At 43.9% G+C, this 287,357-nt stretch overlaps 5 protein-coding genes and 1 long non-coding RNA gene across 26 annotated transcripts; 4 read left to right on the top strand and 2 right to left on the bottom strand.

The window, feature by feature from the left end:
• The first annotated feature begins 12,604 nt into the window (after nt 1-12,604).
• Hdac7 (histone deacetylase 7) lies at nt 12,605-49,495 on the top strand. Of its 12 annotated transcripts, none has more exons than XM_026400634.2 (27): nt 12,605-12,774; nt 13,729-13,978; nt 29,697-29,747; nt 32,932-33,161; nt 33,276-33,369; nt 33,667-33,778; nt 34,357-34,472; nt 34,695-34,820; nt 35,220-35,311; nt 35,503-35,613; nt 35,752-35,929; nt 36,122-36,318; nt 36,515-36,709; nt 37,446-37,665; nt 39,413-39,546; nt 39,686-39,806; nt 40,084-40,133; nt 41,458-41,565; nt 42,512-42,567; nt 42,724-42,811; nt 43,928-44,047; nt 44,258-44,355; nt 45,553-45,671; nt 46,368-46,501; nt 46,834-46,918; nt 48,019-48,157; nt 48,313-49,495. In XM_026400634.2, the coding sequence occupies exons 2-27, from the start codon at nt 13,858-13,860 to the stop codon at nt 48,356-48,358; spliced, it is 3,141 nt and encodes a 1,046-aa protein (XP_026256419.2). In that variant the 5' UTR covers nt 12,605-12,774; nt 13,729-13,857; the 3' UTR covers nt 48,359-49,495. The 12 variants fall into 12 exon arrangements, with proteins under 12 accessions (XP_026256419.2, XP_077654416.1, XP_026256414.2 ...); XM_077798290.1 differs by having other exon boundaries at nt 33,312-33,369; XM_026400635.2 differs by having other exon boundaries at nt 12,606-12,774; nt 36,536-36,709.
• Nucleotides 49,496-50,376: 881 nt separating this feature from the next.
• Slc48a1 (solute carrier family 48 member 1) lies at nt 50,377-58,001 on the bottom strand. Its single transcript, XM_026400624.2, has 3 exons — nt 57,753-58,001; nt 52,208-52,375; nt 50,377-51,600 (listed from the first exon to the last, which is right to left on the bottom strand). Exons 1-3 carry the CDS (start codon nt 57,886-57,888, stop codon nt 51,464-51,466), a joined length of 441 nt encoding a protein of 146 aa, XP_026256409.1. The 5' UTR covers nt 57,889-58,001; the 3' UTR covers nt 50,377-51,463.
• Nucleotides 58,002-61,893: 3,892 nt separating this feature from the next.
• LOC113191022 (uncharacterized) lies at nt 61,894-71,967 on the bottom strand. Its single transcript, XR_003301854.1, has 4 exons — nt 71,905-71,967; nt 69,717-69,845; nt 63,699-63,944; nt 61,894-61,986 (listed from the first exon to the last, which is right to left on the bottom strand). It is a non-coding gene; the product is annotated as an uncharacterized LOC113191022 (long non-coding RNA).
• Rapgef3 (Rap guanine nucleotide exchange factor 3) lies at nt 71,957-95,381 on the top strand. 5 transcript variants are annotated; one of them, XM_026400618.2, is made up of 29 exons: nt 71,957-72,119; nt 72,579-72,791; nt 78,325-78,378; nt 78,467-78,573; nt 78,742-78,863; nt 79,035-79,203; nt 79,767-79,851; nt 80,172-80,232; nt 80,330-80,406; nt 80,578-80,724; nt 81,118-81,230; nt 81,485-81,573; nt 81,874-81,952; nt 82,169-82,328; nt 82,414-82,496; nt 85,204-85,243; nt 87,982-88,063; nt 88,328-88,474; nt 89,523-89,594; nt 90,431-90,528; nt 91,026-91,151; nt 91,238-91,419; nt 91,649-91,739; nt 91,872-91,922; nt 92,788-92,875; nt 93,145-93,257; nt 93,695-93,749; nt 93,852-93,923; nt 94,755-95,381. In XM_026400618.2, exons 1-29 carry the CDS (start codon nt 72,114-72,116, stop codon nt 94,871-94,873), a joined length of 2,901 nt encoding a protein of 966 aa, XP_026256403.1. In that variant the 5' UTR covers nt 71,957-72,113; the 3' UTR covers nt 94,874-95,381. The 5 variants fall into 5 exon arrangements, with proteins under 5 accessions (XP_026256403.1, XP_026256405.1, XP_026256406.1 ...); XM_026400620.2 differs by having other exon boundaries at nt 71,959-72,119; nt 93,193-93,257; XM_026400621.2 differs by lacking the exon at nt 89,523-89,594 and having other exon boundaries at nt 71,959-72,119.
• Nucleotides 95,382-104,040: 8,659 nt separating this feature from the next.
• On the top strand, nt 104,041-122,425 carry Endou (endonuclease, poly(U) specific). Of its 3 annotated transcripts, none has more exons than XM_026400672.2 (10): nt 104,041-104,095; nt 109,307-109,440; nt 112,328-112,376; nt 112,818-112,955; nt 113,386-113,557; nt 113,921-114,120; nt 119,742-119,855; nt 120,486-120,592; nt 121,290-121,432; nt 122,293-122,425. In XM_026400672.2, exons 1-10 carry the CDS (start codon nt 104,041-104,043, stop codon nt 122,411-122,413), a joined length of 1,233 nt encoding a protein of 410 aa, XP_026256457.2. In that variant the 3' UTR covers nt 122,414-122,425. The 3 variants fall into 3 exon arrangements, with proteins under 3 accessions (XP_026256457.2, XP_026256456.2, XP_026256459.2); XM_026400671.2 differs by having other exon boundaries at nt 109,307-109,429; nt 112,323-112,376; XM_026400674.2 differs by lacking the exons at nt 109,307-109,440; nt 112,328-112,376.
• Nucleotides 122,426-127,501: 5,076 nt separating this feature from the next.
• Rpap3 (RNA polymerase II associated protein 3) lies at nt 127,502-163,056 on the top strand. 4 transcript variants are annotated; one of them, XM_026400651.2, is made up of 17 exons: nt 127,502-127,576; nt 131,769-131,949; nt 132,697-132,837; nt 136,561-136,683; nt 137,359-137,486; nt 139,762-139,883; nt 140,541-140,611; nt 141,878-142,003; nt 144,388-144,515; nt 149,165-149,286; nt 151,459-151,529; nt 151,639-151,740; nt 155,400-155,638; nt 157,621-157,807; nt 158,804-158,901; nt 159,508-159,608; nt 162,784-163,056. In XM_026400651.2, the coding sequence occupies exons 2-17, from the start codon at nt 131,800-131,802 to the stop codon at nt 162,867-162,869; spliced, it is 1,995 nt and encodes a 664-aa protein (XP_026256436.2). In that variant the 5' UTR covers nt 127,502-127,576; nt 131,769-131,799; the 3' UTR covers nt 162,870-163,056. The 4 variants fall into 4 exon arrangements, with proteins under 4 accessions (XP_026256436.2, XP_026256437.2, XP_026256439.2 ...); XM_026400652.2 differs by having other exon boundaries at nt 127,504-127,558; XM_026400654.2 differs by having other exon boundaries at nt 127,514-127,576; nt 131,772-131,949.
• Nucleotides 163,057-287,357: the final 124,301 nt, after the last annotated feature.

The following is a 287,357-nucleotide window of genomic DNA, read 5'->3' on the forward strand; positions in this document are numbered from 1 at the left end:
TGTGTGCCGCAAACACACACACACACACACACACACACAATGGAAACTATACCCCTGTGCCTAGTCGGAAACAGTGATAGGGGAGGGACCAGGACCAGGCCTTGAGATGCTAGGAAAATCCAGTCTGACAAAGTGAGGAGGTGGGGGGGTCTCAGAAAGGTACAGCTTCTGGGGCTGGGAGTTCTGCCATTTCCTGTTTCTAGGCAAAGAGAATCTTCTTCCCCTTTTCCAGGGCTTCCTGCTTGTATGAGGTCATATCTAATCTGAGGACTAGAGGCCTTCCCAGTAGGACCCTCCTCAGGCCAGGGTCTGGGTTAGGGAGATGGGTGGGTATGATCTGGACCAGCCCCAGCCTCCAATGGAAGCCACATAGGGGTGATGGTGGCTGCAGAAGAGGAGTTGAGACAGAGCATGTTGACAGCTGTGTAAGGCACCGTGGGAAGGGGAGTTGTGGGTCCTAGGAAGAGGGAGGGGGACAAAGACTAGTGGGTGCCTGGGAGCTGGGGTTGGAGGTTTTAATGCCTCTTGACAACAAATGAATCATAGGCAAATGATGTGGAAATGATGTCGTAAATAAAGATGTGTTATTTCAAGGCTTCAGTGTGTCATTGTAGGAAGAGAAGAGAGTGGGGGAAGAGTTAGAGGCTGTCCAGGCCGGATGGTGCCTGTAGGTGGGGGCTCAGGTAGAGTTCCTGTGGGGAGTGATGGAAGTAATGGCCCACTCACATGTCATGTCACCTTCAGGGCGATGTGAAACAGCAGGTGGCCGACCACAGCCCACCAGCCCTCCCCCCAGAGCACATAGACCTCACATCCTCTCAGCATCTTGGTGATTCCCCCCAACCCTCCCCAACCTCGCTGTGGCCACTCCTACAGACACGTAGCACACCAGCACACCGTTCCTCCTGGGCCTGCTCTCCACATCCTGGACCCTGTCCCTTTACTCTTAGGCTATGGCTTTGTCCTCAGCAGTAGCAGAGGAGACAACAGAGCTCTAGGAGCCTGGCAGGGAATGGGGTGGGGGTGAGCACCAGGCCATTGCCCCCACCACAGGCTTTCTTCCATCAGGAGTGTGCTGAGCCAATACTCACAGCGACATAGCACATGGACTGAGCTCAGGAAGCCGACTTGCTAGATAAATGAACATGTGATCTCTCAAGGTTGTCAGGGACCTCCTCATAGCCAAGTCTCACCTAAAGAGGGTTAGGGTTAGGTGAGACTTCGTCCCTGCTTTCCACAATGTTAACAATTATTAAATGATAGAAAAACATACACTCAGCCAGGCTCGGTGGCGTACAACTGTAATACCAGTGGCTCTGGAGGCTGAGACTGGAAGATTAAAAGTTCAAAGCCAGCCTCAGCAGTGGCAAGGGCTAAGCAACTCAGCGAAACCCTGCCTCTAAATAAAATACAAAATAGGGCTGGGGATGTGGCTCAGTGATCAAGTGCCCCTGAGTTCAATCCCTTGTACAAAAAAAAAAAAAAAAAAAGAAAAAGAAAAACATGTATACTCATACCAGCCTACATAATCATTACCTGTTGTGCATATTTCCTTTTAATTTTTTTCTTCTGTTCATGTTTTTAAATTTAGTTACCATCACTGGGCATGCACAAATCTATATTTTCTTTGATACTCTTACATTCATAAACATCTTTTTAACAGCTTCATAATTTTCTGTTAAGTGGAAATACCATGATTTATCTCACAATTTTCCAATTGTAGGTGTTAAAATTATTTCTGATTTTCCATATTACAAAGAGTGTGATGGTAAATGTCATTACGCACATATTTTGCCCCCTTCCCTAATTTTTTAACTAGAGAAATCTACTTTAAGATATGCTGGATGGGGTATTGGGCAAAGAATAAAAACATTTTATAGCTCTTACTATAGATAGAGATATATAGATATATGTCTATATCTATAGATATATAAATATTGTCAAGTTGACTTCAAAAGCAGTTATGCCATCACTGACAGTATGCACACTTCACCATTTTCTCACTGAATGAGAGATGTCTATTATGGTTCATTTATTTTTACCTTTTAAAATGTTCTTGAGGAGCCAGGTACACTGGTGTTCACCTGTAATATCAGTGACTCAGAAGGCTGAGGCAGGAGAATTGCAAGTTCAAAGCCAGTCTCAGCCAATTAGAAAAGCCCTAAGCAACTTAGTGAGACCCTGTCTCACATTAAAAAATTAAAATTAAAAAGGGCTGGGGATGTGGCTCAGAGATTAAGCACCTTTGGGTTCAATCCCCAGTACCAAAAAAAAAAAAAAAAAAAAAAAGTTCCTGGAGTACTGGGACTCAAATCCAAGCACACAAGGCAAGCACAGCTGGGGATGTGGCCCAGTGGTTAAGCACTTGGGTTCAATCTTCAGCAGGGGGGTGGGGTGGGGGGGAATGCTGCTGTTGAGATGGGACAAAAGGACAGTAAGTGTAATGATGAATGATTGATTGGTTTGGGAAGGTGGTGGCTAGTTCAAAAGGAAATAAAATGCTAATACCGCTAGGACACTTCCCCTCCTCAGCCACCAGTTGCCTGGGTCACCTGCTGCAGGGAATTGTTCCTCCCAAAAAGGAGCTGTTAATGAGTACCTCCTGTGTGGCTCCCTTCCTTTCTGGGAAAATATGCAAAATAAAGAGCAGTATCCCCTGGGCAGCTCCTCTGGTAGTCAAGGTAAGAGGAAGAGAGGTCAGGAGAGGAAAGGAAACCTAAGATCTATGAAAGGACCAAGACACTAGTCTGTCTCTCTCTCTCTCTCTCTCTCTCTCTCTCTCTCTCTCTCTCTCTCTCTCTCTCTCTCTCTCTTCTGTCATTTATTTTTTGGTGCCAGGGATGGAACTCAGGGGCACCCACTGAGCCACATCCCCATCCCTATTTTGTATTTTATTTAGAGACAAGGTCTTAGTGTTGCTTAGTACTTTGCTTTTGCTGAGGCTGGCTTTGAACTTCCAATCCTCCTATCTCAGCCTCCTGAGCTGCTTCGATTATAAGCATGTGCCACAATGCCCAGCCTAATTTAATCTATTTATTTTTACTTTTGGGGGATGACTACTAAAAAACTTAAAATTGCATGGGCCTCATACTCTGTTTCTACTGGATAGGGCTGGTCTAGACTCTTTGAAGATGAAACCTGGGGCTGCAAGCTGAGAAAGCAATGGCCAGATGCAGGTTCAACCCCCACTGGAATTGTGGGCAAACTGAAGTGCCAACCAGAGTGGCCTGTCTCCCAGGCCAAGCAAAGCAACATTTTCTGAATAATTCCTTCAAGACTTGACTTCATGCCATCCTCTAAGCTGGGCCTTAGCTCTCCTGACCTTGTCCTACAGATGCCCTGTTCTTCTTCTGGAGAAATAGTCTCCAAGGACCACTTAGAGTGTTGGGTCACCTCATCTCAATAGCTCACCAGGAGGTGCACATTCTTCTTGGGCTAGGCCCTGGAATCTTTTCCCGGGGCAACGCTCCTCCTCGGAATTGGGCTTAGGCTCAGCCCACCTAAAGGGTGATAAATAGAGGGAGGCTCAACTTGACCTGGTCCTCCAGGTACTCTGCTTTAGTATTCAGCACGTTTTGTGTTCCATTTCTAAAGCCTTAAAACTATCTTATTGTCCCACTGACAGGGAAAAAGAAAGAGAACATGAGGAGGGAAGGGTTGGGGGGGTTCTCATCTCATTCGCCCTTTCTCGTGCCCCAGCTAAGCCGTAGCGGGGCACAGAGGAGGGGCCTAGTCTGTGGGCCAGCCCTCCCTCTCTGTGCCTAGCAGACTCCACCTCTCCCAGGTCCTGGCTGTGATCCGAAGGCCCCAGGCAAGTGGGGGAGGGGCAACCACTCCTACTTTCCCAGCAGCTGCCACTGCCTCTTCCTGTTTTGCTAAAACTCTGGCTTTGGACCCAAGGGGGGAGGGGGAAGTCGCCTGTAGCTCCCGCCCCCCCAAAGGTCAACTTCATCCCCCGGGGTCCTCTTAGTTAGTTATTTATAGCCCCCCTAGGCCCTGCTGAGGAGCTGGCGCTCTCCTCCCTCCTATGTCAGCAGCTGTGGCCATCGCCCCAGGGATGCAGCCAGATGTGCAGATCACTCCAGATGTGTAGTGCCAAGATTTGGAAGAGGACACCAGGCCCTTTGTGAAGTTCATATGGCATCCCCTGCAGCCTGGCCCAGGCGTCTCTTGACTCCGAGAGACCATACCTGAGTATCTTAGGAGGCTGAAAGAAGTTTGAACTTATTTTCCCTTTTTCCATCGCCTGGTCAGGCTATCCAGTCAGCTAGGATGACACCAAACTGATTGGATTCATTTGCATAAATTAGGTCAGTGCTCACTTTGAAACTTAATTTGTAAAGAAACAGGTTTAGAGAGATAGAAGAGACAGGACACTTTCTTCTACTCCCAATGTTGGCATCTGAGCTCTATCTCTAACAGAGCCCAGCTTGCGTCAGGCACTGTGCTAAGCACTGCATGTCCTGGTCTCAGCAACCCTCCCAGCAACCCTAATACGGCAAGCCCTTCATACCCTCATCTGCAGAGGAGAAAATCAAGCCTCCCCCAGGTTAAATAATGTGCCTAAGATTACACAGTGGGGAAGTGACAAACTCCAGCCCTGGCCACAGACTCCTAATACTTGTTCTTAGCCACAATGAACACCACCTCCCTGGTCCATTCCTCTGCAAGTTTTTAGATGACCCCCTGAAGGCTCAGAGCCCTGCAGCCCAGCCTCAGGGGCTGCCCAAGGGGAAGATGTGCAGTCTGCACCTTGTGGGCTTCCTCTGCCCTCCTATCCCTGGTCATCCAGGCCAAGCTGGAGTGAGGGATCCAATGGGGTAGAGACGTGTAGAATTGGTTTCCTCTGATATCCAGCACCCAGAAGGCAGGTGAAAGCAGAATCCCTGCCTCAGTAGACAGTGGCCTGTCAGGTCCCTTCTAATGGGAAACACCGCGTCCTCTGCAGCCTGTGCTGTTGGAGTCCCTGGTTGGACAGTTGTCAGTACTCCAGATTATTTTCTTAGACTGCACCCAGCCCCCCAAAAGACAATGAATTCCTGCATGGCAGAGACTGTGGCTTATTTTGTCTTTGTATTCAGGAGCCTGGCAATGGTGTCTGGTCCAGAATAGGGACTCAATAAATATGAGCTGATGAAGAGGAATGTGCTGAATCCTGCCATCTCAGCAAGGACACCCCCTCTTGAGCTTAGCCACCCTCAAGCCCATTTCACCCTTGTCTCAGCTCCTTGCTCTTTTTGCGGCCTCCTCTCCCCTGACACACAGAGGCATAATCCAAACCACCCTAAAAGACACTCCTAGGGGAAATAAGTGAGTGTTCTTTGGCCAGGACCTTCTCAATGGTCTCTCCTGGAGATTCCAGGGGCCATATATTCATGCATTCAAAGAGGAACCATTGAGATTTGTAGCAGAATGGAATCCTGCCCACCAACCAATACAGCCATTGGGGCAACAGAGGGTCATGCTGGGGGATATGGCAAGTGGTGGACCACTGCATCCCTGCAGGGGCCCACTGGAGCAAATAATCATGATCTGGCTGCAGAAAGGCATTTTGCAACTCAGATGAATTTCTTCTCGTTCACGATTAGAGCATGGCCCAGTGGCTGCCTCCCTGACCATAATCTCAGCTGGCACAGGCATCTCCGGGCTGGGCCACTAGGCTTCATTCGGAAGGAGCACTGACCTAGAAGCTGGGAGGCCTAAGTTCTCTGCCTGCTCCTATCTCTGATTAACTGTGTCATCTCTGGCAAGCTATTTCTTCCTGTGTCCTCAGTTTCTTCTCCTGTAAGAGAAGTGATTTGGATTAGATCAAGGAGCTCCAAACCTGACCATGCCTTGGAATGACCTGGGGAGTTGCAGAGTTAGATTGCTTCTGTGACGGGGCCTCAGGAAGCTGTTTTTCACAGGTTTTCTTAAGTAGTTCTGTTAGGTTTGGGGGACCCTAAAAACTAGATAATTTTATAAATCACCTGCAACTCTTGGAAGCAGATTCTAGTAAACAGAATGGTCCCATGTCAAGGTTCTGCTGCTGTGGGTTTTTTTTTTTTTTTTTTTTTTAGAATTTTAATATTTATTTTTTAGTTATCTGCAGACATAACACCATTGTTTGTATGTGGTGCTGAGGATCGAACCCGGGCCGCACGCATGCCAGGCGAGCGCGCTACCACTTGAGCCACATCCCCAGCCCATGCTGTGGGGTTTTATCAGAGGGCAGGTGGTGGGTAGTTTATTCTATCTATCTATCTATCTATCTATCTATCTATCTACCTACCTACCTACCTACCAGGGATTATCCCCAGAGGCACTTAAACCACTGAGACACATTTCCCAGCCTGGGTAGTTTTTTGTTGTTGTTGTTGATATTATCACCATCATTAATGTTATCATTATTATTACTTTGCTGCTATTCTAGTGTCACAGAGGGATGTGGTGGTGCCCCATCTTGTGGGTTCAGCCATGAACAAGGCCCTGGCCTAAGGGGGTCTTGGGTTACTTCAGAGTTGGGAGTGGGCTTTGGAGAGGAGGGAAGGGTGGGAAGGGCCTTCTCTGGTAGGTGGAGCCTCTTGGCAAGGAACTTCTGCTTTCCCTCTCTCCTGGGTGGAGTTTGGCTAGATGGGCTTTGGCACCAACCTCTGGTACTGAGAGAGTCTCTCCCCACCCATGTTCCTCCCCCATTTCCCAGCTAGCTGCTCAGCTCTGGGGACTGCCCCTTCTACCCTTCCTTTCCTGACTTCCTCCCCAGGTTCCCTGGAGCCCTTGCCAACCTCATTCTTGAGCCTGCTAATCTGTCTGCCACCCCTCTGCTTCCTTGCCTCACCCTTGCACATGCCATTCTCCCTACCTGGAATGTCACCCCCCTGTTCTCCCTGCACTGATTCACATTTCTGGGTTCCTTCAAAATCCAGCTCAACATTCGCCCACTTCATCCAGGCCCTGTTCTGCCTTGATCTGCTCAGCTCTCTCCTCTTCGTCACAGGCTTATTTACACTTAGAATAACAGAATCAGAAAATGGCTATAGACTCAAGAAAAATAGGTAGGGATGATCTAAATCAACCCCCTTCCTGTGGTAGATGAGAAAATTCAGGACTAGAGAGGCTGTGACTTGGCTAAGATCACCCAGATTGCGAGATTTCTTGAATAGTTGGCTTTGTAAGAGGGTTTCAAGTATATTCTATGTTTGTTTGGTTTCCTCAACACATCGTGATTAATATGAGGGCAGCGGCTGTGTTTGTGTTTTTATCTTTAATGTTCTTTATACCCATACTCTGGGGAGGGCTGTGTGTGTGTGTGTGTGTGTGTGTGTGTGTGTGTGTGTGAGAGAGAGAGAGAGAGAGAGAGAGAGAGAGAGAGAGAGAGAAGGAGAGAGAGAGAGACATCGAGGAGCTAGAGTAATTATATTTCACATGGTATCAGGGCAAAAATTCTACTACTACTCATAGTGGTGCTGTTTAGCCACACAGAGACACCAAAAACAAAGCACAAAACAGTGGTACAAAATTTTGCATATATTATTCGTATAATTTCAGACCAGCTCTGTGGGGTAGATAGCCATGATATTGCTATTACACAGAAAACTTAGATTTAGGTATCACTCAAGCTAGGTGTGGTAGCTCATGCCTGTAATTCCAGCTACTGGGGGTGCAGAGGTAGGAGGATCATAAGTTTGAGGCCAACTTGAACAACTTAGCGAGACTGTTTTAAAATTTAAAAAGGGCTGGGATGTAGCTCAGTGATAGAGTGCCACTGGGTTTAATCTCTAGAAACAAACAAACAAAAAGATATCACCCAGGAGGTTTGTGGCAGAACTGAGTGTAGAACTCAGGCTCCCTGACTTCCAATCCAGGGCCCTGATACCCACAATGCCTCTCTCCTGGCTCTTTCCTTATGTGCTTGGATGTAGTTATCAAGGTAGTGACTTCTGTCATCTTTTTCATTGGCTGTACCTTTTTCATTTGGGGGTTGAAGAGACCCTGTCTTTGACTTCCTGCCCCTCCCTATCCTGTCCCAGTGCTTTCTCCTCATGTCCCCCCACCACACTGCTGGCACCTAGACACATACAAGCTTACTCAGAACTGCAGGTGTCTAGGGCAACAGACCACAGGGTAAACCACACCACCTTTGTTGACTCTAAAGGAGGTAAGGGCACGCCGGGGGAAGGGACTTGCTTAGTTCTCCACCAACTCAAGATCCCACGGTCATCTCCCTTGCCAACCTGGGCCATCTAGACTGGCAGCCATGTGCAGCCTCTTCCTGATTTATTCATTCACTTCTGGTCCAGAAGCACGTGGCACCTCTTGTCTTAGACCCTGAAATCTTAGATGAGTGTCTGCCTGCCTGCAGCCCAAAGCCATACCCAGGATGCTTACTTAGCTCCTTAATCCTGTGCAAAGCAACAGAGAAAGGGGGCGGAGGGAACAAGGATATGACCACATGACTGGAGCCAGTAAGACAGGAGACTTGGCATCAGGAACGATATGCACAGGTCAACAGGGACCTCAAGGAATCAGGCTGCTCAGGAATAGGAGACCCTGACAAAGCTTGGCCACTGTTCTCACCTGCTAGGAGAAATAACACAGGCTCTGAATCAGATACACTTGAGATCAAGTCACTTACTGTCTCTGTGGCCTTAGGCGAATCATTTTGTCTTTCTGAAACTGTAGTTTGCTCACTAAAACAATGGGGATAATAATGAGGTGTAAGCAAAAGGACCTTGAACAACATGTGAAACATAGGAGATGCTCAAGAAATCTTCAATTTTTTTTTCCCTCCCTGCCTCTCCCACTTTCTTCCTTCCTTCTCCTTCTTCTCTCTGTCCCTTTACTTGGAGTTGGGGATTTAACCTCCCCTATTAATCTACAAGTCTGAAACTCTATGCATTGGCATTCGATCCCAGGCCCAGAAACTGGAGCACAAGGCCTGGCCCAATCCCATGCAATGGCTGTCCACTGAGACCCTGGGGAGTGAGCATGCCTCTGTGGGAAGAGGTTGTCTGTAGTAAGTGCACAGTTATGGGAGGACTTGTTGCTGAAGCTGCCACATTGAGAAGGCTGGGACAGGAGTGGTCTTGAGGTTTAGACTTGAGGACTTTCTGGAACTTTGAATCCTGGCACAAAGTAGGCACCCAATAATATTTATTGAATGAATGAATGGCCCTATAACTTACTCATTGTGCAACTTTGGTCAGGTTTCTTCATCTTTATGGGCCATACTTTATTCACGAGCATAACAAGGATTATTGTTAAGAATAAATGATCTAATGTTTGTCTAAGGGCTAGCGTAGGTCTGCTACATGGTAAACAGTCAGTAAAGGGTAGCTAACTAAGGGAAGAAAGAGAGAAGAAAGAGAAAGAGAAGGTCAAGTAGTCCCAGGGGCCCAAAGGGAAGCCGAGAGGGGTGTGCACAGGCTTTGTGTGGGCCAGAGACCCCAGGGAAGACTTGACGCAAGTCCTTTGGGGCCAATCTCTTATGCTAGGTATTTAGCTCAGCAGGCTGTGAAAGGCCTGGACTTGAGAGACTTTATAGAAGCTCCCCATGGTAACCAGGGTAGAGGAGAGAGAGATAGCCTGCATTTTATAGTCTCATGTCTCTAGGGTTCATGGAGGCTCTCTAACATATCCCAGCAGGGCACATGTGACTTAGAAACTGTCTAAAGACTCCACAATAGGGCAGGGGCTGGTGGAGTGGTAAGTAAATCTAGTGCGGGAAAGAGGGACACAGTCCAGCCTCTCAGCTGCAGGTCACACACACTGTCTTCCTCTGCCTGTATTTGGCAGGCAGTGAGTCCTGGTGTGTATAGAAAGCCACATGTTGAACACTGTAAGGACAGACAGGCAGCAAGACATCTCTGTTCAGGTCATTCAGAAGTCAGTGATCAGGTTGATAAGAAAAAGCAGATTTATAGGTAAATATGTGAATGATGCACCTGGTAGAAATGAGCAAAAAAGGACCCAACTTCAGCACAGAAATAGACATAGCAGAGTGAGAGGTTCATGTGTTATGGGGGGGGTGTATTGTGGGGATACAGGAGGGAGATAATAGGGGCTGTCTGTAGTAACTGGGGTTACTGGGGTCTGCAGTAAATAGGAATTTTGCTTGGGGCTGTGGGCCTCCAGGAGAGATTGGAAGAGGTTGATTTGGTTAGGAAGTGAGCATTGGGGAGATGTAAGAGCAGGTGTCTTGCAGAGCTAGCATGGATACTCATGTGACAGAAGAGTGTATTGGGGTGACCAGCTAAAGAAGGGTCCTGAAGGCCATGAACATCTGTCCCAGTTCAACAAAAAACCCACATGGAGTTTGATTTCTGTTCAAAGCACTATCAGAAATGCAGCCATGACTCAGCTAGTAGCTGGCAGTAGTTGCAGCATTCAAACCAGATATCTACTCTTGAAGCTCTTGGGAAAGAAGAAAGAGTTGAGACTAGTTGATGAGGTGGGTGAAGGTCAGAGAGAAAAACCACCACACTGGGGGCAGGTCCTTTCAGGGAAGGGAAAAATCCTACTGGCAATGGAATCGGCCTTCCTGGAGAAGACTATGGGTTTTGAGAAGCAGAAAGGTTTTTTTTTTTTTTTTTTTGTACTGGGAATTGAACTCAGGGGCACTCAACCACTGAGCCACATCCCCAGCCCTATTTTGTATTTTACTTAGGGACAGGGTCTCACTGAGTTGCTTAGCACTTTGCTGTTGCTGAGGCTGGCTTTGAAATTGTGATCCTCCCCAGCCACTGGGATTACAGGTGTGCACCACCACGCCCGGCAAGAAGTAGAAAGATTTCAATAGGAGAAAGAGACTGGTGAGGACATTTATTTTTGGAGGGAGAACAATGAGCCAAAGGCATGGAGTGAGAAAGCATGAAGACAGGAGGGGTATGGTCTGCTATTATTTCAGTCTATTAAAAAAATAATACTACCAATAGTAAATAACATCATTAATCACTAAGTATCAGGAAGCACTGGGCAAGGACAGGGGTGTGTAGCATGGTACCATGTTATAGGAGAACTTGAATATCAGGAAAGGAGTTTGTGAATATAAGTTAACAAGTTCAGAGGGGTTCCATCTACCTGCCAGTGAGCACTGGGACAAGAAAAGCACCTGAAATAGGAAGTCAGCAGCTAAGCATCACAGGCCAGAGCAGTGACTGAGGGAGTAAGTCTGTGGTCAGAAGTTTTTCTTCAGCATGGCTAAACACTTCTAGGCCCCTATAGACTCTTGCTTCCAATCCAACATGGTTCCACCACTGCATCTGCCTCAACTTCTGTAAACTCTGGAGGTCCTAAGGTTGAGGGAGTAGGTTCAGGTCAGAAGGAAACTAAGTGCTCCCTGCTTTCCAGTGGCACCTCACCCACACTATAGGAGAGCCCTGTTTTCTGGGTCAGGGACCTCTGGCCTTCCCAGGAGCTTTCTGACCCAGCATATTGCTGGAGGCTGACACTGCTGATAGTAGGCCAGGAAGCACAACGGGGAGGTCCTCAGCCCCTGACCTCTGAATCTGACCTTCTCTCCAGCCCAAAGAGGGGTAGTGGGTGGGAGGGGGGGTAGAGGCAGGGAGGGCCGCTTTGCAAAGCCTGCCCTGAGCTGAGTTTATTAGCTGAGGGAGGGCTGGAGGCGGCTACATTCCGACTCACAGACTGGAACATTTCTGTGATCCGCTGTAATGCACTGGGGGACACTGGGCACATTGCTGAAGTTTGACTCATAGGGACCGGGAGGGGGAAAGAAGGAGGGGGGGGGTTGTAGAGGGAGAGGAATGGGAGGAAGAGAGGAAGAGGAGAGGAGGGAAGGAAATCCCTTGAGAAATTTCTTTAAAAAAAAAAAAAAAAGAAAGAAAAGAAAACTTTCAAAATCTGCACCACCCCCATCCCCTTTTTCTTTTAATAGGAACAGGCTGGACCCTTCTATTCCCTTCAGCAGAAATGGGGGGGGGGTGCCAGTGGGGGAGGGCTGGCAGTGATTCAAATCAGATCCTGGAACTTTCCCGAGGCGAGTGTGTGTGTGTGTGTGTGTGTGTGTGTGTGTGTGTGTGTGTGAGAGAGAGAGAGAGAGAGAGAGAGAGAGAGAGAGAGAGAGAGAGAGAGAGATTGGGGGTGTCCGTCTGGGAATCCTTGCGTGGGACCTTGTATGGGACTCGACGCGTGTCCATTTGTCCCTGTATGCGACTATTTGCTCGTGGACTGTATGTGTACATAGGTGTGTGCACGGGGGTCCTTCCCTGAAGCGTGTGTCTGTGTAAATGATCCTGCCCCTGTGTAAACATGGATGTATGCTCGTTTTGTATGCAAGGGTGCGTGCGCTCAGGTATCTGGGTTTCCGGGAATTGTGCTCCGGTCGGAGCGCCGCGCGGCGGCTGGGGCTCGGCTGCAGCGCGCGGGTCGGACCGCGTCCCGCGTTCCGGGTTCGGCGCTGCAGGCCAGGCGGTGCACCGCGCCCCGCCGCGATCAGGCGGCGCGCAGTGTCTGCGGCCCTCCTGTGCGCCGCGCCGTGCAGTGTCTGCCGGGGTGGTGTGTCCCAGGGCCGCGAGCGCCTGCCCCCTCCCTCCCCTCCCCCTTGGCCCGCTCTCAGACTCAGATAAAGCATTTCCTTCCATTGTCATCCTACCCGGCCGGCCGGGCTGCCAGGGCCCTCCCCCTCCCGGCCCCCTCCCTTCCTCTCGCCGTCTCTCAGTCGCTCTGCAGCCTCCGGCGACTGGGGGGATGTGAGGCCGGCGCCCCAGCCCCCCGCTCCGCCATGAGCCCCCCGCTCTGAGGGCCCCGGCCCCTGGATGCACAGCCCCGGCGCTGGTGAGTACTGGGCGGCCGCCCCCCGCCCCGCCCGCCCCGCCCTGTGCGGCACCCAGCGCCGCCCGCCCAGGCTCGGGCTCCGGCTCCGGCTCCGGCTCCAGCTCGGGCTCCGACCAGCTCCGCGGCCCGGGCCGGGTGTGCCCCCCGCGACCGCACCCGCCCTGCCGGGCTCCGCGGAGCTCGGGCAGCCTCCGGGCCGGAGCTGGTTCCGGGGCCGGAGGGCTCGGGCCTCCCGCGGGGCGCCCACATCCGCCTGCCCGGGGCAGCGACAGGCCCGAGGGAGGGAGCTGGGAGGCCCCGGGCCGTGGGTGCCCGGGCCCTGCGTTCCATCACCCCTATTCCCGGGGAGGACAAGCTGGGAGACCTGGGAGACCGGGGAAGTAGGGACGGCTGCCGTAGCCCGAGGAGGGGGCGGTACTCCGAAGCGGAAGGTTTGGAAGTTCAGGGGCAAAGGGCAGGACCCACTAAGTTGGAGCCCAGCTTGTTGGGGCTGGACATCAGCGCCCTCATCCCGCGGAGTCCGTCAGGGCCCTACTCAGATTTTTGGGTGGAGAAAATGGTCCTCTGGAGGGGTCCCGGGTTGGGAGACTTATTCGAGCATTGACTCTGGCTCACCCATCAGGGTAAAGAGACACCTGTGCCCAAGTGAGCTGGGAAGGGCAGTCCCTGCAGGAGAACCGGAAGGTGGGGACCACTGGCTGTATACTGAAGGCTGGGGACCTGAATATGGGTCCTAGGGTCTGTTGGTGCCGGGGAATGTGAGAGCAGGGCAGAGGCAAATCTGGCAAACTAAGCTGGATTCCGATTACCAATTTTTAGGCCTGCAGGTTAGAGGACAGCTATCTGGGGCCTGCAGGCCACCTTGTGTCCCCCCATTTCCTTCCCTCTGGCTGCCCATTTGTGTCTGACCTCGACCAGCCATTGCTGCGCCTCATTCCTTGTCCTTGTTGACAGAAGGCCTCCTGCAATGAACACTGGCCCTCTTGCTGCTAACCATCCCTCCCACACCCTTCTTCAACAACTACTTCAACCTCACTGCCTGCCAGTTTCTAGGGTGCGAATGGGCATTGGTTCTCAACAACCATGATGGGAGCTCAACATCCGAACCATCAGCCTGTCCCCAGACTTGCACCTGAACCCATGGGGACCGTCCTTCAAGTCCCCCTCCAGCCATTGGGCCGAAAGAAAGGAAACTATGACTCAGGTTACTATGCTCTAATGGGGCAGTTTGGTGGCCCATTTCTCCATGACAGGATCCCACAGGCTTCTGGGTTGACACACATACTTCCCTCCTCATCCTGACCCTCTTATACATTCCAAGCCCTTCTGTAGCTTCTGCAAACCATCTCTGGGCTTCTCATTGCTTAGCATTTCCCTCACCCTCCCTGCTATTTCCTTGCCCCCTGCCCCCAATCCCTAATTTTTCTTTTCAGTCACTGCTGAGGGAAACTGAGGCACACAGCAGTTTCACTGTATGGTACCCAGTGGACTAAAACTGGAACAAGTCCTGGACCCTTTGTGACTTGTCCCCTGCCTTTAGCTCCTTCCTGCCTAGCAGCATCAGGAGCAGAGTCAAACTCAGAGCTACTCCTTGGTGTTGCACCTGGAATGGTTGAGGGTAGTGCTCCTATAAGGAGCACTCTGTCCCTTAGTTCAGCCTATTGTGTGGGTATCTCCCTGGCCACCAAGGCTTACTTTGGTTTGTAGAGGCAGGGACATTTTAATTTCTAAGCAGGTCATTCCACTTTTATTTCAAGCTCAGATTCCTTGTCACCAAATGGGGCAGAAATTCCAAGTGCACTATCCAGAGCACAGAGCAAGAGTGGCTGACCACAAAGAGATAAGTCAGTGTCTAACTAGGTGTGTGTGTGTGTGTGTGTGTGTGCGCGCGCGTACACACACACACACACACTTCCATTAGGAATAGTGGACCTCAGCTTTAGTGTTTGAACTCCAGAGTTGAAAGTTTCACAATTGTGATATAAAACTTTTGGGCAACTGAGAAACTTTTATGTGGTGGTGATGGGGGGAATGGAGACCCTCTTGTAAGACCCCCTGGAAGACAGAAGCCTCTGTAATCCAACCTCCTCTTTGTCTTCTTTCCCCTGACCTTTCATTAAGAACTGGTAGTTTTGAAGTTGGCAGAGGCCTGAGACAAGATGAACTAATGCAAGGGCCAGGGTCACCCAGCCAGGGAATGGCAGGCAGCCTGAATGGGCTGGGACCAGGCTTTCTGCCTCTGCTGGTGCCCATTCTCCTGACCCTGTGCATGCGTAGATGTAGAGCTGGGACTTCCAGTGAAGTCCGGGATATTGCTGGAACAGGGCCCCAGGAAGACCTGGGACTGGGGGAAGGGCATATGTCCCCTGGAGGCTCAAGCTCCTAGACTATGAATTTGTGTGTGTTGGATTTGTTAGCTGGATGGGCACTTCCTCTGGGGCAGGAAGCATTGATTTCCTGTGGTGGTAGTGGTGGTGGGGAGGTTGGTAGGGATTAGGAATGGGGGGCTCAGCTCTGGGCTATTCCTGATGTTTAGGACCACAAAGAGTTTCTCCTTGAGGCTGCTTCCGCCAATCCAGGGGAGGCAGGAAAGAGATGCTGGCCAGGAGGCCCAGGCTGAGGCTGAAGAAGGAGGCTATGAGGCCAATGAGAGGGGGGTGGGCAACACAGCAGGAAGCCCGGTCAGCAGGTGACCCTGCCGGGTATTGTGTTTCCTTTATAATATTTTCTCCTGTTTCTGTGGTAACCTTCCCTGGGGGACCTAGGCCTTAGGGCTGCAGGAAAGCGCCCCCAGACAGCCCTTTCCTTAGAGGCCTACGTATTAGGAGGAGTCCCCAGATCTAGCCACCTATTAACCCTTTTGGCTTCCTAGGACCAGGGCCTGGGAATCCAGGCAAGTAGCCTGAGGGAGCACTGATTTGGAGGCTCAGTGGTGGCCCTCTGTCATCTCTTGGGGGGCCGTGGAACAGAAAGGGTGCTGGATATGGGAGGGCTCCTAGAAACTTGAGTCATCAGTCTCAGCCTCTGCCTCTCCTCATCCCATCTCTCTGTACTGCCCTCCTCTAGCCACACAAGGGGGAGGTGAACAGCATGCTGCCTGGGGCAAGGGGGAGAGGTGTGGGTGGCAGAGGTGGGAGGGATGTTTTCATCAGCAGAGCATAGCTCCTTTGGTTCTGGACCAGTTCCCAGAGGCAAAATAAATTCAGGATAGCATCTCTAAAGTGTGAGTCTCCATATGATGTGTATGTGCACACACATTGGGTGTGTGATGGGTAGGTGTCTGTTTGCCCCAGCTGTGAGCTGTGAATATGGATATTGTGGTTCCATGGCATCTTGTGACCAATGTTGTGGCTCTGTGCTGGGTATTTGGGAGGGGGGTATGCACACATATAGTATAGATGTGTGTCATCTGTATAGTATATACCTTTGCAATCTATGGCCCTGTGTGGGGTATATGGACATGTTTGGGGGAATGAATACCTGTGTAGCAGTGGCTTTTAAATGAAAGTCCAGATGTTGACTTGTAAAGCACCATTTCATCCATGGTCCTCAAATGCCAGTTCCTAGACCATTTGCTTCAGAGTCACATGAGGAATGTGTTATAAACATCCTCAGGCCCTATTCCAGAATCTGCAGGGTTGGGGCCTTGGAATCTAGATTTTAACGTGTACTTCAGGTAATTTTGGTGCAAAGCTGTTTGTGAAAACCCAATCTGGGCCAACCTCTTCATTTTTTCTTTAAAGAAACAGAACTGCATAAGATATATAATTTTTCCAAGGTCAGAGGGTTATTAAAAGGAAGAACCAAGACATGATGCAAGTCTTCCAAAACTTGTCCAGGACTTAGTGCTCAACCATGAATCCTATATGTGCACACATCCACACATGGTGTATTAAAGGGGACCAGACGGGGCTGGTGAAGATTCTTTTTTTTTTTTTTTTTATTGGTTGTTCAAAACATTACAAAGCTCTTGACATATCATATTTCATACATTTGATTCAAGTGGGTTATGAACTCCCATTTTTACCCCGTATACAGATTGCAGAATCACATCGGTTACACATTCACATTTTTACATAATGCCATATTAGTAACTGTTGTGTTCTGCTACCTTTCCTATCCTCTACTATCCCCCCTCCCCTAGTGAAGATTCCGACTCTGATGGGGGATGAACTTTCTTCTGGGGTCCCAGGCTTCTTGACCTTGTTCTTCTTGTTACATTGTTTCCTCCTGGGGGAAATCCTGGAATGTGGCATATGGGTCCTAAAGGTTGATGTTGGCAGCCAGGGACACTCATTTACCCAGCTGGTCAATCAGCAATTCATCCATTCATTGGATGCTTGCTGAGCCTTACTGTATGCCAGCCAGCCTGGGCACAGATGTGCAGTGGACACAAAGGCACACCATCTAACTTCAGGGAACTTCCCTTTTAGTGAAGGAGACAAATAGAAGCAAGAAAGCAAGTAAAGGAATGAGTATGAGGGCATAGCTCAGTTAATAGAATGTTTGCCTCACATGCCAAAGCTCTGGGTTCAATTCCCAGCACCAACAGAAAAAAATAAAAATAAGAAAAGGAATGAGTATATGTGATTGGTTACACATTGTGATAAGCCCTACATAGAAATGACTAGGTATATCAATAAAAAATAACAAGGTGGAACTTCCTTAGATAGGGCCATGGAAGGCCCAGCTGAAACACTGATTTCTTCTCCTACCTCCTTGGACTGACAATGTGCCCCCAAAGCCTGCTGAGTCGTGCTTGAGGACTTCCTGGACCCAGGTGGGGGATTTGGGCTGAGGACTGGTGCTGAATTGCTGGCCTCTCTCCTGGCATGGAGGACAGTAGTCTCCTCTACTTAAGCAGCCCCTGGGGGACAGAGCAGGGGGAAATCAGGGGGAGCAGAAAGAAGCCAAAATCCAGGTTGCTCCCTTGCTTGAGGTGGGGGTCGAGTCCAGGACGTTGTGGCCATATGGAATTGTTAGAAAGGAGGCAGCCTCTCTGCTGGAGCTCCCAAGCACCACCTCATTCCTGACTCTCCTGCGTCACTTTCCTTTCCCCTCATTTCTTTCCCTTCCTCCAGGTCTCCCCACTGGGAACTGCTGTGCCTGGGAACCACTGTACCCAGTCTCTCCCCTCTGAGCCTACCCTGGCTACCTCTGGCCACTGGGATTTATTTACCTGGCTCAGGAATTAGAGGGAGTCAAGGCTTAGACAGGACCTGGGCCCTGAGAAAGAGGAGAGGGTTCAAGAGAGGGCTGCAGTTGGCCCTGCAGGGCCCAGAATAGTAGAGGGTATGAAGAGGTCTGAACCCAGATGACCCTTGGTTGGGCTCTCCAAAGCCTCTTGTAGGCCCTTGGCATCTGCTTTTCAAACTGGGTGAGCCTCTGAGATAAGAGAGGCAGAAGGATCTGATTCGAGCCACCTGCTCTACATCTGCTAGAAGGAAATGCCCCCTTGGGTCCACCTGCAGCCCTGCCCCTGCATCCTCTCTCAGGGGGTTAACTTTCACATTAGCAACTTGGGTGAAAAGTTCCTCATCTAGGTCAGCAAGCAGCCTTCAGACTCTCTGGCCTCCAACCTCTCCTCTGTGGAAGTTTTCCCTGGGAGACCCAGAGCTTCCAGCTGGGAAGTGCAGCCCTTTCCTTAGAGGAGCCCTCAAGTAAGAGAAGGGGGCTGGGTCTGCTTTCCTCCTCTTCCTAACTGCCAGGTCTGTCTTCTCCTTGGGCCTTTCTTCAGACTGCTGGGTGCCCTCTCAGCCCTTCCCTGCAGGAGCAGCACAGCAGGCTCCTATGAGGAAGGCTCTGGGCTACAATTCCATCCCCACCCTGTCTCCACACCACTTAACTTTTCCCCTATGTTCTTACAGGGAATGGAAACCCTGATGGTCAGAAACCTTGGGCCTTCAGAGCCAGCCTCACAAGCTGGGGATAATGCGCGGACCCCATTCCCCTTGGGTTCCGCTTAACTCCCAGTAGTGCCCATTCCAAGAAGTCCAGCTCTGGGTCCTACAGCAACATCCCCCGCGCCCGCCCCCAGAAGTCCCCAACCCTCCCACCGCCGCTCCCCAGGATGGCCGGGAGGAGCAGGGCAGGCTGGGAGTTACAGGTTCGGAAAGAGTCCGGGGTGGGGGAATTCGGCGACAGGGCTGCAACCGTCTTGTTGTGCTTGCCCCACAAACCTGCACGTCCGGGGCATCCGCTGCACCCTCCGGGGCATTCAGGTTGTAGAACTGCTCTCAGAATGACAGACTGGTGGCACCCGGTTGGGGCAGGGGGTGGGAGGGTGAAGGGGGGAGCCCCAGGCAAGGGGGAGCTGGAGGGTTAAAAATAGCAGCAGCCGGGTTTCGGTTAGCAAATGTGGAGGCGGGGAGCTGGAGGCGGGGCGGCGGCAGCCAACAGGGCTGTGCTTCCCCGGGTCTCAGGAGTGAGTCACGGTGGAGACGCTGCGGAGGTGAGGGCACGACACAGCACAGCACCCCACCCGGCTGGGCCTGGCAAGGGGCTGCATGAGCAGGCCGCGTCCCCAGAGACCCAGAGCTAAAGGGGTTTATGACTCTCCCTTCTGGGACTTCAGGGCTGTCTTGAGAGCTTGGCCGTGGGCATTGTGTGATATGGGGGAAGAAGTGGCCCAGGACCTGGGTTTGAATCCCAGTGGAATGGGTGCACAAGGATGCTGAGAGCACTCAGTGTCCAGGCACCCCCTCCATTTGGCAACATGAACACTTGGTGGATTCTAAAGTACCTTACAGATGTTAATTATCACATTAGACCCCTGTGTGCCCATTGCAAAGTCTAATAGGAGGCTCATCCTATAAGGGATGGGGAGGAATGGATGGCTTTGGCATAATCCCTGTTTCTCCTGCAAGCAGTTAAACATGACCTTGGGCACCTTCCTCACTGTGCCTCAGTTTCTTCATCAGTAATGTGAAAATAATTATAGTCTCAATCTCATGGAGTTGCTGTAAAGATTAAAGGAGCTGGGTGTGGTGGCGCAGGCCTCTGATCCCAGCTGAGGCCAGAGGACAGAGACATGAGATGGGAGGGAAAGGGAGAGAAAAGGGAAATTGCATGGAAATGAAGGGAGACCCTCATTGCTATACAATATTACATATAAGAGGTTGTGAGGGGAATGGGAAAATTAACAAGGAGAGAAATGAATTACAATAGATGGGGTAGAGAGAGAAGATGGGAGGGGAGGGGAGGGGGGATAGTAGGGGATAGGAAAAGTAGCAGAATACAACAATTACTAATTGGGCATTATGTAAAATTGTGGATGTGTAACCTACGTGATTCTGCAATCTGCATTTGGGGTAAAATTGGGAGTTCATAACCCACTTCAATCTAATGTATGAAATATGATATGTCATGAGCTTTGTAATGTTGTGAACAACCAATAAAAAAAATAATAATAAAAAAAAAAAAAAGAAAGTTCAAGGTCAACCTTAAAAAAAAGGATTGGGGATGTAGCTCAGAGGTAAAGCGCCCCTGGGCTCAATTCCCAGTACCAAAAAACAAACAAAAACCCACTTAAGATTAAAGGGCTTAGCATAAGTAAAGTTAGTTCTATGCCTGGTTGCCTGGTATGAAGTCAGTGCACACTGAATACTCATCATTATTATTGATGTTATTGTTCATATTTGTGAAGGTCAGGGACAGGGAATGTTGAAGACACGAAGAACAGAAACTTGGGCCCAGCCCCAGTTCACAGAAAAAACCAGGCCAAACTCCCTGCTCCAGATTCCTCCACCCATAAGGGCCTGGAACAGCAGGAATCTGTAGCCAGAAGTCATAGGGTGGACCCTTACTTCTCTTGTTAACTCCCTTCCCAGTGGGGCAGGGTGAGGGGAGACCCCAGCATGCAGCCAGCTGGCCCTTGGGAGGGGCTGCTATGTCAGCCAGGGGAGGGGCTGGGACAGGCCACCCCAATGGCCTTGCTATGGGGTACGTTGCCAGCCTCTGCTGCAGTGACCTTTATTTTAGCTCCTTGGTGACAGCTCCTAAGAAGAACATGAAGCAGCAGAGGGTGGGCAGGTTAGTGACGTCAGCAGTGAGTATTCCCAGCACAGCAGCCCTGGAAGAGGCATGAGGCATTTCTTTCAGGAAATGATCATTATTCAGCCAACAGGCATTCATTAAGGAAGGCCTGACTTTATGCCTAGCCTGGGCTAGGCCCTCAGCATGATTCAGAAGAGGCAGAGGACTCTAGGTTGTAGATAACATGGAACCTCAGAGAATTCTGGGTCCAAGAAAATATGGAGGTGAAGAAAGTCCTATGGCCTAGTTCTCACAGGAACCTGGGGTCAGATGTTTGCTCCCATAGGTTGTACCATCTTTGTGTGCATGCGCATGCCTATATACACTGCACTTATTGCAGAGGTACTTTATGGGCATTGAAGATAGCAGACAATACAGAGCCGCAAACCTTAAAAAATAAAAACCGTAACACCGCCGTCAGAGAGACTACAATAGGCCCACAGTGCACACCTTCACATTCCTCACATCCCTTTTTAGGTTATTCTTTTTATCAACATGAGATCACACTGCACATACTGTTTTTGTTTTTCAGTCAAGGATCTCTTCTCATTGCAGTTAACTTTCATCTCATCAGGTCCTCAGTTGGCCATATATTGTTTATTACAGTTGATTTTTCCAATTGGTGCCAAGATCATGCATCTGTCTGTTGAATTCCCTGAAAGCTGTGTAAGCACCCTGGCTGGATTTGTGATCTGAAAAAATCTTGGACTAAGTGTCAAGGGCAATCCTAGCTGCACAAGGGAAGTGGGGCACCTGGAGAATCTCCCCAAAAGATCTCTTCCATTTTCCAAAAATAGGCAAAAAGAGGGGATATTAAGGCATGACTAGATTGGGACCTCTAGGGTATCAATTGTCATTAATATTTGTGACATCCCTGTGAGTGCCAGTACTCTGAGCTTGTTGCAGTTCCTGGACTCATTCAGATGCCTCAGTTTGCCTGTTCTTACTGAGTGTCCCACCCCAAGGCCAGGGTTTTCAGGGTAGCCTCTGCCTTTTTCTACCATCTGGCTGTGTACCTAGTCTTCAGGAAGCCACCCTGTAGGTGGGTGCTTCCTTCTGCCTCTACCTCATCCACCTGCCCAAGATCTGCCTGGATGTGAGGCCTGGGAGTGAGGGAGAGACTACCTCTTTCCAAGGAAACTCACCCCGGGTTACCACTCCACTGGTGACTTGCTCTGGTTATGCAACTCAAATTTTCTACAGGGCTTGACAGTTTCCAGAGTGCTTGCCCAGCGTGTAATCTTCCAAAGCAGCCCTGGGAGGTCTGCTAGTTTACTTATACCCTACTGGAGGCAGCCACAGGAAACACAATAAGATGGTAAAATGTACATTTGAAAAGCAGGGAAAATATAAGATGAAAAAGGAAGTGAAGATGGGGGGTGGCCTCCTGGAGACAGGAGGCCAGTGAGGGACACAGACCAAAATCATGATCTGTTTTTATTTTTGTTATTGTTGATAACTTTTGGATGGAGCACAGCACACTTTGTAGGAACATGCTGATGCTGGGAGTCACACCCTTGGGTTATATTGTCCCTTCTGTGGCCTCATATCACCATCTACTAGGAGGTAGGCTGAGTTAACTATACACACCAGTGTATTGATTATGACCTTCGGTTCTCGAGTCCCAGTTGCCCCATGTACCATCCATCTGACCTTGCAAGTCTCTCTTTCATTTTTATTTTTATTTTTTGTAGTGCTGGCGTTTGAACCCCAAGCCTTGTGCATACTAAGTAAACACTTTACCACTGAGTTACACCCCCCAACCATTGCAAGTTACTTAACCTCTCTCTCTAAGCCTCAGTTTCCTCCTTTGTAATAACAGTTTCCACCTTACAGGCTGTTGTGAGAACTACATGAGATGGTTAGAGTGAAATGCTTAGTATGGTAACCAGCACACTGTTAGCAATTAACACATGCCATTAATATTGATCTTCTTAATTAATAATTAGGATAATATTATCATTATTAATATTATAACTTGCTGGTTATAATAGTCACAGTCTTGTGAATGGGCTGGCTTGTTTTTGGGTGGCACAGGCGAGAGGAGCCAAAGGAGGACATCTCTTGGCTCATGGTGTATCTGGGAGAGGCAGACAGGAGTAGGATATACCGGGAAGCAGAGTCTGGCCCAGGGGGAGCCGACTGAGAGAGCAAGGGAATGCCTGTGAGACCTCAGAGGGGAGAAGGAGCCGCCCTGAGAGGCAGCCCTAGGGCGGTGACTGTGCTTCCTGTTGGGGCAAGCACTTGAGAAAGACTGGCTCAGACTGGCTGCTAAGAGGGAGCAGCTGGTCTAAGTGGGGCGCCATGGGGTGGGGGAGGGGGAATAGACTAAGGCAGAAGCTGACAGGACCTAAACTTTTATCCCTATATTACCATGGGGCCTCAAATCTTGCCTGCTCAGGATGTTTTGCTTATGATAGGAAAGATGGTGGTTAGACTTCATGGGGGAACTTATTATCTTAGGGATTGAAGACACTGGAGTGGGGGAGTTGAGGGTAAATGTGGAACTTATGTATTTGAGGGTTTGAATCTAGGAACTTCAGATTCAAGGGAAGCCTGCTTGCTCAGGAATTCCCTGAGTGAGCAGGGCAGTGGGGAGCAGGCCTAGCTGTAAGGAGGCAGCTGTGGTCATAGGAACTGGATGCAGGTTTGCCATGTCTGGCACCCTGAAGAAGCATCTGTGCCCTCCCTCCACAATGTAGGGAAGGCTGAGGGGTGGTCTGAGAGGTGAGGTGGCAGGGCCTGAAGGACCCGGCACTCTCCTGAGAGTGCCAGGCCCAGGAACCACATCCACATGTAGCTGAGAAATGGCCCAGCACCCCTGGTCCCAGGATCTAGCCAGGTCTCCTCCCATGAGGCGAGGCCACCAGAGTGGAACAGATCTGGGGTGGGGGACAAGAAGCTAGGAAGAATGCTTTCCCACCCCTGGGGAGCTCAAGCTGCCACTGCCATGGTTACCTCTGCTTCCTGTTTGATTCATCTCAAACAGCAGAAGTGAGGGGGGTGGGTACTGGCTCCCAGCTCAGGCCACCGCTGCGTGGGGCTGTTTACAACAGCCGCATGTGGGATTCCCAGAAAGAGACTCCAAACCGGACATCCTGCGGCTGCAAAATACCCAGGTGTCAAGAGCTAAAAATAGCTGCTACAGGGCCCCAGCCACCCAGAGGTGACGGGAAAGGGGCATGCTCACTGTGGAGGCTAGAGGGCAGTCTGTAGCCTGCGTATCCAGCCTCTGCCCTCTGGGTGCGCAGCTGCTGAACCTACAGGGCCTCTTGTCCCCTTGCTTTGGATGACAGGAAGCTTCCATTTGGGCAGACTGACATTCCAGGCTGCTTACCTGCCAGCTGAGCTTCTGCCCCAAGGGCCAGCTGGCCCCTCTGTCTGTACACAGAAACCATGCAGCTTGCTTTGGGATACTAATGAGAGTCTCAGAGGGATTTGGGATCTTCTAGAAAAAGCACCTGGCAGGGCACCAAGAGCAGGGAATATGGAGCTGATGCTCTTCTAAGACTCAACCTGTTGCCAGCTCTTGTTTTTAGCATGCAGTCCCAAATCACTGCTTGGTTTCTGCAAGTCAGCAGTTGCTATAAGTGTTTCTTCAAGGTTGCCTTCAAGGGCGCCCAGAGACCAGAAGGGCAGCTGCTGCCCTCTCACCTGCAGCAGGCCTAGGGATTATCACCAGCACTTAGTTTCGGGGGCTCTGCTCTGAGATCTTCCCATCTTTCCTCATGCCTATTAAGGGCCAGCAACTGCCCTATGCTGGCCCACCAGAGAGAAGTGTAAATGCTAGAGAGAGCAGTGGGATGTTTTGCTTGAGAGCAGGGATTCTGGAGCTGCTCTGTGTCACCTCAGACAAGTTATTTAATGCTGCTGGGTGTCAGTCTGCTCATGTATATAATGGGGATAAAACCAGTAACCACCTCATAGGCTTGTCATAAGTGTTAGACAACCTAGCAAGTGTAAGGCACCTGCAACAGCTTGTGGCACATGATGAAGTTTTAGCCTATAGAGGTTCGTTAGGGCTGGAGGGTAGCTAAGGCACATGCTTAGTTTAGCATGTTCAAAACAAAAGTTCAGGTGGATAAGAAAGGGAAGAGGCAGTACTTAAGAGAGATTGGGGAGAAGAGATTGGGTGGGGGAGGCATCCAGGAGAAAATGGTCTGTGGTTGAGGAGGCAGGATAGTGGGGACCAGACACTCATTAACTAATGGCAGACTGAGGCTGCACACAGGTTTGGGATGCAAACCGTGAGGATCACTAGCTTTGAGGGAACAGCCTCACCTGCTGGGTACCTCTCAGCCGGCACTGCTGAGCTCAGCTGGCCTCTTCCAGTAGGTGTTCTTATCTCCTGATGGCAGATAGGGCTGCCGGGCTTGACCAGGTTAAAGTGTGTTTCTGGCACTCCTGCCTAACCTCAAAACCAGTGACCTCTATGCATTGGACCTTCACTTTTCTCACAGTTTGTGGCCTACCAGGTTTCATGTGGCAGGGGTTTCCAGCTCAGTCTCAGCCCCTGGGTTCTGGATAAATCTGAACACGAAGCAATTTAGAAAACACTTTGTGGTGAAGGTTCCAAGACATGGGGACATTTCCAAATGAGAACTCACAAGTCAAATACTCATTGATTTGCACAGCCCTCCTGAGATCGTTAAGCCAGATTACTTCCATCAGTATTAAGTCAGGATTGGAGGTTGAAGTCACCATTGCAGATATGTAAGTTAACTGTTTTAATAAATTGATAATCAATTGTTAAATTTCTTTGGTTTTTATTTAGAATTTTAGAAATAGAAATTGTGTTATGAATTAAAAAAAAAAGTAGTTTAGTACAAGATAGTGATATAGAAGTTTTTGGAGGAGGATCACAAGACACTGTTTGGGCTAGAAGTGTAGCTCAGTGGCAGAACATTTGCCTAGCATGTTCGAGGCCCTAGGTTTGATCCCTAGTACTGTTTAAAACAAAAAAGAAAGAAAGAAGCTGTTACAAAGGGCTGGTTCTAGGGAGTCTGGGATGAGTGAGGAACTGAGATTTTGTCTTATACTTTTGGACTCTTAGAATTTTTTTGGTTTTGGTGCGTGATAATTATACATAATAGTGGGATTTGTTATGCCATATTTATACCTGTACATAACATAATTTGATCAATCTCATTCCCCAGTTACCCTCCCTTTCCCTCTCCTCCTCCCTCCCCCTGATTCTCTTTGTCTACTCTACTGATCTCCCTTTTATTATTATTATTATTATTATTAGAATTTTCTAAGTATCTCTAAGTAGTACGCCTTAAAAAATTAAGGGCTATATTTGAAATTTCTTGAGAGTAAGAAACAAGTTTCATTCATATTTTCTTCTCTTCAGCCCCAACATCAGTGGCCTCCTGTGAAGGGAGTTAGCATATATATATATATATATATATATATATATTTTATATTTACTTTTTAGTTGTAGGTGGACACAATACATTTATTTTATTTACTTATACGTGGTGCTGGGAATCGGACCCAGGGCCTCACATGTGCTAGGCGAGCGCTCTACCACTGAGCCACAACCCCAGCCCAAGCACCTATATTTTGCATCCACTTCTTGCACTGGCCTGGCCTGGCTGGACCTCTGGCCTTCTGGGTGGTCATGACCTAGCATCTTCCCCCTTTTTCTTTACTCCTCTGCCAAGTGAGAGAACATCAGCCTGAATGACCTCTAAGGCCCCATCAGCTCTTAGTGAGCTTGGATTTTGAGAGGCAGATGCCTAGAAGAGGAGCAGTTTCTCCATGCTCAGCCCTCACTGGGTCTCAGGGGCCTGGCCGTCACAGTGTTCTTCTACTGTTTAGTTTATTTTTGGATCTTCCTGAAGCCATATCACCTTCTCTGCCAGCCACCCTGTAGAGTCAAACTTCCCCTCCTGGGTCAGGGACAGAGAATCCAAGGCTGCAACCCAGGCTGGGAAAGGGGTCAGCCCTGAACCCAGGATGCTGACTTCCTACTACCACCTGCTTTCTCCCAGCCTTTCTGTTGCTTCCTTTTCAGCTAGTCAGGAGTCCTGGGAGGTGGGAACATCTTGAACAATGACATCAGAGACATTGGGAGAAGGCATTTGGGTGACAGTGATCCTGGAAAAGGCTGTACCCCCAATACAAGGCCAGAAGCCGCTGGGAGATAAAGGATCACCAAGTCTCAGTCTTCTGGCCATCTGGTGTAGGCTTGTAGGGGGTAAAGTCACAACTGCTGGGCAAGTAAGCCCAAGGCTGGGGCTTGAGGCAATAAGGTAGGAGTAGTGGGGAACATAGCATGTTTTAGGTGCTCATGGGGTAGATTGTGCTGTTTATGTCTACTCTGAAGGTAACCAAGGGCTGGGAAACTTGCAGGTCAGGGACTCTGTGACTCTTGGTTCTGGGTGAGATCAGGTTCTCAGGTTTATTTAGGAAGGTGACTTAGTAGGCCCAGATGCCCAATACTGAGTAAACTACTTCTTAAACTGTACACAGTTGCTTCCAAAGAAGATAGAAATGGGGAGTATCCAGGATTCTAAGAAAGAGAGCTCTTCAACCTGCAGAGAGCTGTGTGGAGAAGAGTCCAACCCTGGGCAGTGAGTGTTCTTGGTCCCTTGGGTCCATTTACTCCTCATTTTATTTTGGTCTGACCCCAAATGAGTGATTAACAGCCCTCTAAGAGAGGCAGTGAGGTCAATGAGAAGGGGTGGGGGGTTGTTCCTAAACTCAAGCCAGAACCTGAATGCGGGTTTTGCTTTCTCATTTCAGTTTGTCTACTGACGGGTGCCATGAGATGCTTTTTGTCTTTCTGGGACACAAAGAGAGCTGTTCCTAAGGTCTTGTCTCAGTTGCTGTGCTCTTCTGAACTTGAAGGCCCTCAGCACTGAGCCAGGGAATGGAAGGAGAAGCAAGACTTTTTTTCCAGGAAGTGCTTTTGGAAGTAGTTCCTTTGACAACACACACTTCAGGGTCATTAATTTTTCTTGTATCCAGAGAGTGCTTGGTGTCCAGAATCTGTGGTTACCAGGGAGAGAGGCACAGAGAACCTGGCTCTGCTCCCAAGCGTGAAGGCTGCTAACCAGTCCTTGGGCAGGGACTAAAGGGAAAGTGGGAGAGAATTCTCAGAAGGCAGGGGACTTGAGGGCTGACATGGTCTCTGGGAGTACACTGGGAGCCAGACCAGAGACCTCTCTTGGGGGACCAGGTACCACAGAAGAAAGAAGAGGTCCTAGGACACCCAGCATGGGGGTTACCATGACAGGGGGAGGGCAGTCTGCCTCTAGCATAAGTGTTCCTTGGGGAATCACAAACTTTGAGAAATATTCTTGCCATGTTTTAGGAAGGGAGTCAGGAGACCGCCATATGTTCAATTCACCCATCACCATCAGGGTCTGCCTTGTGCCCAGCAAGCTATCAGGGGCAGATACTCTTGACAAGTCACACCACCAAGACCATGATTAGTGAAGCGATGGACAAAGAGCAAATCTGTGGGAAGTGAGAAGAGGTCAGGGTGATCCTCAAGAGGGGATGGGCTCGGGCAGAATTTGAATAGGTGGGATGACATGTCCTGACTGAACTTTCTCATCAACCAACCAAAGCGAATGGGGCACTAGTGTTTGAGGGCACAAGTGTGGGAGTCCCTGTGCTTGGAGCTGCCCCTCCCCCACAGTGCCTGCCTACATGGAGTACTCCTTTCTCAGCTCTGGAAGAGGAACTGTGACTGTCCCTGAAGCTCAGGTCTAGAGCATACCACCTTCTGCTTGCGCTTCAGAAAATATATCTTCTGAGGCCTGAGTTGTGGCTCAGTGGTAAAGCACTTGCCTAGTATGCATGAGACACTAGGTTCAATCCCTGGCATCACATAAAAATAAACAAAATAAAGCTATTGTGTCCATCTACAACTTAAAAAAAAAGAATATTTAAAAAAAAGGAATATTTCCTCCAACTCTGGCCCAGTTGTCCCCCAAACACCTCTTCCAGCTGGCCTCTTGGTCCTTGTCCCTGAATTGGGATGGCAGGAGGGAAAGATGTCCACCTTGGACAGGTGGCCTTGGGACTCACCTCTGTCTTCTATCAGCCCAACTCAGGGGTATTTCTGTTGCCAGCCAACCTAGATTCCTAGGTTCTGATGGGATAGGAGGCCAGAGTTAGACTTAGGAGCCTAGGAGCTCAGATTATCCAAGAAGGAGAATGAGGTGGGTCTCTTCTCTAGGGCAACAGAGGCAGCTGGCCATAGGATGGGGCAGTAGGAGGAAAGGGGTCCTCACTGTGGTCCTCAGTTCCAGATCCAACCACTTCACACGTTCCACCAGAGGCGGCCCTCCAGGCCATAACCCAGTCCGTCCCCAACTGTAGAAACCTTTTTCTTCCTGCCTGCTCCTTTCTTTTGGAACCTGGAAGGCCTGTTAGCTCCTGCTTCTCCTCTCCAGGCCTGGTCTCCCCTACTCCCTGCTGACTTCCTCACCCTGTGCTCCTATCTCTCCCCCCAGTCTGTTTCTTTCCCTTCAGGCTATGGGAGCCTGGTGTGGCTGCCCAGGGAAGATTGTATCTGACTGAATCAGGGCAGGCTGAGGGCATTGCTGGGTGAGCCGGGACCTCCTTCAGTTCTTGCTGTGGACCGGGTCTAAGCGACTGAGGTATCTGAGTTACTCTCGGTAGTTGACTGAAGAAGAGGGAGCTGGAGATCTTCTCAGTCAGCATGCAGCAGCAGGGAGCCTGTCTGGCGTGGACCTCTCCACTCCCTTGTCCCTTCCCTGTCCCCTCTCAGCACTCCTTCACTCTGGCTCAGTTGTCCCCCAAATAATGAGCAATTTGTGAATAATGAGCAATTCACAAAACCAAGTTCTGCCCTTGGAGCTTAACTCAGGTATGGGACTGCCCACAAAGTGTCTCTCTTCTCTCTACAGATGGGACCCAGGTGAGCCCGGGTGCCCACTGCCTCAGTCCTCCTGGCACAGGTAAGAGTCAGGCCTGAGGGACACTGTGGTGGGAGGTAGAAGTGGATGGAAGGGACATAAGAGGTGTGAGGACTCAGGGTTGGAAAAGCAGAGATCTGGCTGATGGGCCGGAGTTGGAAAGTTGGGGTTCCAGTGGAGGGGACAAAGTTGGGGTTCTAGCTGAAGGGGAGGAATGGAATCAGAGGCACCTCTGGGTCCAGGCTGCTTGCAGTGCTGGGAAGCACAACAGGAAAAGGAAAGACGGGATGCTCCTCTTGTCCTGGCTGGGTTTAGTGAAACAGGAAAGAAAGTAGGAAGCTAATATTTATTCTCAGACCCCTGCCCCACGTCAGGCACTGGGCGAGGTGTGTCCTTGTTTGTTGACTTGTTCAGTTCCCAGCTGACCCTGCAGGGAGGGCATGGTAGACCTTGAGGGGTGGGAAGATGCCCCAGGCTGCTCCAGTGGAACAGAAAAGACTCCTCTGCCTTGGTGAGAAGGTTCTCTTCCTTATCCTCCCTGCTGGCCCACACCTCCTCTGTTATTAGGCCACTCTGGGAAAAAAATCCAATGGACTTTCTGATGCTGCTTTGGTTTAGGACACGCCCACAGGGCTAGTTTGGGACTAGAGGTCTGAGGCTTTCTCTTCCTTAATGACACCTCAGAATGCACAGCCTGATGCCTAGTAATTTGGTATGGAAGGGAGAATGGAACTCAGGATCTTTGCTTCAGTCCCAGCTGTCCTAAAGCTTATAGGCTGGTTGGGGAGACAGACACAAATGAGAGAAAAAATAGTACAATGCAATATGTGACGAATATCCAATGAGAGGTGTCTGATTCATGAGTTCATCCATTCATTCCAAAATCTTTAATGAGCCCCATCACTGTGCCAGGGTACCTTCTGAAGCGTTTTAGGAGGGATACAGAGATTTATTCATTGATTCCATGTTTGTTGAATTTATCATTTGCCAGGTACTATTTTAGGCCTGGGAATAATGAGCAATTCACAAAACCAAGTTCTGCCCTTGGAGCTTAACTCAGGTATGGGACTGCCCACAAAGTGCCTATCATGCCAGGGAGCAGTGAACATAAAATCTGAGAGGGAGGGACTCTGGGCTCTGCACGAGGTCCAGGGAAGAGGAAAGACACTGGTTGGGCTTTAAGCAATGGGTAGGATTTGAAAAGGTAGAAGGTAGAAGTGTGAGGACAGCACTAGTAGGAGGACATTGTGAAAAAATTTAGAGGACATTCTGTATTGGGCTTGTTACAGGGTGGAAGCTGATAGCTGAGGAGGAGGGTTTGTGTTCAGATGTAGGAGACCAAGTTGAGAGAAGCCGAGTTAGGACCAGATTATCGAGTCTTCAAATACTAAATCACCCTGACAGGCTCTGCAGGACTCCAGGCAGAGCCCTTCCTAAATTCTCAGCAGCCTTCTGCTCATTAGGTGGTGGTTCTACTGAGAGTAAGGAATGGGGCAGACTGTTGGGGAACTGCTCCTAGCCTGTGTGTGGCTGAAGCAACTGTCCTTAGTTCTGGGTGACCAACCTTGGTTTCCCCTAAGCCCTGTATCATTAGGGGAGTCATCCCAGGAAGCCAGTAAACCAGAACCTCGGGGGACTGAGACCTTTCATAGAACAGGAATGTGTTGGCATTGGAGACCCAGACTCAACCAGAATGGAACTCTAGACTCCTAAATAGTCACATGAATGAGGAGTGAGGACACAGCTGCAGCAGGGGATTATCCTAGGGAAGGGGGAGCAGGAGGAGGTGGGACAAAGCTGTGCGTTGTCTACTGTGGCCACATCTGGATGCACACCCATCTCCTCAGGTTTCTTGATATCTGGAGAGTCGCGGTGTCTATCTATTTGCTTTGCCCCTCTTGAGTCTATGTCATAGTGTTGGAGTGATTTCCCTTAGTGACAACCTATTGTCAGCCTCTCTTCCTTTGTGCAGCAAAAAACCCCCTCCAAAGGAGGTGACTTCCTGGAAGTTGGTGGAAAATAGAGCATGGACTTCTGCAGGACTGGGAACCATGCTCACCGTGCTCCTAGCTGGGTGACCTTGGACAGGCCTTTTATGTTTGGGCCTCAGTTTCTTCATCTAGCATATCAGAATAGTAATAATGACCTCCCAGGACAGGTGGAGGTGATGAGATGACAGATTTTGCAGACTCTTGTGCACATGGTGCACTACAGATGTTAAGACCGAGATTAGTGGTTGTGTTGGTCCTAGAGGCTGCATTTCCTGCTTCCCTAACTGGTACTTTGCCAGGATGCTTTTCCAGTCCCCTCAGCCCCAGGCCCAGAGGACAGCTGTGGCTGCTCCATAAAGAGATGCCTAAAGGAGGCTCTCTGGGGAAGTTTCCCTCATGGTGTGTCCTGTAGTGGGAATGGCCTGCTCCCACCTCCTCCTGCTTTCCCTTCCCCAGGCTAATCCCCTGTTGCAGCTCCACCTCCCAGTATCTCAAAGTCTCTGGCTGCTCAGTGCAGCCTGGCCCAGCTGGCTGTGCTGGCATGGACCCTGGTCTGGTGGCTAACTATAAATAACCCCTGCACCCACGGGCTTGGCAGGGTGCTTCTGGCGTGGGTGCAGAGGACACTGGAGAAGAGGCAGCTGAGCCTGCTGTCCTCACCAGGCCAGGCCCAGAGCTGGCCTGGAGGGGCTGGGAGCAGCCTGTGTGAGCATGTGGGTTTGATGAGCTGAGCGAAGCTGCACTGGGAACAGTGTTCCACACTGGGAACAGGTCCAGGGTGGTCAACTAGGGCTGGCTACGGGCCCCAGCCATCACTTCTGAATCCCAGGACTCATGACAGAGTACAAGAGGTCACAATTTAGGGTCTGTTGTCTGATCTCTGCTGGTGAGCCTAACCCATTAGAGGGCAGCTGGGCAAACCTCCTCATTCCAGAGGGAAGGAAGGGAAGGAGAGGGTGGAGCCTAGAATGTACCGCTGCAGCAGTGATGCAGTGTGAGTAAATCCCCAGAGCCCTCAGCCCAGGCCTGGGGAGGAGTGGTCAGTGCAGTGGTAGAGGGGCTTTGTAATTTTATGACTGCTTTTCCTACAGGCAAAATAGAATTGATAGCACTTACTTGCAGGCCAGGATTAAGAAGAGAAAAGGCCCATTGGAGGTGTTTTGCTGTTGCTGAGTTTGCCTGTGCCCAAGTCCCTGGAGATCAGCTTTCCAGTGACCCTGCTCCTCTGTCCACAGGCTGCCCCACGCCCCGTGCAGACACGCCAAGCCCTCAGCTCCAGCCCATGGACCTGCGAGTGGGCCAGCGGCCCGCAGTGGAGCCCCAGCCAGAGCCCACACTGCTGGCCTTGCAGCATCCCCAGCGCCTTCATCGCCACCTCTTCCTAGCAGGCCTGCAGCAACAGCAGCAGCAGCAGCAGCAGCAACAGCAGCAGCAGCAGCAACAGCGCACAGCCGAGCCCATGAGGGTAAAGACGGAGCTCCCTGCACATGCCTTCCCTCCCTCTCTCCCTGCAGCCTCCTCCACCCCAGTCTCAGGCCTCCACTCCTGCTTCTTCTTGGGCTGCTGGCCCCACCCACAGCTCTCAATGGACCCACCGATGATGCCCGAATTGCAGGGGGCACAGCAGGAGCAAGAGTTGCGGCAGCTTCTCAATAAGGACAAGAGCAAGCGAAGTAAGGATGGGATCTCTGCCTGCCCCCACTTGGGTGTCCGTGATTGCCCTTGGGCCTGGGAAGCGTTAAATGGGAGGGTCATAGCTGCTGGGTCATTCTCTGCTTGCCTATAAATGGAGGTGGGTGTGGGGGTGTCTGCAGGCTTCATGGGAGAGGTGAGGCCTTAGGCTTGGCTCTTGCCTGAGGAGTCCCTGGGACACTGCGTACTGGAGATGTGGACAGGGCAATGGCAAAGAATGTTCTGGGAGGCCACTTGTTTCCCCTCTCCCAGCCCACTTCTGACCCTTTGCCCCACAGGTGCTGTAGCCAGCAGCGTGGTCAAGCAGAAATTGGCAGAAGTGATCCTGAAGAAACAGCAAGCAGCTCTGGAGAGAACAGTCCATCCCAACAACCCCAGCATTCCCTACAGGTAGCTCCCTGTCCCCACCGGTCCCTCGGGTTCCTCCCACATACGTTTTCCCCCACCCCCATATTACCCTGTCAGCCCCATTTCTTCCCCAGGGCCCATTGCCCTTCCTATACACATAATGCACCTCCAAACACACCTCAACCAATGTCTGCCTTCTCTCCATTCATTCTCTCTCCTTCTCTCACCTGAGACCCTTCCTGTACACATACTCATACTCCATCCTGGCTTTCTTTTGCACATGAGACTCTCTCTCTCTTTGTTTTCCCCTAAGCACAAAAATATCCTAGTTCCTAGAGCAGGTTTCTATTGCAGGGGACTAAGTCCCTAGTGGGCCTGTTACCAAGCACCCAGACTCTGGCTTCTGTGCCTAGATTGGAGGTCTGCATTATGGCTGCTGGGTAGCATGGGTAGCCCACTGCTGCCACCTGGAGATGGCTCCCATTCTTGCCTGGCCCTGTCATCTCTGCCTCCCTGGCAGGTCCCAGGGCCCACATTCAGGAAGGCGGCTGTGCAGTGTGAGGTCTCTGTGGGCCTTTGGGTGTCCGCCCCTCTGAAGCACCTTGGCACTCACTCCACAGAACCCTTGAACCATTGGATACAGAAGGAGCTGCCCGCTCCATGCTCAGCAGCTTTTTGCCTCCTGTTCCCAGCCTGCCCAGTGACCCCCCAGAACACTTCCCCCTGCGTAAGACAGGTGAGCTGGACAGACAGACAGGAACTCTTCAGATTAGGGTTAGGGGAAGGGCCTTGAATTTGGGTCAGTAGTGCAGAGCCAGGAGGGCTGGGAGTGCTGGGTTGGGCAGGAACAGCATGCTGTGGGGTTTTCTCTTACATAGCTGGAAGGGGAGGGACCTAAGGGCAGAGGAGAGAAGGGTGGCTGCCCTAGGGCTTGAGTAATGCTGGTACTCCCCGCCAGTCTCTGAGCCCAACCTGAAACTACGCTACAAACCTAAGAAGTCCTTGGAGCGGAGGAAGAACCCACTGCTTAGAAAAGAGAGTGCGCCGCCCAGTCTCCGGCGACGGCCGGCAGAGACCTTCGGAGGTGAGGGCCAGCAGAGGGGTGGGGTTGTCCTAGGCCCTAGTTGGTCTTGACCCTTTGGGTCCCCCCTACCCCTAGTAGACAGGGGTCTCCCTTTGGGGGCTACCAAGTGTGTTGTACTGTGTCCCACACACCCACTGTGAGGTGAGTTGGGGTTGATAGGCAGCTCCTGCAGGGCAAACTGACATTTGTCTGAAAAGGGAGCACCTTTCAAAAAAATTGCCCAAGATGCTATAGCCTAGCTGTGGCCCTCCATCTTCCTGCTCGTCAGGGAATAAGTCAGGAAGCAGAGGCAACCTGTTGGGGAAGGGGTGGTGCCTGGGAATCCTGCACCAGGGGACACTATGCCTTTGCATCTACCCTTTGGCCCTGATTACACCTCCCTTTCTTCCCAACCCTCAGACTCCTCCCCTAGTAGTAGCAGCACGCCTGCGTCAGGGTGCAGCTCCCCCAATGACAGCGAGCATGGCCCCAACCCTGTCCTGGGCTCGGAGGTAAGGCCTTGTGGGGACTGGGCTCCCTGGGGCACTTCTGAGGTTCAGCCTTTTTCCAGCAAGTGGCCCAATCTGGCCTGGGGCCACAGGGTCTGGGCAGCCCCCACCAGGGCCTCCTGGGTGTTCTGGGAAAGGCGTGCCAGGGGTAGAGGTCTGGGACCCGTGACCCGTCGCCCTGCTCCCCATGGCAGGCGCTCTTGGGCCAGAGGCTGCGGCTGCAGGAGACTTCTCTGGCCCCGTTCGCCTTGCCGACAGTGTCCTTGCTGCCCACAATCACGTTGGGGCTGCCCGCCCCTGCCAGGGTGAGTGGCTGGGCTCCCCTCCCCCACTCCAAGCTCATCCAGCCTCATTCACACCCTTGTCCTACTGTCTGACCCCATCACCTTCACAGTCCTCTGCTGGAATCTTCTCCCCATGACTTCTCCCTGCCTTTCCCCTAGGGTGATGGTGACCGCAGGACCCATCCAGCTCTGGGCCCTCGTCCAGTCCTGGGGAGCCCCCATGCTCCCCTCTTCCTGCCCCATGGTCTGGAGCCGGAGGCTGGGGGCACCTTGCCTTCTCGCCTGCAGCCTATTCTCCTTCTGGATCCCTCAGTCTCTCACACCCCTCTGCTGACTGGTGAGTCCTACGGCTTCTCCTGGGAAGGGGCTGGATCTTGCACCCTGCCAAGGGCCACGCTTGAGGAGGGAATCCATCCTTCCAGACTTAGTCCTGTGCGTCTCCCTGCCAAGCCCCTGCCCCCACCATGCCCTTGCTTCCTTCCCTGGCTCCCCATGGTTCCCTCCTTATGCCCCACCCCATTCTTTCCAGTGCCCGGGCTTGGGCCCTTGCCCTTCCATTTAGCCCAGTCCCTACTGACCACCGAGCGGCTCTCTGGGTCAGGCCTCCATTGGCCTCTGAGCTGGACCCGCTCAGAGCCCCTGCCCCCCAGTGCCACTGCTTCCCCACTGCTGGGCCCCCTGCAGACCCGCCCGGAGCGGCTCAAACCTCACATCCAGCTGATCAAGGTGAGAGGAACTGGGTAGAGGAGGGACTGAGGGGATGCTTAACTGGGATCCTGGGAAAGAAGAAGGGGGCTTATGGAGGGCAGGAACCTGGGAGGCAAAAGAGAAAATGACTACCAGAGTTCTAGCCAGATGAATGGCTGCCCTGCCCAGCTCACCACCTCCCACCTCACCCCCGTTGCTCCACCTGGCTTCTTAGCCAGCCATCTCACTTCCCCAGAGGCCAGCCAAGATGAGTGAGAAGCCCCGACTGCAACAGATACCCTCAGCTGAGGACCTAGAGACCGATGGCCGTGGAGTAGGGCAGGTGGCGGATGATGTCCTGGAACACAGGGAGTCAAGCCATGGGCAGCCTGAAGCCAGAGGCCCCGTTTCTCTCCCACAGCACCAGCAGGTATGGCTGTGCCCACGTTGCCCGTCAGAAAGTGTAGTCAGAAGGCCTAGAGCCTGGCCTAAGATGGGGAAGGGAGGTAGATAGGCAATCATGAAAGTCTGAAATCTAGGTCTTTGCAGGATTGTTTCCTTCTGAGGCCGTGAGGGAGAATCTGTTCTAGGACTTTCTCCTTGGCATACAGACAGTGGTCTTCTCCCTGTACACTGTCTTCCCCCAGTCTGTGTTCAGATTTTTTTCTTTTTATAAAGACAACAGTTCTATTGTATTAGGGCTCACCCTAATGACCTTATTTTAACTTGATTTTCTCTGCAAAGATCCTGCCTGTCTCTAAATAAGACTACTTTCTGAAGTCCTGGGAGTTAGGACTTCAGTGTATGAATTTGGTGGAGGACACAATTTCATGATAATACTTGATAATAGTCCATATATGTACAGTGCCTCTGCAAGTCCCTGTGTTCTAGCATAGCCCTTGTAGATGAGGAGATCCTGGTCAGAGTGAGCTGAAGTGCCCAGGGAGCTCTGGTGGAACAGGGTGGTCAATCTTGGGTGCAGGTCTTCAAGGGGCCTGTTGAGGGCAGGAGTCTCAGAGAGTCAAAGGCCAGAGCCTAGGTGGGAAGCAGGGCTAGATGCACCCTCTTCAGGAAAGGGGTGTTCCTAGAGGTTCCTAAGACTTTGGTTAGGAGAAGATGGAGCAGGTTCTGAGAAACTAGAGACTGAGCCCCCTGTTTTCCCTCAGATGTTGCTCTGGGAACAGCAGCGGCTGGCTGGGCGGCTTTCCCGGGGAAGCATCGGGGACTCTGTGCTGCTTCCTCTGGCCCAGGGCAGACACCGGCCCTTGTCCAGGACTCAGTCTTCCCCAGCTGCACCTGCCTCTCTACCGACCCCAGAGCCCACCTGCCAGGCCCGAGTCCTCACCAATCCAGAGGCACCCCCCAGGACCCTGCCCTTCACCACAGGTAAGCCAGGATGAGAGTGCGGGGCAGAAGGAAGGGCCTGGGAACACGAGTCCCTGTCTGTACATGATGGCACTTGGGACATTTTTAGAGACTTCAGAGTGCTTTCCTAGTCTTACTGGACCCCTACAGTATCCCATGAAGCATGTGGATAGATAAGTTATTGTTTTACACATGGACACCAAGACTCAGGGAACCTGTGACAAGCCTCTAATAATGTAACAAGCAGGCCAGTATAAGAATTTGAGTCCCCTGCCACCATGTCTACCCCCTTTCAAAAATGTTATTTATTACTGTTGTTTTGTTTCTAAAAAGCTCAAAAGCATTTTAGAAATTTTGAAAAATATAGAAAAGCATAATTATAAAATAAAAGTTCCTAAGTAGTGTCCCACCACCCAGAAGTCACTCATCTTAAATTCTGCTGTATGTCAGTACAGGCTATGTTCTAGCTAGATGCACTTGTGCAGATGCCATGAATACATGGACTAGATTTCGTACCCCGCTTTACTAAGTTAGTCAAATAATTAACCTTCAAAACTGAGATTCTTTTATTTCATCTCAGGGTTTTATTTTTATTTTATTTCTTATTGGTTGGATGTTTAGATTGTTATTCATTTTTCCTCATTTTAATTCTCTTACGCATAAGTCTTTACTCATCTTGGGATTATTTTCTGAGGGTCATTCTTAAGGAGTAGCATTCCTGGGTCAAACGGTCTGAGCATTTTGAAGGTTTGTGGTGTCCCAAGATATGCAGATACCCTGCCATAGAAGTGTACTCTACCAACCTCTAGAAGCTTCCCCTGGGACAGGCTGAAATAATTCTTTGGTCCCTGTGGAGTGGTTCCAGAAACCTACCTCGTACCCCACAAGAATACTAAAGTCCAAAGATGCTCCAGACCTTTATATAAAATGGTATAGGATTTTCATATGACCTGTGCACATCCTCACACTTACATTTCTTTTTTTTTCTTTTGTGTGTGGTGCTGTGGATTGAACCCCAGGGCCTCATGCATCCTGGGCAAGCGCTTTACCACTCAACTATATCCCCGGCTCTTCCCAATATACTTTAAATCATCTTTAGAGTATTTATAATGCCTACTGCAATGTAAATGCTGTGCAAATAGTTAGATAATTATATTGTTTAGGGAATAATGACAAAGAAGAAATGTCTGTACATGTTCAGTACCTAGGAATTTTTTTTTTTTTCTGAATACTTTGATTACCAGTTGGGAAAGCTGGCTGAGCTGGCTATAGTCACTCTCCAGAGCTGTGGTCATTGTATGACGTGGCCTTGTGTTATTGTGGAGTACCTAGCTCCCAGTTTGGGGTTTCCCTGGGAATTCTTTCTCCTTTTGCTCCCCCTTAGTGGCTTTTGGGTTCATGATACCCAGAGGGAAATGCCTGCTGTCAGGCTGGCTGTTTATTCCCCGAGCCCTTGAGGGCACGGTAGATGTGATGGGCCATGTGGGGAGGCAGCAGCCGTGTGGCAGCTCTGTTGGCTGGCCCTGTGTTGATTTGTCCATCAGGCTGTCCAGTTGCCCCTGCACTCGTGGAGTTGTGCATATGGAAGTGCAGGGTTAGGGCTCAGCAGCGGGGAAGGATGAGGAATGCTGGTCTGTATGGGTGTGTGGTGCCATGCCTGACTCTAGGTGGATCCATGTGGGCACCGGGTGATCTGTCAGTAGTTCACTGTCGGGGGGGGGGTTGGGGTGCTCTCTGGCATACCTGCCCTGAACCCTGCTCCCGACAGGGCTGGTCTATGACTCAGTCATGCTGAAGCATCAGTGCTCCTGTGGAGACAACAGCAGGCACCCTGAGCACGCTGGCCGCATCCAGAGCATCTGGTCCCGGCTACAGGAGCGAGGCCTCCGGAGCCAGTGTGAGGTAAGGAGGCTGGGTGGGGGTCTCAGAGCCCAAGGAGGTAAAGGTAAAGGGAGGGAAGAAAGGGTGAGAGATGAGAGAGGGCAGCCATGGAAGCGGAGGGGTAGGCAAAGGCTTAGGAGCTCTGTGGGCTCTTCCTCAGTGTCTCCGGGGCCGGAAGGCCTCCTTGGAGGAACTGCAGTCAGTCCACTCTGAGCGACATGTGCTCCTCTATGGCACCAACCCACTCAGCCGCCTCAAACTGGACAATGGGAAGCTGGAAGGTAGGAGATGGATGGTGCTTGGCCCCAGATCTCCCCGAGCACACCCACCTTACCCACTCCCATGCTCTTTTCTCCATCCTGCCGGGTCGGCCTCCTCCAGCCTCCTGGACATCCCCGTTTGAACTCACTGCTCCCATCCCTCCCATCCCAGCTACTCCTCTCCCTACCCGGCTTCTCTCCCTCAACACCTACCTGGCCTCTTCTGGGCCTCCCTGCTCCCAGCCACACCAGAGGCTGAAAGCATCTACACTCACATGGACTGGGCCTCTCCCCACAGGACTCCTGGCACAGCGGATGTTTGTGATGCTGCCCTGTGGTGGGGTTGGGGTAAGTGTGCCCAGAGGTCTCCAGTGGGCATTGCTTAGTGTTCTCGACTCTCCTCCCTTCAGTTTTCCCAGGCCCAGCCCCCACTGGCTGTTCTTGTGGTTCTGCCAGACCTGGTGGGCCAGGGACTTTCCCATGATGCCCCTCTGCTGGCTGGAATCTCCTTGTGGATGGGTGTATCCTGGGTCCATCAGTGTCCTTGATTGTGGAGTCCAGTGCCTCCACCTATTTAGAAGATGTTTGGTAGATATTAACTGAGGCCCAAAGAGCAAGGCCAAAATTGGGGCTTAAGATTGTCCCCTCTCATTAAGGCGCCAGTGGCTGGGCATGAGCCATTCCACGCCAGCCCCCAGGCTCCTTTGTCTGCCCTGCAGTGGGCCTGTCAGCAGTCACAGTGGCCTCAGGCTAGTCCCCATCCTTGGGCTGCCTAGTGTGGGGCTGAGGTGGTTCTCCCTGTGTCCTTGGAGATCCAGGAACTTCCCTAGCCGGGACACAGCCCCCCGACCCCCAGCTTTGCTTCTTCACTCCTCACCTGTCAAGGGCTTCCTGCCTGCTCTGGCAAGGCTCTCCCTGTGGTGGTAACAAGCATGGTGTGTGAAGGCAGGGGATGGAGGTCAAGTTCAGAGAAAATGGGAGCTGTAGTGGGGGGCTGTTTGGGAGCCAGTCAGTGCCCTGTTCACAACTCCCCATTTCTTGCCACTTTCTGGTTTTTCCAACTGTTGTTGCTTCTGTTTTCTCCTCCCTCCTCTCCCTCTCTGTCCTTCTCTCTCTCTCTCTCTCCAGCCTCTTGCGACTCTCTCTGCCTTCCTCGCCTCTCTTGGTCCGCCTCGCCCTCCCCATCTCCCCATCATGCCCCCCGGCCCCTCCCTAGCCTTGAGGCCCAGGGACTGGGTTTGGGGGGCCTCCCAGCCTGGGCTAGGGGCCCTGAGTGGAAGACAGTGGTGCAGACGGCCCCTCCAGCTCCGACCGTCCCGCAGGGCCTGAGCAGAGTCAGCTGGGGCTTAAAACCCCCTCCCGGCCCAAACCCCAATCCCGCCCAGGTAACGCCATGCCCCCTCCCCTGACCGGGGAGGCAGGCGTGATGCTGCCAGCAGAATGCTGGCCACAAATAGGCTGGTGCTGGGACTTATGCTGGGAAGGAGAAGCCCTGCTGGGATTGGGGGACACAGGAGGCCTTGCCTTTGGGCGGTGGGGCACTGGGGAGGCAGCGCCGTCTGCCCAGCTCCCTGCCCCTGGGGTCCTGGCCATGGGATGGGTACCACCCCACTGGGTGCTGGCTCCTGTGGGAAGCCTTGGATGATGCGGGCTCTGACTCTGGCCCCCACAGGTGGATACTGACACCATCTGGAACGAGCTGCATTCCTCCAATGCAGCCCGCTGGGCCTCTGGCAGCGTCACTGACCTCGCCTTCAAAGTGGCTTCCCGTGAGCTAAAGGTAGGAGATTTTGGTTGAAGGCAGGCAAACCGTGGAGGAGGCAGAGGATGGGGAAGCGGGATTCAGAGCCTGAATGCTTGACCTCTCATTCCTCTTGGATATTGCCACAAGGTTTGGGAGGCAAAATCGAGGGCTCTGAGGAGCAGGGTAAGATTTGAACCTGAGATTTGTGTTACTTGGGGAATCAAGCCACTCTGCCCCTGGACTCTGGTTTCTTAGAGACACAGGGTCCTGATCATCCAGGACCATTTAAGACCCACTGCATGGCTGTAGATAAATCATAGGCCATCTCTGGACCTCATGCATTAGCCTGTGGCTTTTATGTAGGGCCAAGGGGCTCTACAGCTGTTAATGTCATTCATGCTTGTTTGCTCTAAGCTGGGCACCTTCTAGGGATTTGTCCTGAGGTGTACATGCCTGCCATTTAGGACCTTATAGCCCAGTGTGTTCACAGTGTGCTCAGTGTCAGCTCTCCTTGGCCAAGCTTTGCGATTAGCACAGCTCTGATATTAAAATCCTGGCTCCACCATTTACAACCAGGCATCTTGGGACATGTTACTTAACTTACCTAAGTTCTGGATTCCTCCTCATCTGTGAACTGGAAATGGTGATGATGTTTATCCTGTGGCTCACATAGAAAGTGTTTAGCACAGGGCCAGGTGTGTAATTTTTACATAACACTCAGTAGCTGTCACTGCCAAGTGATTACCACCAGAACACAAGAGGGAAGGATTCTCTGTTCAAGTTCAGTCTAAAAGCAGTGGACACCCAGCATGGGGGCCAAGGCCTGGTCCACTTCAGCATCAGCCAGGACATTGTCAGACATGTTGGCAGCTGTTACACTGTGGCCAATTCTCAGAAGAGGAGACTGGGCCCTGGGGGAAGGTTCATGAAGATGCAGGTCAAGGACTGGCTGTTTGGTGACAAGCACTCTTTCCCTTTCCAGAATGGTTTTGCTGTGGTGCGGCCCCCAGGACACCATGCAGATCATTCCACAGCTATGTAAGGACTGGGAGAAGCCTGGGTGGGATGAGGTGGGGACAGGCCCTCAGAGCCTTCTCATAGGCTGGGCCACGCTAGTTGCTGGGGGATAGGGAACTGGAGAGATGCCAGCATGGGGAATGAATGGGCTGATAGGACCCGCTCTGCTTTTCACAGGGGCTTCTGCTTCTTCAACTCAGTGGCTATAGCCTGCCGGCAGCTGCAACAACAGGGCAAGGCCAGCAAGATTCTCATTGTAGACTGGGTAGGTCCTGGCTCCTTGCACCTTTAGATTCAAAGGCTCACTGAAGGAGTCCTGAGCCTGACATGAGAGATGTGGCTGCTTGCCTTGGTCCTGCATTAAGCCTCCTTGAGCCTCAGTTTTCTCTTGTGCAAAGTTTGGGTAAAGATAGATAGCACCATATCACAGAGCTGTTGGAAGGCCCAGAGGAGACAGTGTTGGGATTCTCATACACACACCCACGGTGGGTAGGAGCTCCATTTGAGTGTTGTCTTTTGGTCTCTGTTGGCTTCTTTTGGCAGATCTAGTGATTTCTGCATTTTCCCTATGTGTAGTGACAATAACAATCACATCAGAGAACAACATTATATCACTAATCCCATCCAGACACTGGTTTTATATCTGATCTTGACCATAACCCATTTCACAGATGAGGAAAGTGAGCACAGAGAGATGAAGTAACTTGCACACTTACTCACCTCATGATATGTGAGGCTAGGATTTGAACCCAGGCCTATTAGCTCTAGAGTACATGCATTTAACAACTAAGGTACATTTCTTCTGCACCGACAGCCGTGAAAGTAGAAGTTGAGAACAGTAGAGGAACTTTGCACACTTGACCCCATGCATGGTTCCGTGAGTCAAGTGCAGGACCCAGTTCTTCTTAGGAGGGATGGGACTGGGTTCATGTACCTGACCCTCTGTCACTGAGCTTGGTTTCTGATCACACACTTGGACAAGATGCAGTAGGACTATGAGCATGATTCTGTACTTTTTCCTTACCTGATACTGGTTCACCCCCACACACTCCTCTCTCCTGTGGTCTGGCCTACCCTAGCTAGCTATCTTGATATCTAGATATCTAGATCGATTGATAGAAAGGCAGATAGGTAGAGAGAAATGATTTATATATTACTCATATATATGTATACATAGAGAACGTCTTTCCACATGGAGAGATAAGGTTCCATAGAGTAATTGGGGCCACTCAACCATGTAGCTCTAGGAACCCTAGTTTCTTAACCCCCGGTCTAGGGTCCTGACCTTCAGAATGGTCACCAACCTTGAAATCCTTCCAACACATCCTGGCCTCCATTTCTCTGCTTTTGGACCTTCCCTAATCTCCACCACCCTGCACAGGATGTTCACCATGGCAATGGCACCCAGAAAACCTTCTATCAGGATCCCAGTGTACTCTACATCTCCTTGCATCGACACGATGACGGCAACTTCTTCCCAGGCAGTGGGGCTGTAGAAGAGGTAAACACACATCAGGACTCTCCTCCTGCCCTTGCCCTGTCCCTGCCATGGGAGCTATGTGATCCTGGGCAGATTGCTTAACCTCTCCATTCCTCAGTTTCCCCATCTGGAAGTGAAGAGTCTTGACAAGCTCTTCCTGCAGCACCAGCATCCTGAGATTCCTCTTCTGGGCCTCTGCTCTCCTCATGTCTCTCTTGTCCTGTTTCCCAGGTCGGGGCTGGCAGTGGTGAGGGCTTCAATGTCAACGTGGCCTGGGCTGGAGGCCTGGAACCCCCCATAGGGGATCCTGAGTACCTGGCTGCCTTCAGGTAAAAATACTCTGGGAACCCAGAGGAGGCCCAGCTCAGCAAGGCCACCCTGCCCTGCCCCTTCTTCTCCAGCACCAGGTTGGAGGTGATCAGCTGGCATGTCTGCCTGTCCTTACTCCGTTACTAGATGCTGTAGGCTAGCCCTAATGGGAAGATGAGATGCACACAATGAGAAAGTCTAAGAGTACTTAAAAAAGTCACACACTACCAAGAGCCAGTGTTGAGCTGAGTGTCAGGAGATGGTCAGAGTGTAGGGAGCAGAGACATCATATTCAAAGAAGGCTGCCTGGAGGAGGTGGGCATTGAGCAAGAGAGGAGAAAAACTATGGAAAAAAGAGAAAGGAGATGTTGGCCATATTGAAGGAGCTACTTCAAAAAACTAGATAGAAGAGCTTCAGGCTCTGTCAGGAGCCCTTACCTCTTTCACTCTGGGCCCCTGTACTTCCTTCAGGGAAAGGGATCTGGGAAGTAGATCTCCAGACATTTTAGAGATATTCTCCATGAGAGCTAATTCCATAGGAGCCCTGGGTGGACTTCCTGGCATCTGTGCCCAGGGCTTTTTAAAGAATGGACCAAAATGGACCCCAGAGTTGCATCAGGGCTAGAGGGGTATAGCTGTTGGGAGTCTTCCAGGAGAAAGGATACAGGGAATTTGGTGGCCCAGTACCTGAGGGTCTAGTTGCCCAGGTCAGCTCTCCAGTGGCAAGTAGTGGGGTGTTGATCATTTTCAGTGCCCAAGGCTTAGTGACCAGAGTCCTGCTCAGTTGGCTGTGAGATTGTCCCTTCCCTGTGGCCCTGCCCATTGCCCTCTAAAGGTTCTCTCTCTCTCTCTCTCTCTCTCTCTCTCTCTCTCTCTCTCTCTCTCTCACACACACACACACACACACACACACACACACACTATGCTTTTTTCCCATCTGGTGCCCATCCTTGGTCCCTTTCTGCCTCTTGCTAGCTAACTTCCCTGTGTGACTGAGTTCTCAGGCTGTGTATAACAGGGACATGGTGGCCAGCCAAGATCAAGGAAATCAGAGGGATCTGTTAAATCCTGCTAGGAGATTGAGTGTCTTGGAATCCTGAAAGCAGGATGCCCCCAGCACAGTTGGCAGGAGAGGGCTGGCATAGGCAGGGCCTCGGCCTTGGCCCTGGCTTTTCTGTGCTGTGTGCCAGGCCCCTCTTCTCCTTGCAACCTCACAGGATAGTCGTGATGCCCATCGCCCGTGAGTTCTCTCCAGACCTGGTCCTGGTGTCTGCTGGGTTTGATGCTGCTGAGGGTCACCCAGCTCCACTGGGTGGCTATCATGTTTCTGCCAAATGTAAGGGGGCCCCAGCCAGCAGGGTGTGTAGGGAATGAGAACCAGGCTGTATGGGATGGAGAGGGTGGGGGGGGATGCACTGCCCACATCTAAAGGGGAAGGTGGCAGTGGCCAGCCCAGGGCTGAGTGTAAAGACTGGAGTATGGTAGCTGGCCCTGGAATTCACTGGGATCTCCCAGCCTAGCACAGCCCAGATCCCTTCTCAGGACCAGGTCAGTTTATCATGGAGGCCTTGACCCTGGAGACTTACATCTAACAGATGGAAATTCAGCCAAAGAACTCCCCGCCCCAACTCTGGTTTCCAAGCAGGGCTGGCAGTTCCTCTAGAGGGAGGATGGGGAGGAGCAGTGTCCTGAGAACAGAGGGTACCCATGCAGCCTGATGGGTCATGGGCCCTGGGGACAGAGAAGAGGTGGTGTGGCTCAATGAAAAAGGCTCAGGCTGGAGTTGATTCCCCAGGTTCGAGCCCTAGCCCTGTGACTTACTGCCATGGGGTTTTGTGCAAGTCTCTTAATTGCTCTGAGCCTTGGATGAAGCACCGTGATAGGCTTTGTATGGGATTCCATGTGAAAGCACTTTGCCTTTGAGTCCTTATTTATGGAGGAAGCAAGCAGAGAAACATCAGACATGGAGAGTGGGTCCACCTCTCCTCCATCCCTGTTCCCTCCTATTTCTCCCCACTAACCAACCATCTAGGTTTTGGGTACATGACGCAGCAACTGATGAACCTGGCAGGAGGTGCAGTGGTGCTGGCCTTGGAGGGTGGCCATGACCTCACAGCCATCTGTGATGCCTCTGAGGCCTGTGTGGCTGCTCTTCTAGGCAACAAGGTGAGCTGCCCCTTGCCCCTGCCCCTTGCTGCTATAGGACAGGTGAGCCAGCTCTCACAGGCCTGCTCTCAAGAGCAGACAGACAGATAGGGCAGGGGAATGAGGTAGGCACTCACAGGCCTACTCTCAAGAGTAGGCAGACAGATAGGGCAGGGGAATAAGGCAGGCACAGTGGACACCTCTTTCCAAGTCAGATCTGGGGTCAGCATCTCCTGACTTGGGCAGAGCCAGGAGCACATACCTGTTTTTGTCCAGAAGGCGAGGGCCCTTCTGGAGAGAGCTGGGCCTGTAAGTCCTTGAGAGACTGGTGACTGGTGGACTGTTTTCTGTAGGTGGATCCCCTTTCAGAAGAAGGCTGGAAACAGAAACCCAACCTTAATGCAATCCGCTCTCTGGAAGCCGTGATCCGGGTGCACAGTGAGTGTGTGACAGGACACCTGCTGATCCCAAACCTGGGAGAAGCTCAGCGATCTACTACCCCCAAGGGGAAGGATCCCAAGGATTCCAATGACTCTAGACACCAGAATCCTAGGGATTCCTGCAAAACACTCAGCAGTATTGGTGGGCAGCCTCCCATTAGCTCTTCAGATGGACCCAGCAGGGACCACCAGATAGTGACCTCCTCAAGGAGGGGACTGGCCTCACATCTCTTGCCACAGCCCTGCACCAGGGCCAGGCTGACAACAACACTCAGGCCTTATTTGCTGAAAGGCTGGTTCCTATCCCTCCCCTTCAGTTCTGGCCATAGGGTTCTTGGGAGTTCTACATGCTTAGAGCTGGGGTTTTAGAATAACCCCCATATTTGGAAAGCACTTTAAAGTTTCAGCTTCAACATAACATACGTTGAGCACTTCATGATCTATGCTAGGGATAAAAAAAAATGAATAAAATAGAGTCCCCACATCAAGGACTTGGCCAAAGAGGTGTACAAAATAGTATAGACATGGCTGAGCCTTTGCAGAGCTTTCCTAAGTGCCAAAACTTTTCCTAAGTTTTTGTGCTAGACTGTTCCATGTCCAGTGTTGCTCATAGCTGTGGGCAGGATGAGCATTCCCATGGTCCAGATAGGGCTGCCGTGTTTCCAAGTCCACACTCCCCTGTCCTGGGGGTGGGGCTGAGCACAGGTGGGGGTTGTATGAGACCTTGTGCTCCAGGAGGCCAGAGCTCAGGGATATATGAGATAATTGACAGAGACCCCATCCTAGTGGCAAGTGGGCCCTTCTGGTGCTTTCCAAGATCCCCATACATACGGGGAATGGTGGGAGGTAGCCTTTTAGTCAGTGGGGATGGGCAACTGCAAGGACACCTCATAGCCATGTTGAACCTGCTCTTCTCACCCTTCAGAGCTGTGGAGGGAGGGGGGAGTTGGGGGAGGGGCCAAGAAGAGAGCCAATACCAAGCTGAGGATTCATTCACTATTGGGCTCTGGGCCCAAGCCACTAGCATCATGTCTGATCTGGGATGCAGGGTGGGAGGACTGTTTTCCCCAACCTTTCTGACCTGGCTTCTTGTCTCAGGTAAATATTGGGGCTGCATGCAGCGCCTGGCCTCCTGTCCTGATTCCTGGGTGCCCAGAGTGCCAGGGGCCGATGCAGAAGAAGTGGAAGCTGTGACTGCGCTGGCGTCCCTCTCTGTGGGCCTCCTCACGGAGGAGAGGTAATGCCAGACCCCTGCTCCTGGTCCCATGGTCTCTTTACCCCCTCAGATCCTCCCAACTTGAAGACTCCAAAACCCCATGTAGCCACCCAACTATGAGGGTTGTGAGGGAAGCTCTGCTAAGGCTGTGCCTGAAGCCCTCGTCCCTCCCTCAGGCCCTCAGAACAGCTGGTGGAAGAGGAAGAACCTATGAATCTCTAAGACTTTGGAACACATTCGCTCACCCATTCTACCCTTCGGACATGGCTCTCCTAACTTCTGCCACCAGCCCTATTCCTGGGTCTTCTTAGATCCTGTGCACAGATTGTTGGGGCCAGAGAACAGCCTGCCTTGACAGTTACTGCATGGGCGCTTGAGAAGGCCCGAGGCTTGAGAAGATCAAGGCTTGAGAACTGCCTTGACGATTACTGCATGGGGACCAGAGAAGACCCTGAAAGCAGACAGGCTGTGCGCCAGGCCCTAGCAGGGCTCTTATGAATGGAGTCTAACCCTCCTGTGTCTGGGCCCCCAGCTGTGGCCTCCATGCCTCAGGACTGCACAGAGGAGGACTGGCACAAGTGGGCCTGCCCTTAACCACTATTCTTGGCTCTCCAGACCCCAGTCTTTGCACACAGTCCCAGGCTCCATGCAGAAATGTGAACTTGACCTCAGCTAGGGTGGCCCTTCCTAGGTTCTGTGGGCTGGAGGTGGGTGGCAAGGAGACCCCTATCTTTGAATGCAGAGGGAGTTCTGTCTCTCACCTACTTCCTCCAGTGCCTCTGGAAGCTTCCTTGCACCACTGGGCACTGAAAGCTCCTCTGAAACCTCTCTTGAGAGCAGTCACCTGCAGACCTCCCGTTTGGTCACTGTCCCTGCCAGAGGCCACCCTATACCAACCATCTCAGTGCCCTGGTGGAGTAGACAGGTGCTCTCAGAGCCCTGTGCTTCCGGATCCAATGGTGCCAAACTTTCATCTCCCCTCAGAAGCACAACACAACCCCCAGGGATCCCTCAGTCACTGCCCTCCTTCATGAGCCTATTTCTGGGGTCTCTCCTGCCCCAGCTCTGACTTCTGGCCCATGTAGAACTGGCTTGGCTGTGGGGGAAGAGGGCAGGAGACTAGACACAGACTGCCCTGGCAAAATCTTCAAGGTTTTTGGGATCCCTGCCTGGGGCCAAGAAGGAAGTATTTGTGTATGTGTGAGAGTGTGTGTGTGTGTGTGTTTGTGCGTGTGTGTGTGTGTGCGTGCGTGTGTGTGTGTGTGTGTGTGTGTGCATGCACGCATGCGTGTGCATGCATGTCTTCCCCAGGACCCACCATACCTTGTGTATGTCTGCATGTTTTTGTAAAAAAGAAAAAAAAAGGAAAAAAAATCTGAACAATAAATGTTCTATTTGCTTTAAAGTACCTGTGAGAGGGTTCCTGGAGATGACTAGTGGCTGTCAGTGGGTAAGCACGTGGTACATGGCTCTAAAGCATAATGTGCATCTGATTCAGGCCAAGAAGGGGCACAGTTAGGTTGGGCTCAGCCTCCTCTCCAGCCCTTTGCCCTTACATGGCGACTGCCCTGCAAGAAGAAGCCCTCTGAACACAATGTAGCTGCCCCTGCTTTCTCCACCACAGGGTGAGAAAGAGGAAGCAGCCCTGGGTGGAAACATGGATCCAGGAACTAGGTAGGAGGAAGAGGGAGTGTGTTCAGACATAGCTAGCCAGTGTACCCCCAAAGGGTCCTGAAGCAGACACACCCAGGCTTGAGTCCCATCTGGGAGCTCAGCTGTCACATCACCTCCTGAGACCTCTGTTTATCAGTACAAGTCTCCAGAAGTAGCATTGTTTCTGGTTCCTTCCTGCTCTAATGTGCCCTGACTTCTTTAGCATATATGAGATGAGAAGAAAGAATGGGCGAGGCAACAGGCCAGGACAAGCCCATCCAGTGTAAGCAAAGGGAGGCGCCAGTGCCTGCCTTCCTGGCTTTGAGTCCACCATTCTTCCCAGCCTGGCCCCTAGCCCTGAGCAGCCTGGCAAGGGTGGAGGGAAGAAGTGCTCAATCCTTTCCCACCTGTCCTGGCTTGGGAGAGCACACGGGTCCCTGAAGGGGCTGCTGAGGCTGTGCCTTGGGCTTCCTTTCCCTGGCTGGGCAGGCTAGGAAATGATTTACTCGGCTAGAAAAACCCTTCTACCACTCCCACAGCCCCCATGATCGCCTCCCAAGAACCAAGCAGAGACTGTTTGATATAAATGGCCGCTGTATTTCCGCTAAAGTGACAGTGACACAGATAAGGCAAAGAGCTGGGGGCAGTGGAGAAGGAGGAGACGTGCAAAATGGCAACCTAATATAAAAAAGATACATGTAACAGCCCCTTCCCTCCCAAGTTAGGTGAGCCCTTGGGCCAGTGTAGGGAGATTCAGGAGGGAGATTTAGAAAGATAAAAGCTCTAGTTGAAGGGCAGTGAGCAGGGGCTGGAGTTGGGGGAGAAGGTCTCATGGCTGGGGCTGGTCTGGTGCAATGAGGAACAGGAGGAATCACAAGGCCTAGGGCTCCTTTTCAGCCTGCACCGTGTTATCCACTTCCCAATACCCTTCTGGGGGGGGTAGGAGTGTGATCCCCGTGGCCCTTAGTTCAAACAGGCCTGCTCTGGGGTGTGTAGATGTGTGCATGTGACAGGGGGTGGAGGGGAGAATGGGTCTGGCCATAGTGTACTTTCAGAAGTCCAGCGCTGGGAGAAAGGGTGGGAAGGACACAGAACTCTCCACTCAACTCCCCAGGCTTTGGGGAAAGAGCCAAAAGTTGCCTATGACTGATGACTTCAGCTACCTGACCCTTGAGGAATAACAGGTTGGGGTGCTGGGGTGGGAAGTGAGAGGTCTCCATTAGCGATTTCTCCCTTGATGTGACCTCACCAGGTTCCCACCCCAGCCGCAGGGAGAGGGCCTGGAGTGGCAGGGACCAGACCACTTGCCCCTAGCCCCTGGCACCAGGCATAGGTCAAGGCCTCACGGTCCTACCCTTGACCCTTTGACTTCGTTGCCCTGGTCCTACTTACAAAGATTGCTCACCAAGTGCTAAGAAAATAGATCCATTTGAAAAGGTCTAAAGCTGCCCTCCAGCCAGGCCGATGAGCTACCTGGCTGCACCTCCTTTCCACTGCACCCAGGTCTCCCCCCAAAGGGACCAGGCAGTTTCCCGGGAAACTGCACTCAAACTGCTATGTTCCTTTTGACACAGTTCTGGGTCCCCAGGGGGTGGGGGCAGAGCCTCCTGATGCCTCAAAGGCCAAGTCCAGGTCCTGAGGGCCCCCCGGACCACAGTGACCTCACTCCCTGGGTCAGAAATCACTGAGGATGCTGATGTCGGCAAAGTCGGCCCTGTATCGGTGGGCGTAGAGGCTGAGCAGGAAGGCCCACTTGAAGGAAATGAAGCTCCAGACGCAGGAGAGGTAGTAGCTGGTTGGGTCTGTGAGGCCTGCAGAGGAGAAGAACCCAATTGTGACTAGGTGACTACTCCCCAGCTGGTCACCCTTCCCAATAAACATCCCTGTACCTCTTGCCACTCCAGTCCTATAGGAAGACTGAAGCAGGTAGGAAGTCTTAAGAGTTCTCCAGTGTTTGCAGGCAGGAAGCCATGGAGATGAGGGAAAGCCAGGGCTGGCCAGTCACAGGTCTGTATCTCACACTCTGCTTTTGTACCATGTATATACCCCAGGCCACTTGCAAGTTGTTTGTGCATCAGCCTGTAGAGGGGCAGGGGGCGGGGCCTCTGTCCACTTCCTGTTATAGCCACTAGAGGGCGCACCCTTCTCAGAGATGGGCCGAGACTAAATGGTGTCAATAACCATTCTGGAGGATACTTAATTGGGCCATGCTCTATGCTCAACACTTCACACCGTCTCCCTCAGGGGCAGGGACTTTCATTCTCCTCACATTAAACATAAGAAGACCCAGGCATGGGGAGGTTAAGTGATTTGCCCAGTCCCTTGGATATAAATTGTGGAACCAAGATCGGAACCTTAGGGTCTACGCCTAGGCTTTCTCCACCCATATCCACCCTGCTCTCCCTGGTGGACCCTTACTCTGGTGCCGGGTGATGGCCAACGTGAGGAAGGTGCAGAAGGCAGCAATGGAGACGGCCGAGAAGAGAATGCCCACAAGGAAGAAGCCACGTAGTCCCTTAAGCCAGGTCCTCCAATAATCCTGCATGTACATCACATGGGTCACCAGGACCCATAGCGCCAGCACACCTGGGGGACAAACTCTGTCAGAATGACCTGCAAACCTGCCCACCATGATGCAGCCCCCTCTCCTCACCCTACTCCAGCCCAGTGACTCCAGGATCCTGGGAGTCTTCCGGTTCACTAGGCCAGGCCTATTTGCATAATACTGAAAGGACAGGTCTTTGTGCTCTCACAACCCCATGACTGTGGAGTCTTCCCTGGAGTGTGACATCACAACTTGAATGCAGAAGTACATGAAACTCTTGCTGCTTTCTAAGAAGCCAGACAGTAAAGATATTTGTGAAAATATAAATCAATGCCATTCCTCTTTTTTTTTTGCAAACATGAGTATCTTTCTGAAAAATGTTTTTTTAATATGACTTTAAAATGCATAAAAACATTTGCTTTGAATTCCAATATGGTACATATCAATAGATAGAACTCACATTAAATTTGTTCTGAGTTTTACTTCAAGAGTTTTAAATAAAGGGATCTGAACACCAGAAAGTTTGAGAACTGTGGCAGTCCAGCCTGCTTTCTGAGCATTTCCCACTACTTACCTGGAGGCTACAGAGAGAGGGAAGGAGTCCCTCACCCCCCATGCTCTTCCTGCATCTTGATCACCAAGGCTCAGGACCTATAGCAGAGCTCTTGGGCAGCAGGGCTCTTCCCAGACTTTCTGCATTCCTAGAGGAAGTCCAGCCCGGAGGCTCCCAGGGCCACCTAGCATCCAAAAGACCTTCTTGATCTTGGTTAGGTCCATTTTTTTTTTTTTTGAGTTTGCAGCAAAGGGCAGGCCCAACACTCTGGAGCCTATCCTGGGCTTGCCCTCTGGCCTGGATGTCCTTCCAGTTTCCCTCAAGGAGGCCATCTGCTACTCAGCCAATACAATAGAACACAGCAAGCCTCTGTACCAGGCAGTGCCTGCTGGCATGACCCAAAGAGTGGAACAAATATCAATTCCACTGGCAAGGGTCCGGAGCAGGGCCACGGGGTCCTAGCAATGGAAGACAGAACCAGCTGCCAAGCACTCAGCTGGCTGGCTGAGGGAGTCAGCTGAGGCAGGAGATCTTTCAAACAGGGAGCAGCACGCATTTCATGCATAGCAGTCTCCCGCATGCGCACAGGAAAGCCAGGCATCTGAGTGGGAAAGTGATTATCTCTAGCTGATACTTCATTTCTTAGGCTGGGTGGGGAGTGTAATGGTGTTTATTAAATGTGCTATCCTTTTTTATGTGCCTGAAATATTTCACATTTTTTTTTTTTTTTAAGTTAGAGGAGAAAGGCAGGGCAAAGCTAGTTATCCTGGAGCTATGCTGTGGTAACCAATTCAGCTGTCTGTCAAAATTTGGGCAGCCTAGTGAGGGATAAAACTCTATGAGACTGCAAGCCAAGAGAGCTGGGGCCTGGTGCTCTAGTGCCCCAGAGCTTCGGTGTTCCCACTTCTAAAAATGGGTAAACCCTGTGGTCCTGCCAGTTTGGATAAAAGGGGGGCCCCAGGGTTCCACCATAGGAGGGTGGAGACCCACCTACTCTGCAGCTTCCCCTCCCACCCTGTTGACTCAATAAACTTTCAGTGCTGCCCCTGACTACCTTCAACCTTCTCCAGGGTTGGGGGCCTGGAACATGGCCTTCTCCACCCCTGAGATCAAGGTGGACCACGATCAGCAGGTCTCCATCCTGCCTGCACAGGAGGCTGGATAGGCTTGCCATAGATAGAATAATAATCCATGGCTTTGGCTTCATCCTACGTGATTGGATTTCTGGCAGCCATCTGTCCCAGAAGTCTCTCTGGCTCCTCGCACAGACACCCAAAGGCCTCATTTGGGGAAGCTCTTTGGTTTTTCTAAGGGCCCCGGGGATGAGGTGTGTTGACACTAAGCACATTCAAAAAGTATCAGAAGGGCACCTGTGTGTAAACAGGTCCATATATCCTCTCTCCTCATGCCATGCAGGCAATAGATGAGCTCTAATACCCTTCCCCACTAGAACATTCTGGAAGTCAGCTTAAGGAGGAAATAAGGAGGTCAGAGCAAATCCTCTGTGACTCAGCAATTTCTGGGTTAGAAAATGCTGAAGTAGGGAACTGTGAGGATGCCATCTCTTAGTTCACTGACCATGACCAGCAGGTCGCTGCAAAGTCTTACCCCTTATATACCAAAAAGGGCAGACAGCGGGAAGAAAAGGAAGATGGCTGTTTTGGGGTGTTCTTTGTTAATAAGCACACACAACTTTATCCACGTGCCATCTCCCCTCAACCCTGTTCCAGCCCTGCATACAGACCCTCCACAGATAAGCACATGCTGATCCTGGAGGCAGGCCCGTTCCCACCCACCCTGGCTCTCACTTTTTCCTTTTTTTTTTTTTTTTTAGGGGGGTTACTGGGGATTGAGCTCAGGGGTACTCAACCACTGAGCTGCATCCCCAGGTGTATTTTGTATTTTATTTAGAGACAGGGTCTTACTGAGTTGCTTAGTGCCTCATTATTGCTGAGGCTGGCTTTAAACCCATGATCCTCCTGTCTCAGCCTCCTGAGGTGCTGGGATTACAGGCATGCACCACTGTGCCCAGCCTCACCAACCTTCTTGAAGAAAGACTATCCCCATCAAGTCTCCCTGAGTGGTCCTCAAAAGATAGTGTCCCTCCCTGGTCCCCTCTCAGGAAGGAGGCCATGGTCCCTCCACCCTGCACGCTTCCCTAGGATACTCTGGGACCACAGAGAGCCTCATCTGCACAAGTCAGGGAAGATTTGGGATAAGTCCCCAACCCCACATGAGTGCAAGCCCTTGGGAGACCTGACTCTTGTTCCTGCCTGGCCCCTGGGCTCACAGGGGTGTTCAGTGAAAGTATCCCCAGCTTCAGGGCTGGAGGTGAGGAGCCAGGAGACATCAAGGAAGGTCATAGGTACAAACAGACAGGTAGGACATGACCAGGGTCAGGGCCTGTTTGTGCACTCCGGCTCTCTCTCCTTGCCCTGGGGAGAAAAGAGGCCCAGAGCCCAGGGCTCCTCTCACTCAGGTCAAGTGGGAAGCACATCAGCTGTTTTAGATCCCTGTGGCAAATTTTCTCCTCTTTCTTTTCTCTTGGTCCAGCAGACCTCAGGCAAGCACCTGTGTGTTTCCCTGGGGTTTATACAGCAAAGCAGGAGCAGGTGAATCCAACAGCCTCTCCAGAAAACAGCATCAGTGTCTCCCCATCCCCAAACCCTCTGCCCACTAGGCCCAAAAGCTGGCATGCCCAATCAGCCCCGCCTGGCCCAGCACAGGACAGAGAACCCTGAGGCTGCTCTCCAGTGACTCAGCAACTTTTCGGGCCACAAAACATCAAGTCAGAAGTGGAGTACATCCAGTCAAAAACCCGCTGACTCTTCACACCAAAAGAGGAAGAAGGCTGGCTAGCTGCAGACCTCTCAGAACCCACTCAGGGTGGGGAAGGTGTGGCCTCCACCCCTCTATCAGCCTCTGCAGCTGTCATCAAGCAGACTGGCTTTTACGTGGCCACCTTTGGTTGTCAAAGTTCAGACTGCCAGGGAGACGGACCCTATTCCAGCTGACTGCTGCCCTGCTGCCCTTCTCTGAATTCACACAGATCCACACCTGGCTGCCTCGGAGGCCCAGCGAAGCCTGGGGTGAGGGAGAGAGCAGCGGTTGGGTCAGAAGGAAACCCTGGGCGACTCTCTGTGGAGTAGAAGACAGAGCCTTTTCCACAGCTGGGAGATGAAAGCTTCAGGAGGGGACAGCAGCATTGTACCATTTTAGACCTAGAGGGGAGTCAGATATGTATTGCAGTGGCATCTCCTCCCACTCCTCCCATATGAGGAAACCCAGGCCCAGGAGGCATTGACATCCCCAGGTCACATGGCTAGATGTGGGCTCACCTCCACCTTCACAGGCCAAACTCTCAACACACTCAGCTTGGATCCCTGGAATGGCCCTCCCTCCTTCTGCCAAACATTCTGCTCATCTGAGGTCTCAGCAACACAGTCATGGGGGGCTGGCATAGCCTTCTAAAGGAGAGATCAGCAGGACCAATAGGAAATATGGGGAGGGGATGGGGGAGAGAGAGAGGAGCCAGGGTTCTGTGGATAACTGAGGGACAGGACCCCTTAGGTAGGGTATCCGGATAGGCATGTGAACATCCCTGCCAGGGAATTCACCTGCCCCTTCCTGGTGACCCCAGTGCCTTGCTTGCCATGGCCTAGGCCTGACGACATATGACCCTCTTATAAAAAATGTTCCTTCTCTACCCAAGGATGGCGCTCAGTGAAAGCTCAGTGATAGTGAGTAAATTATTATTTTTAGTTATTCCATTTAAGGACTTTTGGCAGAGGGTTTTCATAATGGAATAAGTTCATCATATGTAAAAGTATTATCCTGTGTGTACATTTTTCCAGAGTCCTTTTCCCACACTTGTTATTTCATGTAACTGTTATAACATTAGTTAAGAGATTTACTCTAAGCCTGTTTTTCTTATCTGTAAAATGGGTGTAACACTAAAGCTTCATCATTGGACAAATGTAAGGATTAGATGAGATTATGGAGATAGACTGCTTAACACAATGCCTGGCACAAAGAAAGTATCAAAAAATGTTAGCAAATAGAAATAATATTTTTCATTTTCACACCAATTCTGTAACACAGAGAGATCAAATCACATGCCCAAAGTTGCACAGTTAAAAACAGAGCAGTATTGAGCACAGGGCCTCTACCAGCACATTGATAGCCTGAGACACAAAAAAACGGGGTCTGCAGGGGTTTGGCAGACCTTGGCCAGGGAACCCACAAGCCATGGCAAAGAGGCACCAAAGTGGGTGGAAAGAAAATGTCCAGTTAGCATCAGATCCCTAAAGCAGTACTCTTGCTCTCCGCTGAGCTGGGGCTCTGCTGGGTTGGGGATCTACACTGGAAAGAAGCAGAGCTTCCCCAGGAACGCGCGTCCTCGCCCAGCCCTCTTCCTTTCCCACTTATTAAAAAGAGCGCAGGAGCAGCGAGGATCCTCCAGGATGAGTGTATGCGTGCTGCGGGGCAAGGGGTCTTCCCATTCAGCGGTGGAAGGCAGTGGCCAGCCAAGCAGCCCGGCGCGCAAAGAACGCTGTCGTGGGGCAACTGGGAGGAGAGCTGGCGGGTAGGGAGCAGGATCGTGCCATCGGCAGGGGTGGGCCATTGGCACCCCCGGGTTGCGCGGGCTTGGCGGGCATCGGGTCCCGGAGGCACCAGAGATGCCCGGGAGCCCGGGCCGCACGGGGCCTGCGCTGCCAACCGCAGCTTTTGGGGAAACACCCTGCCAGCTCCTGTTGCAGCGGCTGCCATCGAGGAGGAGCCGCGGAGAGCCGCTGACAGCACCCGCCCTGCCCCGAGTCGGGGCCCGCGCCCCCCGCGCGTCCCCCCAAGCGCCCCAGGGGTACCTGCGAGACCCCCCATCGCCGCAGTTCCTGGCTGTCTGTAGACCACCGTCCAGACCAGGAAGATGGAGAAGCCGGCCACCGAGCTGATGCCCGAGTAGGCGGCACGGAGCCCAAGCTGCAGCCGGGACGGGGCCATGGGGCTGCGGCGCCAGGAGGACGGAGAGCGAACGTGGCCGAGTCACAGGTGCAGGGTCCGGAGCCCCAGCCGGAGCCCGAGCCACGGGCACCCGGCGCTCCGCCCCAGCCCGCCCCCGGCGCCGCCGGCACAGCGCCCTCCCCGGCCGGAGGCCGCCCTCGCCGCGATGGGCGACCGCATCACCCGGGATTTGACAAACCACCTGATCGCTTGAAGGGTGTCTGCTGGAAGGGCAGGTTCCTCCACTCATTCCCAGACGAGCTACCGAGTCAGGATAGCTGGGCCTTGGCGGCGCCCAATATGCCTTTGAACAAACCAGCTTCGGTGATTACGTTCTAAATTAAAAATATCTCTGTATAGGAGGTGCATTCTCATTTAAAGTTAAGACTGCAGTTTCTCGTATAGAATTAATGTATACAGAGCCGGTAGTGGTGGTACATGCCTGTAATCCCAGCAACTAGGGAGGCTGAGGCAGGATTGCAAGTTCTAAGCCAGCTTCAGCAATTTAGTTCCTGTCTCAAAAATAACGAACAAACTTAACTAACTATCTAACTAAGTAAGTAAGTAACTAAATAGCTGGGGGTGTAACTAAGTGGTAGAGCACTCTCCTAGCATGCAAGGCTCTGGGTTCCATTCCCAGCATATATGTGTTATGAGTGTCTATGTACACACTCACACACACACACACACACACACACACACACACACACATCTGGGGGCAGTGCTGGGATTTACATATGGAAGTCTGGGTTGCAGCTCAGTGGTAGAGCTCAGTGTGTGAGACCCTGGGTTCCATAATCTACACTCCTCCCCCCGCCAAAAAAAAGAAAAAGAAAAATTAGTGAATATAGTAGTAATTTATCCCACCCACATTCCTATCAACCAAGTTCCCTTCCCACAGACTTTTGTACATTTCAGAAGATTCCTCCACACACCAAAATCACCTTCTAACCCCAAACACATTATCTTCACTAAAATTCCCCTTTCCTTTGGTCTTCACAATTCTCATCCTCCAAATCCCACTAAACATCCCCCCCAACATTTGGAATCAGAGGATGCCAGAGTAGAGCCTGAATCTACAGCAGTATCCTGATCTCTCACTGTGAGCCCAGCTCATGCTGGGAGCTGGCGAGAGAGTCAAAGCGTAACCAGGGCTCGGCCATGGAATACTTGAAGTCTACTTGGGGAGGCTCATCACAACCTGCACAAAATAGGTAACCAGTACTCCTTGTCCTCATTTCCTCTTGCTGCTTTAACAGATTACCACAGATATAGTGGCTTAAAACAACACAAACTTTTATCATCTTGTAGGTTAGAAATACAAATAGGAGTCTCACTGGACTAAAATCAAGGGACTGTCAGGTTGCCTTACTTCTGGAGGCCCTGGGGGAGAATCTGTTTCCTTGACTTCAGCAGCTTCTGGAGGCTGCCCCCAGGCCTTGACTTATGGCTATCTTCTTCCCACCTTTCCTTGTGATTGAGGACCCCAGTAATTACTCCAGGAAAAGCTCCACATCTCAAGATTCTTAACTTTATCATATTAACAAAATCCCTTTGCCAGTTAAGATAACATATTCCCAGGTTGTGGGGCTCATAATATTGACATCTTGGGGGAGCCATTATTCTGCTTACCACATCTTTCTGGAAGGTAAATTCCATGAGCAAGTTTCATCCACCCCCAACACCTGCAAGAATGTCTGGCACATAATAATCCCTTAATAAACATTTGTTGAATAGGTGAGTATGAGTGAATAAAGAATTAAATAATAATAAAGGGGATTACACACAGGGAACCTAGTTGGACATGCTTAATTGTCAAATGAGTGATATAAACTAGTAAAAATTACCTTTGCATTACTTTAGATTAATTTGAAGATTGTTTTTAAAAATTAAAAAAAAAATTAGCCAGGCATGGTGGCATATACCTGTAATCCCAGTAACTCCAGAGGCTGAAGCAGAAGGATCACAAGTTCAAAGCCAGCCTCAGCAATTTAGCAAGGCCCAAAGTAACTTAACAAGGCACTATCTCAAAATAAAATATAAAAAAAGCTGGGGATGTGGCTCAGTTATTAAGCCTCCCTGGGTTCGATTCCTGGATACCAAAAATAAATAAATAGAATAAAACAAAAATAAAAACATTAAGTCCAAATCCTGTTTTTGCCTATTACATATTGAATCTGAGAGTGTATTTTTTTTAATAAGAAGCTATTTTAAGGCAACAAGCTAAGCACTCAGCACTCCTTTAGGAGCTACTGGTTGTTCAGAAGTGAGGGTGAACTCCATTGTCCAGAGCACATTGCCATGGATGCCTTCTGAGCTGGCCAGGATGGACGACAACATAGGAAATGAGAACGGCACATGTGATGACCTCCCAGAGGGAAGGAATAACAGGGCAGGTTCAGGAACTATCAGAAAGTTTGTGGCTAGACACTCAGGTTTCCAGTGGTGGGTTTGAGATTAGAAAGGCTCTTGTTTGGCCTCTGCCCCTGCCTTCCCCCCAACCCCCAACACCTACAAGAATGGCACATAATAATCCCTTAATAAACATTTGTTGAATAGGTGAGTATGAGTGAATGGGGATCAAACCCAGGGCTGGGTTGGATGTGGTAATGGAGGGAGTAACAACTCTGTGCTTTAGAAATACTGAAGAGAGTAACAGTGTGAGGGCAGAGTGCCCAGGAAAGACTAGATGCAGAGGGCAGTAGGACACCTGATCAACTCCTGGTGCACAGGTTACTGCATCTCTTAGATGAAGACAGCTGTGATATCTCCTCAAGTTGTTGTGACGAGGAGTGGGTGCTGAGAAGACTGCCTTGCACATCAGAGGTACTTGACAAAAGCCAGAAAGTGTGATTAGTAGTAGCAGAAGGCTGTCATATCAAGAGGTGACAAGGGGCCTCAGAATTGATTAGGTGGAGGTGGAGAAAAGGGAAAGAGGGAGCCAATTCCAGAAACACTTAAGCTATTTGAACCTAAAGGTCAGGCAGGAATTCATTATCCGGGCCAACAGAAAGGAGGACAGCAAAAATATTGAGTGGACATAGTAGGAGTATCAGAGAGTAGTGAGAGAGCAAACGAGCTGGAGACTGAGATTGTGCAAGAAAAAAGACAATTATGTAACAGTAGTTTAGGCTCAGGTTGTACAAGATCAATTTTGTATTTTAGATTTTTTTTTTTAATTGTGGAAACAGTAAGCAGCTATTAAAAGGCTTGAGATTCAAATGGGATCAGAGGCTCATTTTCACCATTTACTGTATGACCCTGGACAGATTTCCCTAACTCAGAGCTGCCTAGTGGAACTTTCTGCCACAAAGGAAACAGTTTATATCTGCATTCTACACTAGTCACATGCGGCTACTGAGTGCATGATATGTGGCTAATGTGACTGTGGAGCTAATTTTTTTTATTGCATTTATTATTATTATTATTATTATTATTATTATTATGGGTACTGGGACTTGAACTCAGGGGCACTCACCCACTGAGCCACACCCCCAGCCCTATTTTGTATTTTATTTAGAGACAGGGTCTCACTGAGTTGCTAAACACTTTGCCATTGCTGAGGCTGGTTTTGAACTTGAGATCCTCCTGTCTCAGCCTCCCACGCCACTGGGATTACAGGTGTGTGCCACCACACCTGGCTCAACAAATTATTAATGCTGTTGTTGAAATTGTTTATTGTCAATATTGAAATGCATACCAGGAATAAGCAATGTCTTCAGAAGATTAGCTAGACTGTGACATCCAGGTTAGATTTGATGGGAAAAGAAGATTATAGAGGAGAAAGCCTTTACAAGGCCATTTGGGATAATTAAGATCTTATCTGGAGAGAGACCATGGGAATGGGAAAGAATGGACTGTAGAGCTATCACACATACAAGTCTTCTCACATCAACTTCCTTTCCTAAGAGCACACACCTGTCCCATCCCAGGGTAGATATCTCTGCATCCCCTACATGACAGCAACTGTCCCTGTATGCAGCAGAGACCACTAATACTCACCAATATCTGTGGATCTCTTCTGGGCATGTGACCTACTAAATTTGAACTCCACTTCCAAGCCTCCTTGTAGTTGAATGGATGCCACAGGACTGAGCTCTGAGAAATAGAATGAAGGCAGAAGCAATATGTGCCATTTCCAGCTGGATTCATGACAATTTCCCTTATGTCCTGCAGTCCCTCTTTTCAATGTGTGATGATTTTAAAGAGGCCATATGTTGAAGATGGTGGTAGCACAGGATGGAAAGAGTCTAAGAGCCCTGAATAAACAAATGAATGGAGTGGAACCACCCCCTTTCATTCCCTAGAACCTCACTGAACTGCAACTTGAATGAGTAATGAACTTCTGTGGTGTTAAGCCCCTGTGATTTGGGTGTTGTTTGTTACAGCTAACTTGTTATCCTATAATATTATCCCTCATTCCATTTCAAGTCATCTAAACAGGTTCTATATAGATTAACTGAATCGGCAGTCCTTCTGAAGTCACTTTTGAATTGGGCCTCACCAGCTGGGCATGGTAGTGCACCCCTGTAATCCCAGCAGCTCAGGAGGCTGAGGCAGGAGGATCTCAAGTTCAAAGCCAGCTGCAGCAACAGCCAGGTGAGGCGCTAAGCAACTCAGTGAGACCCTGTCTCTAAAATGCAAAAAAGGGCTGGGAATATGGCTCTAGGGTTGAATGCCCCTGAGTTCAACCCCCGGTACCCCTCCCCACAAAAAAAAGAGTTGAATTGGGCCTTACCAATATTAACACAGAATTTTTTTTTTTTAAATGGTGCTGGAGATGGAACCCAGGGCTTTGTGCATGCTAGGCAAACACTTCTACCACTGAGCTATGTCCTCATCCCATTAAAACAGGTTTCTAACTCCCATTTGCAGACATTCTGCCTCCTAAGAAATTCCTTCCTCACTCCCCACAAAAAGCCACATTCCAGACATCTATCTTCTCCCATAATGTTACGTCAAGGACACCTGCCCTGAGCTGTCTTCTTGTTGATTGAGTTTATTTGACTTGTCAGAACTTCCCCCTCTCTCTTCCTTCATACCACACAGAAGGACTACTGATGTCCCCTGAGGCATGTCCTTATTCACCATGACCACAGGTTCAAACCAGGCGCCATCCCTGAGTCCTCCCATTCCTTCACATGCCGCATCCAATGTCCTAGTAAATCTAGATGATCTTCCCTGTCCTTTTTCTCCATCCCCACTGCCACCTTCATCCAATCACATCATCACCTGCCCATTTGCAACAGCCTCCTACCTGGTCCTTCCGCTCATTCCCTCCCTTCAGTTCCATCTCACCCAGAAGCTGGCCTGATCTTTCTAAAATTACATTCAGAACATGGAACTCCCTGCTTCCCTCCCTGAAGAGCTTCCCATAGCTCTTAGGGAAAACTGGTCAGCATCTTGCCCACTCCAACCAGCCTCACCCTGCTCTTCACTTCAGGCACACAAATGTGCCATACTTGTTCCTGCGCCAGGCTCTTTGTACTTTGTGTCTGGAAAGCTCTTCTCTGAGGGCTTATAAGATTTGTCTCTCATCATTCAAGTCTCAGCTCAAATGTTCCCCCCTAAAGATGCCATCCTTGTTCTCTCTCCATAGCATTCACCAATCTGTGAAACTGTCTTGGGAATTTCTCCTTTCCAATAAATATCCCTGCAATAAATAATGGCAGGCAGTCCACAACAATTATTTGATCCTGTCTCTAGGGGGCAGCATTTCCTAACCCTGTGCCTTCAAACTCAACTGTGCAGGCTGGGCTAAAATCTGTAATTTAGCTAATAAGTTCCACAATATTCTCCCTACACCTTACCTGGTCATTGGTCCTTCCCCAACCCTTGTAGAGTTCAAGGCAGAGTAGCCTGGATGTGGCGGCCTGAGGCTGTGCCTGACTCATAGGTAGAGTTTCCTCCCAGCCCATCTTCTCCCCTTCTGCAGGTTCATCTTCCTCCTGAGGTCAGAACTGTAGACCACAGAGCAGAAAAGACTGTCCCAGAGGGAAGCAGCAGTTGGATGGCTGCAGGGAGTCCTCCATCACCATGTAGCCCAGCTTCTGAGGCTGCAAAAAGAACCCAGATCTAGGAGTTAGTTACCTTGGCCCCAGAATGTGCCTCCCCAGAACTGGGGTTGTCTTCTGCCCCTAAAAGGGGATTTCCTCACTTCTCAGGGATAGAGTGAAACTGCTGGGAGTCTGGTTTCTTGCTGAGCTCCCACTTCCTCTGCCTGTCCACTGACAGCCTAGGGTCCATGAAGAGGGTATGATGCTGAGTATAAAGATGTTGGGCAGAGGCAACAGGTCTTTGAGTAACAGCTAGAAGAGCATCAGAGGGAAGGGGATACTATCACAGTCGTAGTCACAGCCTAGGGAGAGCAGCTTGAAGAAGCTAGGGCTCAGAACTGCACCCCCTCTCCTGGAGTTCTGTGGGAAACCTTCTTCTCCTGGCCTGAATCCTCCAATCACAGGTTCACCTGTCATCCAGTTCTCTTCCTCCCTCACTGGGTGGTTGTTGCTGGATGGGGAAAGGAGGGGACAGGAAGAGCCAGCAGTTCACTTCAGCAGGGACTTGAGCCTGGGGCAGGTGACTCCTTGGAGGCTACAAGGGGGTGAAGAAAGGCAGACTACACACCAAGGTGTGAGTGTAGGAGGGAACAACATTAACTCTTTCCAAAGGGCAAAGCCTGACACAGGAGTTAATGAATGTTGGCTTTTAGATGGGAATTTGGGTTGGGGTTTATTGATTGAGAAAGTCATTGCAGGGGCTTCCTCAGTATAGGTTGATACCCTTGGAGTCCAGTTACTAGGGCACTGGGTGAAATAAAAGACTAGCAATAGCCAGGTGTTGTGGTGCACGCCTGCAATCCCAGTGGCTCGGGAAGCTGAGACAGGAGGAACACGAATTCAAAGCCAGCCTTAACAACAGGAGGCACTAAGCAACTCAGTGAGACCCTGTCTCTAAATAAAATACAAAATAGGGCTGGGGATGTGGCTCAGTGGGTGAGTGCCCCTGAGTTCAATCTGCGGTACCAAAAAGAAAAAAAAAAAAAGACTTAGCAATAAGGCATCACCGTATTGCTACATCATCCAAGAACAACACCCCAGAGGTATAGTTCAGGTGGCCACACCTCATGGTACTTCCTGGAGGAGGAAGGGATGGACCAGTGATGGCTTAAGGCAGTACAAGAAATGGAGATAGGCCAAGAAGTGGGTGGAAAAATAGCAGGAAGAAAGACAGGTCTTGAGGGAGCCACCAGGGAGGTGAGCAAGACCTGTGGCAGGAGAGGGGGAAATCTGTTGACCTATAATTCAGGGAACCTTACCTGCAGACTTCAACGTACAAAGGCAATGACCAATCAGGTATGTAACCTCAAGCAAAGCAGAGCCGGTTTCTGCCTGCTGGCTGCTTACATTCTCAGAAAGGATTCGCTAGATGATAGTGCACAAGCATTTAATTTCAGTGTGGTGAGTGCCAGACATGGGGCAGGGAAATAAGGCCCCGTGGGGGAATTGTGACACAGGCTTGGCCTTGTGTGGGGAGAGGATCAGGCTGGCTACTGCTGCTTAGCTCTCAGGCCCAGCAGACCCCTCCACTAAGGCCAGGTCTGGGCAGAACTGGAGCAGGCAGGGAAGGTTAGACCAGGATTCAGGCCACCCCTGCAGTGCCTAAGTGGGGCACATAGACCAGACTCTCTACTTCCACTGGAGGTGAAGGCCCTGAGGAGAAGGGTGGAGGCTGGGGATCAGGAAGGATTTCCTTCCCCCCTGGGTCAGAAGTCTAAGCAGCTAGGGCTGCCTCTCCATCCCAAGACAAAGATTGAAGGAGTGGCCTAGGTCTCTCTCAGTCAGAACTGTAGATTTACTTCCCCTCCTGAATCTGCTTCCCTCTTTGGGCTACTATTTTTTGTTTCCCTCTCTGGATCCACATTCATTTGTGTGTGTGTGTGTGTGTGTGTGTGTGTGTGTGTGTGTGGTGCTTGAGATTACACCTGAGGCCTTGTGCATGCATGGCAAGCGCTCTACTAACTGAGCTCTATCCCCAGCCCCCCTGTTCCCCATTCTTTGCACTCTCCCCTGGTCTTTCACAAGGTCCTCTCTGGAAGGAGGAAATAGGCAGCGAGTCTGGTGCCAGGAAGTCTTTGGACTGCGCAGCTTCCTCTCTGGCCCCAGCAATTCCCAAGTGGGATTTGGGGATGGGATTGGGGTCTGCTGTGAGGCTGGAAAGGCACCCTTATTCCTGGCCTGATTGCCTGATAATCATGTCCTTCCCCACCCTTCCCCCCACCTCCACCAGTGCTCTGGATACAGCGAGAGTGACCTACGGGTCCTGGGAGACAGAACTGGGTATCTCATGAGCTGGGGCCAGGACCCTACTGGGATCCCTCCCCCAGGCTCCTGTGGCCATCTCTGCCATGACTCTGAAATTAGAAGGCCAGGAGGGTGCAGAATTTGCATCCTGAACAGACACTGCTGGCCCAGGATGGATTGGAGGATAGAAGTGCTTGAGTGCCGTGCTGGGGGAAGGGGAGATCCTTGTAAAGAGTTAGTTGGTAACACAGTTAGTACATCAGCTGCAGGAGAAGGCTGGGGACTGGTATAGGTTGGGGAAGGGCATGGAAGGCTAGGAGTGAGTGTAAGGGACAGTGGCGGTAGCTGGAATGAAGTAGCTGTTTCAGAGAACTGACCACTCAAGGTCAGTTGCAGTGGCTCCTGGGTACTTGGGAGACACACACACACACACACACACACACACACACACACACACACACGTACTACTTGAGAAGCAAAAGCCGGGAAGAGAAAGTGGTGATTAATATCTGCACCTTCACATAACACCAAATTTGCATAGGGGGTAGGCCTGCTCCCCCTTTTGGGCACCTCCAGACCCGGTCCTCTTTCCTGCTCTCCTGCTTTCTCCCGCCCTCCAGCCACCACCATAACCACCACAGATCTATTCAGCGATTGTATCCTTGCCCCTGTCATACACGGGTAGCTTGCATACCAGCCAGAAGAATGCGTCTCCAGGAAAGTGGCTTCGTGTACTGCCTTCCCACTCTGGCCTCACCAAACTCCCATCTGGCCCTCAACCCTCACCATGAGCCCCAGCCTGCCCACTCCCTCACCATGAAAAGGCAGGAACCCAGTTTTCCTCTGCTACTGATCACTGTCACCAGTGGCTTGTGAGTGGCTGGCTGTGGCCTGTTATCCCTAGGAAGGTTTGGCTTGATGCCCATCAACACCTGCTCCCTGCCTTTGCTCCCCACCCCAGGAATGAGCAGGGGAGGAGATGAAGTGAACTGGAACCTGGGCAAAAGTCAGAGCGCATTAGACCAGGTTGCCAGGAGGTAGAGTCCAGATGAGGATACCTGGCTTCTCATCTCAGTTTCTCCCCATTATTGTTCAACCCTGGCCAAGAGGGAAGGTTAGGGATCAGGGGGAAAGGCTGGCAGCAGGTCTTTCATCCTCCATCTCCAAAATGACTCTTTGCAGTCCCACCAGATGTCTATTAGTTAAAACTTCCCTCCAACCTCTCTCTCCATCCCAGCAACCAACCTCAAATGACTCGTCTGAACCTTGTGAGCAAAGTCTGCAGCACAGAAAGAGAAAAGAATAGGAGACAAGGAAGTAGCAAGGAATGAGGGAGATGGAAACAGCTTGAAAATGAAATGGAAAACTAGTCCTTCTCCCTTCTCCACGGCCTGTCTGTAGGCCCACCGAGGCACCAGCTGACTTTTGTGGCTCCTCTTCATTTCATTCCACTCATAGCAATGAAACACCTATTTTATGCAAGACGCTCTACTGGGGAGGGAGATTGGTGTGTTACTGGGATAAAGATAATTCCCTTAGGCTCTATGCTCCTGAAACTTCAGGACTGGATCTTCCTGCCCAGTTTTTCAGCAGAGTTCCTGGCACTACAGTAAATATTGTTGAATAGATTAAAGATTCTTTAGAGATGCTTGTGGCATAGCATGAGAATGACTGGGGGAGGCAAGACTGAGAGCAGCAATCAGGGATGGAAGTGGGAGAGGTTGTGGTACAAAATTGTGGTAAAGTACATGACTATGCAGTCCGATTCCCTGAGTGTGACTCTACTGCTTACTAGCTGTGTGACTTTGGGCAGGTTACTTCACTGCTTTGTGCCTTAGTTTCCTCACTTGCAAATAAGCTGTCCTGAGGATAAAAAGGTGTCCACAAAGTACCTCAGAGTAACACAGCAGGCTGTAGATAGAAAGTGCTGGAAGAGACCACAACTAGGCTACAGTACTTTCAGTGGAAAACGGCACAATAGAGGTACCCAAGAGACGTTCCATTGGTTGAATCAACCAGGCTTAGCACCTGTTTAGATGTGGGAGGAGGGACCTAGCCTATCAGGTTCCTTGCTTAGGCAGTGGGGGTCTCCAAGAGCTAAGAGAAACCAGGCAGGCGGAGGGGGCCTTGGGCCCGAAGGGAGTTCTGGACAAATGGAGTTAAAGGCTCCTGTGGAAATCCAGGAAGTTATGGGCTTAGTGTGTGTAGAGCTGAGCGAAGAGGTCAAGGTGAGAGAAATGTAGTCCAGAGTCAAAGCCAGGGTCCTGTTAGTCCTCCTCCTCATTCCATTCTCTTGACTATTCCATGGGCCCTTGTCACTTGCCTGAAGGGATGGGAAGGGGTTGAGGACAGTCATGCTCTGACAGGAGCTCACTGCATGGACAGAGTGTCTGGGGGTGGGGGCGTGTTGTATAGCTTCCACTATCTGCTTATTCATCTCCTACCTGTGGAGCTAGTGCACTCAGGCGTGGAGACATTATCCATTTGTGGGCTTTTCTTTGTAGGAGCTGTCAGAATGTTTCTGAGGTAGCACTATAAAGTGGTAAAGCACACAGACTCAAAACCACTTGATTAGAATCACTCACTGCTCCATTACTTCCATTGGGCAAGTCATTTAATCTCTTTGAGGCTCAGCTTCCCCATCTGTAAAGTGGGATCACAATAATACCTATCACATTTGGTTGTGACAATTCAATCAGTGATTGCATAGAAAGTATCAAGTACAGGGCCTGGCAAATGTTACTGGTGTTATTAATTCTTTTCTGTCTAACACAACTGCCAGACATCTAATGACAGTCAGCGTAGGGTGGAGGCTGCACTAGGACATGGCGTGATGGTCCCCAAGATGATTCACCATCTGACTTGGATGTCTTCCTCAGACATATTTCCCAGTCTCTTGCTTTTCTTCAGGTCTCAGCCTCAATCAAATATCTACTGAGCAATAACTCCATTGTCCAGTCCTCATGCAGAGAAGGAAAGCCCTGCCCCATCACCTGCCTTGGCAGGAGGCTGGGGGCCTTGCCTGCTGCAAGAAAAGTGACACAAATGGGAGGTTCAATCCCTATGGTGGCCCCAGGCCACCAGTGAACTCAAGCCATCTTCTAAGTCTCCCAGGAGAGAGGACTGTGTGTGTTTGTGTGTGTGTGTGGGGGGGGGGGGTTGGAACAGTTTCATTTTTACCTATTTCTGAGCCTCAGTTTTTCCATATGTAAGGAGGTGATGGTAGTAGTATCTACTTTATAGGATAGTGTTAGGGAAAGCACTTGGGAAGATTGTAGGGGACATGATTGGCTTTTGTGGCTCTACTTTTGTGGTCTACAGGTAAGTAGGTGTCCTGCCTCACTTACCTGGTATCTTTTCCACTTGCCCAAAGCAGGGGCAGCAGAAATAGGGAATAGGACACTTTCTGACTCCATTGTCAATCTCAGGCAACTCCTGCAAGAACTTCTAGTCCAGGTCTTTGTCACCAGCAATCTGAAACTTCATTACTTTACCCCCTTCCTTCCCAACTCTTTTCCCCATTCATACCTGAGACTCCCAGTACCCAGTCTACCATCCTTTTCTGCCAGTATCCAAGCTAGTCTTCCTTTTTCCAAATTCCAGGTAGTTGGGTGGGTTTGGATCTGTGGTGAGATATTTTCAGACTCCCATCACTCCCTGGAGGGGCATTAAAAACTCTACTAAATTATTCTGCATTAAAAAATGACAAAATCATAGAATTTGGAGGGAAATGGATGGCATTAGAGCAGATTATGCTAAGTGAAGCTAGTCAATCTTTAAAAAACAAATACCAAATGACTCCTTTGATATAAGGGGAGTAAACAAGGACAGGGTAGGGACGAAGAGCTTGAGAAGAAGATTTACATTAAACAGGGATGAGAGGTGGGAGGGAAAGGGAGTGAGAAGGGAAATTGCATGGAAATGGAAGGCGATCCTCAGGGATATACAAAATGTCATACAAGAGGAAAGGAGGGGTAAGACAAGATAATACAAATGGAAGAAATGATTTACAGTAGAAGGGGTAGAGAGAGAAAAGGGGAGGGGAGGGGAGGGGAGGGGAGGGGGGATAGTAGAGAATAGGACAGACATCAGAATACATCAGACACTAGAAAGGCAATATGTCAATCAATGGAAGGGAAACTGATGTGATACAGCAATTTGTATACGGGGTAAAAGGGGGAGTTCATAATCCACGTGAATCAAACCGTGTAATATGATGTATTAAGAACTATGTAATGTTATGAACGACCAATAAAAAAAAAAAAAAAAACTCTACTAATGTTTCTTAAAGTGTGGACCCTGCAGATGACCTCATATGTTTGTCCAAAACACAGATTTTTCCATTTCAGGCCAATAAAACTGAATTTGAATCTGGGAGTTGGAACATGCATTTTAATAAGCTCCTGAGGAAAAGCTTATATACATGCACATTAAAACTGAGATTTTAATTACAATTAAAATTCCCCTCTCTGCTTCAAGAAAATAATCATCAGTGGAGGATGGGAGCTCAGCATTCAAAAGCAGATGGGATCTGCGTGCTGCGATGTTTCTCCCCCAATACCGACAGGCTCAACAGCAATGGGAAAGAGGTTGAGAGGGGGTAAAAAGGGAGTAAGTCCTAGAAAGCTGGGGGCGGGTTGTGAGCCTTCTTCTAAACCCTTATTATGGTCCTGAGCAATTACAATTATGGGGCGCCAAGGAAGTCGCTGTCCCAGGGTCACAGTCTCTGTCCTCTCCGGAGCATAAGTGCAACAGAGGGTGGCGTTTGGCTACCTGTGCGGCTGGGGAAACTGAGGCCTGGAGAGGTGGAGGGCTTCTGTACTTAGTCCGCAGCTGGTCTGGCAGGATGGAATCTAGGTCTCTGCTTCCACCTGTCTTGCCACAAGAAAGCCAGCGGTGGGGGGCGTGGCTCTCTTAAACCCACTTTCCACAAAGCTCTGCCAGAAACGCAACCTCCCCACTGGGGCCTTAACTCTGTCCCTCACCACGCATCCATGGAACAACTGGAGCGCGCTCCTTCCCCTCCGGCCACAGTTTCCCCACCCGCGCCGCGCCGGGTGCGTGTGTCTGTGAACACAACGGTGTGAAGCTCAGTAGCGGGATTCCCCATGGGAAAGTCGCCCAGTCCCTCCCCGGGGATGCTAGAGACCCTGAATCGAAACAGGAGGCAGGACGCCCCCGGCCGGGAAGCGGCCCCAGCCCGGATTTCCCTCCCGGGTGGGGCAGCAATGACTCACCCCCTCCCCCTTCCCTCGGTTTCCTTGTTTGCATTTCTCCTCCCGGCCACGTGGCGATCGGTGCAGCCACTCACCGCCCCAACCTCGACACCCCGGCCTCTGCTGCCCCTGCACACACCCTAGAGCCTTCCTACCCACTAGGGTTTCTCCGGGCTCCAGATGGTGCCCACTGTACTTACCCCTGGGTGCCGACTCCACCCCGCCCCCGCCAGTGCCCGCCCCCTTCCCCTACGCCCTCCCTTACGGTCAGGCCCAGTGGCTGCTCCCCACCCCTTCGGCCAGTCCAGGGAGTGGAAGGGGGCGGGCGCGCAGGGGGTGTGACAGCTCCCTGCCGGACCAGCGCCAGCGGCAGCCTCGCTTCAGTGCCCTGTGCCAGCTGGCTCTTTCGTCTGGGACGAAGGCGGAGGCTCGGGGCTCCTAGTCGCTGGGCCCGGGTGTGTGTGTGGGTTCTCCCCCCACACCCTCTACCCTCAACTCACCCAAGACAAGCCTCTGCACCCAGTCCTGCATTTTGCTGTCCTCGGAGCCGGTTCCGGTCGGAACTAGCCCTGTTCACTGCCCCTGGGACTTACGCCGGCACCCGGCACCCGTCCAGGGTACCCCTGTGGAACTGACGGGGGGGGGGGCTGGCTCGCGATCCCCCAATCTCGGCTAGAGGCTGCAAGGCTGTGTGAGCTTGAGAAGGAACATGAAGGTGGGTGAGGTGGGGTCAGGGTCAGGGAGGAGGAGCAGGAGTGGGCGGGAGAGGAAGCCAACACCGTGGGGAGTTTAAGGGGGGGAGAGTTTTGGTGGGGGAGGGAAATGGGGAGGAGGATCTGAGCCGAAGCTGCATTTCTGGGGGATCCATGAGCCTATAGCCTCGGGCTGGAAGGAGTGGAGAATCCTGCAGGGGCAGGAGCAGTGAGGTGGGGCAGAATTCCAGAGGGCCTGGTCTTCTCAGTAAGCCAGCTGGAGACCCCTAAGTGCGCCAGACCAGCAGGCTCCGGTGAAGGTCTTCCTGTCCCTCCCCCTGCTCCTGGCAGGGTAGCAGCACCTCCGCCTGACCAGTCCAGAGGACTCTAAGGAAGTGTTTCTTCTGCCTGGGGCAGTTGTGTGGCTATCCAGCTGCCCTAGCCACTGCCTATGGCTGTCCACCTTCCTCCCGCGCTCACAGGTGGGCTTGCCAGGTGAGAGCCGCTGGCAGGTGGGCCCAGCTGTGGAGGATAACCTGGCTCTGGGAGCACCGCAAGTCGGGGGCCTCCCTGACTTGGTGCCAGAGGGGACACTGCTCAACATGGTGCTGAAGAGGATGCATCGACCCAGAAGCTGCTCCTACCAGCTGCTGCTTGAGCACCGGCGCCCCAGCCGCATCCAGGGGCTTCGATGGGTGAGTGTCCTCTGCCTGTCCAGGTCACCAGGACTGGAGGGAGTCTGTACTGTCATGTCAGGTGCTGCTGGTGGTCCAGCTCTGCTCTGGGGGTGCGGTGTGGTGCGGTTGGTGTGAATGGAGAGTGGAGAAGTGTGGCTGCAGTGTGTGTGGGTGGCTCACACAGCGGCACCCTGTGTATCTGTGTGCCTGTGGTGCTCAAGTACCCCCACCGGGGCACAGGGAAAGAGAAAAAAAGCTTGTAACATATCTGTCACCTGTGTGTGCCAAGCATTGAGTAGGTGCTTGTGTGTTCTCTCCAGGTGGGGGTGGGAAATATGGGGGCCGGCTCAAGTGGGAAGTGAAGTAAACTTGGTTACTGCTCTTGACATGTCACCGTGGCAACATTCTCCTTTAGTGAGCAATTGAACTGGGCTGATTCAGCTTTTTGATCTTGGGATCATGTGGACAATGCCAGGCATCTGACTTTGGGGGCACTCAGGAGGATTCTAAGAAATATGGATAATCAAGGATCCTGAAGTTCTTTTTGCCAGTGGGAAAAAAGTCTCTTGAGCTAAAAGAATGAAAGAGGGATCAGGAGCAGGGAAATGGGGTGCTAGGGAGAAAAGGGGGCTGGATAATGACTGTAGAGTCTGTTCAGTTGGAAGCTTTCTCCAATCACCCAGGCTTAATAGCGTCCCTTCACCTGAGAGTCAGTTGTGTGACCACTGCATGTTCCCACTTGTATGTATGGCAGGGAGGATGGTACCAGGTAAAGGGGACTAGGGGAGGCAGGAGTGGGTGACAAACCCCAGAGAGCTCATCTCTTATCAGCAAGGCTCTTCATGTAGAACCACCACCATCTTCTCCCTCCTCCTACCTTGTCTAAGTGCCCTTTCTATTTACCAAAACATGAGGCTGAGTTGAGAAAAGCAAGGCCTTTCAAGATGAGGGGGTCCTCTTTGCAATCAGAATCGAGAGAGTGTCCATCCCAGTTCTCCCTCAGCTCCTCTGTCCCTGAACTTCCTGATAGGTGCCTCTGGGGCCATCGGTCATGCTCCCCTACCCCTTGGCTCTCTGTCACAGCAGTAGCTACTGCTTGGAGCCAGTGGGCTGGAACCCTCCCTCCCTCCTGCCCTCTCAGGCTATAATTACTTGTGTATTTCCTGTCCCCTTCCCAGCTTGTAGAGGCAAGGTAGGGGATGGGAGGGGGAAGGTCAGGTACCAGGACAATGAGGTCACTGGAGGATCTCCTGGGATCCAAAGTCTGGGAGGGAGCAGAGGAGGCCGCCACACTGTCTCCTGAGGCCCCAGAATTGAAGGGCTGGCCTGCTGGGGAAGCCGGAAGGGTGGGGGTGAGGGTTGCTGGAGTGTAAATGGGGTCAAAGGCACAGAATCAAGGCCTCTCCCATGCCAGGTGGGTGTGGGGGGTAGTGGGAGTTGGTAGCTGGAGGGAGCTTAAATTGTTAGAGGCCCACCCTCTCCTGATGCCCATCCCTAGGGAAGGGGATGGGGTGGTTTCAGTCCATTGTGCCCAGGTTGAAGGGGCTCTGGGTGCCTGTAAAGCTGCACCTCTCAATGATGCCTTTGGCTCATGGAGGGCTCCCATGAGGGGACAAGTACCCACAGGGAGTGTGCACACACTGGTTGAAGGAGGTTAAGACTACAGCTTCAGGACAAGGCTGGGAATTATTTGGAACACGCCTACCTCTCACAAAGCCCAGGGGAAAACCCATCAACCTCTCAAAGAAGAGGTCTGAAGATAGCTGTTTCTGTCTCTAAACCAGGACAAGTAGAAATGAAAACAACAAGAGGACTTGAGGTTATATTCAGAAAGAACTTACCAACGATGGCAAAGGTGACACTAGAATGGGATGAAGAACATCTTCTTTGGAAATTATAAGGGAGAAATGAGATCTCATCTGATATCTGGGGGCAGGGCAAGATCAGGGTGACCTCTGGTGGGTTCCATAGGCTCAGGGAAGCCCAGGAGTGCCTGCGTGGGGGGAGGTGGCCCTCTTGTCTAAGACAGAAAACATACTTCATCCAACCTGTGCAAATAATGGTGGTAGCTTATAGTAACATAGTATTTACGTCCTAGGTACTACGAGCCTTACCTTTATTATATCAAATGATGCTCACAACAGCCCTGTGGAATGGGCCCTAATGTCATTGTCCCCATTTTATAGATGTGAAAATGGAGGCCCAGAGAGGTTGAGTGACAGGCGAGGGTGGCATAGCTGCTAAGTGGCAGAGCTGGGCACTGTATTCTGGCAGTCCAACTGTGGATTCCATGCTCATACTGCCCCGAAGTACTTTTCTCCAGTTGCTGAGTCCATCACTGACCTCCATGGCATCCCCGCCCCATGCACTCTTTCCCTGGCCACTATGCACAGCCTGGCCTGGGACCTTAGCCATGGCCCAAGGGAACTGGTTTGACAGGTCCCCATGCTGTCTGGCTCTGTGCCTGTCCCTCCAGCCCTGCTCTGACACTCAGTGACAGGGAGGGAGGGTGGGGTAGGCGACTGTGTTAGTGCCAGGGGACCTAGCACCTCCTCTTCCACCATGAATCCTTCTTGTTCAGGACTGAGAGGAGGAGGAGGGCAGGGACCTTGACCCACACTTCTTTCCAACTGAGAACCACTAAACTGACACTCAGGGTGATCCGATCAGGTGCAGGGCCAGCCATAGTACTGCATTTTTGTTTTTGTTTTTGTTTTTTTGCACCGTGTCCAGGTAATAGGTGCCCATCATGAGATTATTGGTCAGGTTACTGTACTTAACATTTACTAAGCAGTTACTGTGTGCCGGGCACTGCTCTGCATACTGGACATCATTAACTCATTTGATCTCATAATTACCTTAGGGGATGGGTATTGTTATTATCAAATCCATTTTACAGATGAGGAAACTGGAGCACTGAGAGTTTAAATAATCAGCACAAGGTCACACAATCAGATAATAATGCAAGAGCGAGAATTTGAACCCAGATGTCTGGTTCAGGAGCACACACACTTGACACTCACTGCCCTTCCTTGCCCCATCCCTGAGGTTCCGATGCACATGAACATTCCAGGGGCATAGAGGAGCTCATAACAAGGCTGTCTAATTTTGTTTAACACAATGTTTTCCAAACTTACCTACCCATGGAACATTCCTGAGGGCAGAATACTTCTGCTATCTCTGTATCCACACAGCAGGGGAAGCTGGGGGTAGGCGTCACAGGAGACAGTGGGGCGCAGTGCTGAGAACTTTGGAGCCAAGTGTGATTACCAACTGGAGGGCAGGTTATGCAACCTCTGAGCCTCCTTTTCTCTAGCAGTGAAATAGGATACAAATACCTAGGGTCAGCATTGGGAGCAGTCAATCAGTAGAATCTTCTGTTCCTAAGTGCTTGTGTGCCTCTGGTAAGTTACTTCAGCTCTCTGGGCTTCTGCTTTCCTTGGTGAAATGACAGAGAGGCCTTAAGATCCTATCCTGAACCCCTGCATGTGCATAGAGGGGCATTTTCTGACCATTGTGCTCATCCCCTGGGGTAGGACAGGAAAGACCAGCCTGCTCACGTGGCCTGGAGCATGCCCCCCCTGCAATGTGCCCTCCTAGGTCAGAATAATACCAGGAAGGAACCAGTGCTGAAACCTGGGTTGTGGGCACCAAAGGGAGCTGGGGCAGGGACTGGGACGACCTGGGCATTTTGACATGAACAACAAGAAGTCATCAGCACTTAGGCACTGTTTGTTCCGACACAGGGGTCTGGCCGCGTAGCATTCCTGCCCTTCCTCCTTTCCTGGCTCCTCCTCCTCCTCATTTCCTGTCATTAAGTCTCCAGGGCTCTGTGTCTGGCACTGGACTGGGCCCCATGACCCGGGCAGGGATACCCTTGGGACACCTAGTGACTTCCGCCCAGCTTTGGGCCAGGCACCCAAGCATGCCAGACCTCAGGCCTCTGTCTGGGCACAGTGGCAAGATGCCTGCGACAAGGGACCTGCCAGTTTAGGAGAGAGGGCTTAGGTCCTAGCTCCCCGACCAGGTCTTTCCCAGGGCCCAGAGTGCAGGTGGGAAAGCAGGAGAGGTGTTGCTGCTGAGAGGAAGGGGGAGTGGGGAAGAGAAACAGGCTCTGTGGTGGGTGGAGTGAGACCAAGAATGTGAGCACTGTAGGTAGAACTCGGTTTCTCCATAGCTGGCTGGCGGTCCTGAACCTGCATGGCAGTTACACAGGGCGTTTTACCTCAAGACATTTGTTTCCCTGTAAGTCACACAGGACAGATAATATCTGCTATGCCTATTTCACCCCGGATCCTATGTTACCTAGGATCTAATGACATCAAGGAGGTGGATATATTTTGTAAACTGTGAAGTGCTCTGCCTTTGGGAGGGCTCATAGAGGGCAGAGCATCCTGTCCAGAGCTGTTTACAAACTCCCGTTCTCAGGTGACTAGAAAAGAAGGGTTGTGAGGGGCTTTCATGACTGATATCCCAGGGTATCCAGGATCTAGAGTCTGGGGAGCTCAACTGATACCAAGGACAGGGAAACCTTGTTAACCAGTGCGTCTACAATAAGCCCCATCTTTCTGAGTCCTGAGTACTGCCAAGGCTGTACTTGCTTTTACAGGGTTATGGACTCGCAGCATCTTGCAGAAGCCTTCGAGCAAGCAGCCCCACCCTGTGCTTCACAGATGAATAATAATAGCTAACATGTATACACAATTACATACCAGACAATGGCTTCAACATTCAATATGTATTAACTCATGTAATCCTTCCAAAGGCTTATACACTGGTAATATTTGTGCTTTATAGACTTTATACATAAGGAAACTGAGGCAGGGAGAGGGTAAATCACTTGTTCAAGATCACACCACCTGTGAATGGAGGAGTAGGAATTTGAATCCAACAGTTTGGCATGGGGGTTTCTGTTTTTAATGACTATGCTGAACCAAAGCCCACAGAAAGCATAAAACCTGCCCACTATCCTGTGGTTGGGCAAAGAACCAGGGCTTGGGATCAGCCTGCAGCTACAGCTAAAAAATTTGTTCCTAGGTCCCCTGAGCTGCTCCTGTCCCATCCAGTCTCATGTCTTCTTATATCACATCCTTATGCTCTTCCAGCTCTATTGCTCCTTCCTCTATATAGCATCGTTTGTTTTGTTTTGTTTTGTTGAGACAGGGTCTCACTAAGCTGCTAAGGGCCTAGCTAAGTTGCTGAGACTGGTCTTGAACTTGTTTTCTTCTTGTCTCGGCCTCCTGAGCTGCTGGGATTATAGGTGTGCACCACCACACCCAGCTCAGAATGGAGATCTTGGGGTCTCATCAGTAGGATCACAGTGCTTGGGTGTGCAAGAAAGAAAAGGGTCTAGTGATAGGGGTGGCAGTGTGGGAAGAGGTGATTCCTGGTGCACAAGGTGTGCAGCAAATGTTTAATTGTTGCATGAGGGCTAACTGAATGCATCTGGGGCTGGGGACGGGGCAAGGGTGGGAGCTAGGGGAGCAGTGAGGGGCTCCAGAGCTGTTTGAAAGTCTTGCACTGACCCACAGACTCTCCCCACTGCCCTCAGACGCCGCTCACCAACAGCGAGGAGTCCCTGGATTTCAGTGTGAGCCTGGAGCAGGTATGAGTGGGGGAGGGGCAGAACTGGAAGAGGGCCACCAGCTGAGGGGTTCAGGGCCTGAGGCTGTCATGCCCTTCCTCCCTCCAAGGCTTCCACGGAGCGGGTGCTCAGGGCTGGAAAGCACCTGCACCGACATCTCCTGGCCACCTGCCCCACCCTCATCCGTGACCGAAAGTATCATCTCAGGCTCTACCGGTGAGTGGAGGCCCTGCCTGCCTGCGATTTTCTCTCCTTTCCTACTTTATTCCTACCCCTGCTTCTGGGAGAAGCCCTAGGCTTGGGCCTCCAATGGTGCCTGCCTGGATGGAGAGCCCCCGACCTGGCCTTCCATCTGATTTTCTGGTCTCCTTCCACTTCCCACAGGCAGTGCTGTTCTGGTCGGGAGCTGGTGGACTGGGTCTTGGCCCTGGGGCTTGGGGTCCACTCTCGGAGCCAGGCTGTGGGCATCTGCCAGGTGCTGCTGGATGAAGGTGCCCTCTGCCATGGTGAGCTTGAGCCTAGGACAGGGCATCTAGGGCTGGTGAAAGGGGACAGGGCAGACCTGGGGATCAGGCACCAGTGGGGATTACAGAGGAGGCTGGCATCAACGTGTGGACCTCATACCTACATGGCCTCAATTTCTTCTCCTTCCCCATGCTTGGGCCTCGGCTCCCCAGTGAAACACGACTGGACCTTCCAGGACCGAGATGCCCAGTTTTACCGGTTCCCTGGGCCAGAGCCGGAGCCTACAGGAGCTCATGAGATGGAGGAGGAGTTGGTGGAGGCCATGGCGCTGCTCTCCCAGCGGGGGCCCGATGCCCTGCTCACTGTAGCACTTCGAAAGCCGTAAGTCGGGAGCCCTGCACCCCCCAATGCCAGGACCCACACTGCATTCAGACCCCAAAGGCTCTCAGGTTCATCTCTGAGCTCTGACCCACATTCTGCCATGAACTTGCTGTTTGATCTTGAGACACCCCCGCTTACCTTATTTCTTTCTCTCTCGATGCCAGAGGATCTCTGGAGGACCCGTCCCACTCTGAGACGCAGTCATGGCTGAGGGAGGGTGGGCTTTGATATCTGCAGGCAGGTTGGGGTTCAAATTCCAGCTTGGCCAGCTACTAGCTAAGTGGCCTCAGGCCTCTCGATGCCAGCTTCCTCTTCTGTCAAGAGAGGATAACAGTATTCACGTCACAGGGCTGTTATGAGGACAGAATGAAATTACGCGTGTAAGGTGCTTAGCACGGTGTCCGGCACCTGGGGCACACTCCGCCAAGGTTAGCCCGTTATTGATAACGATCATGACGGAGGTGCCATCTGGCCCTGCAAGCAAGCTGCCTGGGTGGGGTGACTTCCCTTCTTGGCCCTGGGCCACAGTTCAGCCTGTGTTCCTGTCACTCCTGTGCCCGCAGCCCAGGTCAGCGCACAGACGAGGAGTTAGAACTTATCTTCGAGGAGCTCCTGCACATCAAGGCCGTGGCCCACCTCTCCAACTCGGTCAGTCCACCTCCCTGAGTCTGTCCCGCTGGGCCAGCCCTTTCCCCAGAATCTCCTCTTCTGTGACTTCCACTGCTTGGCCAGGGGACAGCCTGCTCTCCTCTGTCTGTGGCTTGGTTTTCGGTCTAATTTCTGGTCCCAGCCTTCAGTCTGAATATACTCTCGTCTCTCTTGGTCATTTCTTCTCCGTACTGTATCTCCTACTGTATCCCAGGGATGAGTGGAGGCCTGGCCACATTTGTCACCCAGTACTCACCTCTCCCTGAGCCTGACCCTCCACCTGAGCTTGCCCCCACTGACCCTCTTCTCCCTACTCATAGGTGAAGCGGGAATTAGCAGCAGTTCTGCTCTTTGAACCACATAGCAAGGCAGGCACCGTGTGTAAGTCAGGCTGGGCACAGGGACCTGGACGGGGGCAGGAGCCATGGAGGAGTGGTGGGTGACAGAAGAGGCTGTGTCTGACTTGTGCCTCTGTCAGTGTTCAGCCAGGGGGACAAAGGCACCTCATGGTACATTATCTGGAAGGGGTCTGTCAACGTGGTGACCCATGGCAAGGTGAGTCCTCCCTGCTGACCACCTCAGCATCCTGGTTGTGACTATTCCTAGGTCCCTGTCCTGTGGGCCATGTCTTTGCAAGTCCCAAGGCTGCTGATTCCCCATGTCTCCTTTCTGGGTCTGTCCCAAGGGCTGGGAGTGGGGTGGGCTGTGACTGAGACCTGGCTACAGGGGCTGGTGACCACACTGCATGAGGGAGATGACTTTGGACAGTTGGCTCTGGTAAATGATGCACCCCGGGCGGCCACCATCATCCTGAGAGAAGATAACTGTCACTTTCTACGTGTGGACAAGCAGGATTTCAACCGCATTGTCAAGGTGCCAATATGGGGGGGTGGGGAAAGCAGGGGACAGAGGCCTAGGGTAGGGACCAGAGAGAGCCTACAAGGAGATGCTGGGATATGGGACTGGGAGTGGGGACCTCAGGTATATGTGAGAAGGTGAATGCCCATGGCCTGCTGAGGAGCTCGGCGAGACCTCAGGCTTGATGTGGGAGGCCAGAGGAGTGGTGGGTGCACAGGTGGGAGACTAGGGTGCCAGGGAAGGCTGTGCCATGAGAAGCAGGGCCCACAGAGGAAAGGGGTGGAGGAGGGGGTTCAGGCTGGGGGCTGGGCAGCTGAGGGGCCTTGTGGGAACTTCCTGGGCTTGGGGTCTGGAGGGAGGAGGTGGAGGTGGGGGTCCAGAGAGGAGCTCTGGTTGTGTTATTTCCAGGATGTGGAAGCAAAGACCATGAGGCTGGAAGAACACGGCAAAGTAGTGTTGGTGTTGGAGAGAACCTCTCAGGGCACTGGCCCTTCTCGCCCCCCGACCCCTGGCAGGAACCGGTAACAGAAGCACTGTGGTGCCCTCTCCACACTTCTCCCCTTTCCCTGTGTCATATCCCTGCCCTCCTGCCCCTGGGAGTGGGGAAGTATCAAGGGACTAGGTTGTAGCCCCTGAATCAGCCCCACCCGCATCCCAAGGTGGGACAGGGTTGGTACATTAAGAAGAGTCATATGATTTATTACGGATGTCTGTCCTGGGTGTGGGAATGGAGAGGAGTGGCACAAGAGCACTATAGATGAGCCGTGTCTGCTAGGTACACAGTGATGTCGGGCACCCCAGAGAAGATCCTAGAACTTCTCTTAGAAGCCATGCGGCCGGATTCCAGTGCTCATGACCCAACAGGTAGGGCAGGAGACACCCTGCCTATTCTCTGACTCACGGGGTGGTCAGCGCAGCCTGGGAGAGGGCCAGGCACCTAGCATCTGACCTGACTGGGAGCAGGATCGTTCCACGCAGCCAGTCGGCAGGAAGTCCTCTTCCCCACGCTCTTGGCTTGGGCGGAGAGTGCTGTCTCCGCGGCTGGGCATTGCGGGTACCTTGCCAGTGCTGGAACTTGGGGACGGGAGGCTCCAGCTGTGCGCACACCTGTGATCGGTGGACTTGGCCTCTGAAGCTCCTCGTGTCCCCCTACCTGTCCAACAGAGACATTCCTCAGTGACTTCCTCCTGACCCACAGCGTCTTCATGCCCAGCGCCCAGCTCTGCGCTGCCCTCCTGCACCAATATCCTTCCAGCCCCAGGGTGATGTGTGTCGAGGGTGGGATGGTGCGTGGAGCTGAGGGATGAGCTCCCCATCAGCTTGGCTGCGGTGAACCCCCAGCACCAGCCTCACGCCAGGCCCAGCTTGTGGGTGGACCCTGGGCATCCTGCCGCTCCTTTGCCTCAGGTGTGGTGGGTGGTCCTGCCTGCCAGTTCTGGTTCCCTTGACCGGTGCCCACCTTCCACGTGGAGCCCGCAGAGCCTGCGGGAGGCAGCGAGCAGGAGCGCAGCACTTACATCTGCAATAAGAGGCAGCAGATTCTGCGTCTAGTCAGCCAGTGGGTGGCCCTCTATGGCCCCATGCTCCACACAGACCCTGTGGCCACCAGCTTCTTCCAGGTACCTGGGCGTGAGGCAAGGACTAGCCAAGCTGCTCAGGGTTGGCGCAGCTACAGCCATCTTAGGGAATCTTGATTCTTTACAGAAACTCTCAGACCTGGTGAGCAGGGACGCCCGACTTAGCAACCTGCTGAGGGAGCAGTGGCCAGAGAGGCGGCGACACCACAGGTGCCCTTTGACTTAATTTACTTTGTCCTGTTCATACCTGGCATTGCAATGGGAACTGGGAGTGAACACTCTGGGCGAGCACCTGGATTTTGAAGTCCAGGCAGCACCACTAACTTCAATTACTTGTTCTTTTTTTTTTTTTTTTTTTTTTTTTTTTTAATACTGGAGATCGAACCTAGTGGCCACATCCCCAACCCTTTTTCATTTTTATTTATTTATTTATTTGGTATCAGGGATTGAACTCAGGGGCACTCAACCACTGAGCCACATCCCCAGCCCTATTTTGTATTTTATTTTGAGACAGGGTCTCACTGAGTTGCTAAGTGCTTCTCCATGGCTGAGGCTAGGCTGGCTTTGAACTTGCCATCCTCCTGTCTCAGCCTCCTGAGCTGCTAGGATTACAGGCCACTGCGCCCAGCTTCAATTAGTTGTTCTTGTCAGTCACTCTGCTGTTCAGCAGCTCACCATCCGTTCTCAAGCGACATGCAATTCTTCATTTGCTCCTTCTGCCCAGCGTGCACCTGTAGTTCTCACTTCCTCTGTTCGGTACACATTTATTACCCCTCAGTGCCCGGCCTCACCAGCCCCGCCTGGTAAATTTCCCAGATGTTCCCATGGATGGCTAGGGTTGGTGGGTGGGTGAGAGCTCACTTGAAACAGGGCTCCATCTGGAGCCCTGGGCCTGAGTCTCCCTCTAGTTTTCCTCCTCCTTTCCCGGCTGGACTGAAAAAGTCACAGAATCCAGGGTTCTGATTTTAAGCCCTTTTTTTAAGACTTCCTGTTGCTACTTTCTTTCTTTTTTTTTTTATTGGTTGTTCAAAACATTACAAAGCTCTTGACATATCATATTTCATACATTAGATTCAAGTGGGTTATGAACTCCCATTTTTACCCCGTATACAGATTGCAGAATCACATCGGTTACACATCCACGTTTTTACATATTGCTATGCTAGTGTATGTTATATTCTGCTGCCCTTTCCTGTCCTCTACTATCCCCCCTCCCCTCCCCTCCCATCTTCTCTCTCTACCCCATCTACTGTATTTCATTTCTCTCCCTTGATTTTTTTCCCCTTTCCCCTCACATCCTCTTATATGTAATTTTGTATAACAATGAGGGTCTCCTTCCATTTCCATGCAATTTCCCTTCTCTCTCCCTTTCCCTCCCACCTCTCGTCCCTGTTTAATGTTAATCTTTTTCTCATGCTCTTCCTCCCTGCTCTGTTTTTAGTTGCTCTCCTTATATCAAAGAAGACATTTGGCATTTGTTTTTTAGGGATTGGCCAGCTTCACTTAGCATAATCTGCTCTAATGCCATCCATTTCCCTGCAAATTCCATGATTTTGTCATTTTTTAGTGCTGAGTAATACTCCATTGTGTATAAATGCCATATTTTTAATCCAATCATCTATTGAAGGGCATCTAAGTTGGTTCCACAGTCTAGCTATTGTGAATTGTGCTGCTATGAACATCGATGTGGCAGCATCCCTGTAGCATGCTCTTTTAAGGTCTTCAGGGAATAGTCCGAGAAGGGCAATAGCTGGGTCAAATGGTGGTTCCATTCCCAGCTTTCCCAGGAATCTCCAAACTGCTTTCCAAATTGGCCGCACCAATTTGCAGTCCCACCAGCAATGTACAAGTGTACCCTTTTCCCCACATCCTCACCAGCACTTGTTGTTGTTTGACTTCATAATGGCTGCCAATCTTACTGGAGTGAGATGGTATCTTAGGGTGGTTTTGATTTGCATTTCTCTGACTGCTAGAGATGGTGAGCATTTTTTCATGTACTTGTTGATTGATTGTATGTCCTCCTCTGAGAAGTGTCTGTTCAGGTCCTTGGCCCATTTGTTGATTGGGTTATTTGTTATCTTATTGTCTAATTTTTTGAGTTCTTTGTATACTCTGGATATTAGGGCTCTGTCTGAAGTGTGAGGAGTAAAGATTTGTTCCCAGGATGTAGGCTCCCTATTGACCTCTCTTATTGTTTCTCTTGCTGAGAAAAAACTTTTAAGTTTGAGTAAGTCCCATTTGTTGATTCTTGTTTTTAACTCTTGTGCTATGGGTGTCCTATTAAGGAATTTGGAGCCTGACCCCATAATATGTAGATCGGAGCCAACTTTTTCTTCTATCAGACGCAGAGTCTCTGATTTGATATCAAGCTCCTTGATCCATTTTGAGTTAACTTTTGTGCATGGCGAGAGAAAGGGATTCAGATTCATTTTGTTGCATATGGATTTCCAGTTTTCCCAGCACCATTTGTTGAAGATGCTATCCTTCCTCCATTGCATGCTTTTAGCCCCTTTATCGAATATAAGATAGTTGTAATTTTGTGGATTAGTCTCTGTGTCCTCTATTCTGTACCATTGGTCCACCCGCCTGTTTTGGTACCAGTACCATGCTGTTTTTGTTACTATTGCTCTGTAATATAGTTTGAAGTCTGGTATCGCTATACCTCCAGATTCACACTTCCTGCTTAGAATTGCTTTTGCTATTCTGGGTCTTTTGTTTTTCCATATGAATTTCATGATTGTCAAGTCCATTTTGACCCACTCTGGGCTACTCATAGAGACGCACTTCCCTCTGAGCTGCTGGTGGGGGAGGGGTGGAGTCCAGAGCCTGGGACAGTCTGCTTCTGACTCTGCCAGGCTCCCTGTCCCCAGGAATGCCTTGCCTCTCTCTCACCTTCCTTCTCTCTTTCTCTCCACAGGTTGGAAAATGGTTGTGGGAACGCTTCTCCTATGATGAAGGTACCTGCCTGGTCTCAGCAGGGCTCCCCCTTCTTCCCTCTGCCCATCCAGCTCCCTCACCTGGAGGGGCCCATGTGGGAGGGTTCCCCACCCACAGACAAGCCCTTGAGTCTGTGATGGACATTCCCGAGGCCCTTGCTGTGTGTGGCACCCAAGCTGGGCCCTGCTGGGGAGACACTGAGTTATAAGGAGGCACCCCCCTACCACTCTGAGGGGCTTTTTTTTAGGGTACTGGGGATTGAACCCAGAGACACTGAACCACTGAGCCACATCCCCAGTCCTTTTTTATTTTTTTACTTGGAGACAGAGTCTCCTCGCTAAGTTGCTGAGGCTGGCTTTGAACTCATGTTCCTCCGGCCTCAGCCTCCCGAGCCACTGGAATTACAGGCGTGGACCATCACGCTGGGCTCTGAGGGGCTTTTTTTTCCTTTGAGAGATTATTCACGCTCGTGGTTGATGCTATGTGATGGCTGAAGTTCGCCCCTGAGGCCCTAAGGTTCCTGGTACCCAGGGCTACGGGAGCCCAGAGGAAGGTGACACTGCCTCCCCAGGAAGAAGAGGTGGTCAATGTCATTCTCACTGTGGATGGGGGAGCAGAGGGGCATACAGTGTGACTGGAGCTGAGATGCTGTTGAAGAGTAGTGGGAAAAGGGCTGGAAAAGTTGCCTGGCCTCACCTGCCCCATCTCATCTGTCCCACCCACCTGCTTCCTTCAGGCTTCTTCTGCCTCCTTCTCTTTTTTTTGGGGGGGGGGTTTACTGGGGATTGAACCCAATCACACTTTACCTCTGAGTTCTATCCCCAGCCCTTTTTAAAAATATATATATATATATTTTTAAATTTTGAGACAGAGTCTTACTAAGTTGCTTAGGGCCTCACTCAATTGCTGAGGCTAGTCTCAAACGTGTGATCCTCCTGCCTCAGCCTTCTGAGTCACTGGGATTACAGGCGTGCACCACCATGCCTGTTGGCTTGCCTCCTCTTCCCTTGGTCTCACCTCAGGGCCTTTGTAGACTCCCCTGCCTGGAACGTTCTTTGACTCTTGACCTAAATGGATCCTTCTCTTTCAAATCTCAGCCAAAAACGTGGAGTTCACCGAGAGGGCCCCTCCCATTTCCCTGCCCGGAGCACTCCTTCCCTTTCCTGTGCCCGCAAGGTGTCCTGTAGGATTTTCTTTGGGGCACACTACCTTGTGCAATCCCTTTATTTGTTACTTACCTGTTGCCGGTTAACCTATCGCATCCCAGGGGAACGTCAGCCTTACGATGGGGGTCTCTGCCTCTGCTTCCTCTGTGTTCATGCTCTGCCCGACTCCTGGCTGGCCTTTAGGAACTGCCTCACACTCCCAGCACCAGGCACTGTGCTGGCTGCCATTGAGGTGGTGTGGGCCCCGGGGCTCACAGTCGGGTGAGGGCAGAACCGAGAAACAACCTCATGATGTAGAAAGACAGAGACTGAAGTCTCTGAAGGCAGAGATGGGGAAGAGCTGAATGAGTGTCCAGGATTAGGGAAAGGGCCCTCGGAGAAGTGACTCTTGAAGCTGAGAGCTGCAAAGGCTGAGAGTCGAGGAGAAAGAGGACCCAAGGTGGCCCTGGAGGAGGGAGGCAGAGCAGGGACAGCAGGGGAGGCTGGAGAAGCAGAAGCCGGAGCCTGAGGGACTCCCTGGGCCATGGTAATGGGCGTGGTCTTTGTCCTAGGATCAGTGCAGAGGACAGAGGGGTACGAGCCAGGATTGACAAGATCCCAGGCGAGGGGATGCCATGGGGGGGGGGTGAGGTTGGGGCAGCGGATCATGGTTGTGGAGCAGTGTGGGAGGTTTCCAGACCAGGGCCCGGGAGAGTCCAGCCCTGGTGGCAGTGTGTTGTGTCATCCATATGCAGCAGGCGTCAGGGGCTGAGAGGAAGCCCAGGGAAGAGCAGTGGACAGAAATCTGAACCTTGGAGCTGGGAGGAGGAAGAGTTAGTGCCAGAGTTGGGAAAAGCAGTCAGGGGTGGGAAAAGGAACCCATGTCAGGCAAGCTCCATCAGCAGAAGTTCCCTAGTAGTAGCAGCCCACGGTGGGCCTGCCACAGGGCTTGACGGGGAGGTGACGCAGAGATAGGAGACGAGAGCACAGAGGGAGGAAGGGGCAAGTCAGGATTCCAACTCTGCCACTGCAGCAGCTGTGTGGCCTTGGACATGTTACTTAACCCCTCTGAGCCTCAATTGTCTCATCCAAAATGAGAATAAGGCTTTTGTTAAAGGACTGTGGAGAATACTTAGAACAATGCCTAGTTCATGGCAGATGGCAGCTGAAGAAGGGAAAGGAAGAGAAAGTAGGGTCAATTGCTGAGGTCTTTCCATCTTGGAAAAGCTCTAGAGCTACATTTAAAAAATATTTTTAGTTGTAGATGAACACGATAACTTTATTTAATTTTTTATGTGGTGCTGAGGATCGAACTCAGGGCCTTACACAGGCTAGGCAAGCACTCCACCACTGAGCCCCAGCCCCAGCCCAGTCTGACCTGTTTGCCAGAGAGGGAAGAACTTACAGTGTGTAAGGCACACACATGTCCACCCTGAGACCTGTTTTGTCTTTTCTCTGGAGCCCCAGGGCCTTATCTGGGCTCAGGTTAATGTGACAAGCAGACCCCTCTGGTGGTGTGTGTTGTCATTCCTGCTCCCAGTGACACCCTTCGCTGTCCCCTCCCCACTACTCTTTCCTAGTGTCCTCTAAGCCTGACTTTCTGTTCCTTCCAGGCTCGGAATATGCCTGCTTGGCTCCCCAGCCAGGAAGAGCCGCTCCCCAGTAGCAACTGTGCCATTCGAGCTGGGGACAAAGGTTGGTGATCTGAGCCTGACATCTGCCCCCAGTGTCTCTGCCTCCCTTCTCCTCGACCTCAGGGTGCCTGGGTTGAGGGGGTTCCAGGCTGCCTGGCACATCCGCCTCCTGGACTCCACACACTCAGCTTGCCCACCGTGTTCTCCCTCACTTGCCCTTCCCCACCCCTGGGGTCCCTCCCACCCAGGCAATTGCTGCCTTCTCCCTCCTGGGGGGGGGGATGAGGCGACCCCTCCCACAGCTCAGCCCCATCCTCCTCTCTAGTCCCCTATGACATTTGCCGCCCGGACCATTCCGTGCTGACCCTGCAGCTACCTGTGACAGCCTCTGTGAGAGAGGTGATGGCAGCATTGGCCCAGAAGGACGGCTGGACCAAGGGGCAGGTGCTGGTGAAGGTCAATTCTGCAGGTGGTGAGTTGTCTCTGGAGGGACCTCAAGGCGGGGGGGGTCCCCCTCAGATCTATGTCCAGATTTTCCGAATTAAGATCATCATCATCTTACCATCGCCGTCAGGGTTAGTGACGGCTGCATTTCCAGAGGTTCATCTCATCTCTTTCCCCTCTTCTCTGCTTTGCACGGAATGCTCAGGAGCAGGAACTCTGGAGCCCGCTGCCTGCGACTGATACTAGACCTTCAGCTCACTAGCGGCGTGTCCTGGAGCAGGGCACTTAAACTCTCTGTGATCAATCTCATCATCTGTAAATGGGGATAATAAGAGTTCTTGCCTCCTAGAGTGACTGTGAGGATCCAATGAGCTCATCTATAAAGTGTTCAGGATGGTCTGTGGCATACTGTCAGCACCACAGGAGTATTGGCTGCTAGTGTTCTCATTCTCATGTATTTATTCATTTACTCCTAATTGCAAGCCTGTGATAGGTCCTTATCCTATATTTAGACAGGGAAACTGAAGGTCAAGGGAACTCAGTGGTTTCTCCCAAGCTCATACAGTGAGAAGGTAGCTGGCCTTTGGACTTAGGTAGTCCTCGTTCGTTTAGACATTCAGCAGATATTCTTGAGGGTCAGCAATGGAGTAAGAGGTACCATGGGCAGATAAGACAGATCAGCTGGATGGTTAAGAGTGTAGGCCCGATGCCATGTCTGGGTTGGAATCCCAGATCAACTGCTAACTGGGCAAGTTGCTTCACCTCTCTGAACCTCCATTTTCTTGTCTGTCAAATGGGCACTATTATTGTACCTATCAATTGGTATTGTGGTGGGTATTAAACTAGAGGTAATGTGTGTGGAGCAAGCAGCAGGGGGCCTGGCAAAGTCGATATCTAGTCTATGGTGGCATGAGGATTACCGTGACCTGCCATTGGAGAACTTGGGACATTGAAAAACACTGTTCTCTGTGAAAGGTGCATCCCAGAACAGACAGCCAGAGCCCAGGGTGATAGGAATTGGGGCAGTCAGGGAATAATGGTAAGGGGTGGAGATGAGAAAAGCCTTCTCCCTTTAGGAAGTGAGGAAAGACCAATGAGGTCACCTGTGTGCTCTGCTCTGGGAAGCACTGCCCTCTGGTGGCCACCTGGTGAGTTGCAATTTCCCAAAGTCCACATTTATTGAGACCCTACTATGTGCCAGGCACATTTTAGACCACTGATTGACGCCCATGTCAGTAACCAACATTTTATTACCAATCTCCCATTGAGTATACATTTGTTTATAAATTATATGTACTTATCATCTCATCAATATTATGTAATTATAAAGCTATACACAAAAAGAAATGTAAAACAAATGAGAACAATAAATATAAGAAGAGCTAACGTTTTCCTTGCACACAAAGTCTTCTTTACTTTGGTGGTCTAGGGACTGAAGACTCAAACATGACTAAAAATACAGTCCCAGTCCACAAGGAGCTGATAAAATCAAGGCCAAGGGCCAGTAGTGTAGCTCAGCGGCGGAGTGCTTGCCTAGCATGTGTGGGGCACTGAGTTCAATCCTTAGCACTGCATATAAATAAATAAATAGATAAATAAATAAATGTAATTTAAAAAGTCAACGCCAAGACATATATGACATTTTCCAATTTTCAACGGGATTTTTATCTGTATTACCTACTTACAGCCATATTTACATAAGTCAACTCATTTGACTTGGCAAGTCTTATTGTCTCCATTTTACAGAGGAGTAAACTGAGGCCCAGGGAAGTTGAAACCTTGCCCAAGGTCAGCCTGTCTGGACGAGTCTCTTTGTTGCCTCCTTGGGCGTTCTGCCAGGGTGGTGTGGAGAGAAGGCACGTGCACCTGTGCATTAACGACATGCCCTGCTTTAGCCGCTGTGGGGAGAAGGAAGCTCCCCAGCAGGCTTCTGTGGGGCCTCCCTCCCTGCCCCCACTCAGCGCAGCCTCTGCTGTCTTTGCAGATGCCGTTGGCCTGCAGCCAGATGCCCGCGGTGTGGCCACATCCCTGGGGCTCAACGAGCGGCTCTTTGTTGTCGACCCACAGGAAGTGCATGAGCTGGTAGGGACCAGGCAGGGAGCCAGAGCTTAGGGAGGAACTCTGTTTTGGGGGTGGAAGGGGTGGGTTCTGTGGGAGGGCCTTAGGGAAAAGAAGGAGGGGTCTCGCTCTGGTTGCTGGTAGGTCTTCAGCGGGAAGAGGAAGGAGGGGGCTTCGGCTGATGGGGAGATTTTAAATATTGGGGGGATGATAGTGCTGAGTGGGAGCAGCTCCCAAGGAGAAAGAGGACCTGCCGTAGTCAGGGCACCCCTTGGGAACAGGAACTCCACAGAGAGGGGCTGCAGCATTGGGGAAAATGACAGAAAGACGCCTCCTTGGGAAGCCCCAAAAATCTGTAGCTGCAACATCCCAAAGAGCCCTCTCCACTTCCTGCGGTCCTCCTGCCTATCCCACAGTCTTTCTGAACAAAGCCACAGAGTCTTTGCCCCAAGCCCTCTCTCCCCACCCCACCCCTCTCCCTGGATTCCTCAGGCACCCCCTGAGCACTCTCCTACCTGCAGACCCCACACCCAGAGCAGCTGGGACCCACTGTGGGCTCTGCTGAGGGGCTGGAGTCAGTGAGCGCCAAGGACCTGGCAGGCCAGCTGACAGACCACGATTGGAACCTCTTCAACAGTATCCACCAGGTGCAGGAGGCAGAGCTGCAGGGAGGAGAGGTTGTGGCGGGGTGCCCGGCCTGGCATACGCTGAACCTCTTCTCTGTCCCATCCAGGTAGAGCTGATCCACTATGTACTGGGCCCCCAGCACCTGCGGGATGTCACCACTGCCAACCTGGAGCGCTTCATGCGCCGCTTCAATGAGCTGCAGTACTGGGTGGCTACGGAGCTCTGTCTCTGCCCTGTGCCCGGCCTGAGGGCCCAGCTGCTCAGGAAGTTTATCAAGCTGGCGGCTCAGTGAGTGTCTGTTGGGTGTGTGGTCGGAGCCCTGAGGCCCCCTTCCTGCTCACTGTGTTGCCGAATCTTGTCATCCCTTGTATTCCTGGGTCCCCCAAAGGCTCTGCCTCCCACCCCACTGCAGAGGCAGTGCTGGCCTGCTTGGTCCTGGGCCCAGGCCTGGCTGTTGTTTGGGGGCCTTGTGGGTGTGGCTGATTGCCCTGAAGGTCTCTGGGTCTTCTGTTCACAGCCTCAAGGAGCAAAAGAATCTCAATTCCTTCTTTGCCATCATGTTTGGCCTTAGCAACTCAGCCATCAGTCGCCTGGCCCACACCTGGGAGGTAGGTACCCCTGGAGGATCCCTGGCCTGAGGTCAGGCCTCCTTCCTATCCTGGGAGTCCTGGTTGGGGGTGGGGCTCTCACTTTTAGAGTCCCATCCCATGGGTGGCAGCTCACCCACTTCTCCTCCACAGCGACTGCCCCACAAAGTCCGGAAGTTATACTCAGCCCTGGAGAGGCTGCTGGTGAGTGCTGGGCTCTGCTCCTTCCTTCAGAAACCCTGGTCGGCTTCTCAGTAGCCTTTCTGCCTGTCTTCAGTCACTTTCAGAGTTCCTAATGCTGACCTAGGGCCTAGTTCCCCCTGGTCTGTGAGTCTGGGAGGATGGCTAGGGATGGGGCACGTAGCGTTGTTGTAGAGTTTGTGTGCTTTGCCACACCACTCAATGTATGTAGGATAGGAGACCAGGTCAGGGCGTATGGGGTGGCCTGGGTCTTAGTTGCGAGGGAGTGTCAGGGAGACATTGGGCTCCAGGTCTTTTGTTCAAGGACCCAGGAAGTAGGCCTGGTGCTAAGTGCCCACTGTGAGCCAGGCCTGGACAGAGGGCCCTGCAGGACCCTCAAGGGTCAGGTAAGGAATAAATTGAGAGGCTGAACTCTCCACCTCCTGGAATTTTTGAGGGTTTTGAAGTGTTCAGGAAAGAATGGAGCCAAGGTATTATTGGCGTAGCCCTAGAGCTCTTGAGAAAACAATTCACCTCATGGGGCTCAAGAGGTTTAGAGGAATTTACTCACCAGAGAGACACACAGAGTTTTCCCAGAACCCTCAGGGCCCTGTGACTAATAGCCATGAAGTTCCTTGGGGGCCGGTGGGAGACTGGGAAGCCACCTGCATGCAGACTGGCAGTGTGAGTGGCCTCAGGCCCCCTCCAGCCTGCCACAGAGGGCCACTCAGTGGCATCTGGGTCCAAGGAGAAGCTGCACATGGAGCCTCTTGCTGTGGCCATGTGGATGGGAGTTCTGCCCCTTCTGGGTGGGGTGGGATGTTTTCTTGTTGGGGGTTGCTGTGGCTTGTGGTGTGCAGGACTCTCTCTGTGGCTTCCCCCGCATCAGGACCCCTCTTGGAACCACCGAGTGTATCGACTGGCCCTCACCAAGCTCTCCCCTCCCGTCATCCCCTTCATGCCTCTTCTCCTCAAAGGTAAGGGGGCTGGCTCCTCGTGCCTGAGTCAGGCGTCAGGGACCTTCCAACACTCTTGTGTTGATGCCCCGGGGAGCGTGGGTTAGGAGCTCTCAGGCAGAAGAAGAGCTAAGACAGAAAGGCAAATAGGGTGACGCTGGAGGGCCATGATCTGAGGCCCTGGAACCTGGGAAGAGCTGCAGATTGGAGAGGAGCTAGAAGCCGAGGCCCATGTGGGTGGAACAGGCCAGGTTCCCCGTTATTATCCCTTCCCCTTTCCTGGGCTACAGGAGGGGAATGGAGTCTGGGAACCCAGAAGCAAAACCATCCCTTTGCAGACATGACCTTCATCCACGAGGGAAACCATACACTAGTGGAGAATCTCATCAACTTTGAGAAGATGGTGAGTTCAGGCAGAGTGGGCATCTGCCACTGGCGTGATTGGGGTGTATGATGATGGGTCCAGGAAGGGGCAGCCTGGGAGGTGCCTGAGACTTGTTATTAATAATAGAAATGTGAATGCCTGTTAAGTAGCCCCTGCCTTACTCCACAGCCCACTGGGGGGGGGCCTGCTCTCCATTGGGGGCTGCTGGGGATCAGCCTCAAACATACAAGAGCCCTTTCCAGTCCCCTCTCTCTACGCCCTTCCTGAGCTGTCTTGCATCCTCTGCCCGGTCCCTTCTCTGGTGTACCAGGGTGAAGCAGCCAAGACCCCATCTCTTACCACCCACTAGTCCCAAGGACACCCAGTTCAAAGGGAGCTCAGATTCCCAGCTTCCCCATGGGCAAGACGGGCTGCCATCCTGCAGGCCTGACCTCGTGCCCTTGTGTTGCCCACAGCGAATGATGGCCAGAGCCGTGAGGATGCTGCACCACTGCCGAAGCCACAGCACTGGTGAGAGGCCTGGTTCCCCTGGGCGGGATCCCTCCCCACCTCGTGTCCCTGTAAGGCTCTGGCGTGGCCCATCTCCCTGACTCCTACCTCTCACCCACCCAGTGCCTCTCTCACCACTCAGAAGCCGAGTGTCCCACTTTCACGAGGACAGCCAGGCATCGAGGATTTCCACATGTAAGCGTGGGGCAGGGGTGAACGCTCACCATGGTTAGCATGGCGGACCTTCTCTGGGCACTGGCCATGTGCCAGGACAGAGCCAAGCCCTTGTATTCCTGATATGGGGACCTCTATACAACATCCGCAAGACAGGCGATGCTGTTGTCCCCACTTAAACATGAGGAAACAGCTGGAGCATTGAAACAGCTTGCTGAAGGACAGAGTGGGCGTGATGGAGCTGGACCCAAGCCCTTGACTCCAGCCTGCTTCTGTTTGATTGGACCCTAGTTGCATTAAGTGGGGTCAATCATAACCCATGGTCCATACGACAGTGCCATCCTTGCCCCTTGTCTTATGTATGCATTTACTCTGATAATATGTTGAGTACCTCTGGGCCCAAGTCAAGTGTGAGATCATCAATGATGACTTACATACCCCGTCCTCTTGCCTCTCCCCAATCAAGGTAACCTGTATCCTGAATTTTGAGTCATTCATTGTTTTTCAGAATAGCTTTATCTCTCTCTCATACACACACCTTTGAAATCAAATATGAATATGTGTGTGTGTGTATATAAAATGACAAAATATTTTTTAGTTTTAGATATCATTGAACTTAGTAAAGAGGTATTATTCTGTATGAAATCTTTAATCTATTTTTTTCAGACTGTACTTTTAGCTGTAGTCTTCGTTTGTCCTCCAAATCTGAGGGGGGTGTGCAGGGGTGGCAGTCCTGGGCACTGGTGACGAGCTCTGGCAGGTGGTAGTGACGCAGGAAAGCTCCGTGGAGGGGCTCAGGGTGGGTTCTGTGAAGTGGCAGTGGTACCTCCCTGACAGCTCTCCCCCTACCAGGCTCGGAGCAGTCCCTGAGTACCCGGAGTCCAGCCAGCACCTGGGCTTATGTCCAGCAGCTGAAGGTCATCGACAACCAGCGGGAACTCTCCCGCCTCTCCCGGGAGCTGGAGCCGTGAGGAGGGGCTGAGGCTGGAGCAGGCACTTCCTGCGGGGAAAGCCAGAGCAAGCCTGGGCCAAGAGGCCTGCAGGCCAGCCACAGCTGGGCAGGGCTCTCCGTGGAGTAACTCGAGGCCCTGGAGCGGGCAGCATGGAGGCACCTGTCCCCTGTGATGACCGGTGGCTAAGGAGGACCTCGGAGCGGATCTGCGCTGGGGCCCAAGGCTGAGGAATGGGGGACAGTGAGGCCCTGGGAGTGGGTGGGAGAGCCGGGCAGAGGCAGGACTCTGTGTTCAATAGAGAGCTCTCCACACCAGGCCTCTTCCAGCTTCTGTCCTCACGGCTCTGTTGTCCAGCCATCTCCAGGCCCTGGCATTTGTTTGCACCGTGAACCGAGAGAGACTGTATATGTATGGCATGTGTGTGGCAGCGTTGGGGCCTTGCCCTGGTGGCATGGGGGCGGGGAGCCCTGCTTTTCTTTCCACAGCAGCTGAGATAAACAGCTGGGTGTGGGCAGGACTGTTTGGCTGGGAGTGGTGGTCCCTGAGGAGCCTTATTGTTCCCATAAATTAACAAAGATATGTGTGTTCCGAGGCCAGCGTGTGGGGGTGTGGCAGAGAAAGCCAGACCCTGCCCCTTGGGAAGGAGGTATGGAGGAGCTTGCTCCCAGAGTGGCTGCCAGCAACCCCACTGCCCCTGCATGGTCTCTGGGACCACAGCAGGGCTCCAGGCTGGCTGGCTGCTCCCCAGATGTGCCTCCCAGGCCCAGAGGCTCTGTCTCAGCCAGTCAGGGGAAACCTCCAATTCTCCACGGTAGAGACGACTATAGGCCAGATGTAACTAGCATCTTCTGCCCTCTTCCTCAGAACTCCAATCCCCAGTCCTCTGCCGTTGAACACATCTTGGTGGCTAGGGATAGTGAAGATGCTGGGCAAAGGCTCCAGAGGACAGCTGATCCCTTCTGAGGACTAACAGTCTTCCAGAAATCAGGATTTATGATCAGTGATGAGAAGGGCCTTGCAAGCTCCATTCAGTTCCGTCCTGTCTTCCCTCCCCTAAAGCACATCCCCTGTGAACCTGCCTGGGGGGCAGAACCCATGCCAGGAAGCTCCAGGCAAGGACCCTACCCTCTGCCCTGGAGCCTGGCAGCAGGAGACACACTGGCCCGAGAGAGACTCAGGCCTCCAGGATGACCCAGAGTAGGCTTCTGAGGCAGCAGGCCCACAGCAGCAGGAGAGGAGGTGCTGGTGTGGCTCCCAAACCTGCTCAGCAGATCCAGCCACCCAGACTCAGGCTGGACACGCTGACATGCCCCGCCTCCTCCTGACCTCCACATGGCCAGCCTCCTTTCAGCCCTGAGGTCATGGATACACATGCCAGCTGCTCCCAGAAAGGATCAGAGTCCTTGATGGGGGAGGCAGCACAGCAGGGATCATACCTCGGATTTCTAACGAATCTAACTCAGTTAACAGTTCTCTGCCTTCACTTCTCCATCTGCAAGATGGCTCTGATGATTGTCATCTGTCTGTTAATGACGCACAAGAAAAACAGCAGCTCCTGCCTCTGTGGCAGAAATGACTGTGGAGAACAGTCCCATAGAGGGGCATCATCACCTTGGGTGATGTCCAAGGTAACTGCTGAGGTGGAGCCAGTGCACAGGTGACCCAGCCAGTTCCCTTGCCTGAAGGAAGGGACGCAGGCTGATAGGCGCCGGAGCTTTCCCAGCTGAGCAGTTGTGACTTGAGGACCAGGCATCATCGGTGAGTCAGGAGTACCAGGAGCCTTCCCTTCTGAGCCCATTGTCTGTCCATGTTTCAGCCAAGCCCACGACAGTCACCAAGCCATGGCTCTTTGCCATCCTCTCAGACTCCAGGGTGAGACCAGCATGGCAATGCTACAGCAGTCCAACTCTGTGACCGGCTTTTGTCTTTCCCCAGTTTCTTGAGTCACACCACCTATGTCCTGACAGAATTTCTGCGCTGCAGGTGGGTCTTCCTTCCACCTTGAACAACTCTGGAAACTCTGAGCTGCCTCAGCTTCTCAGACAGGGCACCGAGCTGCGTGCAGGGGACTTGTCAGGAAACAGTGGTCAGGGGCTGAATTCAGAGGGAAGAATGAGGGAGGGAGTATGGTCTGAGATCCATCCTTGAAATTACCCATTTCCTAAAAGGAGGGAAAACAGGGTGTGTGTGTGTGTGTGTGTGTGTGTGTGTGTGTGTGTGTGTACATTGGGAGAACAGGGCAGAGAATGTAATTCTTGTACCTGTGTGTGTGTGTATGTGCCAAGTCAGCCAAGTCTGACTCAGCTGCTCCTGAGCATCTTCTCTCCCATGCCTGGGGGTCTTCCTGGAGCAGGTGACCTTGATGGGGTCCTGGGGTAGGTGGAACACCAAGAAGGAGCCCAGAAGCAGAGAATGTAATTCTTGTACCTGTGTGTGTGTGTATGTGCACACACACACACACACACACACACACACTCCTCTCTTTTCCTTTGGCTTGGCTTCCCTGTGATGGTGGAGGTAAGCAGTGCCAGGTTAGCCTCCTACTAGGGAGGTTCATGCTTCTCTGGGAGGCTGGACAGAGCCTGATGAAGGGCTGGAACAGTCTGGGGTGCTCCTGACCCTTGGGTTGCTCCAACTTCTCTCCCTGGAGCCAGCCCTGTCCTCTCCCTGAAACTCCATCCGTACAGAGACAGAGCCCTAGCACCAGCCCCGCTTCAACTGAGTCAGAGCCTGCGGGGGACAGGTCTGCTCTCTCGGGCCTCACGGCTGTGGCCACTCTGCTTCCCCAGCACACAGATTGATCTTGATGTTTCTGTTATTCGCAGGTCTTACAATAATGATAGACTGAGATTTGAACAGTGCTTCCCCCCTTGCCCATCCTCATACTTTCCCTTCTATTGTGTCATTTTTATCCCAGTGATAGAATAAGTGCTGCTGATATTTACTAAGGAATGGAAGTACAGGAAGATTTGCTTATGGTCACATAACTGCTTAATAACTGGGTGGCTGGTGTAATTGGATGTGTTATCAGCCAAGCCCTGGGAGTGTCCTGCCACTCTCAGTATTATCTCCCTGAACCCCAACGTTTTCTTCTCTTGTAGGAATAGATCCAGGCAGAGATACTCCTCTCTCCATTCCCAGAACTCTTTGTTTTCAAACATTAACCTATGGGCTTGGTAGGGGTTCTGTGAACAAGACGGGCAGTCCTAGCCCTCACGGAGTCATGCTTCAGGGTCAAATCCAGAGAGTGGTAGAAACCTTGGGCTGCCATGTCTCCCCCTCACCCCCAAACATCAAGGCCTAGAGCTGCTCCCATGTTGGAATGCAGGTCCAGAGCCCCAGCCAAGCATCCCCCCCATCAACCTGCACATTTCTGCCTCTCGTTGGGATGCTCCCAGCTGACCACTAAGTTTCAGATAGTTAGGGCAGCAGGTGGTTGGAGCTAACTCTGATCTGGCAGTCGTTCTTAATTATTCCCTCTTTCCCACAGATCTATAGCCTGGAAGGTACTTATGTTTCCAAAACATGTTCTTATACCCTACCAATATACAAAGTTCTGGTCTCCTTGTGCATCTGCCAAGGCCATGGGCTTAGACTAAGTACCCTCTTGGGCCTGCCCAGCTAGATGTTCAGGGTGATCTGCACCACCAATTCAGGCATCCTTCTCTCAGATCCTCCCAGAGTCTTCAAGACCTGTGGGGCAGCCCCCTTGCAGCCTAGTCTGATGATACCTGAGGTTTGAGGAGCTTGTGGCCCAGGAGATGGAAGGCTACCTTCACTCCCACTGATGATGAAACTGGATTATTCTAAGAAGCCAAGTCTGACTCAGCTGCTCCTGAGCATCTTCTCTCCCATGCCTGGGGGTCTTCCTGGAGCAGGTGACCTTGATGGGGTCCTGGGGTAGGTGGAACACCAAGAAGGAGCCCAGAAGCAGGAAGAAGGCTGAGCTCAGTGTGCTGGGAGATGTGGGATTCTGGTTGCTTGTTTGTATGGAGACTGGCTGGTGTGGACCCTGGGCCAGGGAGCTGGACACTTAGGGCATTGCCCTGACATGCCCATCTTGCTCTTGGCCACTGGAAAATGCTCAGAGTCTCAGTTTTCTCACTGGGGTGTGATTCTTGCATAGCTGGGGCCGTTTCTGGGTTGCTGAACAGAGGGCAGCTCTTGCTTTCCTGGCATTTAGAGGGCTCCAGCCAGACCAGTGGGGAGAGTGACATTTTGCTAGGACCTTGACCACAGGACATTTAAACCTTCCTCAACCACCTAGAAAATGCCCCATCCACTAGAGCTATGGCAGCACAGGTGGGCAATGGACAATGTGCATACGTGGGCAGAGCTTTAGTCCTCAACAGCTATGCAGCCTTGGGCAGATCTCTTCTCTCCTTGGGCCTCAGTTTTCTCAATGAGATCCAGGGATTCGAACTAGAAGTGTTTAGCGTTAGTTTCCTGCTCTTAGGCAGCTCAGTGTGTCACAAGGCTGAGGCAGAGCAGACCCCGCTGAGCACTTTCTCAGGGTGACCTCTAGCCAGGGATGCCCATGGGAGGGCTAGTCCACTGCTTGCAGTTTTGCTTAAAGGGCTCTCTACTCTTAAATCTGCCCAGGTGCATGACTGCTCACCTTCTCCTGAGCTCTAGTTGTCTGAGCTCAAGGACCCTGTTATGTAGCTGCACAACTTGGAAAGATTCTCAGGAATACTTCTAATGGTCACTTTAAGGAGAAAAACAGAAGAAGAAGAAGACCCAAGCCAATGGCATTAAGGAAATTTTTATGGCAGGGCGAGATGACAAGGTCCCGAGTGTTACCTACAGGATTTTGCAGTGGCCTGGGGATCACATGGCACCCCCAAGCTGGGAATCAGGAGAGGTAGGGGGCCAGTTTCACCTGCTTAGGTTTGCTGGGACTGAGTCTTGTAGGAACACCTGTGTTCTAGACAGAGCGGCTGCACCTGTGGGCAGGGTTTCCTGGTGGCTCACAGCAGAGGTCAGCCACCTCTGTTCTCTTGATTCTTGGGTTCCCATAGGTCAACTGCAGGTGATCTCATCTAATAGCCCAAGGCTTGGGAGGCTGGAACCCCGATTTGCTCCCCACTGAAGCTCTTAATTTTCCCCAGCAAAGCACAGTGCCTCAGGCCACAGGCCACACCCCCAGAAACCAGCTGGTTACCTTTCGCAGCATCAAACCAGGTGAGTTAGGCAGTGTGACTCAAGGAAGGATCATCCGACTCAAAGGACTGAAAAAAACTGAATGCACGTTTTTAACTTGATTTTTGGAAGTATGGAAGAAATATTACATTATGGAGAGTTTAAAGAAGATGCCACCTTCTCATGCTTTGTGTCTCTGTTTTAAATGTCATTTTTTCCCCCCAGGGAGGCTTTCCTTAACTACCCTTTTAAACTGGACCCTTTGTGTTCCTATTTTTTAACAAACACTTACCCGGTCTTTTCATGTGCTAGGCACTGTTCTAAATGTTGTGAGCATTAACTCACTCAGTCCTCACAAGAGCTTTGTTACTGGCTCTATTTGACATCTGTAGGGGAGACTGAGGCACAGAGGGGTCAGGGAACTTTCCTAGGGTTGTACAGCTTGTAAGTGACAGAGCTGGAATTGGAACCCAGGGAGTGTGGTTTCAGAATCAACAGTATACACATCATGTCCTGCTGCCCCCCCAATCACCTCTTTAGGTGCATTTTGCTGGTCATCTTTCTCCCGGATGCTGAGCCTCTCACCCTGGTATCCACCTTGCCCAGCATAGCACCTGGCGCACAGGTGCTCAGTTCCTGTTTGTCAGGTGAATGAATGAATTCATGAGAAAGGGGGAAGCTTCCCACAACCTGACTACCTTGCATGATAATTATGAGAATTTTGACAGATTGCAGAATTTCACACATAGCTCAGGCACTGCTCTTCCAAGTCCTGTTGTCCTGTCATTGTAAGACAGAAAAGCCCAGTTGTACCAACACACCTGGGGCAAGAGGTCAGCCAGGTGCCTCTCTCAGAGCCTGGCTTCTGGTTGGCCTCCACAGGTCTCACTCTCTCGATCCCCTCTTTGCTCGCTCCCTTGCTGTCTCTCCAGGTCTCCTCGTCACTGTCTGCCTGTCTCGTTCACTTGTCTTTGTTCATGCCTTGCCTCTAGATGCTCTCCGAAGCTGCTGAAGTTTGAGGACCTGCAATAGCAAATTTACTTGATCATCACTATTGGGCAATTTAAAATAAACATTAGCATAGCTGCAAAAGTGTAGGCAGGTGGTTACTCTGGAATCCTAGAGAAGCAGGATGAAGTTGAATCATCTTTTTCATGTGGCTTCAGAGGCTGCTGGAATCCTGGGTTCTGCCTGATGCCTGTGGTGGTGCCAAAGAATGGTGTATTAGTATGTTTTGTGTTACTATAACAAAATATTGGAAGTTGGCTAACTTTATAAAGAAAACAGGTTTTTTTTTCTCATAATTTTGGAGGCTGAAAGTCCAAGATCAGTGGCTTCCTTGGTGAGGGCCTAACAGCTATGGCATCTTAGCAGGAGAACATTGGAGAGTAAGAGATTATATCATCAGACAAGAAGACAGAACCAGGAGGAGAACTAACCCAGGGGTCCCAGGAAAACTCCTTTAATCCTCTCTGAGGGCAGTGTTCCCAGTGACCTCCCATTGGGCCCAGCTCTACACCATTACACGGAGGACCAAACTTCCAACACAAAAATCCTTGGGGGATATACCACATCCAAACTGTAGCAGGTGGTTCTGGGATTTAGGTCCCCACCCAAATTTCCATTGGCCCCCAATGCACATGCATACATAGCTGAAAATAACGAGTTTGCCGTGAAAACACAACTTTAAGATGAATTCCTAGGCCTTACTTCCATCCACTGCCTGCTGGTCCCCAACATACAAACTGCACTACACACAAACTCGACAGCTCAACAGGATCCATCCAGTCACCTCTGCTTTGCTAATCGCCGTCACTCAAGTCTTTAGTAACGAGTGGCACTGTAGGGCTACCAGGTTCCCTTGTCCTCATTGATCACTACTCGTCCCAGACACGTGTTGACGGTTCATCTACCCCTTGGATGGCAATCTGAAGCAGCTGGTGGCGGGGACTCTGGAGGCACATCCTCATCTTAAGGAATTTCAGACGGGAGCTAAGGAAATAACTGGATGGAAAGTTAAATGGCAGTGCTGGGGTTAACGAAGCTGTGTTGGCAGCAACAGACCCATCAGTGATGGCTGTGATGTGTCAAAGGCACATGGGACAAATATCTAGGACTGAGTCCATGGACAGGGCTCCTGTGGGCTGGAGGCGAGCAGTCGATGGCCATCCAGCCATCAAGGATGCTGGGCAGAGGGCATTCCAGGCAGAGGACCGGCGGAACTGGATGCGTAGCCTGGGACTTTGTGATGAATGGGCTCAGCTGGCGGTTCTGACAAATGTGCCCGGGGCAGGCCGGGCAGTGAGTGTGTGACGCTGGATGTCAAGGCTGCCCCAAACTTCAAAACAGAAAGCCTGGAAAGACAAACGTAGCATTTGGCCTTCAAACCAATGTGGGGAAAGAAATTACACTTGGCCATTTCTAAGACACATGCAGTAAGATCAGGTGTGGGGGACCACCCTAGGCCTCGCTCCTGGGGCCAGGAGAGAACCCCTAGGATGGAGGATGGAGATGCATCATCTTCAGGTGCCGAGGTCCCCTTGGGAGGTGAATCCAGGCCTAGCTGTGCTGGGCCAGTTGCAGAGCCCTTCCAGGCTGTGGTTCTCTGCTGGAGAGACTTGACCTTGGTTTCTCAGGAAGACATGGGTGGTGGAATGAGCTGTCCTGGGAACAGATTCCTTGGGCCAGTCTCTCCCTCAGCCTCTTGATCCTGTCAGGCCTTTGGCCACCAGTAGTAGTCCAGTGACATGTGGGGCCTGCTTCAAACAGCTGTCTAATGCTGGGCTTATTTGTCCTTGTCCCACCAGAAAACAATCCATTCCAAAAAGAATTTTCCAGGCTGGCCTGAACCCTGTTGTTCAATTACAGTGTAGCATCCAACATATAATGAGCCCTCAATAAATATCTGCTGACAGAATCTGCATTCCTCACATCCCGAGACTCTTACCCACGGAGCTTCTTCCCCACCCTCCAATCCTCTGTACCACAATGGCACCATCTCCCCTCTGGGGCTCTGGAGGAGCCATCCCTGTTCGTATCCTCATTCTGGGCCCCTCCACCTTCCTCCATGCATCTTCCTCCACCCTTTCCCCATCCCAGGTCTCCAGGATCCCACCTACTGGGACTCCCACCTTGCTGGCTGGTCCCCACTGTGGCTCTCTGGGAAGAGCTTAGAAGGGGAGAAAACCCATGTGGACCCTGACTGGGGAGAATTAGAACAGTGGAGTTCTCTGTCCAGACAGGCCGGCAGGGCAGAGAAAGCTGCTTGAAATACAGTGTAATTTATCTGTGTATGTATAGGTACTGGCATCTAAGTTTATCTGTGAGTCACTGTAGCGTGTATGTGCTGATATATGTCACTTAATGGATTTTCCCCCATACTCTCTACTTTTGCCTCCACCATTGTGCCTTGGGTTGGATAGTCCCAGGGGCTGGGAATCAGATCTGTGAAGGGACCCTCAGAAGGTGAACCCCATCCCTCCCCAGTACCAGAGGCATTCAAGTGAAGGGAGGCAAGACAACAACTTGAATGCGTGGAGAGTGTGATAGCATCATATAAAAAGCAGAGGTTTCTTTAATCGCCCGAATCTGAACCTAGACTTGTAGCCTCATGGTTACAAGTGACCACAGATGGGTGAGTATTTAGGGGGTTACTCAAAGATAGCCCATGGGTGTCCCTAGTTTGGATAAAGAACCTGCCGAACTAGGTCCATCTTGCTGTGCCTGCTCATCTGGCCTATTTTCCCAGCTACTAACAGCCAGCATGACCTGTTCTAAACATCTGGCACTAACTGCCTGCTTAATCACCTTCTCTCTGGCTTCAAACAGCAGTGAGGCCCCACCTTCTGTCCACCGCCCATCCATTTGGGATCCCTCCCTCCCCATTTTCTTCCTGGACAAATCTGGATGCACCAGATCCACAAGTCCTGATGTCTTTAAAAGAATCATCCTGGGTACTCAGGCTCATCTGAGGGTTGTGACATCCACCTTGACTCTAGTGGAAGTCCAATAGCCAGTCCCCTGTTGGCCTACAACTGGGCACCATGAGGGCCTGTGTCCCCCTGACGGTGGCTGTGCTCTGTGGCCTGGCCTGGGCTGGTAAGTCGTTGTCTGTTCAACATGGGAGTTTGGTGGTAAGGGTCTTGCCTAAAGAACAGAGGATTGGAGAATTTTGGCAGTGGGTGAGGGAAGTGGGGCAAGGGAGGGTCAACTCTGTCCTAGAGCCACGCGGCACTTTTGGTCTGTCGAGTGCAGGCGCTGTCTCTGGGGAAAGTTGCAGGAATGATGGACCCGTTTCATGGTGGCTCCTTCTGGACACCCAGAAGGATCAGTTCCAAACATCAGTAGTTGGGGTAGATTTTGGATCTCACAGAGATTATATCTTCTGGGGGCCACTAGATGATGTAAAACTGGGGCTGTGGTTGCTGAATTTGGGTGGCTTGACTGTCTGTCCTCGGTCATTCCCTCTACTGCTCCTGGAGAGCCAGTGAGGTTATCAGGGTGTGAACTTTCTGTGGGTAAAGCCTTAGGAGATGGGCTTTACCCAAAGGGCCCCTGACCTGAAGGTGGGTCATATCCCATGTGTGGCTGGTCAGAGGAATGGCTTTTGGTCCCAGTGTTAGGGGAGCTTAGGAGTAGAGAAGGGGCCTGGCCTATAGTTGCAAGCGGTGTAAGGGATGGCACCAGGGAGGAAGAGAGCACTTTGCTGTTACTAACCATGCCAAGGTCTGCTACTGATGTGTGAACTGGTAGTTAGTGGGTGGGGAGGGAGAAGTGTCGAGGGAGGAGGCCCATCTGAGAGGTGTGGGTGGAATCCTCCTCTGCCGGAGGAGAAAGAGTCAGAGCTTGATGCCCGTTCCACCCACCCAGGTTGCTCGTGCACAAGACTGTGTGGATCAAATAAGATAATGTGGAGAAACACCTAAGGAGAGGCGAGATCTCAGAGAATCTGACTTCAGTTAGCTTTGTGATTATCAATATTTCTGGGAGGAACTGACTCTTGGGGGCATTTTCAATCAGGCTATGGATAAGGAGTCCCCTCATGGGATGCCTGAATGGAAAACCCTGGGAGGAAAAAGCCCCAGGCCCTCAACACTGGATGGGACTGTGTACCTCTGCCCAGGACCCAACTCTGCCTGGCCCTGCGTGGTGGAGAGGGTTAGGGGGTTTGGGAACCTCAGGCCAGCTGGTAATGGAGGAGAAAGGGGAGTTCCTGGGCCTGGTGTGGTGGCTCATGATATCTCAGTCTCAGGAGAGGGCACTAGAGATCCAGTCCGCAGGGGATGTCCCTGAGAGCAAGGCAGCAGTTGCTTCAGAACTGACTGCTGGGGGCCGGCAGTGATCACACTGGCTGTGGGACTGATGGGGAAGCGTGAGTGGAGCCGGAGCAGTGAGGCCTCTGAAGATGGGAGGAAAGAGGCTCTGCTCACGTCTCTTCCACCCCAACACCTTGGGACCAGGATGCCAGAATGGGGATCACTGGGTGAAGTGGGGGGCAGCCTCAGGTCATCACGAATGAGCTGGGTGTGTGCCAAGGACCTTGGTTGTTTCAGAAGCTTGCGAAGCTGGTCCTGGGGATAAAGATTTTTTTGGCTGACTAGGTCTCCATGGAAACAGCATCTGGAGCCCCAAGAGGCATACAGTGGGACTCCCCAGCCATCAGAGGCAATGAGGGCAGGCCTATAGGGACCCTGTGTCCATGCAGGGATAGGGAGTAAAGGCTGTGGTGTATTCAAGTCTTAGAGGTGAAGAGAAATTTAGGACTTCATGGAGGGAGAGGGAACCAGAGCTCTTTGTGGGGAATGGTGGGAGCATGCGGGACCAAGAGAAGAGAGGCCAAAGTGAAGAAAAGCAAGCGCCAGAGATGAGGCAGAGAGACAGGGCGGAAAGCTGCTGGACCGTGATTCAGGCTCCTGGCTTGGTGTGAGGCTTACACAAAGCGTCTGTGTCAACAGGAGGTGCGGGGTGGGTGCCCTGGAGTGGGTAGTCTGGGTGACTGGTCATCTGAGTGTCCCCAGAGCAGCACAGCAAGGCGTCTATGAAGAAAAGCCCCTCCCACCCTGCCCTCCACCTTCACATCCCAAGGTCACCTTGAAGCAGAACTAGTTCACAGAGACATTCGAGGACCCCTTGGTGAGGGGTTCTTACTAGGGCTACTCCCGAACAGACAGGAAAAAGTCCAGGCAGTTTGGTGGGGAGTTCTCCTCACTCCACAGTTGACTGTTCCCTGGTTGCCCTTCTCAACCAGGGCCAGCGCTGGAATGGAGTGAATTCCTTCCCTGCACTCTGCTGATCTGGCCCATTAAAGTACTGCCCTGATTCATCGGCATTCTCTCCCTTGGATTCTGGGTGTACTGCCAGGCTGACCGAGTGGGCCGCTGGCGGAGCCTTCCTCCTGGGATGAAAATTTCTCCTTAAGACCTTTGCATTCAAGTGCCAAAAGCATCATTTAAGATTCCAGAGGAGTTCCTGTGGGCTTGCAGGAACAAGGGGCCCCGGAGCTTGGTCTCTTTTAGGGACAATTCCCTGGACCACAGTCCTGTCTTCCTGGATGCCTTGGAAGCCCTGTACACAATAAGTTGTCTCAAGACCTGAGTTGACCTTGACCTGTCACCTCGCTAATGTAAAGAAAACACACTCCTCGTGATTATGTCAGCCAGGAAACCAAGAGCAACATGTGTGTGCTGACAGCACAGCCCTTGGCCCAGCTGAACCTGGGGAGGGAGTCGGCTAGATGGAGTATGTGGGCAGGGTCCCTGTGCAAGGACAATAACTCCAGCCAGTCTAAACACTTGCCACCTTGAAGATGGGCATGGAATGTTCCCCCTGTTTATTTGCTTAACAAATACATGGCTGTATTATGTGTCATGCATTGTTCTAAGTGCCTTAAAAAATTTAACTCATTTAATTATCCTCATTATTAATGTCACCGTACTAGGGCTTGAATCCATGGGTGTTCTCCCACTGAGTTATTTATAACCTTAGCCTTATATATTTTATTTGAGACAGGGTTTCACTAAGTTGCAGACTTGCCTTGAACATGTGATCCTCCTGTCTCAGTCTCCTCAGTAGTTGGGATTACAGATGTACGCTGATGTACCTGGCTTTCATTTAGTTCTTTTTTTAAAATGATAAAATAGTGCCCCTTTATTTCATTTAATTCTTAAAAATATTCTATGAGATAGGCTTCACTATTTTATCACCTTTCTTTCCTTTTTTTTTTTTTTTTTTTTTTGGTACCAGGGCTGCTTAACCACTGAGCCACACCCCATACCTTTTTTATTTTGAGGCAGGATTTCACTGAGTTGCTTAGGGCCTTGCTAAGTTGTTGAGGCTGGTTTTGAACTCCTGCCTCAGCCTCCTGAGCTGCTGGGATTACAGGCATGTGCCACAGGAGCCCAGCTTCATTATTTATTTGTTTTTAAGTACCACGACTTCACACATGCTAGGCAAGTGCTGTACTATTGAGCTATATCTCCACTTTTACAAATAAGGAAACAAGGCAAAGAAATTTAAATAACTTGCCCAAGATCACATAGCTAGAAAGCAGCAAAACTAGAATTCTAGTCCTAAGCAACTTGGTGCAGGGTACAGGTTCTCAACCTCTCTGCTATGCCATCTCCCATTAGACACAGTATAAATCCAATAATTCAAAACAGTTACCAATATTTACCTAATATTTACCTCCAATCCAAGCCAGACTTAAATATGCATGCTAGATCCCTGTTGAATCCCAGCCAGAGCCAAGCTCCAAACTGGAGTTATTACTCTTCTTCTAATCCTGATACATTTGTCAACCCTAAACATCACCTTCAGTCTCACCCCATTCCTTATCCAAATATCAATACAAAATTGTTACTTTATCAATAAATTTGACACAAGGGCACTTCTTAGCTATAGCCCTTAATTGAAACCTAACTCCAACTGTGAACTAAAACCAAGTTAGGTTTCAGTTTCCTCACTGATATGATTCCGATGCTCATGGTAACTCTGACTTTGATCTTGACATTTTGTGCAACGCTCTCAGCCTGACCCCTAAACCCAGCATTCTCAACATCTAAACCTCAGGAACGTCAAATGGAAACAGACTCTGTCGTGGCCCTTAAAGCCCTGAGTGGAAAGAAATTGTTCCTGACGTTCATCGGCACTGTCTTTGCTGAACTGTCTTTGTGGTGGGGCTTTCTATTTTATTTTGTTTTTTTAAAGAATGGTAGTGAATTTGTACTGTTTCTTTCAATATTTTTTACACCCCTTGTAACCAGAAGCTTGCTTCTGTGAACCATGAACCATTTGGCGGGAGTGAGGGATGCGGCCTGTGGTTACAGAACAGGATCCTGTCCAAAGCCCCATTCTCACCCACAACGCCTCATTCACCACCCTGAGCCTAAACTCATCTGAATGCATTCCAAAGACTGGAAGGAATAGAAAGATATGACACAGGGGACAAGTGGATGCCACCAAGACCAGACTGGGGCAGAGGGAAGAACCAGAATCAAAGAGCATAAAAGGAACAGGATGGGAACAAGGGGGTAGGTCAGAGGGAAAAGGGTAGGGGACACCACTGGAACACAGTTATTTCCCTTTTACGTGACTGGTGAATGGTGGCCAGTGGGCCATGTCCAGTCCACAGACCTTTTCATGGGACTGCCTGAAGTTTTAAAAACTGGCAAATTTTCACATAAAGATGAAGGTTCCATCTGGATGCGATGGCACATGCCTACAATCCCAGCTGATTGGGAGGCTGAGGCAGGAGGATTATGAGTTCAAAGCCAGCCTCAGCAACTTAGCAAGGCCCTAAGCAACTCAGCGAGACCCTGTCTCTAAATAATTTTTTAAAAAAGGGCTGGGGATGTGACTCAGTGGTTAAGCAGTCCCTTGCTTAACGTCAGTTAAAAAAAAAAAAAAAAGGTTTCTCTTGAAAATCAGGAGCCTCTGGTAACACCAAGTTGCAGTTGGGTGAACTGAGAAATGGATGCGAATTTCAGATAGGGCATCACTCATTTCTCACAGTCTGTAACTCTTCCTCTGGCCTCATATCTGCTCCTTTTCTTGTGTATGTCACAGGTCTTACCCCAAAAGGCGTTTGAGTCTGGTCAGTGCTATGAGCCCTGTAGCATCTGGCCGGTGCTAGGAGGAGGCTTATGCTGCGCATGGAAGGATCTGGATGTGCTTCTTTCCTGCAGATAGCAATAACTGTACCTACCAGGGGGGCCCCCCCTATCCTTGTCTGTGAACTCTCCCTCAGGGAGCACCCTTAGGAGGAGTATAGGATCCCCAGAGAGCTGAGCCTGTAATATTTACTGCCCCCAGGAAACCTGGAATCATGTGCATCTCGCTGTAATGAGAAGTTTAACCGAGATGCTGCTTGCCAATGTGACCGCCGGTGTTCCCGTCACGGGGACTGCTGTGAAGACTACAAACATCTGTGTACTGGTGAGGCTCCTGTGGAAGGCAGGACCAGGGTTCAAGTCCAGTCTGCCTAAGGGGTCACTGACCTGGGTGTGCAGCAGTCTGGCTCAGGGCTCAGGGCTGGGGGTGGGGGGGGGTGATGAGTGCACTGAGGGGAAGGGGCAGGGCCAGGGGGCAGGTATTTGGCTATCACTTGTCTCAGGTTTTCTAAGAAGTCCCCAATCTAAAATATGGTAGATGCCATTTACCTGGAATATCTGAATGATCAGGATTAACAATATCATGAAAGTTTGTGCAAAATGGTAAAACTCTATTTTAGCATCGTGACATTACCAATTGTTATTCAATACTTTTTTTTTCTTTCTTTTTTGTTTCTTGGTGCTGGGGATGAACCCAGAGTCTTGTGAACCTTAAGCAAGCACTGTAACAATGAGCTACATGCTCAGACCCTATTCAACACCTTAAATCACAAAATTATAAAAATGGCAATGAGCTCTCACCATCTGTTTGCCACCAGGAATGCTGCAGGTGTCATTGTGACTGTCACAATGCACCCCTCTCTTCTAATGAGCGGACAGAGCAGCCACATCTTCAAACTTTTATTCTCAGACTACTGATTAAAACAGGACATGCACTACCTGCAAAGGCAATTGTTCCTCCACTGTTCCCATGATTCAGCCTTAAATGAATAATAATAATAATAATAATAATAATAATAATTATTATTATTATTATTTTGGTGTTGGGGGTTGAACCCAGAGCCACTTAACCCAGCCCTTTTAACTTTTATTTTGAGACAGAGTCTCGTTAAGTTGCTTAGGGTTTTGCTAAATTGCAGATGTTGACCTTGAACTTGCAATCCTTCTGCCTCAGCCTTCCAAGTAGTTGAGATTACAGGTGTACATCACCAGGCCCGGCTAAGTGAATAGTTTTTGAACAATCATTTTTGAATAGTCTTCTTTTTCAGATGCTTGCAATTTAACAAACTCTTAGGTAATGATCTTTTGCTTTGTGACATGAAGACTTGCTGAATTCATTGTCAAATCATGTGCCCTAACTCCCAGTTTGGAACACATGATCAAGGAAACCATGATCAAGGAAACCATAGAAGGTAATGGTCGGCAAAATACCACATCTGGTTGTACAGATTGTCCAATGCACAAGGCACCTGGCTGAGTGGCCTAAAATTTAATATGTACCCTTCTCACCAAGTTGTGTGCTCTGGTGCAGACCTATATCTGCTGAGAGAAAGTTGAGCCTTTCCTAATTTGCCCAAAGGTAGTATCTGCTGACCAGCTGTGTGTTCACGGTACTGCTTCCACTCACACGGACCCTTTATTCAATTTACACAAAAACACCAACCCAGTGCTCAGAGCCAGAATCAGAGCCCATTATTTTCTGCTGCCTCTGTGCCCTCTCCTTTCTTTCATTCAGCAGACATAGGAAGGCCTGCTCATACCGACACTCCAAGATAGTAGCCATACCCAGCCTTGGAAACACTTCATCTCTAAGTTTCTGATTTGCAACTCAGAACCTCTTTCCTACAGGAAAAAAATATTGTAAATGATGTAACTCCAGCTCAGCTCACAAAAGTCTATGAATATCAACTGTGGCTGAATTAAGGAGTTTATGGATTTCTTTTCTTTTCTTAAAAAAAAAAGTATTTTTATTAGTAGATGGACACATGCCTTCATTTTATTTATTTTTATGTGCCAGGCAAATGCTCTACAACTGAGCTACAGCCCCAGCCCTTTTTTTGGTCTTTGATTTGATATAGATTCAGTTTTGTTTATATTGTGTGTGTGTGTGTTTTTGTTTTGTTTTGTTTTGTTGATTTTTTTGGTGGTGCTGGGGATTGAACCCAGGGCCTTGTGCATGCTATATCCCCAGAACAGTTTACGGATTTCTAACACTTAGAACACAGCCTGGCACAAAGTAAGAGATCAGAAGACATTTGTTGACTGAGCAAATAACCTGACTAGTGGTTCTGATTGTGATATCACAATCCTATCCAGCAGCCTCACTAAAAGCTTCTGAGTCACTCTGTACCATGGCTGTTTCTTTGGGACAGCTGTGGAGGTGGGCTATTCTAGGTGTGATGGTAGAGGAGCTCAGATTCCTGGGAACATTCCTTCCTCTCCCCCCCACTCCCACCACACCCTCCTCTCCCAGAGCACAGGAGGTGGTCACTCAGGTTGCAGCAGTGCTTTCCTGAACATGTTTTTCCTGCAAACAGCTTTTTGGTTTTGGTACTGGGGATTGGACTCAGGAGTACTTGAACTGAGCCCCATCCCCAGCCCTATTTTGTATTTTATTTAGAGACAGGGTCTCACTGAGTTGTTTAGGGCCTTGCATTTGCTGAGGCTGGCTTTGAACTTTGCAATCCTCCTGCCTTAGCCTCCCAAGCCACTGGGATGACAGGGCTACCCCACGGTGCCCAGCTTATTTTAGTTTTTTTGATAACAGTTTTCAATAAACTCCTTCCACTGGAAATGCAGTTTTCATCCTCTTTGATGTGGGTCTAGTCCTTTGTACTGCAGCCTTTGTTTACTATCTGCTTCCAGTGCACATGGTTGTCCCTGAGGCTGGGAGACTTCAGAACCAGGAAAAAAGGGGGAGGGAAATATTTTTCTTCGTGTGTGTGTGTGTGTGTGTGTGTGTGTGTGTGTGTTTAGGTATTGGGGATTGAACCCAGGGTTGCTTTACCACTGAGCACCCTCAGTCCTTTTTTTTATATTTTGAGACACAGTCTGGTTAAGTTGCTGAGGGTCTCCTTAAGTTGCCCAGACTGTCCTAGAGATGGTGAGCCTCCCACCTCAGCCTCCCAAGTCGTGGGGATTACAGGAATGGCCCACCATGCCCAGCAAGGGATGGAAGTCCTTAGGGATGGCTGGTAACTTTATTTTTCTAATTGCAGCCAAGGAGGAGCCAGAGGCATTCTTGGAGCTGGAAGAAGAGGCCCCGGATAATAGTGAGCCTGCCTTCCCAAATGCGACCCTTCAGGATAAAGATGGGACACCAGGGGCGATGTGGGGAGGGCTCGGCCAGGCCTAAGGGCCAGGCCTGGCTAGAAGAGAGAGGTTGGCAGGACTCCTAGCCTCAGAGGGAGAGGGGCCTGTTGCCAGGGAAGGGGAGGGGTAACCAGGAAAGAGTCCGAGGCCTGGGGAGGGAAGTGGAAGAGGTTTTATTTTTAGAGTGGGAAGATTATAAAAACAACAGGCCAGAAAATAAAGTTCAGCATCAGAAAGGACTTCCTGACTGTGAAGGGTGTGCAGGAACTGGACCTGTTTGTTTTCCTTCCCTGGAGACCTAGTGAGGAGGATCAGGAGCCGGCGGGGAGGGAGGGGGCGGCACGGGCGCTCGGCTCGCCCTCTAGCGGTCAGATGGGGACTCGCCTCTCCTCGGCTCTCAGGCTTGTACTCGGCACCCAGCTCTTGCCAGGGCCGCTGCCGCGAAGCCTTCGACAAGCACCACCCCTGCCACTGCAATGACCGCTGCCAAGAGTTTGGGAACTGCTGCCAGGATTTCGAGAGCCTGTGTGGCGACCACGGTCAGTCTGCTCCCTCCGCCTAGCCCCAGATGACACAAGGACTCTCACGCAGTGGTTTTCAAAGTGTGGTCCCTGGACCAGCAGCACCAGCATCTGAGAATCTATAAGAAACGCAAACGCTAGGGTCTCACCCCAGACTTATTGATAGAAACTTTGGGGGTGAACTCACCACTCTGTTTTAACAAGTCTTCTGGGTGATTCTGATGCCTGGCACCAGTTTGAGAATCTTCCTAGAGGGAAGGGGCAGGGTGGACATTCTGTGGACATTCATGGCAACGACATGGGTTGATTTTAAGGGGTCCTTAGGCCCCTGCCCTCCAACCACCTCCTGCAGGCTTCTCCAAGGTGCTCAGGAGGGGATGCACACAGACGTTTGCCTGTCTTGCCTTCCCTCTGGTCCTGAAATCACCCCTTCCTCAATTCCTCCCAGAGGGCTTCTCCCACAGCAGCGATGCCATAACCAAAGAGGAGCTTCAGAGCATCTCTGAGAAGATCTACAAGGCAGACACCAACAAAGCCCAGAAGGAAGACATCGTTCTCAACAGTCAAAACCGCATCTCCCCTTCAGAGACGGGAGACCAAGTGGATCGCTGCCCAGAGCCGTGAGTCCCCCTGGTCCCCACAGAGTCTCTCCTCAATCCTTCCTTCTTTGATGCTCCTACTCTTTTCTCCTCAAATCAGGCAGGAGGAAAGGGAGAGGGGAAAAATAGTTCTTCAGAGACAAGGAAAGGCCTCATTGAGGGACTGTGGGTATACACTTGGGAGGGTTTCTGGAATTGGGTTGAGGACAGGGAAGATCTTCTAGGAGACGGAGTGGAATAAAAGTGGCTTCATGCATAACCTTCAAGAGTACCTGAAGTCCCCCTCCAATCCTCATGTGCTGCCCCTGGGCTCTCTGGAAGTTTCTGGAAGAGTTTTTGCTGCATGTTCAGGCCCCTCTGTGGGTGTCCCTCCTCCTGCCCCAGGCTCTTCACCTATGTCAATGAGCAGCTGTTCTCCAAGCCCACTTATGCAGCCTTCATTAACCTGCTCAACAACTACCAGCGGGCGACGGGCCATGGGGAGCACTTCAATGCCCAGCAGCTGGCCGAACAGGGTGTCTTCCTCAGAGAGATCATGAAGACAGCAGTCATGCAGGAGCTCTTCAGCTTTCTCCATCACCAGAGTGAGTGAGCCATTCCCAGGCCCCACGAGGCACTGTTGAGGATGCGGGTCTGTCTGCAGGAGAGCCAGACACCTCTGAGGGCTGCACAATGGGGCATTGGGAGAGCAGGTGAGGAAGCAGAGGACCACACAGAGGCCAGTGCACACCTGGGAGGGACAGAGATAAGGCCAGAGGGGAGTCATGGAGAGATGATGGACCCTACTGGGGGCTGCAGAATCCTCTGTTTGGCTTGGAGATCCACCTCCTTTTTCCTCTTCTTCCCCTTCTTCTCCTTCTATGCTAGGGATTGAACCCAGGGCATGCTAGGCAAGTGCTCTACCACTGAGTTACGTCCCCAGTCCTTTTCACTTTATTTTGAGACAGGATCTTGGTAAGTCGTGAAGCCTGAACTCAATTTTGCGATCCTCCTGCCTTAGTCTCCCAAATAGATGAGATCACAGTTGTGTGCTACCATACCTGGGTCACCCCATCTTTTGACTGAATGTTAGCAGCCTTGTGGATCCCTCAGCCTCTGCTTCAGTCTCAGGGTCCTCTGCAGGGTTATGAGACTCCCCCACCCAGGGGCACTTCTCAGCCACCTCTATGGATCCAAGTCGCTTTATGGATCAGGCAGATATAGTCCCCAACTCTTTTGCCTTTTCTGCACTAAATCCAGGAAGGGCTTGGCTTACTACTACTACTACTACTACTACTACTACTACTACTACTACTACTTCTTCTTCTTCTTCTTCTTCTTCTTCTTCTTCTTCTTCTTCTTCTTCTTCTTCTTCTTCTTTTTGTGGAGAACAGCTACAGAAAATCAACAAAGGTTCAGAGAGGATGTCCTACCGGGAAGAGTTCTGGTCGGAATGTCTCCAGATACAGATACATTCAAGTCAGACCAAAAAAGGTTTGACAGCAGGACTTTTTGGCTCGGGTTGTGTTTGTCAGTGTCCTCCAGATTCCTTCCCCGAATTCCAGGCAGCTGGGCTTTGTCTCAGGGGTGGCGCTGTCCAGGTCTCCTCTCACTGGCTGTGGGATGGCCTCCACAGCTCTGCTGTTTTTAGGTGACACAGGAGTGGTTCCATGAGACGATGCAGTCCTGGGCCGCCCCCTGGTGTTCTCTCTGTGCTAAACGCATGAGAGTGGAGTGAGCCGACGGCTTTTCAGTGAGAGAAATGGAGGCCCAGCCAGGCTAGATGGGACCCAGGCCACAAAGGAGTTGGAAGCAGAGCTGGCTCAGGAACCTTGGTTCCAATATGAGGCCAGGCTCTTCATTACTCACCTTTTCTCATTTCTCTTTCCCTCCTTGTCCAAATGCCACTTTTTTTTTTTTTTTTTTTTTTTTTTTACTACTGGGGATTGAACCCAGGGGTGCTCAACCAATGAGCCATATCTCTACTCCTTTTTATTTTTATTTATTTATTTTTAAAGATGATTCTTGCTAATTTGCTTAGGGTCTAAGTTGCTGAGGTTGGCCTCGAACTTGCGATCCTCCTCCCTGAGACTCCCAAGCTGCTGGAATTATAGGTTTGCACCACCATGCCCAGCCTTTATTCTTTATTCTTTAGGTTCTTGCCAGGTCTCACCACCTCTATGAAGATTTCAATTGCTTCAGTTTTGCTGGCTTTCAGCATCCCTTTGGAGACTGAGAGATTAGGCTATGACCCAGAATAACCTAGGGCCAGAGAGACTTGGTTTTCTCCTGGATCTGATACTGACTAGTGGTATGACTCTCGTGCTACAGTTTGAACATGTCCTCCAAATTTCATATGCTGGAAACTTAATTCCTAATATTATATATTAATGGTAATTGGATATGAGAGTTGTGCGAAGCAATTGGGTCTTGGGGGATTGCCCTCATGAATAATCAGTTAATGGATTAATGGATTGTCCAAGGAGTAGCTCTGTTATAAAAGTGAGTTCTCTCTGGTGTACTTGCTCTGTCTTGCCCTGTGATGCCTTTTACCATATTATGATTCAACAAGAAGGTATTCACCAGATGCAAGCACCTAGATGTTGGACTTCCTAGACTCCGGAACTATGAGCAAACTAAACCTCTACTCTTTATAAACTATGGAGTCTCAGGTGTTTAGTTATAGCAATCGAAAATGAACTAAGACTCCTGAGCAAGTTATTTACCTTGCTGAGTCTCATCTGTGAAATGATGTCTTTGAGGATTAATATTTGTAAAGCACCAGTGGAAAATTTGGCCCCAAGTAAGTGCTAGTAAGGGCAACTATTCAGCTTGTGAAACTACTCTGTTATTATTATTTTTTTATGTATTCAATCTTATTTTCCAACTGCATTTAAGTCCTTGAAAGGAAGAGAATATTCCTGGTGTCTCCTTTTGGATCCTCTAGACACAATTCTGGGCCATAAACAGTATTTGATGACTCTCTGATTTAAATCTCCAGTCCTCACCTTTCCCTTTTTTTCCCCAATGGCCATTTCAACATCTTCACTTGGCTATCTATCTGGTATCTACACAAAATTTAGTGTAAAGAGAACTCACAGTTCTCACTCTTCCTCTTGACCTGCTTCACCTTGGGTCTTTCCCATCTCATAAATGACAACAGAATCTATCTAGCTGTTCAGGCCCAAACCCAGGAGTTAGATTGGATTCTTTCCCCCCCACCGCTTTCCACTGTCATCTCCTCCATCAGTAACATCCATAAATCCCACCTTCAAAATATATCCCAGATCTGCTTCTTATCCCTTCTGTTTTAGTCAGCAGTTTCACTGCTATGAACAAAACATCTGACAAGAACAATGTAGGGGAGGAAGAGTTTATTTGGGGTTCACAGTTTCAGAGGTCTCAGTCCATAGATGGCTGGCGCCATTGCTGCTGCACATCATGGCAGAAAGGTGTGGAGGATGAGAGCATCTCAGGACAGGACAATCAGGAATCAGAGAGAGCTCTCACTCACTAAATGTAAACCCTAAAATCACACCCCCAGTGACCCACCTCCTGCAGTCACACCCTACGGGCCTAGAGCCACTATCCACCTAGTTAATCCATTCAAGTTGATCAACACACTGATTAATTAGGTGAAGGCTCTCATAACCCAATCATTTCACCTCTAAACTTTCTTGCATTGTCTCACACATGAACTTTTGGGGGAACCCTTCAAATCTAAGCCATAACACCTTCTCCTCAACGACCACTTAGTGTACACCATCTCCAACTGCTCATCTGGATAGCATTAGCTTCAAAATTGGCCTCTCTACTTCCACTCTTAAAACTGCATTGACCTTTTTACTTAGGCAATCAGAATGATCTTTTAAAAGCAAAGCTCTTATCACATAATTTCTCTGCCCAAATTCCTTCTGTGTTAGTCAGTTTTGTGTTGCTCTGACCAAAATACCCGACAAGAACAACTCAGCGGAGGAAAACTTCATTTTGGCTCATGGTTTTAGAGGTTCAGTCCTCGGTGGGTAAGTCCATTGCTTTATGTCCAGAAGACCATGGTGGAAGGGAGAGGCGGAGGAGCACTGCTCCACTACTGGCAGCTAGAGAGCAGAGAGAAAGGGATGAGGGAAAGGGGCCACAGAGAAAATGCACCCTTCCAGGGTATGACCTCAGTGACCCACCTCCTTCAGCCATATCCCACATGCTTATAGCTACCACCCAGTCAATCTACTCAAACTAGAATGGGCCAATTAGGTTACAGATATCCTCATCTAATCAGTTCACTGCTGAATATTCCTGCATTAACACAGGAGCTTTTGGGGTACATCTCATCTTCAAACCATAACACCCCAGTGTCTCTCTACTGCCCAAAGCTGTAGAGTTGTTTAGAGATAGGTCTGTGGAGCTAGGCTGTGTAGGTTTGAGTGCTGTGTCTACCTCTTATGAGTTATGCCATCTGGCCTTGGTTTCATAACCTATGTCTGCTTCAGTTTACACTTCTCTAAATTGGAAATAATTAGTACCTTTCTTATTAATGAGGCTAGTACTAATGTGAAGATTCAATGTGAGGAATAATAATAATAATAATAATAATAATAATTATTATTATTATTATTATTATTATTTTGGTACCAGGGATTGAACCCAGGGGCACTTAACCATTGAGCCACATCCCCAGCCTTTTGTAATATTTTATTTAGAGACAGGGCCTCAATGAGTTACTTAAGGCCTTGCTAAATTGCTGAGGCTGGCTTTGAACTCATGATTCTCCTGCCTCAGCCACCTGAGCCACTGGGATTACAGGCATGCACCAATGCACCTGGCTTGAGGATTCAATATCATTATACGAAGCCCTTTAAAATGGTGCTGGGCACACATAAAGTCCTCAATCAATCTAAGATATTTTTGTTATTATTACTATTTGATTGGGATCTGGCCTTCTTGCCATGGCTTAAAGGATCTGGTCCCTGCCTACCTCTCAGGCCCCCTCTCCTCCTGATTACTTTGCTCCAGCCACAGTGAACTTCTTTCAGTTCTTTGAACATAAACTCTCTCCACCTGGAGCCTTGGCACTTACAGTTCCCTTTTCTTTTTCCCAGATGTTTGTGTGGTGAACTCCTTAACCTTCAGGTCTCTTGATTAGTGCTACTTTCTCAAAAAGGTTTTTCTGGTCTTCCTTTTCAGAAGTCCTCTGTCTTAGTATGTTTTATGCTGCTAGAACAGAATACCACAGACTGGGCAATTTATAATGATCAGAAATTTATTGACTTGTGGTTCTGGAGGCTGGGAAGTCCAAGATCGCAGGACTGTATCTAATGATGGCCTTCTTGCTGCGTCACCCCATGGCAGAAGGCAGAGACAAAGAAAGTGAGAAAAAGGCAAAAGAAGGCCAAACTTGTTTTTTCTTTTTCTTTTCTTTTCTTTTTTTTTTTTTAAGGAAACCATCCATTCGATAAGGAAACCCCTTCTGTGAAAATGACATTAATCCATTCATGAGGATAGAACCCTCCTGGCATAATCACCTCTTAAAGATCCCACAGTTTTTTATTTTAAATTTATTAGTTCTAATCAGTTTTACGTGACAGTAGAAAGCTCTTCGATTCATTGCATACAAATGGAGCAGAATTTTAAGATCCTACCTCTTAATCATGTCACAGTGGGTATTCCTAACATATTTTTTTTTTGGGGGGGACACTTCAAAACAGCACTCCAACCCCATCTAGCTAGTCATCATAGGCTACTCCAGTGTCTTCTTAGCACTTGCCTGAAATCACATGATTTCTTTAGTGTTTCCATGTTTGTTTATTTATCTCCCTCTCTGTAATGTAAACTCTAAAGATAGAGACCCTGTCCTCATTTTTCTCTGCTGAAACCTCAGCCTTTAGGTCTGGGCCTAGCACACAGTGGGTGTCCTGCTTATCATTGCTAAATGGGCAGTCGAACACATTTGTTGATTGATTGAACCCATGTCTCTCCTCTTTTTTTTAAAAAAAATATTTTTAGTTGTAGATGGACTAGATGGACACAATACCTTTATTTTATTTATTTTTATGTGGTGCTGAGGATTGAACCCAGTGCTTCACACATGCTAGGCAAGCACTCTACTGCCAAGCCACAACCCCAGCGCCCCCATGTCTCTCTTGATGTCCTGAAGCAGGTGGCCCTTTTCTGTTTCCCAGGACCCGACCTCTCTTCCCCTCTCCAACATCCTCTGTGTTCCTCTCTGCAGACCGCTATGGCTCAGAACAAGAATTCGTTGACGACTTGAAGAATATGTGGTTTGGGCTCTATTCAAGAGGCAATGAAGAGGCGGACTCCAGTGGCTTTGAACATGTCTTCTCAGGTGGGGCACCCTGCTTAGAAAGGAAGAGTGGAAGGGGTGAAAAGGAATGACTTCACTCAGGATCAGGGCAGCCCTGACCCTGAAGAATACACAGCCAAGTTGGCTGGCAGGGAGGGACATGTCTACTATTAGGTCAAGAGGGACGGGTCTGAGAAGCTATTTTGAGGGATAGTCTCTCTCGAGTACCTAAGAGGGAAAGAAGACCAGATACTGGAGCTCTCAAGGGGGTACATCTGGAATGAACAAGTGTTTGAGGGCAAGGTAGTTAGCCTCTGAGCACTCCTTTGCTTCCAGAGCTTGGTCAGCTGCTTCCTGCGAGGTTCACAGTCTGTTCCCCACTGCCCTGTCCCATAAGGCTCCCACCAGGCCAGGCTTGCTCCTGGAGAAACAGCTGAGAAGAATATTCCAGAGTGGTCTCTAGTATCAGCGAGGGGGAAGAATCATTCTGGCTGAACCGAGAGGAGAGGACAGGGATGTGAGGGACTCTGGGGAGTGAGGTAAGGGACTGAGCTGGTGAACATTCAGATCCCGGAGAAGGAGGCAGCCTTGGTGTAGGGTGAGAGAAAGGAGACTGGAGGGACAGGATGGTTCCAGAAGCCCAGACCACTTACCTTGTGCTCTGTTTTATAGGTGAAATCAAAAAGGGCAAGGTCACTGGCTTCCATAACTGGATCCGCTTCTACCTGCAGGAGAAGGAGGGCCTGGTTGACTATTACAGCCATAACTATGATGGACCTGTGAGTACCTGTGCTGGAAAAGCCCTGTTGGTGGCTACACTTTCTATCCTTGTGTTTGGAACAGTCAGACTTGTTCCTCCCCCTAACTCATCTGCAGCCCAGTGGGGATTATGAACGTGGTGTCCTCCTTTGCTGGAAAGCAAGTTTAGCCACCCAAGAGATGGTATTCCCTTCCAGGGAAGGCTCCAGAACTGCATGGTCAGAGGGCAGAGGACACCATATCTGGGTGGGAGGTTGAGGTCAGAGGAGGATATTGAGGGAGAAGAACCAATGACATACAATTATCTGCCTTGCCCCCTCCCCCATATGTCCTTCAAATGTGGCTGAGAGTTTGAACCTGGATAGTCTGAGCTAAACTCCATACAATTTACAAAAAAGAAACCTTTGCTGTCCTGCACCAGCAAATAATTTGGGGGCAATGAACCATCCTCTTCCAGGTACAGGGGCAATAAGGAACAATTGCATCCCTGGCATTCTGGTCTGGGTCTTATGGCTGCTGACTCTGACCTCCTTGGCACTGTCAACGCTACACAGAGGATCTGAGTAGGGCTCAGGTACTTCTACTTAAGGAAGCCAGTCTCCCTGAAGGCTCCTCATGGACCTTCAACAACTACTGGCCAACTGTTGGCATTTGGCACCTCTCTAATGCTACTCTGTGGCCTTCACCAAACCCCCTTTCCTGCCCTTCTCTTTGCAGTGGGATTCCTACCCTGACGTGTTAGCGATGCAGTTTAACTGGGATGGCTACTATAAGGAAGTGGGCTCAGCTTTCATTGGCAGCAGCCCTGAGTTTGAGTTTGCACTCTACTCCTTGTGCTTCATTGCCCGGCCAGGCAAAGTGTAAGTACTGGGCCAGCCACAGTACTGGGGCACAGACCTCCGGCTGTAGTCAGAGATCTGGAGTCTGCCACTCAGGGGCTGAGAGGGCTTGGACAGATCATTGTGCTGTGCCTCCATTTTATCCCTCGAGCAGTGGTTAGATTAGATTGGAGGCTGCCAAACTTCATCTTAGCTGTAGAACCATCTCCCTTCTTTCCCCTCAAGTGAAATTTTATGCAGGATCTTACTATTCAAAGAAGTTAGAAATAGGTTGTCTTGGGGACTCTGAGCCTCTATTTTTGTTCTTGAGGCTGTTTGAGGGAAACAGAACAGTTGGTAACAACTGGCCTTCCTGTTCTGTATCAGTTGGAGACTTTGGGTTCTACTATTTAAATTTTTCTTTTAAGTTTTTAATTTTTTTTTTTTTAGTACTGAGTTTGAATCAAGGAGTGCTCTACTACTGAGCCACCCACCACATCCTCTTTTTACATTTTATTTTGAGACAAGGTCTTGTAAGTTGCTGAGATTGGCCTCAACTTGCAATCTTCTTGCCTCAACCTCACGAGTCACTGGAATTATAGGTGTGCGCCACCACCTGGCAGGGTTCTATGCTTCTGAAAGATGAAACAAATATTCATTCTGAGAACTTCAGTTCTAGAATCTGGGATTTTAAAATATTGCTCTGGGAAGGATAAGGAAAACTCCTCTTTCCGAAGACAGAAAATAAGGTCCAGATGCTCAGTGGCTGCAGAAATCTGTGGCAGCTCTGTCATAAAGGACAGAGCCCCCCCCCTTTTTGGGGGGGCTGGATCCTTGCAGCCTGGGGGAAAGAGGCAGGGTGGAGTGGTGGGCTCCTCTGATTTCATGATCTTTCCCCACAGGTGCCAGTTAAGCCTGGGTGGATATCCCTTGGCTATCCAGACCTATCCCTGGGACAAGACTACCTATGGAAATGGCAAGAAGTACATTGCCACGGCCTACGTGGTGTCTTCCACCCATTAGGACAGAACTTTGAGCCAGAAAGGGCCATGAGGGCAGGGAGGGCTCTTGCAGGACTGAGGTGCTATCTACTCTGGACTGGAAAAAGGAGGGAGGAGGCTGGGAGGAAATCCCACATCAGTGAAACAGAACCCCGAAACCAAAAATGCCTATATAGGAGGAAAGAAACAAATTAGAAAATGCAGAGAAGCAGTCAAACATTTGTCATTCAGTATTTTAACAATATCGACTAAGAAACAAAGTCCAGGTGGAGGAGGTGGAGGGCCTTGATGGTTCCTTGCTCTGATGCATGGTGGAACTGTGAGCAAGTCCTCTGGCCTCACAGTGCCTCCTGCTTCCCTCTAACACAATGGGAAGAGGTCTACCCCTTTTCCTGTTTTGGGGGTTGGCGAGAGGACAAACCTGATAATACATTTACTGAGGTGTTTTCAAATGTTCTTAGGAAGAACTGCTAATAGAAATATAAGATTACTATAATGGCTGTTATTGTTTACAGCTCTGCAAACTGCAGTTTGGCTCTGTGTCAGGGGCCTCAAAGAAGTCAGGCCACAGAAACCAACCAGAGGGCCTTTGGTCTTTTGTACAGTAAGATCCTTTTGGAACAGAGTCTGGGAGAACTCTGTCATTGAACAGAGCAGGGTAATGGTTGGTTGCTTCCCCAGGCCTGAGTGTTTTGTGGTCAACTCAGTATCTGTTTCCAGAAGCTTCCTGATTATAGATGTTTAGTGCATCTGCACTCTTATGTTTTGATCCCAAATAGTTTTTTAAAATAGAATTTCCATAAGAGGAGGAAGATTTAGCATCAGAAAAAGAAAGGCAACTATAACTTATTCTCTATTAAGGCTTAGCCAGCTGCAATATTTTGAATCACTCTAGATGGGAGACCAGGGAGACTGCTCCCTATCTCCACCACAGTGGTGCTTTTCTCCCCTGGGCCTGCTTGGAGTCAGATGGGGCTCCACAGAGTCAGTCCTGCTCCCTGACTTAGAGAGGTCAGGTCTCCAATTAAAGTTATTAAAAAAAAACATAAATGTGTTTCTTCTTTGTTTATGGATCCCTTGACTGTTGGTCTCCCTGCATTTTCCCTGGAGCAGGGCTGGGAATGATACTCCTCCTTTCAAGTCCTTGCAGGGGAAAGTGGTATCTGGGTGAAGTGCTTGAAGGCTCACCAAGTCCCTCTAACTAAGAGAGGGAGAGAAATCTTCCAGGTGCAATGTGAAACATGGAAAGAGCATCACAAGCAGACAACGGGGAGGTGAGTGGTGGGCGACTATTGGCTCCAGTACCAGTAACCAGCCCCCTCTATCACAGATACAGAGAACAGAAGGACATCCTGGATGCAGCTTCTGTGACTGCAGAGGTTGACCAAACTGAGAGATAGTAAAAAGAATTCTCACCTGTTGTCGGATTATTTAGGACACAATTCTAGGAAGAAACCAGCCAAGAAGGGAACCTATAGCAAATTTGAGAGCTCAGACAAATCAAACAGGAACTTGTTCTATCCTATCCTGTGGTGTTCACAGTTCAGTGGACAGGACAAGGGGTCAGGAGTACATAGTCTAGGTGCAACCTCTGATCTAGTCAGTTACTTGCTGGTTACATGGGTAACTTTCTTATTCAATCAGTATCCTTATCAGTAATATTGGGATAATAGTACCACTGTTGTAGGGTAAGGAATGTAAAATAATGTGCCGGCTATTCTTTTCATCATTCTTTATGTTGTTGTGGTTTTGTTTTTTGAGACTGAGTTTCCCTATGTTGTCCAGGCTGGTCTTGAACTTGTGGGCTCAAGTGATCCTCCTGCTTCAGTACACCATCACACTCAGCTCATCATTCTTACTTGTCTCACTTATTATACAGATTTCATTTTTTTTACTAGGAGAGGCAATTCCTCTTCCCTGTGATTAGTCTTAATCTTCATCTACCAATGTCAGTACTTGTTACTCCTTACTGACCTCTTCAGGGGTCTTCCAGATAGATAAATAGGAGGCAGAGAAACAAAAATGTAGGAGAGAGTACTGTACCCCAGGGTCTGGACCTTAGCTTTGCAAGACAGAGAGGTAGAAACTAACATTTGTTAATCTCTTACCATGTCCCAAGTTGTGCTAAATAGTCCATTAATGTACATTTTATGTACATTTGGTAGGTATTTTTATCTTTACCATTGTAATTTTACTTAGACATTTGAGATTCAGATTAAGTCACTTTCTTATTAAGTAGCAAATTAGGATTTCAAAATCCAACCTTTTCCTCATGTTGTAGTGAGCTGGATTTCTAGCAGAATCTACTTATTCATTCACTATTACTTTTTATTTGTGGTACTGTGTATTGAGCTCAGGGGCACTCTATTACTGAGCTACATACCCAGCTCTTTTTATTTTTATTTTGAGACAGAATCTCACTACGTTGCTGAAGCTTGTCTTGAGCTTGCTATCCTCCTGCCTAGCGAGTAGCTGGGATTACAGGTATGAACCATCACTCCTGGCTTCATTCATTATTCTTTTAAAGAATACTTATTAAGGCTTGTGACAGAGGCTGCTGGTTGCCCCTCAATACCTGATCTCCTCCTTTTCTTCCTTCTTCGTGGAATTCCCAGTTTTTACAAGAGCACATGATTTCCAAGAATAAAAACTCAGCTTCTCTTGTAGCCAGGAGGGGCCATGTGCCTAAGTCCTGGTCAATGGCATGTAAGAGGAGGCATATCTTAAAGAACAGGAAACACAATTTTCTTGTTTTTGTCCTTTTCCTGCTGACTTGATTTCAGATAAGATTGCTGGAGCTTGAGCAGCCATATTGTATCATAATTGAAGATGGTAGAGCAGGAAGGTATTAGGAGCCTGAACCTAACACTGGATTATCATACCAGTCCTGCACTGCTTATATTCAGTCTTATATAAGACAGAAATAATCTTCTGTTATGTTTAAACCACCTTTATTTTGGTCTTCTGTCATATGCAAAAACAAAAAACAAAAAACCCCCAAAACGATATATACTATTTCTGTAATAGGAAGTGTCAAGGTACATAAATTTTCTTCCTAAAGTTACTTAGCTAATACCCTCTTCTGAAGATTTATATTACCTATCAGGACCTTCCCATAGTAAACTATTTGAAAGAGTTTAATAATTATTTTTGGCATAAAATTAACAATTCACCATCATTAATTGCTGCATTTTACTGTTGCAATAATCAACATTTATGTTTATTTCCACTGACGATTTGATTTCAACATGTAAATCTCATAAAGAGACTGTCTCTTTGAAAGTGGCTGTTCAGTTATTAACAGTAACTTCATTTGAGAGGACTGGGGTTTATTCTTGGTAAAAATAAATAAATAAAAGAAGAAGGCCCATGTCTGAATTCACAGGGGAGAAGGCTGCCATTATAGACAACCTCCCCACTTTGGGAGCCTCAGAAGTTGGTAATGATGGCTATTTTGCATCAAAACCATTTAGTTAACTTTTCTCCCTTTTAATAGTATGTGAAAAGAAAGGGAGAAGAAGAAAAAGAGAGGTTTCATCACCTAAGAGTCCCATGAAGTTTTACTAAAACAGGTAGTTGGTCCTCTTTTCTCTCTTCTCAACTTTGCAAGGATTAATAAAGAGAAGGTAATTGCTTTGTTAAGAACATTAATAAATCTATATCTGCTTTAAACTGATTTATTTCTAGTTTTAAAATACAGTATGATCTGTTAATAGTATATATCGTTTTGTTATAGATAAATAGTATATATCGTTTTGTTACTTATCTATCTCCAAACACAACAACAAAATCATTCCATTAGTAAATATTTTGGTAATGCATTCAATGATCTGACTACTAAAACTTTAAAATACAAAGATACCCAACAATTAAACAACATGAAACAGGTGACCTTGTGAGGGAGGACCCTAAGGAGGTTTTTTTATTGACCAGGTCCTGGGTTAATGTTTCCTAGCCTAAATGGCACAGCAATATGCCATGCTTTAAAAATCTGTGATGCTGAGGGTACATTCCAGACTAAATCAAAACCTCTGGGATAGAATTCATCAATGTGTTGTGGTGTGTGTGTGTGTGTGTGTGTGTGTGTGTGTGTGTGTGAGAGAGAGAGAGAGGTGGGGGGATATCTATATAGGTCGGTGGGTTGGTCTATCTATTCATCCACCCATCCATCCATCCATCTGTCGGTCCCTAAGTGATTACAATGTTTAATAAAGCTTAAGAATCACTGATCTGAATCTTGGGGATAATGTTTGAGATCAGAGAGCTGATTCAATTTGAAAGTTTGTTTTGATTGTGACTTTTTTGTGGCCTTCTAATCCTGCCCTTTCCCTCCATAGTAGGCGTTGAATCTAGGGTCTGGAACACCTTAGGCAAGCGTTCTACCTGAGCTTCATCCCCAACTTTTTCTATTTTGAAGCAGAGTTTCACTAATTTTCCCCAGGCTGGTCTCCAATTTGCAATCGTCCTGCCTCAGCCTCCCAAGTAGCTGGGATCACAGACGCCGGGGGACTGGCTTGTTTGTGTGGACTTCCAAAAATTATTTTTGATTTATTTTACAACTCTAGAGTTAGCATGGCAGTGAAAAATGGCTTATTCACAAAGGAAGCAGAAGCGAAAAGTGTTAAAAGCTTCATATTTCTTCTTAGCCAGAGCATAAAGACAGACCTTAATACTGACACACATCCTAGAGGATGCTGACACACAGCTTAGAGGAAAACGCAAACCCCAGGATGCTGCTAGGGTTACCAGTTTACGTCGGTCCGTTCACGGTACAGAGACAGTAACTTTCTCATGATTGTCATGACATAACGTTAGACAAAAGCAAGGCAAATACTAGGGCTACAATTGAGGGAGGTCCAAGGAAATGTTTAAGGCTTTATTGTTTTGGGATTGGATTAGGTCAGGATGACTCTGCAGTTTGGAGATTCTCTCGTGTTTAGTTCAGTCACACTGGAAGGACGCAAAAGGCCAGACTTCACTTTTACATACCATCAATCCCCAACCCGTCTGCCCCCGGGCGTCAGGTCGGGGACCTGACTTCTGCGCACGCTCCGGCCAGGCCCCGGGGGCGGGGCGAGGGCCCGCGGGGCCTTGTGGGAAGGTCCAGGGAGGCGGGGCGGCGCGCGGGGCGGCGCGAGTGGCGGCGCGTCTGAGCGGCTGCTATTAGGTGAGGACGGCCTGGCAGGTGAGCGGGCACTGCTGTCACCGCGGGACCCTCTGGAATCTCCTAGCGCGAGGAGGGGCGCGCTGTGGGTCTGGGCGAGGCGAAGCGGGCGACCGCCGCGCGGTGTAGGGGCGGCGCGGCGGTGTCCGGGGTAGCGGCGTCCCTGGGAGCGCGTTCCCGGGAGGGGCTCCTTGCGCGAGACCCGGGATGGGCGTTCCGTTTTTCTGCGGGGTCCTGCCCAGCCCCGCCCCGGCATTGGGAGATTTGCAGGGGTCGGAATGTCAGGGTCATCCTCCTGACCAGACCACGGAGGGGCCAGACCTCTTTTGGCAGGGTTCGCCCAGTTACTATGTGTGAAAGTGATACCTGGAAGTTTCTGGTTGCCTGCTGGAACCCAGCTCCGCCGCAGGTTCGGTATGAGCAGTTGTGCCTGCGGGAGCAGCAAGGGCGGATGGGCCTCCCCTCTACAGTATCTCAGGGGCTTGCTGCGCTTGACATTTTTTGAGTCCCTAGCAAAATATTGTACTAGTTTGCTTTGAGTGAGGTGCACCTGTATAACCAAACATGGACGCTACTTGAAAGTTTAGGCTTAGTTTAGTTGTTGAGGCTAGGGTCAGATGACCCATCTGAATCTGTAATTCTTCCTCTTTCCCTATAAAGTGAAATATTTTTTAAGTGTTCTAAATTCCTTTCCAATCCCTTTTTCTTTCTCCAACCTTAGTTCCTTCTCCTGCCCCTTAAGTTTTGACTCTCCCTCCACCTTTTGGAAGACTTTGCCTATCACTCATCCTCTCTCCTTTGTGTTCTTGTTCCTTGTACTTCCAGTGCCCGGATGGTACTTAAGAGCAGTTCTTCATTAAAGGCAAATTTACTCTAGCCCCCAATAATCATTTATTTAACTCATTTCCACCCTTTAAAAATCCCATTAAAATTCTCAGCAATTTTAGGGGCTGGGGATGTGGCTCAAGCGGTAGCGAGCTCGCCTGGCATGCGTGCGGCCCGGGTTCGATCCTCAGCACCACATACCAACAAAGATGTTGTGTCCGCCGAGAACTAAAAAATAAATATTAAAAATTCTCTCTCTCTCCGTCTCTCCCTCTCTCCCTCTCCCTCTCTCTTAAAAAAAAATTCTCAGCAATTTTATACAACTAACTGTAATGTACTCTCTTTTTTTCTGTATGCCTTTTGTACATTGGGCACTGCTGATCTCTTCCATTTTCTTGAGCTTATTTTCTTTGGTCTTCTGTGACGGTACTATTTTCCTCCCAGCTCTCCAGGTGCTCTACCTGGTTTTCCTATGTTGTCACTTCTTTCTCTGTTCCTTAGGGAACAGTCTCCTCCCAATCTCCTGGTTGTCACAGTGGCTAAATGTGTTCAAATCTATAATTCTAGTTTTCACCTTTGTGCTGGTGACATCCATATTTATCCCTAGTGCTTTATTGCTATCTACTGGATTTTTCTTTCTTTCTTTCATTAATACCAGTGATTAAACTCAGGGGTACTCAACCACTGAGCCACACCCCAGCCCTATTTTGTATTTTATTTAGAGACAAGGTTAGTGCCTAAGTTGCTGAAACTGCCTTTGAACTAATGATCCTCCTGTCTCAGCTTCCTGCACCACTGGGATTACAGGCGTGTGCCACCTCGCCTGGCTCATATCTACTGTGTATTTTCTTTTGATATCCTTTGAGCACTCAAAATTAGCATATGTCAAACTGAAATAATCTTGGGGGCCATTGGCCCTCCAATTCGGAAATCCCTTTTCTTTTTTGAAAATTGTGTATTCTGGTCTGATGAAAAACTCAGCCTAATTCCCTCTTAAGATTGGGAGCCATCTCGCAACAAAGGCATGAAAAGCTAATTTCGGCTTTACTATAAATTATTGTGATTTCTAAACTTGCTTGGAATGCCTGCCTGTGCCTTCAACTCACCCATGACCGGATAACAGCCTTCTCTGAAGCTCTAATGACCCTCATAAATTCTGATGTTGATGCCAGCTAAAATATTAACTAGCCTTTGTGCTATGTTTGTCAAAATTTTGTTATCTGTAAGTTCTCAAACCCCCCTTTGTGTAACTTTCTGTGCTATAAAGCTGTACTCCTAGAGAGCTGTGGGGGCTGTCTTCTGTTCCCATGATTTTCAGGAGAGGCAGCCCGGCCAGTTGAAATTATAAGCTTTCTTTACTTTGATTTTAGTTGGAGTTGGTGGTCTTTTCTTTGTGTCCTGGTCTAACACAGGCTGTAGCTCAGTGGTAAAGCGCTTACCTCACACATGTGAGGCACAGGGTTCAATTCTTAGTACCACATATAAATAAATAAATGAATATATTGTGTCCATCTAGAACTTAAAAAAAAAAAATTGTGTTTTCTAACTCAAAATGACTCCCAAGCCAGAAATGTAGGACATTTGAATCTTCTTTCCTCCCCAGTTTTCCAATCTAAACAGTCATCAATTCTTTTTTGTTTTACCATCTTAGTACCTTCATGGGGCTTTCAGAATATAGGTGAGATCTCATGGCCTGGCATTTCAAGATCTTTTCTATATTTACCTCTTTAACCTTCCTTGTCCCTCATAGTTCCTTACTCTGCTATCCTATTCCTCCCTGTTAGCTGCTTGACTGGACCTTTATGAAACAGATAAAGTTTTAAAGCCTCTGGACAAGACTCCTGTCTTGACTTTATCAGCCTGCCATCTGTGTGTGTGTGTGTGTGTGTGTGTGTGTGTGTGTGTGTGTGTGTTTTGGTATCAGGGTTTGAAACCAAGAGGTTCTTAACCACTGTGCCACATCCCCATCCCTTTTTCTTTACATATTTTATGTAGATAGTGTCTTTCTCTGTTGCTTAGGGCCTTACTAAGTTTCTGGGGCTACCTTTGAACATGCAATCCTGCCTTAACTTTCCATACCGCTGGGATTATAGGCATGTGCCATGGTGCCCAGCTTCAGCTTACCATCTGATTTTTAACCATCCATAACATCTGTACATGGTTCACCATAGAGGTTATTTTTGCCTCCTGTGGGCCTTTGGCAGTGTCTGGAAACAATCCAGAGGGCAGGGATGTTGCCAGCCTTTTTATGATGAACAGTACCCTCATGACAATGAATTTTCTAGTCCCATGGTTGAGAATTCCTGTCTAACATAGTATTTTGTTACTTAGTACTTTGATTTTTTTCCCCCTTCACTAGACAAAGACACCTTTTTGTGCTTGATTTTACATCCTTAAATCTCCATGTGGGATTTGTCACATAGTAGAAGTGCAGTAAATGTTGGAAGAAAAAGGTGTAAAGGAAATAATTGAGATATAATTAGAACCTGGAGATCAGTAGCTAGTATGCTACCATGGGCTACTTGCTAATTTCAGTGATTCCCCCCACCCCCATCACCTTTCATTGTTGTTTAAGGATGACCAAACTTCTCTTTTATTTATGAAACAGTTGATACATTATTTAAAAATGTTATACTGATATTTTATTCAACATCTCTTTAGACTGTTTTCTGTCCATGTATGTTGGTCATTTATGAAATAGTGGATAATCATGAACTAGTCAGGTTTTAGAAGAATAAACGAAATAGAGTCCCCAATTTATGATGGTTTGACTTAGGATTTCTTAACTTTATAATGTAAATGAAGGAATATGCATAGTTTGAATTTTTTTTTTAATGGTGTGGCATATGTGGTACAATATGGTGATACTGGGTGGTGACAGTGAGCTGTAACTTCCACTCCGCCATAGTATCAGATCAGTGAACAACCAGGAGAGTAAACAATCACCAGGAGGGTAAAGAATTGATACTTATTAATGTACTGTGTTGCTAAGCTACTTTGGTAGGTTAGGTTTATTAACCTATGAAGTTCCACCATTGCAGATGTGGAATAACTATTTAAAAAAAAAAGTTAAATTGAGCAACAATTTTTGTGAAATTCTATTTTTTCAGAGTTCTGTTTTCAGAGAAAATAGGGGAATGATTAGAGTTTGAAAAAATATACATAAAAACATACAAAGGACATCTAAGCTCTTCTGATTATGATTTCCAACTTATTTTAATATACTTGTGTCAGTTTCCTAGAAATATTTGCAAAATTGAAAACTTGGAATTTAGAGGGTGAAGTACATTTGATTTAACAGTATTTTCAATTCATAATGGGTGTGGGGATATCATCCTATTATAAGTTGAGGTGCAACTGTCATAATGTATTATTTAATTCTTCTCAGAAGTTGGTTGTTCAAAGCTGTACAGGCCATAATGACTTCCAATAAAGCAATTGAATTACAACTGCAAGTGAAACAAAATGCAGAAGAATTACAAGACTTTATGAGGGATTTAGAAAACTGGGAAAAAGACATTAAACAAAAGGATATGGAACTAAGAAGACAGAGTGGTATTCTTGAAGAGGTAAAGTAAGAATTCCTAATTTGGTATCTGCTAAAACTTTATTTTTCAAATAAAGCATGGCTTTTAAAAATGTTTTGTGAAAATACTGAAATTGAAGTGATTTGCTTCATTATCAACATTTTCTTTGAGAAATTCTGTGTTTTTTAAAAAGTATTTGTAATTGTATTACTGTAATATTTTAAATCTTAGTGAATAGTGACTGAAAGGATGACCATTTGATAATACTTAAAGAAATAGCATCATAAAATATGTAGGGATAGGTGTGTACACATATGAAAATGACATATAGGTTACCTACTTAATGACATATTAGTATACATTATTGGCATAGAAATGCAGATATTACCTAGATAGTTTTCTTAAGACAACGTATTTAAATATATTAGGTTTTTTTAATATTGCATATAATGAGGTGGAAAGACTTCAGTTTGCCTTTGAATGACTGCTCATTTAATGTCCTAAGCCTGGAGATCAGATAGTTTTTGAAGTCTGAATCTAGGATTATAAATTAAGGTATAATTAGGATATTCAGGTAATAATACTTTACTTGTGACTGAACAATGTTCAACATTCATCATAGGATGAATTAAACTTTTCAAGCATAATTATCATTATAAGTAAAGATGGTAAATTGGTATATTGAAGCACTTGAAAATTAAATAGAAAAATTACTTCTTACATGAAAATATCATTTAATGAGAATTTTATATATTGCTAGCTGTGTTTAAAACTTATTTTTCTCCCTAGAATTTACCTCCTATTCGAAATGGGAATTTTAGGAAAAAGAAGAAAGGCAAAGCTAAAGAGTCTTCTAAAAAAACCAAGGAGGAAAACACAAAAAATAGGATAAAATCTTATGATTATGAGGCATGGGCAAAACTTGATGTGGTAAGTTAATCTAATCAAGTGCTTCTTGATATCTGAATAAAATCTTGTTGGAGTTAGCTAACAGTTACAGATTAAATAAAAAAAAATAAAGAGTCCTTGTGGCTTTTGTCTTCTATTATAGATTCTTTTATGTGGGAATAAAAATTTAATTATAAGTCTTTTTAGTTATGTAGATTAATTTTTTCTTTTCTAATCCTCCTTTAGTGAATGGTGACTAAAACAGCCAGGATTCTTTTCTTTTTTTGTGTTTTATCTTTTTGCAAAAATAGCATGTTGGGCTGGGGATGTGGCTCAAGCGGTAGCGCACTCACCTGGCATGCGCGGGGTGCTGGGTTCGATCCTCAGCACCACATAAAAATAAAATAAAGATGTGTGTCCACTGTAAACTAAAAATAAATATTAAAAAAATTCTCTCTCTCTCTTTAAGAAAAAAAAAAAAAGCATGTAGAGGCCCACTGTATTCTTCACTCAGTTTTTTTCACTAGTTACATTTTATTAACCACATATAAATACAGAATCAAAACCAGGAAATCAACATTGGTATAACGTGTATATAGTTCTGTGACATTTTATTGTGTTTAGATCTAGGTGGCCTCCATTGCAACTAAGGTACAGAAATACCACCACAGAGATCTCCTTATATACTTACTTCTTTATAGTTAGACCAGCTACCCATTCTTCCTGCCATCTCTAACTTCTGAACAGCCAGGATTCTAAGCTAGTGATACTTCCAGAAAAGAATGACTCTGACAATACCTTTTTTTAATATACTGAAGGACCTGTAGAACACTGCTGAGAGATGCCTTTGTGTCTAGATTTAGAGCTGAGGTTGTGTGACAATAAAATCTAATCCCCAAAAGGTATATTTCACCCTTCTAATCCTGAGTGGGTTATATGTGCCTCCCATCTCCAACACATAACACACAGTGTAGTTGAGAATTACTACAAGTGTATACTCTACCTAAGAATCTTCTGCTCAGAGCTCCAAGTAGCCACAGTCATGTCAGTCTGTGAAAGGAAAACTATTGGTTGGTCCACCTTATTCTGGACTCTTACTCACTTTAAGGGTTGATTTGGTTGGAGGCATGTGTGGAAGGGAAGTATGTGATAACCAAAAATACATTCCTTTTTGGTGTTTATTATGTGATACTTGATTATTATGTCATGTTCTGAAGCATAAAAAAAAAGAATATATGAGCTCACCATCTAAAAGATAATTTCCTCAGTACTGATGAAGCTATAAATGTGCTCCTTCCCTATCCCATTTTCTTTTTTTACCATACCCCCAGAGACAATGACAGTTTTTGTTCTTATGCTTATTATTTTTTCAGTACTTTTTGGCTTAATTTTTTTTACTGAGGTATAATATACATGAATTCCTTAAATCAGTATGTATAGCCTCCTGAATTTTAAAAATTTTTTGGTACTGGAGATTGAACCCAGGGACACTTAATCACTGATTCACATCTCCAGCCCTTTTTAATATTTTATTTAGAGACAGGGTCTTGCTGAGTTGCTTAGGGCTGGCTCAGCAGTAGCCTCAGCAACTTGGATTATAGAGCTGCTGGGATTATAGGCCTGTGCCACTGTGTCCAGCTAGCCTCCTGAATTTTTACTTCTGTATACACATGTGAATCAGCGAGAGAGAAAGAGAGAGAGAGAGAGAGAGAGAGAGAGAGAGAGAGAGAGAGAAACATTTCTAGCATCCCAGAAGCCACCTTGTCAGTTGATAACCTCTCAAAAGCTCTTCAGATATATTCTCATATTGTAGGTTAGTTTTGCCAGTTTTGGAATTTGATATAAATATAGTATACAGTATGCACTCGTGTGTTTGGCTGCTTTTGCATTTTCTGATATTGATCCATATTATGAGTAGTAGTTTATTCTTTTACGTTGTTGATCTGAATTCTGTTTTGTGGATATTTTACTGTTTGTCCATGCTGTTGAGACACATTTGGGTTTCCAGTTTGGAGCCATTTTATATTAATGAACTATGAGCATTCTAGTACGGTTCATTTTATGGAGATAAGCACCCAAGAGGGGATTTGCTCATTTATAGTTTATACATTTATTTAACTTTAGAAGATATTGCTGAACTGTTTTCTAAATTAGTTGTGTTGTATTTTTGTTAATGAAATCAAGACTTATTGACCCATAAATTTGTTAATTACTCTTAATTAACTACTTTGCCATCTGTTTCAGTATTGTCCAAATAAAAGAGAAATATAATTTTGGATCTTGAATTTATTACTGTTGGGAACAACATTTTCTAAACATATGATTTTTTTCTCAGTGACATATAATCTATGTCACTTTGCCCTTTATTATATAGCTGGTTCCTTTTCATAAGTCAGTGTCTTCATATAATGCTCTTTCTTGAAAGGCATCTTCTTACAGAGATGTTTTCCACAGTCATTTACTTATTTAACGTTTTGAATAAGCTTTTGCTGTGTGTGGACAATGCCATTGTGATTGTACTGCATTGTTTGCAGTGTCATTTTAGTGAATCTATACAATATTTAGGTGATTACCCTTCTGTTCTAGTTTATATCTGAGATGCTGCTTTAGTGTCCTGCTGCAATTTTGTTTTCTACATATCATCATTGCAGAGTTGGGTAATCTTGGCTACAGTGTCAGTAGGCTGATGTTATTTCTAGAATCTTCATGCTAAAATACAGCTGAATTTTAATCTGTTTTAATGTTCTTTCAATGAAACCAAGCATTGATTTTGCTTTTCAATTTATTGACAATGTATTTTTTTACATATATAATTAAATAATATGTGTGTTAGATGGAAACAGGATTTTGTTTATATAATGGTTAACAAGTTTGCTTAAATGAACTTTAATGCTTATTAATTTAAGATATCTTACGATTGTTTGGAGTATTATACTATGTAGTCCAATTGGGTCATTACACATACTTGTATTGAAATATTACACTGTACCCCATAAATATGTACATTTATGATATGTCAAATAAAAGTAAAATTATTTAAAAATATTTTAGTAGAATTATTCTTTTAGCATAAATGATAAAAATGTGATTTTGAAAAATCCTGGGGGAGTCTTTGAAGTTATTTATTACCATAAAAAAGAGTGTATAATTATACTTGCTTTGGTAGAGTTAACTATATTTGGAATACATAGGTAAACTGTGTAACATAGGGAGTGAGATCTGGAGGAGGCAGGCAGCCTGAATTCAGATCTCTACTCAAGTCATTTATTAGCTGAGTGACTTTGAGTATCTTGTGTTTTATTCCCTTAAATGAAAAACATGGCTAATTGATTTTACCTCAGGTTGTTATGAGGGTCAGGAGTTAATTGTGCTCTAAAAGTGGTTTTTGTTGTTGTAAAATAGGAATTTTTTTTAACTCTTTTTCTCTGCTATTGGGTGTTATGTACATTAGTTTAGAGTTACCTGAGACTTCTTTTATGTTAAGTGATAATATCTCACTGTGTATAGTTTGTGACTTAGGGATAATTTGTAGATTCTGTTGACTTAGCTTTATGAATTAAAAGTCAGATTCTTTTTGGATCTTGATTTTCTAAACATGGGCACCTTTTTCTCTGGGTATAATGTGACATGAGAGGTTATTCATATTGCTGCTTTTAGAGGCCTATTAGGTCTTTATATTGTAATAAGTTAAGTTCTGTTAAGGATAATTTATTTCCCCTAGTGGATGTGCAGTTATGAGCACTTTTCTCCTCCTTACAATTTAAGGACAGTATCCTTGATGAGCTTGATAAAGAAGATACCACCCATGATTCTGTGTCTCAAGAATCAGAGTCAGAAGAGGATGGGATTCATGTAGATGCACAAAAGGCTCTTGCTCTAAAAGAAAAGGTATGTTTTAACTATAGGTTCCTTCAGTTAAGCAAGTTAAGTAGTAAATCATGTGAATTCTAAAACTTTGACATGCTAAGGGATTTTGTTCTAACTTCAAATTGTTATTGGCTAGATCCTTGTTGGGAGGCAATGTGCATAATGGTTAGGAGTACATACCCCTAGATCCAGATTAATTACTTTGTTAGATCTATGACAAGCTCTTTGAACTGCTTCTACCTCAGTTTTCTCAACTGTACAGTGAGATTAACATTTTAATTAAACTTCAAAGGATTGTTGTAAGCAATAAATGAATTGTATAGAAAGTGCTTGGATCTTATCAGAAGTTGTAACATGGTTCATAGTAGTAGGCAGAAATAACTTGAAGTCAGTGTGTGATTCTCAGCATAAATATTATATTACTCCTCCATTTCATAGCCATCTTTGTTTAATTTTTGCAGTGTCAAAATCCCTCTGAGAGATGCCTAATTTCTGTAAAACTGGTAATATTGCTTTTCAAAGTGGTGGAATTCTTTTCAGATTAAATTCTCATGCCTTTCTTTTGTTAGTTTCTTTGGATCGATACTGTCAGTAAAAGTATACTTGTTTTTCTGCCATGGCTCTTGGGTTGCCATACAATGACTATATAGTGAATGCACTCATACAAAGAACATTTTGCTTAATTTTTTCTTTTAGGGCAATAAATACTTCAAACAAGGGAAATATGATGAAGCAATTGAATGCTACACAAAAGGCATGGATGCTGATCCATATAATCCTGTGTTGCCAACAAATAGAGCATCAGCATACTTCAGATTGAAAAAGTAAGGACTTTCCATAAAGTGTGTGAATGGCTTATGTGTATGTGGAGACTGATTTTTTTTTTTAAAGTCTTTCACAGTAAATTGTATAGGACAGATTGTACATCTGTTATGTTTCTTTTCTACTGTGAACTCTTAGGTTTTTACTCTCTTTTACTGACTTACTTTATACCATTGTAAATATCTGGGTGCTCTAAACATGCTCCTATTGCTAACTTTACTAAGATGGTTCTCTAAAAGTTGAGTAATGATGTTCTTTACCTAATTCATAAAAGAAAAAAAAATTGATTGGGTGACAATGTTTGATAAGTAGTTTTTCAAATAGAGGGAAATTAATTATCTATATTTAATCCAGAGAACTTTTATTATGATAAACTTAAAACATGTTCCAACATTTATCTATCTTTAAATCATATTCTTTAAGGACATATTTAATGTGGAGGAACATAAAATGTGTTATTGTCTTATGCAGGATACTGGGCTGTCACAAGAATTTTTTAAAAGACAAATACCATGAAGAAAGACATTCTTTTTTTTCCCCCTGGCATTGGGGATTGAACCCAGGGTGCTTAACCACTGAGCTACATCCCCTTTATATATTTTTAAAATTTTGAGACAGGGTATCGCTAAGTTGCAAAAGCCATCTTTGAACTTGTAATCCTTCTGCTTCAGCCTCCCAAATCAATAGGATTATAGGCATGTGCTACTGTCACCTGGCTCATCTCTATTCTTTACATTGGTCTGTTTTCTGTTTCTGTATCCATTCCATAGTTCCTTTGATTATTACACTGTTATAAGTCTTGATGTTTGGTGTAGGCTATATTCTCCTTTCTTATTCTTCAGCAATGTCCTGGGTATTCCTGGACTTGCTCAGTGGTTTAAATTTTAGAATCATTGCCTCAAATTCCTTGAAACATCCTAATTGGGATTTTGATTAGAATTGTGTGGTTTTTTTTTTTTTTTTTTTTTTTTTAGTGCTTGCAAAAACATGCTCAAAAGTGGGTGGACAAGCATTTACTCCTGCCAGAAAGGCATGCTGTTGGAACATGGCCAGCAAGCATGTCTGGGTGGGCAGTCTGCCTGCTTTTATCCTTAATGCCACATTGTTCTTCGCCTTGATAGAAGGAGCTTGGGGTACAATCTGTGCGATTAGCAAATTTTAAAATTGGGGTGGGCAAATGGTCAGGTTATAAGAAAAATGGCTACAACTGGATCCAATTAAGGCTAAATTCTTAATTATGATAATGGACCACTGGACTTCCTGTTTTTTCACACATTGAACCCAGAGCCTGGCTCATAATAGGCAGGCAAGTGCTCTGCTACTGAGTTTATGTCTCTGGCCTTAAGTCTTCTTTAATGTCTTTGAAGATGACCTTAAAATTTTCATTTGTGTCTTGTATGTCTTTGCTAGTTGTTTCCTTGTTGTTGGTAGTGGTGGTGGGTTATAGTTAAGCAGCCACCTTGGTAAATTATTTTTAGCAATGTCTCTAGATTGTTTTTTGAGTTTTCTGTGTGGTCAATCATATCATCTGAGAATACTGTCAGTTTTTCCCCCCCTTCTTCCCAGTTTTCTTTTTTTTAAATTTTTCAGTTATAGATGGACACAATACCTTTATTTTATTTATTTATTTTTATGTGGTGCTGAGGATTGAACCCAGTGCCTTACACATGCTAGGCAAGCACTCTATTACTAAGCCACAATCCCAGCCCTCTTTCCCAGTTTTCTTACCTTGTATTTTTTTCTTGTGGAATTTCATTGAGGATGTCCAGTGAAATACTGGGGGAAGAGGGGGTAATATTGAACCTTCTTGTTTTCTTGGGTAAAAGAGTATGGTACTAAAGTTTTACCACTAAGAATTATTGCTCTTGCCCGGTGAAGTGGCATGTATCTATAATCCTAGCTTCTGTGGAGGCTGAAGTAAGAGGATTGTAAGTTTAAGGCCAGCCTTGGTAATTTAGTGAGACATGTCTTAAAAAAAAAAAAAAGGACTGGTGTCGCTCAACAGTATGTTGCCCTTGGTTCAATCCTCAAATGCCCTCCACAAAAAAGAAAAAAGGACTAGTAATGTAAGTCAGAGGTTCAACATCCAGTACTCTGTGTCAGGGAGGGAAAGAGAATTACTGCTTTTAAATAGTCTTAATTAAGTAAAAGAGGCAGGAAATGTGAGTTTAATTGTGAAGAAAACCCTTTTTAGGGATTTCAGACACAGGCTTTGAAAGTGTTGGTTTAATAAATGATTTTTATTAACTTCATTTATTTTAATTTTTTAAATTGCAGATTTGCTGTTGCTGAGTCTGATTGTAATTTAGCAATTGCCTTAAGTAGAAGTTATACTAAGGCTTATGCTAGACGAGGTGCTGCTCGATTTGCTCTGCAAAAATTAGAGGATGCTAAAAAAGGTATTATTTTTCAAGTTGTCATTATCTAAAAACTCTTAAATAAAGAATGCTAAATAATTACAGTTAATTATACAGAGAGCTTTCCATAAAATATTTGAACAAAGCCCTTTTTGTAATTTAAAAGGTGTCTTGTTTTGGGAAAGAGAACATTATTTGTCATCAGTCAGAGTTTGGTTCAAATTCTCATTCTACCATGTACTGTCACACCATATATGACCAGCATCTTCTGTGATTTTCAGTTCCTTACCGGAAATAGATGATTGTTGGTTGTTATGAGGCAAGAGATATTGCATATAAGGCTCTTAACATGTTTTAGTTTATTTGTAAATTCTAAGTCTTCTGATAGTCCATAAAAATAGATTTGCATAATATAAATAACAAAGTCTGAATAAAGATGATATCTAATAGATTTTGTTGCTTCTTGGTTTAATGCTGTACATCTTATAATGGCAAATATTCTTGGAGCTGGTGGAAGATGGTTTGTTCTGTTAGAATTTCTATTCTAGGGAATAATGAAGAAAGTCCAGTAGCTTAATGTTAATATTTCTTAGTTCTGCTTTCTTTTTTCTTTTTGCTGTAGGGTAGTTATGTGTTACATGGCAAAAATAATTATTGTATAGTTTTTAAAAAAATTCTTTTACCTTCTGCTTTCTTAAGATTATGAAAAAGTATTAGAATTGGAACCAAATAACTTTGAAGCAATGAATGAACTCAGGAAAATTAATCAGGTAAATCACAGCTATTTAAGTGCATTATATATAACCTTTATTTGATGAAATTAAAGTTTTTTTGCATAGATTTTTTACTATTAACTTCTTTTTTTGTACTAATAGAGTTTTATCAAATGTATTTGCAAGTTAGAGGCAGTGTAATGGTATTTCAAGATCCATATTTGATCATCACTTTTAAAAGCTGGCTGAGGTCTTTAGAACTACTGCTTTACTTTTTTCCAAAAGGCAGGATTATTTTTTAATCTAATTGTTTTGTTTTTGGTGTGTGCTCTGATTTCTGTGCTAAACTTTTGCATATTTCTTTGATTTTAAGTTACTTCAGCTTTATAATTTATATCTTAGCAAATAATACTAATTTTTAACAGGAAATAGTTTATTAAGTGTAACATTAGTAATTGTAATATTATTCAACTGATGTTTTATAGTATTGAGCATTTGCAAATTCCTTTCAGTTTGCCTTTGAATCAACCTTACAGTTGTTTTTGCCATCTTTGAAACATTGAGAAAAAAGTGGTAATGATTGGGGAAAATCTGCTTTTAAATACTACCATTACTTATCACAAATAAAATCTACTGTTAAATATGTCAACTTCATTATAATTGTGAACTGTGTTATTGTGTATATTGTCTTAGGTCAAGTAATGATTGAATATTAAATTTGAAAAATTTGGTGGATTCTCCCCATCCCCCCAAGTACTAGGGTTTGAATCCAGGGCCTGGTTCACTCCGGGCAAGCATTATACCATTGAGCTATGCCTGCCTCCCCACTTTATTAGTACCAGGGTTTCAGTAAGTTGTCCAAGGTGACCTCAAACTTGTGATGCTTCTGACTCAGTGTCCTGAGTAACTGAGATTACAGTCATGCCACTGTACCCAGCTGATGTGATCTTACTTGACTGCTTTGTGTTTGAAAACGTCCTCTACAATAGTGCTTGACCTATTTAGAAATTCAGAAAATGTTTGTTGAATAAATAGTTGAACAACTATCTTTAGTTGTTCAACCATTTATTCAACAAATATTTTAAATATCTTTAAAATATCTTTAGTGGACACTATATATTTTAATTGGGAATAAGAAGCATGATACATGAGTGTGTATGTGTATATATATACTTTTTTAATTAGTAGAAAGAGAATTCAAGTAGAAAATATTTGTCAATTGTTTGAATATTCTAATGTATATGAATAATTTACATTTTAAAACCAAGTACGTATGCTTTTTGTATTATTTGTTTTACTTCAGCTGACTGCTGTGTCTTCTAGGCTTTAACATTCAAAGAAAACTCATATCCAGAGGAAGCTGCTATAGTGACTGAATCAACTGATGGAGAAAAAAAACATATTGAAGAAAAGAAAAAGAAGCAGCAGGCCATTACAGAAAAAGATCTGGTAATCCAAAGGGGTTCCAACATAAAAAGAATGTTTTGCTTAGTGTTTATTCTTAACTTTTTTTGTGTGTATTTGGGATGGGTACTAGGGATTGATCTCAGGGGCACTAATCACTGAGAATCACATCCTTAGCATTATTTTGTATTTAGAGGGTCTCACTGAGTTGCTTAGCACCTTGCTTTTGCTGAGGCTGGCTGTGAACTAGTGATCTTCCTACCTCAGGCTTCTGAGCCGCTGGGATTACAGGTGTGTGCCATTACACCTGGCTGCTCTTATATTTTGTGTGTGTCAGTTGAGTTTCTGTCTTCTTTAATGTTATGTTAGAATTCTTCTTGAGTAGGAACTGGAAATTAAATATATTAAAACCTCTGGAGTCTACTAATTCATAATTTGAGTAATTGATGACAATATGTAAATTTTAAAATAACTATAGAAACATTTAAATTTAGGGAGCAAACTGCTTATAAGGATTTTAACATAGATTTGCATATAGATAGTTATAAATGTAACAGAAATAAATTACAGCTCATTCTTGTAATGAACTTATTAATTTACACAGGGCCACTTCATAATAAAATTCCTATACAAATCATGAGTTGAAGAGATTTAATTTAATGCCTTTATAGCTTTTCATAGGCCCACAGAGGATTCCTAATAAGTATTTATGGAATGATTGATGATGATATTTGAAACATTATAAATAAATGTTACATTGCAGTGAGGTTTAATTTATATTTAGGCATATTAATGTTACTGGAGAATGGGCTGTGCAATTCTGGTACAGTGTTCTTTCACAAAAAATGAGGATGAAATTCTTTCACATAATTTCTGATATATTGAAGACAGTATAACATTTGGGCCTTTATTAAAATGTGTTTTTACATTTACATTTTGTATAATATTTAATTAGAATAATGGTGAATGCTGCAAAGTAATATAGTAGATACATTTTCCCCCTCCTTTTTTCTGAAAAGAGAGTAACACCATTTAAAAAAATAAGCTCTACTGGTTTTCAGTGGCTGTGGTGGGAAGGCTATGAGGCTTCAGGGCTTTAGGTCTGTACTGTATCTGCTGCCTGTGGCCTAGGGCCTGGCTGCTGAAGGGAGTTTACAGTTTGCTGTGGAAGTTTGATAATTTTAGCTTACACATTGAGCTGATAGTAGGTAAAGAGGAAAAGGACACAAAGGTCACTGTGCTGTAGGTATGGGAATTCCAGACTGGCCTGTGGAGTAGGGGAGTGAAGTGGCATACCTTGCTCAGCTCACTAGTTTGCTCACTAGAAGCTAAGCACCTGTAAGGAGATGCTGGGGCTTTGGGAAGAAAGGTGACCTCGAACTTGCTCATGCTATGATCATTAGTCAGGATTACTGCCCATCCTCTGCAATCCCCTTGAGATTCAGAGAGGCCAGGAAGGATGTGGCCCAACTTTACCCTGTGTGCCTGGAGGAGTGCTGCCCATGAACGTTTGTCCTTGTGCTTTGCACAGGACTGCAGCTGCCCAGGGACTTTCTGGGATCACCTTTCTCTGCTGGGGTTTTATGCTAGGAACTGCATGGCGGTTTTCTTTGTAATAGCCTCATTCCTAAATTGTTAATTGTATTATCCTGGTTTGGGTTATTTTGCCCACATGGGCAAAATATGTATAGGAGAAAAGAGTTGCTTTTAAATGAGGTTCAGTCGTTAGTACCAAGAAAATTGGGATGTATGGTTGAAGTTTCAGAATTTCAACTGAAACAATAGCTGAAGTTTTAAACAAAAGATGTTGAAGTACATTAAAAGGTTTGCTTAATGTGCAAAAGAAAACCTATACTAATTAGAGTCTAAAACAAGTCTCATGAATTTTATATATATATATATATATATATGTCTCATGAATTTTATATATATGTACATATATTTTTTTGGGGGGGGGGATTGAACTCAGGATTGAACTCAAAGGCACTTGACCACTGAGCCACATTTCCAGCCCTGTTTTGTATAGTTTATGTTTAGAGACAGGGTCTCACTGAATTGCTTAGCGCCTTGCTTTTGCTGAGGCTGGTTTGAATTTGCATTTCTCCTGTCTCAGCCTCCTGAGCCGTTGGGATTATAGTCCTGCGCCACTGTGCCCGGCATGAACTAGATTTTTTTTTTAATACCTTTATTTTATTTACTTATTTTTATGTGGTGCTGAGGATTGAATCCAGCGTCTTGCATATGCTAGGCAAGAGCTCTAGCTGAGCCACAACCTTAGCCCATGAACTAGGCTTTTAACAATTAAAATATACTTTAATTACTGACATAATATTGATGGATATCCTTAGAATGTTTCTTAAAATATGAATTCAATTATTTTTTCTTGCATATTTTTTGATTCTTCTGTATACTTCTGTCCAAAATCATAGGGGAATGGATTTTTCAAAGAGGGGAAGTACGAAAGAGCAATCGAATGCTATACTAGAGGAATAGCAGCAGATGGTGCTAATGCCCTTCTTCCTGCTAACCGAGCAATGGCCTATCTGAAGATTCAGAAGTAAGTATTGGTTATATTTTAATGCTTTTCAGGATGAAAATATAATTTGGCATATTAGCTAACCAATAAATTAAATTTAATTTATTTAATTTTGAGTGCTAAATGAGAGAAAAAAGGGAGGGAAATTGTACATGTGGTATAGTACTAGGAACATAGTTCTATACAGTAAATGTTAGTTCTTATTAATATTTTCTCACTTTTAATAGTCTCACATTACACAGTTTAGTCTTACATTATGTAGTTTATGGATGTTCTTATGCATCATTGATTTTAAAATTATTCTTAACCTTAGACCCTTATGACAAAGTCTTATTTGGAGGCGTTTTCTATGCATATGCACATGTATAAGAAATGGGAGCTGCTGTCATTGAAACTGCTAGTTGATAACATTAATAACTAAAACTTGGTCCTGTAATATTAACCATTTTTTTTTAATGTGCATGGGGTTCCAGGTTAAGTGCTCTGTAGAATAATATCTGTAAGAAAGAAACTTACACTTTGTGTCTCTTGTAATAATACTTTATACACTAGTGCCAGAATTTATAAAGAGTCTATAAATGTTATAAGTAGAGATTAGAAATTTCCCCAGTACCATGGACTTCCTAAGCTGCATGTTATTCTCAGGATATGATTTTGAAGTGCATAATTATACAACTAGGATTACAAAGAAAACCAATTGTATTGAAATACAGTTTTAAAATTTGTGGTTATTAACTCACTACAGAATGAGAAATTGCTCTTAAAATGTAGACAGATTAAAAATTATAAAAGGAATATATGTGAAGGTTTGAATAAGAATATTAGACTTTGGGTGATTTTTTTTTGATACATAGTGATCATCAAACAGGTGTGGATAAGGAATACCCAAAAGTAACATAGATGTTTAGATTACTAGTGTGATAACTCATGACCTGACTCTTTGGCATCTATCTAGTAGGGTCAGAGTTGCCCAGGAGTTGGCCAGCTATGTCACAGAAGTGTCTATAGACAGGGTACTATAATCACAAATAAAACAGCAGGTCAGATTACTACTATGATTCTGAAATGGTGGTCGGCATAAATAATATTTTGAGGTATCTATAACAGTTACAACAGGATATAAAAATATGTGATTAAAGGTGACAAAGTTATAGTACTGCTTTTACTACTGTGCTTGGTTGTTTGTATTTATAATTGAAAGAAAGTTAAATTTGACTTAAAAGTTTAATGAAAAAAAGGTTGTCATTTTTTTTCCCATCCAAGTTTTTACCAGAGGATCTTAGGTTAGGAATCCTGTCACAGAGGTAATTTTGGTTATGTATTTAGTTTCATTTAAATTAAAACTAGATAGGTTGTTTTGTTGATTAGTCAAAGAGCATTGTATCTCTTATTAGCTTATGAAAATTTGATAAAAATTGTGCATTGGTTTAAAAATTGTAAGGCCTGAATTCTTTGGTTTGATTATAATGCCAATAAAAATACCTTCTTGTAGCTGAGGGATTATATTTGCATTTATAAGAGCACTGTATTAGTTTTATTGCTTTAGTTGACAGTCATGTTAGTAGAATATACTATGGCAAGCTAGCAGAGTATAATTTTAAAATAAAAGAATTACGTTACTTTTATTTGTAGAGTCTATTAGATTCACACTTAATATTAGAAATTTTCTCTACTACAAGGAGTCTCTTGTATTATAGGCTAGATGAAGAACATCAAAAGGAACAACTTTTCAAACTTTAATAATTCTTAATTTAGTTATCCACCCTGTAGCTTGATTTCCTACAAACTCTGTCAAATTAAGACTGATAAGGTTGACTGGTAGTAGGAGGAGAGAACTAGTAGTGAAGTCAGTCTTATCTGCCAGCAGGGAGTAAGGAGAAATTCACCTAGGTAGGGCAGCCAAGGTTTCTAGAGAACATGGTTTCCAGAGGTGCTAGTCTACATGAGTAGGTGAGTGGTGTTAAGAAGCTCAGCAAGACATCCTTGAGTTGCAGTGGTCGAGTGTCTGTGAGCTGTCAGGTTGTGAAATGGAGGTTGATGGGTGGTGAGCTTCAGAAGCTCTGAAGAGATAGTAAAATAATCAGAAATGGGCTCAGAAGTTTGGGATAGGACGCTAGTGCTTGAAGATTTAACAAGAACCAGTGTAGGTCCTATTCTTGGAGCAAAATCTAAATTTAGAGATAGGATTAGAGGAAAAGGATCCAATAGTATTAGATACTTGCTATAAGAAATAGTGTTGAGGGTTGGTCACAGAAATAAGGTAGAATCATGTCTGTGTAACAGACTGGGCTAAGACATGGTTTAGCATAGCGTTCACCTACTGCTGATTAGGGATGGAGTTGAAATAGAGCAAGCAGAGTGAACACTTAGAACTTATGGTTAGAGGAGGTGTAGGGCTCAGGAACGAGGAAGGAAGTAGGAAACGACTGTTTTCTGAACTAATCATCTTTACTATTTCTGTTTTTGATTAGTTTGTCTTCTCTGACATCTTCTAAAAGGTGTTTATAGATTGGATTTTTCTAAATCCAGGTTATACTTGGAGTGCACAAGTGATATTTAATAATTAAAAAAAACCTTAACATCAGTTTATTGTCAAAGAAGAATTTACTTGTGTGGAAACCTTACAGTTTTAAAATATTTTTTTTGGATTTTCTTCAGCTCTATAATAGAACATACTTTTTGAATATGCAATTAAAATGGCTTCCTAAATATTTATCTTCTAAATTGTCTTTGCATTGGGCTGTCTGGAAGTTTTCTGATTTATTTAGCAAACAATTATTGAGCCAGAATCTGTCAGTTGTCCTGGTAGGTGCTATGGAAATATTAAGTGTGCAGATATTAAATATATAGTTTTTTTAAACAACTTGGAGTTTGGAGGAAGAGACAGGAAAAGTGACTATAATTATTAGAATATACTGTGTTAATGCTGTGAGGGACTTATTCTATGGGAGTTCATGGTGAACAAAACACTGGCACCAGCCTGCAGCAGCAGTAGGGCTTGGCATCTCCACCTCCTTGCGTCCTGTCATCAGTGATAAGGTCTGCTACATAAACCCCATCGTGGCAGCTGGGAAGGAGTCTAGATTCGTGATGTCTTACAGTCAAAAGTTGATTGGCATCTTGGCAGGTTATACCCATCTCTGAGAGGTTGTGTGGCTACAGCAGCTTACCCCATCTCCAGTGCTGTGTGGGACCAGGTAGAGCTGAATAGAAATTCACATCTATTTGGGCGATCTTAGCCTATGGGATTGCCACAGGAAGTTCCCAAATACCAAATTTTCCTATTCAAAGGCTACAATACTGGTATAGTCCACATATAGCACACGGATGGCTCTCAACAGGTGCGAGAATGCATGGAAAGAACTTAAGGAGCTCAAACCCAGCTGAGCTCTCACAGAGTAGTATGGGTTAGTGAGGTGAATAAACAGGGTGAGTGTCCTAGTACAGATTCATCAAAGGTGCGGGAATGGGAAAGTTCATGACTGTTATGCAGGGAACAGTGGCAGAGAGAAGCCTAAGAATCAGGCCTCTGACTTTGTGCTCTGCAAAGGAGTATGACTTTATTCTTAAAAGTGTGGCCCAAAATAGAAATTCATATTTTATTCATGAATCTTGTTGTGAGGGTAAGATGGCATTTATCTAGGCCTTGGGGAGAATGTAATCACAGGAATTTTTTTTTTTTTAAATATGAAACTTTCCAGAGTGTCATGAAAATAATGTAAGTTCATGTATGCATTATTTACGTTTCGTTTCTTTTTGTACTGGGGATTGAATTTAGGGGCATTTTACCACTGAGCTACATCCTTAGCCTTTTAAAATTTTGGCCTTGAACTTGAGATCTTCCTGCCTTAGTCTTCTGAGTTGCTGGGATTATAGGTGTGCACCACAATACCTGGCCCCCTCATCTAGTTTTTAACAGGTCATATCTTCTATGTTGTATTTGTTTTAGCCTCCCCACACCGAATTATTATATAGAAAATAACAGACATTGTGATATTTGTTCCAGAGAAAAGGATATTTCATACATAATCACAGTACTGTTATCATGTGTAATAAATTAATATTCATTAATGTCATTTAAATATATGGGAAGGTCTGAGGGTTTTTTGTTCTATGTGTGTGTGTGTGTTAAGCTTTTTTTAGTTCTTTGTTACTGAACCAAACCCAATTTGAGTTGGTTACTAGTTGCATGGCTGAGTAGTATTTATGCAAAATATCAGATGATAGGCTATCATAATGGATCTTTACTTTTTTGTGGGTTGTTTTTCCTTAAGTGATTGAAATTATGGGTAAGGTTAGTGAAATTTTACGAGGAAACTAATGCCAATTATAACATAGTACCTGTGCATATTGAGGGTTGGAGAGGAGATGACCTGCCAGCAGTGATACTCTTTTGTTACTTCAGCTCATATTTTACCACTGTGAATTCCATCTTTCCAGCAGACTTTCTTCTAACTTTCCCTTAATTTGGTACCTTCTCCCTCCTTACCAGATGGTTACAAGATTTATTGAGAATGAAAAATGTAAAAAATAGTCTTTCTCCTGAAATACAGATGTGGGAATTTGTAATTGAAATTAGATATATTTTTTTTTAAATTAGAAACTCAGTTTTATGAAAATTTTCTATAAGCTGCATGTTTTCCAGTTGATAATTTTATTATGTTCAATAGATATGAAGAAGCTGAAAGAGACTGCACACAAGCCATTTTATTAGATGGCTCTTACTCTAAAGCTTTTGCTAGAAGAGGAACTGCAAGAACATTTTTGGGAAAGATAAATGAGGCCAAACAAGGTAAAACTTTATTTACACACTCATCCTGATGAAACTCCCAAAGTAAAAAGCAGGGATTTTTGTTGCTTTCCCATAGTTCAAAGATGCTAAACTTAAGAAAGGTTTTTTTTTTTCTGTACAGTTGTGCTTATGAGTAGGTTTGAAGGACCATACCTTCTGTAGTGCACCCAATTAGTCTTTACTTTATACTACTCTCTTGGCTAATTACCAATCAATGTTATTGAAAATTTTGGATTATAAATGACAAGGAAAAGTAAAAATAAGGCAGGAATAATAATAAAAAAAAAGAATCAGTAGATAGGGGATGGAGGATAATGTGAGGGCTTTAGTGATAATCCTTTTTATTTTTGATGCTTTTTTCCTCTTATTTTTCTATAATCTTGTCTCAGATATTCATTTTATTAGTCTTTTCAAAGAATTGATTTGATTCCTTTGTATGTATTTTTAAATTTTTTTATTTATACTCTTTATTTTTTGGGTTTAATCTGCTTTTTTTTAGCTTCTTGAGGTCAGTACTTTTTAAATTGATTTTTAGCCTTTTTTCTTTTCTGATTTGTGCATTTTAATTGCAGTTCCTCTTCAAATCTGGCTTTTGCTGCAACCCATGAGTTTTTTTTTTAATAAATTATACATAAAATTGAATTTACTATTCTAACCATTTTAAGTGTATAGTTTGGCATCAAGTACATTTACAGTATTATGCAACTAAGACCACTGTCCATGTCTAGAACTTTTATCACCCCATTCTAAACTTTTGTACCCATTAAATAATAGCTCTTCATTCTCCTCACCCTCTATCTTTAGTAACCACTGTTCTTTTTTCTCTATGAATTTAACTATTTTAAATTTCTGATAGTAGTAGAATTGTAATAGTATATGTCTCTTTTCATCTGGCTTATTTAACTTAACTCATCTTCATGGTTCATTCATGTTGTTGTTTGTATTAGAATTTCATTCCTTCTTAAGGCTGAGTGATAATCCAGGGTAGGGAATTTTCTTTCTTTCTTTCTTTTTTCTGTAAGAAGCATTTAATTTATAAATCAGAGAAGTCCATACTTTTTGAGAGACATTTTTTTTAAAGGTAATGATTTTGTGTTTGAAGAGTTTATCTGATGGAAAGTTGAGACAGAAATAAAATAATTGTCCCAAACTTTTATGTGCAGGTGTATTTTAGAAATCAGTGATAAAAGCAATTCATAGTTTTAGATGAATAGATGCAATATAGACACTTTCCCACCACATAATATTTAAAAGAGCAATGGATGCTAATTTAAGAGAAAACAGTGGAGTTGCCTGAGAAGAACAGAAGTCACAATGCTGGAAGCTCCTTCTCATCCAAAGTATTCACCAAACATTGCTGACAAAACCTACTTTGCCAGTGTTAGTAATTCCTCCCACCCCCTTTGCTTTGGGAATATTGAAGTCCCTGGTGCTGAAAATGCAAATAGTGCTTTTTTTCTAACCAATGTCTTATCATGATCTATTTTTATCTTTTTTAAAATTTATATATGACAGTGGAATGCATTATAATTCTTATTGTACATGTAGAGCACAGTTTTTCATATCTCTGATTGTATACAAAGTATATTCACACCAATTCGTGTCTTCATACATGTATTTTGGATAATAATGCCCATCACATTTCACCATCATTTCTAACCCCATGCCCCCTCCTTTTCCCTCCAACCCCTCTGCCCTATCTAGAGTTCGTCTATTTCTCCCATGCTCCCTCTCCCTGTTTCACTATGAATCAGCCTCCTTATATCAGAGAAAACATTTGGCATTTGTTTATTTGGGATTGGCTAACTTCACTTAGCATTACCTTTTCTAAATGCATCCATTTCAGGGTAGGGAATTTTCTAATTCTGTTTTGTTTGGTAAGTTACTCTATCTTCTTTAGCAGCATGAGCTTTGGTAAATTCAATGTTGTCTAGGCCTCAGTTGTATTATCTGTAAAATGAAATTATAGTGAAGGTTACATGAAATTTCATATAAAATAAATAGAGCAGCACATAGTAAATATTAGTCTTTATTATTGCTCACCTGTTACCTAGTGTACTGAGTGAAAAAAACTTCTTGAGACAAAAATGGGATTACTAACTAAATGTATCATGTCTTGAACTTAATTAAATATTTTTACTCCCTTGTTGTGTTTTTCTTTAATTCATTTAGATTTTGAAACTGTGTTACTTCTGGAACCTGGAAATAAGCAAGCAGTAACTGAACTTTCTAGAATTAAAAAGGTATTTCTTTCACCTCAGTATAGTCATATTTTCTGAAACACAAGTTCATATATTGGTTACATAATTAACTCAAAATTTTGATAGTTATGATTACAAATTTATTTTGAAGGAATTAATTGAGAAAGGACAGTGGGATGATGTCTTTCTTGATTCCACACAAAGACAAAATGTGGTAAAACCCATTGATAATCCACCTCATCTTGGATCAGTTGTAAGTAAAGCTCTTTTTCTCCTTGTCATTTAAATATCTGTGTTTTATTAATAGAATTAGAAGCAAACTGTTGAAAAAACAAACTAAAAAAAAATGTTGAAAGCTTTTTCCTGAGTTATTTTTAGAATCTTAAAGAAATGCTTCCTAGGATTATTGGCATAATAAAATTAGGGAAAATTCAAATGTTTAGATTTCTAGAGTAACTTAATTTAGTATTTTATTTAAATATCTTTACACAATTTTCTTATAAAAATTTGGAACAGTTTTACATATGTTCTTTTTCTCTTTGGTACTAAGGATGGAATCCAGGGGCGCTTAACCACTGAACCACATCTCCAGTCCATTTTTGTGTTTTATTTAGAGACAGGGTCTTGCTGAGTTGCTAAGGTTGGCTTTGAACTTGAGATCCTCCTGTGTCAGCTTCCCCAGCCACTGGGATTACAGTGTACCTGGCCAGTTTCTTTCCCCAAAAACCTTATTATGTGCCCATTACTGATAAAGATCCTTTCTCTGGCCCACAGAAGTAACAGTTATTAGTGGTTGAGTCTTTGCTAGAAATAATAATTTTATAAGGAAGTTTGAGCAGGTATTTTTATCCCCCTTTTATAAAGGACAGGAAGTTTGTTTTGCTATATTCATATAAGATAGTTGATTTCTTAATTTAGTACTTTCCCAGTGTTCCTGCTGTGTTTGCATTCATGTATTTTCTGGCTAATACTGGTTTCATGTATTTCAAGTGCCAGGCATGATTCTTTGTTTCTGGGTATTATATTGTATTAATTGTTTCATGTATTATATTCATTTGCTGCTATTCTGTTCTTTTTTAGTAAATATGATTTAAACTTTCACATCTTTTTTTTTTTTTTTTTTTTTTTTTTTTGGTACTGGGGATCAAACCCAGGTGCTTTACCGATAAGCTACATCCCCAGCTCTTTTTATTTTTTGAATTTTCAGACAGAGTTTTGCTAAGTTGCTGAGGGTCTCACTAAGTTGTTAAGGATGGCCTGAAACTTGTAATCTTCCTGCTTCAGCTTCCCAAGTTGTTGGGATTACAGGTGTGTGCCACCATTCCTGGAAACTTACATCTTTATAAGACTTTTTCACAAAAATTAATTTGCACACTTAAAAAAGTCCTTTGATAGTCATTGCTGTCCATAATTATAAAGATTTTGCCATAGGATAAATCAAATATCAGTATATGTAAAGTCTCATGACGATTATACCTGAACAACTTTCATAAATTTGTTAGGTTCTCTCTCCTTGACTTTAAAAATCAGTTTATATTAATAATTATGAAAATGTAGCATGAATTTATTCTGTGACAGTATCTCAAAATCTTTATGAAATAAGAGAGCTGGTAGTAAAGTATTTTATAAATAATCTAACACAAAGAAAATTAGTATCCTACTGAGAAGGGAAATAATTGCCGTTTATTTTTATAATAGATCTCTACGATAATAAATGGGCAATGATTATTTAAAAAAACAGAAGTTAGAAGTTTGGTATAATACCTTTGAGACTTGATTTGAGCCCCACTTTATAAACTTTGAAATCTTAAACAAGTTATCTAAACCTTATTATTTTTGAGTTTTCTCCTTAAATGTAGAATAATTCAGATTAGTTATATGAAGGGAAGTAGTGTGGGATGGTGGAGAGAGAGAAGAGAGTGTGCGTACCTTGGGTTATTCAAGTGAGAGGATAGGCCAGGAGAGTCTGCTTCAGGGCCTGGGAGCCTGGGAGTACTTTCAGCAAATCTCACCAGGGGCCCACAGGAGCCTATTAGGTGGTAGTAAATTAAAGTTTTTCCTGATCTGCTAAACTATTATTTAAAAAACAAAAACATTTTTGTTTCTCCACATCAAAAGTTCACCTTTCTCCCTGTCAAAAGTTCACCTTTCTCCCTGGACCCATTATCTCTTTTGACTTACAGTTTGTTCTTTATTTTCCCTTGAAATGCCCAAAATACAGAACTAAATAAATATTACACTTTTGAGCCATAGTTTTTAAAAATGAGTGGATTAAACCTTTTATATTTTCTTAGTTTTTTTTTTCTTTCAGTAACAGTATCTTATAGTTTATAACTATAACCAGCATGCTCTACCTGCAACCCCTGCCCCTGTCATCAGTGGCCCTCAGTGACTCTCGGAGTACATGGGTTAGAGACCATTAAGAAAAACATTAATTAGAATCATGTTTATACATGTCTTGTCAATGAAAGAATTTGGCTTTAAATGGACCACAATGACTTAATTCATACTGTTGCTTTTATTTTTCATCATCTACTTTTTTATTAGCATGTTATAATTATACATAGTAGAATTTATTGTATATTCATACATTTTTAATACTAACACGTGTCCATTCTTGTTCAATGTCTTAATAGAAAACTGATTGATACAGTTATCATCAAGGAAAAGGTCTTAATATATCTGTCCTTTAAAACAGAATTGCCAAGAGGATTGTGATTCAAATTTGCTTTTTAGCTTTTTTTTATGTAGAAACACTTAGTTGCTACCATTAGCTCTTAGCCATGCTAATGGAATGTCTAGTTTTGACATTGAATGTAATTTGTATGTCAGAAGTTTTTAATACTCATAATTTTTCATTTATAATTCAACTATGCATTTGAAATGAACAGTATGAGCATGTTAAGTTTTTCTCTTTAAAATCAGATTTGGAATATATACAAAAATAGAGTAAACTATTTTACTATAGCTACAACTGTTTATCAATATTTGTCAATTTTAGAAGGAGCTTTCTTGCCTTTTTTATTTTCAAAAACCCCTTGTGGTATAGTAGTAGCTCCTTAATGTCTGGTGTGATGATATAGTCAAGAATAGTGTTTTGTTTTACTAAATATAAAATAATACCATAAGTATAAGAGAAATTGAAAATATTTGATACTTGTAATGATCAAAGTAAATAGTGACTGCCATTTATTTTAAATTAGAAAACCATTATGGATAACACTGACCAATTTTGTAAGTATTATTTGGCAAATCTATGATCCAGGGCTGGTTTAATTCATCTACTACATATGCAGAGATTGTAGTTAGTCTGTTTCAGATACAATGTATTATTGTCTTATTCTACTTGCCTCAAGTTAAACCATGCTGGTATTGTGTTAATATATTTTCTTTGCTCTATTGCCTCAAGGATCAAGTCCAGACTCCTTGATATGGCACATAGGTCTCTGTATTAACTGTCCTTAAGCAGCCTCTCAGGCTTTTTTTGTACCACCACTGCCCTTGTGACAGCCATACTGGACTGCTTCCCTGCCCTTGGTCTTGTAGCAGCCTTGCCCTTGGCCATTCCCCTGTGCTGTTTCCTTCTGTGAAGGCTTCCCTGATTCCACTGTTTACTTTTCCTTCCTGAGTTCTCTTAGCATTTTGTGCTTTCTTCTTTTATGCACATCCATTCCCTCGGAATTACTTACGCATTTGTGTCTTTCTTTTCCATTTAAATCTTGTGTAGGATAGGTGCATAGCTTTTTATTCTTTGTATTCTCAGAGTGTAATTCCTATGTCTGTTTAGCCACCAAATTGAATTTACTTATAACTGGGATATTAGCTGTAAGAACACAGCACCTTTTAACTTGTGACCTTAAAATGGGAAACCGCTAATATGTTGATTTAAAGAATTGATTTTAATTGTTTTAGAAACCACTCAAGAAGGTTATTATTGAAGAAACTGGTAATTTGATACAGACTATTGATGTGCCAGATAGCACTACTGCTGCTGCTCCAGAGGGTAATCCTATTAATCTAGCAAACGTAATAGCAGCCACAGGCACTGCTAGTAAGAAGAATTCAAGCCAAGATGACCTTTTGCCCCCAAGTGATACTCCACGAGCAAAAGTTTTGAAAATAGAAGAAATCAATGATACTTCAGCCTTGCCGTGAGTAGAAATACTGTTATTTGCTAATCATCTAGAATGACAGTAATTCCAGTAGAAAATTGATATTACTAAGAAGACTTTTGACTTACTGCAGTTTTTTGAACTGTCTCACTTTAGGTTCTAATTTTCTTTTATTTGTCTTTACTGTGAGAAAGATTTTGTTTAACAGTAATCACTTATTCCTTTATTGGAGCAGAGTTTTCAGAGATAATGTAGATATAAGAAAGTGCCTTAATCAAATTGATTTTGTTGATTTTCTTTTCTAGAACTTCAGTGTATATATTTTACTATTTAATTGAACAAAAAATTTTAATTTTTTAAAAGGAATATCCATAAAAAAATGCAGAATTTAGATACTACTTTTCTTTTTTTAAAATATTTTTAGTTGTAGTTGGACATAATACCTTTATTTTGTTTCCTTATTTTTTTTATGTGGTACCAAAGTTCAAACCCAGTGCCTCACATGTGCTAGATAAATGCAATACCACTGAGCTACAAAACCAGCCCAAGATATTACCTTTATTTTCTTTTTTAAAAAAATATATATTTTAATTGTAGTTGGACACAATACCTTTGTTTTTTATTTCTTTTTATGTGGTGCTGAGGATCGAACCCAGAGCCTCCAACATGCTAGGCAAGCGCTCTACCGCTGAGCCCTAGTCTTAGCCCCTCTTTCTTTCTTTCTTTCTTTCTTTCTTTCTTTCTTTCTTTCTTTCTTTCTTTCTTTCTTTCTTTCTTTCTTTCTTTCTTTCTTTCTTTCTCTTTCTATTTGCAGAATGCATTACAAATATTATTACATATGTAGAGCTCAATTTTTCTTATCTCTGATTGTATACATAGTATACTCACACCAATTTGTGTCCTCATACATGTACTTTGGATAATAATGATCATCACATTCAACCATCATTAATTATCCCATGCCCCCTCCCACCCCTCTGCCCTACCTAGAGTTTTGTCTATTCCTTCCGTGCTCCCCCTCTCTATCCCACTATGAATCAGCTTCCTTACATCAAAGAAAACATTCGGCATTTGGTTTTTTGGTATTGGCTAACTTCACTTAGCATTATCTTCTCTAACTCCATCCATTTACCTGCAAATGCCATGATTTTATTCTTTTTAATTGCTGAGTAATATTACATTGTGTATATATGCCACATTTTTTTAATCCATTCATCTATTGAAGGCTAGCCCCTATTTTCTATACCCATTAATATTGAAGACTGTTGGGCACTCTTTAAATTTTGGGATTAAATAATTCCATGAGTTTCCTAAATATGAAAATATAGATGATACAGACTGATTAGGTTTATTTTGCGTTACTGTTTAGTATTACATATAATTTTTTTTTAGTTGTTGATGTACCTTTATTTATTTATTTATATGTGGTGCTGAGGATCGAACCTGGTGCTAGACAAGTGCTCTGTCACTGAGCCATAATCCAAGCCCACATATGATCTTATAGTTAGTCTTACATTGACATTCAGCAAACCTGTGAATTTTCACTTTTTTGTTTTATTTTAAACTTTGAACATTAGTGATAATTTTACTTGAAGAGATAATATGGATTGATGGGAATATAGTAATTGGGTAGCTTTTGTAAAACAAAAGGAAGAAGCATTTTCTTCTTAGAAATATCTTGTAACTGATAGTTTGTATTTCTGAAAGGCTGAGTTGTGAGATTTTTTTTTGATGCAGTCCTGCAGTAGAGATGGTATTCTCAAAGGCTGACCAGGCTAGTGACCTAACAGATGAGAATAGTCATTGTATAGCTAGAATATGAAAATTTGCAAGGGCATAGTCTTTTTTTTTTTTTCAAAACTATATATTATTAGTCAAAAGAATTTAATACTTGTAGAATACAAATAAATAACATTAATACATTAGAAATTTAAAAATCTTTAGTGCAATTTTCTTTATTGAGCTTTGACTATTTATGATTCATTTCTAATTGTTTGATTGATGCCTCTGAAATATTTCAGACCTCGAGTCAGTTTGAAACAGGACATTAGCCAGTCTTTGAGTGAGAAAATTTCTATAAAGGGAGAACAAGTACCTGCTAAGTTTGTCACATCTGCTCTGCCTCCAGTTCCTGCCAACTCATTCCAGCTTGAATCTGATTTCAGACATCTGAAAGGTTCTCCAGATATGTTGTATCAGTATTTAAAGGTAAGAGAGAGGAAGCTAGTAATTCTTGGAAGTAAAAGGTCCAAGAACTTTTGTCACTGTATAATAGTGCTATAATATTTGCTTTTTGAATGACATAATATTAGAAAATGCATTTCCCCTTGCTTAATACATATTATCATCATCTTGCCAGAACATTTAAAAATATTTGCAACCAGGGAACCTTGGTTTTTAACTTTGGAAATAGGTTCTGTATTAAATTCTAATGTCTAAAATAACTCAGTGTAATTTTATTTCTCATATAGCTTATGCTTAATCTTTCATCCTTCAAGCTGAAATACATTGAATGACTTCTGTGTGTCAAGTAATTTGCAATGTTTAGACAATTATTTTTCTGAAAACAAATGAGCTTTTATTTGCTCCAAGATACAGAATTGAATCATAAGAACTTTAGTTCTTATGATTAAAAAGCACTAAATAATAGATTAGAATAGAACTTAATAATAATAGAACTGAATAACAGATTAACATAGTGTTTTTCAAGTATAATGATAGTATCTAACTCCCTTAGAATTAAGTAATAAACTGTCATTTCAAATTTGTTATCTCATTTAATTTTCCTTTTAAATATTTCTAGTTCTATCTAGTTCTTCCTCTTTGAAAGTACAGGTTGTCCCTTGTAGAGTGGTGTCTGTATGTTCATGTGATTATTTTTTTTCCCCTTATTGAAATAGATTATCTGTTGTTCTCTCAGAATTGCATTTAAATGTGGTCCCATTTATATTTATTAGATATTAATGCATTATAATTACTCTTTTTTTAATATTTATTTTTTAGTTGTACATAATACTTTTATTTTGTTTATTTTTATGTGGTGCTGAGGATCGAACCCCGGGCCTCGCACATGCTAGGCGAGCGCTCTACCGCTGAGCCATGACCCCAGCCCTATAATTATTCTTATTACTTTTATTTAAACAGTTTGTAAATAATTTGTGCAATGTGAATGTTGCCACAATTTAATTTTCTGTTTTTCCCAAGCAAATTGAACCATCCTTGTATCCTAAGTTGTTTCAGAAGAATCTAGATCCAGATATATTCAACCAAATCATTAAAATTCTGCATGACTTTTACATTGAGTAAGTTGAATATTTTAATTATGCTGTCATATTGTAATACTGTGATTTGGAAAATTAATTCTTTGACATTAATATTTTATACATAGCAAAATTAACTTTCTAGTAAATTTTAACATTACAGAAGTTATAAAGATATGACAAGTATAGACAAAAGCGTGAAAGCTTAAGTGGGAGGAAAATGTAGGTTTTTTTTTTCCTGTTTTTTTAGTTGTAGTTGAGCACAATACCTTTATTTTATTTATTTATTTTTATGTGGTACTGAAGATCAAACCCAGGGTGCCTCGCACATGCTAGGTGAGCACTTTACTGCTGAACCACAACTCCAGCCGTGGATTTAATTTTTTTTGTAGAAAAGTAGGATGTGGAAATGACCAGCATTAGAATAATGGTTTCTCTGTACTAAGCTCTCATTTAAGAATATTATAATTTCTTTGGCTGATTTTGAGAAATTTTATCATTTGGGGACTTAAAATATAAACAGTATCCAGGGAAAATATAAAAAGTGACAATCTTACTTGTGTATAATTAGAAATATTGTATTAGTAAACAGAATTAAATGAGTTACTTTTAACTGATTATTGGTTTTTATTTTTTGGATTATTTCAGGAGAGAAAAGCCATCACTTATTTTTGAAATCTTACAAAGACTTTCTGAACTAAAAAGGTTTGATATGGCAGTAATGTTTATGTCAGAATCTGAGAAAAAGAGTAAGTTCTAAAAGGTTTTTCTATTTCTAGTTGTTCTTATATGTTCCTTTACTGTTCAAAGAATGACAACAGACTTTATTTACAAGGTATATGCAATTACATGTAAGTTAATTATAATTACATTAAGTTGTTAATTGAAGTGCAGTTAAATTAAGTACAATTAAAATTGTATTTTTAATCCTGACAGTAGTAGCAAATGTAGGTACTATTATTGCTATTATTGTTCTCTCTGGTGTTTTTTCTTTTTTCTTTTTTTTTTTTGTACTAGAGATTGAACCCAGGGGTGCTTAACCACCAAACCACCTCCCCAGCCCTTTTTATTTTGAGACAGGGATTCGTCAAGTTGCTGAGGTTGGCCTCCTGCCTTAGCCTCCCGAATTGCTGGGATTACAGGCAACTAATTTTTAAAAATTACATTTTTAGTTTTTAATTTTAATTAAAAATTTAATTTTCATTTTTAAAATTATAATTTTAATTAATGGGCCAGGCATTTGTTCTTTCTTTTCTTTTTTTTAAGAATAAATATATAAGTGTTTATATATACAAGTAATGAAAATATTAAGTCAAATGATTTACATTTGTCAAAATAGTCAAATCTATTTTACATTTTTTTACATGAGCTCTCTTATTATTATTTTTTGCATTATAATTCTTAATACACCTTTATACCACAATTTATCATATCTCTGTATATAAGATATGCCATTTGTTCTTTATAGAAGAAAAAACTGTCCAGTAGAGAGGTTAAGGAATTTGACCAAGGTCACATAGTTAAAAAAACACCCAGGATTTGAACCCTGACCTTCCACTTCTGGGCTCTTCTTAGAAGTGTGGTATGTGGCATAATAGTTGAATTCTTGCCATCATGGAGCATGTAGCTGTTGGGCCAGTATGGGCCTAATGTCTCATCCATTTTGAGGGAGATAATTCATTTTCTTGAGTTTGTTTCAGCTGAATTTTCAAAGAAGTTCAGGAGTCATTTAGATGAAGGAGTAAGGAAGAGTTTTGGACTAAGGGAATGATGCATGCTAGAAGTACTGAGGCAGGAAAGAGCAAAGTTCAGAGAATTAAAAATGTACGGTGACTGGATTATAGATTTGAGGGGTAAAGAATGGCAGGTAATGAGCTTATGTCCCTTTTGTATTTTCACATCTCTTATTTATTTTCACATGTCAGTCTTTGGCATGAAGGGTCAGTTTTGGGAAATCTTACAGTAAAATCGAACTGTGAAAACTTCATTTTTTGGGCTATATACTGGTTTCAGGGAAAAGCAAAATCAAATACAGGACTAATCAGTTTTTTTTGTATTTTAAAAATTAGCAAAAGCACAGTGTATCATTTTTAGATAACTCCTATATCAAATATACTTGATTCCTTTTCTTACTCTTTATTTCTAGAAATGAATAAATGATTCTTAATAAGAAAAATACTCTTGTACTTTGGAAAGTGGACATGTAATTTAGAGATTTTTTAAAAAATAGAATTTAATCCTAAAGCTTCTGCCTTATTTTTAGTGTACCCAAACCATTCTGTGAAATCCCGGATATGTCATTATTATTGCTGTTCTGACTTCATCATCTGCCATTTGTTCTTTTTTTTTTTTTTGGTGAGGGTTGAGCCAGTGGAGACCAGGGATTGAATTTAGGGTCACTCAACCACTGAGCCACATCCCCAGCCCTATTTTGTGTTTTATTGAGACAGGGTCTCACTGAGTTGCTTAGTGCCTTGCGATTGCTGAGGCTGGCTTAGAACTCCTCTTGTCTCAGCCTGGGAGCCAATGGGATAACAGGCGTGTACCACCATGCCAGGCTGCCACTTTTTTTTTCATTACTCCACCCCCAACTTGTTGGCTTTACTTCTTTTAATATGTTAAACTGCCAAACTTACTTTAACCTCAGGGACTTTATATTTCTTCCCTCAGCCTAGAATTTAGACTTTCCTACGTGTTGTCTTCACCTTGGTGCTTCCTGGCTTCTTTGAGTTTCACCTCACAGACACTTTCTTCACCAACTCTGGTTAAAATGACTGTCCACCTCCCATCACTTCCCCTAACTTTGTTTTCTAATCCTGCTTGATTTTTTTTCCTAACACATAACTGAGAGTGTTTCATGTATATGCTTATTATTTCTTTTTCCCTAACAGAACAAAAGCTCCATGAGAGCAGGAACTTTGTTTACCTTGGTCAGTAGGCCTCAGTGCTAGTACATAATAGCCTCTCAATATAGAAGTGTTGAATGATTTCTTGTCCCTCTAATGTGATATTATGTTCAGAGTGTACTTGAAGCATGTAAGCTTGCTCTTTAGACCAACCTACCAACTGTGTCTTGGTTGGGTCACAACTGTGTGCTAAGTTAAACATAGGAAGCATTTGGAATGGTTCTGGCATGTAATTAAGAATCCGTGAAGATAGCTGCTGTTATCCATATTTATATTGCCATTATCATTAATAGCTGTTCATAGTTCTCACATGAACTATGTTTTCCAAAGTTGAGTGTAGACCACTCAGGTAAGAATGATGATTTTATGATTCATAGACAAATCTTTTTTTAATACCATTTTTTAAATCCTTTAGTATTTATGTATTATTTAATCTAAAAATGTATTACTAGCCCATCAAATGTGATTTCATAGATATTATTGCTGATTTTCAATTTATAGTAATGATATAAAGTTTTAAAAAGATCTAAAATTGAAATAAAAATATTAAGTAAATAAAAGTTTACTTGTGGGGCTGAGGTTGTGGCTCAGTGGTAGAGTGCTTGCCTAGTATGTGTGAAGCACTGGTTCGATTCTCAGCACCACATATAAATAAATAAAATATCCATCAACAACTAAAAAAAAGTATTTAAAAAGTATATTTGTTAGGCCAAAAACTTTTTAGGCTGTTATAGAATAAATTAAGTTTATTCTGTAAGATTAATGTCATTAACGATGTAAGGGAAATTTTGTACTGTTAAAACAAAATATTTTGGAAAGAAACATTGTTGAATTATTATAATTTTCATTCTCAAGTTGGCTTTTTAAATATGTGAGTTGGAATTTATAAGTAATTTTAATTATTGCTTTTAAAATATAAAAAAACTTTTATTTGACAGATCAGATTACTTCTTTTAGTTCACATTTTGCTTAGTTTTTTTGAAAATGAGATTAAAATGGATTTTTTTTTCTCTTTCAGTTGCACATGTATTGTTCAATCACATAGACAAATCAGGATTGAAAGATAATTCTGTTGAAGAACTCAAGAAAAGATATGGTGGTTGAAGATGTTTTTGACTTCCACATGTAAATTTTTTTTTCTACTGAAAATATAAAATGTTTTGCTTTTTCAGAAACCATATAGAAAAGGACTCACTTTGGACATAAATTAATTAACTATAAAGTGAATTGTGAGAATTGTATTCTGGTGAACTATTTGTAAGTCTTTCTAAAAATAAAAATATAAATAATGGCACATTTGTAAGAATCAGCATTTTGTTTTACAAATCATTTAAAATGTTACATTTAGATACATTCTTTAGTGTTCATAAATATTACGTTTTTGTATTTTCATGAGTTTTTGTAACTGTGACAAAGCTGCTTCATACAGCTATATACAGGGAATTAGGTAGATAAAAAAGATAGTTGCCCTTTTTTTTGCCTAAATTAAAGAATTCCTTCATCCACTGGTGGGAACCAAGCCGAGTTTCTCAGCTTCTCTGAAGGACTTTTACCATTTTTATCTCCTCAAATCTTATTTTATGATGCTTGTAGTTTATAAGACTTTCAAATCACAATTCAGCTATCACGTTAGAACCAGATCTGGTTGAGCATAGAGCAGTAACTGATCATGAGTCCTTGAGCAAGCTCCACACATTCTCTAACCCTGATCCTGTTTTCCAAACCTTTTCTGCTTGTGAGGTTCTGGGTTCAAGTGTTAACTCTGATGTTGGAAGTTAATGCTTGGGGCAATTACTTGACAGCTCTAAACCTCTTATTTCCTACAAGGCATCATGTGAGTATTAAAAGTGCTTAGGAAAGTTCCTAGGGCCAATAGTAGTAACTAGCAAGGATTAAGACTCTCTATGGTCTTTTCTTGGGGGAGATGCTTTTTGTCTAATCCTCACAGCAACCCTACCTGGTAGGTTCTTTCTATTTCCATTTTACAGGTAGCAAACAGGAAGCCAAGAGAAGCAAACTAATCCCTCAGGGTCATGTTACCTGTAAATGATATAGCTAGGATTTAAACTGAGGCCTTCATTTCACTTGAGGCCATGATGTAACCATGGAAGAGGTGACATCTAGGTTCAGAGATGAAGGATTAGAAAGAATAATCCAGGTAACCAAGCAGAAATCATGGTCTTGATAGAACAGCCTGGAATGGAGAGCTGTGAGAATAGGACACATTGAGGGATTTGTAGGCAGTAGAGAATCTGGGGCTTGGCTGTAAGCAGAGGGGCGAGGGAATTGGAGCCAAATCATGAAGGCTTTCTTAAAGTGACAAAAGAGGTCAGTTTTCTGAAAGTGATAGGGAACCACGGGCTTCATTTTACAAATAAGGAAATTGAGGCATATGTGGGTTATATAATTTGCTCATTATCACTTTACTAACAAGTAATGGGACAAAGATACTATATCAATCTGATTTCAGAGGCTACATACTCAGTGATCATTCTATACTGTATTGTCTCCTTGGAGGTATAGAGAAGGCAGATTTAAAATAAGGTTAAAATATGTTTAGGAGGGAAGATCAGGATTGGCATTTATTCATCAATTCGGTCATTTCTTGAGCCTATAATGTGCCCATTGGGGACTAAACACTGGAGAAAACAGTTTTGCTCCCCAGTAATTCACAGTGCAGTCAGGAGTCACATGAGCAATTGTGGAACAGTGTCATGAGTGCCCTGATAAGGTTTGGAGAGGGCACCCCTGGAGTACAGAAGGGCAATTCTGAGTCAGACTGGATGGGACAGGGAAGAGGAGGCAGCAATTGTTATGAAATTGGAGATAGATGATGCAGGAACACAGGTGACGCTCGTGTAGTTAAGGGCTCCTTGACTAGCCATATTTGTGGGCAGTTACACGCTGGAGGGTCATGTGTGGAGTAGGGTTTGAGTTGACTGGCTACATTCTCCGTCCATTTGCTTTTCATTTGTTTATTTTTCTTGTGTACATGCCCTGACTACCTAATTAGATTTTAAGTTCCTGAAGGGTTGTGAAATTATCTTATATACTTTTAGTGTAAACATTGGCCTGGCCACAACAGAGGCTCAGCTAAGTTTATTGATTAACCTATTTAGATTACCACCATTTTCCCTAGATTAGGTGACAATCTAGCCTAATCATTTATTGTGGGTATTTAATACAGGATCCTCAACTCAAATTTGCAGAATTTTACCTCTCATAACTTTTTCAGTGTAATCACTTAAAGAAAGATGAAGTTACACATGGTATAGATTATCTTGATTGACTTGATGACATTTTGTTGCATAATTTGGGGTAGTAGGAAGGCTTAGCCAAAAATAATTTTAACATGATTGTTAATAAGTTTGAAACTCCCCCCGCCCTAACCCTTAACCGTGAAAATGAATAACCTCACTTCAGCTTAGTCCCAATAGCAGCCCATCTAGCTTCAAGGCTTTTAACAAGGCAGGTGATACCTTTTAATTTCAGGGAGCAGTCCAAATGCTGTCCTTATTTTAGCCTGGTAGCAGCAAGGAGTCAGAATTCCTCACATCCCTTCTCTCTGAAAAAGGCTGTTATCTAACATAGGAACAGCTAAAGTATCTGGGAATCTGATGCTGATGCTGACTGTGGAGTTTGAAATTAGCAAAAAAGGCCTCTAGATAATTTTATTTAATAAATGTTCATATCTATCTGCTTGCCATAGTCAGACTTTGTCTTCCCAAAGTCTGTATGTTGAAATCTAATTACCACTGTAATGGAATTAGAAGTGGGGCCTTTTTGATTAGATCATGAGGGCTCAGGATTTGTGCACTTAAAAAGAGGCCCCAGAGAGCTGCCCTACCCCCATGTGTTATGTAAGGTTGTAACCAGATACCTAATCTGCCTTGATCTTGGACTTCCCATTCTCCAGAACTGGGAAATAAACTTCTGTTGTTTATAAACTACCCAGTTTATGATATTTTGTTATAGCAGCCTGATCAGATTAAGGCTTTAGTATATCCATATTTTGTAGTAGGCTAATCAACAAAGGCAGGATTTGTATGGGTAGGCAGCTTTGGAGGAGGCCCTGGTTAGTACTACAGAGGACCTCCCAAGGGTTGGTCTTTTGGGTTCATTGGAGACTTCTCTTACACCAAAATCCCGGAATGTGTCTAGGAAGTGTATTTAGTATATTTTACATGACAGTGCTCCTTCAGTTTATTTGACTTCTGTGATCATAACATGCCAATCAAACAAATGGGAGATAGGACAAGCATTCCCTGGGGCGTACATAATTGGTCCATGTGCTTGGGCAGTGACTGGCACTGTACTGATCCCTGCAAAGGAGCCAGATGGTGATTGATGAAAGACTTTATGGAGGGATTTGGAAGATTATCCTGGAGCTGGTGATTAGGGGAAGAGACTGGAGATGACTTGGAAGAGGTAGGGTCTGAGCAGGCCTAGCAGGATAGATAGGATCGGGGTAGGTGGAAGAAAGTAAGGCTTCTCTATCAAGAGATTTACCTTAACTGCCAGGCGGCACAGATGTGTGGCAAAATGGTGGAGTGGAAATTGTTGTGACAGCAGTTCCCAAGTGGCACATATAAGGCCCAGATCTATTCGCTCTGGAGACATCTTGGGGAGGAGAACTGTAGCATTTGGTTTGTCTCCTGGTGTATCTTATATTTTGTATGAGGACATTTCATTATTTAACCTTTGTGCTTTGAAATATTGACCTGAGAAGTCAGGTGAGAGAAAAGGGATCAGACACTCTAGGAATTGACAGATAAAACTAACTGTTTAGGCCTTATTAGATTCCTTTGCATTTACCCTTTCTTTAGCAGAGAGTGTAAATAAGGAACATATGGCTGAGTTCTAGGGGTTTTGTTAATCTACTTGTGGTTTGTTTTACTGACTGATTTTAAATCACCCCAACTAGTGAACACATACTAGTCATGACCCTGAGGCTGATGGTGGGGGAAAATGTCATTTTATAAAACTAGGGGCAACTCTTGGGTGGGTAAAACAGATGAAATTGGGAAAAAAAATCAACAGATTAGGGTAGGGCCATAAGAAATATTGGAAAGCATGTACAATGTCATGAATTCAAAGTTTCTCAGCTGCTAAGAAGTGACTGAACTATATTAAATGCTTTTCCAACTCCTGGCCAGGTTCTCTTTTGGTAATGAGTCTTGCTGCAGTCCCTTCTTCCCTCAGGAGGTAGACCAGTTTGCACAGGGCAGAGTCTTGAATAGGCATTCTAGATGATGTGTACACTGCATGAGAGGTGAGTACAGTGTCATTATCTCTGTCATGGCAGTGATTTGAACTTGAACATCATGCTAAAGTAATTCTCAGTTTGATTTTAAGAAAAGAGAATTTTAAAAAAAGCTATTCTCAGCCTGAAAGAAGAATGAAATTATGGCATTTGTAGGTAGATGGATGGAGCTGGAGACTATCATGTGAAATAAGCCAATCCCAAAAAACCAATGGCCAAATATTTTCTCTGATATGTGGATGGTGATTCACAATAAAGTGTGCGGGGTGGTGGTGGGGTTTGGAAAAATAGAAGTACTTTGGATTAGGCAGAAGGGCGTGAATGGAGGGAGGGGGCATGGGGTTAGTAAAAATAGTAGAATGAATCAGACATTATTACCCTATGTGCATATGTGATTACACGATTGGTATGAGTCTACAACAAGTATAACCAAAAGAATGAGAAGTTATACTTCATTTATGTATGATGTGTCAAAGTGCATTCTACTGTCACATGTATAACTAATTAGAACAAATTTAAAAAATACCATTTGTGAATAGTGAAGGTTTAAAAAAAAGCCATTCTATAGCCAGAGTGGTGGAAATACATGAGGGCAGATGACTGAGTCATTCCACCAATCATACATGTACTAGAATTTTGCAATACCATTGAGAATACATTTGAAACTGTCCCAAAGAATCTGGGCCATAGTAAAAGAGTTTTGTTGCAATAATATCCTCTGTGCTATATTGACATTTTTACTCAGTTTATCTTATTTGCCCCTGGTAACCATCCAGTGAGATATTTAATGCAGTTATTACTTGGATTGGGAGAGACTAAGTTACTTGCTAGAGAGACACGTGAAAGTGACATAACTCAAAACTCTGGTGGTTCCAGAAACCTGTCAGGTCTCCTTATGAAAATTGTGGACTTTATTCGGTCAACTTTTTAGGATTGTGGATTCAGTGGTACTGTGGACTGAATGAATGTATGTTCCCTAGATTCATGTGTTGAAACTCTAGGTCCCAATGTGATAGATTGGCAATGAGAATAGAGCCCTCATGAAGTTAGTGCCCCTGGGAGAAGAAACAGGAGAGAGCTTTCTCTCTCCCTCTTCTGGAGCTTGCTCTTTACCATGTGAGAATACAAGAGAAGATGGCCATCTGCAAACTAAGAAGAGAGCTCTCACCAGACACTGAGTCTCCTGGTGTCCTAATCTTGGACTTCTCAGTGTCCAGGACTGACAAAATAAATGTTTTATAAGCCACCCAGTTTTTTTTTTTTCTTAAAAAGAAAAAAAACTAGTTTAATAGACCTCTTCATGTTGTAGATTTTTATTTCCCAAACACTTAATTTCAGAGAGAATCTAAAGCCTTACATCCTCCTTTGGGGCCATTTTCAGGGACTGAAATTATTGTAACATTGTTTATGTCATCTTTTAAAATGAGCTTTTTATTAAAAATATTAAAGCAGTAAAAAAAAACCAATACATTTGATTTTCTTAAAAAAATGCAATTTCAACTAAGACAAAGAATGTGGGGCGCATTCTTCCTTTTCCCAGTACTTTAGTACATGAGCCCTAGAGGTTAAAAAAATACCAGATTGAACTTTGAAGGGGAAGAACTGTCACAAAAATGTAGTTAGAAGGGGGCGTTTTTAGGGCCAGGAAGTATGTGTGGTGGGAAATGGGTTTGATACTTAGGTCTGTTCTAAACACCAACACCCACAGACACCAGTTTCTGCTGTACTTCCTTTTCTTTTTAGCTTCCAACATTAGTAAACTGTTTTGATATTTACTTTGTGGAATCCATTTAAGTAATAAAATATGGTGAGTTTGGTATCTACTCTTACTGGGATTATTGAATATGCATTTCCCTAACATCAGATCAAAGTCCAGGTATCTCAGAATTATGATGAAGTATATTTGCAATGGCAAAAAGGCAGGTTGACCAAGATGTCATAGTTTTGTGGTCATTGGTTTTGATTTCTATGCTCAGTTCTGTCCTTTCTACTCTTTGAACCAACCCTTGTGAATGCCGAACATCTGCGCATTCTTTGTGAGTAGTTACTGCTGGCGGGACAGGTATTAACATATTAGGATGGTGAGAAACCAAAGTCAAAGATATCCATAATTGTGCCCACCAGTAAGTAGCAATGGCAGAGGTGGCAATCTGTTTTCCCGCCAAAGTTGCCATTGACCTGATTTTTTTTTTTTAAAAGTGAGAGAGGAGAGAGAGAGAGAATTTTTTTTTTTAATATTTATTTTTTAGTTCTCGGCGGACACAACATCTTTGTTGGTATGTGGTGCTGAGGATCGAACCCGGGCTGCACACATGCCAGGCGAGCGTGCTACCGCTTGAGCCACATCCCCAGCCCGCCAATGACCTGATTTTAACCTTAATAGCCTACAGTTCAAGACCTAGGGCAGTATTGCCACTAGAGTCTGGCAATGTGGAAGCTCTCCTTGGCTATAGACTTGATTGTGTTCTCAGCTCTGACTCCAGATTAGCCATGTTGAAGTGCCAGAGGTCCTTTCGCCAGATACATTTCCCTACTTGTTGCTGGACTGCCTGAAGATTCTATCCTAGACTTCTTAGAGACAAACATTTTTAAATTGACCCAGACATTACTATAATTCAAAAAATGAGCAGAGTGGATTTATCTGATCCAACTTTTTCACTCTCATGCTTTGGAAAGTAGGATCCTGAAGGAGTCTAAAGACAGCCTTGGGAGACCAAAGCAAAGAAGGATTTGAGGCAATCCAGAAGTGAGAAGGGTGGGTGTTTAACTGGGGAAATGGAGAAGGAGAAGAGAAAGGGAGACAAATCTGCCTGCCTCCTGAATTTTGCTGGAGCAGGGGCTAAGAGAGGCTGAAGCCCCAGGCTCACAACCTTGACAGTATTTTTGAGTCTCCAGGCTGTGCATTTTCCTGAGTTAATTCAATACTAGATACTCATTACTAACTTATAGGTCTGGTTATTATTACTTTTAATAATAACTAGATTGAGGCTAGAGGAGCCTTTGATGCTATAAGAAAATCCCCATCTGCAATAGGAAGGTCATCCGAAGCCCCCAATATGTTGGAAAGGCAGAAACAAAATCCAGAGAGAGAGAAGCAGATTCAAATTCCTTTCTACAGCCATGACCAGCATATCCTCAAGGGCTCCAGTCTGAGGGAGTCATCCTTCCCAGTTATGTTGTTTCCTGGGTCACTAGAAGACCTTGGTCTTTTGTTGGATTATAGGACACACAAATCTGCCCTGTCCATTTTTTTGCCAGTCCTGCCTAGGGCCTCCCTAGTCTCCCTGTTGTGGTCATCCTGTGGTTTCTTCTTAGGCTGCTCCTCCCAGATCTGCTTAACATCAGGCCCTGGCCCCTCTCACTTCTCCAGCACAGCTGGTACAAAAAGGCAGCGTTGAACAGCGTTTACTCAACACATGGGGGTGCCATCCAGTCATTATGGGACATAAAAGAACTTTAGAGCTAGGCACTGCTGCTCCTGGAGTCCACTGGCTGCTGCTTTTCACTCCACCTCAAGATCAGACTTCCCAGTCAATGGGCCTAGGCTAAATAAAGTGAAACCCCCTCCCTCTCAACACTTTCCCTCCCCTCCCCTCTTCCCTCCCTTCTCCTCTTCTCCCCTCCAGTTTATAGTCTCTGCAGAAGTTCCCCAGCTCTCCTTGAAGAATGGCTTCATGTTTAAAGGCTCAACATCATTTTGTAGCTTCCCTGCTAGGATTGCACCTGGTTTCAGCTGAAAATGGATACGCATTTACCTTAGATCTGCTTGACCAAACCGTGTTTCCCAGGACGAGGGGAGAATCTTAACAAAGGAGAAAGAAAATCTGGTGCACATAAGAATGTAGAAAATGCTTCTGATTCCCCAAGCACTATGTTAATGCTTTCGTTTTGTTTCACACATGCTATTACAATGGGCACCTAGGAATTGATCTTGCTTCTCTCCCTTTTTACTCATCCTATCACCACCTTTTCCACCTAAGAAAGCCTGATTTGGATAATCAGAGTCTCTGTCAAATCAGGTCTCTGGTGTCTTGAGTAAATCAGCCTTTGCAGTCTTGAGATATTAAGTGACATTGATGTTTGCCATCTTATTTTTCAACACTTGATTTGTCACTGCATTTGATAGAGCAAAGCTGCATAAAGTTTTCACTAGCCAACCACATGACAGCATTAGCCACTGAAGAACTGGAAGATCCATTAACAGGTCAACTTATGACCTCCTTTTTTTTTTTTTTTTTTTTTTTTTGTGGTGCTGGGAGAACCTAGGGCCTTGGGCATGTGAGACAAGTACTCTACCAACTGAGCTATATCCTCAGCTCAGCTGTAGATGACCTGCATTCAGGACTAAGATTTTTTCATCACTATTGTGATTGACATTGATTAACTATATCACCCTTGGTACACAAGGTCATAAGGAAAGCAAAGAGTCAATTTCATGTCTTAATTCCTCTTCATAGACCTGGCACTGCTATTTATTTAGCTTGGAGCTAGATTATTTTTAAAGGGCCGTGTTTTTAGCTTTGATCCAGGAGATGGCACTGTGCTTTTCATTTTGGGACTTTGCTGTGAATTTTCACACTGCTGACTCCCAGAAGCTGCTGTATAGAATAAGGCGGTGCATTGTGAATTTCATGATGTAATGTGTTCATTGGCCCACTACATCAAAACATTAACAAAAATCGAATTTTTGAATTATAGTAAGGTGGTTGTATAAATCTATAAAGTTACTTATTTTTATCAATCAAATAGTGAATATGATATGGTACTAGGTATTTAGGAGGTAAAATAGAAATAAAAAAAGTCATCATTACTTAAAATCTATATGTGGACTTGAAGGGATAATAGAAGTTTTTTTTAAAAAAAGAGAAATACGTCAAATGAATCAGGAGTTAGGAGAAAGGAGTTACTGTGGTCTGACATCAGCAAGATTTCTGAGCTGCAGGTGGCATTTAAGAGGATTGGTAAGAACTCCTTCACAGAAGACGGTGAAGTAAGCATATCCATTTTCCTCCTCCTCTTTCCTCAGATCCTATTAAAGTAATAGAAATGATTTCAAAAGGATAAATCATAAACAGCAAAAAGAGAACATAGCATTAGGAAATAAGACAGTGGCAAACTTTAAAATGATGAGGTGAAGGAGTTGTAGAAAGGATTTGCATGAAAGAGTGTAATGAATTGTGTTATGGGGTGAAACGTATTCACCACAGATTCATATGTTGAGGTCCTCACCCTCAGGACCCCAGAATGTGGTTTTATTTGTAGATGGAGTCTTTTTTTTAATCTCAAAAAATTTTTTAGTTGTTGATGGACCTTTGTTTATTAATCTATGTGTGGTGCTGATAATCAAACCCAGTGCCTCACACATGCTAGGCAAGTGCTCTACCACTGAGCTACAACCTCACCCCCTGTATATGGAGTCTTTAAATAGTAATGAAGTTAAAATGAGGTTGTTGGTGGGTGAACCCTAATATGATCATTGCCCTTGAAAGAAGGAGACTAGGACACCCATGTTTAGAGGGAAGACCGTGTGAAGATACAGACAGAAAACAGCCATCTGTAAAATGAGGAGAGAGGCATCGAGAAGAGATTGACCTGCTGACACCTTGATCTCAGACTACTTCTTCCCCTTCTCCTTTTTTTTTTTTTTTTTTTTTTTTTGTACCAGGGATTGAACCCAGGGCACTCAACCACTGAGCCATACTCTGTCCCTTTTTACATTTTATTTTGAAGCAGGATCTCACTAAGTCACTTATGGCCTTGCTAAGTTGCTGAGACTGGCTTTGAACTTGTGATCCTCTTGCCTCAGCCTCCTGAGTTGCTGAATTACAGGTATGCGCCACTTCGCCTGACAATCTCAGACTTATAACTTCCAGAATTTTGAGAAAATAAATGTCTGTTCTTTAGGCCACCAAGCCTGGGGTACTATAGTAGCTCTAGCAGATGAATGCAGAGGGTACTCTACATTCCAGACTCTGGTTAGGGAACACCAGGTGCAGTAAAGGGTGTCTACCATTAATTTTGGGAAATTCCCAGTAATTATTGCTTTGAATATTTCCTCTGCTCCTTTATCTCTTTCTTGTATTTCTTAGGTGTATGTCATTATCTGTTTGAATTGTTCCACAGTTCTTCAATATTTTGTCTTTTTCGTTCTTTGAATTTCAGCTTGGGAAGTTTTGTGTCCTACATTTAGGTCTGTGATCCATTTTGAGTTAATTCTAGTGAAAACCTCTCTGATAAGTAGGCTGGCTCTATCTTCTAGCATTTTGCTTAGTAAGAGTGGTGAGGGTAGACATCCTGCCTTGTGCTCTGCCGCAGTCTGGCTGGGCAAAATAATGGGGGGGGGGTGACAAGCAACTTGCGAAGGTTGATACAGTGGGAGCCGCTTTATTGTAGGACAGCAGAGGTATATATACATAACTGAATACACAGCTTGACTCAATTTAGCATCATCCAGTTACTGCAATCAGTCATTAAGGAATCCTCATCATCTTAATAATTATACACAGCTTAACTTAATTGACATAATCTAGACACAGCAGCCAGTCATTAAGGAATCTCCATCATCTTAATGGCTCGCTGGCGTTACTTCTCAAACCACTCCTCCTGGCAAAGTGCCAGGCGCCATCTTGACTTGTCTGTGGCCCTCAACAGTGCCCCATTTTGGAGGAAGCATTCATTCTTTCACGATTGAGTATAATGCTAGATGTAGTTTTTTGCAGATACTCTTTATCAGGTTGAGGTGAGACCTATTTCTATTATTCTGAGACTTTATTAATTTAATTATTTTTAAGAATAAGCATCGTTTCAAAGGCTTTTCCTGAAATTGTTAAAATCAGTTGATTTTTTAAAATTAGCCTTTACTATGATGGATTACATTGATTTTCAGATACTGAACTAGCCTTGCATTTCTGGAATAAACCCAACTGGGTCATGGTTTATACTTCATTTTATAATGCTAAATTTCATTTGCTAATTTTTTCAAAGGAATATTTTATTTTATTATTTTTATTTTTAATTTATTTATTTTTATTTCTTACATACATTAAAAGGAATATTTTAAAAGGAATATGAAGGATATTGGTCTGTAGTTTTTTGGGGGGAGGTGGGGTTTGTTTTTGATGTCAGAGTAAAATAATCTTCAAAAATGAATTGGGAGTCAAGTGTGGTAACTGGTGGCACATGTCTGTAATTCCAGCTATTTGGGAGGCCAAGACAGGAGGATGGTGAGTTTGAGGCTCACCTGAGTAACTTGGAAAGACTATTGTCTCAAAACAAAATAAAATAAGAAGGGTGGCAGATGTCACTCTGTGGTAGAGTGTTTACCTACCATGTATGAAGCCATGGGTTCAATCTCCAGTATTTTTTTTAAAAAAGGAAATATTCTCTATATTTTGGTAGACATTATGTAGAATTGATGCCAATTCTTCTTCTTCTTTGGTATTGAGTATTGAATACCAAGGTGCTCAACCACTGAGCAACATTCTCAGCCCTTTTTTATATTTTATTTAAAGACAATCTTGCTGAGTTGCTAAGTGCCTCTCTGACTTTCTGAGGCTGGCTTTGTGCTCGAGAGCCTCCTGTCTCAGCCTCCTGAGCAGCTGGGATTGCAGGTGAGTGTGCCTATCGATGCTAATTCATATCTAAGCATTAGGTCAAATCTCTAGTGAAATAATTTAGGCCTATAGATTTTTGTTTTTGAGTTTTAAAATTGCAATTTCAATTTTCTTGATATTATAGGGTTATTCAAATTATCTGTTTCATATGAGGTGATGTATGATAGTTTACATTTCTTGAGATTTTGAGCCTTTAATGTAAATTTGATCTAGTTGTCAAGTTTGTGTGTGTAGAATTGTTTTTGCTATCCCCTTATTATCCTTTAATGTAGAGTCTGTAGGGATAGTCTGCTCATTCCTGATACTGGCAAATTGTGTCTTTTCTTTTCCTCTGTATAATTTAAATTCTTTTAAGTTTGTTGAGGTTTGTGTTATGTCAATCCTAAAACACATTTTTATGGGGCATAGAATTCTTGGTTGACAGTTCTTTCATTTCAATATGGAAATGAAGCTACTTCCTTCTGGCTTCCATGGTTTCTGGTGAGAAATCTATCATTTTTTTTCCTATAAGTAAGTTGTCATTTTTCTCTGACTGGTTTTAAGACTTTTTATTTTTTATTTAGTTTTAAGATATTGTGCTGTGAGGCAGCATGGATTTTTTTTTTTTTTTTGGCTTGTCCTGTTTTGGGGTTGCTCAGCCCCTTGAGTTTGTAGGTCTTAGTCTCTTGTCAAATTTGGGGATTTTCCAGACATATTTAAAGAAAATTTTTTTTTCATTTTTTCCCTCTCCTGAAACTCTGAGCAAATTAATTTAGTTTTCTTTTAAATAGTCCCACAGGCCCTTGAGACTGTTCATTTTCTTCAATCTATTTTCTGTGTATTTTTCAGATTAATTTGTATTTGTATCTTTCAATTCACTGTCTCCCCTCCCTATGTTTCTTCCTCTTCCATTCACTGAGATTTTTATTTCAGTTATTTTATTTTTCAGTTCTGAAATTTCTATTTGGTTCTTCGTTATGGCTTCTATTTCCTATTTTTATCTGTTTCAAGCAGATTTGTTGAAGCAATTTTGTCCAAGCTGCTTTAAATTCTTTGTGAGATCATTCTAACATCTCTATCATCTCAGAGTTTATACCTATTGTCTTTTTATCATATAGTTTGAAAATTTCCTATTTCTTTATATAGTGAGTGATTTAAAAAATTGGAACCTGGACCTTTTCATATGATATATGATATTTGGATCTTAAATCTTATTTTAAAAGCTGATTTAAAGTGACACTTCTTTGGTAGAGGAGACATCACCCTGTTTTTATTGCCAAGCAAGGGTAGATGTCTATGGTCTCTATTCAGTCTGTGTTGACATCCAGCAGTGAGAGGGCTGGAGGCTCCTTCCTACTGATTATTTCCCTGTGTGGTCTCCACTGATGCTGTGGTAGGGGTGGTCTCATTGTTGCTGGTGGTGAAAGTCTCCATTAGGCCTCCTTGGACACCATCCCATATGGGAGTGGAATGGGCACTTCATTACTGCTGGGAAGGAGTGGAAGTCCAGGTGCCCTGGGTGGTCTCCACTGATACCATGAGGGGTGAGGCGCTTGTTATTTACCAGCAGGGATAAATTTGGTGCTCCTAACTTGGTGTTCTATTATACCAACCCCCTGAGGTGTTGGAGTTCTTCATTAGAAACTTGTGAGGGTGGGAGCCCATCAACTTTTGCTAATGTGAGTGACAGTAGAGCCACAGATATTTCTGTGATGTTTGTTTGGAGGAGAGAAGTTATTGCTTGAAAGTTTCTGTCATGATAGGCTGATCCTTTATCTAGAGAGAGAAGGCTTTGGTGGGGCTTCTTTTGTAGAACATGCCCACTGGTGTTTCAAAGTTGCTGGTCTCTATTATAGCTCTGTTTGTGACATGAGGCAAAAAGAAAGTCCAAGGAATTCAGTTCTTTGTGTTCCACATTCCCTGGTCAGTCTGGCTTCTTCCTTCTGCTTTTCAGAATCCTCTTATATTTGATTTATACATAACATCCAGGTTTTTAAAATTGTATTTAGCAGTGAAATAGGGAAAAGTATATCTTTGCCACTAATTGTTTTATGTACTTTATTTTAAAATTCTGTACTATCTTTTGAATGTTCCCTCTCCCCCCCCCCCATTCTTATGTTGAGTCACCAAGGTCATAGCATTAGGAGGTAGTTTGGGAGGTGGTTGGATCATAATGGCAGACCACTCATGAATGGGATTAAAGCCCTTAGAAAGAGGCCTCACTTTGCTCCTTTCACCATGTGAGAGGCAGTGAGAAGGAACCATCTCTGAGAGAATGGGCTCTCACCAAACATGGAATCTACCAGCACTTCTATAATGGACTTTGTAGCTTCCAGAACTATGAGAAATACATTCCTGTTGTTTGTAAGTCACTCAGTTTATAGTGACTAAGACACTCTGCATTGTCTTTGATTCCTTACTTTCCCTCCTTCCCCATTGCTAAGTTCTCTTGTATCATTGAAACATTTTCAGATGTTTTCTTCTTCATCTTCACTTCCATCAGCCTAGGTCAAGTCATCATAGTCTACTTCAGGATCCTTCTAATTGGTCTCTCTGTTTCCTCTCTTGTCTCCACAAACCATTCTCTGCATCATGGCCATAGTAAACTTTTAAAAACATAAATCAATCCTTGTTACCATCCTTATCAAGAACCCCTAAAACAGGGTTTCCTTACACTTTGGATAAAATATGAACTCTTTATCATAGTCCATTAAATCTTCATGTGATCTACCCCCAATTTCTGCCACTGCATCTCTTCCACTCCTCCCCTAAGTAACATTTCCATCACTCCTGCCTCATTTTTCTCTGGAGTACTTCAATCTTATACTTGCTTCAGGGTCTTTGCACTCAAAATGGTAGAGCCTAGACCGTTCTCTTCCTAGATCTTCACATAAGGGTACTTCTAGTCATATAGACGAAACGGCTTACACTTCACTTCCCTTACCCAAGTAACTTTCTTTATCAATATCATGTTTAGCTTCTTTAAAGTCTTCATTGCTAATATTTTCTGGTGTAGTTAACGTTTACTAACTATTAGCTATTTTTTTTTTCTCTCTGAGTCACAAACTCCATGAGATCAAGAGTCAAGGATGGTGAATCAAGGGCGCTGAAGAACAACTTGGTTCCTTTGGGTGGCTATAACAAATTACTATAAACAAGGGACTTATATGCAACAGATCAAGATCATTACCTATGTTGTTTATTGGGATGCACTGGGAAATGCTTGGAAATAATCTAACCTAATAGATGAGTTTAATCAACTCCTAATGAGCTAATTATGTTCAAAGGTCTACATTGTGTGCAAGACAGTATTTCACATTTGACATACCCTTAAATATGGACACTGACTTTTGTTGTGGATACCTTTGTCACTTTTTATAAGAAGGGAACTGAGGTTGGGAAGATTAAGTATTTCCCCAAGGTAATGAGTTCAATTCCACCAACTTGACTGAGGTCACATATATGCTGGACGCAGTGCAGAACAGTAGGACCACAGATTGAATGAAGTAGGGCTCTTGCCTTCCTATGGATCACAGTCTACCATGAGAGACACAGCATAAACCACCAGCTGAATTACAGCATGTGTGAATCAACTGTTGCAAGCTTTGTTCCAAAGGTAGGAAACAAAACAGGAACAGATAAAGAATTATGTGACTAATTTTGCTGGATGGTAGGATGGAGATTCTGAAAAGCTTTATGAAGAAGTGACATTTGACTTGGCCTTCAATGAATAGGATTTTTTCCAGGTGCTGAAGAGGTGATAAGAGCTTTCCAGACATAGAGAAAAGGATGTGAAAACAGAGAAGCTGGAAAGAACACATCCTGGGTTGTTCGCTGTCTGAGAGCAGGCTGGGCTTTCACAGCATTTATTAAAATCAGTATGAAAGTTAATCTGGCTGCAGAACTGTATGAATAGACTTAATTTTCTGAGTAAATAAATTTTTGATCTATCTCCAGGAGTCAGTAAAAGTTCGATTTGATTAATATTTGTACTTCCTGATCTTCATGTGCTTTCCCTCAATTAACCTCTGTATTTGAATAAACTGTGATGGCAGCTTTGTGAAGTGGGGGTACTGGCAAGTGTACCCACACATGGCCCAAGTTTACTTGTGCTGTATTTGGACAAGCCTTTCTTTCTCTCTGCCAATATGACCACCTGGCATGAAATCCCTGAATGAGGCCTTCTTTACTGTGGATTAAACCTGACTTTTTGGAACACAAATATCACTGGGTAGGGAAGCACATATAATTGTTATTGGAGGTTAACATCTTTATAAGAAATAATTTGTGTTGATAGGCGCATGCCTATAATCCCAGTGACTCAGGAGACTGAGGCAAGAGGATCACAAGTTCAAAGCTAGCCTCAACAATTTAGTGAGGTCCTGTCTCAAAATAAAATGCAAAAAGGATGTGGCTTAAATGCTACTTAAATGGTTAAGTGCCCCTGGATTCAATCCCTGGTAACAAAAAAAAAAAAAAAAAAGAAATAATTTTTGTCTTCCCTCTGTGCTGCCCAACATCCATAGGACCTTTGGTTGTAGGGAAAAAGATGGGAAGGAGAAGGATGAGTGCCAAATAGATGCCAGATTTGGACCTGTGTGCTCTGGTGCTTGTGAACTTCAATCTTCTCAAGGCAAGTCTTTTATTTTACAGATTGGCTCACTGAGGCACACTGCTAAGAGTAGAAAAACTGGAATTCAAAAGCATGTCTGCTTCTGAAGCTACATTGCCTCTCTTCATCCATCTCTTGTAGCAGCATGGGGTCACTTGGAAGGTGGAATGGGAGCAAAGCAGGAAAAAAATGGAAAATATGTAGGGCATGGAGGTCACACTTCAACCCTGAGAACAGAACTGTCTTTCTTGCCCAGGCATTGCATGTTTGACCTTGCCTCTCTCTACAGCACTTGGAGGGGTAGAAACGTTGTCTAGATAGGCTGATAGAAATAAGAAAAATAAGAATGTGCCTGAAAACTATTTGAAGTGGCCTGCATGCTTGCTTCCTATGGTGAATCCATGGCTTGAAGATAATCCCAAAAATTTTTTTTAAAAAATTAATTAATTAATTAAAATTAGGTTTATATGACAGCAGAATGCATTTTGATTCATTGTACACAGTTGCAGCACCACTTTTTATTTCTCTGGTTGTACATGATATAGTGTTGCACCACATGTGCAGTCATACGTGTGCTTAGGGTAATGATGTCCATCTCATTCCACCATCTTTCCTGTACCCATGTCCCCTCCTTACCCTCTCTCCCCTTTGCCCCATCAAAGTTTCTCCATTTTCCCCATGCCCTCCCTGCCCTCATTATGGATCAGTATCCACTTATCAGAGAGAACATTTGGCCTTTGGTTTTTTGGGATTGGTTTACTTTGATTAGCATGATATTCTCTAACTCCACCCATTTACCTGTAAATGCCACAATTTTATTAACTTTTAATGCCTGAACAATATTCCATTGTGTAAATATACCACAGTTTCTTTATCCATTCATCTATTGAAGGGCATCTAGGTTGCTTCCACAGTTTAGCTATTGTGAACTGAGCTGCTATAAACATTGATTTACTGTGTTACTGTAGTCTGCTGATTTTAAGTGTTTTGAGTAGAGACCAAGGAGTGGGATAGCTGGGTCAAATGGTGGTTCCATTCCAAGTTTTCTGAGGAATCTCTATGCTGCTTTCCAGATTGGTTGTCCCAGTTTGCAATCCCATCAACAATGTATGAGTGTGCCTTTTCCTCCACATTCTCACCAACATTTATTGTTGTCTGTATTCTTGATAACTGCCATTATGACTGGTGTGAGGTGAAATCTTATAGTAGTTTTGATTTGCATTTCTCTAATTACTAGAGATGTTGAACATTTTTTCATATATTTATTGATCGAAATTGAAATCTCTTCTTCTGAGAAGTGTCTGTTCAACTCCTTAGCCCATTTATTGATTGGGTTGTATGTTTTTTGGTGCTAAGTTTTTTGAGTTCTTTATATATCCTGGAGATTAGTGCTCTATCTAATGTGCGTGTGGCAAATTTTGCTCCCCAAATGTAGGTCCTCTCATCCCCTCATTGTTTCTTTTGCTGAGAAGAAGCTTTTTAGTGTGAGTCCATCTCATTTATTAATTCTTGATTTTATTTCTTGTGCTTTAGGAGTCTTGTTAAGAAAGTCAGGGCCTAATTTGACGTAATGAAGATTTGGGCCTACTTTTTCCTCCATTAGGTGCAGGGTCTCTGCACTAATTCCTAGGTCCTTGATCCACTTTGAGTGAGTTTTGTGCATGGTGAGAGACAGGGGTTTATTTTCATTTTGATGCATATGGATTTCTAGTTCTCCTACTGCCATTTGTTAAAGAGGCTATCTTTTCTCCAATATATGTTTTTGGTGGCTTTGTCTAATATGAGATAACTGTTATTATGGGGTTTGTCTCTGTGTCTTCTATTCTGTACCATTTGCCTACATGTCTATTTATTATTTTGCCAATACCATGCTGGTTGTATTTATTTTTTTTCCTTTTTACTATTGCTTTGTAGTATAGTTTAAGTTCTAGTGTTGTGATGTCTCCTGTTTCACTCTTTTTGCTAAGGACTGCTTTGGTGATTCTGGGTCTCTTACTTTTCCAAATGAATTCCATGGTTGCTTTTTCTATTTCTATAAGAAATAACAGTGGGATTTTAATTGGAATTGCATTGAATCTGTATAGTTCTTTGGGTAGATGGCCATTTTGACAATATTAATTTTGCCTATCCAAGAGCATGAGAGACTTTCCATCTTCTAAGGTCTTCTTCAATTTCTTTCTTTAGTGTTCTGTAGTTTTCATTGTAGAGGTCTTTCACCTCTTTTGTTGATTCCCAAGTATTTAATTTTTTTTCAAGGCTATTGTGCATGGGGTAGTTTTCCCAATTTCTCTTTCAGAAGATTCATCACTGATGTATAGAAAAATATTTGATTTATGGATATTCATTTTATATCCAGCTACTTTGCTGAATTCATTCATTAATTCTAGAAGTTTTCTGGTGGAGTTTTTTGAATCCTCTAAGTATAGAATCAGAAAATAATGACAATGAGGAAAAAGTAGGCCCAAATCTTCATTACATCAAATTAGGCCCTGACTTTCTTAACAAGACTCCTAAAGCACAAGAAATAAAATCAAGAATTAATAAAGGAGATGGACTCACACTAAAAAGCTTCTTCTCAGCAAATAATGATAGTTGGAGTTTTTCTTTTCCTATCCGTATCCCTTTAATTTCTTTTGTCTGTCTAATTGCTCTGGCTAGAGTTTCAATGACTATGTTGACTAGAAGTGGTGAAAGAGTGCATCCCTGTCTTGTTCCAGTTTTTAGAGGGAATGCTTCTAACTTTTCTCCATTTAGAATGATATTGGCGTTGGGCTTAGCATAGATAGCTTTTACAATGTTGAGGTATGTTCCTAGTATCCCTAGTTTTTATAGTGTTTTGAACATGAAAGGGTGCTGTATTTTGTCAAATGCTTTCTCTGCATCAATTGATATGATCATATGATTCTTATCTTTAAGTCTATTGATGTAATGAATTATATTTATTGATTTCTGTATGTTGAACTAAACTTGCATCTCTGGAATGAACCCTGTTGGTCATGGTGCACTATTTTTTAAGTATGTTTTTGTAAGCAATTTGTCAGAATTTTACTGAGAATTTTTGCATCAATGTTCATCAGGGATATTGGTCTGAAATTTTCTTTCCTTGATTTGTTTTTACTTGGTTTTGGTATCAGGATGATACTAACTTCATAGAATGAGTTTGGAAGGGTTCCCTCCTTTTCTATTTCATGGAATAATTTGAGAAGTATTGGTATTAATTCTTTGTAGGTCATAGAACTCAACTGTGAATCTGTCTAGTTCTGGATTTTCTTGGTTATTAGATTTTTGATGGCATCTTCAATTTCCTTGCTTGAAATTGATTTGTTTAAATTGTGTATGTCCTCTTGACTCAGTTTGGGTTGATCAGATAGATGCCTCTAGAAATTTGTTGGTTTCTTTGAGGTTCTCTATTTTACTGGAGTAGAAATTTTCAAAATAGTTTCTAATTGTCTTCTGTATTTCAATAGTGTCTGTCATGATATTTCCATTTTCATCACAGATTTTAGTAATTTGTGTTTTCTCCTTCCTTCTTTTCATGAGTGGCTAAGAGTTTGTCAATTTTATTTATTTTTTTCAAAGAACCAGCTTTTTGCTTTGTCAGTTTTTTGAATTGTTTCAATTTCATCGATTTCTGCCCTGATTTGAATTAGTTCTTGTTTTCTACTACTTTTGGTGTTGGTTTGTTTTTCTTTTTCTAGGGATGTAATGTCAGGTTGTTCAATTGTTGACTTTCTTCTTTTAATGAATGAGCTTAATGCAAGGAAATTTACTCTTAGCACTGCCTTCTCAGTGTCCCAGAGATTTGATAAGTTGTATCAGAGTTCTCATTTACCTCTAAGAATTGTTTTTATCCTCCCTGATGTCTTCTGTTATCCATGTGTCCTTCAATTGTATTGTTTAGTCTCCAAGTGTTGGAGTAGCTTCTCTTTTTAATTTTATCATTGATTTCTAATTTCATTCCATTATGGTCAGATAGAATGCAGGGTAGTATCTCTATTTTTTTTTTTTTTGTATTTGCCAAGACTTGCTTTGTGGCATAACATATGATCAATGTTGGAGAAAGGTCCATGTGCTGCTTAGAAGAAAGTATATTTGCTCGTTGATGGATGGAATATTCTATATATGTCTGTTAAATCCAAATTATTGATTGTATTATTGAGTTCTAGAGTTTCTTTGTTTAGTTTTTGTTTGGAAGATCTATTAAGTGGTGAGAGAGGTGTATTAAAATCACCCAGTATTATTTTGTTGTGATCTATTTGGTTCTTGTATTTGAGAAGGGTTTTGTTTGACATACATAGATGCCCCATTGTTTGGGCCATAGATATTTATGATTATTATGTCTTGTTGATGTATAAATCCCTTAAACAGTATAAAATGTCCTTCTTTATCCCTTTACACTAGCTTTGGTTTGAAGTCCACTTTTTCTGATATGAGGATGGAAACCCCTGTTTGTTTATGTAGTCCCTGTGAATGGTATGTTTTTTCCCAGCCTTTCACCTTCATTTTGTGGATGTCTTTTCCTGTGAGATGAGTCTCTTGAAGGCAACATATTGTTGAGTCTTTTTTAATCCAATCTGTTAGTCTTTAATTGATGAATTTAAGCCATTCACATTCCGGGTTATTATTGAAATATGATTTGTATTCCCGGACATCTTGGTTTATTTTTGGTTTTTAACTGAGCTTGGTTTCTCCTTTGATTGGCCTTTCCTTTAGTGTAGTTCCTCCCTTTGCTGATTTTTATTGTTTTTAATTTCCTTTTCCTGGAATATTTAGCTGAGGATGCTCTGTAGCACAGGCTTTCCCACTGTAAATTCTTTTAACTTTTGTTAAAAAGGTTTTTATTTCATCATCAAATCTGAAGCTGCATTTTGCTGGATGTAAGATTCTTGGTTGGCATCCATTTTCTTTCAGAGCTTGGTATATGTTGTTCCAGGATCTCCTGGCTTTGAGGGTCAGGGCTGAAAAATCTGCTGATATGAATGGGTCTCCCCCTATAAGTAATCTGATTCCTTTATCCCGCAGCCTTTAAGAGTCTATCCTTATTCTGTATGCCAGTCATTTTCATTGTAATGTGCCTTGGTGTAGATCTGTTGTAATTTTGCACACTTGGTTTCCTGTAAGCCTCTTGTATTTGATTTTCCAATTCATTCTTCATGTTTAGGAAACTTTCTGATATTATCTCATTGAAGAAAATATGCATTCTTTTGGTTTGAATCTTTGTGCTTTCCTCTATCCCAATAGATCTTAGATTTGTTCTTTTGATGCCATACAATAATTCCTGAGCAACTTTACACAGTTGTTCCCTTATCATTCTAAAAAAAAAAAAAAAAGAAAGAAAGAACGAAAGAAAAAGGAATCTGTCACCCAGGAATGAGAACTTTAATCTGCAAGGATGTAGCCTCTTCCTGTGTGCTATCTGTTTTGTCCTTTGTTCATGGTTTCTTACCATCTTCGCAGTGTGGTCAACTTTATTTTCCAGATTGTATACTTTGTCTTCATTATCTGACATTCTGACTTCCAAGTGATCTAGTCTGTTGGTGATGCTTTCTATTGAGTTTTTTTTATTTGGTTTATTGTTTTCTTCATTTTAAGGATTTCTGATTTTTTTTTCCAGAATCTCTATCTCTTTCTTAAAGTAATCTTTTGCTACCTGTATTTGCTCCCTTATCTCTTTGTTGGAGTGATCGATATTTGCTTGTATTTGCTCATTAAGGTCATTCTTTAATTCATAGATCATTTTAATTATGTACATTCTGAACTCCTTCTCTGACATTTCATCGACTGCTCTGTCCATGGATTCTATTATTGTAGTATCCTGGTTTGTTTGGAGCACTTTCTTCCCTTGTTTTTTCATGTTGTCTATGTGTCTTCCTTTCTTGCCGTGCAGATCTAAGATATTATAATTTCTACTCTATAATCTTGTAGTATCCGTGCAGATTATCTTTACTTCACTTTGGTGTTGGGCTTCCAGAACCTCCTGGTGTCCTATGATGGATGCTACTTCAACTAAAGGTAGTGGCAGCACTAGCAGAGGTAACTTGAGATAGCAGTGGGGTGTCCCAAGATGGATGCTGCTGCAGTCTGGCTGGCTGGGCAAAGTAACGGTGTGTGTGTGTGTGTGTGTGTGTGTGTGTGTGTGTGTGTGTGTGTGACAAGCAACTTGTGAAGGTTGAAACAGTGGGAGCCACTTTATTGCCGGACAGTAGAGGTATATATACACTTAACTGATTATACGCAGCTTGTTTCAATTAACATCATCCAGATATATCAATTGGTCATTAAGGAATCCTCATCATCTTAATAATTACACACAGCTTAACTTAATTAACATCATTAGATACAGCAGTCAGTCATTAAGGAATCTCCATCATCTTAATGGCTCGCTGGCGTTACTTCTCAAACAACTCCTTTTGGCAAAGTGCCAGGTGACATCTTGACTTGTCTGTGGCTCTCAACAGGATGCAACCTCTTTCAGAGATGGGGCTGAAAGGGTGGGCCTTACACTGGCTTTGGGGTGCCTGTCCCAAGATGAGTTGCTTTTAGGCCGTCTGTTTTCGCAAGGTGGAAGTTACTACGTGGGGAAGGCTATGGCAGTGGTCTGGGCCTGAGCTCTTGTGTGGGTCTACTAATGGTGGGGTGGACCTGGGCCTAAATTGGGCCTGGGCTCCAGCGCAGCTGGGTGGAGGTGGTCCTAGGCCTGGGCCTGAGCTCCGTTCTGGTATGGCTCTCCTGAAAACTTTTTTTTCATTTGCTATCATAAGCAGCAGGAGGGACAGCAAAATATGAACCAGGTGAACAGTGTTAGATATACACTAGCATAAGACTATCGTCCATCATCCTTGGGAAAACTGCTGTGATTCTTTGCCCAGTTGACTCCTTTCTCGTACCTGGGTCCCTGGAAGCAGCTAGCATGACTCTTTAGAATCCATTACCCAAGATGGGTGTGGTAGCACGTGCCTGTAATCCCAGTCACTGGGGAGGATGAGACAGGAGGATCACAAGTTCAAAGCCAGCCTCAACAATTCAGTGAGGCCCTAAGCAACTTAGTAAGACTCTCTCTCAAAAAATAAAAAGGGCTGGGGATGTGGTTCAGTGGTAAAGCACCCCTGGGTTCATTCCCCCATACAAAAAAAAAAAAAAGAAAAAGAAAAAGCAATCTGTCATCCAGGAATGAGAACTTTAGTCTGCAAGGATGTGGCCTCCTCCTGTGTGCTGTTTGTTTTGTCCTCTAGAGACTGAAGAGGATCATGCATTCAGCCAAGCAAGGAAGCTACTGTGTAGATGGTGAGTCGGGACACCCTGCACACCCCCTGAGTGGCAATGGCCATCCACTGCTTGTGTTGCAAGGCTGCAGCCTCATGATGAGGTCTCTGATCTGCAGATCTCCAGAGTCCTGGCTGCCCAGTCAGGCTCTCACAGAGCACAGAAGAGGCGAAGGCAGAACTCTGAGCCGTGGCCCAGTGTCAGCATCTCAGTTTGCTATGGGGCACCCCTTCTCTCCTTCTTCCCTAGAGCTGGAAGCTGAATTGTTTACACCCGCATGCAATAGACATCTTATTCAGTGACTAGTAACCTGAGCCTTGGATGCATCACCAAGGCTGCAGATGCAGCGATTACGGAGGCAGCGCTACTCACTGCTGCTCCGAAAATCAAACCTCCCAGCCAGTGTCTGGTGAAATTGCTCTTTATTTGCTACAATCACAGGCCTCAGGTTCTAGCCTGGGACTCTCTTTCCTCAGACCTTTACACAGTTGCTCCCTTATCATTCTACAGGTCTCAGCCCAAATGGTCTCCAAAGAGAGGTCTTGGCTGAAGCTGTGCTCACCCTCTCAGCCACACACTGCCACCTGGTCACTCTCCAGTCAGCATGTCTGTCCACTTGTCTGATTACAATCAGTATTTATCATTAGCTGGTATGTCTTTTTAATTTACTGGGTTACTTGTTTCTGTTCTGTTTTCCCACCTCTAGAATGTTAGCTTCTTACAAACAGCAATCATGTCTCTTTCCTGTACTCCTAACCCTTGAGCTTAGAATAGTCTCTAGTGATTGTTGGTTGCAGATTTGTTGAATGGATGGATGAACCACAAGCCTTTGTGTTTACAGTCTAGAGAGGTGGTACAGTGCCAGAGCTTACCTGGAAGAATCAGACACTGGGGGTTTAAGTCCCAGCTCTGCAGCTAAAGACTCAAAGTCCCCAAACTTTAAATCAGTCACCTTTAAAATAAGTATATCACCTACATCACAGAGAGAAGATTAGGTAATTTATCTGAAGTGTTTGGGTCAGGTTTGTGACATAGCGACAATAAATGTTGTCTTTTGTTATTCCTGAGCATACAATATGAACATAATATACTGTGTGAAGGAACACAGTAAAATATAATTGGGATCAGAGGGGAAGTGGAGCATCAGCTGCTCCAGAAGAAGTGACATCCATTTCAGACTAATTTCATTAAGGAGCTGGACTCATCCATTGAAGTCCATGACCCAAATCAACAAGCCAATTTGAAGGGAGGATATTGGTGCCAGGGGTCCTTGAACCAGGAGGATCATACCCAGATTTGCCTTGGCCCAGCAGCTCTTGTCTACTCCCCTGCAGCCTAGAATTAGGCTCTTGGATATGGTGGAGGCAGCAGCTGTGTGGCAGTGAGCCCACTGTGGTTAGGGATACTGATGAGTGGCTTCAATAAATCTGATATGGTAGAGAATCACTTTCTCTTGTTCAGAGTCTGGGTCACATATTGGAGGAAATATCCTAGCCCTTTATCTGCTGTCAGTTCCGATTTCATGCTTCTTTTTTGCATGCTCTATCTAAATTAAATCTCCACTCCACTTGGGAGCCCTCTGGCTTTAAGTCCTATTTTTGGAATAGTAGTCAAGACTTGGATCTACTGAAAAAGAGCCTCTGTGGACTGGACTCCTCCTGGCACGGCCTGCTCTGCATACTCACTCAGACCTCCTTGGCTCTGAGGGGGCCTTCTTCTTTCTCTTGCCACTGGGAAATTGCTCAGCCAGTGACACCAGTGGTGTCTTCAAGCCAAGCCTTTATCCACCAGGGTTGTCAGACCTACCCCCACAGGCTCTGAAGCCTGAGTCCCAAAGATGGCATTGAGTTTCAGCCTTTCATGACTGTTTGGCTCTATTTTTGTATAAGTAGATTGATTTTCAGCAAAGAATGACACGCAATAGCAAGCTCAGGGTCTGCAAGTGGAGGAAATGAATTAGAAGCTCAGATTTATTTGCACATGGATTGAGACACTGTTGGGAAGATTAACTGTCCAGGACCCTGGTGCCATTTTCAGCAGAGTTGGGGGTTCTGGGAGAAATGATGGTGCTCTTGTGGGCAGAGTGCAGAGCCTCTCCTGTAGGGCTCAAGGGACCTGACAGATGGGGACATGTGGTGGGACCAACGACTGGTGACCTTGTTTTCCCTTAAAGCACTGGCTCTGTCACCAGTGAGTCTGATTCTTAGGGTAGGGGGATCAAACTTTGGAAACACAGTTCCATGAGTGGACTCAAACCTCTTCCTTTTGTTTCCTTCAAAAGAGCTTGGAAAGCTGGTGTTTCCAAGAGGACTTTTCCAAATTTCAAGAGCAACATGGACTATAAATGAAGAAGTTACTAGAGGCACAAGAAGTTTAATGTACACAATCCAGGTCTTTGATGCCAATTCCAAGTAGCTCCCTCCCAGGATTCCCGGGCCTGCATCATCTTGCTGTGTCCCTGTCTTAGTCTGTTTTGTTCACCGTTCTGGGAGCCTTTCTGCTGCGTCATAATATGGCAGAGGGCATCACATGGCCAGAGAGGGTACAAGATGCCCTTACATTTAGTCTGTTTGTGATGGTGGAGCCCTTAGGACCTCAACGTCTCCCATTAAGTCTCAGCTTCTAACCCTCGTGCATGGGGGACTGTTTCCAATGCATGCTTTTTGGGGGACTCATCCAAACCATAGGTCTCCCCTGGTCTCAGTTCCCACACAGCCTGCATGTTGACAGCACTTTATTCCCTGATGCCAGAACCAGTTGTCCTGCTGTCTGGTTTCCTGGATACTTTCAGTACTTCCTAGTCAAGGTCAGGGAAAAATGCTGATTCTGCCTCTTGCCTAGAACTTCCCACTCAGTTCTAGATTCTGGTGTGAAGATGGGCCTTCCTCCAGCCACCCAAGGAGATTTTTCTCTATGTAGAGGCAGCTTTGCTCTCAACATGTCCAAGAATAAAACCAGACACAGAAAATTGCCCATGAGAACTATTCATTTATGGCTTTTTAGAGAAATTCACTGATAGATGGTATTCTAGTAGGGGAAATTTGGAACGAAAGCCTAGAAAGACATAATTTTGAAACTTTTCCCTCCTCTTCAATTTCTTTCTCAGAATGTCTGTATTTTTTGGTGTCATTCATCATATCCGTGCATTTATTTGAGTGTTGCTGATTATGCCTGTAGGTAGCATTTGTAAATTTCTCAGCAAGTAGGTAGCTTACTGTTTGGGCGATAACAGAATAGCAAGATGCCATAAACTGGGCAGCTTATAGATAACAGAAATTTATTTCTCATGGTTCAGGAGGCTGGAAGTCCAAGATCAGGGCCCCAGCAGATTTGGTATCTAATGAGAGCCTGCTTTCTGGTTCATAGCCATCTTTTCCCCACATCCTCACATGACCTCAGGCCAAGGAGCTTGCTGGGCTCCTTTATAAGGGCTCTAATCCCATTCATGTGCCCTCACGGGTTCCACCGTCAGGATCTAATCTCCTCCAGATACCATCACATGGGGGGGTATTAGGATTTAATACATAAATGTTGGGGAGAACCCAAACATTTGGCCTGTAGCAGGGGACTTCCCACACTGGATTGAGTGTGAAAAGTATCATCTTTTTTCCACCTTTTGGGTGAAGTGGAAGGTATTTCCTCAATGTATACTGAAGGAGTGTTCAGAATGGGTTGATTTTCACCTTTTAACTCTAAAAATCAACTTTGAGATCTTTTATATCTCAGTGGGCCTCTTATTGGTCTAGCAAAAAACATTAAAACAACAACAACAACAAAAGACCCCAAAACACTGCTTTCTTGCTTTTCCTTGACCCAGGGGTTGGTCAGCCATCCGTCATTGTGACATAACCAGCATTATGTCAGAGGTGCTGCAACTCCAACATCAAGCAAAGAAATGTGGACATATTAGTTAACTTATGCTCTCCTTGCACATGTGATTTTTTTTTCATGTTTTAAGTAGTAGTGAGTCCTTCCTGGAGATCCGAAAGGACACTCAGTAGGGTGCTTGGAGGAGGCCATGGTTGACTTGAGGGGAAATGGGTTGGTACAGGCTAGTATGGCTGGGGGATGGATGGTGGCACACAAAATCAACAGCTATGGCAAGAGTTGGGCAATTTTGGAGCAGAATGGGGAGGAAGGAAGGCTTTGCAGGCAAGGCAGTTTGTGGGAGTGACTGCCCATGTGAAGAAATTGTGGAAGGTGGAGTTGGAAACAGAATGGCAGGGAAACTATGAACACTCTCAAGCATCAGGCTGAGGGGGCTACACTGTTTTCTGGAGCAATGGGAAGACTTTAGAGGGATTTGAGCTAAGAAGTAATGTGATGAGCCTACCTTTGGGACATTGGTCTGGCCACAGTGTGTAGGATGATTATATTAATTTTAATTGCAGAATTGTAGACCGCAGTATGTTTAATGGAGAGGCTGCAACACATCAACATTTGTTTGCACAAGCATGACTCTTCTGTGGTGGCAGGAGAATACTTTAGGATATTAATGTAATTTTTTTTCTCTGTCTCTGAATTTCCTTCTGTCTCTTATGCATTCAAGCAATTAGTTGGTGCTGTACTCCTTATCCCAGGGAAGGGAGTGTGGTAGAGAGGTTTAAGTGTGGGAATCCTCCTGGCTTTAATTTTAGAAAATTCAAACTTTGAGGGACAGAGAAAAAGATTCTGAAGAATTAATGGCAGTTCCTGAAACTGAAGGGAAGTGTGATTTCTTAGCAGGGCTATGGCGCAAGCTTATAATCCCAGTGACTAGGGAAGCTGAGGAGGGAGTATGGTCATTTCAAGGCCAGCCTCAGCAATTTAGTAAGACCCTTTATACATATTTTTATCTATCTATCTATCTATCTAACAGTAATGTAGAAACCCTGGTTTAATCCCGAATGTTGTGCCCTGACACCCGCCCCCCACTCCCTAAAAAAAAGTGTGGTTTCTCAAGGACTGGTTAAAAAAAAAAGTTCTAACCAGCATGTGTGGCCTGAGAGTCATACCTGTTATCCGATTGATTTAGCTAAGATGAAAAATATTGGTTTACCTGACTATTTGAGTATCTGATTAGAGGCAGTTTTCAATATTCCATTTGTAAATCTGGGTGGAGAGGTTAGACTCCTTACTCTGATGTGATGGAAAAACACTTGGGCTTAGGGGAGAAAACTTGTCTTAAAGTCCCAACATTGTCTCACACCAATAGTGTGACTTTAGGATAAGGTTGTCATATAAATATAGGATATTCATTTAGATTTGAATTTCAGATAATAAAAATAATTGGGACATATTTATACTAAAATATTATTTGGTACTTACCATCAATTTCAGATTACTTGTTCAATTTCAGATAAGCCACGCAGACTTTTTAGTATAAGTATGTCCCACATGTGTTTTGCTATCTGAAATTTCAAATTGAACTGGGTATCCTCTGTTTTCCCCTTAAATCTGGCAACCATACTTTGGAAAAGTCATCCAAACTTTTGGACCTTGAATTCTTTTATCTGAAGGATAGAACATGATGATATTTACTTTGGAGTGCTGAAGAACAGATCAGATGAGATCACGATGGTTAAAGTGATTTAGAATCTGTAGTCCTGTTACTCCTAGAGCAGTGCTATGATAGTTAAGTCTATGTGGAGCAAGGCCAACCAAATTGTTCTACTTCATAGAGATTTCTTAGATAATGGTAGAATGGAACAACAATGCTGTCTATCTCATAGCATACTTGTGACGCTTACATGAGTTAATGAATGCAAAGGGCTGAGCGCTGAGCATGGTTCATATAGATGCTCAATAAATAATAGCTTAGTTATTGCTGCCATTGTGCAGATATGATGTAATATTCTTACATAGGTATTCCACAAAACTAAGGCAATGAGAAGGCCCCCTTCACATCCTGATTCTTGAAATCATGCCAGAAAAATTTCAGATATGTCACTGGGAGTAACAGGCATGAGTTTCTTAGAAGGGATAGAAAAGGGGCAAAAGGGGTCACTTTCAAGGGAGAGAGAGGGTTCTTTCAGAGAGGAGAGAGATGGCACACTCTTCCTGCCTTCCAGTTTTATTGGGGGTCCCAGGAAAGTTTCCAGAGAGTCTTGCCCATGACTACCTCTTGACTTTTTTTTTTTTGGTACCAGGGATTGAACTCAGGGGTGCTTAACCACTGAGCCACATCCCTAGCCCTTTTAAAATATTTTTTTTTTTATTTTGAGATAGGGTCTTGCTAAATTGCTTAGGGCCTCACTAATTTGCTGAGGCTGGTTTTGAACTTGTGATCCTCCTGCCTCAGCCTCCTAAACTGCTGGGATTATAGGTGTGTGCCTCTGCGCCGGGCTCTACCTCTTGACTTTTGATTGACAGCAGGATGACATCAGACTTTCAAGTCCCCACTGAGCATGACAACTCTAGGTCACTGGCCCATGTAGACCAGTTCTAACTGGAATCTGATCCTATAGATTTTATAATTAGGGGGAAATATCCTTGTCTCTCTGAGTTCTGGGGTCTGGTCTGTGTCAGGGTCACAAAAGTCCTCCCTTGCAGGGTAACTTGTTTTCTTTTTATGGCATTTAGGGCCTGCATTTCTCCTGCACATAACAGGTAGTTTACTGAGGAACGTGACATATCCTGTGGAAGGCATGTAGGGGTCAGTACAGTGGGCACAGTTTGTAGAATTATTCTCTAAACGGCATGTTCCCTCTACTCAGTCTGTCCCCCATCGACATTATCAAAATGAATCAAAGATATTTGGAAATGATTCACTGAACCAAGAATGATTTATTGAGAGCTATCTTGATGTAATATCTTTTTCTTCCAGTTAGTTGTCAGAAGGGGACAGGGACTGCCAAGTTTATCTAGGGAAGAAATTTACAAATATTTCTGAGTATGTAAAAAGACAGAAATAACACCTTTGTGAGCATTTTTGAAGAGTCTAAAATATTTGCCCAGATCTTGGCCCAATTCTGTGAACTCAGAAGAAATCAACAGTTGATGCCTATGTTTTACTTCAGGCAAAAACATCCCTCATAAACAAACTGTGGGCCCAGTGCAACCTTAGATGTATTGACAGCCTGGGGCTAAAACTCTCCCTGTTTATTAAATGAAACAGACCCAATCTAGGTCACAGCATTAGCAAATGGTGAGCTGGCCTTGCTAGATCTCTCAAGATCCCTGAGCACAGAGGGAGAAAAAAGAATTAATCAAACAAAGCCCGGCAGGGGAGTTTCAAGGGCAGCTCTGATACCTTTTAAAATAGGAAAACATTAAGATGTAACCCCACAGAAAGGTAGAAACAGGAGCTAGATATGAGTAGTGCCAGCAGCGATCTTTAAACAATTTTTGAATTTGTTGAAAAAAATATGATTTTTTTGTAAACTGCATCTCATGGACTATCAGTGTTGATTTTTTCAGAGACCTCAGGTTTGATAGAAAAGCAAACTGGTAAAGAGTGAGGAGGGGCTGTTCGCCTCTCCAGCCAGCAGGTTCCTCCAAAGTCCCTCCTCTCTGTGGTCCTGGAAACCACCCTGGCTTGTATCACAAGTTTCTTTATGCTGCTTTCTCTTGTTTTTATGTTTTTCTTTTGTTTTTTTTTTCAATTTTTCTCTGTTTTCTTTACCAAGTCATTCCATCCTAAAGACTTCAAAAATTCAATTTCCATGTGGCTGTCTTGTTAGTCACTTTTAGTATTTGGTAGGCTTAATTGCTGAAATAATTATGCCTTTTCCTGAACAGAACTGCTATGCCAGAATATGGAGTGGAGAAGTAAATATCTGTTGATAGCACTTGATGGGTGATAAAAAGATTTACATCAATCAAGCTGCAGAGTTTGAACTGACGTGTAAGATGCCCCTGGGAGTGACTGATTATTATTTTTTTTCCAGCTTGAAGAACTTGTCATTTCTTTTTCTTTTATATTTGTTCAGAGGCAATCAAGGCATATCAGGGAATTTAAAATGTGCTAGTCAATCAATTCTTTAAAAAGCAGTTGTTTTGAAGGAGTATAGCCCACAGAAGCCAGATTTATTTTCTTAACTAATGATAAATATTTTCTAATGTAGAAAGCCTAATATGTAAACCCTTCTGCATATGTAATGTGTTATGGACTAAATGTTTGTATCACTGCCTCTAAATTCATATGCTGAAATCTTAACCCTAATATGATAGCATTAGGAGATGGGGTTTGGGGGAGGTCACTGTCACGAGGTGGAGCCCTCATGAATGGAATTAGTGTTCTTTTTTTTTGGGGGGGGGAAGGGATACTGGAGATTGAACTCAGGGGCACTCAACCACTGAGCCACACCCCCAGCCCTATTTTGTATTTTATTTAGAGACAGGGTCTCACTGAGTTGCTTAGCACCCCCTCCCCCATTGCTGAGGCTGGCTTTGAGCTCATGATCCTCCTGCCTCAGCCTCTTGAGTCCCTGGGATTACAGGTGTGTGCCTGGTGGAATTAGTGCTCTTATAAGAACAGACACCAGAGCCTACTCTCTGTCTGCTCTTCCCCAGATGAGGACATAACCAGTTGACCATCTTCAAAGCAGGAAAAGTGCTCTCTCTACCAGACACTGACCTGTTGGTGTTTTGATCTTGAACTTTGTTTGCAGGAACTTGAGAAATAAATTTCTATGTTTTAAGCCACCCAGTCTATGGCAATTTGTTATAGCAGCTCAAACTATCTAAAATAGAAATTGGTACTGGGGGTGGAGTGCCATTTTAATTAATACAAACATGGAGTGGCCTTGGAACTGGTTGTAGGGTAGAGGCTGGATGGGTTTTGAGGGGCAAAGGAGGAAATGCTGATGTTGTTGCGAAGGGATTTTTAAAGGTGATTTCGGGGGATGGAAAAAAAATAGGAGAGAAGGAGAGAAAGTTTCCATTGTCTTAGAGAACCATTAAATAAATATAAACAGAATGTTGGTAGACATAGGGGTCGTAAGGACCATTCTGACAGTGTCGTAGAAGGGAATTAGGAATGTGCTGTAATCTGAATATATCCCCCCAAATTCATGTGCCAGAAACATAATCCTCAGTGCCACAGTGTTGGGGTGTGGCCTTTGGGGAGGTGCATATTAATACTGCTATTAGAGGGGCTCATGTGTGTGTGGGGGGGTTCTCTTCTACCTGACTATTCTGCCCTGGGAGGACACAGTGTTCCAGGCACCATCTTGCAAGGATAGAGCCCAGGCTTTACCCTGCATGTGCTTTGACTCTGGAATCCCCAGGCTCCAGAACTATGAGAAATAAATTTCTGTTCTGTAAAAATTACCCAGGTATCCTGTTATAGCACCATAAAATGGACTGAGATAAGGCTAGTGAGTGTGGACACTAGCTCAGAATGGAAAGTCTCTTTCCATTCTACATTCCAGACTCCACTTGGGTTTTATTCTTTGTTTAAAAAAATGTAATAAACTCCCACCTAGGATTTTTAGGATCTCAATGAAATGTTGGTCTCACTAGGGTAAATTCACTTAAGTCAGAATCAGTAATGATTAATTTCATTTGGAAAGGAGAAGAGAAATTGGGCACCAGTTATTTCATTTTTAACAAGAAGAAGCACAATTTAATACCAAAAACAAAACAAAAGGAAGGGTCGAATTAATCACAGGCATAGATTGCTCTTTCAAAAGCAGTTCTTATCAATGAGCTCTTTGGAAACCTGAACAGCCTGGTAATAAAACCTGCAGGAGCAGGTCCTCGGCAGGTCTCTCAGTAGAGGGGAAGATGTTCCCAGGCAAAGCATCATAGGTGAAAAATTACAGTGGAAGTGGAATAGAAATTCACAGGGAAAAGTTGGTTAGGGAGAAAAGAGAAAGGCAAGGGTGAGCTTTGTCTTTTTTTTTTTCTTTTTCTTTCTGGAGTCATGCATCAGTTGCCAGACATTTAAATGACACATTTGTTTGCCAGATCCTGAACTAGGCCCTGGAAATGCAGAGAAGTGACTCACGGTTCCTGACTACAGCATGGACTTCAGAGAAGGAGTCCGACAGGTGGTGACAATTGCACCGACTTCGACTGCACCATGGTGAAGGTGTGCTGTGTGAGCCGAAAAGGCTGACTGCTGTGAAGGACCCTCTCCGGAGCCCACGGCTTGGGATACAGATATTTGTTTCCTTCCTGTATCAACGTGGTGCAGGTGCTTGGCAGGCCGTCTTGGGTGGCTCCAACAATCTCCAGGGCCTCAGGGTTCTCTTCTGGATCCTCTGTACTCTGTCAGTGGATGGAAGAAAGAGGAAAATGGAGTGTTGCATAGGAAGATATTTGGACCGGGTTTAGAAGAGGTGTCCATAATCTATTTGAAGGACTTAATAATATTAGCCCCAGTCATGGTGTGGCTATGGCAGCCACTTTCTGGCAAGAGCTCTGAACTATGGAAAGGAAACATTAGTCTTTGATGGACAGCCAGTTGTCTCTAAAACTCATGTATGAGACATGGCTATAATGAGAGTTTGTGTGTATGTATGTGTGTGTGCGTGCACACATGTGTGCTGTGTGCAATGTGTATATGTGTAGTGGGTGTGGGTGGGTCATAGGACAAGAAAGGGAAAGAATAGTGAAACTTCCCAGAAAATTGATACTTAAACTGAGGTTTAAAGGAAAATAGGAGTTAAATCATGAAAGGCAGTGGGAAGTACATTTAAATAGAAATTAAAAGCAACATTTACGGTAAAGGCCATGAGGCATTTGTTCACTCACTCATTCATTCATCCATTCAACAAATTCTTACAAAAGTGCCTTTCCAATGTTGAGGAATCCTTCCAAATGTTGGCAATACCACACTACACAAGAAAAACAAGTTGCTTACTCTCATTGCCCTGTCTGCTACTAAGGGGAAAAATAGTCAGCAAATATGGAACTCAAAAAAAATCAAATGATATGTTATGTGTGAGGCAACTGCACTTATCTTTAAGTTTGGGGCAAGAATGCATGTTCAGGGAGTGAGTGAGAAATAAGACTGAAGAAGGCAGAAAAGGTTGGTCAGAAAAAGGCCTTTCATCCATTATGGGGCATTGGGAAGAGGACATAGGCCTCATATTTTGATATGTCAAAGACAAAATTACAGCAAATTTAGTTAAAGGTCTTAATTACACTCATCTGCAATCTAGAATTGAGCAACACTGCATTACCTGAAGTGGCAAAACTGTTCTGATTGGCTGAGAGGAAGAGGTTGGTTTTATAGACAGGAAGAGGTTGAAGAAAAAAACAAACAGAACAAAGAGTAGATTGGTTCTTTTGAAGTTCTTCTTCTTGCAAGGTGGGGACTAGGAAAAATAAGTAACTGGTAAACATCAAGTTACTGCAGTTTACTTTTCTTTTGTAGGGAGCAAAGAGGGAATGCAATTACGATGCCATTTGAAATTGGCCTGTTTGGGAAATTTGGCTATTATCTCTCACCTGATTTTTTAGGAAGATCAGACAACAGCGTCATTTTAGATTGGTGGAACTTTAGAGCCTGAATGACTTCACTTTGAATTTTAGTCTAGTCTGTTGGGGCCTAATGTAGGAACTTAGTCCAAAATGTGGTTTCTTATGCTTTTTATTTAATAGACTCACACATAAAAATGATAGTAAACACATAATGTTGTAGTCACAGTTTGAATTTGCAGGTTTTGGTGGAGCTCAGCTGTGCACCATGTGGAGGGTTTGTGGTGACCCAGAGAGGAGAGATCGCTGAAAGGAGACTGGCTGGCCTGCTCTTCAGTGCAGAAACCTCCCTCTTTTTCTGCTTGAGAAGTGATTACAAAACACTCTAACGTGTCACTGTTAGGTGGCAGGGAAAGCAGGAGACTTGAGCAGAGAGGGCTTCAGAGTCAGACTTGGCTTTAACGCCACATAGGTAGGAGCCAGCTTGGACAGGCTCTTGAGGTCTAGTGTTTAATATTTGGAGATTTTGCAAGCTGGTTGTTGAGCCATTGGTAACTAGAAATCAACCGTGTTGGGAATATTTACACTACGGACATTGACCATTGATATAGTTAGGCCTCCTGCCACCACTTCAATGGCTGGTTTACCAGTGTGGCTGAAGTCAGCCTCTGCTACTTACTAGCTAAGCCACTTTGGGTGTTATGGTTTGGATGTGAGGTGTCCCCCAAAAGCTCACAAGTGAGACAATGCAAGAAGGTTTGGAGGAGAAATGATTGGGTTACATCCTTAACCTAGTCAGTGAATTAATTCCCTGATAGGGATTAACTGAGTGGTAACTGAAGTGGTAGTGTGTGGCTGGAGGAGGTGGGAATTTGGGCATGGCTTGGGGACATATAGTTTGTATATGGAGAGTGGAGTCTTTCTCTCTCTGCTTTCTGATCACCATGTGAGCTGATTCCCTCCACCACACTCTTCCACCATGATGTTTTGCCTCACCTTGAGCCCTGAGGAATGGAGCCAGCCTTCTAAGGACTAAGATGTCTGAAATTGTGAGCCCTCAAATAAACTTTTCCTCCTCTACAATTGTGCTGGTGGGGTCTTTTAGTCACAGTATTTTAATTGGGGAAAAGTCATGACACTTCCCAGCTTCATTTCCTTAGCTGTGAAGTAGTCATTCAATTCAATCCTGTTCACCTTGTAGCTTTATTTAGATAATTAAATAAAAGAATGATGGAAAGTACTTTTTAAAAATTTTTTGGTACTAGGGATTGAATCCAGGGTCACTTAACTACTGAGCCACATCCTCAGTCTTTTGAAAAATATATTTTATTTAGAGACAGGATCTCACTGAGTTGCTTAGGGCATCACTCAGCTGCTGAGGCTGGCTTTGAACTTGTGATCCTCTTGCCTCAGCCTCCCTAACTGCTGGAATTACAGGTGTGCATTACTGTGCAAAACACTTTGCATAATGCCTACTTTATATCAAGAGCTCAGACCTTGGTTGCTAATGTTAATGTTGTTGGTATTTATACCTGCTGAGCACACAGACTGATCCTTTTGCAAAGTTATATTTTCTTCATATCACAGGAGAGGAACCTGAAATTCAAGAGATCAAGATATGTGCACAAAACTGTACACCTCGTGACTGGTGGAGCAGAAGAGCTGCTGTGTTCTGAGCTCAGGCACTTTCTGCTTTGCAGGCAGCATCTGCTCTGGTTTGTGGTGGCATTTAAAGCTGCCTGGTCAGGAGCTGGCACACAGCAGTACTGGGAAGCGATCTCAGAACCTTCTGTTGGCTCACCTGTCTCTGAGCCAAGTGGGAGCCAGAACCGCCCTGCCCCTCTCCTTTCTTTAACCTCATCACATTTCCAATTTCTTTTGCCCCTCAAATGAGATGGCCTGACAGTCTTCATTACCAAGCTGGAAATCTAGCTAGCATCTTTGATTTTGAACTAAAATTAAAAAGCAAATCAAATCGCAGTGGAGAGCTTAGAACTGATGCACTGTTCTAATAGAAGTGTACAGATATATTTGGGGGAACAGGAAAGAAAACAATACCGATGTAACAAATGCAATTCTTACCATATGTTCCTGAAGACCAGAGAGCAATGACCTTCACATGTTTTTAGGTTACCTTACCAATGAGATAAATGCACTTATCTATCTCTGATCACAGCTTGGTCTGCAGCTGTGGCTCCGGGTATTTTTAACAAACCATCTTCTGGTAACTCTGTCATGGGAACATGCTGTCTTCCAAAAGAGATTAAAATATTTCTCAGAATAATTATGACCGAGCTGGGGCTGTGGCACAGTGGTAGAGTACTTGCCTAGCATGTGTGAGGCAGTGGGTTAGATCCTCAGCACCACATTAAAAAAATATGTATATATATATATACACACATATACATATATGTACATATATACACATAGAATAAATATGAGGAGATTGTTCAAAAAAGAGTTTAGTTTCCTAAGGTGTATGGTCAGTAAGCAAGTGTTTCATGTTTAAGACCTTCCTTCCTTAGGGAGAGAAAGGGAACTGTAGTCATCAAAACCAAACCTTGTGCTTTCATCACATGAATGTGATGAAAATTTCAAAGACCAAGTGAATTGCCATAAGTACAACTTCTAAGACCATGGAGAGAGGAAGAAAAAGCACAACAGAGAAGCTTCCTGTGAAAACCATACTCACTCTAGTTTCTGGAGATGTGGTTCACATTTTGTGACCTTCTCCGCGAACACCACCAGAAGCTGTCTCTGTGAGGAGCTCTGGGCTTCCACACTCAGCCCCAGCTAAGGAAAGGAATCAGGAACCCTGGAAGAAACTGGCTTGTGTTCTCTGAGAAGTAGACTAAAGCTGGGTAGAGATCAGAAACCTGAAATAAACAGTCCTTCAAAGTTCACAATGTCTAAGAAAGAAAAATAATTTCCTTTCTGCTGCATTTGTTTTAGGAGGTGACGCGTCCTGTGTGAGTTGTGAATTTAACACCAGTGTTATTTATCCATAAGCTATTCACTTATCTGGTCACACACTTGTTGAATGTCTACTGTGTGCAAGGAGTGAGGTTTGAGCCTAAAACATAAAAAAGTCGTAGTGTTTAATTTTCCATAGCTCAAGACCCCAGTGGGAATGGTCATTTAAACAGGTTTTGTTTATAATATATATATATATATATATATATATATATATATATATATATATATATATATATACAATAAAATGCTAGGGGCACCAAGTTAAGGAAGCTGGGAGAGATTTCAGAGGGAAGATGATACTTCAGTAGACTAGACTCATCTTTCTGTGTTGTCTAAACTTTGATTAAAACTAATTAACAAGAGCAACATTTGCTAGTTTGGGTTTCTTCTTAGCTACCCAAACCTTGAGGACAATGAAGCATTTTCCAATCTAGCACTCAGCAGGTTCACCAGGGTCGGGGAGGAGATGTAAAAATATTTTTTAACAAAATTTCTGTGATCTTCAAACATATGGAAAAGCTCTTGGCCACACTCACAGTAAAATAAATGCAAATTGTCAGGTTGGCAAAAATCTAGGACCCAGTCTGTTTGTGAGGCTGTGAGCTCCCACACTTGAACTTGGTGGTGGGAATGCAAACTGATCCTATGCAGGCAATGCCATAAATGGAAGAAACGGCTACTTTTTGACCCAGAAATTCTACTCCTAGAAATTTGATTTAATTATACACCTGGGTAAGTATGAAATGATACATGCACAAATGTTTTTCAGTGTGGCTTAAAAAATTAAGAAAAGATTGAAAATATCTCAAACAAGCATCAGCTGAAGGAACAGAACACTGAAATCATGAAACAAGAATGAGGAAGAGCTCCACGTGTGTTGATGTAGGATGAAATGTAGGATATATAACTGAAAAAGGAGGATGCCGGCCGTTTGTGATGGCACACGCCTGTAATCACAATGGATCGGGAGGCTGAGGCAGGAGGATCGCAAGTTCAAAGCCAGCCTCAGCAACTTACCGAGGCTCTAAGCAACCTAAGTGAGGCCTTAAGCAACCTTGTGTCAAAATAAAATACAAAAAAGGGCTGGGGGGATGTGGCTCAGTGGTTGAGTGCTCTGGGGTTTAATCCCTAGTACCAAAAAAAAAAAAAAAAGAGGATGTAGAATAGTATATACTATACCACCTCTGCATAAGAAAAGAGAAATAAGAATTTATGTGTTATTTTGTCTTATATTTTCTTCCCTCCAATCACTGGAAGATTAAATCAGAAGCTGACAAAAAATACCAATCTTTTTAAAACTTACAAAGATACATTTTTATTTTAAAATACTCTTGAAGTTAAAGAAAAAGTTGCAGTCTGGTGCAAATAACTCTTTTCTCATAATCATTTTGAGTATATTGCTGAAATGATGCTCCTTCCACCCCCAAAAGGTTGAGTGTGCATTTTTTGGGGGAAACATAACACACTTAGCAAATCAGGATATTGACACTGATACCTGACTGCGGTCCCATCCCCACACTCCATCCGAGTCTCACACCTCATGTTCACAGTATATTTTAGCATAGAGGGCTCGAGTGGCACCTCATGGGTTACATTTAGTGTCGAGTTTCAAAGTCTCTGACCATCTGGACCAGTTGCTAAGCCTTTCCTTCACTTCAACCTTTTGAAGATTTTGAAGCTTGCAGGCCAGTTATGTTGAAGAATGTCTCTCAGTTTGTTTTTGTCTGATATTTCCTCATGATTAGATTTGGGCTGTGTATTTTTTTTTTTTTAAAGAGAGAGTGAGAGAGGAGAGAGAGAGAGAGAGAGAGAGAGAGAGAGAGAGAGAGAGAGAGAGAGAGAGAGAGAGATTTTTAATATTTATTTTCTAGTTCTCGGCGGACACAACATCTTTGTTGGTATGTGGTGCTAAGGATCGAACCCGGGCCGCACGCATGCCAGGCAAGCGCGCTACCGCTTGAGCCACATCCCCAGCCCCTGGGCTGTGTATTTTTGACATTTGAGTATCACAGGAAGTATGTGTTCTTACTGCATCTTATTAGATGCTGTATAATTTTGAGTGGTCCCATTACTGATCATGTGACTACGATCACTAGATTAAGGTAGCATCTGCCAGGCTCCTCCTCCTCTGGGTTACTCCTTTTCCCTTTTAAGTTTCTGCAGGTAGGTACTTTGGGACCATGTCAATAGCCTGTTGCTCAGCACATTCGATTAATTACTATGATTTACTATTTCATTTGTACTTTATAATGTTACTATTGATATTTATTTGTCCCATATTTGACTGTTGAGAACTCATTCAGGCTGACTTCTGTGTTCTTTCGAGATGATTTCATTATTTTTGGAGTACTTCCTTATGTTTTAGTACAAGATGTCCTAAACTAAGGTTGTACTTTCCCTGCCCTGGCCCTGGGCTCTGCCATTTCTCCAAGAATGGCTGCTTCCTTTCACTTGGAAATAGTGTTTAGAAAGGAAGATTCATGTGTTGGGTGTGCTCATTACTATTGGGTGTTTCTAATCTCAGGCTTTCTCACTGTATAGGTGAATATATGTATGTGCTTGTATTTATGCATGTTTTTCAGTATTAGGGATTGAACCCGGGATCACTTTACTGCTGAGATACCTCCTCAGCCCTTTTTACTTTTTACTTTGAGATGGGGACTTGCTAAATTCCTGAAGCTGCTTGCAAACTTGTGATCTTCCTGTCTCAGCCTCCTGTATACCTGTGCATGCCACTCCTGAATTCCAGCGCATGCCACTGCACCCAACTTATGTTTGCTTCTTCTTTTTATTTCTTTTTAATGTTTACTTCTATATCTATCTATTTGTGTATTTTAAAAACAAGGTTTGCCTGAGACCTCTGCTTTCTAACTTTGCAAGATTCATTCCCATATTGGTAAAGCTACTCTATGATGCTGGCTCCCTCTTATGATGCGAGCTCGGCCCTCCTCTCCCATAACACCCCTGCCTCCTCCCCATGCAGATGCTCTCCTCCTTGCCCGTGCACTGACCCTGCACAGGTGGAAACACTGTGTGGCAGCCCTCTTCATCCTCCGCTGGCTCTCACAACCCATGCTGGGCACCCAGCCTGTGAATGCCCTCTTACTCTGCTTGGGCTCTGGCCCCCACTGTGGAGACCTCTGTTCCCTCCACTCACTGCTCAGAGCCACTTGCTTCACTCTGACCTGCCCAAGGGCATTAGGGATGACGTTCAAAGAGAAGGGAGGGGAGAAGAAGAGGAGGAAGATGAAAAAATGGAATCCTGTCAACTTTTAAAATGTAATTATGAAACGAAGGAGCTAGTGATGGAAGCAACTCATTTCTGTTTCTGTGATCTCAATTTTCTTTGACTAAGTACAACTTTTAATATTCAAAAAGGAGCTCCTAAAATGGAAAATAAGTAAATGTATGTGTCAAATTGGCAACAAGCAGCAAGAATATAATTATTTAAAATGCTTTAGAGGACAATGTTTTAATTGCATGTGCTCAGTGGGATATATTATCAGGACAAGATAGATCTTAAATCTAAGATTCAGGGGTTTAAAGCAAGTTATAATCCTAGTATTTTTATTTTGGAACTATTTTATATATATTGAAAGATACAGCAAGTAGGCACTATGTTAATGTTAGCATCTAAGATTTTTAGTGTAAGAGAAGAGCAACGTAAGAATAAAAATTTAAAAAGTTAAGTTTAAATCCCCTGCATTGCTAATTTGAATTGGAAATTTCAATATAAACATGTGATTTTACAGTATATACATACATGTTCTCTCTCATTTCTCTCCTCTGGAAGGGCCTAGAAGCATTGACAAACCAGTAGTAGTGAATATTCCTGACACGAAGATTTTGATCTCTAAATACCATTCCCCAATAAAAGGAACCAGGGATTTTTAGAGAAATGGCTGATTCTGGGTCTGTGGGAGGGATTTTAGTCAGTGAGCCTGGGACATCTTGCTTTGTTGCAGAAAAAGAGTCAATTTGATAGGCTCTTAATGGCTGAAGATGAGACTATTTGAGCTTAAAAAAGATGATGGCAATGAAATGAAATATGGAATATATAAAAATATGTAAGTCTATAGAGTAATACCCAGAAAAGAGAAACAAAACACCATTTGTCATCTATTCCTTAGTCTGAAAAATGACAATTCAAGATCAATGATTATTTACCTTGCCTTTCCAGTAGGAGTTGATAAGAAGAAATCCCTCTCTCTCTCTCTCTCTTTTGCTCTGTCTCTCTTAAAGATTGCTATCTAATAAATATAGATGGAATGACAGAAATAGAAGAAAATCACCATTTTGCAACTCTCAGCGAGGGAACTGATGGAGGCAAGAATGGTTTAGGGGATGATAAAGCCATTAGGTGAAATACGAATGGCATCTTGGGTACTCTAGTGCTGCTGAAGTGCTACTCCACAGATTGTTTGATGGTTTAAAAAATAAAAAAAAAATAAAAAAACAGAATTTTCTAACAAAAGAATGGAAGCTGTCTCAGGTGTAGTGATAGCAGATCAATTAGATGTGGCAAGCTTCATGCTGTATTGCAATATTCAACAGCACCCACAATGATGTCTTGTGTAGAGTGGAACGTAACAGCCTCAGATCTCAATTCCAGTTTACCTGGAATGCATGAGTGAGCATAATAAGTTAAATGACACTACAAATTCAACAGTTGGAAAAATTCCAACAGTTGGACTAGGCTCTGGCCTAGTCTCTTCACAATATTGATGTCATGCCAAATACAGGGCAAGGGGAGCTCTTTCAAAGGTGATAAGTGACATCAGAGGCATAACATCCAAATGTAAAGCATGGACCTTGGTTAGATCCTAGTAGGAATAACTGGGAGTAATAAATATTTTTGTTTATTGATAAAATTTGAATATGGATCAGGTATCAGATAATGATAATAAAGAGAATTGATTTTAGGAAGGAAATATTCTTATTTTCACAGTGTCTACATACTTATTTAAGTATCTTGGCAAAAAATTTGATGAGGCAAACATGATAAAAATAACAATGATTGATCTTAGGTAAAGGGTATATAAATGGTCACTTTCTTCATTTTTCTCTATATGTTTGAACATATTCATAATATTAAAAAATAAAAATAAAAACTACTTCTGGGGCTGAGGTTGTGGCTCAGCAGTAGATCACTCGCCTCGCATGTGCAAGGCCCTGGGTTCGATTCTCAGTACCACATAAAAATAAATAAAATAAAGGTATTGTGTCTCTACAACTACAACTAAAAAATAAATTAAAAAAAACAACTAATTCTGATTCCTAGGCTCTGACCTAGGTCTACTGAATGACTAAACCTTCTTTGTTATCTGTAGGGTATCAAGTTATAAATACCCCATCTCAATGAGAAAATGAACAGATTAAAGTCTTCAATATTATTTTTAAATATACCTTATATTTTAGAGTAATTTTAGGTTTGCAGGGAAATGAAAGGATGTTTGCCCCACACAGGCACCACCTCCCCCACACTTAACCCCCGTATGAGAGTGGTACAACTGTCACAGTGCATGATGCTTCGAGGATCAACATGTCATGTTGCCCTAGTTTAGTAGGGGTCACTCTTGGTGTTGTTTGTATGCAGTTCTGACAAAGGCACAATGATGAATCTCTTTTTCCATCTGAGTAATCTTCACAATATTCCACAAATATTATTGGGTGCCTACTATGTGCCAAGCACTTTTCTCGGTGCTGAAGATTTAGCAATGAACAAAGCAGACACGGGTATCTTAAGCCCACGGCATGGGGAGTACTTCCTTGCCCATAGTAGGCCTCTCTAAAAAAAAAATACCTTAAAAATTTTTGTAAGCTAATACCAACACAGAAAGCTGCATAAAACAAATGGACCTCGTAGTGAATTGTGGGGAAGTAATCCCCGCCTCTCTGTAGTCCTTCCCCCCACCTAAAACCCTGCCAGCCAGGCAGAATCCTCCAAGCACAGCCCCCATTACAACTCCCCTGCAAGAATATGTTGTGAATAAAGCCGTTGTACGGATCAGGAAGTTCGGAACCCTTAAGATGCTGTCTAGTTTACTCCCCAAAGTGAGAGTTCATGTTTTTTCCTTGGCTCAAAAGGTTTGTAGCATCAAAGTTTTACTAAGTGAGCAAAATTGAGACATGCATTACTGGACATGGGATTTTTAACTCCATGATATTGAGTAAATGGAGCAGCTGGAGGGCAGTCTCACTCCTGAGTCACAACTCATCCTGAAAACATACTGTCATAAAGAATGCTCACAGGCTGGGCATGGTGGTGCTCACCTGTAATCCCAGGCTGACGCAGGTGAATCCGGAGTTCAAAGCCAGCCTCAGCAACTTAATGAGACTGAAAGCAACTCAGTGAGACCCTGTTTCTAAGTAAAATATTAAAAAGAACTGGAATGTGGATCAGCGGTTAAGGGCCTCTGGGTTGAATCCTGGTACCCATCCCCCCCCCCCAAAAAAAAAAAAAGTGTTCAGACACATACTTCCACATACTTCTGTCACGGTGGGATAAAGGAATTAAAATGTTACCTAAGATAACTTCAGCACCAGTTCAAATGAGCAAAATCATTTGGTTCTGAGAGACTGTCTGTAGGCTCCATTATGCTGTAGTGGTAAGGAAAAGTGACCTGAGCTCCTTAGGTGGGCTTGTTGAATTGTATGAGAAATGAAGTTTCTCCCTCTGTCTTTATTTTTCTGTACCACAGAGAAATTTTACCCACCCATTTTACATGACTTTCCCTTACTCTTTCAACTTTGGTCTTTCCAGACCCCAAAACTGAACGATTACAAACACAAGTGATGTGTTCTCTGCCTAACTGTCCTCAGAGTGCCCAAATCTTGGCGTCACATAGGACTGAAAAGTTAAGCTATGTGTATTTAATTTGAAGTCTCAAAGCTCTCCTACTAGGTAACTTTTGATCCCCATAATATGATACCATCTTTGCCAGGTTATTGTGTATATTAAATAGAGTAATAAGCATGCAGTGCAGCTTGGGGCACACCACAGAAGTGCAGGAAGAATTTGGGGTCTGCTGAGTGGCCTGGAAGAAGTCTAAAGTCATGGGAAATGGGCTTTCCTTCCAGCAATTCCACGTCTAGCTCAACTGCCTGGGCTCAGCCTGACTAGATGAAGCCTCAGGCTCCTCATGGGTGAATGGGGAAGATACAGGGATGTTGTATGAATTGATGATGATACCTACCATTGACCTAGTGCTTACCGGGAGTCTCTGTGCTTCCTTATGTCTATTGTTTTATGTGTTCTCTATGTATCCGCCCTTCTGGGATAGGAATTTGGGGATACAGAAGAAGAAATCATCAAACCTCAGAAGAGAAGCTTGACTGGAATTCAGGAAATGCCCATGAACCCTTGAAGTGCAGAACAAGCATAGGGGAGCAACCTAGCCCACATCCTTAGCTGTACCCTTGACCCATAATAACCTCATCTGCAAAAAAGTAACACAAGGGCAATGCATGGTAGGGAAAACCGGCCCCAAATTGTGTAACTCCTGATTCTCCCTTCCTCTTCCTCTAGTTCAGCTTCTGGAAATTCTCCCTCTATAAACATTAGCACCCTATTCCAAAGGGCTGCTGTCTCTCCTTTTGGATACGACCTATATTCTCCCTTGAAAGAGTATCTGCTTTCCTAAATAAATCTGTCTCTGGTGCATGCTGAAATTTTTTTCTATCACATGTGCCTCAACTTGTCCTGAGTTGAGGTTCCTCCAGGAACCCCTCTGGTGACACTTCTGTGTTACTCATGAGCAAGCAGAAAAGTAGGATACATAAGCTTTTTTTGTTTTTTTAAAGGAGGCAGTTTTGCAATTTACACCCTTCATATCAAGATAGGAGGCATCCCAATCGCATCTTGGGCCCTTGTTTTACTTTATTTTTGGTATCAGGGATGGAACCCAGAGCCACATCCCCAGTCATTTTTTAAAAAAATTTATTTTGAGACAGGATCTTGCTGAGTTTCTGAGGCTGGTCTCTTAACTTGTGATTCTCCTGCCTCAGCCATCTGAGCTGCTGTGATTACAAGCATGTGCCACCATGGATTGGATCGTAGTGAGAATTAAATGAGATAAGGCATCTTTGTTTGTTTGGGTAGTGCCAAGTCTGGAAAGTTATGAAAGGTCTTGAATTTGAGGCACAGCTGCTTGTGGGTACCTCCTCTCTGGTGAGGACCTTCATCTCTTCCCTTTTGAATGCAGCAGCTGAGGTTGGAAGATAGCAAGTGTCACTTGAGACTTGTGATAGAAACTCACTCTACATCCTGCTACATCCCATAGCAGGATGCTGAAAATAACCACATTAGATGAGCCAAGCACGATTGTATTACCCTCTCCATCACTTCCTTCCTCCAGCCAATAAACATCTCTCAGCTGTTACCTCTGTGTCTTCCTGGAGGTTTAGAGCTTGACACTAAAATCTTAATGAGGAATAATAGCCACATTTAGCTGTTCTTCCCTTTGTGCAAAGCCTTACGTTTGTTTGCTTTCTGGAAAAAAAAAATGTGTACCATGTTGTCAGTCTTGGGTGGGACATGAAATAAAACAAATTGAAATGGTCTTGGCTCTGGGGTTTCCTGGCCCCTGTCGCACTGGGGAGCAACTCTTCACAGAAGTTTGAGGCAATGGCTGTTAATTTCTGGAAGTTTCTCCAGGGGCCTGTTGTGTCAAAAAGCTATTGGACCTGTTCTCAATTTGAATTCTGTCTACACTTGTTTCTCTTCATGGTGCACGAGGAGATGTGTGGCCAAGGCCTAGAGGCCATCCGGATGCTCCCAGGAGCCCCGTAAGTCTTCCCTGGCCAAAGGTGGTGTCATTAGTCATTTTCTGCAGGCGTTACTGTTGAAATGCCACCTCTGAGGGGCTCTGTTCTCTTGCCTCTCTCTTGCTTCGCGAGAGCATGCGGGGATTGGCTGCAACCCTGTTTCATCATGCCCACGCGGAGGCTTCCTCTCCCTCCGCCATGCTCGAGTGCACTTCATCCACAAAGCATTTAAGGTTGAGTCTGACAACTATTTTTTTTTTTTAACTGAGAAAAGTATAAGTGCTCTTCTTTGTGGAATACATTTTATAGATTATTTGCTTCCTCTTTCACTGTAAAATTTCCTGGAATGTCAAATAGGTGGAAAAGTACAAGGTCTTTCATCTCCCTTCTGTCCCAGGGAATTAAAATTCCTGGCAGACAGCAGACTTCTTTCTAAGTGCTCTCTGCTTTGGGAAAAGCAAATAAGCAAAGAAGCGCACACCTTTTCTGAACTACTTGTGGGATGGGTTAGCAATTTTCACAGAAGATGAGTCACAATAATTTTTTCCCTTTCCTTACAAATGTGATAAAGTCATTTTGAAACTGTCATCATCTTTTTTTTTTTTTTGCTCTTTCTTCAAGTGAAATTAGAATGCATTTCTTAGAGTTTTTTTTTTGTATATTTCTGATTATTTACTTAATGCATATTCTCACATGAATGAATATGGATATAACAAATATATTTAATTTGTCCTTTTTCCATTCTTTCTTATCATTCATGCATTTTCTCATTCATTCATTCATTCAATAAATGTTTTAATGCCTCCTATTAAAGATTTTGCTAAGGAGCTGGGACTGTAGCTCAGTGGTAGAGCACTTGCCTTGCATATATGAGGCACTGGGTTCGATCCTCAGCACCACCTATAAATAAATAAATATTTTTTTAAAAAAAGATTTTGCTAAGCCTACTATGGGGGATGTTATAGGATATGCATGGCTACCTGCTAAAACACTATAATTTTCAATCATCTGAGCATCTGGATGTGGCCATGTATCATAGCTTGAGTCATCTCAGTATACTCTGAGATAAAGTTTGGAGTGAAAAGGGTTATTAGGGTTGTCTCCCCATCCTGGCTAAGATCCAGTGGTGCTCATACTGTCCTGTGATTCAGCAGGCTAAGTTCTAATATTAGCTCGGCCTCTCAAAAGCTGTGTGATCTTAAATAGGTCACTTCACTTTTCTGGACCCAGTTTTCTAATGTCAAAATCTAGAAGAGAGTTACATGTTCTATAAAGTTCTTTCTTGTTTTCAAGTTTTTAGCAGTACCTACCACTCCATTTGAAGGGCTTTATAATAACGATGTTACTGCTTGCATTTGTAGAAAACCCTCATTACTTATAGAAATAGAAAACAAAGTCTCAGTCTTCATGACATGTCTATGTGGTAGGCTAACAAGGAGATATTATTCCAATTTTGCTAATAAGAAAATAGATTCAGAGAGCTTAAGAAACTTACCAAGGAGCACATGATAGTCAATTTTGTCTCAGCACAATCATCAGATCAGAACTGTGAGATGGTTCCTAAGCTCACTCTGGTATCCAGAGGCGTTGGGAATATGGGTTTAACTTGAAAGGCTCACATCTGTCCCTGACATGATCAGAATGTTATTTTACCTGGATTTTTTGGGTTTATGTGACTACGTTCCTATGATGCTATGCATTAGTCCCATCTTAAAGATTAGATAACTGAGGTAGAGAAAGGCTATGTGGTCTTCCCTAGTAAGATGGAGAGATGGATTTAAACTTTACCTTCTCTCACTTCAAAGCACAGAATTATCAGGAATCACAGAGCACAACCCCTTACTTTTTCCGAGAGACTTTCAAAACAGGACTTCCCTCAAACAAAGATGTTCTTGGCTGGGGTGTGGCTGTGAAACCTTAGCCTAATTGTTCCAACAGCCACAAATTTTTTTTTTTGATAAAAGATTCATGGAGCCCAGGCTAATGTTATTTTTGACTATGGCATGAATCTATGCTCCAGGCCATATTTCTTCACAGACTTCTCAAATTGTTTTAAAAGGGGCATTTAAACAGGCTTATTTATTACTTATGCTTCCTATAGCTAATAAACACAATTTTACGGATGATTGAACTTAGGGGCACTGAACCACATCCCCAGCCCTATTTTGTATTTTATTTAGAGACAGGGTCTCTGTTGCTTAGTGCCTTGCTGTTGCTGAGGCTGGCTTTGAACTCTCGATCCTCCTGTCTCAGCCTCCCGAGCCACTAGATTTACAGGCATGCGCTACCTTGCCCTGCTAAAAAACACAATCTTGAACTAAAATTTATTTATAATTGATACTGCCAGTTACTGGTGACAAGTTCTGCTCCTCGCATGTTGAAGTAGAACATTAGAGAAGCACACTGAAGCAAGCATATAAAGCAGGGTTTATTTAAAAAGAGTAACAGACTTCTCCAGGGAGGGAGAAGGGGGCCATAGCTGGTATCCTGGTATCCCAAGAAGAGAGGATGGTCTACCTTTTTCTATGTCCTAGGCCTCCTTTGTTCTCCTGCTCTCTTCCTCTTAATCTCTCCTTCCTGATGACATGACTAGGCCCAGGAAATTCTGGGTGGTATGGCCAAAAGGTGAGAAGCAGATGGGCTGAGGGGCCAAGTTGGAGTGATCTGGGAAGGAAGGGGGCATAATTAACAACTCGTAGTAGGGAGGGACAATTTCTGAGACAAGTTACCTTAGCAATAGGTTGGAGCAGGGGCATTTATCTTGATAAAGGTGGAGGAAGGGTTATGAAGGAATGAACATTTCAATTCCTCTATTCTCTGAATTCGACCCTTGCTTATCTGCCTATCTAATTCTGGCTTCATTATTAAAACATTAGTAAAATATAACCGATTTCCAGATTTCTTAAGTTTAAATGAAATCCCAGCCATCAGAGAACTGAGAAAAGTCTAGTCTCATTAAAAAAATCAGAACTGAACTTAAAATCCAACAGATTAAAAATAAAAATCCCACTGAATTACTTTTTCTTTAGATTTTTGAACTGTATGACCAGGGAATGAAGTATGTCTTAATAGTGGCCAATGATTCAGGGTTTTCAGTGGCACTTTGTGGAGAGCTCTCCGTGGGCTATGTGTGGACCAAAAATTGGCATTGCAGCCAATGAATGGAGAATCTGGTGTCTGGGAACTTCCAGTGGAAATTTCCTCTGGCCAAGACAGTCCAGATGCATGTGAGCCCTATTCAGCTCTGCTCCAGGTCCCACCCAGCATCAGAGATGGGGTGATCTGGTGTAGTCATAAAGCTTCTCAGAGATGGGTGTGACCTGCCAAGATGCCAATCAACCTGCTGACTGCAAGACATCATGAAGCCAGACTCCACCCCTGAAACTTCATCCCTGTCTTTGATGTACCCCCCTTAAATAAACCATTTTCTAATTCTTCAGCTCCAGCTTCTGTGTGGGCTGGACCTATCAGGCTCTCTGCTTCCAAACTATAATTCTGAGTCTGCTTCTTATTTCTTCTGTAATTATTTCTGACTTATCTTCTCCGGTGGCTTATACCCTCCTGGGCAGGCAAAAGGACCCCCTGGCGAGGCGCTGGAAACCTCGTGATAGCACTTACATAAAGGTTTTCTTCATCTTTACATAGAAATTTTAAGCTTAGAAAGAATTTGAAAGGAAATTTGGTTCCATGCTTTTGCAGAGGGTGGGAAAGTGAGGAGACTTGCCTGAGGGCATGCAGCTGGTCAGGGTAGAAGCCGGACTGGATAAGGTCTCTAGACTCTGGCTGGGCTATTTATTATTCCTGCTCCAAAAGAAGCCAGCTCTCTCAGGAAGGAAACAGGAGATTCATAGACTGGATCCTGGAAAGTTACTCTGACCCACCCATGGATGACCGATTGTGTATTTTTATAATGCTACATACTTTTAAAAAATTCAAGTGCTATAAATGTGTATAAATATGAAAGCCACCCATATGCCTGTCCCCCCTCACCCAGTATTACTCTCCAGAGCTTACTACCATCAATAGTGTTCATTATATAGCCATCGGATATTTCTATGAATGTTAAAACTGTTGTCTTTCCTCAAACACATTTATTTTTTTAAAATTAAATTACGTTGGGTGTACACACAGGCTCCTGTAATTTGCTTTTTCAGTAAAAATAGCCTATGAACCTTTTCCATATATACAGCCGTACCTCCTTCCTCATTTGGAGTTCAGGGGGGAAATGGAAGATATTCAACCAGATTTCTATTGCTGTAAAATTCTCTGTATTCTATTGCTAATTTTTAAAACCTATAACTTTTAAAACTGTAACTTGTGACCATGAAATATTCTACTAGTGGATCACAATACCATCTAGTGTTACAGTGTGGATCTAAAATGTCCCCACCCAAGCCCATGCTAAAGGCTTGGCTGCCAGCCTGTGGCACACCTGCTAGAGGTGTGCAATCTCTAGCAGGTAGGACCTAGTGGAAGAAGGATAAGTCATGAATGGCACACCCTTGAAGGGGACACAGGGGCCTCTGGCCTCTCCTCTTTCTCTTTCTCTGTTTCCTAACTGCCATAAGATGCTCCTCACCATAATATTCTGCCCCACCACAGGCCCAAAGTGATGGGACCAAGCAACCATGGACTGAAACCTCTGAAACCATGAATCAAAAAAAAAAAAAAAATCTTTTCTACTTTTAAGTTATTTTTCTCAGGTATTTTGTCACAGTGTCAGAAAACTGACTATCACAGTCTTCCTCTTCCCTTGCCCTGCAGCTATGGGGGTCTCCTCTACTGATCTCTGATGGTCATTCAGTCTTTGGTCTGCTATGTCAGAAAAAATGCCATGCCTAGCTCTGGAAATTTCACTGAGCATAACTTGTTTTCCTATAGAAAACAAGTTATTCAGAGCTGTGCAGAGCTGCAGGCTCATTACTAAGAATATGAATGGCCATTATTCTATAGATGTCAGGCAGAACTGGTTATTAGAAGATTGGACCAAGAAAATGTTAAAGTCAGTCAACAGGAACTGTATGACTGAAAAATGCTGCTGCTATTTCTTTCATTTCTAGAAACTTAATATCTGAAATTATTAAGTTTTGAAACTGTATATTATTCTCCCATAGCCGCAAGGCACTGGCCCCAAGGAGGGAGCAATGTTCTGCCAGTGGATGGAGGTCAGGTAAGTCTTGTCAGCAAAGTGTTCAGGATAGTGGTTTGTCCTGTACGGCCACCGAGTTTTGGAGGGCACTAAACAGCAAAGGGCATCCATTCAGGGTTTAGGAAGGTGGCTGGGGTGGGCAAGTTGAGGGGAGAGGACTGAGAAACTGGCTTCTGCAAGGGTTGAGAAGCAATGAGGGCAGTTCAATTAAGAATGTGGAAGAGGGCAGAGGGTTCTTTCTGTAGGCTTCACTCTGCAGGTAGAAGAGACAAACCATTGCTAAGTTGTTTCGTATGAGGATTAGAAATGTGTGCCAAGGGCTCAGCCCGGTGCTTGGCAAGTGGCAGCTGCAGAGGCAGCACCGGCCAGCAGTACGAATTCTCCTGAAGAGAGGGGGGCCTTGCAGCAGGATGCTTCCTGGGGGGAAGTACCCTCCAAGTCTTTTGGAGAAGAGAGTAAAGAGAACTTGATCTTTTGGGTCTAGGTTCAAAGACTTTCTTCCCTTGAAAAGACAGCATGTTCTTTGGTAGGTATTGAATGTCTTGCTAATATTTTTTTTTTTTAAAAAAAGAAAGAAAAGATGAAGATGGAGGAGGAGGACGGGGGAGGAGGGAGAGGGGGAGGGGAGAAGGGGGAGGGGGAGGACCACGCCTTTCTTCTGACACTCTATGCCCAGAGCAGTGGGTTTAGCATTTTAGAGGTGTTGGAAAGGACTTGCTCAAATTATTAAGCAGGATGGATGGAAGGAAGGAAGGAGGGAGGGAGTGCAGAAGGAAGGAGCAAGAAAACCATCCACTTCTAGCAGCCTCCTTTTTGTTTCTGTTTCCCCTTTCAACCGCCCTCCCTGTCTTCATCCCTGGTTCTAATGTCCAGGGCTTCACAGGCAGACCCCGAGCCACCCTGGGGGTGGGATTAGGTGGAAATCCATCTGCAGGAAACACATCATCTGGCCAGCTTTACTCATTGGACTTTCCATGTAACAGTTCATTTTATCAAAAGAATTGCAATGTTAGAAAGCAGAACAAAATGAATGACGTTTGCAAGCCTGTGGCCTGACAGATGACAGGCTGACTCTAGCCTGGCCTGGAAGGCCACCTCCTCTGTCATCTGGCTCAGTCTCTCCTTCTGGATTCATCTACTGTGGCTTCTCAGTGGGTTGCTTCTCTTTGGATATTTTTTTGCTTTTAATTTTTTTCTTATTGTTCACCAAACACACAGCCATCTTCCTTTCTTTCCCTGTGATGAGTCTATCTGGGTTCTGACCACCCAGCTCAGGTTTCCATCCCGATTTCTCTTCCACCTACCTGCTGGAATTTGCCTCTCTCTATAAGGACCAGTTCCTTTATGACGTGAGAATTTGTCTCATCCACAGCCCAGTTGTGGCAGGGCAGTGGGGCGGGTGGCAGACAGGCCAAAGAAAGTGCTCAGAGACAGGGTAGGTGACATCAGTTTTATGGGGAAAGATGACAAGAGATCAGAGACTGCTCCAAGAAGAGTTCATTGGCGACAGGCTGAACAGAGAGCACCTCTGTCCCTCGTGGTGTTTTTCTGAGCATCGCCTCCTCTTCTTCATGGTATTCTGCCCAGTGGTGGCTGGCTGGACAAGTGAAACGCGTCCTTTCCACAGTGCCCTCGGTTCTGCACACGTTCCCACGTGGAGAGGGGTTTTATATGGCAAGCTGCAGATGCAGTGACGTCATCAGTGCAGCTAGCTCCCTCAGTTGGCTTGTATGACCAGCACCCTGAGGGACAGCTACCCTTGTGTACATGTGAGAAAATAGCTCTTTAGGGGCAGCATGACCTTGCCCTAGTTCCCACTGTGCATAAGATAAAACATTGTCCTATAAGATAGCATATTTCTGGACTTTCCCGCCCAGGCCTGCTATCATTGCTTCCTTAACTTGGCTAGGTTTGGGGGGACAGAAAAGTAGCATTCAGGGACATGATGTTTCATTTTTCCCCTTTGGATGATGTAGTTTAACAGCAAAACCAAAATGAGGTGGGGTGGCCTGAGGATTTGAGGCTTCGCTTCTGAATTTAGAAATCCTGGGCTTTTCCTCATAGCACATGACCTTGAGCAAGTACTTGAGCCTTCATTTCCTCACCTTTAAAGTGGGGGAGATAATTACTGCTATTTCATAAGGGTTACTGTGAGGATTGAATGAGAAGATGTTGGTAAAGTGGTTACAGCCTGCGGGGTCCGTGGTACACACCCATTAACTGTTAGTAGTGGGCTGGGGATGTGGCTCAAGCGGTAGCGCGCTCGCCTGGCATGCCTGCAGCCCGGGTTCGATCCTCAGCACCACATACCAACAAAGATGTTGTGTCCACCGAGAACTAGAAAATAAATATTAAAATTCTCTCTATCTATCTCTAGCGCTCTCTCTTTAAAAAAAAAACTGTTAGTAGTATTATTTTCATTATTGTTAGTATTATTAGGATCTCATCTCCTTTAATCTCTTTAAAACATCATTTCAGCAATTCTCTGCATCTTGAGTTACTAGTTTTACTCTCTGTGGGATCATTTTTTGGTCGGTATACAAATTGTTGTTTCTCCTGTGTTAAAAAAACAGAATCAACACAGACGACTAACATCCCCCAGGGCGGCCTCCCACAGCTGCCCCTCCTGACCTTCCTCCCCACTGTCTTCGCCCTGTGCAGCAGGACTCCCTGGGGTGCTCACTGTACTCTAGTCTCTGATTCTTGAGCTTGATCTAATCAGGCTTTCCGCTCCCTCTGTTTCACTGGTACAGCTTTTGCCAGGAGCACTATATCCCCCGCACTACCAGATGCAGCACTACTGAGAAGTTCTCATCTGGCTTTGGAGCAGCTGTCCCCACCTCTGTGAAGTGCCTTGGGGTTGGGGTTCTGGGCACCACGTTCCATTTTTTTTTTTCTCTTGGTACCAAGGATTGAATCCAGGTGTGCTTAATCACTGGGCCACGTCCCCAGCCTTTTTTCTCTTTCTTTCTTTTTCCTTTCCTTTTCTTTCCTCCTCCTCCTCCTCCTCCTCCTCCTCCTCCTCCTCTTCTTCTTCCTCTTCTTCTCCTCCTCCTCCTCCTACTCCTCCTCCTCCTTCTTCTTCTTCTTCTTTTTTTAGATAGGGTCTGGCTAAGTTGCTTAAGACCTCACTGAATTGCTGACACTGGCTTTGAACTCACAATCCTCCTGCCTCAGCCTCCTGAGCCATGGGGATCATGGATGTGTGCCACTTCACCTGGCCAAGCTCCTGATTTTGCTCTCACCTCATTAGCTGCTCCATTTCAGTCTCCTTCTCTGGTTTCTCCTTAGTGTCATGGTCCCAGGTGCTGGGATGCCCTTTCAGTTTATCTGTCCCATGGCTTTTATACCATCTAGATGCTGACACTCCTAAAGTTATATCTCTAGCCTGAATTTCCTTCCAGGCTCACACGTTGCCTGTCCACCTGACCACTTGGATGTCCATCAGGATCTTAAACTTCACATGTCCACAGCACTCCTGGCCTCAGCCCAGTTCCCAGTCCTCCCTACCAGTGAGGGGCACCTCCATCCTTTCAATTGTTCAGGCTTAACTATTTGGGGTTCTATTGACTCTGCTTCATTAGTGTACCTGGTTGGTTGCATGTCACTCTTGTTTTAATCCCTCTAGTGGGGTCCCATCTCACCCTGAGTGTAGGTTAAATGATGGCAGAGACCCACCAGATCCTATGCAGTCTGCTTCACTACTACCCTACTCTCTCGAGGCTTCTTTACCTTCAGTGCCTCATGCAGACTCTTCTTTGTTCACATCTCTTTAGTTTTCCCTCCAACACATCTGGTGTGCACCTATCTGAGGGCCTTTGCATTTGTACAGCTTCCTGTTTCTAGAATGTTCTTCCCTCAAGCATGCTGAGAGCCACAGACAAGGCAAGATGGCGCCTGGCACTTTGCCAAGAGGAGTGGTGAGAAGTAACGCCAGCGAGCCATTAAGATGATAGAGATTCCTTAATGACTGACTGCTGTATCTCGTTTATGTTAATTAAGTTACGCTGTGTATAATTATTGAGATGATGAGGATTCCTTAATGACTGCTGTAACTGGATGATGCTAAATTGAAACAAGCTGTTTGTTCAGTTATGTATATATACCCCTCCTGTCCTACAATAAATGGCTCCTGCTGTATCAATCTTCACAAATTCCTTGTCACCCCCGTTAGTTTGCCCAGCCAGCCGGGCTGCGGCACAAGCATTCTAGGACATTGTTCCTTTTCATTTCCTTCAAGAACTTGCTCCAATATGTCCTTCTCTCTGAGGACTTCTCTGGCTACTTTATTTAATTTTCTTTTTTTTTTTTTTTTTTTTTTTTTTGTGTGTGTGTGTGTGGTGCTGGGGATTGAACCCAGGGCCTTGTACATGTGAGGCAGGTACTCTACAAACTGAGCTATGTCCCCAGCCCATGGCCACTTTATTCAAAATTATATTCTCAGACAGGCTTAGTGGCACACATCTATAATCTTAGTGGCTGTAGAGGCTGAGGCAGGAGGATCACAAATTCAAAGCCAGCTTCAGCAACTTAGGGAGGTCCTAAAAAACTAAGCAAGATTCTAAAATAAAATAAAATAAAAAGGGCTTGGGATGTGGCTCAGTGGTTAGGTGTCCCTGGGTTCAAGCTCTGGTATGTATGTGTGTGTGTGTGTGTGTGTGTGTGTGTGTGTGTGTGTGTATAAAAGATACTTTCCCCCCAACAGGCATTCTCGTTTCCACTTTGATGTCCACCTCCTCCATACTATTTCTGTTACTTATCCCTAGCTATAATTCACTTATTTATTTATTTTTGTTTGTCTCTAGATTTTTGTCTATTTCATTCACCCCAGCATCTAGAACAGGGCTTGGTATACAGTGGGCATGGGACCAATGTGGAATTGGTTAAGGCAGGCATCTTTTGATGATTTAGAGCCTGCTGGCTGGACAAAAATCTCCACTGCAGTTAGTTGTATGTGTGAGGAAACAGATGAAGGAGAAAAGTCACCAGAACCAAACACACTGGTGGTTGGTCTGCTCTAGCTATCTGTTTACACTGAGCCTGGAAGGTGTGTGGTCCGCAATCTGCACTGGCCACTGGAGAAGGGAATCCCTCCCTGGTGTGCAGAGGATCAGGAGTCCAAAGGCTCCTCCAGGGAGTGCCTAACAAAGAATTAGAGCAAAGATTTCTGATTATTCTTAAAAGACCGTTTTTACTGAGAATCCATCTATGTATCTTTGGTCTAAAGAATAGGAAAAGATCAGAAATTCCTTTCCGTGAACATCCTGGGAAACTGCTGGAACTTCTTACATTGTGTCCTCATTCTCTTGTGTGCTGGAGTCATCACCTGTGTTTGCATTTGCCAGGAGAGTGCCTTTATTTCATCATCTCTCCCTTGTAAATGACAAGGCTAGAACACTACAGACTAACTCTCATGAACTTTGTTGTCGTTGGTTTTTCTAAGAGCCCATCTCTTAAACCATAGGAAAGTGTTTCAAATGTAAGACTCCCATACGTCTTTCAGCTGAGATCCTGAACTACTGCCTCAGTGCTTAATTAAATAAAATCTCTGATGAACTCCTTTTGCCATCAGAACTAGTCTAAAGTTTTTCATGCTGGTAAGCACCTGTCTTCAACATAAAAACCTTGAGGAACTTTATAGACATAGTCTTATCTGGTTAGACTCCAAAGACATTGAACCCTGCATGTGTTCCCACAGTTCCTGTGTTGGACACTTGATCATTAATGCAACAGTGGTGAGAGATGGGCCTTCAAGGGGAGACTAGGTCATGAGTGTGTGAACCCCTATAAATGAACTAATGCCTCTATGATGGGTATGGATGTTATCATGAGAGGGAGTTCCTGAAAAAAGGATGAACTTGGCCCCCTCCTCTTCTCCCATTCTCTCTTGTGTCCCTGTGAGAGCACATGGCTCTTGCTCTCTGCCTTCTGCAGTGGGATACTGTGGCAAGACGGTCATCACAGATGAAGGCCTTTCGATTTTGGACTTTTTAGCTTCCAGAACTATAAAAACTACATCTCTATTCTTTATCAATTATTATAAGTTTAGTGTGTGTGTGTGTGTGTGTGTGTGTGTGTGTGTGTGTACACTGAGTATTGAACTCAGGGGCACTCAACCACTGAGCCACATCCCCAGACCTATGTTGTATTTTATTTAGAATCAGGGTCTCACTGAGTTGCTTAGTGTTTTGGTTTTGCTGAGGCTGGCTTTGATTGCAATCCTCCTGCCTCAGCCTCTCAAGCTGCTGGGATTATAGGTGTGCACTACCGTGCCCGGCTATAAATTACTTCTTAAATTAATAATTCATGATACTCAGGGTCTCATCATACATGTATTTGAGATAATCCAGAAAAGTGGAATTTGGTCTAGAATGCTGGAATCTGAGCTCTAGGACATCCACTTGGTTTAGATTCAGTTGCTTTCCATTATGTGCTAAAGGATGAGGCCATGTTTTAAAAAACATTATGAAATATTTATGGAGGAATAAATACAATCCATGTGTAGAAACTGCTTTTCCAAACAAAACAAGCTGGTCATTTTGCTTCTATGTCTAAGATGGCTAATGGCACCAGTCAACATATGAGTAATCATTGAAAATGAAGTTGTACTTGAGTCCTAGGAGGACAGACATTTAACAAATAATAATAAAATAAAATAAATAAGCAAAATGAACTTTCTCAGGTAGGTAAAAATGTTCAAAAAAATTCCCAGACTCAGGAGTTCTCTTGTAGCAGCAAAAAATGAATAAGCCAGACCTCATTTTTGAAAATGACAATTGTGTCATGGAGCAAAGCCAAGTCACCAAAGCATTGCACCTTTCTTTCTTCTGTCTTAGGGGTCTGGGTTTTCAAGACCCTCACATCATTCAACAATGAACAACAAGGAGCATATGAACCTCAGTCTTGGCTTGTCATTGTGGCCGCTGTGTGCCCTCCAACTTGCTGGAAGCCTTTTCTGACCACTCCTCAATGTTTGAGCATGTGATAGGGACGAGCTTTGGGTGAGGCAGAACGAGCTCCATATGGAATCACATTGTCTGATATTCACGTCAGTCAGCATTTCTTACAACAGTGAGAATCAGCGTCAACTGCTGTGTCTTTTGATGGTTCAGCTACAATGTCTGGTGGCATAAAGGGGGTCTGTGTCCTTTATCCACTTTTATGTAAATTAAATATTAATGATATGAAAATGACCTGGTTAATTTCACTGGCCATAGAAAATAGACAAATGAGTCTCCTCCCACATATCAATAACTGGAAAGTGGCCTCTGTGGATGATTCATTCTATGATTAGACCATTATTAGAAAGATTAGCCTCAGATCAACTATTCTGCAATTAAAATAATTCAAAAATAACTACTAATGTTTGTATTAAAAATAACGATTTTGCAATTAAATTATGGTGGGTGTTCTCCAAAAGTAGTGATTCTACATTTAATAATTCCATTCAACCAGCTAATTTTTTAGTTATTTAAAGCAGAAGTAACCCAACTGTTTTAACTGCATTCCTCATTAGAGAAAAATATTGTCAGCATACCTTTTCAATCTGTATAGATTTGTCGATAAATGACAAGCGTATGATATTGTATTGCATATTATCAGTATTATAAAGCATGCATAAATACATACATAAGCAAAGCATACACAGCAACTAAAAGATGAATTAAAGATGAAATGAGTGATTTTTTTCCTCATTTTTTTTTATTAACAGAATCATATCACTTAATCATGATGATGTTCTGACCATTTTGTTTTTAAAGTGTCTTGCTAATCTTTATGGCTTCATACACCCATAGACAATACTGAAGGCTCATAATTAATATAAATAGAAGTAAATCCATATTTTATGAATTTTAAATTTGGAGGTCAACTTTTGTCAGATCTGATTAGATTGTTGCTGATAATGTGGCTGATCAATGACTTGTGTTCTAACATTCAGAGAATGGGCTCTGCCATTTCCTTTTTACCATTTATAGTACTGATATTTTAATCCTTTCCATTTTATAAGAGTTAACTTCATTAAAACTAGGTGTTACTGTCAACCATCAAAGCAAAACAAAAACAGAGAGAAGCTGGGCGTGGTGGCACATGCCTATAATCCCAGTGAGCATATTGAAAGGGGTTGAGGCAAGGAGATAATTTTAAAGAAAAAAACAAGGAGGATTACATTATATATTTTGAAACAATAATCCTGGGCCATAATGAATAAAAATAAAATGGCGGCAGTCTGAGGTTGAACGGTCGTTGGGAAGTTGTCCTCGTAGAAGTACTTTCTGCAGAAGGTCCGTTGGACTTGTGGGAGCTTGTAGTCTGACAGAGTCTTTTGTGATAGTTACTATTAGAAAATTACACTTAAGAACCCTTTCTTCAAGCCAGGGGCACAGGTGCATGCTTGTAATCCCAGCAGCTGGGGAGGCTTAGGCGGGAGGATCACAAGTTCAAAGCCAGCCTCAGTAATTTGGAGAGGCGCTAAGCAACTCAGTGAGACCCTGTCCCTAAATAAAATATAAAAAAGGGCTGGGGATGTTGCTCAGTGGTTAAGTGTAACAAACACACAAAACCCTTTCTTCATAACCTCCTGACTTTATTTGGTAGAATCTTTTTTTTTTTTTTTTTTTGGTAGAATTAACACAGGTTGACGCCATTTTTTTCTGACAACTTTCAAATTTTCTTACATTATGTTCCATGTATCCACTTAATTATGAATTCCTATATTTGGTTTTTTGGTGGAAGTGAACAAAAAAAATGTATCAACCTTGCATTTGGGGAAGAAACTTCCACTTTTCCCTAGAAATATCCAGAGAACTACAGGGGCAACCTGGGCAGGTAACCATCTGGCAAGCTGTGAAGCAGGTGAGGTGCTTATGCCAATTGGAATATTTAAGTCTCATCTGATGTCCCACATGAGATCTGTTCCCCATACTCTAGGAGTTTACATAATATTCACATAAATATGCCTTATTTACTATCTGTACCCCTATTTAGTCAATATTAACATCTCTATTGACTTCCTTTTAAAAACACAAATTTATTTAAAAAGGAAACATTGAGCCACTGACATGAATGGAAAAATCCATACCATTTCCCCCTTCATCTTGTTCCACAAACACTTGCTATTCTTACCATGACCTGGACATAGCCTAGTGGTTGAGCTGTCCTTACCCTGCACTCAAGGATGTCATACTGCTTCTTGCTCACTCCACTGCATTACACAGAAATACCCAGCATTCTTGGAGGTGAGGTGAGACCATGGGCAGGAAGGGTATTTCTTTGGCAGCTACCAAAGGGCTTCTCAGTAACTAGTATGCTGAGGGTTAGGAGGGCAGGTGTGTACTGGGCAGCCTTGAACCTCCCCAGATCAACTTATGCATTACACTTTGTGTACCATTTTATTTTATTCCTAGGAAACGTAGAGGAAATATAAGACTCCAATATAGTTGTGATATTGTCCTTATGGTAATATTTGTGTATCTGGGGTAGGGTTGCTTGTCCTTCTAAGCCTGGGTCTTGATTTCTGACTACCAAATTGGTTTTTCTTATCCAAACGTTTTTTCTACAATATGTTGTTATTTTTGTAGCAATGTCTCACAACTTATGGAACAAGGCAAGGGATATAAATAAACAAAATATCTCACATGATAATCCCTGCCCCAAATGTTATTACATGGGAAGTCTTATTACTTTGTATCTGCTGAAGGCACTTCATGATTTATAAACTGCTGCCCAGAAACCATCTCATTTAGGAAAGGTGACACCCCTGTGAGAAGGGCAGGCTTAAAGAACTTGGGAGACACATCAGAAGAATTCTGAGTTATGTCTCCAAAGCCCATCAATAGTTTCACTCTTCTGCTCTTTCTCTCCTCTCTTCTTTCTCTCTTCCTTACTCCCTTTCTTTCTCATGCTTCCTTTATTTCCTTCTTCTCTCCTCCTTTCCTCTCTCCTTCCTTCTCTCTCTCTTCTCCCTCCTCTGCTCAGTCCCTCCTTCCCTATCACCATGAGAACAATACTTGATTAACCTTTTGGAGATTTGAGATAAGCTGCATGAAGCAGAACTGAGTTGTCACCATGGAGGGGCCCAGTAATCCATCAGCTGACCACAGATGGACGAGCAATCCCAGTTGAGATCAGCAAGCCTGCCCAGATCAGCAGAACCACCTAGCCATAGATTTGTGAGAAATAAATGTGATTGTTATTTTAAGCCTCTGAGTTTTGGAGTGGTTTGCTACACGGCAATGGCTAACTGATACAGACTCTCAAAGACTTAGGTTAAATGGCAAAGTTTGCTGGTGGTAGAGCTAGGCGCAGGACCTGTTTATTCTTGGTCAAGGTGTTTGTCTACTATCCTATCTTGCTGAACCTATCTACCTGTCTTCCCCTTGATCAGCTGACCCTCTGTCTTCTGAAATTAACCTCTGGTGCATTTGGATGCCTCAGGGTCAATAGTGGCTATATGGATGCCTGTGTTAGTGTTCTTATGCAAAAAAGATTCATTTAAATTTTGGAGACTGGATGTCTATTTTAGAAGCTATATCAAACCCTCTTTGGTTGTTTTGTAACTATGTGGCATCTCCATCTGCCTGCTTTTTTGCATAATATTTTCATGAACCAAAATCACATTAACTATTTGATTTTCCATTATAATAGGGAGTAGTAATAGGAAACACTGTCATCCTCAAACTCCTGATGTTTGAGGTTGTTTTGACTCCCTGGGGAAGCCTTAAGGGAATGTTTTGAGGTGGTCCTCCCTGACACCCCACCTTGGCTCCGTGTTTCACTTCTGACTTGTGGGAACAAAGATACCTATGGCTTATACTAGACATGATTTCTAAGATCAGACTCATTTCAGGCTTTGTAAAATCTCATAGCAATATAGTAAGAAAGGTCACTTAACAATGAGACAATTAACAGGTTTCCTCCCCATGAATGAAGTTTGGTGTAAAAAGAGGCAAAAATAGTGCCAGAAATAAATGACTGGCTTATAAACATATTTATTAAATGCCTCATCCTTGGAGCACCAGATGTGGAGAAGACAAAGGCTAAATGCCAGCAGCAGGGTTGCTAAGTAAATTATTTGGTTTGTTGCTGGTAATGAGCAACTGCACAAGGTAGGAGTTGCCATGAAATTACATGTTTCTGCTGTTTTGTTCTTTAATGAACCATGATTGACTCCAGGACTTGTTTGGATAACTTTTCCCTTTGGTGTTGAGAAAGAAGATAATTCTCCCTAAAAGAAAACCTTGATATGCCCTAATACATATATATGTTTTTTCTGAACTCAGAACTTTTTTTTATGTCTTCATCAATGAAATTGATTAATTTAGCAAGTATAACTTATGATTACCCATAATTTTCCCCTTTTCTCTGACCTTGGCGGTGGGGAGACACTCAGGATGGATGGAAAGAAAAACCTAGAAGATAGTACTGTCTGTTAGCATTTCCAGATCATATTCCTGCTTCAGAAATGGGCAAAAACTAAAACGTTACCATAAAGCTGCTGATTTGATTAGGAAGACTAATAATTACACACTGTAGCGACACCCTCACGTGCAATTTCCTATCACACATTTGGCATCCTTCCCATTTCCTGTTTAGAAGAATATTTTCTGGCTCACTTGAGAAGAATAAATCATTAGAAGCTCCAGTAAACAGTCCTGGGTGGGGTGTCCATTTGAGCAAGCAGCTGTCCTTTGAAAATTGCCTTTCTTGTTCAAGGCTCCCAATTTCGCAGTCAGGAGGTTGTATAAAATCAATTAAACCAGAGGATCTCTAGGTAATCAGCTCTGAGAACTGTTGGCCCAGCTGCGATTATTTGCCAACGGTGGCAGCTTCCTCCTTTATTCCTCTGTCACTTGTGCCCACGCTTTAGCCTTCACCTCCTGGCAGTAGTGCGTCCCTCCCACCCCCCTCCACTTTGCTTCTTTCTGTCTCACCACCGTGTTGGCTGCTGTCTCCCGGAACCCTATCCCAGCTCCTGCTCTCAAGAGATGGGAGGAGGATGCCCTGCTGGGTGGGGAACTGGGGCTTTCAGTTCCTCCTCACCAGCAGGTAGGGAGCTTGGAAGGAGGTACCACAAATTGCTGCTGTTGCTATGACAACCTGAGCAGCTCCTCAGAAAAGCAGTTGAAGAGGAAAAGCTCCTTTGCTCTTTTGATCTATCTTTCTGTGTCTCCCCCTTGTTATGTACCTCAAGTGATCATCTCTCCTAATACACCAGACACCTCCCCCAAGGAAGTATTTCATACTGAGGCTGAATCGACGGGAGAGCCTTCCTGCCCTTGCCCCCCTCAGAGGCAGCTTTTTTTTTTAAATAAGAAGAAAAATGTCAGGTTATAACATTTCATACTAGAATTTTGTGTGCCATTTGGCTGAGTGGGGAAAGTATTTGGAAGTATAGGGTAGAGTGTTCATTCATTCATCAAACACTTACTGAATACGCACCAATAAGTACCAGGCAAAATGCTAAGCACTAGAGTTGAAGACGAGACACAGTTTCCACCTCACATTTTGGTGGAGAGACAGATATGCAGACAAACACCCACAATAAGATTTTGCTAGTGCTTGGCAAAAACCTAGGTGGGTCCTGTGTGGTACAAGAGAGATACGGAGGAGGAGAGGTTGTTAAGAAAGACTTTTGAAGGAAATGAGTCTTAAGAGAGAGAGATGGATGTGTAGTGAACATGCACATTACTTTAGTAGACTCCCAAATGTGCTCCCAACTCCAGTATCTTGGGCATAATTTATTGGCTAGTGTGTGGAGACCTTGAAAGGCCCAGAGAGACTGAGTGAGATATAATGCAAATAGAATTAAAGAAGGTCAGTGATATCTTGATTCTAAGTCCCTGGAGGATGACCATGGTCGTCCTGGGAGCAGGGCTGGTGAGGCCTGGGAATGGGGCATTACTCAGGGACCCTCATGGGAGGAAAGGCCCCACTAGAACTGTCAGCTGCACAGTGTGGGGTCATGAGCCAGGGCACAAATGGTTGACGTAGATTACCAGCCCCTGGGCGTATATGGTACTTGGGAGAGTGAAATTGGGTGGGGACACTGATGGGAAAAGATCCGCCTAATTATTACTAAGGACAAGATTGTATGTCATAATGAGTTGTAAGCTTTGTAATCCAATAGATCTGGGTTTGTCTTGGCTTTACCACCGTTAAATGGAGATTTTAGACAACAGAAATCCTTCTGAGCTGACTTGCTCAGTTGTAAAAGGGGGATATATCTCATCTATCTACCTACCTACCTACCTATCCATCCATCCATCCATCTCTCCATCCATCTATCATCTATTGAATGCTGTCCCATCCTCCCCCTTGGATTCATTTGCTGAAGTCTTAACCCCCTAATACATAAGAATGTGATTGTATTTGGACATACTGTCTTTAAAGAGATAATTAAGTTAGAATGAAATGATTATGATGGAACCTAATCCAATGTGATTTGTGTCCTTATACAAGGGGTAAATTTGGACATAGAGGGAACATCATATGAAGACACAGGGAGAAGACAGACATCTACAAACCAAGAAGAGAAGACTGGAATAGGTTTTTTTCCTCATGGCCCTCCAAAGGAACCAACCCTACAACTACCTTGATCTCCAGAGCTGTGAGAAAATAAATTTTTGTTTTTTTAAGACACCTAATCTGTGGTACTTTGTTACGGCAGCCCTAGCAAACTAACCCATAGAGCTATTGTGAAGATTAAAAAACTGATTTATAAAATATCCTAAAGCTCATGTATAAAGACTGAATTGGTGTCATCATATTTTATATATAACCAGACATATGAAAAATGGTGCTGTATACATGTAATAAGAATTGTAATGCATTCGGCTGTCATTTATTTAAAAAAATCAATAAAATAAAATATACTGAAGCTTATACAAATATTTATTATATGGCAGCTATAATTATTGTTCACAAATAACAATACAGTTGACTGTTCTTTATATAAGGGCAAACCCTAACTCACGTGCATTATTCCATTATTAAGAATATCAGATTAATTAATTTCTTTGGTTAGCTGAATGTCAGAGGACCCTTCGCTTCCATTCCAATGCTGAGATTTTTTTAAACATGCTTTATCTTTCCTTATATTGATTAAAACTGTATGTTCAAACTTTTTAAATTTAAATTTGTAGGCTCAAGTGCTTCTCTTTAATTGTGAGATTGAAACTAAGTGTATACTGTTTCACAGAAAAAGGTTTGTTTTATTTTTAATGTCAATTATATCATTATTTTCCAGTGATTTGCTCCTGTCCCCCAACAATAGAGTAGTGAAAATCCATTTAACTTTCAGATTCTATATGTTAGCATTCTTTACTTTCCTCGAACACTTTCTATAGAACATAGTCTAATATACTGTAAAAACTCAAACTTGTTTCTGGAACTTTAATTATAATTTTAAAATATGCAAATTACTATCATTGTCTCTAGTTATGAACCAGCTGCTTCTAAACAATTAAAAAACAGATCATGTAAATGTAATTAGTTAGAAGAAATACCATGCTACAAACAGAAAACAAGAAACTGAGTTCTATTTACAATATTTCAGATTTTGCTTTTCTTTTGGGTTTATGGGAGCTGGTACCAAACAGTAAATTGTACTTTATCATTGCTTTTTTTTCTAACATCTCTACTTATTTTCTAAGAGCAAAATTTATTTATCATCTTTCTCTCCCTTGAAGGGAAGGTTATAATACAAGGAGAAAATGATCTTTATTGGTTCTTGCCTATCCGAAAAAATGCTGCACTTGGAAGTTCAAGTAAAGTGAAAAAGAACTACTAGCAGAAGATATAACTCACTCTCAGGAGAAGAAATAAAGAATCAATAGGCCACTTCTTTAATGGCTGTGGTATATTACAATGTCACTCCTCCTATGAGTTGGGGCCTAGTACTCCACCCTATGATTCTGGGTTATGTTGGGCTATACTTTCAGCTATCTTTGGTCAATAAAATGTGGGAAAACAAGTGTGATTTCCAAGCGAGGCTTCAAGAGGACTTGTAACTTCTGCTTTCACTTTCTTATAACATTTCTCTGAGATTTCCATGTAAAAAATCATGATAGTCACCTTGCAGGTGACAGACCACATGAAAAGAGACCCAGCTAATAGTCAGCATTAACTATGAGACACATGTGTGAGGACATCTTAGACTATCTGGCTCCATTCCCAAGCAAGACTAGGAAAAGAATAAAGTAGCCAAGTCTGGCCCAAATTTCTGATCTATAGAACTAAGAGTCAGTAAAAGGGATGTTATTTTAAGTCACTACATTTTGGGTTCTTTGTTAGACAGCAATAGCTAACAGATACAAAAGCACATAGGTCATAGAAAACCATTTTTAAAAATCTAGCAGCACTCTGTTATGATAAAAACACTCAACAAATTAGGACTAGAATAGAATTTCCTCCACTGGATAAAGACTATCTGTGAAAAACCCTCAGCAAATATCATGTTTAATGGTGAAAAACCAAATGCTTTTCCTCCAAATTCAAGGTCATGAACAAGACAAGGATGTCCACTCTCATTACTTATATTCAACATCATACTGGTGATTCTAGTTAGGACAATAAGGGAAGTAAAAGAAATAAGGGTCACCCACATTGGAAAGGAAGAAATAAGATGTTCTATTTGCAGATGACATGATCTTGTATATAGAAAATTCAAGGGATCCACTAAAAAATTACTAGAACTAATAAGTGTCTTATTTTGTTTTGTATTGCTAAATAGAATACTGAAGACTGAGTAATTTAAAGAAAAGAAACTTATTTCTCATAGTTCTGGGAAGCTTAGAAGCCCAAGATCAAGGGGCTGAATTTGGTGAGTATATTCTTGCTGTATTATAACATGGTAGAAGAGAGAAAAGGGTGCAAATTCAGTTTTCTCTTCCTCTTCTATAAAGCCATTAATTCCATCATGTGGGCTTCCACTCTCATAATCTCTTCTAACTTTAGAAGATCTCATGATCTCCTAAAGACCCCACTTTCAAATATCACCAATATATGAATTTGGGGATTAAGTTTCCAATATGTGAACTTTTGTTGGACATATTCAAATCAGTGAGTATAGCAAGGATACAAGATACAGTTGTGTTTCTACACATTTATTTTGTAATGAACAACCAGAAAATGAAATTAAGAAAGCAATTCCATTTACAATATTGCATTAACAAGAATATTGAAAAATACATTTAACAAAAGAAAAGCAAGACTTGTATAATGAAAACTATAAAACACTGATACAAGAAATTGAAGAGCCAAGTAAATGGAAAGATTTTCATAGATAAGAAGACAATAATGTTAAGATTGATCTACAGATTCAACACAATCCTTACAATCCTTATCAAAATCATAGCTGGCTTTTCTTTCTTACAGAAATTGACAAGCTGATCCTAAAATTCATATAGAAATATTGAAGACCTAGATAAACTAAATAATTTTGAAAAAGAACAAAATAGGAGGATTCACACTTTCAGATTTAAAAAGTTACTATAAACCTATAGTAATCAAGATAGAGTGTCACTGGTATAATGATAGACATACAGATAAATGGAATAGAATTGAGAGGCCCAGAATCCTTTATGTTAATGCTTAACTGATTTTCAATAACAGTGCCAAGACAATTAAATGGAGAAAGAACAGTCTTTCTGAGAAATGGTACTGGGACAAATGGATATTCATACGCAGAAGAATGGAACTGGAGCCCTATCTCACTCCATAGACAAAAGTAAACTCAAAATGGTTGATTTAAGTGCTAAAACTGTACAACTCCTAGAAAAAGAAAAAAATCTTTATGACCTTGAGTTTAAGTAATAGTTTCTTTGACACAAAAATAAAAAACGCAAAGCTGGTGCAATGGCTGAGGCAGGAGGATTGCAAATTCAAAGCCAGCCTCAGCAAAAGCAAGACACTAAGCAATTCAGTGAGACCCTGTCTCTAAATAAAATACAAAATAGGGGTAGGGATGTGGCTCCATGTTTGAGTGCTCCTGAGTTTAATCCATAGTACCAAAAATCAAAACAAAACAAAACAAAAACCCACAAATGACAAAAAAAAAAAACCCACAAAAAACATAAATTGAGATTTATTAAAACTATAAACATTTGTGCTTCATGTGGTATCAAGAGATTGAAAGGAAGACTGGACATAGCTCAGTGCTTGCCTAGCATGTGTGAGATCCTGGGTTCAATTCTCAGTATCACACAAAATTAATATCTATTTATTAATAGATAAAATAAAAATTAATATCTATTAATAGATAAAATAAAACACCTAAATCAAAACAAGACAAAACAAAGACTACAATGACATACCATTTTACACTCACTAGTATGGCCATACTAAAGAAGACAAACAACAAATTTTAGGAAAATGCGAAAAATTGGAACATCATATATTGCTGGTGGCAATGTAAAATGGTGTTACCATTTTGGAAACCAATTTGATATTTCCACAAATTGTTAAAGATAGAGTTACACCATAGGACACAACAATTCCCCTCCAAGATATATGAAAATGTGTGTCCAGACAAAAATTTCTACAGAAATATTCAAAATAGTAGGATTCATAATAGCCAGAAAATAGAAAAAAAACAATTTTTCCATCAAAAATTGGGAACTACAGTAGAGTTGGAAGAAGAATAAAGTGAATACTAGAACACCTTCACCTAGATTCACCAATAATTATATTATCATATGCAAGAAAATATGATGTACATTTATAAAATATTTTCTGAGAATTTATCCATATTCAGATTTCTGCAGTTACCCTCTACCCACAATGATTTCTTTTATTTACTCAAGATTCTATTAGGGATCTTGTATTATATTTGATAATGTTAAATTTGGTCAGCTGGTGTTCATCACACCATTATTAATGTACCATTTTTTTCTGTGTGTAATTAACGTGTGGACCAGTACTTTGAGACCATGTAAATAACCTGTTCCTAACAGGTTTCACCCAGTGGTTTTATTATCCACTGATGATGCTTGCCTGAGTAAATTATTATTCTACATATGGCTTCGAAATGATGATTTTTCTGATTCTGTCATTCTTTCTACATTTATTAGTTAACTTTATTCTATAAAAAAGGAGTTCACCACCTCTGTCTCCTGTCCCTGGTTTTGTGTTTATTTAACTTTTGATTTGATTTTTAAATTCAGTGTGTAAAATTGGTTGCTGTCATTGTTTTTTTTTAAACATTTCATTTTTTAGTTGTGATTGGACACAATACCTTTCATTTTTTTTATTTTTATGTGGTGCTGAGGATTGAACCCAGGGCCCTGCACGTGCTAGGCGAGTGCTCTACCACTGAGCCATAATCCCAGCCCACTGTCATTGTTTTTGATGGTCACTTTGACCCACATGTTCAGGGGAAGCCCCCTGAAGCCAGCTTCTGTGTATTTTGGACATGTTACCATGAGTCTTCAAAGTCTCTCCTGATTTTGGCACAAGAAGAGATGTTTCCATCTCACCTTGTACTTTCCCAACCCAGAGTTGGAATTTGCCAACTTGCCAGGTAGCTATGATTTATTTTGGAAGAAGGGTTTGGAACATAGTCTTTGTACCTTTTCTCACAAATCCCTGGAACTCCTTTCACATAAATTCACAGATATTTTACTCATGCTTTTTATGTCTGTATGTCCTCCATTGTTTGGATGTACCATGTTTATTCAACCAGTCTTCTCTGCAATTATGGAAGCACTTTACTGCTTCAAATGATACCACCATGAATGACCATGAATGCTGCTTTATATCTTCAAAATGTAAGTGCATTTTAGTTTTGTTAAGATACTTTCAAATTTTCCAAAGAAGTTGTGTAATTGTGCACACCCTCCAGCTTTGGAAGCATGCCTGCTGTCCTACGGTCTTGCCAATGGCACGTGCTGTTGAGTGTTTGAAATTTTGCCCATCAGATGAGAAAGGGTATCTCAGGGTGGTTTTCACTTGTATTTATCTTAATGAGAGTAAATGTGTGTGTGTGTGTGTGTAAACTGTGTCTTTTGCCCAGTTTATTGGGTTATTAGTCTTTACTCCCCCTTGACTTTTCAGAGCTCTTTTGGGTTAGGAAGATTCACCCTTTACTGACCTATCTATTGCCCAAATCTCAGGTTGTCATTTGTCTATTGACTTTGTTTATGGTGTGTGTGTGTGTGTGTGTGTGTGTGTGTGTGTAAAGTTTTCCAAAAGGCTTTCACATTTTATGTATTTAAATAGGATCAATCATGTTTTTCTAAATAGGATCAATCATGTTTTTTTTAATTGCATCTAGATTTTGGATGGATATGGAAACTGTCCTCATATCCAGTTGATAAAGGAAATCACCTTGTCCTTGAGGGCGATAACCCCTTCTCTCTTGAATGTCTTATTAGATACAATATTTTAAAAAGTGTTTTTTTCCTTCTTCCTGGTACAGTTAAAAGAAGTGTGGGTGTTCATGTGTGTGTGTGTGTGTGTGTGTGTGTGTGTGGGTGTGGGTGTGGGAGTGGGGTGGAGGTACAGGATCAGTTTGCTTATTAGATTCCATTGTTAGTATTTTCAATAACAATAAATGGAATAAAGGCGTTAAAATGCTACCCAAAGCGATAGTTCACTCTCCACCATCCCTATTTCACTCCTTTGGGTATATGAGATAGTATTTTTTTTTAGTATGTTTTACCCATTATCCTTCTTAAAGATATGACTTGAGGCAGAAATTTTGTTTTGCCTTAGATTATAAAAACATCAAACAACTGCATGTTAAGTATATGCCATTCACCAAGCATATAACGTGAAACTCATTTATGTAATGTACAACATCTCTGGGAGATGTATTGTATAATTTACAAACAATGAAAATAAGTATCAGACAGGCTAAGTAGTTTTTTTTTAATGTGGTCTAGGTTTGAACCTATTCACCTTGCCTTGAGATAAATAAGTTTCATAATTGGTTATTTAAATAAATGATTGTTTTTGGTATATAATTTCTATTCCCTCTAGAAATTTTGAGCTCCATAATGAGTTAATTCTACTAATTAATAGAATTCCTATTCCTTTCTACCACAGTAACCCAGGGAAATAATAATATGTAACTAGCAAAAGAAACATTTGCATAGCCTATTTGCAGACCAGATTGATGGTTTTTTTTTAAACAATGGAAAAATAAGTGAAAGAACAAAGTCAACATCTCTCCAGCTCTAGTCCTACTAAATTTTCAAGACCACCATGTTTATTCCAAATTGATGCTTCAGGATCATCATGAAACATCTGCCATCTATTTCCTAGTTTCCATCAATGATTCTATAGATAAGGCCATTGGTAAATACCCACACTTCTTTTAACTGTAAAATTAAGAATTAAGGGGAAAAAACTTTAAAACATTGTGTGTAGTAAGAAATTCAAGCAAACTCAAGAGAGAAAGGGTTTTGCCCTCGAGGACAAGGTGGTTTCCTTTGTCAACTGGCTATGAGGACAGTCATATCCAATAGTGTAAATACCCCTGCTGAGGCCCAGGGACAAAACTTCCCATACTCAGTGCCTTATTCACAACCAGGTGTAGTTTATGTGGGATCCTTGGAGCAAGGAACAAAGAATTCTCTTTCCCTTTGGAACCAATTGAAAGATCATCAGGAGCCTGAGGGGAGGGAATAAAAATATTAGCTATACTTAGTTATAAAATCTGAATTGTAATGGTTGGTATTAGATTCAGTCTTCTGAGAAGGTGCTTTTTTTGGGGAAACCTATGTATAGAGCACTACACTATTTTAGTCACAAACTCCCTGCCTCCATGGAGCTTAAAATCTGCAGAGAGGGCGATGCATAATAAGCAAGCTTAATACCTGAGTAAGTTATAGAGTGTAAACAAGGTAAAAGTTGTTATGAAAACAAGAAAAGAAAAAAGCTGGGTAAGGTGGATCAATGGTGTGGGGGTGAAGGAAGCTCAGTATATCAGGTGCTCCTCACCGGCAAGATGACATTTGTATAGGACTGTGAAGGAGCTAAGGGACATAGCCATGAGCATATCCTGAGGAAAAGCATTCTAGGCAGAAGTAACTGCAAACACAAAACCCTGCCTTCTATGTTTACATAAGAGGTAGGAAGTCAGTGTAAAGTCTGAAAAGTGAGTGAGGAGACAAGGAGTTGGATCTAGTGTTTGAGAGGGCAGGTGGGGGAAAAACTTGGGACCATAGAAAGCTTTTTATTTTGAATAAAATGGGGCAGGAGGTTTTGACAAGTTTTAGTAAGCTGACATGTTTTAACAGAATCATTCTATTTGCCTGTTGAATATGGATTGTTGGAGGGAAGGAGAGAAGCACGGATACAGATGAGGAGCCTGTTGCAGTCAGCTTTTGATGTGTGACAAACCATCTCAAACTTAGCTGCTTTAAAATAGCAATCTGTTGGGGCTGGGGCTGTAGCTCAGTGGTAGAGCACTTGCCTGGCATGTGTGAGGTACTGGGTTCAATCCTCAGCACCAAAATAAGTACATAAATAAAATAAAGTTCCATCAACAACTTAAAAATAAAGTATATCTATATATTGTGTATATATATATATATATATATATATATATATGTTTGTTTAAAATAATATTTTGTTTGTTCACCTTCCTGTGGGCTGGTGGTTTGGACTGGGTTTGGCTGTAGTGGCTTGTGTTTGTTGCACATGTTTTTTGTCTGGGCCTATTTTCAGAGCCAGAACCTCAGCTGGGAAGGCTGAGATGACTGGATCTCTCTGTCCAGGTGGTCTCTCATCCTAAAAGAGGTTGGCCCCTGCTCACCCACATGGTAGCAGCATTTTAACTGGTAGAGAGGAAGTGCCAGTGCCTGTGCTCAGAACTCATGTAGCATCACTTCCATCTCATTCTTTTAGTCAAAGCAAATCACAAGTCAATCTCATCTTCAAGACATGCTAAAGACTACTGAGCCACTTCCCCAGCCATATTTTGTATTTTATTTTGAGACAGGCAGCGTCTCACCATGTTGCTGAGTGCCTTGCCAAGTTGCAAAGGTTGGGTTTGAACTTGCAATCCTCCTGCCTCTGCCTCCGGAGCTGCTGAGATTATAGGTGTGCGCCACCATGCCTGGCTAGACTCCGCCTTTTGAAGAAAGAAGTTGCCAATAGTTTGTGGTCATTTTAAACCTACTGTGCAGTAATTCAGGCAAGAGGATAGAATGGTTTGGAGCAGAAGGAGAGATATGAATGAGAATTAGTTGAGTTCTAGATAAAATTTGAAGATAAAGTCAACAGGATTCCCAGTCAGATCTTACATGTGATATTAGAGAAAATGGAATTGAGATGATTCTAGGATTTCTGGCCCACCTGGAAGGATGAAGGGAATTGGAGTCAGCTGATACTCCCCCGGATCATATTTTGATCCATGTACGTGTGAAACTGCATGCTGAAGCCCTTCTCCATGGGGCAAGCCCCCCTGCTAAGTTCACCACACCTGGAGAGGGCCATCTGAATGCAACCTCCTCATGGACAGTTAGATCCTAAGGGAATGACAATACCCTGCACTGAGCATGGTCAGATCTTGCTTCCAAATCTCCAGTCAGATAAGGCTTCCTCTTGCAGGAAGAATGAATGTAAAGAAAGAAGCCAGAAGGCTGTGAGCCACAGAACAGGAAATGAAAGCTCCTTCCTACTGGCCTGGGTCAGGTGACCACTCAGAGCCTTTTTATGATCCTGTGAATCCCACCAGGAGCCGCCACCCCCCACTAGCTGGTGTTGCTTGCTGATGCATAAACTACAATCAGATCATTTTGTGCTTATCCTGCCTTAAGAGATTTTTATGGAATAGTTACTTAATGTGCTTTCATCCCAAGATAAAATGATTTCACCCAGAAAACATGTTTTCACTAGCTTTTTCTATTAAATAGAACTACACTAGTCAAAATAATAATGGTTTCAACACTTTGGATTTTGTTTCCATGTATAAAAAAAGACTAGAAAGAGTCAGTTACTGAGCAGCCCTACCTTCTGTTGTTCCAAGGGTTTGGCGCTTGTTCCTAGGGCTACCAAAATTTTAGCCATCTTATCTGTTTTCCAGGAGCAGGACGAGAAAGAGCAAGAGAAGGTCTTTTTCTTTAATAAGGAGACTCCCTGAGAAGAGCACATAATGCTTCTTGCATCTCGTGGCCAAAAATTACTTACATCACCACCATTATCTGCAAGGGAGGCTCGACACTGTGATCTGAGCTGGTGGTAATGTTCCCAATAAAACACTTCCATCTCATTCTTTTAGTCAAAGCAAATCACAAGTCGGTCTCATCTTCAAGACATGCTAAAGAGACTCCACCTTTTTTTTGGTACCAGGGATTGAACTCAAGGACACTTAACTACTGAGCCACTTTCCCAGCCATATTTTGTATTTTGAGACAGACAGGGTACCATTATTAGGGAAGGACAGGTATCTGGGCAACTAGCAGTCTCTAGTTCATCAGAAGGGGACATACGTCTTAAAGAAAGATTACAGATGAACACCCCATAAGACCCTGGCTTCATGCTGGTTTCTTGGGTAAGATGCAATAGTATTTGTAGTGGAGACTTCTATTTTCTGTATTATTTAACAATACGAGGCTGGGGTGTAGTGGTAAATATTTTTTAACCTACTAAACTAATACACATTCTTAATCATTTAGTTTAAATCATAGTACTCTATTTTAGGGTGGTCGAAAGGCTGGGGTCTGGGTCTGAAAGACGTGGGTTTGCCACATACTTGCTGTAGGTATATCAGTAAATAGGTAACAAATAGTAAGTGCCACTGCTTTCCTCTCTTCCTCTCTCCCCTTTTCCCTCCCTCCCTCTGTCAATACTCTGTGCTGGTGGAGAGACCTAGTTGAGAAGGACAGCTTCACCATTACTTTTCAATGCTAACTGTGTCTGGCTAAATCCGAAAGGATATTAACTGTGCTCAGGGGACCATTTGCTGACTTGTGCACATAATCTGGTTGAGGTTGCCTAGGTCTAGAGTTTTAAGTAGGGCAGCTCTTATGTGAGGATCGAGGTTCAGTAATAGCTTAGAAAAAACATGCCCTCACTTCTAGCTCTGGACCTAAGGGGCTGTCTTAAAAAAAAAAAAAAAAAAAAAAAAAAAAAAAAAAAAAAAAAAAAAAAAAAGCAACTGTACCAGGCTTCTGGCTGTGGAGATTGTAGGAAAAGACTCAAGAGTGGTTTGGGCTTCCTGTGCCCTCGAATTTATAAAAAGGGCACATTGTTTCAGAGGCAGACCCACAAAAGGCTCAGGTACATCTTCTTCAGTGCTGGGCAATTCCCTTCTCAGCTGTTTCTTTGGAAGTGGTTGCCTGAATCACGTAAAGCACTGACAACCAAGAGCAGAAGGGTAGCAGTTTTGTAAAACATCTGTACAGCGTCCACTTCAAGCAGTGGTCGGGGGCGGTGGGGAAAATGAACAGTTGTTTTGACAGCCTGAGTCTTTAAGATGAGGCACTAAAAAGTACTTTCCACATGGTTAAATACAATTCCTCTTCCTTGTTCAGACTTGAGTTGTAACAATGGTTCATTACTATGTACAGGCTACTTTATCTTGACTGTGTCTTGGTAGCTCACATGGGAGGCTGTTAATCACAGAGGCCTTTTGAGGCCTGGGTAGAAGGATTTGGGTGTTTTTTTTTTTTTTTTTAATAGGTCTGACATTTAAACAATGAGAGTACCCACTAAAACATTGACAGCCTCATCACATACTAGAGATATTTATTAGCTCTGGGATTTTGGGGATTAAACATAGGAGTGATTTGGTGGATTAGCTCCTTACTAGATCCTTTTATATGGGGAAATAGGGTCTTGGCTCACTGGGAGGTAAATGCAGGAAAGGAGAATGGTATAGTGGGTATACGATAGGACTGCTTGGCTCAAGCCCTGCCTTGGAAAGCAGAGTGACCTGGGTAAGTGTGAAGGATCCTCTGATATACATGAGCAAAGATTTTGGGTGTCAGGCATCAACTTGGGTGTCTCCGCTGTGCCCTGTTATTTAATTTGCAAGCTGACTCCGAGATCCTACTCTGTTCTCTCTGTATTTACATGGAATGGTTATGCCTTATAAGTTATAAAAGGTGATATAAACCTAAGAAATTACTATTTATAACTTATAAGTTATAGAAGGCTGCATAAACTGGGCGCGTTTGCACATGCCTATCATCCCAGCAGCCCCGGAGGCTGAGGCAGGATTGTGAGTTCAAAGCCAGTTTCAGCAAAAGCGAAGCACTAAACAACTCAGTGAGACCCTGTCTCTAAATAAAACACAAAATAGGCCTGAGGATGTGGTTCAGTGTTAAAATGCCCCTGAGTTCAATTCCTAGTACCAAAAAAAAAAAAAAAAAGAAAGAAAAAATAAAAAAAGGCTGAGTAAATCTAAGAAATTACTCTTCTCTTCATCCAACAGAAAGAGACCCCACAGCCCACAGTGCTCCACTGAGACTCAAAGGGTCAAGAGACTGTTGGGTGGGGAAATGTTTCTTCAGGAAGAGAAAAGTAGTCTTAGGGTGATAAAAACAACGGTCAAGGAAATAAAGTTCTATGTAACAAGAAAGGGAGTTTGAATCTGAGCAAAGCTTCCATTTTCAAATGTCCAAGGTGTTGATGATACAACAGGCAGTCGGATTGGTCAACTCAACTCCATTTTGAGTCATGTCCCCTTTGTCTGTTTATGTCCTAGGGATCGGTTCAGGACTTGCAAGTTCACCTCATGAAGCAATGGGAATGGAGCACAGCACCCTCCCACACAGCAGAGTGGACACGGGCTACCAGCTCCTGGAGGGCTAAAGGGGTTCTGCCAGCCTGTCCTGGTGACCTCCCTGCCACTTACTACAGACAGACCTAGGGTTTGAGCACTTTTAAGAGTATATGGGTCTGCTCTTGGAAAAAAGAAAAAGATCTGTGTGGAGGGTCCAGAGGAGGATGTGACAGAGCACAACACATGGCTTCATTGTCCCCAAATCACACCTAAAGGGCTCTCCCTCCCACAAAGTTCTCATGGAAGCTGCCCCCAGATTCTCTCCCACATTCTCTTCTTTGTCATCTCCCAGCAGCCTCCTCCCCCACCGTCCTTTCCTGTGCTAAGACATTTTCCCCCCTAAATAGTGCAATCTCTGAACCCAGTCTTCTTAAAAGAGAGGAGAGAAAAAATGGTAAATAATGTGTTTATGACTTATTATCTTTTTCTATTACAATTCAAACAATACAGAAGTTCAAAATAAAATATTAACACTCATCCCTGCCCTTTTGTCCCTCAATCTCATTCACCAGATGTAAAAGACTGTCTTTCAAAAGGTGGCCTTGGAACCTTCCAAACTTTCCTTTATTCAAATGTAATTTTCAGCTTCTAGCTTTGTATATAGTCTGAGCAGAGATGGAAAAAATTGATCTTTCAGGATCCGTCAGCAGTGTGTGCCTGTTTTTCTAGGAAGAGACTACTCTTTTGTTGGGAAAACAAAACACTTTTGTAAGCTTTTTGAAAATGGCAGAGACCAGATGAAAAGCCTAATCCACAGCGGGGAGGTTGAGACCAGGAAGCACTGGGAAGCTTGGCTTGCTGCCCTTTGTGGGTGGAGCCTGGGATAACCCTAACTTCCCTAAGAATCTTCAGACGTACCAGGGGGGTCACTGGGACTGGGAGCCTACCATCCTAGAGGAGGCAGGTTTGAATTATTCTATTGAATTATTCTATTCGGATATCAAAGAAGGGAAGTGGGGACAGTGGCAGTGCCTGCTTCAAATGGGATGATGTGACACACAGAGCTCTGCACCCTAGTGTTCCCCCTCACATTCTCTCTTAGACATCCCTCTCTGTCAGTTTAAGAGTGAGTGCATCAAAACTTTCTGATACCAGTGAGTGAGGTGCCAGTCCAAAACACAAGGGTTCAGCTCATTCATAGATGAGAATAAGTGGCTATCACTGGGCAGATAAGTAAATTAACTTTGCTTCAAATGTAAATGTCCCTGAAGGACCTGGAAGTGTATTTTAATGACTGTTCTATGGCCAAGTAGAAAACACATTAGTAGACCCAGACAGAGCCTGTCTTTTCTTCTAGACTTTAATTTCCTCCTTTGAACAAAGGGACAATGAGGCATCTGATGGATCAGAACATGTTGCATGGTTGTTAAATTAAATGTGAAAGGAAAAAGATTCAGGCTTTTAAACAGAGTGCCCAGTTTTCCATCAACAGGAGGCCTCTGCAATATCATCCCCCAATCATTAGGAGCTCTGTCTTGTGATGTCAGAAGTCAGCTTGAGGTTAGGTGAGGTCTGTTACTGGACCTCACTTTTGTTTCTTCTCTGGACTCTCCCCTTGGCTCAGATTCCCCTCCCTTTTGTACCTTTGGTCTTCCTCTCAAGTCCTGGTCTAGAAACTCACCTATTGCCCTAATTCCTGAGATCCCAATTACAAAAAGCAGATGGTTCCATTTGGAGTTGAAAGCCTGAGTTTGAGCTTGGGCTTTGCCATTTAAATGGCTTTAACTTTCATGTTCTCAACTGGAAGGCAAGAACAGTTATAGTCCTTGGAATGACAAAGGGTGGATTTTGTGTCTGGATGTGCTTCATAAATTCTAAGAGTTATAGCAATGCAAGGGAGCGACATGAACTTAAGCATTCAAGTGCACAGCCTCTCTTGCTATGATTGCAACTTCGTCATATGCCACCTCTGGGCCTCTGAATAGGAATGTAAGAAATGGGGTTTTGAAGATTCAGAAAACATTTAAATCCCAGAAGAGTGGATCTGGCAGATTCCTTGGAGATCATCAAATAAGATGAGTCCTCCTACCTCATTTTATGGGTGGGAAAACAGAGACACTAATTGTCCCAGAGCAAAGCCCCAGACCAGGCAGAGCCAGGCCTAGCTGGCAGGTTGCCTGATGCTCAGTTCTGCGCTCTTCCCTCCATCTGCAATGCTGGGGTTTCATCTTTGGGGGAAGTGAGTAGCCCAGGCCAACTCTCCTTATAAACTTATATCTAAGAGCCACTAAAGTGCTGTCAAGGCCAGCCACCCAGCACTTACACCATGAGGTGTTTCTAAGGCATTTCTAATAGGTAAAGTGTTTCCTTGGCAGAATATTGGTTTAAGTCCTCCACCCCACCCCTCTTGAGACAAGGTGGAAAGGATAGGCCTTGGCAAGACTATGATAAAGAATGAGTTGGTCTTGGGGCCTCTTCCCAAGTGGTTTGCTTTCTCTGCAGTGTTGCTGCCTTCTCTTCTCTCTTCCATCCTGAACTCATTTGATGTTGTCTCATCACCCTGAGACAATATCATGAGAAGCTTTTATAGATTCAGACCTCTCCCAGCTCCTTTTCTTTGTGTGAATGTGCAGTCCCTCATCACCAGCTTCTATAGGGCTCTGCTTGGGAAGATAATGTTCCCAGACTCTGAGACATTAAGGACGATGATGGTTCAATGTCTTTATTGCTCCATGTGATAACTCTGCAAATGGCTCTGGTGCATTTTATTGATTGTCAAACCATTTAATGACAACAGTAAATGAAAAAGTTGACCCCTGTTTCGCCCTTTAACATGCCCACTGTTTCATCTTTTGAGTTCCCTGCTGCTCTTTGTCCATATGCTGTGTGTTTGGCTGAATAGTAACTCATAGTACATTTACAATTCAGCCCTCTGTTTTTATCTGGAACATTCCATTAATTCACCATGCCACTGCCTAGATTTCAGAGTTATCATACTTAACAATCACATAATGTTTCATACCATTGCTATATCACCATTTAACCATTCTCCCAGTTTTTTGTGTGTGGATTATTTCTGATTTTCCTCCATTACCAGAAATATTGCTTTGAAAAATGGATAACTTTAGTTCTCTTCTTCTTTTGAATGATTCCCACAGAATAGATTCAAAAGAACTGGATTAGCGAATCAAAGGATAAGAACAATTGTTGGGAGGTGCAATTTTAAAAAATTAATTATTATTATTTTTTAGCTAATTCTGGGCTCAGCTCTGAATTCTTCCAGATGAAAGTCACAGAGCTAGCATTCAATAAAATCAATATCTAGTGGAAAAAAATATCTGATTTAATAATCACCCATATTTGTTCAGGGTTTAATGTCAGGCATTATACTAACAGGTGTTTGCATATTTTATTTTAATTTCTCACTATTACCATGGAGGAAAATATTACTACTTTTTCTGATGAGAAAACTGAGGCTGAGAGAAGCTAAGTAGTTTGTTCAATATCACATAACTGATAAGAGGCCAAGCTGAGACTCAACCTGGGTTGAATTTATTCTGTCTTCAATATTCATGGACTTCCCCTTAGGCGACCCAGTCCCTCCTCAAACAATATAGATATTTACTAAACTCTTTCCCCAACTCGATGTATAGTGTTGTAGTTTGTCAGCAGCATGAGTTTATAGTTCACCTCTGCTCTGTCAGTGTAAGGTGTGATTATCTGCCTACTCAAAATTGTGGATTTTTCAGATGTAAAAACATAAGCATTATTGAGTTTTTAAAGAGTAGCTTTCAAGGTTTTAACTGAAAGGATTAACAAATACAGTGCTTCAGAGAGCACAGAAAGGCTCACCCTCAAACAGCACCCTGGAAGCTGCTGATTATTCCCAGGGTTTGGCCTTGATAACAAGGGCAGAGCTGGCTCACATGGATTCTGCAACCGACTGTTCCAGATAATGTCATCCTCCCTAACATAGAGGATTTTGTGGGATGTGCTTAATCATGATGAGATTTCAATGGCTCTAAAGTTCTTTGGCTTATTGGGTATTCCAGGCCATGTGAGCTGCATAATAAGGCATTTTGTTTAATAATTTTTATTATACAACTGATTCATACTTATTGTAGAAAAATCATGTAATCCAATAAGCCAAAATTAGATAAAAACAGCCATAATACCATCTCAGCGCTATATTGTCTCTGTATTTATTTTGTAGTATAAAACACACACACACACACACACACACACACACACACACACACATGACCTCACAGAATTTTCTGTGAATTGGTTTCTATGTTCAAGATACAGCATTAAAGGAAAAAAAAAAAAAAGATACAGCATAAATGTCTTTCCAAGTCAATAAAGATACTACTGTAACATATCTCCAATGGCTACATGGTGCTTCGTTGTGCCATCATTCACTCAATAAATTCTCTGTTATTGGATATTGAGGTGGATTCCCTTCCTCTGCTATAGTGCTGAAATGATCACTCTTAACAGTTAAGTCTCTTAGTCACATTCTTAATAGATTTCTCATGATGAATTCCTGTAGTTGCTGGTCAAAAGGCATGTGGTCTTTAAAAGGCTTTTGTCAGTATTTATAAATTATCTGTCACAAATACTATATCAATTTAACTTCCCAAATTCTCAAATAACTCTACATATAATAATTTATTTTTTCTTATCATTTTAGTAGGTCTATATATGATCTCATTTTATTTAGTATTTCAATAGTTAAAATGAGGTTGAATTGAAAAATGTATGTATGTTCATGGGTAAAATGCACTTATTTTATTATTATGATTATTTAAATTAATGCATAACAGTTATATGTAATAGTGGGATTCCTCATGCCATATTTGGACATGCACATCATGTAGTTTGATCAATCTTATTCCCTAGTATCTTTTTCCCTCTCCCCTCCTCTCAACCTTGACCTGCTTGTTCTACTCTACTGATATCCCTTTTATTATTATTTCAATTAATGCATTATAATTACATATAATCAGGATTCTTTGTGGTAGAATGTTGTTCCCTGGTACATTATAATTACATATAATCAGGATTCTTTGTGGCAGATGTTGTTCCCTGGTACTTCCTCATGTCCTCCCTTCCTACCTCCTTGTCTTTTTTTTAAATATATATCTTAATTTTGTTTATTTTGTTTATTATCTTTATTTTTTATGTGGTGCTGAGGATTGAATCCAGGGTCTCACATGTGCGAGGCGAGCGCTCTACTGCTGAGCCACAACCCCAGCCCTTCCTCCTTCCTTCTCTATCCCCTTCCTCTACTTAATTGGTCTCCCTGTACGTTTGTGAGATCTCTTTTTAATTTTTTTTCTTTTTTTCTCTTTAGATTCCACATAAGAGAAAAAATACTCAACTTTTGACTTTCTTGGCCTGGCTTATTTCACTTAGCATGATGTTCTCCCGTTCATCCATTGACCAGAAAAGTGACATAATTTAATTCTTCTTAGTTGCTGAATAAAACTTCATTGTGTATGTATGCCTCATTTTCTTTATACATTTATCTGTTCATGGGCAGCTACACTTGTTCCATAACTCGACTATTGTGAATTGCACTGCTATAAACATTGTTATGCATGTGTCACTATAGTATGCTGATTCATTCTTTTGGATGATTTTAACTACAAGTTTGGCCAAATGCATTTTCCAACATACAGCGTTTAGTTAGACTAGTTTCAGTGGACCATGAGGTCTGGGGGATTTGGTTATAATAGGTCTATTTATGACTATGGCAGCCATGATGAGCACCTTGGAGAGAAAAAAAGTTACAGAAAGACATTTTTTTCTAGAAGTAGGATTTCAATGTGTTGTTATGGCTGGAATCAAGTTACTGTTGAATGAAAAAATAGCAAAAATCACAAACATTGTGTTTAACCTTAAAGACCTTTAGCAGCTGTACGTTTTGGAGTGTAACACAGCTATCAATTAATAAACAAGGGACGGGTGGGTGCTGGAGACTTATTCAGATACCATTTCTATTTGTTGGTGCTTAAATCCTGCAATGTGTTGCCAAATGTTACTTTTCTTCTCAGGAGAGTCACACATTTTAATTAGGCAAAGAGGGAGTGGGATGTTCCATTGCCAGCCAGATGACACTTCTGGCTAAGAATGGAAATCACTAAAAACATTAAAATCATTTAAAATGTAGATGCCTTTGTTTCCTGAAATGAAATCTCTCAAGGAAGTCTTAGCATGACAAGACTATAAGAAAGATTTTGCATTTTTCTAATGCTTATTTTGGAAAATTCCTTAAGATTTGTGAAGCAGAGGCGGGTGATCCTAGAGTTTATAGCTACACGTGACTAAATCATATTAGCAGAAATTAGTGTTTTAATGTTTAAGACTGAAAAATAATACTAAGCCAATACTTGCTGTTGAAGCCAAATCTTTAATTGACATGCATAGATTAAAATTTCATACTTAAATCCTACTCTCAATAGCAATTATAGCTTCAAGATGTACAACTTTAACACTTAATCTTTGACACATTTATTTATTCACTCAAAAGACAGTTTTTAGCATCCAGTTTATACCCGCCCGAGATGAGTAAGCAGTAAAGATAGTAAGATATTGTTGTAGTCCACAGGAAATTATATCTGGAGAAGACCATCAGACAGACAGACAGCCCTAATAAAATAAGAAGCAAGTACTGAGAAAGAGAAACAAAATTTAAAGTGAGTCTTAAAGGGAAACTTTATGTTTCCTTTCTTGTATCATAAATTCATAAGACTACAGCAAGTTAAAATATACAATTTAGATTTTGCTATTGAAGGTGGTACCTCTTCAGGGTGGGGTTGATATAAAGAAGAGGAGAGGATCTTCCCTTGCCTTATGCTTTCCAGTCCTGATCCTGACTCCACTCTACCAATTTCTAGATCTCACATGTGTTAGGGGCTAGTCTTATGGGGCAGTGAATATTAAGAGGTTTTATTTCTGAGCTTAGCATATAGGACTGTAGGAAGCTCTTCTGTTTCCCAGTTTGACTCGTTTAGTTGTAACCAAATATATGTCTATTTGAGTTGGAAAAACTAATTTATAGAAATTATCACTTAAGCCTTCTATTGTGGCTGAAGAGGCAATTTCTTAGTATTTGTGAAGACCAATTTGTATTTGCAAGCTTTGTGAGTTGCTGAAAGCCCGGAAGTGTGAGTCATCATGCTGTCTTCTCCATAGTTATCTATTCGGTTTGTCTTACATGAAGATCTGTTCTTAGAGCCTTGATAGCTTTTAGTTTACAATAATGATTGCCTTATGGATCAATTTTTAAAAATATATTTTGTCTTTCTTATTTACAATAAATATTAGGATTATGAGTGTCATGTATTATATGTACGTCTTAGTCCATTTTCTGTTCCTGTCACAGAATACCACAAACTGGGTAATTTACAAAGATAAGAGATTTCTTTCCCTGAAAGTTCTGGAGGCTGGGAAGTCCAAGATGAAAGTGCTACCTCTGGTGAAAACCATTTTGCTGAATCATAATGTGGTGGAAGATGTCAAGAAAAAGTGTGTATGCAAGAAAGTGTGAGTTTAGAGAAACTGAGGCACAAATTGATTAAGAAACAAAGAGATTGTATGTGGGCTGATCGAAGTTACAACTTGAGAAAACAGAGTCAAGCAGATTTGAATGTGTGCTGTGGGGTCTTATAGATTTCAAACAAGGTCAAAACCATAAGTAGAGAGAGGGATTACATCAGTCATTTGTCAGGAATATAGATTACTGTAGGCAGGATAGATGTCTTGAAAGAATAGGATTGGGCACCTTAAAGAATATGTGTAAACAGCCCTAAAAGACAAAAGGAGAAAGAACAAGAACAAAGAAATTCCTGAGAAAGGAAGGGAGTCAGGGACGAGATGACCCTGGTGGCTATCTATAGGACTGGATTGTTCTGCTCTTGTGAAAACCATAGCTCTAACACGTCCATACAGGATGTGAAGAGGTTGGGCCCAGTGGATTGCAGTGTATTCTGGGAAAAAGAACAAACATCTACATGGGGTCAAAAGTTCTCTGAGGTAGAAGTGAATGGAATCTAGTCTCCCAGGTCACCTAGGCCTGAAATTTTGTGGGTGCCTCAATTTACTTTGCCCTTTGATTCCATTTCTTCCACAAGAGAAAGGTCACAAGAGAGTCCCTGAGAGAGTTCGCTTTAATAACATAGTCACTCCCTCAATAGCCAAATCACTCCCACGATAATAGCATTAATCTACTAATGGAGGTGGAGCCTTAATGACTCCATCCTGTCTTAGAGGTTCTACCTCCCGATAGCATCACAGTGATAATTAAATTAAAATGAGTGTTGGAGGGGAAATTCAAGCTGTAACTGAATGATTTATGTCTTGGCTAAATATGGACTACTCATTTCAGTGGTGATTGTGTTTTCAAAGAGGTTGCTATGAAGAGGTTTCACAGCTTTCAGCAGGTATTCGAGGGTTCAGTCATCTCCAGAAGGTTAAGTTGAATTTCGGCCTGATAGATGAAGGTATGGGAAAGTTTTCTGAGAGGTAGGAGGCTTCTCAGAAGCTTTGTGACTGAACCACTACGGCACCTCTTTGCTCTTCCAGGTCAACTCTGGCTGTGCTTCTGAAGAATCACCATACACAGTCCATGTTGCTGCTTATGAATTATTGCTCATATTTTATCTGATTAGGTTGCATGGTATGATATTGCTACTGTATGACCATTTTTTTTACCTACAAAAATCCAAATTGTTTAACCCAATACATAAAACCAAGGACTTAGTTTGAGCTCTTTCAGAAATCAGAGTGGAAATTCCTCTTAAATGCACTTGTGACTCACCACTCTTCTTTTCAGGTCTGTGATACTAAACATTTGGTGTGTTGTTCAATCACAGCAACAACTAACCCTCTCTGTTAAGGAGTCCAATGACTGACACCTCAGGACAGCACTCTAGCCCTGTGCTGCAAGGCCATCTGGACTTGGTGCTTAGGTTGAAAGCCAAGGGAAGATAATTATATTTTAAGTCCAAGACTTACTGGCTTGTGCCAAGAGGAACTTAACACTAAGGAGCTGGGAAATGCTCTGCCCACTTGACTCAACATAAGTCTGGTCCCTACATGAGTACTTTGTATAGTTTTAAGCCTCATAATTTGACAGGTGAGGAGAAACAGGAGTGAGGACCAGAGATATGCAATGGTACTAATTAAGAGGCCAGAACATCAATCCTTTGAAAAAAGACAAAGGGCTTGAAGTTCTTTAGCCTGGAGAAGAGGAGAGTTGGAAGTAATTTACTAGTTGTCTCACTGCCATGGTTCTCTCCCTCAGTGGAAACCTAAGGGGAGGTGGACTCCAATTGCAGGAAGGAATGGTGTCTTCCTCATGGTGATTAAACATGGAAGGTGTGAGGTGAGATTTAAAGTCATCTCCTCCCAAAAGACTGTGTAGAGTCTTAACATCATATTTTCAACATAACAACTTTGTTTCATCTTTTATTGTTAGCCAGTAGGAATCCGTGTCTAATAGTGACCCTTTAGGATTCAGGAATAAATGGAAGGTCAGGAGTTTGAGGAGTCAGAGGACTCTTACGTGGTCTTAGTTTTAAGATGCTTGAGCTAAAGTTATTCCTGGTTATGGGTAAAATTGCATGAACTCTCCGGATCTTTTTTCATCTACAGTGGGAAGGTGAGTCTGGGAAAATATGCCATCAATATATTTTAAAATTTGTTCAGGTGAAATCTATATGGCATAATATTAACCATTTGAAAGTGAATGATCCCGTGGGATTAATACATTCAGAATGTTGTGCAATCTCCGCTTCTAGCTGGGTTCAAAACATTTTCATCAATCTAAAGCAAAACCCCTTACCTATTTAGCGGTTTCTCCCCAGACTCCTCTTCTTCCAGCTTCTGCAACCAGCAATCTGTATTCTGTCTCCACAGATAGGTCCCTAGGAGTGGAGTTGTGGAAATTTTCATGTTTAACTTTTTGAGGAACAGCTGAGCTGCTTTTCACTGTGCCAAAACCATTTATACTCCTTTCAGTAATGTACAAGTGTTCCAATTTCTAAACATCCTTGTTGATACTTGTTCTTATCTGACTTGTTTCAATATTTATTTTTTAGTTGTACATGGACACAGTACCTTTATTTTATTTTTATGTGGTACTCAGGACCAGTGCCTTACAAATGCTAGGTGAGCGCTCTACCTCTGAGCCACAACTCCAGTCCTTTATCTGTCTTTTTGATTTTTGTCATCCTAGTGGCATTGAGAGGTACTGCTTATAAACAGTGATGTTGTACTCCTACACGTGGCTGTAAAACATTGAAAGCATTTGCTTATTTTTTAAAAACTGAATTCTTTATCTTCTATTTTTTAATTGAACCTCTACCACTGAGTGACATCCCTCTCCTTTTTTAATATATTTTTTTTTAAATTTTGAGACAGGTCCTCACTAAGTTACTGAGATTGGCTTCAAACTTCCCAGAAACCGTAACAACATCTTCTAAAAGTGATGCAGGAAAATTAGATGATTATATATAAATTAAAATACCATGACACCTCAAATTCCCATTTGTCAAATGACCAAATGACCCTAGCTCATGGAATCATCTTCAGGCCTGAAGGAAGCATAGCCAATGTCATTTCATAGATAAGCCATCTAAAGTGAAATGATCAGACCAGGACCAGTTCACAGAAATGAGCCACCTACTGGTAAGAGTTGGGCACAGAAGGAAGTGTTTAGGTGAGGGAATAGTTCTGCCCAGTACAGTGGCGGCTCAATGGGAGACTGGCTAACCTCCAAGGTGTTACTGTAAAGGCTTCCCAGAGAAGAAGCTGTTTAAGCTAGGCTAATGGCTCGGTGTTGCTAGGGGTACAAGGTGGGAGACGGATGGAGAACCAGTGAAAATGTCCATCAAGCCCAGAGGAGGCAGCTGGCAAGAGTAGTGAGAGAAGAGCTGTACTTCTCCTCACTTACAGAAGGTGATAGGGAAGACATTCCACTACACAACATTGGTTGAAACACTTGTATTGCATCACAGTTGACAAAGGGCACTCATTTAACATGGGACACCTTTGAACTGTATTTAGGCTTGGCGAATGCAAGGATGGTTGACTTGTCCTTATTTTTCTTACCCATGGGAAACTCCATTAACCACCAGGGGATGTAGCTTTCTCAGAAGACTGTTGAAGAAGTAGGCTGCTTTCAGAATTTTTTTTTTGGTTGTTGTTGTTCCAAAAAGGTTATAGAAGTGTTTGACAACGTTGTAACTTACTAACTTTTATCTTTCACTTGCTTTAGTCAGTTTCCTGATGCCAGACCTCAGTGTATCCTATCATCAAAGCCATCTGTGTGAGGGGTCAGGGTTGCTCACCAGGCCTACCTGCTGTGGTGTGGTGTGAGTCCCACTAACCCTGCTTCATGTGACAGCTGACCAAATATGGTTACCCCTGTCACTCCACACTCCTTTGTATACCCTAGCAAATGTGTGTAACATAGTCTAGAAGAAATTGTGACTAATAATAATAATAATAATAATAATAAGGGGCTGGGGATGTGGCTCAAGCGCTAGCGCACTCGCCTGGCATGCGTACGGCCCGGGTTTGATCCTCAGCACCACATACAAACAAAGATGTTGTGTCCACCAAAAAATAAAAAATAAATATTAAAATTCTCTCTCTCTCTCTCTCTCTCTCTCTCTCTCTCTCTCCCCTCTCTCTTTAAAATAATAATAATAACAACTAACACCTATTTACTATGTGTCAGGCAATATTCTAAACACATCACATTTATCAACTCAGTTCTCATAAACCTATGTAGAAGGTACAATAGCCCCGTGGTGGTTAATATTTGTTGTCATCTTGACTAAATTGAGAGAGGCCTAGAAAATTGGTAAAGCAGAATTCTAGGTGTGTCAGTGAGGGTGTTTCCAGAGAAGACTGGCATGTGGGTCCATACACTGAGTAAGGAAGACCCACCCTGAATGTGGGTGACATGGTCCTATAGCCTGGGGACTGGATGGAACAAAAACAGAAGGGGGCCACTGCCATGCGTGCGCAGGTTGGCTCTTGAGTAGGTATGCTTTTCTGCTGCTGCTATCATCATATTTCAGACTTTTCAGTGTTTGAATTAGACTCATGTCAAGGCCTTCTAGCGTCTTGGACTGAGCATGCTCCTGGTTTCTCTAGGTCTCCAGCTTACTGATGCCCAGTGTGGGACTATCCAGTTTCTGATACTGTAAGCCAACCTAATAAACCCTGTTTTTTCAGCTTTTTTTGTTTTTGCTGCTGTGACTGAAAGACCTGACAGAAGCAATTTTAGAGGAGGTAAAGTTTATTTTGGGGTACACAGATCCAGGGGTCTCTGTTCATAGACAGCCAGCTTTATTCCTTGGGGCTTAACATCAAGGCAGAACAGCATGGTGGAGGGAAGCAGCTCATATAATGATCAGAAAGGAGAGAGAGAGAGAGAGAGAGAGAGAGAGAGAGAGAGAGAAACTGACTCCACTTGCCAGATAAAAAATATATACCCCCAAGCCACACCTGCAATGACCTATTTCATCCAGCCACACCCCACCTGCCTTTAGTTATCACTCAGTTAGTTCCCATCAGGGATGAGCTTTTGGGGGACACATCACATGCAAACCATAACGACCCCCTCTTGTAACTATACTTGCATTCTGTTGGTTCTATTCCTTTGGAAAACTCTGACTCATATAATCCCCAATTGAAGGTTGAGGAAACTGAGACAAAGAAGTTAAATAACTTGTCAACATTGTGCAGGTAGTAGGGGACACGATGAGCATTTGACCCCTGGTCTTTGTAATCTCAACCTTACATACCGCCCCTCCCATGCCTTGAACCTATGTCGATACATAAATTTTTCAGGTAATTCTTGCGTGGGATATTATCATTGCAGATATATTTTCCTTCTTTCTCTATACTCCTGGAGACTTCCAAAGTGTGGAATAGGCAGAGAACACCAAACTCAACTGTTGTAACTCTTATCTCAAGATTATTGGAAATGTAAAATGATGAAGAAATCTTTATCCTCTTCACACATGGTTTGTGAGTCTCTTTACAGAGACACCCACATTTGGTGAGGGAGCTGGGACTTCTGAGCATGGCACAGGCTGGATGTCTCTTACAGTTCCAAAGAAGCAGAGAGTGCATTATAGAGTGGAGTGTGGGGGGGGGGGGTTGGTGGGGTGAGAGGAAGTTTTTTAGAATGAAGATGATGTGTGCTGGGCCATGTGCACACTCCTGTGACCTCCCCCACCCAATCTTCAGTGAATTCTAACAAAATATAAAAAGGACCAAAAATGATTGGATTTTTAATGTGAAAACTGATAAAAAAGGATAGTTATTGGCACAGAACCAGATGACATGGGAACAAGGAGGTAGAGATCTAGGCCCCAGCAGAATGCAAGAGAAAAGTGCATTGAATTTCTAATTTTCTGGGATAAAATAACATAAGACTTACTTACTTACTTACTTACTTACCCCCGCCCCCCCCCCCCAAAAAAAAAGGTACACATTAAGCATGAAGTTAGACGATTGGCAGGATCCCTGGCCTTTGCTTCCCTGCACTTTTGTGAAGTATGGGCCTTCCTGGGCCAGCTTCCACTGCTTTTTGACATGCTGCCCCAAAGTCCCCTTCTCCAGTCACTGTCCCTCTCCTCCATGACACCTCATCTGTCCTAAAGAACCATTGCTCCAGGATGAAGATCTCTTCCAGCTTCTCATTCCTTAAGAATCTCTGCCTACCGCTGAGCTGCAGATGTGCCTCTTTCTTGGTACCCCCTGGGTGGCTCTGCCTGCATCTGCCACAGTGATGAGACCAGGGCTCAAACTGTAAGCTGGCCTGCTGCTTCAGGCCCCCTTCTGGGTGCACTGCAATGACAAGGCATGAGCTTGTGGTTCCTCCCCATCCCAGCTGGCAGCCTCGCCCAGCACCAGGCTGGGCCACTCCTCATGAGGTGTCTGATGCTCGTGCCACCCCTTCATTCTAAGAGGGATAATTGGTTCTGTCCTGCAATAATCTCTTCTGTGGTCGGGGGTCGGGGGGCATCATATTATCTATCTTCCTGGGTCTCCCTAAATCAGACTGGTTACTCTTTGAAGTAAAAAGGAAAAAAAAATGCATTAGCAAAGGAATGTGTTTAAAATTATGTGTATTTATAAGTCTGCAAATTTATAACCCGATGTATAAGTTGAACATGTGGAAAACAAAATTAATACACTGAAAACACAGTATAATTACGAAAATAGGCAGTTTCCAAGATAATCACCCACTCTCTAAGCTGAGGCAGGCAGCTGTGTCACCAAAACAGACACTAGACTCCGAGCACAGCTAGAGGCACTGTTCACCACTGAGCCCCACAGAGAGGTCCCTGTGTTCCTTCCACACTAGTCACAGATTTCTTAATAAGTGACTGTTTCAACTTGTTCCTGATGATTCTAAAGCCAGATCGGTTGGAGGTGCAGGTCAGATATGCACACACGGAGCTTCCTTGGGAGCCTAAGTCCTTCAATACTTTTGAACCTGCCTTGAGAAATAACAAGGAAACAGCATTATCAGGCTGAAAGATGAGAATGATTGTTACAATGGCTATTTCTGCTTTACAAGTCAGGATCAGAGGTTGTAAAAGCATTTTCAACATTGGCAAGGGGTGACCTTTGAGAAGTCCCACCTGAATCAAATGTACCACTAACATGGACATGAGGGCATCTTGGGAATTGCTCTTGGGCAGTGTGGCTTGGGGCTGAGAAATTTACCTTCTTCTCTCCTTTCCCCCTGTCTCCATCTTCTGTCCCTTCAATGTCTTTGCCCTGTTTTCCTTACTTTTTTGTTTTTACCCAGTATTCTTCACACTAGATCTACAGATGGTACTACAAGCATTCATCTTCCTGTAGGTAAGGCTCCCGGCACATAAATAGAATGGTTATTTCAACAGTCCTGTGTAGCAGTAAAACAGAGATGGAAGGAAGAACGAGAGCAAATTTGGGTCAAAAGCTGAGACACCTGGTTTAAATAGAAAAGCAGGAAAAATTTCGCCTCAGATTTTCTAAAAATGTTCACAGAAAAAAAAAATCAATAATAAGAGGCCAGATCTCTTAAAGAATGAGAATTGCCAGGGCAAATGTACTGACCAAGCCTTGGGGAAGACTAATGTGCAATTGTAAAGATTTTCATCAAGGTAACTTTTGTACTAATTTGAGCTTCTGGTAAAGAAATAAGTGAGTGACACAATAAAGTTAGAGGCTGGAATGCTCTTCTGGTTGTTGAGGTTGCTGATCTGGGTTCTTTTCTCTAACTTGTCAGGGGTCAGTCAATCTCTGTTTTGCATAGGTATGCATTTGGAATTTAACTTCTGAAGAAACCAGGCTTCCAACAAGGGCCTTTCACTTCATGCCAGCAACAAAAGAAGCATATCTCAATTACAAGGGTTCTAAGTATGAACCAAGTCTTTCCTGACCAAGTCTCCGAGGCCTGGAGATTCTTCTGAATGTATAACTAGGGAAAGCAGTGACATCAACAGTATGTGCTGGTCAGGATATCCTGTTGCAAGGAGCCAACTCATGCTACCTCAAGTCACGGGGAATTTGCGTCTAGGGAGAATTAGGGATCAGTCATATGTCCAAGCTGCATGATCACTGAAATAGGCTAGAACAAACACTATCCAGTAGCACATGTGACCAGAGGTCTCTCAGGCTACACACATCCACTCAGGGATGTAAAGATGCAAGCAATTGGCCTTCACTGGGGTGCTTTCCCAGTTCCAGGACTCTGAGCCAACATGGCAGCTGCTTTTCCCAGAACCAGACATGAAAGAGAAAGAGGCTCAAGACAAAACCCATAGTCTTTTTATAACCTCATCTCAGAAGTAACACATCACTTTTGCCATATTTTATTGGTTGTGGAAACTAACCCTGGCATGTGGGCTATGTGTATATGGTCTCAGAAACATGTGAATACCAAGAAGCAGAGATCGTTAGGGGACATTGTGGAGGCCGGCTGCCACATCATCTCTGGAAGTACTAGATATTTTATATTAGGTTTCCTTTGACCTGTTTCCATTCCTTTCTCTGCTCCTTCCTGTATCATAGAGGCTATAAGACTGGGAACTACATTTTTCAGACTCCCTTCCCATCAAGGCTCTGGAGATAGGTTTAGATTTGGGCAATGAGATATTTGGGAGGCAGAAGGAAGTAGAGGCCATTCATCTTGCAGCATCAGTGGTGGCTGATCCAACAGGCTTCACTGGATATGAGTTGGTCAGTGTCTCCCAGACTCTGCATCCCACTACAGTCACTGGTTGGGGGGCTAGGGGCAGCATGGGGGCAGCACTGATTTAGGCACTAATTCTGACCACTCACTGGTTATAGCAGTTCTTGAACTCTGGACCTTAGCTTGTGGCCACTTGACCCAAACAACCTGTTGGCAGCACCCTGAACTTACTCTTTCCAGTTCACATCTAGCAAATGTGAATGCATAGTTCTATGTGGTAAGTTTCTTTGTGCATGGATACTGAAAAGGGTTCTGTTTTCCCAATCTGGGAAAAGTAAGAGTAGCTTAGTAGTTAAATATAGGGTTAGACTTTCATTTCAAATTCTGTCTCTATCAGTTCTTTGTTGTGTAGCATTGAACAAGTTACCTAAACTTTTAATCCTTAGGTTTCACATCCATAAAATTGAGCAAAAAGTGGCATCCATGTCATGGGGATTTTATGAAGATAATGCATAATAAACATTTTAGCACATACGTGGCTCGTAGTGAGTAAGCACTTACTAAATATGCATTATTGTTATTATTGTAGCTGCTGTTGATATGGCAGAGCAGAGTGACATCCCAAATCTCCAGAATCAATGAGAGTGGACAACAGGGAATACACAAAAAATGTTCAAACCATCTAGCCTTTTGTCTAAATGGAGTATGGAAGCAGTCATTAGAATTGAGAAGAAATAAGCATTGTGTTAGGAGTTTAATGGAAGCTAGCTCAGGAGTGCTACTGCTGGTGAAGAGCCAGGAAGCACAGTCAAAAGGCCAGGTAGAGGTCTGGGCCAGGCTGGTGCTGCAGAAAGACCCATGAGAGCAGGCCAGGTCTGACCCACTACACAGATGACCACATGCTCTCATGTGCTTCAACAATTTAAAAACCAATGTAGGTTTGGTTTACTGATGGCTGGGAAACTCAACAAGGTGTGGGCAAAGAAGGGCTTCTCCTGTTTGATTCAAAAGATTGTTTATCCCATGATGGAGAAGTTCATGGATAAGACCCACATACTCTTACTAAATCCAAGAGTGATTTCAAATTTCAGCCATTAGTGCAGAAATGACTCTAAGCTATCCTGTGATCAAGTTGACCAGGGTGTCCTTCAAAGCCTACAGCAAGACGGGTGGTGTCTTCATCTCACCGAGCACAGGAAGAACAAGCAGCCTGTCTAAGGTCACAGAGCCAGTGAACCAAAATCTCCTCACCCCTATTCTAGCACATTCTCTTTTTCTTAATAGTAATATAAGAGAAGCAGTTGAATAGCTTGTTTGGGTGAATCTTCAGTAACTGTGTTATTTGATAAAAGAACAAGGGGACAACTGTACCCTTCCCTTAATTTTTGAGATTTATGTGGTTTTAGAGCACAAAGAAGAAAGGCAATTAAAAGCATTCAAAATGTCCACTATTTGCATTTTGTAGAGAGTTATAAAGTTTGAATAAAGAAGATATTATTATTAAAATAAAAGGCACTAGAAGTTCTTCACCTAACTCTAAGTATCCCCAGGGATCCTGTGAGTCGACCTGAAGTCATATATGAAACCATGTTTATATGAGAATGAGAACTTGTAGCTTTCTATACATTCACAAGAGAATCCATAACCCAAAAAAGTGTAAGCACTACTGTTGAATCCCACGCCCCTTCAGCACTGGCTGGCTGGTTTATTCATTCATTAAGCAGACATTTATTGAGCCTACTTGATGACCTCAAAGGCATTTAAATTTCAGTACTTCTAAAATCTGCTCAGGGTCTTGTGTTTGCTGTATCAATGAGTCGCAGCAGGACCCAGCAATCCTTCAAGTCAGGAACTGAGAGTCTTCCTCAGCATCCCCTTACCCTAACCTATCAGAAAACCCTGTGGATTCTACCTCCTAATCTTCTCTCATGTCCACACACGTGGTTTTTTCTTTACTGCTATGTCCCCACGCCTGGGAGTCATCTGCTTTCCCTAACCCTCACCCATCTCTGTGCACCCACTCTGGCTGGAGTCTACTCTAAAGTCAGTGATCTTTTGGAAATGAAAATCCAACTTGGCACCAATAACAACCTCCCTCTCCTAGACCTAGCTGAAAACCTTCCTAAGGGTTTTCATGACGAATAAATTCAGAACTTCTTTTCAAGGCTGAAAAATAAAAAGTGCATGCTCTGTCCTGCTAGGAGAGCTTTGGCTGTAGAAGAGGTGCCCCAGGGAAAGCCACACTGTCCTTCATTACATTCCTTAAACCCACTGTGCTGTCTCCTGCCACAAGGTACTTGTACATGCTGTTCTTCCTATTTGAGAGGCTCTTTTCTTTCCTTTTTGCCTGGGGTACCCTCACCTCCTCTGCACATTTCAGCTATCACATCACCTTCTCAAGAGAACCTTCCAGGCTTCCTCTACAGACCAGGTGCAGTGCGTGGTTAATGCCTGTGCCTTTCCTTCACAGCACTTAGTACTGTTAACAATATATTTATATGACTAATTGATGTCTGAATCTCCTTCTATGTTATAAGCAAATCACACTGTCCACAGGGTCTAGTCTGTGTTCACCTCGTTATATGTGCCCTTAAATTTTTTTTAAGTGAATGGATAAGGAATTAAACAACTGAAAGCTAAGACTGTGCCTGTGATCTTTGGGATATAGCATCTGCATAGAGTATGTACTGACAAGGTAGCAATTTAAAATTCTGTAATAATGATTAATTCTGAGAAGTCATAGAATTAACTTCTAACTTCTAAGTCTTGTTTCCATCAATAAGTAATAAAAAGTTCTGCATCAATATAAGATAGATATAAGATGGGCACAGATATTCCCACTGGTAAAAACAAAACAAAAAAAGCTTTCTGGGTCACTCAAGCCCACCTAGCACACTTTCTTTCTCAGAGAATGATATCAAAAGGCAAATCTTCTTTTTTCTCTTTTTTTCTCCAGTGCTGGGGATGGAACCCAGGACCTTACACAGGCTAAGGAAGCCTCTACTTCTGATCACCCACAGGCCAAAACTTCACCTGTCCATATGAGCTGTTGTCTGGAGGGTGCTGTCCTTCTACTCTTCAGGTAAGCCTGTGATGTAGGGCTGGTGGAAGAGTCACAGATCACCTGGATGCCTGTGGGCACTGAGAGTACCTGTAAATTAGTTAAACACTTACAATGTGCATGGATAATGACTAGTGTTCTTCTTTCCAGAATGTTTATGTATCTGTTCATAAAATCTAAAGTAAGTTTGTAATAATTCATGAACATCTTGTACTTTAGAATTTTCTAATGTGTTCTTTCCTACATAACGAAACTAAAAAAAAGTCAACCTGGTTGTAGAACAGTGGTTATAAGAGACTGAGAAGGCCTTGGAGAAAGGAGGAATAAAGGAAGGTTGGATAAAGGTTGCATAAAAACAGATAAAAGGAATGAGTTCTGATGATCTGCAGCATAGAGGGATGAGTATAGTCCACACTAACCTATTGTGTATTTTATGACGATCTGGAAAAAAGAGCTCACAGGTTCCAAACATAAAGATATGATAAGGAAAGGGAAGTGCTATTTTCCCTAATTGGATCAGTGCAGGCTGTATGCATGCCATGGAAATATCACACTGTACCCCACTGGTATGTACAATTATTACGTGTCAATCCAATAATGCTTAAGAAGATTCCAGAAATTTAAAAAAAATTCTTCCTTAAATGGTATTAACTAACTCAGGAAATAAAAAAGGGGGCTCAAAATGTTCTATACCTATTTTAATTTACAATCTTAGTTCCTTTGATTTTTTTAAAAAAAGTGTGTTTTAAAATATCTTAAAATAACATGCTATACTCTTTGAATTGGAAGGGAGAAGACATTGGAGACTGTTCAGTCCTCTTGCTTCCCATGACTGGAATCCATGTCTTTGGGAGACAGGCAGAGACTGTCTAACAGCTAGGCATACTGGCGTTCTCCAAGTCCAGCTGCTTTCTTCCTCACTGCCCTGACCATGCTGTTCAGCAGCCGTCAAACAGGAATCACTATTACCTGCCACATTCATGGTTTAGTTATATCAGGATAGCTGATGTTTCTAGTGATGACCCAAGAAACTAGAAGATAAAACCATGTGGAGTGTTAGATTCATACCATTGTATCCCAAGTCTGGAAAACTGGCTGCTCTTGGGAGCTACCAATATTCCCAATTGAACCTCACTTCAGTCTTACTCTGTGGGGCTGGTTTGGAAAGTATTTTTGAGATTCCTCACACCTGCTTTTCTGCTCTGTCCCCGCTCCTTAATTTTCCTCATGGGAACTCCTAGTGCCTCTTCTTTGAGGCAGGAAATACTTTGTTCTTCTGTGTTGCAAATCCTTCTTGAAACTCTTAGAAAACTATTTTTTTATTATTAATTAATGAGGCAGTGTGGGTCAGAGGGACAGTAGCCCTTGGACTGCAGTGTATGCATTTTAAGAACTACATCTGGGTTTTAAGACTCGCAGGCACTGGTAGGGCCATATTTCTCTTTCCTGCTTTTCCCACCTCTGTGTCAATCAGTCCCTGTCAATAGCCCCCTGAAGCTCCTCTCATTGAAATTTTCCAGGATATTTTCTGATACGTAAAAAATCTCTTACTATTAAAAAATGTTGAGAGTTCAAATTAATTTAGGCTCTTTTATGTTTATGTTGGCATTTTTTATTCTTTTACATTAAGGCTAGTGGCTCACACCTATCCTTCCTGATCTCTCATGGGCTTTTGTCCATGGCAGGGAAAAAACATCAACATATATTTCTTTGAAACAGTATTCCCCACAGAGGTGATCTCAGAATCTAAGAATACCTCTTCCTTTACCAGAATAGATTAGAAAGAATATGTTAGTCAATCAATAACTATTACAAACATAATGTTTGCCTTGTACTGTGCTCAAAATTGGCAGTTTAAAAGAAATATGATCTTTGTTCTCTCGTTACAGAAAAGAACAAAATTTGGCACCTAACTTTGAAACCACTTAATATTTGACCTTGGATTTGTACAACCTCGATAAGCCTTAGTTCTCTTGTCTATAAAAATAGGATAATTATTCTATTTCATAGGACTTTCAAAAGGATTTAATGAAAGCAAATAAAAGAGCTGACTCTCATGCTAGCTACATAGTAAACGCTCAATAAATTTAGTAATCATTACTGCCGTTACTTAGAGAAATTAAAAAAAAAATATTTGGCATAAATGAAGAAAACCATGAAGAACAGTTTAGATTGAATGGGGTTGGGAACCTGAGGTGAGTCATTTAATGTTCTTGAAACAGTGACGTTATGGAAGTGACGTTTTGAAAATATTGGTCCAGGATCTGCCTCTCCAGATGTGAGACTCAGGTAGGCATATGGTGGGGAGCAAGGAAGGCGGACTCAAGCTGTGAAGGAGTAAAGGGACATTTTCTTAGCAGCATTTTCCCAGAGGAAACAAAGGAGCTTTGTGTCCATTTTGATTTAGAGACTGAGGATGAGAGGACCAAGGCTGCTGCTGGCCCGTGTTATGCAGGAACAAAGAAAAGGAACTGTCCATGGTAGCAACCTGGTATTTTGGCAATTGTGTCCATTTGTGTAGTAGCTACAACAAATTTTGCTTTGGAACTGTTCAGTCCAGATCAATGTCATCTATTTAACCTAATATCTCCCTGATGGGCTGTAACTATCATGAGGACAAGGACTTTTTTTTTTTTTGTCTTGTTGGCCTTAGCACCTCCAGCACCAGCACAAAGCAGGTGAATGCTGACTGAGTTGAGTGGGTTGATGGTGAAGGCTGAGAAGTGAAGTCAAGCTGGAGGCAGCTGGAGAGGTGGCTTCCTTTGGGAAACAGTCCTTGAAAAGGACTTAATGGTGCATGACAGGATGATCACACTTGAGAGTAACCATGGAGAAAGAACAATGAGAAGAGACCACCACTTAAGGGCCACTCCTTAGTTTGAGAGTAAAAGGAAACAGAGATCACATATTAAGGTTCCCAGAAGTTCAATCTGGGAGAAAACTTTACTCAGTCCAGAGAGCCTGGGCCCTCCTCACATTGGGTTGGGCCGGGGTAGCTACCGCAGTCCTGGGGTGCTGGTTCTTGTGACTCCACCAGAAAGGATTCAAACAAAACACAGAGCAACGAGAAAGGTTTAATAGAGTGAGAGGGAAGGATCTGGACTGCATGGACCACCTCAAAGAGACAACGGCCTGGGGCTGACAGGACTGGAGTTGATACCATCTATTTAACTACCTAAGGAAACTGGAATCTTTTGTTCTTGCCTTAGTTTCCTGTCCCGTTAATTGGTTTATTACCCTTTAGTTGTACCTCAGAAAACTTCCTTTGTGAGGGTGGTTGTGACATAGTTTCATCCTTTTGCTAATAAGAGAGGGTTGATTGTAAAAAGGGGGGATGACATTTTACCTGGAAACCATAGTAAATGTATCTGTTTTAATTAAGGTCCCCAGGATTTTTAATGATTCCCTCAAGGGATTCTAGTTCTTCACAGCTTGGGGAAGGGTAGTCATTTGGGATCTTATTCCCCAATACTTGCCTGTTTAGATCAGGTTCCCTGTGGTTTCTGTTTTATGGCTCCTGGATTTGTCTTGGTACATAGGCCTGATGTCTGTCCCTCATTGTCCTTTCCCTCTACCCACCTGTTCATGGCTAACTCACCAAAGTCATCTTCCGACCTGGATGACTGAGAAGCCACCCAACGTCCTTGGATCAGTCCTTCTGTTGACCCTTCTGCTCTCAACTGGTAAACAGGGAGGAAAGGAAAGAGAGGTTGCTGACAGTGAGCACCTCAGCCCCGACTTCCTATGGCCAGGCTGCTTCTGGGGCAATCATTTGTGTAACCTGTAAGAACCGTCTTTACTTAACTCCTCAGATTAAAGACCCTTCAGCATGTTAGTTACTGACAAAATTCAGAATTATGTCTCTGAGCTCATTTGCCATTACCTGCCATTCAATTCTTTCCTTTTTGTCATAGTTACACATTACAGTGGGGTTTATTTGGACATAAACATACGTGCATGGAATTTAATTGGCTCCTTTTCAGCCCCCAGGGCTTCCTCTTTCCCTCCCCCATTCCCCTTCTTCTGCTATACTGGTCTTCCTTATTTTTCCCTTAAGTTGGTGCTTTATAGATACATGTAAAGGTGAAATTCACTGTGGCATGTTCATATACGTACATAGCAAAATTCGTCATATCATTCCACTGATCCTCCCTTTCCCCATCCTTCTCCCTCCTCCTTAATCCTCTTCCTCTACTCCATTGATCTGCCTTCAATTTTTATGGGATTCCTTCCCTCTATTCCTCATATTTTGGTTTGGCTCCTGTATCCAAACTCATGTATTAAGTTTTATTTATACCAATATTATCTGCCTTTTAATTAGGTAATATAGTCACCTGGCATAAAATTCAAAGATTAAAGGATCTGAGGTGAAAAGTACTCCCTTCAAACTACTTGTCTCCAAGTAGCCAAGTTGAATTGTGTGTGTGTGTGTGTGTGTGTGTGTGTGTGTTTCCCTTGCTTTTCTTCCCACATGAGTGGCTATGAACACTCTTTGTTATGCATTATGCCCTTGGCACTGAAAAGCACACCTTGGTAATGTAAGAGTAAGAGAAATTGAAGTTAAAGTATAAAAGACCGGGCATTGTAAAGTTTCTAAGCTGCAAGGCCTGAGTTAAAAAGTGAAGGACCAGGTATTGTTAAATTCCTCTGCTACCCCCAAAACCTGAAATTCCTGTAGCTGTTAGGACAATACCTGAACTGCCCAGTAAATATTCCTCCTGATCCTCTGGTTGTTTAATAACTTAGGACCCTGTGTAACCCGGCACGTAGGCATTCAAGGCCCAAAACCAATCAGTTTGAATGTGTACCCCGCTTAGGAGTGACCAATCACCCCCACCCGCCCTGTTCCCGCCAATGAATGTACTAATCAAGTCTAAGAATTGTTGTTTGATTTTCCTGGTGGTGTATGGTGATTTGTTAAAGGAGACTGTGATGTGTGTAAAGTCCCCACCCTCCCCAAAAAGTGTACTTAAGCACTGCTCAACCCCTTCCCAGGGCTCTGGGCCTCTCTCTCTTCCTGAGTGGGCACAGAGCCCCAGCATGCTGGATCAATAAATCCCCTTCTGCCAATTGCATGAGTGGTCTCTTGGTGGTCTCTTCCTCTGACGCTTCGCCGGTCCCTTACAGTAAGAGTGCATTATGGGTTTGTGGTGAGAAACTGATGTGATTCCATTTTTGAGAAATCAGCCTCTACCTCAAGGCCTGTCCTAAGGAAGGGAGTGTGACCCTTGTCCTTGGAAAAACCCACAGAGCACTCCTAAGCACATACCCACCCTGCCCAGTTGTTTGTAAATAACAGGAGAGATCTGCGGTGGTGCCAGGTGTCCCTGACTCAGTTAGGCTAGGTGAGGACCCATAGCAACCCCCTAGCAACCTCCAATCAGCATGAGACAGGGAAAATGTATGCCAGATGACCCCCCAGTAGTTTATGGAGGTTGATAACCTGTTAGGAAACCATGTAGTTTAGCACGTACACCTCTCGTGGCTTAAACCAATCAGTTCAAAGGAATCCCCCTCTTGTACTAACCAATCACCCCTACCCAACTTGTTCCTGCCAGTGAATGTGCTAATCAATGTTAAGAGTTGTTTGACTTTCCTGCGATGTGAAATGATTTGCTGTGTGATGTTGTGACACATAGAGTATCCCCCTAAAACCTATAAAATCTCACTGAACAAAGGACTGGGACCACAGCGTTGGAAACGGTTGTGAGTCCAGGCTCGAGCTTGCAATAAAGACTCTTGTGTGATTGCATCGGATTCAGCTCCTGGAAGTTTACTGGGGTCCCAAGAATCTGGCATTACAGTGGCATGTGTCCTTACTCTTCTTTTATAGCTTCATAGTATTCCACCATTAGTACCACAGTTTATTTAAACATGTTGCTTAGGTTATCTTCAGTCTTTTGCTCTAGTCAGTGTTGCTATGAATATTTGAAAAATTGAGAGTATTGGTAAAATTAGGTAGCAGCTTTTTGCCACTAAAGCAGATCCAGAAGTCTATGTATCTATAACAACTGTCTCTTAATGTGCATCATAGTAAGGCAGCTTGTATAAATAAATTACTGGGTGAACTGTAGCAGATAAAACTTAGATCAATTATGCACACTAATGAGCACACAGCACACACAGAGCTAAAGGCGAAGGGATCTAAGACCCACAAAGGAAATCCTGGTTTTATTTTAATGTCTGACAGAGTGCCTTATCTGTGGTTACCAAATGCTTCAGGGTGCTTAAAAAATTGCAATGCAGCTGGCTATATAGCTTTAATATTTACTGAGTTTTTCAATTTTTTAAAATATTTATTTTGTAATTGTAGTTGGACACAATACCTTTATTTATTTTTATGTGGTGCTGAAGATCTAACCCAGGGCCTCACATGTGCGAGGCGAGCACTCTACCACTGAGCCACAATCCCAGCCCCCTGTGTTTCTTAATTTTAAGAACTAACAACATTTAGAAATTTTTTACTTTTAATTTTGATAACAATAAAATAATTTTGAAAGTTAGCATTTATGGAGCACTTACTGCCTTCAGACACTTCAGACAAAGTACTTTGTAAGCATTACCTTAGTTAATGCACTAAATATCCTAAGAGACAGGTGCTATTGTTTAATCCCCATTTTAGAGGTGAGAAAATTGAGGCCAAAGGAGATAAAGTAATTCATCCTAAACACGACCAGTGAGCAACAGGGCCAGGTTTCACACTGAGCATTCTGAGTCCAGAGCTTTTCCTTCTTGACTGCTCCTGTCCGTGGAGGGTCTTTACTTCCAGGTCTCCTCTGATTCTGTAATTGAAAACACAATAAAAAGGATCTTAAAATTTTTATATTCTGAAAAGTGTCATGGAGGGTTGGGGTCAGCACTGGGAACTTTAAGAGCTGTTGACAGGCCTGCAGCTCACATACATGATGTGAGGATTGTCATAGAAACCCTGCCTCCCCTCCTCCTCATGCTGATCTTTCTGCTTCACGTGTCATGATTGCATTTTGATTCTTGTTTTTGTTCCTTACAGAGTAATCTGCTTGAAGCACAATGTGAAATCACTTCTCTGAAAACGACTTGGGCATTTCACAAAAAAAACGAGTGTCCTCTCTAGGTCGTGATATTAGGTTTATTCTTCCCACAGTGTTCTTTCCTAGCTGAATTTATTCTTCAAATGCACTTCCAGCTGCTTTATGTGCACAGATTATGGTTCAAATCCCCTCTTGTTAGATCTGATAGGATCATGAAATTCAATGGAGAAGAACCATGAAGTTCACAAAAACAGCAGAAAAGACAGTGGCAGGGAACAGTACTTAAACAAAATGTAATGACTTTCTGGAGACCCTTTTGATCACTTTTATATAGGATGTTTGGAAATTTCTTGAGTCTTACAGCAGGGTTTGCTCTAATTTGTCAACCAAATTATGGGCTAATAAGCCCCAATTTAGACTGGCAGAGGTCCTGTCCTTGTTTGTGGAATGTAACCTATATTTATAATTTATTCTCCATCCAATTCCAAAGAGCATTTGATCGGCTACTTCACACTTAAGCATTGATGAGATAAAGGTTTTGTGATCAACCTGAAAATAATTGTCTAAATCCTCAAGCCCCAGTTTCTGTGTCCTCTTTCCAAGGAAGGCTTCTTTGATCTTCCTAATAGGAGGCAATCTCTGTTTATGGAGATCTCTAATGTCAATGTTTCTTCCTTCCCTTTTAAAGAATCCCTCCTTTTGGTGTAGTTGGTAAATGGGGGTCATGTGCTTCTTCTAGCCTTATCAGTGACAGCCAGTTCTCTGCATCATGTGATGGACACTGCAGCTTCCCGTGGGCTGCTTCTCTTTTTCCTGCCATTGGGATGGGGATGGGGGTGAGATGGGCCAGGCAGCTAAGGAACAAAGTGTAAGGAGGCATTTTTTCTGAGGTTGAGTTTCTTCTGAGGCTGATCTGCACTAGCCTTTATCCTGAGACCCACCATATTCTGAAATCATTCCCCGCGGTAAGATGGGGTCTGAACTTTATCAGTTTGGTGGTACTTGGTGGCATTTTGTATACACAGTGACAAAGAGCATAAAGTCTGGCGCTGTACCTGCTACTTCATTTCTTTGTACCTCAGTTTCTTCATTTTTAAAAGGGATACTAAGAATATAACCCGCCTTGCAGAATTGTTCTGAGTTAATGCAAGTAAGCCACAAAGAGCATCCCTGGCACCTGGTGAACACTCTGTCAGTCCCAGCTTTGTCTCTTGTTATCATTTCTAGCTGTGTCTGAGCCTCCCTGGACAGTTTAATTCTGTGAGACAATAAGTTTCCTTTATGGTTTAAGCTGGTTTGAATCGTGTTTTCTATTGTTTATGACACAGTGTCCTAATGGTAGTGTCTGTGTTTTCTAATAGTCCAACTAAGAACTGAAGTATCACAGTCACTCTCTCACCAAATATACTTCTCCAGAAAGGAAAATTTCAACTCTTAAATGCAATAATCTATCATTTTTAAGAAGTATGAAAAATATTGTTCCAAGTGCCCCATAGTCTGTAAGGCACTGTTGCCCACAGAAACATTTGCCTCTTGATATTATTTATTTACTTACTTATTTTTTTCAAATTTTATTTTATTTTTTTACACAAATGAAGCACAACTTTTCATTTCTGTGGTTGTATCTGGTGTAGAGTCACACCATTCGTGCAATCATACCTGTACATAGAGTAGTACATCTCATTCCACCACCATCCCCCTACCCAATGGAATATTATTTAGCCTTAAAGGAGAATGAAATTATGGCATTTACAGGTAAATGAATGGAGTTGGTTAATATCATGCTAAGCAAAGTAAGCCAATCCCCCCAAAAACAAAGGCCAAATGTTTTCTCTGATAAGTGGATGTTGATCCATAATGGCGGGGCGGGGCGGGGGGTGAGGGAGGCAAGGGAAGAATGGAGGCCTCTAGATATTATTGTATACAGCTGTATTAGTACATCATATTTACCAACATCTCAACTCTCTTCAGATGCATATGAAATAAGAAATTGAGCCATTACTAAACTACATACTGACTTCTTAGTGACTGTTTCGTAAACTCCACGGAAGTTAAAATTTCAGAATTATAACTTGTAAAATCTTGATTGCTTTTCCTACAAGGTCATCCTTTTCCCTAATTTTTATTTGGGGAGGCTGAACGGAGGATGTATTTTTGTTTTTAAATACTTTTAGTTACATTTTTAGAGTTTTAGCTGAAATAAGATCTCATTACATTGCCTGAAAATTTGTGGATTCGGGTTGATCAGATCTTTTTTTATTTACTAGCCATGTTAATCATCTTCTGTTCTCTTAATATTCAGGCTAAAGAAAAGAGATAGGAATTTTCCCTTGACACAAAATCTGAAATTCTTCCTTCTACCGTCTCTGTAGTCTGAGTTGCTTACCCTTTAGGATAAGACTGCAGTCTGAGGACATATTTAGTTTCCCTGTAGAGAGAGAGCCTTAGGAACAAATGAGAGATTTGAGATAAAAATAACTCTCCAAGTGCCATATTTCCCACCTATTTTCCACTCATTATTTGGAAGGATGTGCCTTTCTCACATCAATGGAAAGGTCCTGCTAGAAGAAAGGCTTTTGTCTGAACGTTATGGGAAATGTTATAAAAAGCAAACACATTCACAATCAAACCAATTTGCAATGTTCTTACACATTACCTATAAATAAAGTGGTAATGTAATGTATTGTACTAACCAAGGTGCTTTTGAGGGTGATAAGGAAACTCTTCATAAGTACATAAAACTCCGATGCAGGCCAAGAAGAATCAACAAGAATTGAATTTATCCTCTCACCCCCAAAAACTAAGCAGTCAAATAAAACATATTAAACAACAGTTTTCAAGACAGAAGACATCAGATGACAAGGGGCAGGTGTCTCTGAGAGGTGGGAAACAAATAGGTGGACCCTACAATTATCCCATATTACTGCCTGGATACCACCTGGAGAGTTTCTAGTCCCAACACAGGGAAGGGTCATAGGTGGTCTCCTTGAGGAGAGAAGGCACTGCTGGGAGTCCAGGGCAAGGAGCTCAAGTTCACAGGACAGAGTACTGAGGAGGAAGAGGAGGAGGAGGAGGAGGGGGAGGAGGGGGAGGAGGAGGAGGAGGAGGAGGAGGAGGAGGAGGAGGAGGAGGAGGAGGATGGGGGGGAGAATGCTGTGGAGATCTTTAGTACGTCCTTCTTGAGTTTCCACCTGACTACTGATCAGTTCATGTAGGCAAGGAAACAATCACCCGTGTAGAGCAGTCAGGAGACTTTTGCCTCAGTAGTGGAAACAGATAATTTTTTTCTGGTTCCACCTAACAAAACAGCTTAAAAGTGAGATTCAAAAGGCTCAAACTGTTTCAAGAACTTTACTTCTGTCCCAAAACAAAGTTCAAGAATTTTTAGAGGAATACAAAAATATCCAGCACTCAACAAGATAATATTCAAAGTGCAACACTCAATGGAAACTTGTTACCACACAAAGAAAAAGAAAGCTGTTAGCCATGAAGAGGAAAAAATCAACCTAGTGAAGTAAAGCCAGAACAGATATAGAACCAGTAGACAGAGGCATTAAAATAGTTAACTAATGGTTTCCATATCCTCAAGACACTTAGAGGAAAGATTTGACACTTTATTTAGAAGGATAAAAAGACTCCAACCAAGTTACAGGGATGAAACCTACAGTGTCTGATGTAAAACATATTAAATAACATTAACCTCATCTTAGACACTACAGAAGAAAAGATTAGTGACTTAAAGAACACAGAAATATAACTCTCCAAAATTAAACACAGAGAGAAAAAATATGGAAAGAAAATGAACAGAAAAACATTAAGCTGTGAAAAAACTTCAAGTGCCTAATAGAAATGTAACTGGAGTTCCCAAATGATAGGGATAAAAAGAAAATTTAAAGAAACAAAAAATTCCCAAATTTAATGGAAACTATGACCCCTATTCTAAGAAGTGCAACAAATCCAATATATAAGAGACACCACAATCCATTTGCTTATAAATGACAATAAAAAGAAAATCTTATAAGTATTCAGAGATTAAAAAAAAACACTAAGTGTAAAGGATAAGGATAAGATGACAATGACTTCTCAATAGAAATTATGTACACTAGAAGGCCCTCGAGCAGCATCTTTAAAGTACCAAAAGAGGGGAGGTCAGCCTGAAATTCTACACCCAAATAAAAAATTTAAGAAAATGAAGGGGACTTACAAAAGCTGAGAGAATTTATCACAAGTAGACATATACTACATGAAATGTTAAAGGAAGTCCTCTAAGCAGGACAAAAATGGCATGAGATGGAAATCTGGATCAACTAAAGGAGTAAAGGAGCACCCAAAATAGTAACTGTAAAGGTAAAATAGAAAAATTTCTTCTTATTATTTAAATCTCATTAAAGATGGTTGATTTTTAGTGCAAAATTAATAGCAACGTATTGTAGGGTTAATATAACATATGAACAACTAAAATGCATGGCAATGTTAGCACAAAGGTTGAAAATAATTGGAAGATAGAAGAAATGGAAGCATAGTGTCCTAACATTCTTGTCCTGACTATGAAGTGGTATAAAGTTACTTGAAGTTAGACAGTATTACATTAAAAATATGTCAAACATAAATAATCTACTAAAAATAACCATACTATGTTATAGCTAACAAGACAAGATAAATTGGTATAAAAATACTGAACATAAAATAAGTCAGAAAAAGAGAAAAGGGGCATGAAGAACAGATGGACAGAGAACAAATAGCAAAGTAGTAGATTTAATTCCAAAAACATCAATAATCATATTAAATGTTAATGGTCTTAACACCACAGTTAACAATATTAATTGATTGTCAGATTTGGTAGAAAAAGCAAAATCCAACTATATACATTCCCTGCAAGACTCACTTTAAACATAAAGATAAAAGGGTTAAAAGTAAAAGAAGAGGCCATGCCTCTTGGGATTTGCAGAGGTTTCTCTAGGGCAAGTAGGTCATCTGTCCCCACAAAATCCCGGAGTTATGGAATATTGCCCATTCTTTGAACTAAATGAGGAGAATCCAGATGCTCCATCAGTCTGAAGCTACTGGTCCCAGGCATTTTGGATAAGGGACGCTGAACCTGTACATCTTCCATGGAAGTGGATAGTCCCATGTAAGGAATAAAGAGGATAAATTGATTCAGATTTGTATCAAGTAAGGAGACAAAATTATTCCTGAGGGTTTTGTTGTTGTTGTTGTTGCTGCTCAAGGATGGAATCAAGGGATGCTTAATCACTGAGCCACATCTCTAGCCCTTTTTTATCTTTTATTTTGAGACAGGATCTTGCTAATTTGCTTAGGGACTCACTAAGTTGCTGAGGCTGGCCTAGAACTCACGATCCTCTTGCCTTAGCTTCCTGAGTCCCTGGGTTTACAGGCATGCACCACCGTGCTCTGCTCGTGAAGGGATTCATCACCATCTCACACTGGATGTAAAGGATGATATGAAGGTAGTGAAGGCATTTGTTGAAGGAGAAGGATTACTATGTACAACTGACCAGTTTATCATTTTGGTGTTTAAGAAAGCTCATCGGAGTTTTTGGCACAAACACCATAGTAGTGTTCTCTAGAAGGTAGAGCTTTCTGTAAGGGGTCTGAAATGTGTTAACTAAGTAGAAATTTAGCCATTCTTCCTCCCAACCCTTCCCCCCCACCCCCGCTTTTAACCTTATAGACTTGAAGCAAGATGATTTTTTTCTTTGTTAGGTCTTTTGATCAGATATTTTTAATGAAGCAATAACATTGATTTTGGAATGAAATAAACTGTGAACATGTGGATCAGTCACATTTATGAAACTCAAGACTCAAGAATAGTGGTCTCTATGTTAATATATGCATTTCACTATAATCTAGATAAAAGATAAATCTTCTAACTTTTAGCTACTTAGCCTATGTTATCTGAATATTATTCTCAGTCACAAATGCTATCCCTGCATTCTGAGGAATGGCAGATAATATAAGTAACCAAATATGATACACTTTCTACTTCCCACATCACATTTTCCTTGGGTCGAGGGGTCGAGGAGAAAACCTATTATGGTGCACATTCTGGTACCTACACTACTTTTCCAGTTCACAATAAAATAACTGTCTGAATTTTATGCAAATGCGTAAAATTGAGAAATGTAAAGTTTTTTTTTTGTCTGGTTTCTTAAAGTCATCTCTGCTTAGATTCTTTGTTTTAGAGTCTAAGCATTCTGTGACAAGCAGGTGGCTACATTTTGGACTAAGACCGCTAAGCTAAACTGCCACAGTGGCAGGGAGATAGGGTTGCTGTGTTTCTTGATGTGTATGTTTTAAGAGAGAAGGCTCTCAGGGCCTTGAGAAAAACATTTCTGGGTTGCGAGGCTGGCACAAACCTTACCTAGCCTCTGCAAAACATCTCGGCAAGCATCTTTATCTAGACACATATTCATACATTCATATGTCAAAGGTAGATAGGACGATCACACACAAACATTGGGTTTGTCATGAAAATGCTCTAAATAAGAAAGGGGATGTGAAGCTTCTTTTCTTTTTGGCAACAAAGACAGTTCTGAGTGTTTTTTGTTTGTTTTTTTTGTTTTTCCCTTATAGTACCCAGGAAGCAGGCAGGCAAGAGGATATCACTGTAGAGAACAAAGGAGGCTGGTTGTACCCAAACTAAGTGTAAGTCTGCCGAAGTCCAGCTGCAGCAAAATAACCGGGGGGTGACGAGCAACTTGTGTGCATTGACATAGCAGGAGTGGGAGCCGTTTATTGCAGGACAGGAGTGGTATATATACATTCCACACAGCTTATCTTAATTAACATAAAATAGATACAGCAGTCAACCAATAAGGAATCTCCACATTTAATGTCTCACTGGCTTTACTTCACAAACCATTCCCTCTGGCAAAATGCCAGGCGCCATCCAGACTTGTTTACAGACCCTAACATAAGTCCCCTCCTGGAAACCAGCATGACCTTGTACAAGGTCCCCTTCTTAAGTACCTAGGTGATTTCCTGAAGAGGAGTTAGGGAGGAGAAGGAAATCTGAAGGTCTGGGCATTTATCCTGATGATGTTCAGTTTCTTTAAGAGACTGATGAAGTATTAGATAGAACTAAATTTACCAGATTGGCTAAATCATCTTTTCTCTTGCTATCCAGTGGAGTAGGAATTCATGGGAATAAACCAGATCAATTATGAGAAACATAAAAGTTACACTTTCTTTGCCACTTTGTGTCAAATGCACAGATCTATGTTGCTGCTGGACAACTTTCTATTTCACTTGTGCCAATAATTTTCATTTACATAACTGGCCACAGCTTGGTTTATTTGTGGGAAAACCAAACGAGATTTAAAAAGCACAAACTTTTTTTAACGCAGAATGAGTCACCATATCTGATAAATGCATGACCAAACGATGAAATAAATATACATGCTTGGGGCTAAAATCAAGCCTTTAATACTGTTGATCTAGTTTAATAACAAAAGGTTAAAGTTTTTGTTTGCCATTTTGTTTTTTCAAATCTCTTCTTCCTCCACCACAAACAAACAAAAAACCATCACATTGTCATCTCTCTTACAGCATCAGAGAAGGAGAGAAAATATAACAGTTAAATCTTTGCTCAACAAATCAGATTTCAAAACTGGGAGCCTCTCTTTACCCTTAATGTCTATGATTCACAACAAAAAGGCGTGTTGGCTAAGTTAAACAGTAGAGAAAAGAATGATTAAATAAAATAGAACTTTACAAAGGAAGACATGGTTTTTGAACTAGTAATAAAAAAAGAAGGGCCCTTGGCCAATGCGTTTGGTGCTATTATTTCTAGCTTCTCATTAACATGATGCACTGTGGAGATTCAGTTTGCCTGTAAAGCTTCCCAGCTGCAAGGGACTCACACTAATGGACTTTTCAGCTCCTTTGGTTGGGTCCCAAACGCATGATACTGGATATAGCTGAACTTTTCCAAAGAACTGGGTTTCCAAATTTATTTTCCCTTTAAAGGCAATGAATCCAGTTTCCTGGGAAGTCCAGAATAAATTGAACTGATATGTCTGGGACTTTTATGTTTAAAAAAAAAAAAAAAGAGCAACTGGGTTGTATGCACACAGCTTCTCTCAGACCAAGTAATTTCACAACTATTTAGAGAAAAGGTAGAGGTCATGTGGAGGCTTGAGGTATCTACTCTTAGGAAACAGTCTTTGGTGTTTCCTGATTTGTTCAGAAATAGGAAATAAATTTAAATTTACATATAAAGCTTCTTCCGTTCAAGTACTTTGAGAAATCATAGAAAATGAACATTATTTTGATAAGCTTTACACTAAAAAAATCCCACTGCCCAACTCAAACTCATGGATAAATCAAGAGACTGCTTTATCAAATTGTTTTGGTTCTTGGGGGCAAGGATATTATTTTTAAAAAGCTGAACATTTCCCATCAAGAAATATCTCACAACTTTGAGCATTATAAAAAATTTCCATTTGCTTTTCTGCTTAATTTGGAAAGTATTCACTAATTAAAATTTTTTTAATTGTTGTTGTTTTATTTTGTTTTTGCTGCACTGTATAATTAAGGGGATACATCCCGCCACAAACTGCCTAAATACTAGAATAAGTTCAACACATATTTTGTTTCTGGAGTGTATGTGGAGCAGTGAAAGTTCTCCTTCTCTCTCTTCTTCCTCCTCCTCCTCTCTCCTGCGATAAAGGATCAGAGGGTCTGGACAGAATTTAAAAGTAACTCCTAGAGTGTGCTTGGAACTCAGTGGGAAACTCAATATTCATTGATGGTAGACCATGCTTTGTTGGAACCTAGGTAAGAAAAGAAACATTTAAGCAAAACACTTAAAATACAAAATAAAAACTACATGGCTCATGTTCCTTTGATTACTTTTCTCAAAGAATATTTCGATTTCATTTTAAATTCTGCTTTTAGAGGACTAGAACTCACTATTGTTATTATTCAAAATCCAACCTATTAACTCTGAAAAGGGCCTTAAATTTTTTAACTGGGTAAGGAGACATTCCACACTAAATTTTAATGGATACAAGTCCACTCCAGAGAAATTCAAGACTTAAAATAGGGGAGTGGCAGGAGAGAAGGATAGAAATCAGATTTGAGACATCATAAAAGCACATCTGTTGGATGTGGTTGCACTCACCTGTAATCCCAGTGGAGCCCTAAGCAACCCTGTCTCTAAATCATCATCATCATCATCACATATATGAATATATATAATTTAGGATATATATTATTTAGGGCTCGGGATGTGGCTTGGTGATTAAACGCCCCTGGGTTCAAATCTTGTGAAAAAAAAGAAATAAGCCCATCTTACAAACATTAAATTCCATGATAGAAGCTTTAGTCAATGTGCAAAGAATAGTCATCAGATATTTGCAATGAGCAAAAGAGGAATGGGATTATAGGTAGAGCCTGGATTTTGGAGACTTCAAGTCCTTAGTATTAGTAGTAGGTTTAACTTAGGCCTGGAAAGCATCTGGCCTACCATGAATCACAGTCTGCCCTAAGGTCACCTCTCCCAGCTTGTTAGGGTATCCTCACTGTTTCCCAAGCACGTAGAACTCTTGCCCTTGCTAACACCCTGTACTTGACCCTCACTTCTTGGAACACAATAGGATTCTTATTCGTGAATTTTCCCATTTCTTTAAATCTGTGAGCCTCACCTCCTCCAAAGAGCGTTCTTATTCCCTAACACATAGCCCATAGTGATCTCTTTATGGGGAAGACTCTAGTAACTCAGCTGGGTCATTCCCATAGTGCATATCACAAACTGTCTTGCAGTATGAGCTTCTTCTTGCATTTATATTGTCCCTGGAATCAATGGGTTACAAAGTCCTTGAGTAAAGGGAGTAGGGCTTGCATGAATTGAAGGCAACCCTCACCCCACTGTCAAGTTCCATGTGATACCTCGGCTTGATGGATGTAACATGTACACACATTAACTGTTCCCCTCTTTGCTCCCACCTACATGTTATGTCAGTCTCTTCACTGTAGTCAGAAACCAAAGACAAAAATTTTAGCCTTTTTATTTCTTCCTACATCCCATATTATCTGCAACAGACGGTTTTAATTGTCCCTAAAGAATATAATAATTTAATACAAAGGAATAAATGGCAATACTGGTTTTTTTTTTCAGTTCCTCCCACAAAGTGGTGGAGTCTATTTCTCTGTTCCTTGAATCTTGGCTTAGCCGTATGATTTTCTTGGCTAATGGGACATTAGCAAGCCTGGCATAAGCTGAAGGCTGACAAGTGCTTGTGCATGGGACTTGTTCTCTCTCTTTTTAAATTTTTTTATTTGTTCTAATTAGTTATACATGACAGTAGAATGCACTTATATACTTTGATATATCATACATAGATGGGATATAATTTCTCATTTTTCTGAGTATACATTTTGTAGAATCACATGGGTCACACAGTCACATACATACATAAAGTAATAATGTCTGTTTCATTCTACTATCTTTCTTATCGGGACTTGTTCTCTTACTGCTTTTGGAACTCAGTTGCCATGTGGAAAAGCCCAGCTAGACACTGAAGACAGGTGACCCAGTCTCTCTGTTCCTCTAACCTACTACCAGATACCAGATAAGTGAGGCTATCTAGGATCATCTTCCCTCCTAGCCAGTCCCCAGTCGACTGCAATGGTCTGGGTGAGCCCAGCAGAGACCAGTATAGGAACTTGTGGGAAGCCGATCTTGCACGTGATTGGGCACCTCCCTGACTGGGTGTGAGGCGTTCCAGCCAAGCTGTGTCAGAACTAATCCCCACCCTTTTTAGGTGCGAGAGCCCGTCCTGTGGGGGTGTAACTGACCATTGACCCTGAGACCAATCACTGACCCTGACCTTGGAATGCTGTCCCCCTCGACCTTCATTGGATGGAATTTTCCCCTGAATATCTTGTTCCCCAAAAAAAGGCCACTCTCTGGCATGCCCTGCCTCTCTCTCCTGCTAGACTCTTGTGTAAACCTCGATACCCCACCGGGTGGCTCCAGGCAGGAGCCAGAGGGGGGGCCGTCTCAGACCTGGTCAAAGAAAAAGGTAAATTGAGTTTATGTGTGTTTATTTTGATCTCACTAGCTAACTTCTATGCTTAGAACCTCTAGTATGAAGCTAGCATTCTGGTCGCATGGTTGAGGAACTGTTTAACATCACCCAGCCCAAATTACTCAATACAGAATCATGAGCTAATAGGTGGTTACAGTCATGCTCCATGTAATGATGTTTCAGTCAATGATGAGCTACCTATATGATAGTGGTACTATAAGATTAAGGTGTCTAGTGACATCATAGCCATCTTAGTTTGTGTAAGTCTACTCTGTTCTATTTATCTGAGGTGTGTCTCGGCAGTGGGGCACTTGCCTAGCATGTGTGAGGCCCTAGGTTCAATCCCCAGCATCATAATATATAAATAAATAAAGTGCCAAAACAATTTGTCCTTGAGAATGTTTAACTAATAAAGTGGTAAAGTTGGAGCCGGGGTTGTGGCTCAGAGGGAGAGCCTTTGCCTAGCATGTGTGAGGTCCTGGGTTTGATTCTCAGCACCGCATATAAACAAATAAAATAAAGGTCTACTGACAACTAAAAAATATTTAAAAAGAAAAAAAAATTAAAAAGTGGTGAAACTGGGATTAAGATTCAAGAAGCCTGGAATTTTTTTTTTCTTTTTTGAGACAGGGTCTTACTATGTTGCTCAGGGTCATTTCAAACTGATGAGCTCAAGTGAGCCTCCTGCCTCAGCCTCCTGAGTAGCTCAAGAAACCTGGATTCTTAACCAAGAGCTCACATTCTTAACAAAACACTCTATAAGAACTGCTTTGTTCATTTTAATTCTAATTTGTAAGCTGTGAAGCTAAAAGGAAAAGGTGTAATCATTACACTACTTTCACATTGAGTACCATCATCTTCTACTTCCTAATATTTTAAATCACTACCAATTTTCTCTGTATGTGTGTGAGACTTAAGCCACAGTAGGGATTAGTGGGTTTTTACGGGTATGAAACCCTTGTAAATATTAGCATATTGGAGAAAAGTGTCTCTTCTGTTCCAGGAGAATTATATTAGAATCCCAAAGCATGGGATTAAGGAAGTTTACAGATCCACACAACACTTACAGAGACCTGAACATTATAGACTCCCCTCATGACTCAATTCCCTAAGTGAATCCAATGAATTTACATATTTCAAGTGCTCTGTATGGTATAAAGTGCTATACAAATGCTAATTGTTTATTTTGCTAAATTAATTTTTCAGAACTGTCAACACTATTAGAAAAAAAGGAGGGTAGGGCTGTAAAGCTAATGGAGACTATGCTTTATTACTGATGCTATTATGAAGTTCTGCTTTTTATAAAGCAAAGCATCATGGGAATATGTTTAGGCACCATTGGTACCTGTGATTGCGTGGTGACCGTCTAACAACTCTATTTGAACGATAGACTGCATACTCCAGTCAGCCGCAGAGCTCATCTCATAGCCTAATGAGTGAAGTCTATTTGCACTGGAGATCATACTGCTCCTTTTAAAGCTTACACAGAAAGTTTGTTGCTGTGCATAAAAGTTCACTGACTACAGATTGGAGATAATTCCCATAATCTAATATTTAAAGTCTGACAATGACTTGTTTTAAGGTTCTCTAAAAAGATGAGATGATAAAATAATCAAGATGATAAAAATAATCAAGGGGTGTTTGGGTACTCTTAACAAGTCATTTAGCTTTCTAAGTCCCGGTTTCCTTCTTTGCAAAATTAGCATCATAGGATGTTGGGAGATAAGGACACATGTAAACAAGGATGTCGCTACAACAGAGCATATATTTATTAGTAGTAGATTCACTTTTCCTGTTGAAAAATATGAACTACAACATTCTTCCAACACAGTAAGTTCAAAACCTGGGCCTCCAAGCCAGTGGTTCCCGAAAGGTCTCTTTGCTATCGGTTTGCAACCCAAGTGGAAGGAAGTAAATGTTATATGGTGAACAATTTGTCTCTGTCTTTACAATGCTTCCTTTACCCCTTTCCTTTCCTCTATGTTTAGACACTACAGTCATATCTCCAGACATCATTAATATTTTACTACCACAAATAGTGCTCTGTAACTGTCTTCCCCTGACCTTTATTTTCCTTTGTTCATAAAAATGTGCTGAAAGATGAGCCACTCCTGGCCTAATGGGCGACACTCTGATGGTTTTCTCAGAAATGAGAAGAGAGAACAGTCCTTGGTGAAGTCTCTACTTGCACTGGAGATCAGACTGCTCCTTTTAAAGCTTACACAGAAAGCTTGTTGCTGTGCATAAACGTTCTCTGACTACAGATTGAAGACAAGTCCCATAATCCAATATTGAAAGTCTGGCAATGAACTCCTTGTTTTAAGGTTCTCTAAAAAGGTGAGCTTACATAAAATAATCAAGTCCACTAATACACGAGGGAGGGAAAAAAACCCTGGTAATTTGAGAAAGTTCATTTATGCTACGTTCCTTTTGAGGGGAAGAGACCCTCAGAAACCCTCTTACCTTTCCTTAGGAAAAGTAATGGCAACAGTTTCACTGTGGCTTGGACTCGTGACAGCCCTGCAGGCACAGTTGCATTGGTCAGATTCCCATCACTGTGACAAAGTACCTGCCATAGAGCAACTCAAAGGAGGAAACCTCTGATTTCCGAGGTTTGGGTCTATGGTTACTTGGTCTTGTTGCTTTGGGCCTGCAGCAGGTGGCACCTTGTGGAGCAAAGCTGCTCACCTCATGGCCCCCAGAAAGCAAAGAGTGGGAAGAGGAAGGGCTGAGATCTCAGGGTTCCTTTCAAAGCAGATCCCCAGCGAACTCACTTCTTTTCACCAGACCCCACGAGCTCCTAACAGCACCATCATCTATGGACCAAAGCCTTTAACACATGAGACTTTGGGACATTGAAGATCCAAACCATAACAACACTCTCCTCCCTTTCTCAGTGGTCTCACAAGGGCATTAGATTGTCATACAAGACCATCTATGAGTTTGTCAGATTTTAAAGAGAGGCAGTTGGGACTCAGCCCAGCATTGTCTGACTCTAAAGATCTGTGGTTCCTCTTTGACATTACCTCCTAAAGTCCTCTTTCCCTAGGAGAATCCCCCCATGCAGCGGTTTTCCAGGGCCAATCTTGGGCAGTACTATGATGTCTTCAAATTTCTGTTCCTCTTCTTTCATTTCTTTGATCTCTGCCTCTAGTCCTCTCTGTGCCCATGCCCACATTTAGACTTTTCACATATAGCCTCAGGCAAAATTTGCTTCCTGGATCTTGCCAGGAAGAAGGGCAGTGCTCTCAAATTGCTTTCCTGCAGAATTAATCCTTTATGGTCACAAAAGTTGAAGACCAACAAGAGCTCAGTGTGTCATTTTTTCATGGGTTTATTTGGACTTTTAAACAAGAGGCAGAATAATTGTAGAATTTAAGCAGTGGGAAGTAGGACAGAGCATTCGGACAGGAGACCCTTGCTAGCATACATCAGCCCCTGCAGATCTGCTGTGACATGGGGAAGGGTGCTGGCCTGGTTGACTGGCAAGGCCTGCTTTGACCATGGCTGCAGGGTATAGATACTCTGCTCTTCAGACTTTGGCTGCAGTAGAGACTTGAGCTAGCTAAACCTCACAAGACTGGTTTGATGGATGTGCAGAGAGAACTTAGTTGGAGGATTCCTACTTTAAAAAGAATTGCTTCTATTGTTGCAGATCTGAGAACTTGGGTTGGCTTGAGAGGGGAAAAAACAGGCATTTCCCAACTGTATCCAGCCATCTAAGTGACCAGACATGGAACATTAGTGGGTAACAGATGCTGAGGTGGCTGTGAAGACTGTGACTCTGAAATGGATTAGGATGGGTAACCACAGCACAGTTGGTTAGATTTTTAAGAATCAGGACGGTGGGAGAGGGAGAATAGCAGGCTCATCCGCAGACCATCAGAGGGCACTTCTCAGTGCTTATAATGCTGTTCTCTGTCTCCCTACTTTCCCACACCCCAGATTCTCCCTACTAATGGGAAGAAGTTCAGAGATTTGTGCAGCCTTCTCCCTGGAGATAAAAGACCCTGGGAATGATTCATGCCTCCTTACCTCGGTTTTTGCAGGCTGCTTTCTGCTTATAGCATTTTCCAAAGTAATGAGAAACAGAGCCGTATCTCATTCCCTTTCCAGTGTTATGCCTAAACTTGGGGGCTTATTTTATTCTTTACCTGTGGATAGGGCTCAATGATATCCCAATATTTTTTCAGATATATAAAAATAGAGCTTTATGATTTCAGATAGATCTCTATAGTGACAAATGCAAGAAAATAAATTAGAGAGATGGAAAATAATGTTCAGAGAGAAACTGCATTCTGGTCAGAAGGGTCCCCATTTTAAGAGCATGGGAACAGGTAGATTTTACCTAGGTCTACAATAGAAAAAAAAAAAAAAAACAGGCAATGCCAGTCCCCTACCTCTATATTTGCTAAACCCCTAAAGTACACAATGTTTTTTGAAGACAACTGTGAAATATTTGAGGTACAAATATAAACACAGGAGAAAACAACAAAATAATGATATTTCTGCTGAAGTCTCTTGAGATGCAGAAAATAATTTCATTTTTTCCTTAAGATTATTTCTTGAGAAAAATCCAGTTGGATCATAAAATGAGAGGGAGAAAAAAAAGAGATAAAGAAAGACATATATATAGAGAGAGAATTATTTAACTATATTGAGGTTAAGGAGAAAATTAGGCATTAAAGACGTTACTGGCATTCTGACTTGCTAAAATAGAATACCAGATACACAATCTCATATGGAATATATTAAACATAATGCAGAGAACTTGCAAAATGGAATTGGAAGACAGTGAAGCTCAATACAAACCAATATCTGGTTATTCACAGAGAATTGTAGAACCAAGTCCACAGGTTTTTAAAATGTGTAAGATCATAATGAACCAAGGATGCCAGAAATCAAGATCATAATGAACAAAGAATGGTGTCCTGAGGACTAGGCAGGAGGCAGGATATATTTTCTCCAGGCATTACTAGTATATATGTGTGTATGTGTGTGTGTGTGTATATATATATATAACTATATTTATATAATTATATTTATATTATAAAAATTATATTTATATATATACAAAATTAATTCATCCATTCACTAATTGTTGAAAGTAATGTTACAGATAAGGCTAAATTCTTTTTTTCCCTATTATCTCCAAATCTTGGTGTCCTCTGCATAGGAAATTTGTGTGTATTCTTGAATATATTAAATTATGCATTTATAAACATTTATTATCTATAGAAAATATGAACTATTTTTTGATGAATATACATTTTTTAAAAAACACAAATGATAACATTCTCTATGCACAGTTCTGCAACTGCTTTTTTCCATCAACAATACATCTTCAAGATTCATGTCAGTGTGCTGGGTGCTGTGGTGCACACCTGTAACTCCAGTGACTTGGGAGTCTAAAGCAGGAGGATTCCAAGTTCAAAGTCAGCCTCAGCAACTTAGCAAGGCCCTGAGCAACTTAGCCATTCCCTGTCTCAATATAAGAAATAAAAAGAGCTGAAGATGTGGCTTGGTGGCAATGCACCCCTGGGTTCAGTCCCCAGTATCAAAAAAAAAAAGTGCATATGTTTTCCTTATATAGCTACACCTGATATTACACACATAAGCAGCAGTTACTACTTTTTAACTGAGGTATAATATAGCATAGTGAAGATGTGCTTAGGTTATTTAACCATTCCACTGTAGATGGATATTTGGGGTGTTTCCAGTTTTACTCTTACATACTTCGAGCATGCCTTCTTGGCTATATGTGTACATGTTTCTTTAAGGAAAATACTAAAACCCAGAAAAACTGAGACATAAAATATGTGACATTGGGAATCCTGTTAGCTGGCTATGGGAATACACATTTACCCACATTCTCTACTTACAGATGATACTATCAAATGTTTAAATTTTTGCCCATCTTATGGGTTAAAAAAAATGGCATGTTGTTGTTTTAATTTTTATTTTCTTGATTTCTAATGGAGCCAAGCATTGTTTTCCATATGCTTAATCACCTATTTGCATATTCCTTCCGTAAATTGCCTGCTTGGACTTTTTGGATCCATTTTGATTTTGAATTATTTGCATTTCCTCTCATTTTTAGAAAATTTTATTCATCTATTCTAGAAATCAATAGTTTATCCATTATATGTGTTGATGTATCTTCTACTAGTCTTCCATTTAAGAAAACTATTTTTTAAATCATTTGTTGTATAAAAGTTTTAATTTTGAAGAAGTCAACTTCTCTTATGACTTTTTAAGAAAAAGTCCTAAGAAGGACCTAACTACTCAAAACACATGTATTTTCATTTATTTGTTCTGCATACTTTTAAACCTTACCTCTAGAGCTTTAATCCAGTTGGAATTTATTTTGTAACCAGCGTGAAATAGAGATACACCTTATTTCTTCGTATCGATGGTTACACAGCTCACCAGCCTGCCAACTTGAAATGCCACCTTTAGCATATCCAAATTTTCATGTATATGTAGATATTTTTTTCATTTCAAACATCTACTTGTCTAATTCCTGATGGAATACTACATTGTTTAAGTTACTGTACCTTATAATAAAATTTGATATTGGAAAATAATGACCCAGAATTTGTTCTTCATTTCCTAAATAACCTTGATCCTTGCTCTGTCTTTACTTTTCTATATGAATTTTAACTTGATTTGCCTCATTGTATAAAAAAGTAATAGGGATTTTAATTAGGACTGCATCAAATTACAGATTAATTTGTGAAGAATTGAATGTTTACAAATAGTGAATCTTCTCATTCACAATCTGAAATATTTCTCAGTAATATTTTATGAATTTCTCTAAAAGGTAGATTTTGGTAGATTCACTTGTTCTACTTTTTGGTTTTGTTATTGCTGTGAATGGCATACTTTTCAATTACTTTTTAGTAGGTATACATATAGGAAACAGTAGTACCGTTCAAATCATTTTTTAAAATATGTCAAGAACTCTTACTCTTCAATGTTGATTAAAAAAAAATCTTTAACGCTTTAAAAGAGTTTTCAAGAATACACACAGGTTTGTTTGTTTGTTTGTTTGTTTGTTTCTTTTTCATCAAGATGTCTGGTCTACTCTCACCCATGCTTAGATAACCTGAAGTTACCTATTGTTCTAACTATTTCACATACAGCGTCTGCTGTTCCTCTTACCCTCCCCACCCACAAAAGATTTCTGACTTTTAAATCAAATAAGGCAAAATAGATACCATTCTCAAATGCTCTAACCTTAAATGTAGATTTTTTTTTTAAAAGAGACCAGTAAATTTGCATGGATAAATTTTTGTGCAAGACAGTTACTGTGAAACATATAAAAATGTATGGTGTACTGCAGCAGCCCTTAGGAATTTACAGTAGGGCTAGCAGTGAATAATATTCTTGAGAAGTTCAGTGGCCAAAACTTCAGTAAGACCATGGTAGCTAGCACTCAAGGAACAAGCACTACATGCTGGAAACACGTATTATATTATTTAATCCTTAGAAAAACCTCTATGCTGGAAGTGTTATTATCATTCCCATTTTAGAGATGAATCCTCTGTGTGTAAGAGTGTATAATAAAGAATTTGGCTGCCTTTGTCCCCTATTCCTGGTAGGGGGCCTCTAGTGCCAGAAGAATCTTTATTATTCTTTGTGTACCCCTCAGCTCATGGCAGACCCCTAGATATTACTTTTTTTATAAGTGTGTATAGGAAATGACAGTGTCTTTCAAATCTTTTTTCATAACAGAAATGTTTTTTGTCAAGATAAACAAATGTTTTATGTTTTACATTAGATAGCTTATGTTATATTTATATTATCATTAGACAGACCAATCATGATTAGATGGTTGGGACTTGAGCCATGTGATGTTAGTTCAACCTTCAGAGAAGGGAGATGGATTGGAAATTGAGTTAAATAACATTGCCAATGATTTGGTCAGTCAAGCCCATACAATGAAAGTTCAATAAAAACTGCCCACTAAAATTTGGGTGAGGGACTGGGGACATACCTCAGCTGGTAGAGTGCTTGCCTCACATGCACAAGGCCCTGGGTTAAATTCCCAGCAACACACACACACACACACACACACACACACACATCAACAACAACAACAAAATTGGGGTGAGCTTCTCTGGTTGGCAAAAGTGAGTGTTACCACACATTATGGGCTGGAGGAGGCAATACATCTCGGAGATCAGGACTGGAAGCTTAGTGTCTGGGACATTCTAAGAACTCTCCCTATATGCCTCTCTCTTTGGCCTGTTCTGACTGTATCTCTCTTTTACAAAATTACAATTGTAAATGCAGTGTTTCCTTGAGATCTATGAATCATTCTAGTAATTATTGAACAGTTGGGGGTTCATCATGGGGACTCCTGAATTTGTAGTCAGCTGATCAGAAGTGAGGGTAGTCCTAGGGATCTCAAATTTGCAGCTAGTGTCCCAAAGTGAAGGCATTCAAGTGGAGGACTCAGCTTGAACTTATGATGTTTGAATGGGTAGTTACTATCTCAGTCATGGCAAGAAGACCACTCTTTTTTTCTTTGTTCTTTTGAGTTACACATGACAGTAGAATGTATTTTGACATATCATATACATGGAGTAAAACTTCCTATTTTTGTGGTTATACATGATGTGAAGTTACACTGGTTGTATATTCATACATGAACATAAGAAAGTTATGTCCTATTTATTCTACTTTCTCATTCCCATTCCCCCACTGTTCCCCCCACTCTACCCTGTCCAATTGGGTGAACCCCTCACTGCCCCCAGCTTATTTCGAGTCAGTATTTGCATATCAGAGAGAACATTCAGCCTTTGTTTTTTGAGGATTGGCTTATTTCACTTAGCATGATAGTCTCTAGTTCCATCTATTTACTGGCAAATGCCATAATTTCATTTTTATTTATGGCTGAGTAATACTCAATTGTGTGTATGTACCACATTTTTTTTATCCATTCATCTGTTGAAGGGCACCTAGGTTGGTTCCATAGCTTAGCTATTGTGATTTGAGCCTCTATGAACTTTGATGTGGCCGTGTCATGATAGTATGCTGATTTTAAGTCTGAGGAGTGGGATAACTGGATCAAATGTTGGTTTCATTCCAAGTTTTCTGAGGAATCTTCATATTGCTTTCCAGAGCAGTTGCTCCCATTTGCAGTCCCACCAGCAATGTATTAGTGCACATTTTCCCCCACATCAAATTAAATTTATTGTTACTTGTATTCTTGATAATTTCCATTCTCACTGGAGTGAGATGAAATCTCAGTGTAGTTTTAATTTGCATTTCTCTAATTGCTTAGTGATGTTGAACATTTTTTCATATAATTTGTTGACTGATCGTATTTCTTCTGTTAAGTGGGAAAGAATACTCATTTGCAAAGCATATGACCACTCTTTAATTTATCTTTCTTAAGATTTGGTATTTTTATGTTTTGTATTTAGATGGGGGAAAATGAAACTCCCTTCAGTAACTATTTTCCATTTCCTCTGGTGGATATAACCATGTATGCATGCTGGGATTAATAAGGGAGAAACTCTCTGTATGTGATCAGTAAATCCAGGCCAAGGGATACATTTTCTTCTTAACATCAGATATGTGACAAAGAAAACCAGGCATCCA

This window comes from Urocitellus parryii, chromosome 5 (assembly GCF_045843805.1).
Source record: "Urocitellus parryii isolate mUroPar1 chromosome 5, mUroPar1.hap1, whole genome shotgun sequence".
NCBI classification, from domain to species: Eukaryota; Metazoa; Chordata; class Mammalia; order Rodentia; family Sciuridae; genus Urocitellus; species Urocitellus parryii.

Coding starts and splice junctions, on each gene's coding strand:
- Slc48a1 (XM_026400624.2), bottom strand. CDS start 57,888: ATGGCCCCGTCCCGGCTGCAGCTTGGGCTCCGTGCCGCCTACTCGGGC. Junction 52,376..57,752: donor GGCGATGGGGGGTCTCGCAG/GTACCCCTGGGG, acceptor TTTGTCCCCCAG/GTGTGCTGGCGCTATGGGTC. Junction 51,601..52,207: donor GGCCATCACCCGGCACCAGA/GTAAGGGTCCAC, acceptor TCTCCTCTGCAG/GCCTCACAGACCCAACCAGC.
- Rapgef3 (XM_026400618.2), top strand. Junction 82,497..85,203: donor GAGAGGCGGCGACACCACAG/GTGCCCTTTGAC, acceptor TTCTCTCCACAG/GTTGGAAAATGGTTGTGGGA. Junction 92,876..93,144: donor CATGCCTCTTCTCCTCAAAG/GTAAGGGGGCTG, acceptor CCTGGGCTACAG/GAGGGGAATGGAGTCTGGGA.
- Hdac7 (XM_026400629.2), top strand. CDS start 13,858: ATGATGGGAGCTCAACATCCGAACCATCAGCCTGTCCCCAGACTTGCA. Junction 34,821..35,219: donor GCCGGCAGAGACCTTCGGAG/GTGAGGGCCAGC, acceptor CCCAACCCTCAG/ACTCCTCCCCTAGTAGTAGC. Junction 39,807..40,083: donor GGACAATGGGAAGCTGGAAG/GTAGGAGATGGA, acceptor CTCTCCCCACAG/GACTCCTGGCACAGCGGATG.
- Endou (XM_026400672.2), top strand. CDS start 104,041: ATGAGGGCCTGTGTCCCCCTGACGGTGGCTGTGCTCTGTGGCCTGGCC. Junction 104,096..109,306: donor CTGTGGCCTGGCCTGGGCTG/GTAAGTCGTTGT, acceptor TACTGCCCCCAG/GAAACCTGGAATCATGTGCA. Junction 114,121..119,741: donor CAGCTTTCTCCATCACCAGA/GTGAGTGAGCCA, acceptor TCCTCTCTGCAG/ACCGCTATGGCTCAGAACAA.
- Rpap3 (XM_026400651.2), top strand. CDS start 131,800: ATGACTTCCAATAAAGCAATTGAATTACAACTGCAAGTGAAACAAAAT. Junction 131,950..132,696: donor AGAGTGGTATTCTTGAAGAG/GTAAAGTAAGAA, acceptor TTTTCTCCCTAG/AATTTACCTCCTATTCGAAA. Junction 149,287..151,458: donor GATAAATGAGGCCAAACAAG/GTAAAACTTTAT, acceptor TAATTCATTTAG/ATTTTGAAACTGTGTTACTT.